Genomic DNA, 288358 nt, shown 5'->3' with positions numbered 1-288358 from the left:
CTCATCAAAGAAATTAAATTGAAAACCAAAAACAAACAAAATTTGAAATGGGCACTATAATTCAAAACAGGTGTTATAATCTTTTATAAATCTTTTATTAAAAATTTGAATGTAGAAATCTATAACATTTAGTGTAAAATTCAATTAAATAAAAAATTTGAGACAAAGGGTTAAATTTAAAAATCAAAATTAAAAACTTTAATTGATAATGAAAACATGAAAAATTAAATTATATGCCAATTGAGTCAAATCATACTCTCATTTTCAAACCACCAACCTAGGTATTTGTAATTCAAGCAATTAACCAATGAATTAAGAATAATATAGCTATTGATGTAATGCATTCTGCTAAATATCACCAAAGTTCAAAGGAGGAAAACTGATCCTACTTTATATATATTTTAAACCTGTTGGCCAAGTGCACACCTGTAATCCCAGCACTTCTGGAGACCAATGCTAGAGGATTGCTTGAGGGTAGGCGTTCAAGATCAGCCTGGGCAAAATAGTAAGACCCGCATTTCTACATAAAAGAAATTTCATTGGTCTAGTCTGGGGATACATGCCCGTGATCCCAGGTCCTCAGGAGACTGAGGCAAGAGTATTGCTTGGGACCAGGAGATCAAGGCTACAGTGAGCAATACTAGCATCACTGTATTCCTGCCTGGGCAACAGAGTAAGATTCCATCTCTAAATAAAAAATAAATAAATATAATAAACATGTTTATAAAAGTTAAAATTAATAAGGAATGAGGACACAAAATTCCAGTCAGATAGAAGGAATAAGTTGAAAAGTTCTACTATACAAAATGGTGACTACCGTTGATAATGTAGTGTATTCTTGAAAATTGCAAAGACAGCAAATTTTAAATCTCACCCAAAACAGTATGTGAGTCAATGCACATGGCAATTAGCTTGATAGCCAAAACATCATGTTGTACAGGGTAAATATATACATTTTTGTCAATCAAAATTAATTCAAAACTAAGAAAAAATATTCTTTATATTTAGTAACATATTCTTAATGTAGGTTCTTAATCTCCTTTTTGTGTATAAACCCCTTTAAAATTCTATTACAGCAAAGAATTTTCTTCCCAAATAAATGCATATATTATGTGAAATGTTGCAAATAATTTTATGCATTCAAAGAGTTTCTGAAAACCATTAATAAACTTTTGGTGGGGAAACTATCTTTAAGAATGACACACTAGAGAAAGTATTTTTAAAACTTGGATGAGAATTATGTCGCCTAACACTATGATTTCCTATTTATTTTAAAAGTTTCTAGCAGTAAGAAATTAAACAAATAGGAAAGTTAAAATGATTAGAGGGAGAAAAAGTTATCATTTTTCAGCCATCATGATTAGATACTCAGTCCTGAAAGAATCTTAGATTCTGAAAATAAGTTATTAAAAATAAGTCTAGTTAACACCTAGATGCAAGAAAAATATGCACAAATTAATGACTTTCTTACATCCTAGTAATAACCAGTAGAAGGTGGAATAGGAAGGAAGTAATATTCCATTCACAACATTAATGAAAAATGTGAAATATTCTTAAGTATCTTACAAGAAATGTGTAGGAACTAAATCAAGAAAACTAAAAGTTTACTGAGAGATATAAAAGTAGATTTTAATAACTAGAATACCACAGTATACTATGCTATGGTAAAGGAAGACAAAATAGTATAAACATAACAATTCTACAAAGTTTAATTAAAACTTAGTATAATTTCTATTAAAATTCTGATGACATTTCACTGGAATGCAAAAACTTGTTTCTTAAATTAATTTGGAATTTTCAATAAACCGGAAAAACTCTAAGCAAATTAAAAATGAAAGATCAATGATTTCAGACAAACTTCTTAAGATAATATTTTCTTTTTACAGCTATAGCAATTAAAACTGAGTGAGCAGGGTGGTACTGACAAAATAATTCACAGAGCAATCAGTGGAGATGCAGACTTAGCCCTAAAATGAAACCTAGTTCAACAGACTAAGTGTGTTCTTTGAGATTTCAGTAGAAAGGCTTTTATTATTCTTCAGAAGAGGGTTGGATTGTGATAAAAGCTCTAAATCCAAGTGATTCTGGAAAATTCTAGATAAACACAAGCATTTTACATTGTCAAATATAGAAATATATAATATAAACCTCTAAGAGAGGAATACTGCTAGCAATTTTTAGCAAGCAGAAACATTGTTCATAATAAATCTTCCAAGATTGGGAATATTTTGAATCCAATTGTTCATTTGTTCATTTGAAATTACATATTACTTCTGCAGTACCTGAGTGCAAATCCAAGTATCCTAGGTATATAAATACACTACTACTCAGTTTTTGCCAAAAACTGTCTGTATGCTAAATAAAGGATGATAGTTCAATCATTTTGGAGCCAGTCAGGATTTTGGAAATACTGGTAAATTATTTGGCTAGGAAAGGCTGGAAAATAGTTATTTCTCAGATTTCAAAGGAATCTGCTGACAAAGAAATTCCTAAGGATGATGAATGATGGAAAAAATGCCGGAAAAATTTTTCATTTTGAATTCATAAAATACGGAATTTCAGAGTATTTATACAAACCATAAATATTTTAAAAGAAACTAAACAATAAAATAATAATAAATATGAAAACAAAAGGTTAATATTCAGAATCAAAATATCTAACTTTAATAATAGTAAGAATAAATTCCATTCTTATTATGTTACTTAATATATAAAATCCCAATGGATAGCCATATTATAAACCAAATTAAAAAATAATTTAGGAGCAATTTAGAAACTGCACCAACTATAATCACTGTTGCTCTTGTTATTAAAACATTACCATTTTAGTCAACACAGGGTACAGAAACAGATAACTTCTGGGTTTTTCTTCTTAAGTTTCTACCTTTAACCAGGAATTTTTTGTCAACATCATTATCTTTATCATCATCAGCCTCAATATCATCATCATCATCAATCATCATTATTTCTACGTATTGACTTTCAAAACAAAACAGATAATTCCTTAGCAGTTTATATATTTGTCTTATACTTTTTTATTAATGTTGAGTAATATTTAGAGGTAATTTCCACAGCAGATGTATGGAAGGTATTTTTGTTTGGTTTGGTGTTGGTTTTGGTTTTAAAATAAAAGCATAGGTTTTGCATGTAAGATGCGAAATTTTCTTTATTTCAATATCGCCCGTGGGTATAATGCAGTTTAGTCTTCCTGTGCTGGTAATTTTACAGAGATCATCTGGTAGAAGAACAAAAATCTATAAAAGAGATGATGTGATGTATTCAGTGTTTACACCTTCAGCTTATTTGGGTTTACTCTTATGGTGTCTAGGAAAAGCTGATGAGCTTTCACTGTGGCAATAGGATTAGACAAAAATTGAATAGTAATGTTTTGATATACCTAGGATATTGAATTTGATCTCAGGTGCTGCAGAAGTAATATGTAATTTCAAATGAGCAAATGAACAATTGGATTCCAAATTAGGTGAATAGATATCAAAATATTTAGATCATTGATTTATTGGTAGACTCACTCAAAGGGAACAGAGATAATGACCTGGCTACCACTAAGTTACTGCAATGTTTTCAATAAACTAAACAGACTGCCCTCAGTGATTCACTTCTGATTTATATTGATCATCTAGTTTCTGTGATGTTATGGGATTTGATCTCATTGTTAGTTGATAAAAGCCTCATTCAATCCTTTACATTTTTGCAGACTTTTCCTCAGCTTGATTATACAAAGAGGTAAATCAGTACATTTGAAATGTTATTTCTCTAGTGGTAAAAGAACATTTGGTAGGATTAGTGTTGTCTAGGCAGATCTGTGCCTTGACAACATGGAAGAAGTATACTCCCTAATCATAATGAGTTTAGGTGGTTTTGGCATCTCCTATATCAGGAGTAAATGGTCAATCGTTTCAAAGACATATGTGTAGTTTTGTGTCATGGATAAATCTGCCTCCAAAGCCCATGATGCACAATACTCTGTGTTTTATGTATGATGCATTCTTAAGAAATATATGCTAAGTGAATGAAATTGCATTCTTTACCTTTTTAAGTTACATAGATTTCTGTTGCAATGTTTGTTTGTGTTATATTGTTTGTGTTTCTGTGGAAAACAATTTTATAATAAAATTTATTTCTATTAAAACTCTCACTGGTAGGTGAGAGAGTTTAGTGACTTTGCTTAATGTATCAGGCACAGAGAAGCCAGTCTTAAATCAAAACCCTCTTAATTTCCACCACTTTCATTTCTTATTTTCAGACTCTACTTGCAAAGTAAAGGACTCATACGTCATTTTTAAATACACATTTCTCTGTCTTCTTGTGTAACAGCTTACCTCTTGTGTTGTTAATTGCATAGATTGAATTTAATATGTGTAAGAGTTAAATCCAAATAAATAACTTTTTTCTTGAGCATCACTTGGTGCCAAGAACACTGATAAGCATTGGTAGTAGAAAAATGAATAAAACATTACTTCTTTTTTCAAACTATCTGTTTTCCCTGGAGAATAAAACCTTTCCACAATGTGATACAATTATAATGCTATTAACAGTAATGGTAAAAGTAAATATAACTCACATTCTTTAGCATTTCGGTAATATCATTTTTGTACATTATCTGCACGCATAACTCATTTTATCATCACGAGTTCTTATAAAGCAAGTATTCTTATTTCCCTCATGTCATTTGTAAGATACCTGAGTCACCAAGTGGTTAAATAAAATATTGGCGAAGTGTATCCAACCCCAGACTAGGCGACAGAGCAAGACCCTGTCTGGATAAGAAATAAAAACCAAACCAAACCAAAACAAAAAAACAATTACCCAGGTCTGGTTGTGTGTTCAAGTCTTGCAGTGAGCTATAATCACACCACTGGACCCCAGCCTGGGCGAGAGAGCAAGGTCCTCTCTTGAAAAAAAAAAAAAAAAGCAAAAACAAAAGAACATGCAACTAGTAAGTGGCAGAGATAGTAATCTAATTAGAGTACCATAGTTCCAGGACCCTCCCTTGAAATTACACTGTACTACATCTCAATTGAAATATATAATGCTGTATAAAATTTATTAAGGAAAGTTTAAGGTTAAGGAGAAATCATCTCAAGAATATTTTATAGAAAAAGTGAAATTTAAGATGGGTCTTAAAGCATGACATCAACCAATAAATATATAGCTTCACTGACATAAGCTCCATGAGGACAGGAACCTTGTCTGATTTGTGCATCCCTATATCTCCAGGGCCTAAAAGAGAAGCTGGCTCACTGCAGAATGGCACTGGGCACACAAGACATATAACACTAGATTTAGTATTATAATCCATGAACAAAATTGTTAGTTGTTATATGTGTAAAGGAAAATGGTCACTGCAAGGATACTATGCTAAATTATATTAACATTATATTGTCTTCACTGAGTATAATTTGAAAACAATAATTCTTTCAAACTTACACACTCACCCTAGTTTTTATTTCCTGAAAATTCATTTTGTAAAACAGATAAAATTATGGAGGTAGTATCTCAAACAAAGGAAAGTTTGAAATGTAATGTATATCATCAACATTTTAATAATAAGTATGGCAAGTTTATCCATTATTGAGAAAAGCACATCTGGGAGAGCAACGGAACTTTCATAAATACAGAAATCGGTCCTAGATAAATGATGCAGGACCATAATCAAGCTCAAGTGGCATAATGGCAATAAAATATGTATTTTTTATTAAACCATAGTCACCCTGACAAAAGAAAATAGACAGACCAGCGTAACCCAGGAAGTTGAGCAGGAGGCTTATTGTTGGGAATTGGTGATGTCATGTTTGTTAGCACCACAGTTATCATGGGCCAAATGGTACCATAACAAATGGCACACTGACAGCTAGCCTCCTTCTATACCCTTCTTCCCAATGAGGATTCATAGTGTTTTTGAGCTCTAAAGTTTCAGAGAACTAAGAATACCTAACAAGTAAATGACATTTGGAAGGTTTATCTTAAAGTTCTCCTTGACAAAGAGTGACCAGCCTGGGGAGCCGCCTTTTCTTTCCTCTCTGGGAAGGGCTCTTTCGCTTCACAGAAGTCATTCTTCATAAATGTGCTCAGTTGCTGATTTGTGTAAAAAAAAAATATAGTCAGTGCTTCAATGAGTCCATAATGATTAATGAAAATAAAACTAGGAATACATGAAACATGAGATGACTTTTATATTCAAAGTCATTAATAGCCATATAGGGAGTTCTGAAATGGCCCATTAAAATAGATTATTATAACAAGGCAAATTAATGATTTCTTCAGAGTTTAGAAAATAAACTTGATTAGTTATATGAGAAATTCATTACCAAAAATCATTTTTCATATCTGCATAATAAATTGCAGGCTATGTATAGCTAATTTAGATCCATTTTTGTGATGACATATTTGACCTGTCTTTGTTTATAGAATAAATGCAGCTGCCAAATGTGTTTATATAATAACTAATTAATGTTTGTTTGATGGTCCATCAACTTGATCTATGAACTCTGTTGTTTAGAAAGAAAAAAAAAAACCCATCAAATTTCATGTAATGCCCTGAAATAACCAACATTCTTCTGGGGAAATATTTTAAAATAATTTTTAGCAAGAGATATTTTACTATATTGCACAATAATATGCAAATTTAATGCATCACTTCAGAAGTGCTGTATTTTGCCAAGTAAATTGATTACCAACAGAATCCTTACTCATCTCTTCTAGTTGAAAAGTAGCCCACATTAAGTTTAAAACATCACATTAAAAATAATATATTTTGATGCAAATAATTTAGGGGGTGAGTGAAGTTAATGGGTAAAACTTTGCTTTTCATAATAACAAATGTAATGTATATATTGGATGTATGCATGTTGATATTATTCCTATTCAAAATAAGAATATAAAAGCTGAATGTAAAATTTCCTATTTAAATCATGGCTGGAGAGAGCAGGCATTTGTCTTCTTTCTCTTATAAAATTCCATTGTTATTTAGCAAAAAGCACAAAAAGGAATAAACTCATAAAACAAAACAGAAACTATGTGATGTGGTTATCAGCAGATGAGAACTCTCAATACATTTCTGGGAAGAAGAATATGTAAAGTAAGTTGATGGATAAAAATGAGAGGAATAAGCCACTGCCCAGGATAGATACAACTGAGAAAGACATTTTGTGCTCTGCCCCAATGCAGGAAATGGGCTAGGCAAGTGGGGCTGAAAGAAGGAAGACTGATTAGATGTTGAACTCTGGAAGAGCTACACAGTTCAATCATTTTATACTCCTTTCTGAACATGAGAGCAGAGCAGCCAGTTTTTAATATCCTACTGAAAAAAATAAAGGGGCTCTCTTTGAAGAAATGCAGTGAAATGTTTGGTTCCTAGTATGGGAGTTAACACCTTTGAGTTAAGTGCTCTTCACTCTGGCATTACTACATAAGGGGAGAGGAAAACCACAATAATGGGAAAAACATCAACTGCATCCTTTATTTTTGCCATGAACACTCAATCAAGTAACACCACGAGTGAGAAAATTAAAGGAAAACTAAGGGAAAATGTTGACTCCATAATAGAGGTAGAAACATAATTAAGAATATAGAACAAATAAATTCTTGAAAATAGAAGTTACAAAGAAAAAAAAAGCAACATCTAATTAGAATTAAAATGTAATAAGGAATTAAAAGACAATGTTTCTTAGTTATTTCTTCAGAGCAAGAAAGAAAAATCACAAAGGAAAATAACCCGGGATTCAGAAAAGAATGAATTAAGGACAGAAGTCTGGTGAAGGGAGATTTTAGAATGAAAGCTGTGCTGTGGCCTTAGAATGAAAACAGATCTCAGTAGAGCATATACCAGCTAGGAAAGTCTAGGAAGCATTTTCTCTGAGAAATCGACTGGAGGAACAAATGAGGTTTCAGATAGGGCAGATGTATTGTGATATGAGGAAAATTTTATTTTGCCATTTGAAAAGAAGGCAATTAAAAGTCCCAGGAAACAAAAGATGTACAAGAGCATCATCATCTATATGTAAAATACACATTCAATAGATTTCAATTTAAAGTAAACGGTGGAGAGTAAGCCAACATTTTATTTTGCTTTGACACTAGAAATATTTTCTTTAAGTGGCACAAGATTTGTGAAGTTGGGTCTAAAGAGAGAAAAAGTAATCCGAACATACTAATTAGCTAGAAGACTTACATCACAGAAGGGAATGTAAATAGCATCAAGTAAAGGCACAGGCAACAAATGTTGCAAAGACAAATGGTGGAAGGATAATTTGTAGGATAATGCAGGTGTTCTAAATTTTCATCTTAAATTGAGGAAACTTTAGAGAAAATGTCTAAAGTAAGGGAGGTGGAACAGAGGTTTAAGCTCACTATTTTATATTAGTGATATCTAAGAGGCACATACAAATAAATAATGTACTATGCAGTCATATCCGTTAGCACTGAATAAAATTCCATTGTCTGGATGTACCAGTTTATCCTTTTACCAACTGAAGGAAATCGTGGTTGCTTTCAAGTTTTCATAATTATGAAGCTTCTATAAATATCTGTGTGCAAGTTTTTGTGTAGACATAAGTTTTCAACTCATTTGGGTAAATACTTAGGAACAGAATTGCTGGATCCTATGATAAGCTGATGTTTAGTTTTGTAAGAAACGGCCCACTGTCTTCCAAAGTGGCCGAACCATGGTCCACTTCCACCAGCAATAGTGAGTCTTCCTGTTACTCCGTATCTTCACCAGAACTTGATGATGTCAGTGTTTTGAATTTCAGTCATTCTAATGAATGTGTAGTGATGTCTCATTGTTTTAATTTGAAACTTTCTAATGACATATGATGTTGAACATTTTTATTTGATTATCTATAGATCATCTGCCTGCTTTTTAATCAGGTTGTTTTAAGACTTTTTTTGCATGTTTGAAATAACAGTGCTTTTTCTGATGTGTGTTTTGCAAATATTGTAAACCGTTCCATGTCTGGGCTTTTCATTCCCTTGACGGTGTCCTTCACAGAGCAGGTGTTTTTAATTTTAATGAAGCGTAACTTATCAATTATTTCTTACATGGATCATACCTTCGGTATTATATCTAAAAAATCACCAACAAGCTGAAGTTTATATAGATTTTTCTATTGTTACCTTTTAGAAGTTTTTATAGTTTTGCCTTTTATATTTAGTTCTATAATACATTTTCCATTAATTTCCAAGAAAGGTGTAAGGTCTTGTCTAGATTCACATTTTTTTTACATGTAGATGTCCAGTTGTTCCAGGACTACTTGTTGGTAAACTTTCTTTGCTCCATTATATTGCCTTTGCTCCTAAGTCAAAGATCAGTTAGTTGTCTATATTTGTGTGGGTCTAATATGTGGCTTTTTATAAGCTGGTATAACATGCATAATGCAATAATTTACAGTATAGTGATATCCCTTTGGAGGTGTCTTCAACTTAGTAACTGGGACCGACTGAAAGGAGGAAAAAAACCACAAAGATAAATATAGAAAACAGAATTGTTAAAACTTTTAAATTATCATTTATTAAAAGAAAATTTACCTGTCAGAATTCCACCCATATTATATTACATTAAAAATTGAGATATATATCATTACACCATTTTCTGTTATAAATTATTCTCTGGATTAAATCGTAGTTAGAGCTCTGGTTTCAGATCATTTTCAATGTGTGAATTACGTGTTTTTAAAAGTATATAGAAAGCCCCTTTCTACTCCATGTTCTTCCAATTGACACTGATACAAAACGCTATTTCCTTCCACTAATTTTAATTTTTCATCTGTTTTAAAGTAAAAGCAGAGAGACATAGATGAGAAAGGTGGGACTGTTTATTCCTTATCCAATTTCTGGGATGTAAAAGGAGTGAAATTCAAGTTTCACACACAATTCTAAGGAAACTTTTCTAGTTACTTTGCTTTTTTTTTTTCCTTGAGTTTAGTTAGTGTGACATCCTGTCAGAACATACTTTACACTGCATTCAAGATAAAACACCTATGTCCACTTTGGGAGGCTGAGGTAGGCGGATCACGAGGTCAAGAGACTGAGACCATCCTGGCCAACATGGTAAAACCCCATCTCTACTAAAAATACAAAAATTAACTGGGCGTGGTGCCGCATGCCTGTAATCCCAGCTACTAGGGAGGCTGAGGTAGGAGAATCACTTGAATCCGGGAGACAGAGGTTGCAGTGAGCCGAGATTGTGCCATTGCACCCCCGCCTGGGCAACAAGAGCCAAACTCCGTCTCAAAAAAAAAAAAAAAAAAAAAAGAACAACAACAAGAACAAAAAACACCTGTGTCTACATATGACCAAGTGAATCAAGAGGTCAGAACCTCATGATGAACATGATTATGTTAGTTAATTCAGTCCCGTATAATGTAGAAAAAGTATTTTATATTTCCTGGTGGTCTAGTAAATATTCTATTATAGGAGCACAATTTATATTCTAGAAACTAAGTTGATATGCACAAATATGCATCATAAAAATTAAGTGATAAAGAATAAGAATAGATTATGACAGACACTTCTCTAATTTTAGAAAAACTGAATAAAATACCCAAAGGGATCAGTAGTTTCATTGTCAATGGCAGTCAAGATATATTGTACTTCATCCTGTGATGACTTCTTCCTCTCCGTTCAACTATCATTACTTAGTTGTTATGTATGCTTTACATGTCCTTTATCCTATTAACATTTTATTGCCCAGTTGAATGTTTTCTTAACAATAGATAGTCCTTTATTGTTCTTATACTAATGGTGAATAATACCAGCTCCTGAAGGATTGCTTCCAGTGTTACTTATAAGCCCGATTGCAGCATGAGAAACATGAGGCTTGATTGAGTGCTTTGTCTTTTCCATGTTTGGCAAAGTGAACACACTTTCTTTCTCTTTGTTAGGTGACATTATTTTTCTCAAGAGCTATGTCATTTACATATCCACAGAGCTCAGCACAATGCCCGCCCTAAGTGTACAGCAGGGGGATTGGAATGTACAAGCAGCTGATGTGTCTGTGCACCAACTTCACCTCCTAATATAACTTGAAAGCTTCACACAATTCTAGTAATTATGACAGATCGTAAAACATGACAGACATATGATAAGGTACAATAAATAAGAAATACAGTCATGCTGTTTTTTAAGTGCAAAAATTAGGTCAGGCACAGTGGTATGTGCCTGTAATCTCAGCACTTTAGGAGGCCAATGCGGGCGGTTCACTTGAGCTCAGGAGTTCAAGATCAGCCTGCAACATGACGAAACCCTGTCTCTACAAAAAATATAAAAACTAGCTGGGCATGATGGCGCACGCCCAGGCGTGCTCAGGAAGTTAGGGTGGGAGGACTGCTTGAGCCCAGCAAGTCAAGGCTGCAGCAAGCCAGGGTTGTGCCACTGCACTCCAGCCTGGGTGACAGAGCAAGGCCCTGTCTCAAAAAAAAAAAAAAAAAAAATTAAAAAATTAAAAAGCCTCATTAAATTAAAAAATGATAAATTATCCGTCTATCCATGGAAATATATATCAGTGCTATATCAGATTTTTTTATCCCCTGACTCCCTTGCTAAGAACAACTCTGGTCACACCCTACTTGTGTGTGACCAAAGCATCCTACCAGAGAGCCCCCAAATGGGGAAAATAAAAGATTGGCCCCAGTGACATGTAACCGTGATTCATTCTCCATGTGATAAAGTGAACAAGAGAGAACAGGGTTCACAAAGCACAGACTGTTGGATTTCTTAGTATCTCTAAGAACCCTAAGGATATTCTTCAAGGCATAATTTATTCATTGATGTTACTATTCTGTGCTTTCTTCTCCTCCACGTCCTGATATCTATATCTGCACGCCATCAGTTTCTCGGCACACATTTGTAAATCTCTTTGACTCATTTTCCCCTATATAAAGTAGATCTATTATCCATTCAATAAGTAGATATCAGATATCTACTACATATCAGGCACTGTGCTAATAGATACCAGAAATCTACTATGTATCAGGCACTGTGCTAAGATCATGCTGCTTTAATGATAGAAACTGCAAGAAACCAAATTAACCATGTGTTAGGTATCCTCTACATTCCAATGGGATCGAGGTACTGGATGTCATGAAATGGGATGTTTTTCTCAATTCGAATATTAGTCAATGTTTAATATTACTTACCTGTTAATTCTGATGTTCTACAATGTGAAACATATTCATGAAATTAAGAAAATTGTTACCTTCCCTATGGTTATAATGCAATATTTATACCCCACAATTCCTTCTCAGAATAAAAACTATTGAGAAAGTAAAGTTGTGTAAACAAAAAAATAAAATTCTAAGGCTCCCCTACCACCTGAATGGACTTCCTCCTCAGCCAGGACTCTTAAAATTTTACCTAAGAGACTGTTTCTGGCCATGATGGGAAGTCGGGGCCAGGCATGCCTCATTATACCTCTACTTCTCCGGCATTAACATCAGCACAGGCTTTAAGTCTAATAAGAAACATTTTATAACCTGTTCTCTCTGAAGCCTACTACCTGAAGTTTTCCTCTGCAAGTAAGAACTTGATCTCCACAATCCTTTATCTTAACCCAGACATTACCTCTTTATTAATCCCAGGTCTTTAGACAAACTCAACCAATTGTCAACCGGAAAATATTTAAATTTACCTATAGCCACTTCAAGTTGTCCTGCCTTTCTGGACCAAATCAATGTATTTCTTAAATGTATTTGATTGATGTCACCCTAAAATGTATAAAACCAAGCTGCATCCCAGTCACCTTGGGCACATGTTCTCATGTTCTCAGGACCTCCTGAGGGCTGTGTCATGGGCCATGGTCACTCATATTTGGCTCAGAATAAATCTTTTCAAATATTTCACTGAGTTTGACTGTTTTCATCAACAGTTCCTTAGTATGTTATATAGAAGCTATTTCAATTGTTTATGGGCAATAAACTCCAAAATGAGTATTATTTTATGACTTCTGGTTTCTGAATTTACCTGGTATTTTTATGAGAAGCAGAAACAAAGATATTTTTCCTGAGGGCTTCCTTAGTGTGTGTGTGTGTGTGTGTGTGTGTGTGTCTGTGTGTGTGTGTGTGTGCATGTGTGTGTAGAGAGAGAGAAGGGGAAAGAAAAGGAAGGATAGAGAGGAGAGGGGGTGCAGGGTAGAGTGAAGGCTTAGAAGCTGCAATTTTATTATCACTTATTTCCTTTATGGTTATTTATTTAAAGTGGGTTTTAACTATGGCTATTCTACTCAAAGTCTTGGAAAATTTCAGCAACATAACATCCTGAATCGTTTACTTTGGGAGAAAAATTAATTATTTGATGTGAATTGGACTTAGGGTTAGCTAGGATAGGACAGCTGCCAGAGCACTCAAATTGAAGTCATTCTTTATATTGGTCACATGGATATTTTAAGAAGTGAAGCTGGGGGTGGGAAAGAAAAGATTAGGGGGTACCTTTCTACGAGAGAGATGGCATAAAACTGCCATTTTGCTCTAGCACTGTGCAGTGGATACTTCTGCACAACTTTCATATTCTTTCAAGTTTCTTTTGTCAAAATGTCAACTAACAAATGTTTCCTCCGCTTATTTGTAGTGTGAGATTTTAGCTAAATTTTTATTTTATATGCTGCAAGACACCACAAGCAGAGCTCTTCAGTAAATGAAGCAGCACGATCCAAGTGTAACTTGATTTTATAATTCAGCCTCTGCCTGCTTGCAATTTGCCTGAGTATCCTGTAACAATGACTGAAAAAAAGTGTATCCCAATTTTTCAGCATTTGTGTGGGAAGCCTGACTTTAAATCCAGTCAAAATGATATATTTGAAATTCCTTTGGGGTTTCGGGTACACTTCAGGAGACAGGTTGTTATCTCCCAGGGCAACAGAAGCTGGGGTATGATGAGAAGCCCATGTAATACTGATGAGGAGAAATTCCCTGTGACTTCTGATACCATGAAGAATGGTTTCAAGCTGAACTCACATTGTAAGTCACAAAGGTAGACAGTGAACTGCAGGCATTACATGGCAAAGGGAAGCTTCTCTTTTGAGCAGCACCGTTTCACAGGAAGCAGGATTAGAGATTTATTTTTTATTGGAGGCTGATGATTCTCAGAGGACTTCCATGTAAGCCAGGATGTAGTTTGCATATATGGAAGCATGAGCTTTACCACATTGACAGTGTCTTGAAGAGTTCCATGCAGCATAAACTTCAAACTTCACAAAATTCTAGATTTCTATTCAAGCAATTGAAGTATCCAAAGGATATTAAAACCTGGACTTATTGATTTATAGGCAAATTGCTGTTCAATGGATTTCTAGTCAACCATTAAATACCAGCAATTACCCTAACCATCACACTTCCGAATTCAGAGTCCCCATTGGTTTGGTCAGTTAACAAACTGCATCCATGTTTACAATTATTATGAGATTTGTGTTCAGAAGTCTGGATCCTAAGATATTCTTGAGACTGCTTTAAAGAACTTTAACTATGGAGAGAAACACCTGTTCTTAATAATTGTCTATTTTCTCTTTGCAACTATATTCTTGACATGTTTCTTTTAATTCCATTTAACTTTTAATTTTCCCAGCTTTATTGATGTATACATGACAAATACAAGTTGTATATATTTTAATTGTTCACATGGTTTGAATATTTGTCCCCTGTTGAAATGTAATCTCCAGTGTTGGAGGTGGGACCTGGTGGGAGGTGTTTGAATCATGGTGGTGGATGTCTCATGAATGCCTTGGCACCATCCCCTTGGTGAAGAGTGAGTTCTTGCTCTGAGTTCATGCAAGATCTGGTTATTTAAAAGCATGTGGAACCTCTCCCATCTCTCTTGCCTCCACTCTCCATGTGACATGCTGCTCATACTTCACTTTCCGCTACCAATAAAAGCTCCCTGAGGCCTAACCAGAAGCACAGCAGATGCTGGCATGACGCTTCCTGTATGACCTGCAGGACCACAAACCAGTTAAACCTTTTTTCTTTATAAATTATCCAGCCCCAGGTTTTTATAGCAATACAAAAACTAACATAGATGTACAATGTGACGTTTTGATATACATAAACATTGTGTCTAACTAATTACCATACCCACCGCCTCACATAGTAACAATTTTTTTGGCAGGAAACTTATTTTTTGAGAACTTCTATTGAATTCCTTCTATAAAAAATTTTAAAACATTTTAGTGTTTCAGTCTGTAAATTCTAAGGCTTGTATTTCAAATAAATATTCTAAACTATTTCTAGAACGTTTGTTTTTTATTCCTACATGTATAAATGTTTACATAAAAATTATAGGGCTATCTATATAGTCTATTTGACACTTAAAACAATTATGGGAAACTGCAAGAAAGAGTATTTTCATGTCAGCATTTGGTAAATAAAAATATCTCTAGAAAAATATAGCTATATTTTATAAAAATTAGGTTTAGTTATGCTATTACAAATTTAAACCTGTGATACATTGTGGATAAATTTGAAAACAGCACATACACAATCCATGAATTTTAACAATGTCGATATCTGGGAAGATATATGTTGTTAAATATGTGTTTCTCAGTAATGGAGCACTTCCAACTTTTGTAATTGCCTAAGTAAAGAAAACGAAATATATTTAGTGTGATTTCACAATATAACCTTCCACTCAAATAATTAGTAAAATTATATACTAAAATTGTAATAGGATTTTGTGGTAATTATTATGAACCACAAAATTAAATGGATTATTTCCATGAAAACCTAGAAAATCATCTGTCTTGAATACAGATGTTTTCTACCTTTTCATGGAAATAATCCATCTAATTTTGCACATTCCTTTGTTAGGTGGAGATTAGCAATGTATAAATATTAAGGTTCTTTCTGAGGGCCAAGATCCTTTGTATTTCTACTTCACATTTACGCAAATATTCTGTGATTGCATAACAATTTTAACTCTGAGTTTGTGAAGAAAAGGGTTCCTTCGGGTTTCTGCTGTGAATTTTTCCTATGTACTAAGGACAATTATTATTATTATTATTATTATTACTATTATTATTTTGAGATGGCATCTCACTCTGTCACCCAGGCGGGAGTGCAGTGGCTCGATCTCGGCTTGCTGCAACCTCTGCCTCCTGGGCCCATGCCCTTCTCCTGCCTCAGCCTCCCAAGTAGCTGGGACCACAGGCGCCCGCCACCACACCTGGTTAATTTTTTGTGGTTTTAGTAGAGAGGGGTTTCATCGTGTTAGCCAGAATGGTCTCGATCTCCTGACCTCGTGATCTGCCCACCTCAGCCTCCCAAAGTGCTGGGATTACAAGTGTGAGCCACCGTGCCCAGCCAATAATTTTTTTTTTATATATTGAGTCACGATGTTTTTTATTTGTATAGTCTAACATAGCTCAGTTACGTGTCTTGTTGCTCTGCTTAAGATTTATTTGGTAAACTTGCTCAGGGTTTTTAGGATTCCATTCAAGTATGACCATCTCTCTGTAACCTTTCCTGACACCTTTCTATCCACTAAAGCATCATCAGTCATTTTTCTTTGCTTTGTGCATTCTCTGTATTTTTAGCAATTTTCTATTTTAGTCATAAATCACTATTGCCCATGATTCTTTACCAATCTCTCTTCCCCTTATAAACTATCACCTATTCAAAGATAATAACTGACCCTTTTTCGTGTGTGTCCAGTGACTAGCATACTGTCTGGACCTAATAGGTGTCTAATATTTTTTCAAAAGTGAATAAATTAACGTATAAAAAGGTACCCAGAGATGACCCCTGTAAGTGTTCTATTTTTTTAACCAGATCCTTTAAGTTCAATGAGATTAACATTTGAAAATATTTCTTTTATTAAACAATTAATAAAGTAATGTAATAGTATACTATTTGAATAATATAAAATGTATATTAAATTTCAACAAGAAAAGCCTGTCTGTAACTAATATGTTTAAATTAATTATTTGGTCTTTAAATATCAGTCATATTTACAAACTGATATCTAATCCATCTAAACAAAATCCACTTTAAATTCAAAATAACCTAGAAGAAAAGCAAGTGAAATAACCAACCTTAAGTTATATAGATGATAACTATTATCAGGGATATACCTGTGTCTGCTTCCATTTCCTATCACATTTTAGGTATTCTTTTCTACTTGACAGTTCACTTCTGAGTGACTAGGAATAAACCTTATTTTAGCCTACTTTTTTCCATTTGTTGTTGTAAAAGAAGAAACACAGATTACTCTTGAAAATCCAGTGTGAAACATTTTGATGTTTACCATCAGCAATATTATGAAATATGTCACATATCATTCTACAACTTTTTGGTAGTTATTTATGTACCGTTCATTTTGACACTTAAAAGCGGCCACCTTTTTTTCTGTGTATGAACCCCATCTATTACATCAGATTCTATTCTGTATCAAAACTATTCCAATCATATCACTCATTGGATAAACAGATTCTCAATATTTTAGGACTTTGAGTAATGGCACAGATAGTTCCTTAGTGCACTTTCAGAATCCCTTCAGTCAGTTTTCAGTCAACAAAGCGGGAATGTTTAGAAATTTCTTCCTCCTGATCAAGCCAGCTTTTTCATTTCCGGCTGGTCTCCTACCTGTCCCTCAACCCTGGATCCATCTTGCATGGCCCATTGTGCGTCAGCCAGCAAGATTCACGTCACGCTGTGGCCCCTGGTATGCACAAGTGCTGTTTTGCTTTGGATCCTCACAATGTTTCAGAGAGAAGCATTTACAGAGCAAATGCAGCACTTCTTTATGCCACACAAGTGAGGAGAAAGCAGAGAAAGTTTGGGACAAGAGACAAAGATGTCAGTCTTATAACTTACTTATTGCTATCTCCCCATCATAAAGACTTTTAGTGTTTGAATGGCAGGGAAGTCCTAGATTCAAATTGCCTTCACTTCAATATTGAGAACAGTATTGAGAACAATATGTAGTGAATAAATAGCTACATACACAGATATAGTATTAGGGCTTCTTTTATCATTTTGTACACAGCATAATTTAAGTAATCACAGAAAATATTTCCTCTCACAGTAGTAATTTCTAGCTTAGTAATCTTATGGGGAAAAATAAATAAATCTTATAATGAGAAAAACAATTACAAATATACAAACTAGATTTTCAAATGATTTACTATTGGTCTTAAAATTGCCCTTGTGAATTTGCTTTTTCCAAAGGCTGCATGCCACTTAACTGGACTATTAATAATCAAATATTAAAGATCGATGATTGCAAGAGAATTATCCTAACTATCTGATGAAATTAAAACCCCTTTTACAATGTGGTTCAAGCTTTTTGGTGAAAGCACATGAACATGTTGAGAGCGGGGGCAATGTTTTGTTTTTTTGTTTTTTTTGGGTTTTTTGACTTGTTTTTGAGACGGAGTCTTGTTCTGTCTCGCAGGCTGGAGTGCAGTGGCGCAATCTTGGTTCACTGCAAGCTCCGTCTCCCAGGTACACGCCATTCTCCTTCCTCAGCCTCCTGAGTAGCTGGGACTACAGGCCAGGCACCCACAACCATGCCTGGTTAATTTTGTGTGTGTGTGTTTTTAGTAGAGACAGGGTTTCACCATGTTAGCCAGGATGGTCTCGATCTCCTGACTTCGTGATCCCCCTGCCTCGGCTTCCCTTCATACTTTTTTATATCCTTTATGTCTTCTCATGGCAAGTGGTTATATCTGGTGATCAAACTATATTTGTTAAATAACATTTCATGCAGTAAATATAGAGCAAGTTGAAAATAATATATTAAAACAGCAGTTTCTACAAGGTACAACCTAGACACAATAAGGGATACAATATTTTGTAAGTAAATTTCGGGTCTTTTTGGAAACTTGTCCAGAAGGATTATTCAAAAATGTCTCCACTAACTTCCCACTTATTACTTCCTGGGAAAAAATTCACATTTTGAAAGAATCTTGCAAGTAAGAGGACATGAAATGTTCTTACACACTACCTATAAAGCATCAACATATAAAAGAAAAACTATAAATCCTCTATACTTTGGTAAAGGGGTATGTTATTTCACCTCTCACTTTAATTGGCTTTTTCTCATATCTTTACCCATTTCAGAGTAACTTCTTCAACTTTCTTGTCATTGTCCTTCCATTTGATAAGCAGAACATAACAGTAGATGACTTGTACAAATCTGTGTCCAATTCAAGGAACCTGTTAGAGCTGAGAAAGCAGCAAGTGACAGCAGGTCAGTGACTCATTTAAATGTGAACTGGAGTGCAAGGATGCAAATCACTTGAATTCTAATTACATTTATAGCTTTTTGTAATATTTCTAGAAGGAAAAAGTAGGATATCCAAACATTTAATTCCTTTAAGTCTTCGTCTTTTAGCACCACACTATGAAAATCCTTTAGCCAGAAAAAGAAAATGCATATACAATATTTTCAGTGGGCTGTTTAATATAAAAATTTAGTTTCCTGGATTTTAGAAAATTTTTCTAAAACTTAGTAAAAATACAGGTAAGTAAACAGCAGTTTTTTTCCCAAAAAAATGTAAAGTATAAGCTTTAAAACATAAAATGAAGGAAACAACACGGATGCTTCTAAAATCACTTCATATTTTTAAAGACATTCTGAGAAAATTAATAAGTATTGTGTGTGTCTTTATATAAAAATACCCTACATGCCATAATTTTGCAAAAAAAAAAAAAAAATACTGAGCTAAGTTACATAGAACAGGGGACACACCCCCATTGAAGAATATGCATGTGTAGAAGCTATGTGTATATCTCATTGAACACTGTTAAGTCTCAGCCTGGCATGGTGGCAGGGAGCTTATAGTGCCAGTGACTCTAGGGACTGAGGTGGGAGAATCACTTAAGCTCAGAATTTTAAGGTTGCAATGAGCTACTATTGTTCCACTGCTCTCCAGCCTAGGTGACAGAGATCCCATCTCTAGAATATTAAAAAATTAAAAATTAAATATTACATTTATTTTGTTTTGTTTTGTTTTGTTTTTCATGCTATCACTTTTTAAAGTCTGGGAGACCTTATTTTTAATTAAGGTATGATTGACACCAAAAACACATATTTAATATATATGTATGTTAAATATGTATTATATTGATGCATTTGAAGATAATTATGGAATCTCTTAAAAAAAACCTATTCCACATTTTGTTATGTTGCCCTTGATAATTAATTCGTTTTTCTCTCTTACTGTGATTTGAAAAAAACATTTTCCTTCTCTTTTTTGTTTTAAATATATACCTTAATTATGAATTATATACAGGCAAATAACTTATGACATATGTGTTATTATATAGAGATAAAACAACCCAAACTCCCATATGCTCAAATTCCAGTTTAAGAAATAGCCTGTTGCTGTTGAAACCATCCTTATACACTTTATATAATTAATAAAGGAAAAAGGGAGGAGGAGAAATGAAAACCAAGCTGGCATCACTGTCAGCATTAATGAGGTCAGCTCATTCTCTGACTGGCTTCCTCAGAGCTCTTTGGCACCGATTGTCTCAGAATCACATAGATGCCATAAGATTATAGTTCACATTAACTGTTCCATAGATAACAACCCGACATTATGAAACATTAAGTTTATCTTTTGAGATATTCTTTTTCATTTTTTAATTTTGTCATAGAGACAAGCTCTCATTATGTTGCCCAGGCTAATCTCGAACTCCTGGACTCAAGGAATCCTCCAGCCTTAGCCTCCCAAAGTGCTGGGATTATAGGCGTGAGCCACCATGTCCAGCACCTTTGAGATAGTCTTTCAAGTCCTCCACACCAGTGAAACTATCGAATCAGCTGGTCTGAGGAACCCCACTGATGCCAGCTGGTCTGAAGAATCTCATAAAATGGTGACTCACCAAATAATGCAGTTTCCAAAATCTGATAATTTTATCCCCATTACCCCAGCTAATCAACATCCTCAGGTTTCCAGCCCCTTACCCTTCATGATCCCCATACAAACTCTAGTCCAGAATTCCTCAGAAAGATGGATTTGAGAGTCTCTTCCCATTTTTTTTGCTTGGTGCACTGCAATCATGAAACCCTTTCTCTGCTGCACATCCTGCTGTCTCAGTATAATCCATCTGTTACTGAGCAGCAGGCATAGGAACCTGTTGGTCCCAGAACACCATGGGTTATTTCAAATTAAGCCATCCTATAGCACTTAAGAAAATGAATGTAGAATATCAGAGTTTACGTAAACTACCAATTTATAAAATAAATAGTATAGAACAAATCGAATAAATAGTATAGAACAAATATTAGATTACTGAGGAATACGAGAAGTATGAAGAAGATCATAGATCAACTAGAATGACTAAGAATAGTAAAAGAAATATCAGAAGAATTAGAGATTATGTTTAAAGGAAACCGAAGGTTATGAGAAGGGAAGTTCAAAGGTTCCATATGGCACAGAGAGGTAAGAGCAGTTAAAGACTGTGTGTGTGTGTGTGTGTGTGTGTGTGTGTGTGTGTGTGTGTGTAGAGAGAGAGAGAAACAGAGAGAGAAATGAAGATAGCCACACATTTCTTGTTATTCCTTCCATTAGAAAGGTAGGGTTTTGTTTTCCTGTTTTGTGAAATTCCACAAGCCTGTGATTTGTTTTGAGCAATATAACACAACATAATAAATGATCTTGTAGCTGCTGACCTTGGGCTTTAAACGACCTGAATCTTTTACTTTCCCCTCTGATACAAAGCTCCGTCTCAGAAGAAATAAACAATTTAAGATGCCTGACTACTCTTAGAAGAAAATGTTGTGAGGGAGACCAAGCTAGCCACATGAAGAGAAAGAGAAAGAGAAAGAAAATGTTAAAGAGGAGGTGTGTAAGAATATCGAAGTACTGGGCATGTGAACTAAGCCTTCTGGAATTTTCCACTCCAGTCTAGGGAACAGCTAAAAGTAGCCAGGGTGAAAGAGTGCATAATCCCAGCTGATAGCATGTGAAAGAGAAGAACCACCCAAAAGAGCCAGATCCACATTTCTAACCCAAAGAATCTGAGGTAAATTAAAAGATTATTTTCAAAGCCACTATGTGTTGTGCTAATTTGTTACACAGCAATAGATTATGAAATAAAATTGGCACTTAGAAGCGGGACATTGTTGTAAAAGAAGTCTTAAACCTGTAGCATTAGGTTTAGATCTGTGTGATGGTCAGAGGCTGAGGTTGATGAGAACATTTATGTTGGGGGATTGGGGGCTGGAAAGTCAGTAAGAAAATTACTACTAGAGACTGCATAAATAAGGTCTTAATTTAGTTGTGACAGAACACATAGCAGAACTACCACTCACAGCTACAGGAAAGATAGAAAATGCAATTTTTAAAAATGTGGAACAGGAAATAATATTTCCAGGCACAACGTGGAAAGTGTTCATGGATGACATTTAGCTAGATATGCAGTACAGCTTGTTGTTACCATCCAGTCAAGCCCAGCTAGAAGATGAATGAAATCCAGCAAAGGGCATCAGCCAGTGCAATGTGGGAAAGAACTGCCCAGCCATGCCTTGCCTATGATCCCGATTCTCAGTATTGAGAAGACATAAAACAGCTATTTTAAGCCACAAAATTACTTTGCTATGTTGTGATAGATATCTGTTGTGATAGATAACTGAAACAGGAGAACTTTTGCTAGAAAATAAGACTTTGACATTATTGGAGTGATGAGGATAAAAGCAAAATTATAACTACAGATTAATAAATGGGAGATTTAAAATTAGAAAAGCAATGATTGTTTCTTCTCCAAATTAGCTACCTTAATTTCCATTACTCAACTCACAATAACCTAATAGTAATTTTTTCTCACAATAGTATAGTTGTATAATATTTCTAATTAAATTTAATAATCCCTATTATTAAATTATAAAACATTGGATTAGAGAGGAGGTCAAAAGTTATAAATTAAATAATATTATTTTAAACACCATAGAATCGAAAAAATATTGGATTAGAGAGGAAATCAAAGGCTATAAATTAAATAATATTGTATTTTAAAGACCATAGAAACAATGATTTTTAACTTGTCTCCTCTAAAGTTTAAATAAAAATGAACTATTTACTAATATTTGCCTTCTGATTTTACCTATTTTAAGGAGTTTAGGGTTCACTAAAGGCAATAAATTAAGTATTGCCCGTTTACCAGTATTCTGAATTAACAACTATGAACATTTTAGTATTTGCTTACAAATTTTTTAATATATGTATTGTAACTACCACCCTCAATCCAATAAAATATATGTCAGTTTCCCACACCTATGCCACTTGTGACAAATTTTATAGTGATCAAGGTATAGATTTTGACATGGTACTATTTAAAAATCCTTAAATTAATAGATATAATATATATATATATATAAATAGATATAGAAGTAGATAATAGATATACAAAAGGTATATATATATATATATACACACACACACACACAAAGTTCACAATTTTTACATTACTTTTGTGTTTAATTTACATAAAATTATATTCTATGTACAATCATGTTACTTTTTGACACTGTAATATATGTGTGGAAATATATTGATTTACCACTTTGATAAATACAGATATGTCAGTACTCTAACTTTCATATTTTATTTCATAACATCTCTTTTTATTCATCACTTTGTCTACTTCAGGGTAATTCCATTATTTCCAGTTTTTCTCTGTTACAAACCATAGCACAGTACATATTTTAGTCAAGGTGTCTCTGTAAATCTATGAGAAAGTTTAATATGCAAACCTCTAAAGCATCACTAAGATTTGGAGAATGCGCCTTGTAAACTATACTACCCCAGCTGTACAAGTTCACTTCCAGGCAATAGTGTATCCGAGTAGCATCTCCCTCCACCATATACACACTGGCATTAACTTTGACTTTTTTAAAGTTTCCTGATTGAGTAGCTGACAAATAATATCTCACTTTGTAAAAATTTGTTTATTCCTGACTGTTAGTGAGTTTGAATATCTTTTACTAGTTGATATTTCAACTTGAAGGCTAATTGCTTTCCTTTGCCATTCTACTTATTCATAGTAGAAATATTATATTTATTCTTGTTACATTGTCTGCGTAATATATGAATTTCAAGTATGTTTCCATGATCTGTAACTATATTTTAACCTTGCTGTACTATAGATTGTCTTGCCAAATTTTAATTTTGATTTATGGTTAATGTTTTTACCATCTTGTGTAAGAAATTGTTCCTACCCAGAGGTCACAAGTACATTTTCCATATTTTCTTATAATAGCATTAAATTTTTATTAAAGTCTTTGTATTTAATTCTATAAACTATTAGAAATTTATTTTGTCTTTATTATCCCATATGCATAACAACTTGTCTCTAAACCATTTATATTTTAATAATCTCTCTATTAGTGTTGCCACTTCTGAAATACACCATGTTCCCATAAAATGCTATGATTTCTTCCTGAGTTCTATTCATATCCTTTGATATATTTGTCTATTAGTATCTAATAGCTTTTTAAATAATATTGGTGGATATTCAGCATGGCAGATTCCATCTACATTTCGTACTTTTAAAGATTTTTTAGTTATTACTGCAACGGTGGAGTTTCAAATACATTTTAGAATCAGTTTGTACTCAGTTGCTTTTAATTCATAGATTATTTGTTGAAGAGTTCTGTGATGATACTGTCCTTATCTTGGACCCAATAGTTGGTAAAGTGACTACGTTTGATCTCTATCTCTCTCTTTTATATTGTTTATGATTTTGCATTTAATTATTTTTTCATCCTGATTTAAGATAAGTCTTGTACATTAGTATGTTCAAAACCTTAATCTCTTACCAATCTTTTACTATTTAATATCATTTTATTATTTAATAACTCTCAAGCTCCACACTTTCTTCCATTTTTAACATTGTCTTAGTCCATTTTCTATTTCTTATAACAGAATATCCCAAACTGGGTAATTTATTAATAAAAAGAAAAGAAATTTATTGCTTACAATTAAAGAGGCTGAGAAGTCCAAGGTCAAGGGGCTTTATCTGGTGAGGGCCTTCTTGCTAGTGAGGACTCTATGCAGAGTCCTGAGGCAGTGCAGGGTGTGACATGAGAGGAGGCAGACCATGCTCACTCAGGTTTCTCTTCCTCCTCTTATAAAGCCAGCATTCCCACTCCCATGATACTCCCATGATAATACATTAATCCATTAATTTATTAATCCATGAATCACCTCTTACAGGCCCCACCTTTCAACACTACCACATTAGGGATTCATTTGAAACATGAGTTTTAGAGGGGACAAACATTCAAACTATAACAACCACCACCACACAATTCCTATAGTCACTCACCAATACCGCTAAAATAGTCTTGTAGTTAGTGTCTCCCTGACCTCATTTGGTCACCTCTGTTTTTTTCCCCAACATCAACTAGAGTGATCTTGTAAGGCCTGTTTAACTTTTACCTATTTAGATCTCTGTCAATATGTACTTCCTCAGGGAAGCTTTGCCTGTTATTCTTGAGTTGTTTAAACTTCCCTTATTCATACTTTCATAAAAGGATGCAATTATTCTTAATAGCACTTCTCTTTGCTATAGCCATAGATTATTATTAATTTTTATGTTAATCACTACTAATTACATTAATATTATTAGCATATATTGTTCTCAGCAAAACTTTAAAGCCCATGTGTGCAGGAGCCTTGTCTTTTATGCCAACTATATCATTTCTTGTTCCTAACTAATAACTATATATAAAATTGCTTAAAATTATTTATGAATGAATGTATACAATGGCTGCTTTGAATTAATTTGATTTTTGCCGTAACCAAGTGTATTGGGTTTCAAATTGCGAACCAGGGGCATGAATCTTCCACAGGAATTCCCATCTCTGTTATCATCATAATGGGCTCAGGTGCTGAGTACCCAATTTCTATTTCATCTGCAGGAAACATGCTCATACAAGCTTCAAAAAATGCTCCAGTATTAATATAAAATTTTGAAACCCCTGGAGAACAATGATTTAAAAATAAGTTTCCAGTAATTTAAAAGAATATGGGAACTAGTTTATAAGAACAAAGTGAAGTGTGCATTTTTTTGGTTTGTGTTTTGCTTTTATCTCAGCAAAAACTATTTACATACCAAGTCAGCAGAGCTTTGAGGAAATCTTGGTTTTGTTCTTTGTATTCCTGTTATTTTAATATTTTATATTCATCTTTAAATAAGGAAAGATCTACCTATATGTAATAGTTTACACATATAGAGTTAAAAGTTTAACATATTGTCCACCTACTCTCCTTTACTTTCACTCCCTCATGATAACTGGGTAGAAAACTCACAAAAAAATGAAGCTGAAACATGACCTTCCTTGCATTAGAATGTCTATTATCAAAAAAACAGAAGATAATAATTGATAGCTACTACGTGGAAAAACTAACTCTTGTTTACCATTGATGGAGATGTAAAATGGTGCAGGAGTTATGGAAAACAGCATGTTGGTTTCTCAAAAAAATTTTTTTTTTAAAAATTACTACATGATACAGCAATTCCACTTTTGTGTACACACCCAAAAAAGTTTAAAGCAGAATTTGAAGACATATTTGTAGATCCATTTTTTATGGTGGCATTATTTACAATTGCCAAGAGGTGTAAGGAACACAAGGATGAATGTATCAACAAAATGCGGTACATACATACAACAGAATATGATTCAGCCTTAAAAGGATGGAAATTCTGACACATGCCGTAACATGAATGACCCTTGAGGACATTGTAAGTAAAAAAGCCACAGTTACAAAAGGAAAAATATTATGAGCTTTCACTTGCATGGGGTAACTAAAGTCGTCCAATTCATAGAGACAGAAAGTTGAAGGGTGGTTGCCAGAGACTGGAGGGAGAGGGTAATGGGCAGTCATTGTTTAATGGGTACAGAGTTTCCATTTTACAAGATAAAAAGAGCTCTGGTGATGGTTGATACTTATAATCTGAATGTTTGTGTCTCCTTCAACTTCATATGTTGACATTCTAATGCCCGAGGTGATCATATTAGGAGGTGAAGGCTTTTGGGAAGTGATTAGTTCAGAAGCACAAGGCACTCATGTTTAGAATTAGTGCTTTATAAAAAAGACAGAGAGCTAGCTAGCTTCTTCCACTATTTCAGGACACAGCTAGAAGACACTGTCTATGAGGAACAGACCCTCACCAGAACTTAAAACTTCTGGAGACTTGGTCTTGAACTTCCCAGCCTCTAGATCTGTAAGAAATAAATGTCTGTTAATAAGCTACCCAGGTTATGGTATTTTTGTTATAGCAGCCTGAATTGATACAATCTGAATGTATTCAATACCCCAGAATTGTACACTTAAAAATGGTTACAATGGGTCAGGTGTGGTGGCTCATGCCTGTAATCCCAGCAGTTTGGGAGGCCAAGGCGGGTGAATCACTTGAGGCCAGGAGTTCGAGAGCAGCCTAGCCAACATGGTAAAACCCCATCTCTACTAAAAATTTGAAAAATTAGACAGGCATGGTGGCACGTGCCTGTAATCCCAGCTACCCGGGAGGCTGAGACAGGAGAATCACTTGAACCTGGGAGGTGGAGGTTGCAGTGAGCAGAGATCATGCCACTGCACTCCAGCCTGAGCAATAGAGCTAGACTCTGTCTCAAAAAAATAATAATAATAATAATAATAATAAATTTACAATGGTAAATTGTATGCCATGTATATCATGGCAAAATTAATTTTAAAAGATAAAAAGAAAAAAACATAAATCTGAATTATCCAGAAATTAGAAACAACTTATATGCCCATCAACTAGTGAATGAATACACAAAATACTGTATATCAAGACAAAGAAATACTATTCAGCAATAAAAAATAACTACTGAACCATGTTGTAATGAAGATTAACCTAAAAAACATGGCAAATGAAAGAAGTCAAAAGCAAGAGATCTCACCCATAATGTGTGATTTTATTAAGTGAAATGTCCAGAAAAGGCAAATCTATAGAGACAGAGAGACAACTAGTGTCTACCTGAGGCAGAGTGAGGGAGCAAAGATTGAAAGTTCATAGGCATGAGGGATCTTATCGGGGAAATATAAAACTAATTTATAGTGATAATTGCACAACTTGGTAAATTTACTCTTTTGTACTGATTGTACACTTGAAATAAGTGAATTATATGATACGTAAAATATGTCCCAATAAAGTTATATTGACCAGAGGTATGTACGACAGAAAGTCTACAGATCATTACTGATTAATTGTGAAAGCAAAGAGAAAAGTAAACTAATCACTACTTGTGAGGCTGAACGATAAATATACTTGATCTTGACCTACTTAAAGGAAGGAACATTCACATCTGAAGTCAGAACTGTTTCAGGAAATACTAGTAATAATGTAAAATATTATGTTTCATGGAAGGGGTTGGTCTAGTAATTAATCTATATATGCCGGTTTCTCCCATGGTTCTTATCTATGGCTTGGATCCAGGCACCTTCTTCTTCAGGAAGTTTTGCAGATCAGAGTAGGGTCCAAACATAATGAAACAAGTGATTGGAGAAAAATACTATCTCCATTCCAGGCATTGCGGGGAGTCTTTTTTTCAATTCACCTTGTCATTGTTTTCATTTGTCCTGGAAATAATAAGACTGAAAAAGATAAGATCAGATGGTGAATCTAAATGTCCTTGTTTATGGAGAACATATGGCTTTTCAGGCTCACATTGGATCTATCCAATTTTATTTGTTAAGACTACAGCATATTCTAGAGCAAAAGCTCTAACTAGGAAGGTAGACTTGAAGTGTCCTCACCCCATTATCCTAGTTATTCTGCTTGAGGCAACTTCAATGTACATATGTTGGGAGATGAGACTCAAGCATTCTAAGATCTTTACCTATTCTTTCCACTCTGTCACAAGCAATAAAAATTTCACAAGAAATGTGATTTTAACGTGGGAAAGAAAGGAAGACAATGAAATCTTCTATATGAATTGAAACATAGAAAAAAAAAGCTGTGTTTTAAGAAAGTATTACATTTAAAACTGTAAAAGTTTTCTATCTCAAATTACAGTGATTAAACATTTTATTCAGAACTTATAAGTTATTAAAGCATAGTGTCTCTTGTCTTTGACATGTAGGTGATTATCAAATTTGCTTTGTCTTGGTAGGACAAGTAAGAAAAAGGGTTTCTGTCATCTGACACAGGTATTTGGATTTGGCATAAAACGTATCCAATTACTTTTCAAAGAATCTAATATCTTGATGACAGATGCATATAGAAAATATGTAATTGGAATAATATATTAAATTGATATTATGAAATTATCTTAAACTCTGACTATATACACACAGGGCAGAGAATGATAGCAGATAGCAATTTTTTACATATCTGCATTTCAAACATTTAACAATAGAAGAAAGGCTCACTTGCAAATGGACTACAATAAGGCAAGAAGATATAAGGATATAGATATTAAAATAATATTTTCTGGAAATGAAGTCATGCCAGAAAAAAAATATACATGTAAAACTACAGTCCATAGTACCTGAATTCTTAAACTTTGAAGTGTGTGAAAGGAAGAGGATGAATATCAACAGACTTTTGTCCTCTTAAAAACTGCTCTGACATTTATATGTAAAACTTTAATGACTTTTATTATTGTGCATTATAGAGGTGGGAAATAAGTTTTCTCAGTGCACGATCATACTTCATTAGTTTTGATTCTTCCTCACACAACAGAAATCCTCAGTGCCTATTCAAAGCTTTGAAGCATACAGCTGATTACATGTTTAATATTAGAGGTTACTGAGTTGTAAAGATAAAACACAGTGAGTATAATGATCAAAAGAGTATTATTCAAGTAATCAGTATTTCTCTCACTAATGGGAGATAAATATATTCATTTACTAAATGTTTTTGAAGTTCTCCTATAAACTAGCTTCTATGTTAGGTGCTAAAGCTATTACCATAAACAAGACAGATGAAGGACTAAGAGAAAATGAGAAATCATAGATTACTCTTAGAATCTTGTCCTGAACAAGTCAATAGATGAGCAGTGATGACATTTACTATGGTATGTTCGAGAGAGAAACTAGATTCTTCCTTCTGAGTTTAGAAAGAAAAGAGCTTGGAATTAAACATCCTGCCTTTTTTTTTTTTTTTTTTTTTTTTTACATACTAAATTTAAAATCAGTATTAGATATGCAAGGAAAACAATAGCGTACAAATAGGATATACAAATCTAGGTCTTACAGGAGTTTTTAGGGTTCTAAAGTAAGCTTGGAAGTCTCCAAAGTAGTCATTTAAGCCATTAGGTTGAATAAGATCGCTTAATGAAAGTATGTAGCTAGATGCGAGCTCTGGAAAAGAAGAAAAAGAATTGTTAGTGGAGTCAGGAGGGGTTGCCAATGATGTAATAGAACAAATGAAAAACAGATAACGACAAATATAGAAGAATATGGTGTTTTGGAAAACTGAAGATAATATTTCTGGAAAGAGGAAGTGGCAAGATGGATCGAATGCTGTTGAGATGTTAAGTGAAGAGACTACTGATCATTGATTTTGGCAAATTAAAGCTATCCTGTGGTCTTGTCAAAGGCTATTTCATTAGAAAGGTAGAAACAAAGCAGAAACAGAATGGGGGAAATAAAGAATGGTTGAAACAGAGATAGAGAAATAGAGGGAGGGCATAAGAGGGTGTGAGTATAAACTACTCTTCTGAGAAGTGTTAATATGAAAAGGAGTAAAGAAATGGAGCAGTATCTGGTATTTTAAAAATATCATTTGCTAATAAATAATAATTAGTGACAGTTACCACTACTAAACACTTAATAAACATTAAGGTATTTAAAGAAGTTTTAATTTACCTCACTTGTAATTATTCTGTGATGTAGACAAACAGATGAGCAACAGAAATGTTAAGTCATATTTACAAGATCAATCACAGTTACAAGAGGCAGTAAGTAATAGGTGTTGGGATATGAATTAGGCACATGGGTTCAGAATAATTAAACCTCAATTCTGGTTATATTCACCATATGTGATTATTCATCCTATGCATTGTATTTAGTATCCTGTCATAATAAAAAAAAAAAAACTATTTAGTTTGATTCAATTCGTAAAATTTTACTGTCTTTATCATCTGGTGGCAAATAGATTTTGACCAACTATCAGGATAAAGATTTATTCGTGATTTTGCCATGTAGTGAACATAAAAATATATTGTGAACTTTTAGACAAACATTATTCCCTGTGGCAAGTTGAGTTTCTCCCTCCTTTCAAGTGGAAAAAGATCGCTTTATTGCAATGCTACTCAAATTGTAGCCCACAGACCAGGTCAGGCTGAGAAATTTTGTTTCAGGTAAATAGATGAAAACAGAACTTTAGAGTTAGTGTTTAGCAAACTGCTAATTGTGATGGAATCCAGAAGCATTAGTATTTTTCTCATAATTAATCTAATTGTATTTTCCAATATATGAATCTTCTGTAGACTAAAAATTCAAAGTGAAAAGCTTTAAAATATTCTTAGCATATTTAGTTTGAAAAACACCATTCATGGGTTTTTTTGGCAAAAAATAAAAGAAAAAATCATTATCGTTTATAAGGCTGACAGTCTTTATTTGTTATGTTTTAGTCCACTAAGTCGATAATTAATGCAAAAACCTAGGAGACATTTGTCCGTACTGTTTTCAATTCATTGAAATATTTTGAGTTGCCTCCGGTTCACGTTTATATGGCTATCCTTAACCGTGTGCCTGAATGCCCACATTCAAATGAAGAAACATAAGATCACCCCCACTCAGCTAAGCCCAACATACAGTTGAAAATTTGTAAAAAAAAATTCATACAAACGTTCCCTGTTAGTATTCAGAAAACAATGTATATATTAAACATTGAGTAGACCTCAGTAAAAGAAATTAAACCTGAAATAAAATATGTCCCTTCCTCAAATACACAGTTTTTGTGAAAAAAGCACATTTTTAGTAGTTTGGGATCAACAGGAAAAATATATTTAAGAGTGGAAATAGTGTTCTTGTAGTTGTTTTCCCACGGGGTTTGTTTAGAATTTGGTGACTTTCCTAGGATTATACAGTTATGGATACATTAATTTGGCTGAGTTCTATGGCTCTGTATTAAGTATAGATGTTTTAAGGTTTGCAAACTCATTTTGTAAGGTATATCAATATGATAATTTGTTTGTCTTGGGGGTTTTCATTTTCAATGAAATTAATTTGCTTTACTTGGCAATAATAATTTCATCTTCATGATCAACAGATCTGAGTTTATAGATCATTAAAATAAAGAGTCATGTATCAAGAAGCTTAATTATAAATAATTTTAAACTCTTGATAAATTTAAACACATCAGTTAGAATGCCCTATTTTCAAGTAACAAACATGCCAAATTCCAAACTGACTTAAACAATAGGATTAATATTGAATTATTATACTCTGTTATATTATTTCATTATGTCATATTAATTATTAGGATTATTACTGTATTGTATTATTTTCTCTAATAAGTGGTTCAGAATTAAGATGGTTCTAGACATAGAACTTCAGGGCTCAGATCTACTTTCTTAAAGTTCTTTGCACTCTATCTGCCTATTTGTGGGCTTCGTCTTCAGGTAGATACCAAGCAGGCTGCAGCAGTTCTATGTGTTGAATTCAGACAGGACAACCAAATAAAATGTGGATTGCTACTCTTGTGATAAAAGAAAAGAAAAAAAGCTTTCCAAGAATACATTTCCCATGCAGCTCCGTATCATGTGTGATTGGACATAATAGAGCCACATCATTCTTAAAGCAGTACAGCTAGGGGAAGAAATAATAACGGTTGGTTAAATGAAAGTCATAGCTATGTGGATAAGAATAATTACCAAAAAGAAAAAAATTAGGATACTGTTAGAAAAGAATAAAGATTGTTTCCAAGAGAATGCTAGGTATGTAACCAAGAGTAACTGCTACAAATTACTAAGCAATGCTTACTGATAACACTGTTATTTAATTTTTCAATTCATTGATAAACTGTCAATAGAGCTAATTTCTGCCAAGAAGGGAATTAGCATGGGTGGAAAACTCCCTTCCTTGTCATCAGATGTGAAGAAACTGCAGGAGTCATTAAGAGATCTGAGGAGAGAGGAAAGTAGAAACTGTGAACTAAAACACATCCAGAGAGACAGACAAATGAATGAGGGTCGTTATAGCAGGTGTCTGCTTATATGGAAGATAAATCAGAAAAAAGTAGTTTGAGTTCTGCTCATATCTCTTCCTCCATCATTGCTGTGAGAGAGGCCCCCTTAATTTAATAGCCCTACAAAGGCTCAGCCCAGTGATAACTTGTTCCTTAGAGTGAAATCAGGGAAATTGCAGAAGCTAGTGCAGAATCTAGGAATCTTGGAACCCAATCCCCTATTCAAACCATCACCCCCTTTCATCTTCATCTCCATATTCTCAAAACTAATCCATCTTAATTTAGGCTCCAGATTATAAAGAGTTTCACACTCAACCTGATGCCATGCTGCTTTATGGAGATAAGCAGAGGGTTAAAGTTAATCTCTAACCAGAAGCATTAGAGAGGTGATAAACAGTGGAAATAATTACAAATATGGGATACTCTAGGCCGCATCCCTTCTTGAATTGATTTCTTTTGCTGACATAACTAGGGAATGCCCTCCATAGAAATATGGTCACACTAGACTAAACAAACAAACAAACAAACAAAATCTGGTGAGTGAATTTATTTTAAAAGAAAAAGAATGAGAAGTACCATAAGAAGTAAAGTTATTTTGATGGAAGGCCATGGGTTCAAGATAAGGATTAGAAACATAATTAAGGAGATGCATGAGCACATGAGAAACAAAAACAGAGAAAAAACGATAGATATAACTAAGTAAAATATTAGGGATTAAAAAAATCTAATAGTGGCACAAAGGATGTAATAGAATGTATTACTAGTAGTGTGGATACTTATTAGATCAAGTTAGTGAGATGGACTTTCTCAAAGAAGGGAAGGACAAAGCAATATAAATATAAAAAGATTTGTACTTAACATACACTTATGGAATAGTAACTAGAGACCACTGTCAATAAACTTTTCGTGAAATAGCACTAAAATGACCAATACAACAGAAGTATAAAAGATGGTCTGGATTAATGGTCGATGCTGGATTTCTTTGCAGACAATAGTTGTTTTTGTCCACATACTCAAATAAGCAATAAATTGGGTTCAAAACTTCATATGAAAACAAGAAAACCAATCTCTTACTAGGCCACTATAATGAAGTTCTTCATCTCTTCTAAATATTATATATAACTCCCACAAGCTATAGGGTTTTAAGGCCATAATCTGTTGGAAGGAATCTTCAAACAATGTCTGCCAGGACACATTGATCTTTTCATGACTTGGTAGTGCATTAGACTGGCACAAATAATAGCAGTGAGCAAGTTTCCACCTAAAGCTGTAATAATAAGCAATTTATGGATTACCTTTAGTTGCAGATGACTTCCTATTGCAAGGATCTTCAAATGCTGTTGTTCTTGTGTATACCAAAATCCCAGGCTTCTGGCAGGGATTCTGCGTTCTGGAAGCCTTGAGCTCTCGGATTTTCCCACTGAGTTGTTTTTGTGTTATGTTTCACAGAGTAGACTCTGTCTGTTGAATCCACCTTTTTTTTCCCAGCCTGGAGGTAAAGGTTCACAAAGGTCATTTTCTGCAGCTAACACTGAAGCCAACTAGAGGTATCACTGGTTGTTAAAAAAAGAAAGAAAGAAAGAAAGAAAGAAAGAAAGAAAGAAAGAAAGAAAGAAAGAAAGAAAGAAAGAAAGAAAGAAAGAAAGCAAGCAAGCAAGCTGCTGGCTTTTCTGAAGACGGGTACTTGAACCTGTCAATTTATTTTAAATAAATACAATAGTTGAAAAATATGAATAAATAAATGTAAAAGGAAAGTTGGGAGATGTAGAGATAAAAGTAAAGGTGCCAACCTCCGGATAGCAAGTAGCACAGAAAATATTTAAAACTAAAAGTAGGAAAGTAGAAATATTTTGTAAATCATAGCAATAAATATCCCAAATGAAAGATAAATGGGCCCATAGCATGTAAAATAAGGGAGGTTAGGAAAAGCCAATATATATTGGTGAAATGTAAATATATCAAAGTCAGTGAGAATATCTTCTCAGTTTCCATAAAGAACTGATCACCTAGGAAGAAAGAGTAGTCAGACTGATATCAAAACTTTTAATAACAACTGTGAGTATAAGAAGAAATGAAGTAACATTCAAAAAACATGGACAAAAGAATCTTTCATTACAGTCTTATATCTTGTCAAATTCTTACTGAAATGGAAAGCCACAGTAAAAATATTCTTCGGCACATGAAGCTTCAAAAGGTTGGTAACTGGAAGACCTACCTTGAAAACAGTATAGGAGGTGGTACACAGGCAAAAGAAAAAACAAATCCAGGGTATTCTGCAGGAGACAGAGACGTTTATGAGAGACACAAGGTTAGCAGTATCTACACACATGCATATACACATTTATACATACATACATGTCAACAAATATATATATTTTAATATATATACAATTATATATACATGAAAAATGCATGTGCATCTTTGCACTGTAAGTTGTTTATAATTTTCTTCATGAACCTTTCTAAGATAATTATTCTTAAACTAAAATTTAAAACATAGCATGCTATGCTACAAATGTTAGTATGATCAGTATTTTTTAAGGCTAATGTATTACTACATTGTAAATCAGTAATAATTACTATGGAAAGGTGAATACCCCAAAGAGTGTAATCCAAATATAAATATTTTTATATAATTTCATTTCTTTTTAATTCCAAACAGTATTTAACTTTCTCTTCTGTGTATGTTTATATATATTTATTTTGCTCATTAAGTAAAACTTTATTGCATACCAACTGCTTGTTAAGTTCTGTGCTTTTATTTCCCAGCGTGGTAGCAAAAATGCTGTACTATAATTATGCTAATTAATCAATTAAGTGAAACTGTTTATGACTGAAGAGGAATCAAAATTTTTTAAGTAGAGAAAATTAAAACATTTGTATTTGATTTTTAGAAAGAATGGGATAGAAAAATTATTTCTGTGTAACTGTAGGGTTGATTTAGATGTGCTTAGTAATGACCACATTTTGTTTTTGTTTTGGCCTGCACATGTGTGTATTTATATGTGTTTGTATGTTTAAAGTGAGTTATAAAATTGATAAAAATATGCATACAATATTTTATGAAATTGTTCATCATTTTTCAGTTGTTTCACCTGCAGGGTAGGACTAAACCTCATAGCATTCTGTTTCTAGATTTCAGATATTTCTAATCAGTCAAGTTTTTATCTCTAGAAGTTTCTACTTCCAGCATTATGTTTTCACAAATCTGGATTCTTGATAGTGTTCAGACAAATATTTTTATAATGGAGAGAATGAGCTGCCTTTTAATCTTACCATTCATTCCAATATTTACCTTATTTATATATAATCATAGTACTAAAAATGAATAATAGGAAAAATGACATAATATTTTTACTTCCTTACACTTTCTCTTATTGCTTATTTTTATATTTTTATTCAGTGTTTTCTGTCAAAATCACTGACAATGCATGATACACTGTATTCTAAGATCTAGGTTTCTTTCATATTTGCACATATTAATTCCTCTTCTAACTGTCTATATAGTTGGTTTATTTATTATAATGGTAGTTTTATTTAGTTTTACTTTCCAATAATGCAACATTAAACAAATTTTTAAAAAAGCTTCTGCTCCACTTGTTTCCAGTGATCCTCTAGTTTGTGAGGTAATTTAAACATCTATTCCTATTTTTTAAATTGCTGTGTTCAACTTACTATTTCCTACTTTTCAAAATATCATTTGGCATTTGGAGATTTTATTAAACTCTACTGTTTTGTTCCAGCTTTGTAATTTTACTCTTTCTCCCTAGGCCTAGCTATCACTACAATGCTCTGATAATGAACTCATCCTGACTTCAAAATCATCTTGAATCTTGAATAAAACACCTTTCCCAAACAGTTATAGTTTGAATGTAAAGGTTTTTTTCACTGAATTCTTGTTAGTTTTAAATGTGTCAGGATTTTTTATTTTACTTCAGGTACTCCCTGAAAAGTACATCATCAATGAGGTTGATGTTTATAGAAAGTGTTCATACATAAAATCAGTAACCGCTCAAGAGATTTGATTTCTTTGAAGAATTGGTTAGTAACTTGTCTCTATTAAAGTTTGATAATGATTTTTATTATAATTTACCAAGAAATACAATGCATTTAAGTTCCCTTCTCTCCCTGATAGGACTTAAACATGATCTCCTGGCATGATGGAGACGAGTGTTTTACTTTCCTGGTTTGGGGACATGTATACAATCCAAGGAAGCCATTCTAATAAAGAGCATTCATCAGTGTAACCCTCTTTCTAAGGAAGTTTTTATAGCTTCGAATTTTAAAATTTATTCAGTGCTTATATTGCCAAAATATCCTCAAAAACTACTTTTCCTTAAAAGAATAGACACATATATCTGTTATTTTTTATATGCTAAGACTCTATTATGTCTATTTTTCACATGGTTTATAAATAGTTTTAAGAAGTTACACTTTGTTTGTATTCACAAGTTTTTACAATAAAATTATGAATGCCCAAAGTAAAATGAAGAAGTAGAGAAAAATTTATAGGGCAAATCTTAAAGTAAGCTGTATACTTACTTACACTTTAGGAAAGAAGTGTTTAATGTGTCAAGCAGTATATTTGAAGATAAAAAAAGTGAAGAAAGGAAGCAATTAGATATTTGTGCTAATCTCATTCAGTTAAATAATTTTTCCTTATTGAAAATTTCCACTGTCCACTATATCATTTATTTATTTTAGGAAATATCTATAGTGTCTATATAGGAAATTAAGACTTCACGTTCACTTAAATTTGGGTCTTTTGACATAATGTTGCTTAGAAGAAAAAACTATAAATATCAAATATAAAGCTAAATCAATAGCAATCTATTATACATTTACTGGATACAGGTCTATCTTCTTTAAAATGTTAGGACTGTACTGCAGATTACCATGTATATAATGGTTTCCAAGACTGTTTCATTTTTATTTCATTTTTTCTTTCAATTACTCATTCATTCAACAAAATTTTTAAGCCCCAAAATGTAAGAAACACCAATAATGTTTGATCTTTCTGAATATAAGGGAAAGCAGAACAATTGTGGTTCTCACATTCTTTGAAACATGAACAAATTATCTACCACACGACCATCCAGAAAGATGGGTAATGCCACAAATTCAAATACTATATAGATAATTGGGCCAAAATCTGTGACTTCTGGGTCAAGGGGAGGGAATATGTATAGATGCTGTGTCAGACTTCAAACAAGCTATGTCTTTCCCAACATGTGATGTTGTTGTTGAACGATAAACCCTATAATCATTGGAATATAATGATATCTAAAATCAGAGATTGGTACTTCAGAGGAAGGTGGTTAAGCGAGAATGTGGAGTAGACTACAGGGAATGCCTTATCAAAGTTTAGTTTGACAACAGGGACTTCTGAAGAGGAGATTTAACAGAAACCATGTAAATAAGCTATTTACATTATACACAAACTTGTCCCTAGTTTGGAAAATTGCCAAATGTGAAAGCAAAGAGGAGGTAAAGAACAATGAGCCAAAGATTCAAGCACAGAAAGGTTTGATCTGTATTAAAACAGCATGTTGTGCTCCTTAAATATATGCAATTTTTAAAAGGTTATGACTTAAAGGGTCTTGCTGCAATCTACATTCTCTTTTTCAATACCTCACACCTAGTAAAGACACAGCTCAAAACAAAGAAAAATCAGATTTAGTGAGAGGTTGTTTTCAAACAATAATACAAAGTGAAAGCTAATGTTTGCTCCAATTCACAACCCTTCTAACATTACCCTTGCCTCTCACACTACTTCTCTTCAGACACTACTGATCGTTACTCGAAGATAAAAATCAAGAAGAAATGTGGGGGGAAATGTTAAAGAAAGAAATGTAAACAAAGAGATAATAAGTACAATATATCATAGAAGACACTATTCAAAAAAACAAAATGAAATTGTGTAAAACATTTGCAATAGTTGCAATGAAATTACAGGCATGCTATTTTTTTTTAATATGATAGAGTTTCATTATGTAATGTTTTTGGTTTGTTTTTAATTTTTTTAAATTTTTTTATTTTTTATTATTATTATACTTTAAGTTCTAGGGTACATGCGCATAACGTGCAGATTTGTTACATATGTATACTTGTGCCATGTTGCTGTGCTGCACCCATCAACTCGTCAGCACCCATCAACTCGTCATTTACATCAGGTATAACTCCCAATGCAATCCCTCCCCCCTCCCCCCTCCCCATGATAGGCCCCAGTGTGTGATGTTCCCCTTCCCGAGTCCAGGTGATCTCATTGTTCAGTTCCCACCTATGAGTGAGAACATGTGGTGTTTGGTTTTCTGTTCTTGTGATAGTTTGCTAAGAATGATGGCTTCCAGCTGCATCCATGTCCCTACAAAGGACACAAACTCATCCTTTTTTATGGCTGCATAGTATTCCATGGTGTATATGTGCCACATTTTCTTAATCCAGTCTGTCACTGATGGACATTTGGGTTGATTCCAAGTCTTTGCTATTGTGAATAGTGCCGCAATAAACATACGTGTGCATGTGTCTTTATATGAGCATGATTTATAATCCTTTGGGTATATACCCAGTAATAGGATGGCTGGGTCATATGGTACATCTAGTTCTAGATCCTTGAGGAATCGCCATACTGTTTTCCATAATGGTTGAACTAGTTTACAATCCCACCAACACAGGCATGCTATTTTTTAGAAAAAGTTACAAGAGTTGTAAATATTCAAAAAAATATATACGGTAGATCAAAATGGAAGAAAACAAGGGTTTTATTTTTCAGGAAAAAAAGGCAAAAATATGAAGTAAAAAATGAAAGCTAAATGTAAAAATAAAAACAGAATAAGAATAAACTATATATAATGACCAAGCCTAAGTAAATCACTGTAAATTTTTAAAAACAACATAAAATTGAGAGAAGATGATAGTAATGGAATAGAGAAAAAAGAAATTATCTTTAAATATATGAAGTACTTGAGGGGTTTGTCCTGGGTCCTACACTTTCCCTGAGTCCTAAGCAGCCACAGCAAGGTACCATTTTGAAATCCCAACTTACAAAAGCCTGCACACTGACCGAGGGGCCCAGTCTCACTAGGATTGAGGTGCGAGTGAAGCAGCCATCACCTTGGCTGAAGCACAGAGTGGGTGTTCTCCACCTGCCAGCTTAGGCTGCCACCACTAAAGGCAGCCCTGCCCTCCCCAGTGGCTTGGATCCAGCACAGCTGCAGCCGCCCCCCACCTAAGCATTCTGTCAGGGGGCTGGGGAATGCAAATTCGAAGAGTTGAAAGAAGTGACTGTTCCACCGCATGCACAGATACCAATGTAAAGATACATGAAAACAGCAAAAACATGTGACGCCTCCAGAGGAGCACGATCATTCTTCAGCAAAAGATCCCCATTTGTAAAAAGTTACAAAAACCCAGAAGAGAACTCAAAATATTGATTTTAAAGAAGTTCGATAAGATATAAGGGAATACTGAAAAACAACACGAATCAACCAGAAAACGATTTAGGATATGAATGAGAAATTTGCCAGAGATATCATAAAAAACAACCCAACAGGCGAGAAGACGGCACCACGCAACTGCCTGCCTCTGCTGCTCTCCGCTAAACTCAACCTGCCTTTGAGACAGGTCTGCAGCGCAGCCACCCTGTGCCCACTTGAGCATGCTGACTGCAGCCAGGTGTTCTGAGGGCATGCCCAGCCTGAGGCTGGTAATCCGCCCTTTGGCCTCTGCAGCAGTCGCTGCCACCGAGCCATGTTGAAAGCAGGAAACATGGCCCAACAGTGAAATCCACCCCCCTTCTACAGGAGCAAAGTGCAAGCGAGCTATGTGCCCCACAGCTGCCAGCCTCCACTGCTCCAGCTGAAGGAGGCCTGCTTTCTCCAACAGCACGCCTGCCCTTGCTTGAGCATTCTGACAGCTAAACGGTGTTCTTCTGAGAGCACAGGCCCCAAAGGCTGGTGATATGCCCTTGGGCTGCCACTGCCACCACTGCTGCCCTCACCACTTCCAGGCCACGAAGAAAGTGGGAGGCCAGGCACGCACGCTTGCAGGTCCCAAGGCAGGATGCTGCCACTGCACCTGTGAGAGAGAGGCTCAAGTGGGCCATGTGCCACACAGCTCCCTCCCTTCACTGCTCCCACTCAGGAGGACCTGTCTTCCATGTGAAATACCTTCAGCACAGCTGTCCTGCTCCTGCCTTATCATTTTAGATGCACCCTGGAACCCTTCTGAGAGCCCAGCTCCCACAGGCCTGTGATCTGCCCCCTGTGATGGAGCTCCCACCATCCTAGCACTCTTCCACTGCCTGTGCATTCTGCCTGCCCCTGACTGAAATTTCTGCTGGTGACCCGGAAATCAGCAGCCTGCTTCTCCCTATCACAGAGGGCACCTGACTTCTAGGGACATAAGAACAAGTTTGCTGGCCCATCCCCGGCCCAGTCACTCCAGGCCTGTTATACACCATCTAGTTTCGGCCATTTAGGGTCCTGGGGACACAGAGATTTCCTAGCACAGTCCACCACTGCTGGCACCTGACCACACCCTCAGTCTGAGTCCTCAGACTCCCCTGGGTTCTGAGGTCGGGCCCACTTAACCAGCCACCACCACCACAGCTGACACACACCCACACATGCCAAAAGGTGAAGCCTCTGCCCCTCTCTATGTGAAGCAGCGGTGTCCTCACACTGGAGAACAGAAGAGCCACAAACCTGTCTGTACCGGGCTGAGTGAGCGGTTCTGCCCTGAGGCCATTGAGCATTTTCTGTGACTCTCAGTCACATGGTGTCCTGGAGATAGATGACAGTGTGTGGCTGCACTGAGAGTCACAGGGCCCAGGAGAGGGGTGGGATAGGGAAACAGATCATGTTCCTGCTTGTTTAAGCTGTGGAGCCAGTACAGCCCCTCTCCCCCTGTGGAGACCTCCGTGCATTTCACCAGGGGTTCCCCCAGACACCCCATCAGAGTTGGTGCCTGCACACATCACTGGAATATTTGTGGGCGAGCCAAGTGGTCCCACTCTGCCTTGTATCCCCACCCTGCTCACTGAACAGGAAAGTCAGGGCACACAACATTCCACTGATACCACAGAAATACAAAAGATCATCTGATACTGTTATGAGCAACTCCGTGCTGACAAACTTGAAAATCTAGAGGAAATTTCTGAAAACATACAACCTACCATGATTGAAACACAAAGAAATAGAAAACCTGAGCAGGCCAATAACAAATAATGAGATAGTAGTGGTAATAAAGTCTCGCCCCCAAAAAAGCCTGGGATCAGACGGCTTCACTGATTATACTAAATTATACCAAACTTTCAAAGAGGAATTAACACCAATTCTCCTTAAAGTATTCCAAATTTGAGGGAATTCTCTCTAATTTGTTCCATGAGGGTCACATTATCCTGCTACCACAACCAGAAAAGGATACAATAGAAAAAGAAAACTATAGACCCATAACCCTCATGAATACAGAAACAAAAATCTTCATCAAAATACTAGCAAACCAAATTCAACAGCACCTCACAAAAATGATACACCGTGATCAAGTGGGATTTATCTTAGGGATACAAGGATGGTTCAACATATGCAAATCAATAAACAGGATACGTCACATCAAGAGAATGAAGGACAAAATTCATGTGATCACCTCAATTGAAGCAGAAAAAGTTTTTGATAAAATTCAACATCCCTTCATGATAGAAAACTGTCAAGAAACTGGGCATGGAAGGAATATACCACAACATAATAAAGGTCGTATGGAAGAAACTCACAGCTAACATCATACTGAATGAGAAAAAGCTGAGAGCCTTTTACCTAAGAACTGGAACAAGACAAGGAGGGTGTCAAATTGTCCCTCTCTACTAATGATATGACCAAATATCTAGAAAAACATTAAAACTCTACCAAAAAAATTATTAGATCTGATCAATAAATTAAGTAAAGTTGCAGGATACAAAAACACACAAAAAAGTAACATTTCTATGCACAAATAACGAAATTGCTGAGGAGGAAATCAGAAGGTAATCCTACTTACAATAGCTAAAAAAAAAAATCTAGGAAAATATTTAACTAGGAAGGTGACACATCCCTACAAGAATGACTACCAAGAACTGATGAAAAAAATTGAAGGACACACAAACAAATGGAAACATATCTCGTGCTCATCAACAGGAAGAAATAATATCATTAAAATGACCATACTGCCCAGACCAATCTACAGTGTCAATACAATTCCTACTAAAATGTCAGTGTCATTTTTCAACAGAATTAGAAATAGCAATCTTAAAGTTCACATTAAACCCCCCAAAATACTATGGATACCCAAAGCAATGAGCAAAAAGAACAAAGCTGGAAGCATTATATCTGATTTCAAACTATATTACAAAGCTACAGTAGCCTTGTAATAGAGAAACCAGAAATAAATTCATGTATTTATAGCCAACTAATCTTTTACAAAGTTGCCAAGAACATACCTTGAAGAAAGGACAGTCTCTTCAATAAGTAGTGCTGTGAAAATTGGATATTCATATGCAGAAGAATGAAACTGGACCCCTTTTCCTCACCATCCACAAAAATCAACTCAAGATGGTTTAAAGATTTGAATGTAAGATCCAAAGCTATAAAACTCTTGGAAGAAAACATAGGGAAAAAACTTCAAGACACTGGTTGTGGCAAAGAGATGGCTAAGACTTCAAAAGCACAGAAAACCAAAACAAAAATAGATGATGAGACTGTATTAAACTAAAAATTTTCTATATCATAAAGAAAGTAGTCAATAGATTAAAGAGATAACCTGGGCTGGGCACAGTGGCTCACACCTGCAATCCTAACACTGGGAGGCTGAGATGAACAAACGGCCTAAGCCCAGTTCTAGACCAGCTTGGGCAACATGGCGAAACCCTGTCTCTATAGAAAATTTTAAAAAAATAGCTGGGCATGGTGGTGTGTGCCTGTAGTCCCAGCTACTTGGGAGGCTGAGATGGGTGGACGACTTGAACCCTGACGTCAAGGCTGCAGTGAGGTGTGATCAGACCACTGCACTCCAGCCTAGGAGACACAGCAAGAACCTGTATCAGAAAATAATAATAATAATAATAATAATAATAATAATAATAATAATAAGAGACAACCTAGTGAATGGAAAAAATAATTGCAAAATATTCATCCAACAAGGAAGTAATATTCAGAATATGCATAGGACTCAAACAACAATAAACAAACAAAAAATACCATTAAAAAGTAGGCAAATTACAGGATTAGATGTTTATAAAATACATACAAATGCCCAAGAGTTATATGTAAAACTGCTCAACATCACTAATCAAAGTCTCAATGAGATATTATCTTATCCCAGTTAGAATAACTATTATTAAAAAGACTAAAAGTAACAGGTGCTGGTGAAGATGTAGCATCAGAAGTCATTAGAGAATTGCAAATCAAAACAACCATGAAATACTGTTGTATACCTAACCTGACAACACCAAGTGTGCAGTGCTGAGTACCAGGACTGCTGTACATTGCTGGTGGGAAAAAAAATGGTAGAAACTCTTTGGAAACTGTTTTAGAATTTTCTTATAAAGTTAAATATGCATTTACTCTCTGACCCAACAATCTCATACTTACACTTTTTGAAAGAAAAGCAAAGATGTATGTTCACTCAAAATTTTGTGTAAACATTTATGGCAGCTTTACATGTAAGTGTCGAAAACCAGGAACAATCTGTATGTCCTTTAACTATAGAACAAATAAAATGTAGTAAATCCAGTAGTTTGGATATTACTGCATAATATTCCTTTATTAAATAAACTGTAGTAAGTCCATATAGAATATTATGCAATAATAAACTGTAATAAATTGTTAACTCATGTAACAATATGGAATGATCTTAACTATATTTTGCTAAGTGAAAGGAGCCAGACCTCAAAAGTTACACATTGTATGATGCCATGGGCCAGACTTTGAAAGTTACACATTATATGATGCCATTCATAGGCATGATGAAAAAGACGGAAAACTTACAGGGATAAAAAACAGACAGTATTTTCCATGATAGTGAGTAGAGGGCTGTGTCAACTAGAAAGGAAAATTTTTAGAGTGATTGAGCTATTTTTATCAACATTTTTGAAGCTGATGCAAGATTTTATATATTATCAAAACCCATAGTATTACATAGCACAATGTGAACTTTACAGTATGAAAACTGAAAAACATATTAACTAGAATTTAGAGGGAATCAAAATGGTGTTAATCTGTAAAACACTTTAATCAATTGCTACAAACTGTAACAAAAACTAACAAATAGGCACAAATCAATTACAAATGCCTTTTCTCTCTCTCTCTCTCTCTCTCTCTCTTTTTGAGAGGGAGTTTTGCTCTTGTTGCCCAGGCAGGAGTGCAATGGCACAATCTCGGTTCACCGCAACCTCTACCTCCCAGGTTCAAGCAATTCTCCTGCCTCAGCCTCCCAAGTAACTGGGATTACAGGCATGTGCCAACACACCCACCTAACACAAATGATTTTCTTTATTAAAAAATATTTTTCTTTATCAGATGCCCAGCCTTGGACCAAATATTTGTGTTTGTGTTTATAGTATCATATATTACAAATAATTTTACATGATGGCGGGAGACTGGGTAGATCTCAAAATACGGCTAAACAGCTGCCCTACATAGTCATACATTGCATAATAAAAAAAGTTTATAATGCTGAACATTGTAATACCTTGATATTTTTGTTTTATTTAGCCTTAGCAAAGAATATACAAATACATTAAATATTCTCAATAAATCTACTCATTTCATTTTCATTAATGAAATAAAATTATTTATATAGATTTTTTCAGAACTCTATTAATTCTTTGCAAATAGCCTTATTTCTTAATACTTACATTCTTTATTAAGATATTCTGAGGGTGTGAAAAACTAGAAATGAAGTCAATTCATTCACTTTTAGTGACAGAAAGAGCAAGATAATTTTTTCAACATAGAGTATGTTGGTTCTAACATAAATGTTTGGAAAATCAAGTGCCATTTTTGTGACTTTCTCCATCCATGATAACCATGTAGGAGGTCACTGGTTATAACAGCAAAGTCCTCACATTATGTCACTCATGTCAAAATCTTTCAGTGGCTTAGAATTGCTGTTTAGAATAAAGGCTAAATTCCTTTTATATAAGGACTCTCTCATGTAGCCAAGTTACTATACATATCACCATATCTATAAAAAGATGGATAGGATTTTTACTTCTTTCATTTTAATTCCTTCATTTTTTTCTACTGCCCTTATCAATATTTAATATAAAACTATTAGTGAAAGTGAAACTAATTAGTTCCCATCATAAAAATGTGGGTCTCCATATGAGGCATATTAGCTATTTAAATTCAAGGAGTATCAAAAGGATAGTTAAATATTCTACTTAAGTGTCCTAGTTAAAGTTGCTACTGCTGAACACTACAGAAATAGTGAGGGAGAAACAAACAGTGAGGGAGAAAATATCATTTAATTAGAGGAGCTAAGTTCACCAAAGTATGCCAACAGAGACAGAGACTTTTATTTGTAAAACTGAGCTATTTTTTGTGAAATCATCATCATATTCAAACATACTTTAAAGTTACAATTTAGTGAGATGAGCCTGGACAAAATGGTGAAACCCTGTCTCTACTGAAAATACAAAAACTAGCCAGGCATGGTGGAGCGAGACTGTAATCCCAGCTACTCGGGAGACTAAGGCAAGAGAATTACCTGAACCCAGGAGGTGAAGGTTGCAGTGAGCCAAGATCGCGCTGTTGCACTCCAACCTGGGTGACAGAGTAAGACTCGAAAATAGATAAATAAATAAAGTTCCAATTTAGTGTACATTTCATGCCATAGTGACATAAATGACAATAGACTGCCCAAAGTGAATACATGATCCAGCCCATCAAGAGCTATCCAGGGGTTTCACTTAAATAGAGATTTAATAAGAATGACGATTTTTAAAATATTCTGAATTGTTATATTTCCCCAATATTATAAGCCAAATTTAAATCTGTTTTCTCTTTGGACTTATGCAAAATATTATTAAATACTAAGACAAAGTTGTCATTTCTATTTAAAATAGTAACAGTAAATATTTATTGAGAGCCTGATACTTTCAACACATCTCACTTAAATCTCAAAGCAATTCTACAGGACAGTAACTTTCGTTTTACTATAATATTTAAAAGAGGTAGTTACTGAGACTTAGCAGTAAAAGGCAGAATAGGTATTCAGATTCAGAACCATTCAAATGTTCTTAATCAGCACCTGAGGCTGACCTTCTGAATGAGGACAGTGAAAAATCCAAGAACTAATGAGTAGCCAAACCTAGTGGAAAAAAAAAAAAATTGCAAACTGCTAATCAAACAAATGCTTACCCCTACTTCACAAACCATATTTTACTTGTTTTTATGTAATAAATTATCCAACTCTTGCATAGCCTGCTACCATCTGCCTGTTCATTTCAGAGGGCACATAATATATTTTTTCAGAAACAAATACCATGTTGCTGATTGCTACATGTAACATAAAGTTCTTATCATCTTCATCCAGTCATTAGTAACTGTAAAATAGTTCTATTGTGAAATATTAGTTCATCAAACAACTCTCAAGCAGGTCGCAATACCTGATAATCTCCAAGAAGTTCTCAATATTTTTACTCATCTTTTCACTTAACTATATCAGCAAACAAGAGAGCAAATATTTTCTATTTAACAAATTTGAATTTTTTTATTCACAGAAGAAAGACTTGGCTCTAAACTAGTTTTAAATATAATTGTTGACTCTATACCAGTAAAAGAAAGGAATATCAACAGCAGCTGTGAGTCTTACCTGTACAATGTCCACAGCAATCATGTGAAAAGGTTAAATCGTCTGGATCATATGCTAATTGCACTACCATCCTGCATGTCTTCCAGAAACGATCTAAATGTTAGAGTGTTTTGAATTTAAGATTTACAATTTTCATGTACATCAAATAACATAAGGTCCTACCTTCCTACTGTAATAAAGCAGTGAGATTCTAGTGCCATTTTCAATTTGTACTCAATTTTTTCTCATAGTATGCTTCAAGAATCCTTTTCAGTAGGTTAAGCACAAAGCGGAATCTAATTCTTTTTAAAAGTCAGGAAGATAAACATCAGCCTATTATCTTACAGACAGATAATGCATTCAGAATTAAGAAGCGTGACTTAATAATTTAATTGCATGAATTTTGGTGTGGTTTGTCATTCACTGAGTTGAGATATGTTTAAGGTGCACAATAGAGAAGTCAGTTGTTACAAAGCAGAGAACGTGGACTTTGGAGATGGTATTGTGTAGTCAAGAGAGCCAACAATGAGTGAGATGATTTTCTGTATTACCTTTCTATCCTTGTACAAGTTTTAATTTCTCTAAGCCTAGGCTTCTCATCTATAAATCTGGGATAGTATTTATTATGATTAAGTGAAACAATGCTGGTAAACTCTTATTGTAGAAGCTGACCATAGAAAGTACTTAAAACACGACCTGTTTTAATATTATTTCCAAATGCCAAATAGCCAAATAAATTCTCCCAGATATTGTGTGACCAAATGAAATATGTTAATTGATACATAGATCATTACTATAAAACTTTTGTCAGAATAAGATGAGCTCTTACCCAGGTTAGGTTTACAAGAGAAATTACAATATAAAAATATTGGGTAATATTGCAAATATACAGAAGAGTTAATACTATAATGACCATAAATAAATAATATAGTAAACATCAAAAAGCTTTAGTAAATTTTAAATTTGCCATATTTTCTTTAGCTACATTTTAAGTTAAAAGCTGGAAAAAAGTTGAAGTTCCTAGTGTACCCTTCTTCAGTCCCTCGAGTAAGATGACATTAATGCTACCCTCAGTGTGACTAAACTAAAGACAGGATTTTTCTGGACTCTGGGTGCCCGATCTTCCTTTTCTTCTAGCATTTACTTGAGAAAACATGTTATTGTAAATTTTTTTCTCTGCTCCTTTGAGATATACATAAAACATTAAAAAAAAAAAAAAAGCCTCTTGCCAGTTACATAACCTGAAATGTTCTCAAAGTGTTGGGTTCACAACTGTGCCAATTGTCACGTTTGGGGTCAGGTATTAGCCCATGCTGAGGTCCGAAGGGAGTGGGTAGATGAGCAGAAAGAACACTTGGGGGGCCGTAGGCAGGTGAAAGATGATTTTATTCAGCAGCAGCTCTCATCAACAGCGTTCTCACTCTGTCCGCCCTGTCTCGGCTGCTTATTCTGGCGGCTCCCACATACAGTTGCATGGCTGGCTCTTCTCTGCCTTCAGAGTCAGCAGTTTAACTCTTCCTGTCTCGGGACACGAGCAGGCTGAGCTGTGTCCTGGCTGCCCCCTGTCCGCCTGCAAAGATGGACAGCTCTGACTCTCTTTCTCTGGGCACCGGCATGCCTGCACAGTGACAACAGGGCAATTGTACCTTTTACAGACAATAGTGGCCTAGAGCCAAGTGATGGCCTTTCCATGTTATGGCCTCATGGCTATGATAACAAGTGGAGTTACATGCCTGTGCTCTAAACTCACTGAGTCAGGCAGGATGTAAACATCCTACCTTGGCTTATCCTTGACCAAAGCACAGCCATGTTCCTTACACAGGATCTCAGGGAAAGACGTAGCACCCCTATCTCCCAGTGTCAGTGATGGAAGTTATCCAAGTCACGCAGCACCAGTGTATGTTACCGGCGGCAAATAGCTATAGGTCTACAGCAACCTCAATTCTTGCCTTCTCAGAAGAAAGAATTTGACTGAGGGATATAAGGGTAGAAGGTGAGCCTAAGGCAAGTTTTAGAGCAGTAGTGAAAGTTTATTTAAAAGCTTTAAGACAGGAACAAACAACAAAAAAAGGGAAAATATACTTGAAAGAGGGCTAAGTAGGCAACTTGACAGACAAGTGTGTGGACTGACCTTTTGACTTGAGGTTTTATATGTTGGCATACTTCCGGGGTCTTGCCTTCCTTCTCCCCTGATTTCTCCCTTGGGGTGGGCTGTCCGCGTGTGCAGAGGCCTGTTAGCACTTGGGAGGTGAGCAAGTAGAGTATGTTTACCGGAGTTACATGCATGCTCACCTCAGGTATTCTTCACTAAACAGCAGCATATCCCTAGGAGGTCATATGCCAGTTAAACTCTGCCATTTCGCCTCTTAGTGTGCATATGTGAGCCCACTCACCCAACTCTTGACATATTATTGGGAAGCGGCCAGTGACCAGCTTCAGGTCTCCCTGTTTATTGGGAGACTGCCTTTCCCTGGTGCTGGTTATTTTAGAGAAACAGTTAACAACTGCCTGACCATTATCTAATGGTTGCCTCACATTCCTGGTGTATGGGGGTTGGTGGAAGGAGTCCTGTCCTGCTCTGCTTGTGTTTGACCACCTACCTACTGTAACACCAGATTTTATGAAAGGGTGGAAACCCAACTTTCATGGATATTTTGCTCCAAGTTGCAAAATTACCACCTGTCGTAAAGATCAATTAGCAAATGCAAGTGGCTTAATGTCCTCCAGTACATTTCTACTAACTCACCCCTGCCCTTAAATTCCTAATAATACCTGCTTCAGCGGAGTTCAGTTCAGACTTACATGCTTTATTGAAGTTAAGTGCAGACTTAATTTTAGCCTTTCTCTCCTATTTCAGTAGTCTTAAAGTTTTCCTTGCTTGTTTGTATTTTTCATGTGCCAATTTTGCTTTGACATGCATTATCTTCCATTGTTAATTCCATTGAGAAAATCTTATAGTATATGCAGAAAATTCTGAAGTAAAAGGCCATACCATAAATAGTTAGAAACAAACAGAACAAGCAAATATACAAAAATGCATTAAGGGAATTATTAGTTTCTCAAAACCATCTATCTTTTGAAGCAGATTTGCAAATGTTCAGTTATCATTTCTAACACATTTAGAATAAGACTTTTTTCAACATACACACAGTATTTTATATGCCTAGCATCTACTATAATTAAGAACATATTCAAAGGTTTACCACCATATATGTTTTAGTCACCAGGATTTTTTGATCTGTTCTTAAATGGTTTTAAGGTAGAACAAAGAAAGACCTAAACTCCAAATAATAGACCCTGACATTTGTCTTTGAAAATTTTGGAAGCAAACAAAACCAAACCATGTTTTGACAAGTTGTCCTGCTGAACCTTACTTACCACCCAGTGCACCTTCCCCTACAAATTAGCTTTTTCAAAAAGACTGCATGATGGATAATTCATTCATTCAAATTCTTCAAATGGCTCCCCAGGACCCCTTCATTTACAATGAGAACAGCTCAGGGAGCTAATTACCAAACTAAACGAGAAACAGCAGGAAACAGTAATCATTAATCACATCTTTACCACAGCTGATAAAGGAAGAATACATTCAGGAAAGACAGTTTTTGCTCTGGCTCATTTGATCTGAAGATAGGTAAAATTCTTGACACAAACGTGAGTGAAACTTTGTACAATCCCTTTCACGATGGAGTGGCAATTTCTATGGTGCAGAATGAAAACAGATAAAAACCTATCTTCTAAAATAAAAAATAATGCAGAAGTCCAATGTGAGGCTGAAGCAGAAAATATGCAACAGTTTAGGTTCCCTATTCCCATACTACCCCTAAATCCTTCTAGTTCTTAGTTCCAGTTCCTAATGTTTATCTGCAGTTGAGATAGGTACAACTTCTCTATGTTGTTTATAAAATCATCCTTGGAATATCTTAGACTGGATTCTTCTAAATATAGCATGACTATAAAAGCCTATTTGCAAGCAGTCCTGCCCCAATATCCTAGCAAGTTCAATATCTGTCCTATAGGATTTTATTCAGAAATAAATGTTATTATTAAAATAGTTTAAACAGATATTATTAACAGGTTTTAATTTTAATCATTATTAATAGTAGCATTATTTAAATAAGTCAATAGGTTTGGCTGATCTTCACTTTAAATTTCTAAGCTACATAAACACAGTTCCAAAGTGACAACACTTCTCTGTCAATACAGAGTTATCACTGAAGTATGCTCAAATACGAGTAACTAGTAATAATTGTTTGATACTGCTGTTCCTGCTAGCCATCTGCTGTACTAACCAATGGTACCATGGCCTTTGTTGGAAGCTGTAAGACACAGGAAGCTGTTAGGTTGCTAACTGTCAGGGTTAATGGGAAATGTTAAAATGTATTTTATGTTCATATACAATATGAAACTAAGCAAGTTCAGCTTCTACTTTATTTACCTTATTTGGGGACAGTGTTTTAAATATTTGTGATACATTATTTTTGCTGCAACTGGTTAAAAAAATAAAACCTCATGCTTAAAGCAAAGTAAATAATGAATTTCTCTTTTTCACTATTTAGAATTTTTCATTTAGAATCAATGCCTGTGGTTCCAAATTAGTTTCACTCATTTTCAATTTGAGGTTTTCTTATGCACTTATAAAAAATGAAGACATAGTTATTAAAGTTTTTACCACTGGTAGAAATTTTGCTGATAATTAAGTTATATGATTATCATTTTAGTGTTGTATTAGTCTGAGTAACCCAAGAAAGCTAATGGGATAGTTCCAGTCCAACTCTTGGCTTGAAGGCCAGAGAAGCCCCACATCCCAGCTTGAAGACAGTCAGGCAGAGAGAAAGAACTCTTTCTAGCTTAGCTTTTGATTCTACTCAGGCCTTCAAAAGATCATTCAAAAAATTGAATGGGGCTTATCCACATCGGAGAGGGCAGTCTGCTTTGCTCAGTTTACTGATTTAAATGTCGATCTTACCCAGAAACATATTCATAGGCACACACAAAAATAACGTTTAACCAAATACCTGGGCATCTCATGGCCCACTCAAGTTAATGCAAATATTAAGTATCACAAGTGTCCTTAGAAGCTTCAAATAGAAATTGTTAATTCCAATATGATTACATATGTTTAAGCAAATTCCTGAAAGTGAAAATAAAGCCTTTAAAAATGCATTCTGTCAAAGATTGAAACATCTGACATTTTTATAAATTAGCACATAAAATATAAAATTATTCGATTTGTGTTGATAACATAAACATATTTTTGATAAAGTATATTCTTGTGCCAAAAACAATGCTGTAACTGAATTTATGAACCTGTGCATAAGAAATTATGTGAAATAATTTGGACTTGGTCATGATTCATATATAATTTATAATTACATATGAAATGTGACATTCTATGAATTGAGATTGAAATCATATTTAATCAAATTTATAAAAAGTTGAATATATAAAGTTAGGATAAGTGAGCTACAAAAATTTTTGTGATGAAATTAATGGCAAATATAAAGAATTTATCAGAATCACAATGTAATCAGAGAGAACAAAACAGACACCCCTTTATCAGCTAAGATGAACTTAAGGACACAAAGTTACCTACAGGCCAAAGACTCAGGATCCAGCTGGCCTAGCGAATTTCTAGATTCGTATGGCTCTAAATTTCTAACAATAGAAGTTATCAAATGCCTCCTAACACTGATTTACAGTCCAGACCACAACTTTGATTAGACAGAGGACTAGCCTTACCATCTTTATTTTCTGATAAGCTATTGCAGACTTTAAGCCAGTATCAGCCAGCTGATAGAAGCTGTACACAAATTGTCTCATGAATTTGACATGAGTCAAATTCCATTTCATTTAATGCTAAGACCCACCCCAAAATGATCAAGGGTTGCATATTACATATGTTTACCCATTGCACATGTGCTTTGCTACCCTCATAAATATTTACAGCTTTTCTCCCTAACCTGCTGAATACATATGACTCTGCTGTGTAATAAGAACTCTGTGAGGCATAAAATCCAACCTGTCCTTCCCCTCTTAAAAAAGAGAGCATCTGGTCCATGCTAGAGACTTCCTCTTCCTGGCTTTCAAACCAATATATTATTAGATAGTATTTAACTTTTTTAACTAAATAAGTTCCCTAAAATTTGGTTGCATTTTGGTCAAAATTAAAACAAAAATTAAGAGAACTCATTAACAATCTAAGTTTAGTACAACTGTAGCATATTGCCTACAATAGAACTCTTGAAAGAAAGTACACATCAAATACGTTACTCAATTATTCAAAATTTCAGTGAATTGCAATTTTTGAAAAGTGCTTTTAAAGAGCACCACAAATGTGTATAAAAACAAATTAAAGTAAGAATTAAATGGTGCATAATACTATTTAATTGTAAAAGTCTGTATTTGCACTTTGTAATATTCTGCTTATGGGACGAATCTTTTAATAGAGCTTCTATTTTAATTAGATAAGTTTATAGTCAGTGCCAAGATTAAATAAAATTGAGAATCCTCAAGTCTTGCGACATCTAAATTTGGAGAATAACTAAAAATAACAAATTTAGATAACTTACTTGAGGTTTTGTCTTGAAACATGTTATAAACAAATATATTTTGTGTGAAATCTAAACTACTACAACTATGTAAATAGAAATTCAAAATAATTTCAATACAGTTTACTATTCATTTCTTGTGATTTACTCTGAACCTAGAAGATATGTAGCATTTTTGATTAGAAACATTAAATTATTATTGACTGAAAGACAATAATATGAGTCAATTAAAGCATTAATTATTTAAAGATTTTTAACCATAAAATACTATTTTATCAATGATATGATTTGGCTCTACATCTCCACCCAAATCTCATTTTGAATTGTAATCCCTAGTTGTTGAAGTGAAACCTGGTAGAAGATGATTGGATCATGGGGGGCATTTCCCCCATGCTGTTCTCATGATAGTGAGTGAGCTTCACAAGATCTGATGATTTAAAAGTGTGTGGCAGTTCCTCTTCACTCTCATTCTCTCCTGCTGCCCTGTAAAGAGGTGCCTTCCACCATGATTGTAAGTTTTCCGAGGCCTCCCCAGCCATGGAGAACTGTGAGTCTATTAAACCTCTTTTTTTAAAAAAATAAATTATCCAGTCTCAAGCAGTTCTTTACAGCAGTGTGAAAATGGACTGCTACAGAAAATTGGTACCAGGAGTGGAGCACTGCTATAAAGATACCTGCAAATATGGAGGCAACTTTGGAACTGGGTAACTGTCAGACGTTGGAACAGTTTGGAGGGCTCAGAAGAAGACAGGAAAATGTGGGAAAGTTTGAAACTTCCTAGAGACTAGTTGAATGAATTTGACCAAAATGCTAATAGTTATATGGACAGTGAAGTCCAGGCTGAAGTGGCCTCAGATGGAGATGAGAAACTTATAGGGAACTAGGGTAAAGGTCACACTCTTGCTATGCTTTAGCAGAGACTGGTGGCATTTTGTCCCTGCCCTAGAAATCTGTGAAACTTTGTACTTGAGAGAGATGACTTAGGGTATCTAGCAGAAAAAATTTCTAAGCAGCAAAGCATTCAAAATGTGACCTGGCTCTTTCTAAAAGTGTAGGCTCATATGCATGAGGAAAGAGATGGTCTGAAAGTGGAACTTATATTTAAAAGGGAAGCAGAGAATACAAGTTTGGAAAATTTGTAGCCTGACCGTGTGATAGAAAAGAAATAACTGTTTTCCGGGGAGAAATTCAAGCTGGCTGCAGAAATTTGCATAAGTGAAGAGGAGCTGAATGTTAATAGCCAAGAATTCCCCAGTGGAAAAGTGTCTCCAGGTCATTTCAGAGATCTTTGTGGAAGCCCCTCCCATCACAGGCCCAGAAAGCCCAGAAGAGAAAAATGGTTTTGTAGGCCAGGACCAAGGCCCCAAAGCTCTGTGCAGCCTCAGGACATAGCATGCTGTATCCCAGCTGCTCCACCTCCAGCTATGGCTAAAAGGGGCCAAGGTATAGCTTGGGCCATTGCTTCAGAGGGTGCAAGCCCCAAGTCTTGATGGTTTCCACATGGTTTTGGGCCTGCAGGTGCACAGAGGTCAAGAGTTGAGGCTTGGGAGTCTCCACCTTGATTTCAGAGGATATAAGGAAACACCTGGATATAGGCAGAAGTCTGCTGCAAGGGTGGAGCCCTGATGAAAAATCTCTACTGGGGCAATTCAGAGGATAAATGTGGCGGTCAGAGTCCCCACACAGAGTGTGACTGGGGCACTGCCTAGTGAAGCCGTGACGAGAGGGCCACCCTTCTCCAGGCTCCAGAACAGTAGATCCACCAGCAGCTTTCACTATGAGCCTGGAAAAGGCACAGGCACACAACACTGTCCTGTGAAAGCTTTGCAGGGGCTACACACAGCAGCCCATGGGGTGGAGCTGGCCAAGGCCATGGGAGCCCACTGCTTGCATCAGTGTGTCCTGGATGTGAGATATGGAATCAAAGGAGATTACGTTGGAGCTTTATGATTTAATGAATCCCCTACTGGGTTTCAGACTTGCATGGGGCCTGTGGCCCCTTAGTTTTAGCCAATCTCTCCCTTTTGGAAAAGGAGTATTTACCCATTGCCTATATCCCATATTTACCCAGTGCCTGTACCCGCATTGTATCTTGAAGGTAACTAACTTGATTTTTTATTTTACAGGCTCATAGGCAGAAGGGACCTGCCTTGTTTCAGATGGGACTTTGGACTTAGACTTTTGAGTTAATGCTAGAATGAGTTAAGACTTTAGGGGACTGTTGGGAAGGCATTATTGGATTTGAAATGTGAAAAGGACATGAGATTTGGGAAGGGCAGGGGCAGAATAATATGGTTTGGCTCCATGTCCCCACCCAAATCTCATCTCCCATTGTAATCCTCATGTATTGAGGAAGTGACCTGGTGAGAGGTGATTGGATCATTGGGGTGGTTTCACTCATGCTGTTCTCATGATAGTGAGTGGTTTTCATGAGATTTGATGGTTTAAAAGTGTGTGGCAGGTCCCCCTTCATGCTCACTTTCTCCTGACACCTCGTGAAGAAGATGCTTGCTTCTCCCTTGCCCTCCACCATGATTGTAATTTTCCTGAGGTTTCCCCAGCCATCCAGAACTGTGAGTCAATTAACCTATTTTCTCTATAAATTGTCCAGACTTAGGTAGTTCTTTATAGCAGTGTGAAAATGGACTAATACAGCTAAATATTATAGGCAAATGTTTTCCAAAAATTAGAAATAAGGCCATGTTAAAAAATAAAATTTTTCAGAAAAGTAGAGTAACCAAATATTAGGATATATACAACTAAGGTATTGATTTAAATATATGATTATGAGCCACAAATAATTGTTCTGTTATTTTTAATGTTGAGATAATAATATTCATAATTAAATTTTTTCATTACTAGATACAGATATTACAATTATAATTCTTAAAAGCAATTTTGACTAGAACTATTTTAAAGGTTTTCCAATCTAATAAAAACAAGTTTTCTCAATTATTATCTTAAAATTTTTAATTTTAACAATTATCTTATAGAACCAGTGGATTCCTACGCCCACTGTGCAGTAACATACCAATATACTAAGACAGCAGGGTTTGCAGCAGAGAAAGAATTACTGATCATAAGGCACTAATGAGGAGATGGGAGGAGGCCCTCAAATTCACCTCCCTGAGGAGTTCTTGATTAGAATTTCTAAGGGGATCATGGAGGGCAAGAGCCTGGAGAATTAGGGTGGTTGTTTGGTCAGAGTAAGGGTGATGAAATCATGGATATGGAAACTACATTCTCTGGTAAGTCAGTTCCTTGTGGGATCTTTATATTTTTAAAAATTAGTTTTTAAAAACGATTTTTACAAAGTTATTCAGCTAAAAGTGTCAGCATGTTTTCATGTTTAACCTAAATCAAAACAAAGTGAAATTCAGATAACCAGATTTTTATTAACCAGATTTTTGTTTTGTTTCATTTGTTGGTTGAGACAGGGTCTCACTGTGTCACCTAGGCTGGAGTACACTTACAGCTCACTGCATCCTGGACCTCCCTGGGCTCAGGCGATCCTCCCCCCTCAGCCTTCCAAGAAGCTGGGACCTCAGGAGTGTGCCACATCACTGGCTAATTTTTGTATTATTTGTGGAGACCTAGTTTTTGCCATGTTGCCCAGGCTGGTCTTGAACTCCTGGGCTCAAGCTATTCACCTGCCTCTGCCTCCTAAATTGCGGAAATTACAGGCATGAGCCACTGCACCTAGCCTACATTTAAATTAATGTAATGGAAACTGAGAGCAATTGTTGTGACCAAGCTGGTAAAATAATAAAATTAGCTGTTTACATTGGGACTAAGCATTTTTCAAATTTACATTTAGCTCAAAGATTCAAATAATTAAGAATAGCTTACTATGGAATGATTCTGGAAACTGTTGGAAGAAGCAAGCTAATAAGTCTCTTTTATTATTCTATATGTCCTTTTTTAACACAATATACACTGCTGACTTCTGTTAGAAATTTTGGAAGCAGTGATAAAGACAACACATAACCTCTATTCCCAGAGGATTTAAAGTGTAGTGAGAAAGGCAGACAAAGACAGATTTTGAATTTGTAAATTAAGTGTTAAATTAGATCTATTTACAGATGTTGTTCAGAAATATAAGTAGAACACAATCTAGATTGAAGGGTGAGAGACTAATGAGAAATCTTGAAGGATGGTATATCTGGGTTGAGTCCTGATGAGTGAGTAGGAATTCACATTGTCAAGACATTGTCGTGTGTGTGTGTGCACGCGCGTGTACATGTGCGCGTGTGTACACACGTGTGTGTGTTTGGATCTGGTGGCAGCTTAATAGCGTATTATTGGCTTAAAACAACACAAAATTATTATCTTAGAGTTTTGAAGGTCAGAAGTTCAGAAGAGGTCTCAGTGGGTTAAATGAAGGAGTCTTCAGGCTGTGTTCATTACTTGAAGCTCTGAGGAAAAATACATTTCTTACTTATCTGGATTGTTAGCAGAATTCAGTCCCTTGTATTTAGAGGACTGAAATATTCATTTTCCTACTGGCTGTCAGTGAGAGTTCTTCCCACCTTCTAGAGGCTTGTTACATTCCTTGTCTCACAGCCCGTTCTTCCATCTTCAAAGCCAGTGTAGTAATTTCTTATTGCTGCTGTAATAAATTTCTGTAAAAAAAAAAAAAACTGATGACTTAAAACCATGCAAATTTATTCTCTAAAATCAAGGTGCTGGCAGGACTGCATTTCATCTAGAAGCTAGAAGGGAGAATCTATTTCCTTGCTGTAGAGAGTGCTTATACTTTTATGTTGCCTGAGTATTCATTTTAAAATATAAATTTAACATTATCAAAGCGGAAGCAGGGCTTAGTCACCCTTGACACAGCGTCCAACACTATACTTCACCCAAATGGCTCTACTGATGGCCAGAGAGAAAAACTTAGATATATCTCTCAGACCTAGCAAGGTAGGCTCCCTGCTTTCCTCCAACTTCCTTTAAAGAGACCATTCAGATAATTGCCCCCTAGCTTAAAGTAACCACCTCTCAATCACAGAGTAACCTTCTGGAACTTGTGCAGGCTTTTTATCCTCACCAGTTAAAGCACCCCATAGGAAATCTGTTTGGATAATCTTCTGGACCCAATAAAGGCATTAGCCTATAAGGTCCCTTTTCTCTCTGCCTGGACTCATTGACCTCTGCATGTGTAGTGCATGCGTATGTGTCTTTCTGATATGCTATGTGTCCCCCAGGGTCAGTAAGTACTAAACACTCTTAAACCTTCATGTAGTCATTGTCATTAAAGCCTTGATCTGCAATCTGACTCCTGATAGTAAGGCCTGCCTGAAGAGACCCATGCAGGTGGATTTCCTCCTGGTATACTTATGTCTGTTCCTGTCAGCTGCTGGAGATAGTAGTTACCAGCTAAATTGAAAATTTTATTCAAAACACTTGCCTTTGACAATGTCTAAAGGCTGCCTGCAGTTCTTGGCTTATAGCACTTTCTGTCTTTTCTAAGTTCTTTAGTCCAACCTCTGGTGTCACTGTCATATCTTTTGTCACTTTGATTCTCCTGCCTCCCTCCATCTTATTAGAACCTTGGAATTACATTGGGCTTATCCAGATAATTCAGTATAATCTTCTCATCTCAAGATGCTTAGTTTAATCACACCTGCAAAATCCTTTTCACCATTTAAATAATATAATCACGGGTTCTAGGGATCAAGAGGACATGTTTCTGGGGCTATAATTCAACCCACCACTGCCAGGAATGGTGAGCCAAGGCCTTCCTTACACCTTTCTCTTTTACTCTCCAGTCCTCTAAGGATTTGGGACCTGGGCAATCTGAGATAATCTCCCTATCTTAATGTCCTTACCCTCAATCACATCTGTGACATCCCTTTTGCCTTTCCAGGGATTGAAGCATGAACATCTTTGGAGCCTATTATTCTGCCTACCACAAATGATGATAGGTCTTCTGTAGAAAAATAAAGCATGGGTGTAATATTGTGAAATATATATCTGGTCTATGACCATGTTTCCTGGCATTCAATTACTAAAACCTTTAGAATCATCAGAGAGCTCTATGTTGGCCCCTTTCAGCTATGGCTGGAGCAACTGGGACACAGGGTACCAAGTCCCTAGGCTGCACACAGCACGGAGACCCTAGGTCTGACCCACAAGACCACATTTTTCTCCTGAGACTCTGAGCTTGTGATGGGAGGGGCTGCCATGAAGATCTCTGACATGGCCTGGAGACATTTTCCCCTGGAAATAGATTTTTCTTTTCTACTGCATAGTCAGGCTGCAAATTTTCTAAACTTTTATGCTCTGTTATACTTTTAAAACTGAATGCTTTTAACAGTACCCTAGTCACCCCTTGAATGTTTTGCTGCTTAGAAATTTCTTCCCCCAGATACCCTAAATCATCTCTCTCAATTTCGAAGTTCCATAAATCTCTAGGACGGGGTAAAAGGCTACCAGTGTCTTTGCTAAAACATAACAAGAATCACCTCTTCTCCCATTCCTAACAAGTTCCTCATCTTCATCTGAGACCACCTCAGCCGAGATTTTATTGTTCATATCACTATCAACATTTTGGGCAAAGCCATTCAACAAGTCTCTAGGAGGTTCCAAACTTTTCCACATTTTCCTGTCTTCTCCGACTGTTACCCAATTCCAAAGTTGCCTCCACATTTTCAGGTATCTTCAGCAACGCCCCACTCTACTGGTACCAATTTACTGTACCAGTCCATTTTCATGCTGCTGATAAAGGCATACCTGAGACTGGGAAGAAAAAAAGCTTTAACTGGACTTACAGTTCCACATGGCTGGGGAGGCCTCAGAATCATGGAGGAAGCAAAAGGCACTTCTTACATGGCAGCAGCAAGAGATAAATGAGCAAGAAGCAAAAGCAAAAATCCCTGCTAAACCCATCAGATCTCATGTGACTTATTCACTGTCATGAGAATAGCATGGGAAAGACCAGGTCCTCATGATTCAATTACCTCCCTGTGGGTCCCTCCCAAAACATGTGGGAATTCTGGGAGATACAATTCAGGCTGATATGTGGTGGGGGCACAGCCAAACCGTATCAGGGTTGAAGTGTCCCATATAAGGCAAAAAAAAAAAAAAAAAAAAAAACATAAGAAATGTTATAAAGTTATAAAGGGTTTGCCACGTTAAAAGCTTTGCTTCATCATCATCTTTTCTTTTCTCCCTTAAGGAATGGGGAGCCGCTGCAAAATGCAATGAAGAGGAATGATTCTGTTAGGTCTACAATTAGATTACAGATTATATTATCCTGCTAGCACAATCATGGGACGACACACTCACAGTACATTTCCACCAGGAAGTAATTTCTATGATGGAAGGCAATTTTGTTCTTTTTTTTTTTTTTTTTTTTTTTTTTGCTGCTATATCCCAGCAGATAGAGTAATACTTGACACATAGTTGATTTTTAATAAATATTTATTGAATTTATATAGGCATGCATGCATGAATGGACGGATGACTTGGCAGTAAGAAACTAATATATTTGTTGCAGGATGTAGACATACAATGCTGAGGGCCATAATCAAATTTTAAAAGTGAAGTAAAATACAAAAACACCAAGAAATTGAATTAAGCAGACTGAGACATTGATTTTGAATGGAAAATAGTAGAGGGAAATAACTCAAAATGGCCACTTATTTTCTTATTTAGGCATATAGGAGCATTATAGTACATTCATAGAGATAAAGATTACAAGAAGAAATTCAGGTTTGTAGGAAAAGAGAATTCTAGTTTGGACATGAGCATATCCAAGAGGAGAAAGCAGACAAATGGATATTCAGGTGCAGAGTTCAATGATAATACAGGAACATTTATATTCATTAAAATGTATATTCTTACTGTATTTTATTGGAAAAAGCTTAATCTATACAAAAGATGATCTTAGACAGTAGTAATTTTCTAATTGGATATGAATTTTATATCTCATGGAGTGTACTGAATGTGTTATATTTAGTGATTTCCTTTGTTAAGATTTGAAGTATGGTATTGTTCTAATATTTGTGATATTAAGAAGAAAATTAAAGTACTAGACAATAAAACAAATATGAAATATAAATGTAAAAGTTTAAATAGTTCTATGGTTAATTTTTAGGGTCACAGATTTATATTTCCAGAAAGAATAAGCCAGAAAATGGCAACTATTTTACGGAAGATAAATAAACATTATAACCTTGTTTGATTTTGAAAGAATGCCTCTTTAATTTGCAAAAGCAATGGAAGATTTGTCTTTTATTGTTTGAATTTAAAAGAAGTTTTGCATACTACATTAGACAAGTTTTTACCTTTTTTTGGCATTAATAAAAGTCTAGGTTATGAACAAATTTCCTAGAATTATGGGTCAAATAACATTGTCCCTTGAGGTTTTTCAACTTTCATTATCTGTTATAAAGAGGGAAATTATTACTTTTATATCTATTCCTATGATTTCAATATTTTAGAGATTAAAACATTTTATCAGGAAATCAAATTAAGGTAATATTTTGTCCCAATTTCAATTTAAAATTGAATAAAAGAAACCTACTCGCCCTGGCGCGGTGGCTCATGCCTGTAATCCCAGCACTTTGGGAGGTCAAGGTGGGCGGATCACAAGGTCAAGAGATGGAGACCATCCTGGCCAACATGGTGAAACCCTGTCTCTACTAAAAATACAAAAATTAGCTGGGTGTGGTGGCACGTGCCTGTAGTCCCAGCTACTCTGGAAGCTGAGGCAGGAGAATTGCTTGAATCAGGGAGGCGGAGGTTGCAGTGAGCTGAGATCGTGCCACTGCCTGGTGACCCAGTGAGACTGTCTCCACAAAAGAAAAAGAAAAAGAAAAAGAAACCCACTCTACTATTTCTTATACTACTGTGACTTTAAAACACAGGTACTGAGCTAACAGGGCCGTGGCCGTTAAGAAAATTGTCTTAAAGGGTCCTCTTGCCTTGTTAAGATGAGAGTTAAATCTGAAAAAGAAAGAATTTCTTACAAAAATTATGGAAGATGAGGCATGAAAATCATTAGGCAAATAACCAGCCCTATTCTCTGTCTTGCTCCCTGCCAATTGACATTTCCTAGTAAATTCCATAGGTATTACTAAGGGTATTTGGTCTTTTCAATTGTCTACCTTGTAGGTATTTAATTTTTATTTACTTATTTTTAGTTTAAATTTTTATTACAAATTTTTTCTTACATAAACAAAGATAAAAAAATTACCTCCATGTAATTTTACCCAACTTCAACAAATACCAGTATCTTCCATTCTTGTATATCTCACCCATTATTTCTGCTAAATGTTTATGTTTTATTATTTAAAAAAATATTTCATTATGTCACTGTAATAAATTAAGACTTTAAAAAACATAACCATAGAACAAAATGAATAATAATTTCTTAATATCCAAGGCTCTGTGTGTTCAATTTTCACCAATTACCACAAAACCATTCTTTCCCTATTTGTTAGATCAAATCACTACCCAAAGTCTACTCGTTTGGCTGATAGTTCCATTAATAAATTTTACCTAACAGTTTTCTCCACTCCAGACATATTTCTTACAGTTTCCATTTAGATGAGCATATCATTTTGTAGACTTTTATCACATTGCTTTATTCCATACATTTCTATAAACTGGTATTTAAATGTAGAGGGTTTTTTAGATTTGCATTTCCTCCCCCTCCTGCTTCCTCCCTCCCTCCCTTCCTCCCTCCCTTCCTTCCTTCCTTCTTTCCTTTTTTTATAGCAAGCACACTTCATAGATTTTTCTGCATACACATTATTGCATCACATCATGAGGCACATAAACTCTGGTCATTTCAAATTAAATGATGTTAAGATTGAGTGAAATGTTGTTCATCTGATTCAATCCATTATAAAGCTATCAACACTTTACCTAGAGGTTTTAGCATCCTGAGGGGATTGTAAAGTGCTTGCTTTTCTAATTTTTGTATCTCTTTTACTTTTACTAGCTATGATTCTTCTAGGAAAAAAATAGTAAATTTTCTTCATTAAGGATATAATTTCTCTGAAATATAATCTGTGTAGGAAAGACATACCGATATTTACTTCCTTAACTTTATGTTTAAACTTTTGGAATGATGAGTTGGTGATCTAATTAATTTTAAAAATCATCAGTGATATTTTTAAATATATTTATGGAGCATTATCTTAAACCTACAAATTTTTGTTTCTTTGATGTTACATCCACTGTAGTTATCATTTTTGATATTTAGATTGTCTCATTTTTCCCCAGTGAGAGCCTTTTCAAATTGCTTTCCTATTCCTATAGATATGACATCATTATTTCTTGAAAGTCTTCTGGCCTTCAAGCCAAATAAAATATTCCAGGCTCATCTTGGAAATGTCTTGCTCAAAATAACAACAACAAAATCAGCTCATTCTCTAAGGAGTACTAGCATTTTTTAGTGGGAATTGATATTTGAAGACCAGGTATTTAAAGATGCTAGGGCTGCCAAATGTTACTAGGTTGTTACTGCCATCATATTCATCTAGAGAGACAGAAATTATGCACATTTTTTGGAAAAATTAATTATATTTTTATACTGATATTTTAAGTTCATGATTTAAGGTTGTCAAGTTTTTAATTGTTATTTTTGGTTCATTATCTATATACCTTTTTTTTTTTTTTTTTGAGTCAGAGTCTTTCTTTGTTATCTAGGCTGGAATGTAGTGGTACATTCATAGCTTATTGCAAGCTCAGACTCCTGGGCTCAAGCAATGCTCTCATCTCAGCTTCCCAACTAGCTAAAACTACAGGTGTGCACCAACATGCCTGACTAATTTATTGATGTATTTATTTCTCGAAATCGGGTCTTGTTGTGTTCTAGCTGGTCTCAAACTCCTGGCTTTAAGCAATCCTCCTATTTTTGCCTCCCAAAAGTTTGGGATTACAGGAATGAGTCACCGTGCTGGTCTCATTATTTACATATGCTTATCTTATGCTAAAATCTTTATATATGTGTACATACACACATATAAAAGTTACATAAATAGATATTGAACATCAATATTAAAAATAAGATTTATAAATGCAGTAATGTAGATTTAGATTTCAGTGTTATCATTATTTGCATAAAGATATATACTACTATATATGGACAAGCAAAAGGCTGTTTCACAGTTATTTTATAGTTATTCTCTGTATGACCATACCACCAAGTTGATAAAGAGTTATGCTTAAATTGTTAATTTATTTTTTTAATTTCAATAATTGCCTTTATAATGTTAAATTTAGACTTTAATTTTGTAAAATATTTGCATGGTTTAGTGTAATCTAGCCTTTAGCTCTATCTTATTGACACTATTCTTTCTTTTTGCTATAGGTAGCAATTACTATTAGATTTGTGTTATTAATATATTTTTAAAAATACAAATAGAAAAATACATTACTTCCTATATTCCTACATAAATACTAGCATTCGTATTTGCTTTTCTGTGTCTTTCTTTTCTTGAGAATATATACAAAATAATACCTAGATATTATTTCTTTTTATAGTTGCTCAGTGCTTCATTTGGATACAACCAATTGCAAACTGGTTTTCAACCAGTACTTATTGAAAGATATTTAAGAGGCCTTCTGTCTTTGCCTATTATTAGTATAATGTAGTGAATAGCTTTGTGCCAAATCAGTTTTTTTTTTTATTTTTGGCAATGTATTTTTGAGATAAATAGCAGTTTATTACTTTTATTTTGGTTTTGCTTATTTTTGTCATGTCAAACATTTTTTCATGTAGCCAAATTCATAAATCTTTTATCTTTTTTTGGTGGGGGAGAGTTAAGTCATAGTAAACAATTTTCCCCTTTCCCTGGTTGTAGGGGATCTACCCATGTTTTATTCTATGACTTGTGTAACTTTAATTTTTCCATTTAGAATTTTAACCTGTTTAAAACATATTCTGTTTTACATTGTAAAGAATGAATCCAATCTTATACCTTCCCGTATAGCTATCCAGTTGTTCCTATACCACTTATTATAACACATTTTCTTCGCTTATTTCAGATGCCACCTGAGCTGTCCCAGCAATAGCATGTGTTGTTTCTCCATTTATGAAGGTAGTTTGCCCATAGACATAACTTGGCTAATTTCTACTACTACAAATTGAGGAGACTCTCATGGCACTAACTGACCAAGGGAGATTGCTACTCTTGCGCTTTTGCCTCATTGGACGTGTGATCACTTTGGCTTTCTGTGATACTTCTCCCACGGCCAGAAGAGGTCAGATGATGCAACAGGGAAAGGCAGGGGAATTTTGCCAGTGGAAAATTGAAAATAAGAGGAACCATCCATAAATTATTTCCTTTATCTTCTCCCAGATAGGATATTCTCAAAAGAAGTGATTTTTTGTTTTGTTTTTTTTTGTTTTTTGTTTGTTTTTTTCCTGAAATGACAGGGTCTCACTCTGTCATATAGGCTGAAGTTCAGCAGCACAATCATGGCTTACTGTAGCCTCAAACTTCTGAACTCAAGCAATGCTCCCATCTCAGGCTCTCAGGTAGCTGGGACTACAGGCATGCCCCACCACATCTGGCTAATTATCTTATTTTAAAAATATTTTGTAGAGATAAGGATCTCTTTGTATTGCCCTCACTGGTCTCAAACTCCTGGCCTCAAACAATCCACCTGCTTAGGCCTTCCAAAATACTGGGACTACATGTATGACCCACCACACCCAGTCAAAAGCAGTATTTCATTTGGTTTCTCTAAAGTGTTAAAGCAAACTAAATATAGCATGAGATGGACTCCATATTTCTATATTTGACTCTTGTAGATGAACCATAACCTAGCTTAATAAGCAGACAAGATTGAAAACCTAACTTAAGAGTATGTGCCTGTAACAATAGCTGAATGTTCGTCAATCCCAGTGGCCATAGTTTAACCATTCATAGACTGCGGAGGGTTCAAACTGTGTTCAAATAAGGCAAACGCCAACCTGTAACCAATCCAGCTGTTTCTGTACCTCACTTTCGATGCTGTATGTCACTTTACTTTTTTTGTCTATGAATTTGTTCTGACCGTGAGGCACACCTGGAGTCTCTCTGAATCTGCTGTGATTCTAGAGACTGCCCAATTCATGAATTGTTTCTTTTGGCTCAATTAAACTGCATCAAATTTAATTTGTCTGAAGTTTTCTTTTAACAAAAGAAGTACCATGAGACTGAGCAATCAAGTCAAAGCTGTGGTATCTGCGTAACATACTCCCTCAAACCACCTTTCCTTTATTTCCTGCTTCACTTTCCCTTTCCTTCACTTCCCTCTTAAGTCTACATTCTTAACTATAAGCTAAGTGTATTTAGTTATAATCCTTGACATAAGCTAAGTATAGTTAGCTATAATCTTTCCACTAAAGAGTATAGCTAACTACACTTAGCTTATAGTTAAGCTATAATTATAAGTATAGCTTAACTATGCTTAACTATTATAAGTATAGTTAGAAAGAAATCCTTAACTATAAGCTTTTGCCTCAGATGGTTTACTTATGAATCTAGCCAGAGAAATATCTGTCTATTCATATAGAAATCACCAACTGTTTAAATGATAAATGTACTTAAAATAGAAGTAAAACAAACATATAAAATTATTCATTATAACAACGAATAATAATAATTATTATTTAATATTGACAAAGAAGGCCTTAATGCTGGGCTCAGCTTGGTTCAACTTTAGATAGTCTTTTCCACGACTCTAGACCCCTGACTTCAATTTTCTTACAGCATTTGCTTTAGAAAACTTATAATTAAAATTCTGTCTCTGGCCCTTTGAAATGGAAATCATTTTAGAAGATTCTTACCAGTCTGCAAGTCAGGAATGTCTTTCCCAAGTGTCTGGGAGTCACTCCTTTAAAATGTAATCATCAAGGAAGGCAGTGTTCATAACCCCCAGTCTCTCTGTGAGAGCAGAAGCCTAACTTCCACGGATGTCCTACACCGGGTTATAAAACCACCTCCTGTCATGAAGATAGGAGAAAGTCTAATCATCCTTTGGGTCAAGGCCAATTAGCAAACACAGTTGGCCTATATTCCCCTAACTCCAGTTCTTGGAAATTCTACAATCCTTTCTTTCATCAAAGTTGTGCTCCGACTGAGTTCTGCCCTCACTATCCTACTGCAGCCTCCTTAAGTAAATGCTTCCATGCTTGTTTAACTTTGGTAAAATTTTGCTTTGACAATAACCAAGAAGAATATCTCCAACCAATATCAGATATTCTGTGTGTATACTCTTCAAAATAATATATAATCAACATCTCACTCCAGTAGACAAAAAAATAGCTTATATTAAGATTACTCTAAATGTATAAGTCAATTTGGGTATAATTTGTTTTTTTTTTTTTTTTATTTGGAAGCTTTCGTTCCAAACATAGTCATTTTGTACATTTCTTATTAAATTTTTACGTGTTTTGCATAGGTATTGCTTTACATGTGAAAGCTATGAATTTCATGATGGCATATTTTTATTTTGCTACTTTACTAAAATGGCACTTTGCCAATGATTATTTTAGATTTTGCAGATATAGCTATATTATATATATATATATTTTTTAATTTTTTCAATCTCACCTTTCTCTGCATAGACACTGCTTTTTCTTTGTATCAGCCAGAGGATGATATGATTAGCTAAGGGACAAAACTAACTCCAAATATTAGAAAAAAAGGATCTAAATTTACCTAAAATATCTTAAGCACAGTACTACTGTTTAACAAACATGGTGCTATATAGTCAATAAAACAGCCTTATACTACTGATCCTCATTAAAATTTTATTTTATTTATTTTTAAAATTTAAAAATTTTATTTAAACTTTTTTTTTTTTTTTTTTTTTTTTTTTTTTTTTTTAGGGACAAGGTCCTGCTCTGTTGCCCAGGCTGGCGTGCAGTAATGCAATCATAGCTCATTGCAGCCTCAAACTCCTGGGCTCAAGCAATCCTTTCACCTCAGCCCTCTGAGTAGCTGGGACTACAGGTGTGCACCACTACACTTGGCTAATTTTTATATATTTAAATTATTTGCAGAGTTGCAGTTCTACCATATTGCCAGGGCTGGTCTCAAACTCAGGCCTCAAGTGATCCTCCCGCCTGGGCCTACCAAAGTTCTGGGATTACAGGCATGAACCACCATGCCCAGCTTTACCCTCATATGCACATGAGGAAACTAAACTTAAATAGATAACCTAAAACATTTGTGGTCATACATCCATCCATTGGTTGCAACTGAAATTTACATCTAAATCCATTTGATTTCAACTTTATTTTTGCTTCCATCATAGTGCACTATGTTGCTTTGATAGATGTCTGACTTAGATACTGAAATGTATATATTGTGAAGTTATTTGACTTTTTGGTCACAAGAAGGCCTTCAAATCCAGAGGACACTAGGATCTAGAAATAACTAATTACAGGCATATTGCCTAACAACCAGTTGTGACTACGGGTGGGAAAGAAGGAGGTATGCTCTGCATCATACACATGTAGGTCTGATCCCTTTAGTTTGACTCTATTGTGTTTACAATCATAAGCCTATTATAAGGAATCATGATCCCAAAACCTGGAGACTATTGCTTAAAGGTTACATTTAAACACATCATCGTATTATAATAGTAAGGACTAATTGATTGCAAGTGACTAGAAACCTAACCTGATGTGCCTTAAGAAAAATGGCTGTTTATTAACTATCATGTCTATTAGTTCAGCATAGTTTGTTAACCTTAAATAATGAAATTCAGAAAGTGTGGTTAACTATAGAACTTCTATAGAACTATAGAAATCATTTGAATACAAATCTTGAGGACGGCCACCCAGGTAAGACAGACTCCGAATGAATAGAGTCAGTGTTCCAAAGTGGTGAAGTTAAGGTTTCACTTATACAGGAAGAGATAGAAAAGTTTAACAGGGTTGTACCATTCTCCATATGAAGATGATACATATGTTACAGCAATTTGATTGGTTATAGTTTGCTACATTTTAAGAAAGATTGCTTCAACAGTCCATAAGGAGGGGTAATGGACTCGAGGGAAGTCTTATCTCTGGCACCTTTTCAGTCTTTCCTAATCATCTGCAGTACAAGAATAAGGAAGGGAATTCATCTATAATTAGAGAAGCAGAAGCCACAGCTGCATGCTACATTACTCAGGCCATACAGTCACATTTCTCTCAAGATTCAAGTAATTTAATGTCCTAACAGTTTTAAGTTTAAATTATTTAATTTTGCAAGTTCTAACTTTAGTCATTGCTTGATTCAAGGGCTTCAAAAATGTCAGTGGGGCAAATTATGTATTCTTCTATTTCCTCTCCATACTTTTTGTGTTCATGTTCCTTCAGTTGGTTTTAATCTCGAGCCATCTTTTCCCTGGAGGAAGGAAGATGTTCACAGCAAACTTAGACTTCACATTCTCTTAGATTCAACACCAGCTGGAAATGTCACTGACCCTGTCTTAACATTAAAAGAAAACACTGCATGACTTTTCATTTTGTCTGCTTAGGCCATTTGTCCATCCCAGAAGTATTCATGATAATCAGGGGAACATGATAATCTAGTTGAGTCTGGCCTAGGTGACACTCTCAACAACTGAGCTAAAACTGAACTTTTACTTAAAGGACATATATGTGTGGAGATGGAGTAAGAAAGTGAATATACACGAGTATGCTGGAGTTACTAGAAGACAGTGAACGGGTTTAAGAAAGAAAACAAAAACTACTCACAATACCCATTTTGCTGCCCCAAATCTCAAGAGTCTCCCACAGTGAAGTCACTCCTTCAATCATGTCAACTACAGAACAAGACACCTAAGTGCTGACAGACTAATACCCATTCAATCCTCTTTATGGCTAGTGGCATTTTCTGTTCAAGTACCTTCATAGAAGTGAAATGAATGGATGTAACAGTGTTTAAAATGAGATTATTTCTATAGCAAGCAAAGTCATTGGCATTTGTCTCACTAAGTCTCCAAACCAATGATGACACAAGGGCTATCATGACTAGTATACAAATACAATTTCACCCAGATTTCAGTATTTTGGACAACTTCCAGTTGTTTGCAGGGAAACCAAAGATGATTAATTCAGTCCCCACACACAGGAAATTAGAATCTCGTGGAAGAAAATAAATTTATGGAGAGCTGACTGTACTATAACATATAGTGCACAGAAAATAAAAACTGCCTCTGGAAAAGTTTTTAGAGAATCATCTTTATCCATTGCAGGTGAAAATTAAAGAGAGAAACCTATTTCTAAAAAGAGGAAAGGGTGAAAGACAGATGTTAATATGCTATACGATAATGTCAAACATCTGCTCTGCTATAGTAGTTTTTCCAGAAAAAGCGAGGTGTATATAGTTGGATATTTGTAGTGAAAAAAATCTCAACAACCACAGACAATCTAAAGGAAGTGTACTAATTAAAACACTTTGAGGACCCATGGTGTGATATAGCCATCTTTGAAACAGTGATAATTATACCCATGCATTGAAGTCAAGAAATATATTATAAAAGGACTGTGACAGTACCTGGCAAAATAGCATGAGGAACATAACCAAGGAAGGTTAAAGAGCTGTACCAGTGGCTCTCCCTAGAGTAAACCTAATGTGAAAACGGAGTCAAACTCACATTGTTTAATTTTTTCTTAAAGTTTTTCAATAAAGCTTTTTCAAAAGACTTGAGTTTGAACAGTCCTTTTCTTGTTTTTAGTGACATTATGGGTCTTAATGCTATCTCTTTGGTGGTAGCAGTGAGGAAAGGAGCAGGGGTCTCTGTTATAGTCATCATAATCAAATAATAGCTAATATGTACTGTATTGACTTATTTACTGAAACACAGACTATACCAAGCATTTGTAAATATTATCCCATTAAGTCTCAAAATATGCCTAGAAGTTAGATATTGTTGTCTTTCTCAAATCTCTGCTTAGCAAACTCAGAGCCAAAGTGACATGCTGAAGACTAAAGAGCTCGTACATTTCAAGATCAAGAATATAAACCTATATTAATCTGATTCCAGGTGATAACCAGGTTTCAGAAACAGACTTTGTATTTTAACTGTTAGATGAAACTAGGAGGAGAGAATTTAAAATACTCAGCATTTATTTTTTCATAAACTGTTTCATTGTACTTTCTGAAGTAGGATTTCAACCAGTCCTTTTGAAAGATTGGAATAGTAGCCAAGGTCGCTCACATGATCATTATTTGAAAGCTGTCTTTGAAGTTCCAAGTCTGAGGTAACGTTTAGCTTCTCAACCTCGGATATTTAAGTGCCAAAGCAATTAATTGCATTAACTCAATCCACTGTTTAATAATATAGGATAAATAGGGTACTTCCCTTTAACAAAGCAATGATCTGTTCCCCCAACTTCTACCACCAAGGCCACGTTGTGTTTTGTGTGGCATTCTTTCTCAAAGTTGACCAACATGAACAGAACTATTACTTTTCTAATGCTGATTTTAGTTTTAAAGTCTATCACTACTTAAATTAATGCAAATTAAATTTATTAGTGACATACTATAAATATATCATAAAACAATTTTGAAAAGTTCCAAAATCTTTTCACTTTTCCAAGGGAACAAATCCCTCAAATCACTTGTAAAAAGAAAGGGTATGTGAAGAATCTCACATTTTTAAACACAGTTGCTTTAATTTAGCTCCTCTGGGATATAATATTTATATCATGTACTAGCTTTATTACTTTTGAGATACAGGTATATTGACTTATGATTAGACATTTTCTGATGATTTACAAACATTTACCCACCAGCTGGCAAATTAAATGTATGTCTACCTGGCTTTCAAAATGAAAAGTAAAGTGACAGAGATGAATAGAAAGTAGTAGTGTGAAACTAGTGTTTTATGCTAAATTTGAATGAGAGTCATTACATGTGATTTCTACAATCACAAAAATGAGAATGTTAAGTTGCGGTGAATATGACTGCTTTGCTAACCATCAGTGGAATATTTTCTCTGAGTTAATGCCTATTCCTCTTTGAACTGACTTCAAATTAACTCTTTTGAAGCCTTGAATGGCAAGCAAGATGGTTTCCATTTTCTAAAATCTCCATGGGCTTTTTACATATTCCAGCTTCTCTTACAAAAACTTACAAGCTTATTTTCAGCACAGTATAGAATATTTATTCATTATCTCACAAAATACCCAATATTTATGGCAATAATGATCTGGTTCTTTAAAACATATTTTGCATTAGGCTATCTAATACTTCTAATCACATTTGATTAATCTTTTGTGAGGATGGTTGTAAACCTTTACTTTCAAAGTTGTGGTTGCAGGTTTTTAAGTAGAATGTAGGGTAGAAAGAAAATATTTAAATATAGTCAAGAAAATATTTTCTATAAAGATGTGCCTGAAAGAAACAGATGAATTGAAAGTGGAAGGAAAGCTGGCCACAGTGGTGCCTGCCATTACTCATAGCTACTAAGGAGGCTGAGACAGAAGGATCACTTGAGCCCAGGAGTTCAAATCCTGTCTGGGCAACATAGTGAGCCTCCATTAAAAAAAAAAAAAAAAGTGCAAGGAAACACTGAAATAAAAATTATTCTTTTAAAGTCAACCAATTCAGCAAGGTTCTGTCTTGAATCTAACAAATATCACTTCCTTCATCATCCCTCTGTGCAGCGTATCTAACAGGTAGAGAAGGAAATAAAATAAAAAATGATTTCAGCAGAATAAAGTCCAGTAAGGTTCAAGTGGTGGCAGTTCTTCCATGTGATATTGTGAAATGTATTTTTTTTATTTAACCTCATTTACTGGAACAAAATTCCTAAGATCCTTAGAATCTCCAATGTTATGTCTTTTTGTGTGCTACTGAGTTGACTGGTAGCTGGTGACTCCTAGGTAGCTTCAGGATGGGGGCTGGTCACTGAAAAGAACAAAGCAGGATTTTCAGCACCATATCCCAACCTTAGGGGAAGAGAGAGGGCCTGAAGGTTAAGATGATCATCAAGGTCAATGTGTTAGTCAATCATGCCTACATAAAAAAGTCTCCATGAAACCCCAAAGGACAGGATTCGGAGAACTTCTGAATAGTTGAACTGCTGGAGACTTACAGGAAAGTGAACAAAAAGCTCATCAAAGTGCCAGGAGAGTGGTGCATGCCAACTCTATGGAAAGGAAAACTCCTGCACTCAAGATCCTTCCAGACCTTGCTGCATGTATCTCTTTATCTGGCCTTTTATTTTTGTATTCTTTAAATATCCTTTATAATTAACCAGTAAATATATTTCCCTGAGTTTTGTGAGTCACTCTAGCAAATTAATTGAACATAGATATGAAGTCTGGGTTACCCCAATGTGAAGCCGTTGGTCAGAAGTTCCAGAGGCCCAGACATGCTACTGTGTCTGAAGAGGGGACAGTCTTGTGGGACTGAGCCCTCAACGTGTGGAATTTGATGCTATCTCCAGGTAGATAGTGTCAGAATTGAATTGGAGGACGCCCAGCTAATATGCGCTGCAGAGTTGATTTCTTGCTTGGTATGTGGGGGAAAAAAACCATCACACATTTGATCACAGAACCGTGCTGTGATTATTGTTGAGTGAGAGCTGAGGAAAAACACTTTGGATATGTTTTTCCTGAGATTCCATCTATTCAATCAATAAATATTTATTGAGCATCTACTGTATATAAAGTACCATTCCAGAAATTTAAATAAACAATTACTAGCACTCATGGAACTTACTTTATAGTGAGGAAAAAAGATCTAAACAGCAACAAAAATAACAAAAATAAATTATAGTGTGTTAGATGGTGATAGATGCTGTGGAAAACAGAAATAAAAATGTTGAGCAGGTTTAGAAAGAACAAGAGGAATGATGGTGGGCCTCATTAAAAAGGTGACATGCCAAATTTTCAGAGAGTAGGGGAAGTAGCTAGGAGGCAATATGAGGAAAAACATTCCAAATAGAAGTATTAACCTGTGGGTCACACTCAGTATGCTCAGTATGCTCAGAGAACAGCAAAGGTGCTAGGGTTGCTAGAGGTGTGAAATTGCAACATAAGATCATCTTCATATTTAAATGTTTATTTCTAGAGATATCTCTAGAAGATAAGATGTGTATCCCCTCCAAAATATAATGGAGAAATCCTTCTATAAATTATACATGTAATTAAAATTATTTATCAATCATTTAAAAATGACGGTTTGTATGCCAAAACATAGTAATCTAGCCAGGAAAAAGTTCAGTTTCTATCTTCAAAGGGGATGATTATTCAAGTAGATCATAGATTTGTAAAACATGCATAATCCTCTGTGAAAAACGCTCAGACATGCAGTGAGACAGAGCGAAACTCTGTCTCAAAAAAAAAAAAAATTGCTCAGTGTGAACAGTATTAGAAGCCTTCTTGGAAGAGGTGACTCTTGCCATGATACCTAACTTATATCCTCAGAAAAAAAAATTGGTAGATAGTCAGAAGATATGCATTCCAAGCAGTCGAAAGATCACAAGCAAACAGAAAGAGGAATGAGGGCAAGACTCCCGTGAGGAATTGTCAATATTTCATAATGACTCGATTGCAGAGAAAATATGCTGAGAAATGTGAAATCCAAGGTGAGGGGTCCATCAAAATGAGTGTTGTAAGTTGACTGAACATTATTCAACCTATATATGTGTATGTGTGTGTGTGTGTGTGTATGTGTGTGTCTATATATACATACATCTACATATGTACTTTGTATATATATACTTTGTATATACATACATATACATGTATACAAAATATATATACACATATACTTTGAATATACGTATACACACACACACACATATATATAGGTTGATCACAGAACCCTATATATGCATTGGGATTATGTAATTTGAGTGCAGAGTGACATGGTCAGTTATATACATATGTATATATTGAAAGTATATTGGGAGCATTGGGATTATGTAACTTGCAGCGTGACTTGGTCAGTTTTGTATTTTAGAGAGAACATTTTCGCAGCCATGTGGGAAGCAGATTAAAGTGAAGGTGAGAATGTTGATAACGGATTCATTAGGGAAGGTGTTAGAGCTGCTTAGGCAAAAAGTAGTGAACACATAATTTTAGTTAGTTACAATGACCGTAGACAATAGTGGGCAGATTTGAGACATAGTTAGAATATAAACTTTCCAGAACTTTTTGTTGATTGGTTGTGGAATTAATGGTGAAAAAGCATCTAATTTGATTCCAATGAATTTTATTTTGATTAACAGGGTGACCATCCACTGCCCACTATGATATGGAAAGAGGAAGAATTTTAAACAGAATTGGCAGTTTGAAAACATGTCTATCAGAAACCACATATATGAGTATAGCATTTTATAAATTACTGATGTCTTTTGAAAACCTATTTTTCTTGTCCATCATTGCAGATAGGATCACTATTCTCCCAGTTAACCAAATCTGCTTTTTTTATTTTCAGTGGTCCTACCACAGTTTGATTTCTTATATAAACTATAAATGCTGAAAATTTCCCTTGCTATTTCACTTTTTGTTTGTTTCAACCCATTGGGAATTCTAATGTCCGATTCATCTTTGTGGTACATAGCTCAGAGTGACATGTGGTTTTGTCTAAGACATGTATTATCTAATACTCAAACTATATTAAATTTTTAAAGATTTTATATTAGAAACATGTGACTGTAAACTACTTTCTAAGTTTCACTGCGTGTTTTGTAACCGAAATAATTTTCTGTTACTCAGAATGGCTTGCATATTTCTACCTCTGCGCTTAAGCTTTATTCCTGAAGTTTTTCATCTATAACCATGTATTAAATCTATTTAAATAGCAAATATTTGAACTATTATCATCATATATTTATATTTGTTATTGAATGTATATTAAGCTTCATAATAATTCCAATAATTGTCATCCCTCACTATTTAAAAATACACTATGGAAAATATTCCCTAAGGTCAGGCACAGTGGCTCATGCCTGTAATCAGCACTTTGGGAGGCAATGCAGGAGAATTGTTTGAGCCCGGGAGTTTGAGACCAGCCTAAGCAACATAGTGAGACCCCTGTCTCCACAAAAAAATAAAATAAAATAAAGGAAAACTAGCCAGGTGTGGTGGTGCATGCCTGTAGTTCTAGCTACTCAGGAGGCTTAGGCAGGAGGTTTGATTGAGCCTTGAGATGGAGGCTGCAGTGAGCCATGATTGTGCCAGTGCACTCCAGCCTGGGTGGCAAAGACAGACCCTTTTTTGAAAATTAAAATAAAATAAAAATAAAAAATGTTCGCTGGGCATTTTAGGCAATAACAGAAACATCCCAAGTAAATTATGTTGTAGATGATCACTTACAACTTACTTATTTCCTTACAAATAACCACTGTTAATAATTTAATGTATGCACGGGGATACCATTTCTTATGTATTTACATGTTTGTAAGTGTGTGTACACATACAGATTTTCACATTAAGAGAATTAGACTATATGTCATCCATCAATTGGATTATTTTTTACTTTTCCTATATCTTGAAAACTTTTCCATGTTAATACTTAAAACCTACTTTATCATTTAAAATTGGTACATATTTTCCATATCAGCAGATGTAACACTGTTTATCTACACATTGCCATATTAATGGACCATTAGAGTTTTCCAAATATTTACTATTAAAAAACATATATTTTGTTAAAATTAAAACTTACTATGTGATGGAAATGGGGAGATTTGGGTCCAAGGGCACAGACGTTCAGTTATAAGATAAGAAAGTCTGGAGATCTAATGTACAGCATGGTGACTACCATTAATAATACTGTATTGTGTGCTGAAAATTGTTAGGAGATTAGATGTGAAGTGTTCTCACTATAAACACAAAACATTATAACTATGTGAGGTGATAAATGTTAATTAGCTTGATCGTAGTAAACATTTCACAAAGTATAAATATATCAAAACATGGTTTGTACACCTAAAATACAGACAATTTTTATTTGTCTATAAAGCAAGGGAAAACAAAGACTTCTATGAAAATGAAAACAGCAACAAGCTGAGAAGTATTTACAATATGTATAGCAAAATGGATAAAGTGCATGTAAATTATTTCTATAAAACAATAAGAAACAATTCAACAAAAATGAGCCATAGTCTTAAGCAGAAACTTTATGAAACAAGATACATAAATGGCAAAACAGAACATGAAAAGATGTTCAAAACCACTAGTCAACAAGAAAATGCAAGTTAAAACAAAGATGACTTACTATGCATACCCACTACAATGATTGAAATTAAATATATTAATAATACTTCATGTTAAAGAGAATGCAAAGCAAGAGTACATCACTCTGGTAATGTAAAATAGTAAAACCACTATGTAAAAATCATTTAGCAGTTTCTTACACATTTAAAATATATCCCTATCTTTGATCCAGCAATGATACTTAATCATTACTCAGAAATGAACATTTATGTCTACAAAAAGATTAGTATAAGAATGTTTCATGGCCAGGAGTGGTGGCTCACGCCTGTAATCTCAGCACTTTGGGAAGCCGAGGCGGGCGGATCACGAGGTCAGGAGATCGAGACCATTCTGGCTAACAGTGAAACCCCATCTCCACTAAAAATACAAAAAAAAAAAAAAAAAAAAAAAACTAGCCGGGCGTGGTGGTGGGCGCCTGTAGTCCCAGCTACTCCGGAGGCTGAGGCAGGAGAATGGCGTGAACCCGGGAGGCGGAGCTTGCAGTGAGCTGAGATGCGCCACTGCACTCCAGCCTGGGCAACAGAGTGAGACTCCGTCTCAAAAAAAAAAAAAACCAAAAGAATGTTTCACAACTTTATATATAATAGCTAAAATGTAGACACAACCTAAATGTTAATGAAAAGAACAGATGTGCACTTTGTATTTCTTCTGTAAAAAAATTGTCTAGAAATAGAATCTCTAGGTACAAGGGCATACACACTTTAAATGTTGTTAGGCTTTCCAAATTGTCATCCAGAAATACTAAACAAATATGATTCATATCAGTAGTATATATAGTATTATTTTATTCATCTCTTAGGCAACTTGACAAATTATGGAATTAGGCAACTTTTAATATATTTATTTATATCTATTTATTCAGTAATTTATCATCATTGGTCATGCTTATTTATCTGTTGGGTAATTTGCAATTTTATATTTTTTGCAAATGTTTTTAAATTTTACATTTTAATATTTATTTATTTATTTATTGACACAGTCTTAGTCTGTTACACAGACTGGAGTACAGTGGTGTGATCAAGGCTCACTGAAGCCTTGACCTCCTGGACTCTATTGGTCCCCCAGCCCCAGCCTCCCAAGTTGCTGGAACTACAGGTGTGTGCTATCATACCTGGCTAATTTTTGCATTTTTAGTAGAGATGCGGTTTTGCTATGATACCCAGGCTGATCTCAAATTCCTGGGCTGAAGTAATTTGCCCACTTTGACCCCCTAAAGTGCTGGGATTACAGCCATGAGCCACCACATCCAGCCTTACATTTTTATTATCTGTGAAAATATTTTCTCCCAATGTTTTACTTACTTTAAATGTGTATTATGACTCTTTTATATAAATGTATTTATTATTATTATTATTACTATTATTGGAGACAGGGTATCACCATATTGCCCAGACTGGAGAGGAATGGCATTATCATAGCTCACTGCAGTCTTGAACTCCTGGGCTCAGGATGTCCTCCTGCCACAACCTCCCAAAGTGCTGGAATTACAGGCATGAGCCACCACACCAATCCTGTGTCAATTTTATATAGTTACATGAAAAATTTTATATTTTGGCTTCTGAGTTTTATCAATTATTTAAAAGTGCTTCACTACCCCATAATTACAAAAAAAATCTATATTTTTCTCTAATATTATTATACATTTTTTTGACTTCAATTTGCCCCAATTTTTTTTTCTAGAAACTTCTGTTTTGCTACCTGCACCAAGACTTTATTTTTGAAACAGTTATAACTTCATTGTACATGTTGATATATTGTAGAGAAAGTTCCCTTTTCTTCTTTTTCGAAATAAAATTAACTGTTATTTCACAACCTTTTCCCAGATAAACTTGAAACACTGAAGTCAAAATTCATAAAAATTGTAATTTGAGTTTATATTAAAATTCCACTGAAATTTAAGGTTATTCTGTTGAGACTCAACATCTTTAATATTGAAACTTTGGAATTTTCTCAATCAGAATTTGGTGTGGGTTTTTTTCTGTTTGTTTTTAGTTTGCTTATTTTGCTCATTAGAGCGCTTTTATCATTTTGAAATAAGTTGTATACATTTTTATTCCAAGATTATTTTTAGACATTTTATAATCTGTTTCTGTCATAAGGTGAGGACCTCATTTTATATGTCATTTAATAATTATTATAGGATATTCAGTGCGTGTGTATGTGTGCATGTGTGTGTAAGTTGAATATATTGCTACTCACATTAATGTCAATTCTTATTTCTAAATAGCTTGTGTTTTTTCTCAATTCGTTCTCTTAATTTTTCAGATAGATAACTACATCCTCTAAAATAAATCTTTATGTTTCTCTTTGATATTTCCATTGATTATTTCCTTGCTGCAATTTGTTACCTAAGCATTAGCTAAGCAATTTTGAACTGATAAAGTATATTTATTTGATCATTTAACATGACATTTGCTAGAATTTCTTAAAGATAAGAAACATTTCATCTAAAGATTCCAGGGACATTTTTCTCTGTTCTGAGATCACTAAGAGTTTCTTTAAAAAAAAAGAAAAGAAAAGACCTTCCAGTCCCAGCTACCATCTGACTATAGATACATGAATGACTCCAAACCAGACCAGCTACACGGTCCAACAGAGATTATCCAACACAAAAACTGTGATAAATAATAAATTGTTGTTTTAAGACCAAAAATGGGAATTAGTTTTGAAAATGTTTGAAATAGCATGTAAGTTGTGAAATTTCACAATGTGGAACTCTCTTTGCATTCCTACACTGACCTCTAAATGCATCAGGAACTAAATTTTGTTTAATACATGCAGGAATACAACTTGTGAATATTTTATCTAGGATTACTCCAACTTGGGACTTTAACTTTTATTTATGGACAGACTCTTTTAATTATCTATTTCCAGTTTAGCACTTGTATCAGTTATACAACCAATTTCACGGTTCCTGTGTATACCACATTGTTTCAATGAGTTGAGTTAAATTAGATTGTATAAGCATAAATTGTGCCAAATGTTAGGGAATTACAAATTAGTAAAACTGTGAAAATAACCCAGAAAGCATTACAAACTTGTTTTAAATTATGAGTTTTTCCCCTTAATTTCCCAAGAAATGCTTTTTAAAAATTATCTCTTGTGTACATTGATAAATCTCTTTAAAACCTCTATTAATATTTTTACTTCTCCATGTTAACGTATGGGGCAATTTTACTCTAAAGCATTTTTAGCACATTTTTAAAGGACACTGTGAAAATATGAACCACACTGCTGCTTTCTATAGTATATGAGAGTTCTGTTTTTCTTCCTCAGTGAAATCTTAGTATAAAACTAATAGTGGCAAAATGTTATAATCAGATGTTCTTCTACTCCTAAAACAGTTTATCATTCTATTTCATATTATATTATTAAGTCATAGGAAGCTTCAGAATTAATCTTAAGTGTTTCTGAAAATCATGTATAAATTTTACAGTGCAGATTTAGAATTAAATGATGCCTTCTAAAAAGTATCTAGCAAAGGGATAAGCATACACGTTTACATTTTTAAAGATAATATCATTAGACTTAATAAATCTAGACCTTGATTATTCTTTCTCCTGTGTATGGTGCAGGCTATGGTTTGGAAGGCTTCATGAAAACACCATCGCACATTAGAAAAATAATTACTGTTTCATGAAACTGCTGAAAATTGCATTAACCCTGGACACAGTTTATCAGGTGAAATTGGTGTTTGGTTCATTTAAAATAATTCCAGTTGCACGTAAAGATCTTGAACTTCAGCCTCTTATGACTATTTAGCTTAATTTTTAATATTATAATACTAAGTTTTATTGGAGAAAATCTCATTACTATGCCTATTGGTACCAGTACAGATTCATAGCCTCTTACCTCATCGGACCATTATTTCACTTGCTGCTTGTCTGATTCTTCTCTTGTGCCACATCTTTTCCACTGTTTTCAGTATGCACTGCTTTCTACTCATCTGACCCCTTTTTATTAGCTGATGACATTTTTTTCTGTGTAGTCAGAGAAGTACAAATCGTTATATATAACATCTCTTCGGTTTACATAATCTGGTACAATTTTACTCTTATACAATTCCATTTTTTTAACTCTTAAGAAATGAACTATTTTCAGTCTTCTCTAAAAAGCTACTCATCTATGCATTAAATTTTGTTTCAAACCCTATTATTCTGAAAAATTTTTCCCTTGATTATTCCTCTCTTTCCTTTAATTTCAACATGAACATTTCTGTTTGACACGTTAGTTTATGTGTCTGTGGTGTTTTTGTGTATAGATTATGTGGTGGTAATACAGTGTGTACAGATTACAACCCAGCACACCACTAAGAGCCACTTACCTCCAATAAAGTCTACTTCATCTGAAACTGATCAATACATTTTAATTTAATTTACATATATATAACAAATTGTATTGGTGGTACTAGCTAAGGCAAGTGTACACCTATCATATCCAGCACCAAAATATTAGGATTCATTAAGTATAAAATCCCTGAGTTTTTATGGCTCAATGACACAGCTGTCAATGTGGGTTGCCTGCTGTGCCTTCACTCTCTTAACACTGCAAGGTGAGCTCTCTATTCAGGAGGTCTACGTCTCACTTTATGAAAGGTTATGGCAGATCAAATGCATAGTGAGAGCCAGGTCAAGTGCAAAAGGGATCAATTTTTGATCACATTTGAGATGACCGATAGACCATCACTGATCTTCATCTACATATTTGGGTACTGTGGCCTTCTATCCCTACCCCAAAGAAGTGTGTGTGTGCATGTGTGTGTGTGTGTATGTATGTGTATAGAATGTACTGAAAGGAAAATTTATTTTAGATTATTTTGTTGTTTTATTTTGGATGATTTATTATGTTAAATAATTATCTAAAATATATAAGGAATTTAAAATGGCTACCAGTAGTTGGTTTTCACATTTTATGAAGTGAACCTGGTTAATTGTAGCTCTTAGACATTATAGCCCAAAGTTCTGCCTCCTTCCTTTTAGTCTGAAAGTAAATTTTACTTTACTTCTTAACATAGGTCCTCATTAACCCTTCTTTTTGCTTTACCATAATTTCTGGCATTACAGACTACCTCCATTTCCAAAACTTCCAATTAGGGAGGGTTGCTTTACCGCATTCTCAATAATATCTTGCAGTCTATAACCCCCTCACCATCATCTAATAAGGACATTAATGTTTTCTCCATCTTATGCAAAGTGCTGTATAAATACAATTCCAAGCCCTGGCAACTGCTCCACATGGCTTTGCAGCAATACAGCTTCTGATGTGTAGAAATTATGGAGATCCCAGTGCTTCAACTTATTTGAGTAAGTAAGCATCAACCCCACTTCAGAAAATGTTTCAGTTAATATCAACAATATCTCTTCACCTGTTGAATCAAATGGTTTTGTTAAATTCTCCTATTTAGCACTGATTATTTAAGTAATTCACCATAAAATTCTTCTACTCTGTGTTTTAGATTATAACTCTTTCCTAATTCCTCATTTTTGACAGTTTCTTTTTAGCTGATTAGTCTTTTTCAAGTTGTGTAAATAAGCATGCAATCACCAAGACTCCATCTTTAATATTTTCATTTCCCGCTCACATTCTATCCTAGAAATCTGATTCAGTCATAGAAATTTAACTTTTGCTTGTATGGTGAATATTCCCTGATAAACATTTGTATTGAGCTATAGTACCCATGTATATAAAGTTCCTGGAGGAATTTCAAACTCATAAAGTCCCAATCAAGCATTAATTTTCTCCTCTAAAATATCTCTTATTTCCAATCTTGTTATAAATTGGCAAACTATAAAAATAATAATAATATTTTAAACTGTTTTTCTTTAGTCTCAGATCCAAATTTTCATATTGTTCTCTTAGTATTACCTCTGCAATATCTCTAGAGTCTAAAAATCAATATTTATTTCACTACCATCATCTTAATGAGATTTTGCCTAGATAATTATTGTTGTGGCCTAACTTCTTACCTTTTATTTATTTCTTTTGCCCTAAGCCTTATCATTAAAAACATAATTATAATTATACTTTTTAAAGCTAAAAACGTCAAGCATGTATTAAATAACTGCTATTTGCATGTCACTTTTCCAGACAGTCCCATATGCATTAAAGATATCTCTGGGATGCCATTTGCATAATTCAAAGTCCTACTTTGTCATATACACAAACTATTATAGAATTATTAATTTTCTCTAGCCTCTCAAATTTGGCAAATCCCATTGTGCACATGTATTTATCACAGAATAAAACCCCACACATGCACATATACACATCTTTTTAATGGGGGCTTTGTGGCTGATATGGTTAGACTTTGTGTCCCCACCCAAATCCCATCTTGAATTGTAATCTCCAGCTGTTCAAGGAGAGACCTGGTGGGAGGTGACTGGATCATGGGGACAGTTTCCCCCATCCTTTTCTCATGATAGGGAGTGAGTTCTCATGAGATCTGATGGTTTTATAGGAGCTCTTCCCCCTTCACTTTCTATCACATGCTCTCTTGCCTGCTTCTATGTAAGACATGACTGTTTTCTTTACACCTTCCACCATGATTGTAAGTTTTTTGCAGTCTCCCCAGCCATGCAGAGCTGTGAGTCAATTAAACCTCTTTTGTTTATGAATTACTCAGTCTTAGGTAGTATGTTTATAGACGTGTGGAAATGGACCAATACAGTGTTTAATTTAAATATGCCACTGTTTGAATTATTTAAAGCCATGTTTATTTGGCATACTCTACAGTTGTATATTTTGCATTATTGATAATTTCTAAGCTGCTTTTAAAGAATACAGTTTATTATTATTATTATTCAAGTTTAGATCTACTGCATTGTTCCTGAACCCCAAGTCACAAAATTAGCATAATATTTCTATTTAGGCTAGGTTTCTGGATGAATCAAATACAAAATCATGCTAAAAAGATACCCATGCAACCCAAACACAAGGGATTTTCGTAGAGAGAAATAAAGGAAAATAACCCCAATCATACATGATCTTGTAATTAAACATTGTAAGACACAAAAGGAATCAATATTAATTTCTTAGAGTCTATTTATCAGACAAAATAAATAGTAGGGGTATTTAGATCTCAATAATGTACATGTGAGTAGAATATAAAATGATTATGTTTATAATAATTATATACATTATTTAAATAATTAAACCATTTATAAGAAAAGAAAAAAATCTTTAAAAGGGCAAGCAGATTGGGAAGTAACAATATACACATTCTAGAAATGTTTTTTAAAATATTAAAAAGAAAAACATAAAATGATATATTAGACCCAATGTTTTTTAAAATATTAAAAAGAAAAACATAAAATGATATATTAGACCCAGAGGAAGACTATATCCACTGAAAGACAGATGTTGAAAACCATTTTATAAGGCAGTCTAGAGAAATAAAGAGATGGAAAAGATGTGAATGTTAAGAAATAATGTCCTTGGATCCAGGAAGCATGACAAGTTCTGAGCAACAAAGTAAAAATAAATTCACACCTAGAAATGCCAGCAAATCTTTAGGATATTAAAAGCATGTCGTCACTTTTAAAAGTAAAAAGCTTGAACTCCAGTCTAAAAACTATCGTTTGAAAGGCAAAAGTCAGATACCAAGTAATATTAAAATATTTTTAAAATGTGAGTAAAAATAAATATCAATACAAGACAATATATTGTATTCAGTTATCAATAAGAGTAAGAAAGAAAAAATAAAAATGTTTTTGTTGAATAATAGATAAGTTTTAGAAATGTAGGACATATGGACCCATTTTTTCATGAATTTTCTATTACTATAAGTCATAGGGTATTAGATTATTATTAACACTTAACTAAAATTGTTAGAATAATAAAAGATTTCATTATTTTTATTCCAAATTCAATAGCACCAGAGTAACTATCTAGGATGTTGAAATTTCGCATTTTCCTGAAAATAATATAGTGATACAATTCTTTAAAACAGCAATAGAGATTCCTTAATAAATGTTGATAAGAGCTATGAGACAGGAAAGCAATCTATACACCTAACGTACATGTTTTATATATGCCTATTGTAGCATTTTTTCCACAATGTAGCATGATTATTTGTTCACAGGTCAGTCTGTTTTTTGAAGATGTCTTTATTTAAAATTAGTATTCGTATTTGTATGTTATATAGAGTAATAGATAAACTTTAATTTATGATGTTCTCTATACAGTATATGTTCTCTTTATAGTGTTTTTATGAAATCATTAATCAAGTTTGTAAGATATGAAATATTATTGAAATCACTTTTGCAAATTTATGACAGTAGGATAAATCTGACATAATTGTCTCCATCTTGCTTCTAACCTCCAACCAGTCCTTGGTCCTTGGTCATTCCTGGGTGTAGGCCAAGCTAACTTTGGTAGAAATTTAGTGTATAGTTTAACCTTAAAGCAAAGAGGATGGTAGCCTTTCCCCCAAAACTAAATGGCCTTTGTAAAACTAATGATAGGCCATAGGGATAGGAGTATGAGAGAGGCCTGAATTCTGCCAAATGTACGCATGGTTAAATGATAACCAGCCATTGTTCTAGAGGTCCCAAGTTTTGTAATTTTGCCAATTATTCCTGAGGATAACATCACTATTGTAGAAAGTAACACTGGTCTTTTTTTTTTTTTGAGATGGAGTCTCTCTCTGTCACCCAGGCTGGAGTGCAGTGGCACAATCTCTGCTCATTGCAACCCCTGCCTCCCAGGTTCAAGAAATTCTCCTGCCTCAGCCTCCTGAGAAGCTGAGATTACAGGTGTGTGCCACGATGCCTGGCTAATTTTTGTATTCTTAGTAGAGACAGGGTTTCATCATATTGGCCAGGCTGGTCTCGAACTCCTAACCTTGTGATCCACCCGCCTCAGCCTCCCAAAGTGCTAGGATTAGAGGTGTGAACCACCATGCCCAGCCAAATTTCCGCATTTCTAAACCCACAACTCAGAATTCAGTCAGTCCTGTGGCCCCGCCCAGAGGGGGATTCAGCATGCAAGGACCATTTCCCACACCCCTATGACTTCATCCCCAACCAATCAACAGTCTCCATTCCCTATCCCCCTGCCCACCATACGGTCCTTGAAAAACCATAACCTCTGAGCCTCTGGGGAGACTGATTTAAGTGATAAGTCCAGTTCTCCCAAGTGTGCTGGTCTTGCATCGATTAAACTCTTTCTTTACTTCAAGCCATGGTCTCAGTGAATTAACTTTTGTCTGTGTACCTGGCAGGAAGAACCCATTAGGTGATTACATTCTTTGCATTTAACATACAAAGAAACTAAAATTTATAAGTATAATTTATTGGACAAGTTGACATGGTAAGTTGTACAGGAGTGAGTCAGTGAGTCAACTCTTTTTTTTTTTTTTTTAGAGACAAAGTCTTGCCATGTTGCCCACACTGGGGTGCAGTGGCATGATCATAGCTCACTGAAGCCTGGAACTCCTGGACTCAAGCAATCCTCCCACCTCAGCCTTCTGAATAGCTGGGATTATAGGCATGTGCACCACGTCCAGCTAATTTTATTTTATTATACTTTATGTTCTAGGGTACATGTGCACAACGTGCAGGTTTGTTACATATGTATACATGTGCCATGTTGGTGGTCAGTGTTCTGTGTACTTTACCATAAATCTCCATGGACCTAATGATTTTGCTCTCATGTTATACTGTAAGACATATTTTATAAACAGGGTGTTCCTAATAGAGAATTTTAATGAATAATTATTTAAATGTAACACACATATATATAAATATGGCTGAAATATTTTTAGATCAGCTGTAATAAGCAATTTCTTTAACTTGGTTTTGTTGTCTTCCCATTACAAAATAATTTAAAATTTTGAATGGCTATACAACATTGTAAAATATTATACTCCTAGAATATCTCTTATACATTCAACAATTTTTAAATTGTCTTCTTATGGTACTCATTGCAGTGCCTATGGGACTTAGCTATGTCCCACCTGGCTTTTGTGGCCTAATACAATGCCTACATGATACAGCTGAATTCCTACTCAGCCTAAGTTCTACTTATTTTTAGGAAACCAATGTCTGTGGCTGGAAGTTCTTTCTTACGACTAAACCAGTCAATGCTGACAAAATTCAAAGTGGCAGCTTACTCAACCTCTGAAGAATATCTAGCTTCATTATAATCCAGTTTCCATACTAAATTCCATGTACCCTGGCACCATGATAGTTGACTATCACCATGACAATGACTGAGAGAGACCAAAAAAGGACAGAAAAGAGGTGACTCCTTGATTCCAGAAAAATCTCCATCTTTTCCCAAGAAAAGCATAAATATCCCTCCCTTGCTTTTAACACCCAACTCTTTTATTAAAGATACCCTGTATCTATAGCTTCTTGGTTCTTGGGAGCTGAGAAGTAGATGTGGGAGCTGTGCCCTGACTTAGCTCTGTTTCATGGCCATCAAATAAAGCCCACGCTGCTCAGTGCCCACTTAGTGTTTACCGTATTTGCTTTGTGACACCAAGCAGGAAAGAGCCCACCTATTCAGGTAACTGGGATCTTCAGGTAACTGGGATCTCCAGGTAACACTTACTGAATATTGAAGTTTACTAGTTAAAGACACAGGTCCTATCATCACTTGTTAATACACACTAGCAGAGCAGATAATGTCTATACAGACACCCATCATGACGAGCAAAATAGAAGAGATCTATCGTAACAGAGACCACCATAGATAGAATTCTTATGGAAATTCGAAGAACATTAACAGTCTTTCTGGCTAGGCTATCTGGGAACGCTACATGAATAAGTAGCATTTAGATGAGGGGAAAGAACAAAGGTACAGAGGTGACTACATAATTGCAGGAGTGTAAAGCTCAGAAGCATGCCAAGTCCAGTTTGAGGGGATGTGCAATGAGTAAGTAGAATTAAATATATCAGTGAAGATACATTGTGGAGACCAAGGGCCAGGTCATGGTGTGCAAATGCTTTCAGATTGTATTTGAAAGACAGTGGAATGTTACGACTTAGATGTATGCTACCAGTGTGGATATCATATAACACAGAGAATTATAGCAGGTTTATTTTCTAAAACAGACTTAAAGCTTTTATATTTTCTATGTTTCTTCCCCAAACTGGCTAAGAAACAACTTCCCTATATGGTATAATACCGAGAGTCATAATTCAGTGGAAAGAACTCTGACTTTGGAAGAAAACTTGATACTATTCCTCTTCTTCAATGTATTAGCCAAAAGTATGTTAATTTCTCACTGTCCCTGTTTCTTCATTTATAAAAGAAAAAAATGGGGAAAACATCTGCTGAAAAAGCTCCAGGATCTGAAGTCTAAGGAATCACTAAGAAATGTACTGATGAAAGAAAGGAAGTAAATTATGGTCACAACTGTTAGCATTCCAAATATATCAAATAATTTCTACCAATGATTCCAACTCGAAATTATTTCTAACCCAAGTTAATAAGAGATGTTTCTGGAAATATGAATAAATTAATTACTTATGCAAACAGGGTAAAGTGACAATTGTACTTAACCATTAGATCTCTAATTTTCTTCTTTCTCCCCCTTTTTTCTGCTGTATTTATATCCAGGTGACTTTCCACTTCATTTCTCAAGTGTTAAATATTGAACACTACTAAATTCTTCAACTACTTCCACTCCCAACTCATACAGTCTTTACTGAATACCTCTTGAGACTGCACACATTTATAACAGCCTATTCTTTTTTTAACCTCTTTTTGACCTTTATTAAGTTTCTTGCATTAGAACTAACCAGACTCACCTTTACTATTTATTTTGACTGACAGACTGAACATGTGAGAATAAAGTGGCAATGACTCTCCCAAAATTCTCTTAACATTGTCTATTTTACTTTAATTTATACAAAAAATTATTCTTGTCTGAGGTATTTTAATACCAATATCATGTTTCTTGTTTTGTTTTGTATGTTTATTTCATGTTTTTTCCAGATCCTTGCCTGTATAGAACTACCACAAAATGTGTAACATTGAATGACATTTGACATTAAGAAGGTGATAATAATATGTATCAACTACAAAGAAGAATGCAACAAAAACTCCCAGGGATCCTCAGCTCATTATATTTATAGTGCTGCAAGGAGGAACTTAAATGATCATTTTTGCACCTTATTATTATTTTTTAATTGGAGACAGACTCTTGCTTTGTGGCTCAGGCTGGAGCTCTGTGGCACAATCTTGGCTCACTGCTATCTTGACCTCCTGGGCTCCAGTAATCCTCTTTGCTTCTGTCTCCCAAGTAGCTAAGCCTGCAAGCGTGTGCCACCATGCCCAGCTAATTTTTGTATTTTTTGTAACACGGGGTTTCACCATGTTGCCCAGGCTGGTCTCAAACTTCTGAGCTCAAGTGATCTGCCTACTTTGGCCTCTCAAAGTGCTGGGATTACAGGCTCTTGCATTTATTCTCATGACTAGTTAAGGCCAGAGTGGTAAATTCCTGTGTGCAATTAGAAATTAACACTAGAATTTGTCAGGGTAAAGGAATGGGTACCACTGGGGTTCTTTTTTCAACTTCAGATTCTTATGCAAGGCAAGCAGTCAGAATTGAAGAAATGACTGAGATTAAAAATTGAAGGCATAAACCATTATTTGACAATTATTTTTACTTCCTGCTATTCTGAGAAACGGGTTTTATAGTCAGTGATTTTCTAAGGAAACGAGAGCCAAGCCAGCTCCAAAACCTCACAGCTCTGACAACTGTAGCTTATGAATATTCCATTTCTAAAATTTTATTAAAACACTGAATTTCACATATAACCCACAGACATTGATATGCAAAGGTTTTCAGACAAAAATTTGTTAATAATACCTACGAAGTGGATAATTTTTGGCAGAAAACCTCTGTGAGGACTCTGTTAGAGAGGAGGTGAGCTTCAGCACAATCTCCTGAGGCTTCCTTTAAGCTACTACAAAGGGTCATTTGGCCTCAACTACTTCAAAGGCTCAGTCATAAGGCATTCACCGTATTAACATTACATGATCTCTCCAGATGTTAACATAAATAAAATACAAAGTACTGAATCAAATATTTCTTACAAAAGAGAATTGTGATTCTGCATTGAATTTAGGTTGAAATGCTAAACATGAGTGAGTAACCAAAAAAGAGAGAAATTATTATTAGGGTTACAAAACAAATGCTTTGCCAGAGTCTTGATTTTCAAGTAATTTGAGGGACATTGTGGAATATAGAAGCTTCTCTTTCTTCTTCCATAAAGAAATGAATAAATAATACTATTATTGTTGCATACATAAGTCAAAATAGATTCATGAGGATCATTAATGAATGTTGAATATTCAAAAATGCAACACGAATACTCGCAATTTCAAAGCTGGTAAATAATATTCCAGATGCATGCATGCATTAGTTTTCTAATACTTTCTGCACAAAGAAAATGAGGAAGGGCCTTTTCTTTCTTAGGAAATTAACACCAGTACAAAAAGAGGCCATTTCTGGAAATGTACTCTGCAGATTTAAATGCAACTTCCACTAGCTAATTATTGTGGCTTTTTCAGGTCTGTGTTTCAGATATGTCCACTGTCTGTCTGGCATTTTCCGTTTGTTTTCATGTATTTAGATATAAAAAATGCCAAGAAGAAAGAAAAATCATTTACAATTTTACATCCAAAACATAACCCCTGCTAAACCTATTGATGTATTATTATTAAATCTACTTCAGGGAGATTTTTATTCCTATTGACAGTGAGGGTATATAATTCTAAATAATTCAAAATTTAAAATACTTACTTGTAGCTATTTTGTAAATATCATTATGAAAGGCTAAAACAATACTTAATGCTACGGATTTCATAGAAGTTGATTCAGTCATCATACATTTAAAATGTCTTCAGTTACCAGGCAGCTAATATAGAAAATAGAAAGCAAAGGAATTTTTATTAAAAATATTGTGCAAACATATTTAGGAGGAATTATGCTTACAGAGTACCAGTTTAAAATTCCGGAGCTTTTAGAGAAAATACATTTTTAATAATTTAGTTTCTCTCTCTCTCTTTTTTGATGAAATGATGGCGCAATTTATATCTTTATACAAAAATCTATTTTCCAAAATGTAGTTTTCTTAGAATTTATGCATCATAGTCTTACTACATCATCAGGTGTAAGAATATGTAAGATTTTTGAGTTATATGACCGAAGTGTTTTACACAAGAGTTGTATACATTTATATTATATCAGTAGCTCATAAATTCCTGTTTCAATATATCCTTGCCAGTATCATTATTTTTAAATAATCATTCTCAAGTAAATTATATCTTAAATTTAATTTCTTTCACTATTAATTATGACTTTTCAATATTTGCAAAATTTTGTTTTTTTCCATTTGTGGATTTTCTATTCAGAACTTTTTATCCATTTTCATGTAATTTTAAAACATGTAGATAGTTTAATGTTACTCCCTAGGAGATAAATTATCTCCATATTAAAGGATACACAATGGAAAAAAAAATCCTTCATAACCCAAAATGTACTCTAAAGAGTCCATGATTTTAAAAAAGGCAAGGGACTCTTTTATAAATGAAAACTTAAAATATTTATCACAGTATAGAATTATTTAACCCAAAGCAAATGACCGTATTTAAGGAGAGTAACCTGTGCTCTAAAAGGTCATGGTTTTTCTGTAATCTTCTGAATATAATAAATATTAATACATTGTTGTGAGGCTACTGTATGTATATAACACTATTTTGTAAACTAACAAATATTTGTTACAAATAAAATGACAAGTCCGAAATATATTGAAAAATGCGAAAGGGGAAGGTGGCCAGTAATATTAACTTATTAAAAATGTGTGATATTTGACAATTAAATCATTTGATTTAATAAAATTGTAAATCCATGACTGAGTCGGGCAGCTAAACACTTGCAAGTTATTTTTTCTTCTTTCAAGAAGCTCAAAGTAATTTCTGGGAAAAATAAAAAGAGAAAAACACTGTCGTAGACAAATTATTCTTTGCAGCTGTTAGTTTGCATAGAAGAATGATTGTATATGCATGGAGGAATATGTCATTTTAGAGGGGAAATCGTTAGTATAAACAAATAAAAAATAATTTAAAATGTCCTTTTCTAAATGAAATATTGAAAAGAAAATCACCATGATTGCTATTTGTTATTAAAAACACACATAATAATTTTTTAATTAATTCAAAATGAAATAAAGACGTAATTCTTGTCTCTTAGGGCTTCAAGCAAAATGGAAAGAAAATGAGATTTTCTTAGAAAAATATCTGGAGAAAATGACCTACCTCAGAACAAATGATGTGTAAAACTAAGTAACTAATTGACTAAATAAACACAGGAATCTACAAAACAGTTCTAGAAAAATCTACTAAACATATATCTCATAATACATGCTTAGTAGAACATTTAATAGAATATATAATAGTTTAGATTATTTAGTAAAATATTTAAAAATATATGTTTAGTAATGTTTTGCTAGAACTGTTTATATTTAATAATGTACGTTTAGTATAATTTTGCTTGTGATCACCCAGGTGTTTATTTGTATATTTGGGTAGTGATAAAGAGGACAAACATTATGACATGGAATGGGTCCTTTCAAAGGAATTAAAAAATGCCACTGAGATTGTGCTAAGATTGTACTAAAAGATCTATAAACAGCTCAAAGAAGCACTTTCTCCATAACTCTTTCTTTTGCCTACTGTTCAATATTGTGATTGCCTATGAATATGTCACTCTCCTCCTGTACTATGAATTCCTCAAAGGCAAAATCTAAGTCTTGACCTAATTCACCTGCACTTTATGTCAGTACACTCAAAGGGGATGTGTGGATGGCAGGAAGGCAGCTAGGCAGGCAACAATTACAGAGCATGAAGAGAACAGATCAAATGCAAAGCAGAATTCTGTGCAAAACAGAATTCTCTGTTTTCCTGCTTTATGTTATTTACTTTTGCAAGCCTCTCGTTGCCTGTGGCACTTCTTTTCTCTGTCATTCTTCTTCCATGATTTCATAGTATCAAAGGCATCTGCATTTTGGCTTATTAGTAACTTTCAGCAAAGTTTACTTGGATTACTACAAAGCTTTTCTAAATGCTTTCCCTTCCGCCTTTGATTCTCCACAGTTGTTTATCCACTTAAATCGGATTATGCCGTTACTCTTAGAAGACCCTAACAGCTTCCTATCTGATTGCAGGTAAAGGCCAAAAATGTGCCATGTCCTTCATATTCTCCTCTTCTATCTTTTCCTGCCTCTGCTGCCACTGTCTGTCTCCATTATGCACTGGCCCAGTCTTCTTGCTATTCCCACTATTCGCGGAACTTATCCCACAGTGGGCCCTCCACCTTTGCCGTTTTCTCTTCCTTAAATACTCTTCCCCAGATACCTATATGGCTTTTCCTCATGTGTATATAGGTCTCTGCTTTAAGATAACCTGAATTAAGTGTTGCCTGATACTCTGAAATAGCAGCCCACTCTATCACTAGCCCACCATGTCCACTCTAATATGCTTAACATTTTTTCATATCACTTAACATTTATCATCTGTGACACTCAGATCTGTCCAGTGGTGTATGTAATCTCCATGAGGGCAAATTTAATGTTTTGTTAACTGCTCTATCCACAATGTCTAGAATAATATCTGTCAGTCAGTGAGCACAGAAAATGTTTTGAATGCATATATAAATGAATAAGAAAGGAGGTCTTATCGCTTGTATTCAGAATCATTCATAAATTTCAACGAAGCTTTGCTCAGATGCCCTTTTCTTCTCCAGTGTACATGCTTTTCTAAAAACACTCTTTTCTCTATAGTCTCAAAGCCACTTTAAAATCTCCTTCTGTTGCAAAAGCTAAAAAAAATTGTGCTTCATCAACATTGATGTGAGTCAGAAGTATGTGCTTCCTGTGAAAAAATGTCATCAACAGCATCACAACAGACACTACCAATAACAACAGCTAACATTTGCATAGTGGGAGAACGGGCCCTGTTCTAGCTGCCTTACAGATATTGACTGACTTTATCTTTACAAACATTGGTTAATTACATACTATTATCAGCCTTATGTTACACATGAGGAAAGAAGGCACAATATGGGGGGCATTTCTTTCTTTTTTTTAACATTTAAAACTTGCTGTCTTTACAGCTTTATCGAAGTATAATTGACATATGATAAGTTGCACATACTTAAATTGTACAATATGATACATTCTGACATATGTATATACCTGTGAAAACATCACCGCAGCCAAGGTAAAAACAGATCCATCGCCCTTCAGTTTTCACATCCCTTTTTGAAATTCCTCCCCTTTACTCCTCCTACCAGATCCTTAGGCATCCACTGCCTTGATTTCTCTCACTGTAAGTTACCTTGCATTTTCTAGACATTTACATAAATGAGATAACTCAGCATGCACTCTTATCTGTCTGTCTTCTTTCACTCAGCATAATTATTCTGAAACTCATCCATATTGTATCAATGTGTCATTCTTTTTTATTGTTTAAAATATTCCTTTATTATCTTTTTTAATATCCGTAGATACTTAGTGGTGTCCACTGTCTCATTCTTGATATTAGTACATTGTGTCTTGTTTCTTTCTTTTTTTCCTCAGGGTGGCTGGGGATTTATCAGTGTTATTGATCTCAACAAACCAGCTGTTGGCATCATTGATTTTTCCCTATTGTTGTTCTGTGTTCTATTTCATTGTTTTATGTATTGATACATATTATTTCCTTACTACTGTTTTCTTTGTTTTTTCAGGTGGTAACCAAGGTTACTGAGTTATGACTTTTATTTTAAAAAAAAATTATTTTAGAAACAGGGGGAGTAAGTGCAGTTTTATAACATAGGTGAGCATAGTAACCAATAGTTTGTTTTCCATCTTTTCTCCCCTCCTTCTCCATTATTGTATTCCCCAGTGTCTATTGTTCTTATTTTTATGACCATGTGTATCCAATGCTTAGCTCCCACTTATAAGTTAGAACATGCAGTATTTAGTTCTCGGTTTCTGTGTTAGTTTGCTTAGGATAATGATTTTCAGCTGCATCCATGTTGCTCCAAAGGATATGATTTTGTTCTTTCCTATAGCTGGATAGTATCTCATGGTATGGGGCACGTTTCTTAAGGTAACACACTCTTAAGTAATGGAAAAGTGTAGGGGACATGGGTGTTACACAACCAAGAATTTGTGTACTTAGCAATATGTTACAACGCCTCCATGTAGAGTCCCCTTCAAATTTAGTCCATTAAGATTTTGAAATCTTTGTTCTTAGCTATGAGATAATCGTTCTACAGGAAAGCATGCACTTACAGTTGAGCCAACAAATTATAGGACATCTAGCTGGTAGCAAGAAAAATATATTTTACTAATATTTCATACCTATGTGTGACAGAGGAGAGTATTTAAAGTTGTTAAACAACTCATCTTAAATGGAGTCAAAGGCTTTGATTGAACACTGGCCTTTTTGGCACTTGGAGGCCCAAACTTAGCAATAAATAAAAATAAACTCTTGATGTACTAAAAATAATTACAGTGATTAAAATTATAATGAGTGAACTATTAATACACACAAAAAACCACTCGTACATGCAAAATAATTATGAGTAAAAGAAGTTAACATTTTGCTTTATTTAACTTATAAATTAAATTAATATAAAATTTAGAATAGGCAAATTAATGTATAGTGACAGAAAACACATCAGTAAATCAGTTGTTGCATGGTGACAGGGGGACCAAAGAATGGGAGGGAATGTAGGAAAAGGATTACAAAGGAAAGTAATGAAACTTTTTGCAGTTATGTTTATTTTCCTAATCTTAGATGAATGTATATGTCTAACTTAGAATACTGTACACTTTAAATATGTGCAATTTATTGTATATCACTTATACACATCAATAAATCTGTAAAAAATTCAAACTTATTTTCAGCGTCCTAATGATTTCTTCTCCCAAGTTTAAAAAATGATGGAGGCCAATGAACAGATAACTAGAAGAAGGTGATTCCAATCATTTGTTTCAATTCAAATTTAACAATGGTCTATAGTTTCTTTTAATATTGGATAATTAATTTAAGCACAGTAGGGTTTTTATGTTCTATTGAAAAAATTGTTGTATACTCCAAGAGCACTAAGATTACAAGAATAATTATATTTTCCTTTAAAAACTTTATATGAAATTCATTAAGAATTGATGTTTGAACAAAATGTAATGTGGAGGAGAGAGTCTAGATACATTTTTAAATGAATATTTAATTGATCCAGTGTGATTTATTATCACCTTTTCCCTAACTGCACCATAGTATCAGCCCTATCAAAAATTAAATGATTTTTGCAGACTTCAATTCTGTTACATTGATCCATTTGTTTCACTTTTCACTAATATCTCACTGGTTTATTTATTGTATGATATGGCTTGGCTATGTCCTCACTCAAATCTCATCTTGAAATGTAGCTCCTATAATTCCCCTGTGTTGTGGGAGGGACCTGGTGGGAGATAATTGAATCATGGGGGCAGTTTCTCCCATACTGTTCTTGTGGTAGTGAACAAATCTCATGAGATCTGATGAGTTTATAAAGGGTTTTCCCTTTTGCTTGGGTTTTCCCTTTGCTCTCATTTTCCCTTGTCTGCCGCCAGGTAAGATAAGCTTTTTGCCTTCTGCCATGATTGTGAGGCCTCCCTAAACATGTGGAACTGAGTCCATTAAACCTCTTTTTCTTTATAAATTACCAGTCCTGGGTATGTCTTTGTTAGCAGTGTGAAAAATGAATTAATACATTGTAATATTACAATACATTACTATCTGATAGTATAGATTTTTCAATGTTGCTCTTGGTTTTCATATATAATTTTAGAATCAGCTTATCATTTTTATTAAAAGCCTGATAGGTTCTTACTGGGGTTGTAGAGAATCTGTAGTTCAACTGGAAAGCAAGTGCTGTCTTTACAGTAATGAGTTTTCCAATACTGTATTTTAACCCATAAAGATTATACCTACCTCTTTCTTTAATTTATTTTCCTAATGCTGTGTAGATTTCTGTGTAGAGATCTTGCACATATTTAGTAAGGCTTATTCAAAGATGAAAATCAAAGATAAAAGTCACAGCATTTTATAAATTGCTAGTATTAAAATAAAATTACTATTGGCAGCATCAGGAGACAGACAAAGTCCTAATCAGACAGGAACAGGTCCCCAGTGAAAGTCAACCTTCAAGTCAAGGACGGTATAAAGTCTGAAAACTGCTATCAGTTCTGGATAGAATCCACGGATCACAGTGAGAAATTCCATCTCCATCTTACCCACGCTCTCCATTGGTTCTTTTTGAATTATGTCTTTTAACCAATCAAATGGTGCCTTTTCCAAGCCCACCCGTAAACCAATCAGCATACATTCCCCCATTCTAAGCCCATAAAAACCCTGGAGAAAGCGCCTCACAGAGGGCTACCCACTTTTAGTTCCCCTCTTGCTATGAAGAGCTTTTCTTTTGCTCAATAAATCCTACTCTGCCTTAATCCCTCTCCTGTGTCCGCATTCCTTATTCCTCTTGGTCATAAGACGAAAACCTGAAACTCGCCAGGTGAGAGAGAAAGAACTGGTAAGCTCCTCCTCACCGAGCTGCGGGCAGCAGAAGTAGAAGAGCTGAAACGTGCCTGCCTGCTGAACTATGGGAGTATAAAAGCCACAATAGTATTGTATTGAGCAATAATACAGTGATAGTATTGAGTAATAATCTAATTCTTATATTCCTCATGTACAAAATCATGATGCTTGCGAAAATAATGCCAGTTTTCTTCCATTGCAATACAGATACTAGGTTGGTGCAAGTGTAATTGTGGTTTTTGCCATTACTTTTATTGACAAAACTGCAATTACTTTTGCACCAGACTAATAACTTGTATTTCTTTTTCTCAACGTCTTCATAGGCTGTTTTCCAATGCAGTGATGAATTGGACCTGATAATGGTGGACATCTTTGTCTCCTGCCTGATCTCAAGGGAAGCACATCATTAAGAATGATGCTTTCTACACTATTTTAAGGTAATTTTTATGATTTAGGAAAAGCTTTACTTCAATAATAATTTGTTTATGATTGATATCAGTACTTTTTTTTGCATGGGTGTTAAATTTTGTTAATTTTTTTCTAAACCTTTTGAAATATTTTTATCCTGTAAATAAAGATAATTGCGTTGCTGAGTTTCAATTATTACAACAAACTTTCATTTCTGAAATCCACTGTGTTTGGAGCTTGACATATTAAGCATTTTATATAGTATAAAATTAGAATGTAGTTCTCTAATATTTTTCTTTCATATTTTTGATTAAGTTCATGAGAAGATTAGTATGCATTTTCCTTTCTTATAACACACTTGTTGATTTTTGCTATCAAAGTTATTCTGGTTTTATAATGTTAATCAATAAATTCTATTTTATTTTTTCCCCTGAAAGAAAAGATGCTATTTGTTCCTTAAATGTTTGAAATAATTCAAGAAAACTACGCAAGAGTTTTACTTAATAAGTTTTCTATAACTTCTGTAATTTTTACAATAAACATAAGATTATTTGAAATTTCACTCATGTCACTTTTGTTTGTATTTTTTATGAATTTTCAATGTTTAAAATTAAGGTCTTATCAACCTTACTGGTTACAAATATCATTTTTTTTTTGAGTCGTGTAAGTTGTCAGAATTGGATGGTTTATAAGTTGCAGGTAGTTCTTAAGCAGTGTTGGGGCTTAGCAACTGATACCCACACATAGGGCACTTTGAGCTGCTGAACTGAGGAAGCCTCAAGATCTTCCTAACTTTCCTCTACTCCTGTCTCTCCATCCTTTGTCTCTCCCAAGCACAGGATGAAGTTATTCTCCAAAGTTTCCTTATCTGCCAAAGGCTGGAAACACCAAGGAAGAAATCAATACCTCTAGTCCCTTCCCTTAGTTTTTAATAACTGGACTCATATTGTAGGAAAAAAGATTGAAGTTTGTTAGAACACCAGAACAGACTCTTGTCACAAACCATTGTCTGCTCTATGGGCCCAACAGACTTTGTCGCAGGCCATTGTAGGGTCTTCAAGCCCATTGAATTCCCCTAAAAATCATTTACTATTCCCCTAAAATTATCCATACTTTCCCGTCTCCACTTGCGCTAAGAAGGAGGGAACATAGTCACCTATACCTCATTCTGTGGTCCCATAATAATTCTGTGGTTCTCCCCCATGCACATTCATATATTGATATGACTTTTCTCTTATTAATCTGTCTTTCATCAGTTGATTTTCAGTGAACCTTCAGAAGGCTAAGAGGAAGTTTTCCACTGATCCCTACACTAGCTTCACTGAATTTCACCAGATATGTGGAAACCATTCAGTCAAAGAATCAATGGTAGCACTACATAGATTTCTGGAGCTCTTTCTCTGTATATTTCACTTTTCTCTGCCACTTTATCGGGTAAACTCTGGATACTTCAAGTTCTGTATTCTTAACTAAGGCCCACATTCTGTTTTGTTTCTTACCCTGAGCTGTAGTCCAGGAAGTGCCTCAGGCAGAAATCCATGACAATTGCAGTACTCACTTCAATTGTTTTACCTCTTTCAGAGATCACAATCCTATACTGGCTGTTAAATAATTTCTGCAAACAGATATTTCCATGTATTTTCTCCAGTTTTTCCAGTTGTTTTTAAAGAGAGGGCAAGCCTAATTTTAGCCACAAATTTATGGTTAGAAGCAAAAGTCCTTATTCTATATTTTGTCACTTACTGTCCTTACATGGTAAATTTCCAGGTGTATATATCACAGATATCTCTGTTCATAAAGGCAGGATTAGTTGCAGTGTTATGACTTTCTCTTTGCATTTTCCCCATAACTTCTACTTTTTAAATGCATTACATAGAGTTTTATCTTTTTTCTTTTTTTTAATTTTTTTTTTTTTGGTTATTGATGGGAAATTGTATTACCTTTTATTTTAAGGAACTGGAAGAGAAAGAGTAAAGATCTGTACATTCTGAATATTATTCATAGTTTCTAGTTGAATACATTCTTAATTTAATCTCTATTATTTAAAAAATGATTACATTTACATAATTTACATATAAAATAAGCTTACAAGGCTTTTAAAAAGTTCTCTCTCTACTCAACCAGTTTTCGCTCCTCTATCCATAATTTTTCCTGCGATGTGAGGACTAAGGTCTGATTTTTTATCTTGCCCAAATTCCTACCTAAGGGGTCTGAGGAGTAGTGCCCTACAAACCATAAATTCTCATCAGATGGGTTTTATTTGACCCTATATATTGTGACTTATTTTTCAATCTGATTCTGCCATAACATTATGAGACAAAGAAAAAATATTCAACCCCAAAATATGTTTCCTTGCCATACCTTGAAATTCCCCTGCAAAGTCTCTTGTGGGAGAAATCCACCTTCTATAGAGAATCCCCTTCCACCTCTGTTTTCCTTCCTTTCTTTCCAGATCCAGGGAATAATCAACTAAGAGCCAGATACCCTTTTAGGTCTGATAAAAAACATTTTACAACCTGCTCTCTCTCTCTCTGAGGTCTGCTGTCTGAGAGATTCCTCTGTACAATAAAACTTAAGTCTTCACAATCTTTTGTCTTAACCTGAATATTCCTTTCCCTTAATCCCAGGTCTTCAGATAAACTCAACCAATTGTCATCCGGAAAACATTTAAATTTACCTATAGCCTGGAAGCCCCCTGCTTTGAGTTGTCCCGCCTTTCTGAACCAAAGCAATGTATTTCTTAAATGTATTTGATTGATGCCTCATGCCTCCCTAACATATATAAAACTAAGCTGTACCCCGACCACCTGGTGCACATGTTCTCAGGACCTCCTGAGGGCTGTGTCACAGGCCATGGTCACTCATATTTGGCTCAGATTAAATTTCTTCAAATATTTTACAGTTTGACTCTTTTTGTTGACATAAGTAAGTTAGTATTTCCAGATGAGGATTAAACTTTCTTATCCCACTCTTTCTACTGCTCTCATCACCCTATTGCTTTCACTTTCCTGAATATAACCATTATATTTTTCACCATAATTATATTTAAATAAAATTCAGTTTGCTTGAATGACTACTTAAATATTGTTACATTTAAACCACAGTGTACATAATGATTACATGTTATTTTTAAAAACATTTTTAAGTGACTGATAAAATTGTATTTATCATGAACAATACGATGTTTTGAAATATATGTACATTGTAGAATTACTAAATCTATCTAATTAACATGTGATTGTATATTCTTTATCATGTAACATTTTGTTGTCTCTGAAGTTGAAACTTTGGCAGAGATAATTTATTGTCTACCCAAACATTGATCATTCTTTTTCTTTTTAGTAATAAAATCTGAATTTAGCCAGGCACAGCTAAATAAAAGAATTACATATTGCCAAATGCAAGTAGAAATATTTAAAACAGTAACTTATTTCAGAGTAACTGGCAACAAAGGGAGCTCCAACAACCCTTTCAAAAGCTACAGCTTGCATTTTAAGGGACTATTTAGCTATACTCCATACATTTCATGTTTTCAATATAATTAAGTTCAAGATATTCTACTTTTCTCTTGTAGTTTCTTGTATGATCCGTGTCTTATGTAGAAGTGTATTCTATAATTTTCAAACATTTGAAGTTTTCTGCATTTCTTAATGTTATCAATGTCATAATTGTGTATATTTCTGTTATCTGATCCTGATTTTCTTACAGAAAGTGAATTTCCCCCTTTTTAAGTGCATACCTCATCATCATGTATACATAAAATCATTTATATATAATCATATGTATGATTATATAAGAATTTAATACTTAGCTAACATTTTATTTAAAACGCAGACATTATTACAATGCCACAGCTGCCAATTGAAGAGTAGTAAATTGTAATTTTTTGAATTCCCTGCATTGTAAAAATGGTGAATAGATTAATAGCATACACATTCACTCTTTATTTCAATAAATTTTACTGAAAATTTTTTATGTGCCATACTCTCTTTAACACTCTCAAACTCTCATGATGAAAAGTCAATTTTTCCAACCAGGTAACCATAAAATAACATACTATGTGTTAGGAAGGAGATGATTGAATTTCCTGGTAGGCACATAGAACAAGTGATTAACGTTGCTAAGGGGATTTAAAAAAATCAAAGCTTTGTAGACTTTTATCAGGTTGTCCTTTGAAATCAGTAGGATTTCCTCAAATGAATAAGGGGGAGATAGGCTTTCCATGAAGTTAAATTCCATGTCCAAACCACTAAAAGTTTTATATAAGGGCTATCATATAAATTTTTTTAAAGCAATATACTGAGTCTATATTATGGTAAACATAAAACCTTGTTCTCCAACCTACATCCTTACCTCTAGCATAAGTGGTATAATTTAGTTAAATTTTATAGTTCAAAGGCCAAGAAGATGGTGTTTGGCTGTGTATTGCAAAACAAAGCTAAGTACACATGCTTCGTGGGGGAATGGTGATATGGAAATGGACAGGAATATATATAAAAATAAGCAAGTAACATCAGAAAAAAACATAGCTCAAAAAATCTTCCTACACAGTCTTCAAACTGATTATTTATTTAGGTTAGAAGATTTTCTTTGAGAATGTAATGCCTGGGGACATTTCTGCCATGCATTTGGAACCATGTGCTGGCAACTTCTGAATTCAGACATTAGAGTTTTTCATAACATTACAACTGTCAGTCTTATTCAATGCAGAACCATGCTGGATTAATGGAATCATATCTGATATGTACTTTTATTTTGCAGCATGATTTATCTTTATTAGTTTGTTATAGTGACTATTCTCATGCAGAAATTTGCATAAAAATATTTTTAACAAAACGAGAAAATGTACAATGACCTTGTTTGGAAAAAATATTGGAGATATTAATCAGGGCTTTCACAATATTTTTGTCAGTTTGTTAATATATCAAAAATGCTTCATTTTACTGAAACTTTCTGAGTGTTTAGTAAGATGCTTGTCATGGTTCTAAAAGCTCTAAGTATATTATATAACTCCATTCTTACAATATTTTATGTGTTTTTTGCATATTGTAAGAACATGTGCAAAATGTAAAAAATTACTTAAAATAGTGTAAGAATGGAATTATATATTTAAAGACAGGTTGAGAAATTTGTATAATGACACAATTAGTAATGGATAGAATCAGGATACAAATCTAGGAAATCTGATTTTGATGTTGAAAATCTTATTCCAAGATAGTCACAGCTACCTGGGTGGGTCAATGTGCTAAGCTATGAGTCCTGCATTAGAAAGAAGTATCTGAGTATGCTTTTAAGAACTGAAGAGTAAACATGAATTAACCAGAGTACGGGCAGAGCAATCCAAATATATTTTGAGGGTCTCCGGGAATTTAAATAAATGTAGCATAGCCGGAGAAGCCTGCATGATAGCAGAAGATGATGATGAAAATACAGACAAAGTTCAGACAATACCATAATTGACACTTTGAATTTTATATGAATGACAAATCACTGGAAATTTCTAAGCAGGAAAATGTTATAATCTGAGTACTCTGTATAAAATGAAGCAGATGGAGTGGCAGTGAAGGAGGGGTGATTGGTTAGTTTCCTAAAGAAATATAAGAAGACTACCTGGCAGTAATTAACACTGAAGTTGGTAATTATGAGCATATGCAGGTATCACTCTAATTAGTGCTGTTTTTGTCCAGCAGCATTCAGCTGGTTAGGAACAGGATGAGAGATGGCCAGAGTGGCAGAGTTGGGAGAGAGGTTTGTGAGGAGGAGATGGTCGAGAGTTAAAGGGTGTTTGTGGCTATGTTTCAAGATGGTTTTTACTGAACCAAGCTCATAGAAATTTAAAGAGTTGAGGATACTGGACTTTCTGGTTATTGTGAATGTGACAGAAATGACTTTTCCCCTCTCTGAAGATTCAGCTGATTGGTCCTGTTTTTAATTTGACAAAATATAAGGTGACTAAGAGATTCATGTACTAAGGGGTTACTATGCACTGGATGAATATTTATATTATTATAATATAATTTCTTTTTAGTTAGTAACACCAAAGTCACTGGTTCAATCAACAAGGTTTATTGTCTACTCCAAAAACAGGCTTTGTCTTTTCAAAATTGTTAAATTTTTAAAAGATGTTGTTTTAAATATATACTACAGAACAAAGAACCATATAATAAACTCTCTTGTACCTTTCATCTAACCTCAATAATTAGAAACTCTTGGCCAATCTTGTGTTTCTTATACCTCTATTCAACCTTCCAGATTATTTTGAAGCAGTTTAGATATAATTTTATAAGATAAGTTGCAATATTCTCTTACTTTCTCCCTATTTATCTCCTCCTAGTTTGGTCCTTTCTTTCTATTTAGTTCTACAGAGCTAATGGAACTATTATTCCACTTTTGGCAAAAGTTTAATAAGCTCTTTCTTCTAGTGCTGTTGTGATACCAGGCTTATTTTGATTTTCCTTCATAATTATGTTAATGTGGAAAAAGTTATATAACACTGTATTCCATAAAAAACTCAATTAAAAATTTAAATATGTGTGTATATGTATATATACATATATTTATATATGTACATACATTCTTGATATAATGTTTGTCCAACTTATAAATTAAAATTTGGAACAAATTTTAAATGTATGAATAAGTGAAATGTATTCATTTGGGGACAGTGTAGAAGCTTGGGTTTTATTTTGCACCTGCATACCAAGTTGCAGCTAAAATTGCACACCAAAATTTAAATAAAAACCAGAAACCAAAATTTAAAAGCTGTAGAAATTCATCTGAGCGGCAATATGTAATTAAATCCATTGATGAAATAGAAATAGATACTCTAGAGATGAAATGCACATCAGTGGGTACTTGAATGGTAACAAAAGACACCTGAATCTCCAACATAAATTCCAAAACTTTAAAGCATGTTTGTAGCTCCTTTTAGGGAGAGCTGATGGATTGTGAAGGATTCAACTAACAGACTAAAAAACACTAAATGTGTTTATTTCTATATATATATATTTTGATCCCAAGTCTAGCTTTGTCACCCAGGCTGGAATGCAGTGGCACGATCTCGGCTCACTGCAACCTCCGCCTCCTGGGTTCAAGCGATTCTCCTGCCTCTGCCTCCTGAGTAGTTGGTACTATAGACACACACCACTGCACTCAGCTAATTTTTGTATTTTTAGTAGAGACGGGGTCTCACCATGTTGGTCAGGCTGATCTCAATCTCCTGACCTCGTGATTCACCCCCTTCGACCTCCCAAAGTGCTGGGATTACAGTCATGAGCCACAGCACCCAGCCTTAAAAATTCTAAATTAAAAAAAAAAAAAAAAAAAAAAAGCAAAAAACAGAAAAAACTGACTGGATGTGGTGGCTCACACTTTTAATCCTAGCACTTTGGGAGGCCAAGGTGGGCAGATCACCTGAGGTCAGGAGTTTGAGACCAGCTAGGCCAACATGTGAAATCCGTCTCTACTAAAAATACAAAATTAGCCGGATGTGGTAATGCATGCCTGTAATCTCAGCCACTAGGGAGGCTGAGGCAGGAGAATCACTTCAACCTGGGAGGCAGTAGTTGTAGTGAGCTGAGATCACATCATTGCACTCCAGCCTGGGTGACAAGAGTGAAACTCCAGAGGCTGGGCACCGTGGCTCAAGCCTGTAATCCCAGCACTTTGGGAGGCCGAGACGGGCGGATCACGAGGTCAGGAGATCCAGACCATCCTGGCTAACACAGTGAAACCCCGTCTCTACTAAAAAATACAAAAAATTAGCCGGGCGCGGTGGCGGGCGCCTGTAGTCCCAGCTACTCAGGAGGCTGAGGCAGGAGAATGGCGTGAACCCGGGAGGCGGAGCTTGCAGTGAGCGCCACAGCACTCCAGCCTGGGCGACAGAGCGAGACTCCGTCCCAAAAAAAAAAAAAAAAGAGTGAAACTCCATCTCAAAACAATAATAACGACAACAATAATAATAATAACAATAATAATAACTTACTCTCTTCTGTTTTTTCTCTTAAAATGTTTGCTTCAGGACACTGACTTTCAGAACAACATAGTGTATTAACTAAATACAAGGAGGTAGGTCTATTGATAGCCTTCAAAACATTCAATCCAAAAATTCTCAAATATTTTGTTCATGGATAAGTAAAGGTATACTACTTAAAAGATGAGTTCCACTGTAACATTTCGAAGGCTTGGCGTTTCAATGATAAGTTTATTAACTGAACTTAATGATGTTATTACCATTATAATAGGAGCCTGAAGGAGCCGTTAGATCAGCTTTTGCTTTTCCTCTCTAGCAGATTGAAAGCCAGCTACTTGTGTTGACATCTTAGTCCATACATATCAACAACTGAGAATATGACACTGTAACTTATCAGTTTGTGCTCTGTGTGTGTTTGATAAGGGTAAACTAAAGGTGTTTGATTTAGGATGCTTTATGCACTCGCTTTTTCCTATACTCAGTATTAAATGCTAGACATGACTCTTCTTAACACTGCCTATCTCTGCCTATGTAAGGGGACATACTCTGTAAGTGAACATATGGATGTATCTATGTGTGTGTGTGTATTGCAAATCCATGGACACATAGGTAAAGACTTCTATACCTCACTCTATGCTATAAGGACCTCAAAAATGTACATGTATGTTTACATACACATGTGTACAACTATATGAATTTATGTAGGCATATTTATGTATATATATATGTACTTAAATTTATGTATATATACATAAACATATTTATTACATAAACAAGCATATATATACAATCAATGAATTTTTATGTATTCTATGATTTACAGTTGCTATTAATCTATTTTTAGAAAATTATTTGGCCACAAGTTCTACCAGGTTCTACTAGAAACAGTTTGAGAATGAAGCAATTGTTTCCAGTGCATCAACATTTCAGAATCATATATTATCTGTATCTAAAAGTTCTCATATGTTTACTCAAAGAGCATACTTGGTAGTGCTGGATTTTAGCTTGAGGGATAAAAGGGGATAAATGATATATCTTACTCCTAGTGAATACAGCCTCCTTAGCTTATTCTTTAGTGACAACTGTGGGAATATATTCTGGACAGGGTAGACACCCATCAATTTGGCTCTACTGTAGCTCCTGGCATTGCTGGTTTCAAGCTTCTTTGCATTCACTGTAGGCCTAGTGTACTTATTTAAAGAAAGAGAAGAGGAAATATTCAATGTTTGTAGGTGTTCTGTAGCATTCCGAGAATCTTTTTTTACCAGTATTAGTATCAGAAAAAGAGAACATTTCTCCTGAGAATCTAGCTTGTCATTAGCTTGTGAACAATGTGAAGCCACAAATACTAAAATTTTCACTTTATATTACTTGTGGGGATTCTCAAGAACTTATTTTATGAAACATACCTAACAATGTTATAAAACTTATGAATTCTAAGTTCTGATGCCATGTTTGGCTTTATATTATGTTTTATTTTTATCTTCATTCTACCCTAATTTATTACCTTTTTTTTTTTGAAAGCTGGCTTATTCTTCCTGCAAATTGATGTATAGATGAACCAAATAACTACACAAATCAATCCTAGGTAGAATATTATTAAGTCATCGTGGACAATGTTGACCAGTATTGTATCTTTTTTCCCCCTTCTTTTATGATTCATGCTAAAGACGGGTAACTTTTACATTCATATACCTACTCTTGTGTTATCCTGAATGCTGGTCATGTTCAATCACTTATTTCATATTTTAAGTGTGATCTATTGGTGAAAAATTATTTTCTAATTTGTTTTTATTATAAAATTTGAAGTAAACTATCAGGTATTATAACCAATGTTTACACTGCTGCCATTAGCTAAGTAGTAAAAAAAAAAGTTGTACTACGATACAATAACTACACACCATCATATACTCTCATCCTGAATAAGAAATTATTACTCTGCTGTGGAAGTCATATTCTTTGATCAAAAGCCCTACACATGGTTTGCTTATATTTCTCTTGAGGAAGAAATTTGCTCAGCATGCTTTCCAATAATTTAGCAGCTTCAACAAATAGTTAGAAATCAACTACTTAACTCCATAAAACCATAGCCATTTCAGAAAGGAAAATGAGGTCTCTCTCTGTCAATAATCCATGATTAAAATGATTATATATGCATGTTGCGAGTACAGTCTTGATTTACACCTGTTGTCCTGACATCCTGTCTGGTTAAACTTTGTCTTGGTTTTACTGCTTTAATAAGATATTTTTAATAATTGTTGCACTAAAATAAGCCAGGATGAATTTGACCTCCATTTTTCTACTATGTTCTTGCTTAATAGCCTTTGAAACGTACATGCAGTCAATAGATTTCTGATGTTAACATGTGGTTAAATCAGAAAGATGCCCAGCAATAACCTGGTGCTTTCCAGACGCAGCATAACTAACATTTTCTTTCAAGGACAGCAAGAAGGGCTTTGCTGATAAAATAAAATGTGCTTGGCCTCTGAGACAGAAATGGCTAGGGACGGCTAACTCCTGCTCTCAGTGATGAGGAAGTATATGATGATGCTGCCCCTGCCATGTACTCAGGCTACCCAGCCAGTGAGCTTGTGTAATTCAGGGTACAATCTGGAAAATATACTAAGCATCCAGGCTGCTAATCGGTGAATCAGTGGGAGAGTGGGAAATGTAGGCTAGGTTTAGAAATATAGTGATAGGAAACAGACTTGAGCTACAGAAAGCAGTATTTCGTGGAGTTTTCTTTGTTTTGTAACTCTTTTTTGTTTGCTTGTTTAACAGTAAACCTGTCTGAATGAATGAGCTAAAAAATTGAAAGTACATATCTAATGAAAAATTATAGAATGGGTTGTAGTTTCTCAAAAAGTTGATGATAAAAACTCAAACTGAACAAAATGCTTGGTGCTCACCACTCACCTTGGGGACAATATTGATTTTACCATTACATGAAAACCAGAAGACACAAATCTGCTACAGGCACCTCTGTGTCTACTTCTAAGGTAAGTAGGTTTATAAAGAAGATGGAACCTGAAGATTATACTTTCACACTTATAGCTACATAACGTGACTTTATGTCTCATTCTAAGAAGCATGATCTATTTAAAAAACAAAAAACACTTTTCTCTCATTTTAGATTATTAGGGGTTTTTTAATTTTTTTGTACATTTATTGAAATCAATGTGCCAGCTCTTAAGGTGTTGACTTCATCACCAGATATATATCTGTGACTGGAAACTTCAAAGTAAAATTATTTACTCCAATAAAAATTGACTTTTCAAATTCAATTTATAAAATATAAAAAATTGCAATCTTTCCATCAAACTTGAAGCATCTTATATCATTGTCAATACTACTGTCAGTTCAGATTAGTAGTCCAAATAAAATAAAATTACTTGACTCTATAGTTAGAATGCAAACATAAATTTTAATGAAGCATTGTGTTGGGTTAAGAATCATGGTCTCATAAAATTAAGAAAACTAGACTACAGAAATGTGCTTGAATTTGGTTCATATACACACGTAATTTAAAATTGATTGCAATCAAGCCTCAATATTCTATTAATCCAAGTTTAAATTACAGTTCTCAAAATGTAGAAATGTTTTTGTAAGTACACAGAGAAGCACTGAACTGTAAAATATTTTTAAGAAACCTGTTGTTGAATAGAGAAAATACTTCAACATGACAGCACTGAATTACTGCCTGTTATTAATTGTACTTAAAAAATGTTTGAGCCTTTAAAATAGTCTTTTGTAAATCAAACTGAATGATTTACAATTCCATTTAACTTTGTGTAGATGGGTTTTAAAATTTTTATTTGCATTTTTGTTATCACTCTGGAAATCTTTAACCAAATTTTTCAATGAATGACGAACCAAAAAACTTCAGCTTTGAAGCGTTTATTTAATTGTAATAACTTAAAAAGTGCTTGCAAACAAGATATTGACATTTATCTGTAAAAAAGCAGGACAAAAATGCAATAAAACAGTAGAGCTCAAGTGATGCATACATTATATTTTTGAAACGCTATACCTGTTCCTTAGGTAGTGCAACCTGTGAAAGAACTTTTTGGTGGGGCTCCAGTTTTTAATGGGGTAAATTTATATTCTATCCCAGAATGGAAATAAATTTCATAACTATAAAATTTTGTAACATTTAAATTCTGTTAAATATTCAAAAAGCATGACAACAGAAAACATATTTGAGATTTTTTTTCTGTGAAAATATGTGCCAAAGTAAGTGTTGAGTATTGAGGCATGAAAAAAGTACTTGTAACAGCATTTAGGCTTAAATATTTACAAATTTTAATATAAAGAAATAGAATTAAAAATATACTCCAGTTAGTAGAATTTTCTCTCAACTTACGAGATACCTCAGCACTCACAGAGTATTTTCTCAATTGAAAGTATTATGATTCAGAGAAAATCAATTCAGCATGTAAAAATTTTTAATATTACTAACCTTAAAATAAAATTTAAAGAAGGTTGCAGGTAATTAGAAAAAAGACTGAAAATAAATCCATATTTAAAAAAACATATATTCTTTAAAAATTAAAATAAAACCAGTGATTTTGAATTTTAGAGAGATATAGCTAGAAAACAAATTACTGTATATAAATGTTATTTTTCATATTCACATATTTAATAATCAATACAAAGATTTTTTGCTCTAATGTACAGAGATAAGTATTATTTTTAATCTTTAGAAAAAGTGATTTTGAAAATAATTTTTGAAACAAAATATTTCTAGATCTTCTAATATAATTAAATGAATTTGTCAGCTAAGTAATTATTTAAATATATACAATTTTAATTGTTTTTAACACTGCTTCTAACTCTCAAAAATTTCTCAGTTGATAATTACATGGTTATTCCATTTCTTACATATTATATTGGAAAGCAACTATACTGACATCCTAACACAAATTCTCTCTTTACAGATGAGAATCTACAGTGGAAAATGATTATATAATAAATTCAATGCTCTAAACCAGTTAAAAGAGCCAAGGCAAAATTGCACTCCCTTCATTTCAAATTCAGGATTCGTTTTTGTTTGTTTCCCCATTTCTGTTTCTGTTTTAGTAATACAGCTTAGGTTATAAGACAGTTTTTTTTCACCTTAGGTAAACCAATATGATTCTTCCTCCACAAAAAGGGCTATGAAGGAACAATCACTTATGAATTTTTTTTCAGACAAATGAAATAAATATTGAGTCCCTCTTCCATCGGACTGCCAGAAAAGTATGTATCTGTCATTATTGGTGTTCCCTCTCTATTCCTATTTTTGAGCTTTTCAAAGCAGGACCATTTGAGAAAGCATCCCATGGTTCCACGTTGTTTCACATAGGTTCCTCTTCAGATGCTCATGAACTAAATCTGTATAATTAAGGGTTTTGTGGCTCTCACGACACCTGAAGAATGAAAATAGTTCTATTTATTTTCATCTGCTTTAGCATTTTTGAAGGCGTAAATCTAGTTCCGTATCTTGGAAAATCTGTGTTTCTCAAATCTATCTTGACACTTGGGGAAAACACTCCTCCTTTCCCTATTCCTGTCTATATCCTTTAAAGGCCTTGACATTTCCCTCCTTCCTTTGTGGCACATCAAACATCATTTCTTCAGCTTGGATATTCACAATGACAGGAAAAGGAATTGTCTTTAGTTTCTTCTGGTAGTCTTACATTTGCCCAGAGGCTGAGGGACACATATGATCTGGAAATTGTAGTAACTTGATTAGTAGGAGTGGAGGAGAAACAGTGATACCAGTAAATTATCCTATCAAAACTTTCCATGGCTTCCTTTGCTGTTCTATTTAGGGCTGCCATGGTTCTCTTTATCTGTTGCTTACTGAGGAGAACATGCTATTTTCTGCCGATTAGGCTCACATAATAGAATGCATAATACAATTGTTTGGTATGTGGTAAGATATAGTGGAAAGAACACAAGGTATAAAATCATATGTGCTATGTTTGCATTCCAGTTTACGCATCTATTAGCTATGTGAGTTTAAAATAATACTTAAATGAGTTCTAATTCTTCATTTGTAGAATAGTGAAAACAATTCCAGAAATACGATGATTTTGTGGGAACTCTGTAGGCATCCAGTATTTCCTATCCTTTTTGTATTTCTTTCCATTTACTTCAAATTTGAGGTAGTTAATAGCATGGACTCAATGTAACTGATTAGAGCAAAACGTGTTTGTAGTTTGTTGTTGTTTTGTTATTATTATTATAATTCTGCTCCATATATCTTCTAGTGCTAAACTTCCCAATTAAAACCAAACAAAATATAGTAAAACCTGAGACCATGTTTAGTTAACAGAAAGTTAAAAACTAAAAGTCTTACTGTCCTATGTAATAATGCCTGAAGCATGGCTTAAGCCAAGTTTAAAAGATGTGAACCTTATCTCCTAAGATTCAATAATTGTATTTTGTTTTGTTAGTGAACAATTTCCTTCAGGCTTAGTTCAGAATTTCTCTAGAATAAAATAACAACATATCTATACTTTGTCACTATTCTCAGTAAACCATTAGAGCTGCGTTATGGCAATCTTGTAAAATCTATGCCCTTCTTACAATTCCTTTCACATTTATTCTAAGACTACAAGGTCAAGGATGTCTGCTCACACTGGGACTTCCCAGATCTATATTACTAACCAGAGGGATAGGAGAAACGCTACTGTTTTCTTAATTGGACTCCTTCCAGGTTTCCCACTCACTTATATTTCTTTGCCTCTGTTTCCAAAGTGAAAACAGTTCTACCTCATTCCATCTTCTCTGTTCTAGGTATAGGTTCACTCCTTCTAGGTTTAACAGTCTTATTCCAAGCACTGAAACCTTTTCATTCCTTCCTCTTGAAGTGTCAGCTTTCATTTAACCCATTGGTGATGCTTCAATAACAGCATTACTCAGAAGTGGCAAGGCAAAGATAAAAATAGAACAGATGCTGTGTGCATTATCACCAGAGAGCACAGAGGAGAACTGGCTATAGTTGATAATTCTTGATGGGGTAATTGAGCTATCTGTGGTGGATCCTCTGGAATTCATTATTTTCTTAACCACAGAAAAGTGGTATTTACTCTCAGCCTTGAGCATTTGAATGGTTGAATTGTTACCCTGAGATTATGTCCAGAGTTGCTAACAATTGGACCTCTGATTATAGACTTTCCTTTAAAACACATACTCAGGCCTGTGACGAAGATTTAATTTGAAATGACTCAGAGGGCGAACTTCCTTTCCTGAAAAAATATTTTAGTAGCAGCTGTGTTTTCTGGCATCAATCCTACCAAAATGTTGACCTAGCTTGACCCTGGAAGTCCCTTTTAGAAACATAGTTTTGGAGATAGCTTTCTTAATAGCAAATTTACTTTGTTAGGGTCCAGTAAGCTATCTCCATATACCAGTAAAGCCTCATTGTTTTCATTCATTCTACTTCCTAAATTTTAGTAATTTAATCACAAGGACAAAATTATCTAAAAGTTGTAATAGGTAAAAAATTTAAAAAGAGAAAGTGTAATTATGACCAAGATTGATGTTTAGTTTATATACACTAGGATGACTTTATTGATTGTGAAGATGCTAAAGTGATTTATATTTTTGGTCAAATTCTCAAACGTTCAGAATTTCTCTCACTCTATCCACTGCCCTGGCTATCCTGGAAATTAACTTGAATCCCTGAGCCTCCACACAGGGGTTTTACAGAATCCTGTTCCAGTTCCGTCTGCTGTTGGTTTTTATTGGTGGTTTTCCTGCTACGAAAAGTCCACCTTTCAGGTACCACAGTTAGCTCTTCCCCACCTTTGTCCCATGTGTGTGAGTCAGTCAGCTCACCATGGCTCTTTAACACCTGTTCTCATTAATCTCCATAGTCAGAGTAAGCCCAGATACAAGAAAAGGAAATGTCTTCCATGATGATAATGACAGCACATCAGAGAGAAAATTATCAGTTTCCTTTTGCGTGCCCACAGACAATGGCCATATGTTTTTAGACACATTCATTTGCAGTCACTGTCATTACCACTAATCAAACTGCAGCATACACAGAACTTGCCTTAAGGAACACTGAGAATGAAGTCATAGACAGTACAGTAATGAGGGACAAATTGAGCATTAATCAGGTGCAGTGGACTCTTGCAAAGAGGGCTTATAAGCAACATCAAAATGATGTGAGTAGTGGACAGGAATTTTGGGGTTATAGGGGGCAGGAAAATACCAATGGGTTGAGTATCTCTTTTTACTGTAAGAGCTGAATTTTATTGTTATTTAATGGGACAGTTTATTAAAACCAATGGAATTCCTGCACGTTGTGGGCATTGAAACAGCTTAATTATTAGGTGTGAAAGATAATGCTTATACGCTGTTCAATCTATATTGCACACAATTCTAATATATATTTAGCCCTATTAGTACTGTAATTTTCACTGTGATCCTCATTATACTGATGATAAACTTAGGCCCAAATATGACATTTAAAATCTAACTGACAGTATTGCTTTAATTGCTTCCTATTCATCCTCTTAGTGAGGAAGGGATCCCTACCTTAGGGTTGTGAGTATGGTCAAACAGTCCATTGAAAATAGATAGATGAGATTGACAGCAGCTTATTAGTCACATATATCCGTAGGGGTTTCAATCAGGAACACAGTTGTAAAACAGAGCTTTGGGAGGCAAATGTGTAGTATCAAGAGAGTAAAGTGCACCCTGGTTTATACAAAAGAATGTACTTGACTTGTATGAATGAATCTCTAGGTGGGCAAAAGATGAGAACTGCTGCTCAAGGATAAGTGGGAACTGTGGTGTTTTGCTAGAAAACCGGAGCATGAATATACAGTGGGGGGTTTATGGTTAAGCCATTCATGGCCCTGTGGATTTCATTAAATGTTGAGACAGCACATAATATTGGGCCTTAATTTTAAGCCTTACATCACAAGTCACATGGTGCATATTTCAGGCAGTCCTGTAAACATTTGTGATAGAATGTGATAATGTTGATGATACAGACGTGGAATTAACAAAATCACGGTCAATGTTTAAGGGCGACAAAAGTTTTAATACAATTGCTGTTAGTTCTGCTGAAGTTAAGAAAAGATAGATTATGATGAATAATATTGTTGATATTAATAAAATTCTACATTTTAAAAATTAAAGTCATACAATGAATATTAACTTAATGACAGTCTTTTAAAAAGCTTAATGTAGTTCCATATACCAAAGCATAGCTCAAACAGGTTATTATCAGGATAGTGATAGCCATGTCCAAACACATCACACAAATACTTGGTAAAAATTAACAATAATTGAGAAATTGTCATACTGATTTCATGGATGGTTTACATGAAAATACATCATTTATAAGGCATGTAGCCTATTTGAAGTTTTGAGGAGTTTACGCCAACGACCAAGTTCGCGGGCAGAATTCCAAAGATAACCCTAACTTATGATGCCAACTGCAAGTTTAGAAAGTTTCCAAAACTACTCTCACTTTTAAGAATTCACTAGAAAGACTCACCGCACACACTGAAAGCACTTATACTCACTCTATGGTTTATTACAAGAAAGGGTACAGATAACCTCCCCCAGGAATCAGAGAACATTACCCTCCTAGCATAATGTGTACCAATATGCACAAATTATTGCCAACCAGAGAAGCTCACCTAAAATATCAGAGTCCAGAGGTTTTTTTTTTGTTTTTTTTTTTTTTTACGGTTCCCTTATGTAGGCCTGATTCATTGATTGACTAATTGACTGTCCACATAGTTTATTTCAGTCTTCAGGTTGATCTATACTACATTACTCAAACCCGCCAACTGAAGTCACACTTTTAAGAATATCCAGTAGACCAGGCGCGGTGGCTCACGCCTGTAATCCCAGCACTTTGGGAGGCAAGTGGGGGCGGATCACGAGGTCAAGAGATCTAGACCATCCTGGCCAAAATAGTGAAACTCCGTCTCTACTAAAAAAGATACAAAAATTAGCTAGGCGTGCTGGCACATGCCTGTAGTCCCAACTACTCAGGAGGCTGAGGCAGGAGAATTTCTTGAACCTAGGAGGTGGAGCTTGCAGTAAGCCGAGATCGTGCCACTGCACTCCAGCCTGGCGATAGAGCAAGACTCCGTCTCAAAAAAAAAAAAAAAAAAAAAAAAACAAAATAAAACAAAGAATATCCAGTAAACCAAGACCATCCTAGTATGCAAAACATTGCTGGATCCAGATTTTACCTCCCAGGAGGCCAGACCTCTTTTTGGGCAATATGAAACTCTTGATCATACAAATAAGATATAATTTTCAATATTTCCATTATATTAACTATTAAAATCTTAAATATAACTTCTCATTATATTCATGTAAAAAATTTATTCTTTGCAGTATTTTTCTAAATTTCGATCATGTGACATATATTATTTATAATTAAAAATAAAATGTATATATATAACAATATTGTTAGAATTTTAATCTTTCCACTAGAACAAAAGAATAATCTAAACTCTCTATCAATTCACAAACACTATTCTTTTGATATTTATTTCGTCAGAGCAGGTATGATAGACATCGATAAAAGCGTAGCTGCATTTTGTTAAAAATTCTTTATTGCTAAGCCTATGGTGTTAGAAATTGAATCTTTTTTATTATAAAGTTTTATTATAATCTCAGTATTTGTTCTTGTTTTGCTTTCCTTGGTTATTGACTAAAAAATTTTTTCATGATGATGAAAACTCACTATCTGCCTGTTCACATGACATAGATATCTAGAATACTCCTTTTTAAACCTCTATATTATATTCTAAAGTATCCCTATACTTTTTATTTTGTATGAAATAAATTCTTCTTGAATTTACTGGTCTTTTGTGCGTGATGTAGCACCGTTGACATGACATGAATTTCAGAGGGGGAGGTTGAACTATTCAGCCATAAAATCTTGTTTTTCTCCTTTCCTGTTCTGAGAAAGAAAAAATGGTGCATGGCTTTCTGTGATATTTACCACCAATGAAAAGGGTTAAGTTTAAAAATTCACTGGTTGAGCATCTGTTCATTTTCTCCATGTTAGTTTTGCATAAAATCAGTTTTTGTTACCAGCTAAGTGATATTCCTTATCAAAAAAATTGTCATAACTCCAACAGCAAAATTGCTGCTCAGTTAGAGCTGAGAGATGATTAGGGTTTCAACCATTAAATTTTTAAATTTAATTAACATATGAACTACTTAAGCAAATCGGATGTAAGTACACATTCCTCTCTTTGAATCAGGAAATTTCTATAGCCCCATTATGTGGCATGATTCTTCTACAATCCTAAAATAGAAGCAGCATGATGAGAGTCTGGGAGCTGGGTTTTCTTCTCTTTGTGCTTCACATGGTAAAATTACGGCTATTACTGAAATATATTTGCATAGTTTCTCATTTCTTCAGGATTTAAGTGCTATTTTCTTCTATTTTTTTTTACAAATAGAGCCTTATTAAGCAATTCAGACTTGATAGATTCTAATGAGGGCAGGCATGTTATTACTGTCCTTATTAATGTTTTGAATCTGATTTGGACGGAACTGCAATGTATGCTTCCTAAATTAATGACTTCAATCTAGTAAGAATTGACCAAGTTCTGAGGTCAGTCAGTAAAGTAGTCAGCGATTCATTAAAATGATGCTTATTATTAGGACAGCCAAGCATGTAGAAGGCAAAAGAGACGAGAATGGGCGTCAGTGGCTTGCTGCCAAATGTCAGGCTCCAGTTCAATTGTTTATACTTTTTTAAAACTAAAAAACAATGCAGTGGTAACAAAATGTTAATGGATTTAACTTGAAACCCCTGACAAACCTTAAGAGTTAATCCATGCTGAGCTGACGTCTTTCTTTAAAAAAACAAACAAACAAAAGTAACATTTCATGTCAAGCTGATGATCATTTTGGTTTAGCTTGCAGTATCAAGTCCTTACTTTACTCCTCAGCAAAAAAAAAAAAAAAATGTTGCGTTTCATCAGCTAGATTGCAATTTTATCTTGCCTACACTGAACTACATTGACTTCAAGCAAAACCTGTTCAGTAATTGACTGTGTGTTTGCTAGAGCTTCTGACATGCACAAGTAACCACTAATTGTTTGGTCTCTGACCAGTTCCTTTTCAGGCACTGAGAATACAAGGTTACCCTGTAGTAGCCTCCTATGTAATCTGACAATTCAACCACTAGCAAACAGAAAGTGAGAAAATGTAAGCCTGTGTCTGCATTTTTTAAATATCGATAAAATTCCATTAAGTCCTCATGCAAGAGCACTGGGGTAGACAGCCACATCATGAAGAATAAATCAATTAAGAAAAATCAAGTGTTCTTCTCCTGCTTCTGTGTGACATCCACAATATCCAGAACAGATATCACAGCATCTGGCAACCAGTAGAACACAAAGATACCAGAACGAGTGCGAACTTGCCAACTCAAACCATTTTAATGACTATCTCAGGGTTCTTACTTCCTTTAAAGAGGTCTCCAAAGTGAAGATATCTCCTGCATTGACCTAAAACAATTAACTCACTTTAAAATTTTATGACCACTAAATGGAGAAGCAATGAGAACAATATTGAGACTATTTTGTTTTTATGTCAGTTCATATTAAATTATTTTGTTGTTCCAAACTGTATCTGAAAGCTTTTTCAAATAATTTACCTTTTGGTGGCAGTGGAAATAAATCTTTTCAAACATAGCAAAAAGAAGAAAAGAAGAAGGAAGAGGTGGAAGAAGAAGAAAGGAGCTGCTACTCTAATTGTAGTAAATGCACCCTGAAAGTTAAATATCTGATAAAATCAGCATCTATAATTCCCAAGCATCCATGGGAACAAAGAGACTAGGGTGTGAATAGATGCCAACAGCATGTAACTCTTATGTCTTTAGTGCATTACTTATCTATGAGGTGCCAGATTCCATAATATTTATGACAGTAGATTCACTTAACAGTTATTATTAGTTGATGTAAAATTTAAAATAAGTCCTTCAGACCAATCCCATAATCACAAACTATGGATGGATTGGTCCAAGCTCATACTGAAAAGCATATAGCACAATCAGCTGGAATTAAACAATGTTCTAGTAGTCATCAACAGAATGAATAATTTGCAAATAAATTATCTGGCATCATTGAATTATTTACATATCAATCAAATGTATAGCATTTCTTTAAATCATTTAAAAATCTTCCTTCACATATATTAAGATTTTAAAACAATAAAATTCAAAAATATGTGGAAGTTACTTTAAAATGTTTTAAAGTAAGATGTATTATACTTCAATTTCCTATTTTATACAGCACTGGTAAGAGAAAAGTTGGATGGCAATTTGACTGTAGAGATCAAAAGTCTTTAAAACATACATTAATTTCACCCCAAAATTCTACTTTAAGAAACAAATACTAAGGACCTAAATGGGAAAAGATGTGCATAATAACATGCCCATCAAGGGAATGTTTGTGATAGCAAAAAGCTGGGAACACTTCAGGTGCACATGATAGTAAATTGTTACATAAATTATAGTATCTTCCCATACAGATGATAATACTAATAATCACAATTGATATTATTGTTTACCATGTATGTACCACTGTTCTAAGCACTTTACATAAAAGAACTACCTTAATTCTTATAGCTTTATTATGTATTCACCCTTGGTCCTCATAGTTTTTATTATCATTATTTTACAGAGAAGGAAACTAAAATTCACACAGGTTTAATGACTTTCCGAATGTCATACCAAAAATAGGAGCTGAAGGTAGTTTATGACAGGCTGGTGCTATTAACCACTATTCCACATAGCCATTAAAAATATTGAGGTATTTCTATAACTATTGTCATGAAACAATAGTCATATTTTCCAGTCTGAGATAAAAGCTATTTTTGGAATAACTTTTGTAGGTAGTGAAACGGCTCTGTTATCTGGGGTATATACCCTGACTCTTAGTTGAAAAATAATTCAGGACACAGACACACATGAAGAGTGGGTTCGGGAGCAGAAAGTTTAATAGAAAAAGAAAAGAGAAAAAACTTCCTCTCGTTGAGAAAGCAGGTCCCCCAAAAGAGACCCTCTTGTTTGCAGGGATGGGGGGTAAGGCAATCAATTTTGTACAAGGGCTTGAGGAGGCGGTGATTGATTTACACAGGGCTCAGGGGATTGGTTTGACCAGGTGTGTTATTTACATAGTCTGTGAAAAACTGACCCTCCCACACTAGCCTTTTAATATGCAAATGCAGCTGCCTGGCTGGCCGCCATGTTGTCCTGCACACGTGACTTTATCTGGAGGCTGCCATGACACCTGGCACAGTGGTGACAAGGAAAAGAGGGTGGGAGACTACCTGGCTTCCAGGTACAGCTGCTTGCATTTACATATAAAAGCTTCTAGTTTGCATATTTATGCCTGACTTCTCAGGCTGCTTTCTGGCAGAGAAGAAATGGTTTGGGGGTTGCTTTTTATTAAAGGGAAATTCTACCAAGAACTGTCACCCTTTCCAGCTGCCTAAAAATAATTTCTTAATGACTCCTGTATTACTATTTTTATAACAATATACATAATGATATATTTAATTTTTGGAATTGTGTAAAATTTAATTTCAAATTAATGTGTTTTTTTTCCTGAAATTAAGAGTGGTTTACTATAGTATAATCAATTACATGCAATTTTGTATACATGCAATTTTGTGTACATACATACCACCACATACACACATGCATGGAAGAAAGTATGTGACATATGCTATAGGTATTTTGGATGATGGTATAAGTTAGGAAAAGTTCCATATTTGCAATATGGTCTGTAGTCTTGATTTACTAAAAGGCAAACCAATGCACATTGCCAAACTGAAAAGCACCTCTTTTCATTTTTTCTTCAATATTCTCTGTCACTATTTGGATAATATGCACCCATAGTAGAAAGCGGCACCCTGAGATACTGCAATATCACAGTAGGAATCCTAAGCTGAATACCTAGAACTGTTTTGATTTGAAAATTGTCTTATTTAATCCCTCATGATTTGGAGTATTTTATGACCAAACTCTTGATTTAGTAAGTTCACATATAATAAATCATTTCTCAAAGATAGACTAAATAACAAAGTGTACAATTTTTATTTAGAGGAATAAACCAGAATTTCACATTTAGAATAGGAAAGAAAAAAGTCCAAGGAGAAATCATATATGTGTGTATATGTGTATGTTAATATATATGAGTGTGTATATCAATATATTGGTATATATATGCATATATCTATATTACTTTCATATATATGTTTATATACATATATATCAACTCATACATGTATCTTCTTTTGCTATAAAGTGGCTATATGTAACATCAAGTTATAATTAGTTAGCTTATGGGTGAGTTTTAGAGAATGATGTTCGGTCTGTATGGCAAGGGGTTGCTGGGCTAGACTGTGAAGAAACTAGTTAGAGTGTACTTTTTAATACATGCTTTTAAAGATACTTATAAAATACATACTGATAAAATACAAAGACAAAGAGCATGTAGGGTTGCCAGGCGCAGTGGCTTATGCCTGTAAGCCCAGCACTTTGGGAAGGGGGCGGATCACCTGAGGTCAGGAGTTTGAGAGTAGCCTGGCCAACATAGCGAAACCCTATCTCTACTAAAAATACAAAAACTAACTGGGTGTGGTGGGCATCTGTAATCCCAGCTATTCAGGAGACTGAAGCAGGGAGAATCACTTGAACCCAGGAGGCAGAGGTTGCAGTGAGCCAAGATCATGCCGTTGCACTCCAGCCTGGGCAACAGAGTGAGACTCTGTCTCAAAAATAATAATAATAATAATAACAATAATAATAAATAAAAAATTAAAGGCAAGTAGGAACACATTTTATAGTTCTTTCTACAAATTTCATGGTAATTTTACAAACTATCTTCCACTAGTTCCCACTGGAAATAAACAAATGAATAAATAAAGCAAGAGCTTAATCAAGGGCAAAGATCAGTATCACCATGCCCAGAGGCCTTACTTGCTCTCTCTCTCTCCATAAGATAGCCATGTAAGTAGCTGTTTCAAAAAATAGCACAACAGAGGGCCCCATGGAGGTGTTTGGGACTCTGAATGAAGGAACCTCAAAGTTGTTTAGAACCATCTGTTTTTCAAATCCCATGACTTTGGCTTCTGTGGCATTCAAATAAAGTCTGCATTTCGTTTACCAAAGTTAGAGCATCCAGGATCTCATTTCATTGAATGCAAGCTGTGAGAGCTTCAGCTGGGCTGTGTCAGTCAGCTTTTGAATGTTGCCTGCAGCAGCAGTAAAGCTTGCAGCAGCAGTTGCCTCATAGACTACTGTTCTGGTTATCTATTGCTGCGTGACAAACTACCCCAGAACTCAGTGCTGTAAAACAACCACCATTTGATTATGCTCACAGATTCTGTGGGCCAGGAATTTGGACAGATCCCAGCAGGAATGCCTTGTGTCCCAGATTGTATTTTCCAAAAATAACTGCAAGGGTACCTTCCATCCTGCATGTTCTTCTGCAATATGACCTTGCTATGCCCCATCAAAAAGTGAGGCCTAATTCTCGTCAGTGGCATCGAGGTTGGCGTTAGGAACTCAAAGGTGGAATGGATGCTGCATATCTTTCAAAGCTTCATCAGTATAGTCCATACCATTTACATCCATTGGTTGAGGATCATTTGTTCTCTGAGTATTCCCTCTTGGGAGGCTCCATCTCAAAATCCTTTTGCTATTCCATGAGATGCCCAAGCCACTTGGAGAGGCCTCATGTCCCAGCTCTACTTGGCAGTCACAGTTCACCTCCTACCTTTTATTCTTCTGACTCACACTCTGATTAGAGAGATACTTAGTTATTAGAGAAAAGCTCTTTGGGCATAGTGCTGTTTCTTGTCATTGAGGAGGTTTTGCAATCCTCCTAAGGACTTTTAATCCTCCTAAGGAGGAGATTTTGTAAAGAAGAAATGCTCTTTTAATGAAATAAAACCAGGGTTACTTTTTTTTTTTTTTTTTTTTTTAGTCCAAGTCTCATTCTGTTGCCAGACTGGAGTGCAGTGGTGTGATCTTGGCTCACTGCAACCTCTGTCTCATGGGTTCAAGCAATTCTCCTGCCTCAGCCTCTTAAGTAGTTGTGACTACAGGTGCACGCCACCATGCCTAGCTAATTTTTGTATTTTTAGTAGAGACAGGGTTTTACCATGTTGGCCAAGCTGGTCTCAAACTCCTGACCTCCGGTGACCTGCATTCATCGGCCTCCTAAAGTGCTGGAATTACAGGTGTGAGCCACTGAGCCAGGCCTAAGGGTTTACTTGTTTGGCAGAAATAGGATCAACATTATGTTAGTGAGAGGGATTTCTCACCTAGATCAGTATGGAAGGTGAAAATATTGATTGGAAAATATTGGAAGAAAAAATTAATCCTCAGAAAATGAAGTATGTTTCAAAATTATGGTTACCATAATAGAAACTCAGTTACACCTCAAGGAAGAGACCCCAACCTTCCACCAAGCCTGACCTTGTCCCTTGCTCTCCCATTGGACAAAGCTCATCCTCTTACCTCCATGAGAGTCAATAGCACTAGATCAAGACACCAACCCTCACAGCATCAAAACACTGGATAAAAGCAGATACAAGAGGCCTAAGAAATAGGAAGTACCTGAAAGAAACTGTAAATCAAAAATAGAATTCTAAGGCCTCCAACCATCTGAATGGGCTTTTTTCTTAGCCAGGGCACTCTTAAAATTTAAACTGAGAGACTGGTTCAGGACATGATGGAAGGTGGAGTTGAACATGCTTCATTATACCTCTCCAGCAATAACATTCAGACAGACATTTAAGTCTGATAAGAAGCATTTATAATCTATTCCTTCTGAAGCCTGTTACCTGAAGGTTTCATCTGCATAATAAGAACTTGCGTCTTCACAATACCTTATCTTAACCCAGACATTCCTTTGTATGGATCCCAGGTCTTTAGATAAACTCAACCAACTGTCAACGAGAAAATTTTTAATTCTACCCGTAAACTGGAAGCCCCATCCCCACTTCGAGTTGCCCCGCCTCTGTGGACTGAGCCAGTGTAAACCTTGGTGCAAAAGTAATTGTAGTTACAGGCAGTGAATTTTAAATCATTACAACTAGGCTCAAACACATCTTTACTAATCAAAATAGGAACCATTACAATCAAAACATTTTTGCCAAAGAGAAATAAGTTTGTTTATTCCTTATCATTAAGGAAGTTTTGTAATCCTCCTAAGGATTACAAAAATCGGGGCTTCAGGATTGAGTGAAGTCTTGGAAAGCATTTTCTGCATTCTGCTGCTTGTGGAAGCATTCTCCCTGCCAAATGTTGTCAAGACACTTGAAGAAGTGGGGGTCAGTTGACAAGAAGTCAGGTGAATGTGGCAGATGAGCCAAAACTTTGTAGTCCAATTCGTTCAAATGTTGACGCATTGGTTGTGTGACATGCAGTCGGACATTGTGGTGGAGAAGAATTGAGCCTTTTCTGATGACTAATGCCGGCTGTAGGTGTTGGCAATTTTGAGTGCATCTCATTGATATGCCGATCAGACTTCTCAGATGTAATGGCTTCCCTGGGATTCAGAAAGCTGTAGTAGATCAGGTGGGCAAGAGGCCACCAATCAGTGACCAGGACCTTTTTATGGTGCAAGTTTGGCTTTGGGAATTGCTTTGGTGCTTCTTCTAAATCCAATTACTGTGCTCGTTATCACCAGTTGTCATATAAAATCCACTTTTTTCACACGTCACAATCTGGTCAAGAAAAGATTTATTGTTGTTGTGTAGAATAAGAGATGACACTTCAAAACAACGAGTTTTTAAAATTTATTTTCAGTCAGTTCATGAGGTACCCGTTTATCAAGTTTTTTCATGTTTCCAATTTGCTTCCAATGCTGAACAACCATAAAATGATTGACACTGAGTTATTTGACAACTTCTTGTGTAATCATAAGAGGATCAGCTTCAATGATTGTGCTCAATCGGTCATTGTCAACTTCCAATGGCTGGCCACTATGCTCCTCACTTTCAAGGTTCTCATCTCCTTTGCAAAACTTCTTGAACCACCATTGCACTGTGCATTTATTAGCACTTACTGGGCCAAATGCATTGTTGATGTTGAGAGTTGTCTCCACTGCTTTAAAACCCGTTTTGAACTCAAATAAGAAAATCGCTTGAATTTGCTTTGTCTAACAACATTTCCATAGTCTAAAATAAACATAAAATACAGGGCAAGTAATAAGTCATTAGCAAGAAAAAAAATCATAAAGTGAGAAATGCCCATTAAAATGATGTATAACATAACCACATTTATTTAAGAATGTATTCCAATATGAAATGGCAAATTCCAACAATGCGAAAACAGCAATTACTTTTGCAACAATCTAAATATTTCTGTGTTTTTTTTTGAAATGGAGTTTCATTCTTTTCGTCCAGGCTGGAGTGCAGTGGCACAATGCAACCTCCACCTCCCAGGTTCAAGCGATTCTCCTGCCTCCGCCTCCCAAGTAGCTGGGATTACAGGTGCCCACTACTATCCTAAATATTTCTTAAATGATTGAAGTCTCATATTTCCTTAAAATGTATAAAACCAAGCTGCACCCTGACCACCTTGGGCACGTGTTCTCAGCATCTCCTAAGGGCTGTGTCACAGGCCATGATCATTCATATTAGGCTTATAATAAATCTCTTCAAATATTTTACAGAATTTGGCTCTTTTCATCGACAAAACTGAGGTGAGATTATTTCAGCAAGAAAAGTTGGCAGAACCTAGGAAACAGGGGAGGAGGGGATGGAATAGAGAGGGAAAGTTTTTATAGGAAAGAGCAATAGGAAGTGAGGAGGGACTGAGTCAGGAAAAGGAGGCAATACACATGATCCATCACTTCTTAGACCCAGGCAGTGAGGTGTAGTTTTTAGCAAATACAATAAACCAGGGCACAGGACAATTCCTCAATCCCCAATATCTTCACCAATCCTCAACACCTACAGACTCTCTACGGCACTGGGAATATTCATTTTCCAAACAATGCATACAACTAATTTGCCTTCAAGTTTCTTTACAAGAGTAAGTTACGTGAAACACCCTCTGAAGCAGTATTCAAACAGACTTGGAGACTTGATCAACACCTCCTAATTGACTAGCATACAGCTACAAGGAATTCACCACCAGATGATGATCTCCTGTAGAAGCAGCTGGGGAAAGGAGGAATTGCACTGCCCTAGGCACTAGAGTAGAACTATAGCCAAATAAGTTACCTATGTTAGAAAATTTCAATGGCATCCTGGCAAAATTAAAGCTAAAAATGTCATTACAGCTACTTATTGGCTGTGTAAACAAAAAACATGTAGGCACTAAAAACTAGATAAAAGAGCACTGCTAAAATATTTCTAAGTTACACACACACACACACACCCACATACACACACACCCACACATAATTTACTAACCAAACCCATGAAGGTTATTCTGTGTTTCTTTAGTTTGACTCTATATCCTTGATTTCATCTACTATGCATCAATTTATAGGTTAATTCCAATATGCTTTTCATGCCCAAATTTCCATTTCCATATTGTTTTGTGGGAGTGGGAGTAGCATGATTTCAAAGTCACATTTCCAAATCAACTCTATGTATATACAAGGAGGGAAGCAGTTAATTCTCTAATTGTGTGGGCAGTAAGAATAAGCATAAGGAAAATGGATCGAGCCAATAATGGAGGCAAGTCAGATGATAGATTAGGAAAAGTGTTCAATCTGAAAACTTGTTAAAAAAAAAAAATAGCAAGGCAAGGAGCTGGGTTATAAGCCTGAGAGGAAGTCAAAAACAAAGAAAACTTGAAGACACGGAAATATGTATGGTACTGCATGAGATCTAAAGAAACAAGTGTAAAAGATAAAGCCATAACAAGCATCTAATGCTTTTTTTGTCCAAGGCAGCAGGCACAAAGAAACCAGCCTTGTTAATAGGCCTCCTGGGGGCCCGAGCTGCCTCACATGGATACCTAGAATACCCCCTGAAACAGCAAGTGGGTGCAGCTGCCAACTGTTAGAAGTGTCTGATTTTTAGCTCTTTCATTGATATTTCCATCCTCTCTGTAAAAAGAAAAGCCAAGGCTCATCATGGGTATTTAAAAATAAATTGAGATGAATAGGATTTGGTCTCTAATGCACACTCAAACCACAAAGAGATATAGCAACTAATCTATGTGACTTGGTGAATAGTAAATGGCTTCTTCATCTCAGCCCTAAATTTCTCCAAGGTCTAGGGCCAGTGGGACAGCATTAATTTACAAGTCTTCTGTAATGTATTAAAATATATACCATTATGTTTTAGGAAAAATATTTAAGGCTCTATTCAGCTATAAATACTAGTACGGGATTTCATTAAGAAACATCGAAAATGATTTTTTGATTTACTTTCTATGCCTTGATGGTTTCTAAAAGGTAATCTATCTTAACAATGCATTTTCATGTTTTTATTTTTTAAATAACATCTATGAGGGAAAGTTGAGCTGAACCTTAAAGTTACAAGAAATAATGTGTCTTTTATGCTCTCAATAACTTTTTTGACAGTGGTCATTATTGATTACACTAAGTCATTATGAATTATAGTAAGCATTGTTTTCTTTATAATACAGATTTTTTTAACGCAATCATATATTATAAATTCAATTCATTTTATACAACCCATGCTGAGTTGTATATTATTTTTTTTAAAGAGTTGGCATGTTTAATCTTTCTCATTTTGAGCTATTCTCTCATTTTATCTGAGTTTTTAATGACAATGTTAAAATTCTATTGTTTAATTATCAGCTGTGTATCTTAAAGTGATAGGTACATTTTATTTTCTGTAGAAAATAGAAACTAGAAAGTAGAAAATAGCAGAAAATAGAAATATTAGAAACAAGTAGAAAATAGAAAATAGAAATTGCATGTGTGCATAGGGATATAATCATAACAGGGTTAAATGAAGAAGCTCTTTAGAACTGGATTTTGTGAGATTGATAGCAATTTTACAGGTAGTGATTGGAGGAAGAGGAGCCTTTTAGCCAAACAGAGGGGCGGGGGCCAAGGACTGTGATAGCAGTATTTGACTGTGTTAGGTGGGGGACTTACAGGAGGATGTTATTATGGTTCTACATAATAATGATCAAATGCCCAAAAAAGGTAAGTGCAAGTAGAAAGAGATAGAAGGGTACAGATATTATAAAAGAAGAATATTTCTAACTTCAAGGAAAATATATAAGAGAAGAAATACATTTTGTTAGTGGAAGAGGTCTACAAATCACATTGCTTTCAATATCTACTTTATGACTTCCAAATCAGTAGCCTTAATCTAGACATTTTTCTTGGTCTTGGAAATGATTAGACATTTTCACCTAAATATTTCACAAATATTTCAGACTAAATGTTATCAAAATTTAACTCCATCATTCTTTTTTTCTTTGTACCTCAATCCTGCTTCTCTGTTTTGTGTGTGTGTGTGTGTGTGTGTGTGTGTGTGTATAACTAAAGCTCTACTACCCTTCCTGCTTTTGAACCCCAAATCCTGACCATAACCCTTCATTTCTCCAAATTTTGCTTAGAGCAGCCTGCTCAATATCTCCCAGCCCTGTACCGACTACTGTACTCCTCCTATTGGAGTGTCAAAGGGAGAGAATACATTCATGGGTTCTTAGTTTCTGTTTCTGGTTGGACCAGTAAAGCCCCTTCCTCATTCCTCTTTTCCGCTTACTACTAAATAAAGAAACTAAAACCCATGGTTCAGGTTGCTAAAAGCCTAAAACAAAAAAGAACAACAATAACAACAACAAAACAAGTGTGTATTATTGTCTTATTCCAGGTATCATCATTCCTCATCTGAACTTACTCTTTACCTCCAGGTTCACATTTCCATCTTCTGCTTCTGGAAGATTTGGAAATGCAAGTTGTATCAAGAATCTCGCTTATTAAAGATCCACTAATAGGTCCTCACTGCCTCTGATGTAAAGTCAAAACTTTACCCTACTCAAGAGTCTTCTTAATTTGATGTCTCTTTTATCACCACAATATACGCACTGTATGTTATCCATCCAAAAAATAAATGCCGGTCAGAAAATGCCAGACCTTTTGATAAGACTGAAGTAACAGACAAAAGATCAATGGTTGCCAGGGACCAAATGTTGGGGGATGAGGGAACTTTTGTTTGTTTGTTTTCTGAGATGGAGTCTCTCTCTGTGGCCCAGGCTGGAGTGCAGTGGCACAATCTCAGCTCACTGCTACCTTGGTCTCCTGGGTTCAAGTGATTCTCCTGCCTCAACCTCCCAAGTAGCTGGGATTACAAGCATGCACCACCACGCCCGGCTAATTTTTGTACTTTTTAGTAGAGATAGGGTTTCACCATTTGGCCAGGTTGGTCTCCAACTCCTGACCTCAAGTGATCCACCTTCCTCAGTCTCCCAAAGTGCTGGGATTACAGATGTGGGCCACAGTGCCAGGTCACCTTTTTTTTTTTTTTTTTTTTTTGAGACAGTCTCACTCCTCCTACCACAGCCTCCCCAACAGCTGAGAGCACAGGCATGCAACAACGTGCCTGGCTAATTATTTTCATTTTTTGCAAAGATGGAGGCTTGCTATGTTGCTAAGGCTGGTCTTGAATCCTGGACTCAAACAATCTTCCAGCCTTGGCCTCCCAAAGTGCTGGGATTACCAGCGTGAGTCACTGGGCCGAAGCCATGAGTGAACTGTGTGAGATGATGGCTATGTTCGTTCATGGTTTTTTTGGAAGTTTCATTACTGTATGTTTATAAAGCTTATCGAAGTGTATCCTTAATGTATTAAATTTTATTGCATGCATTATACTTTAAAAATGATAATGTCAATACAGTGTATAACTGAAACTCAAAGTAAGTTTGAGGAAAAGTATATTTTTAAAATATGCATTGCTATATGTAAATTCCTAAAAACATCTCTATGAAAAGACACAAATACCTCCAAAAATATTCAAAATTGTCTCTGAAGGGCAATGTAACACCTCTGAAATCTACTAGAATAAATCATTTAGTACTTTGCAGCATAGGTGAATTTGAGGAGAATATACCTAGGTTTTGAATGTAAATGGGGAGGTGGAAATGGGAATTGATAATAGTTTGAACTCCATGTGGAGGAAAATCAAGGCACCCCAGCAAACAGCAGACACCAAAGACAGACATGCCATAGAGCCCTTCTTGAATTTTCCAGCTCAGACAACCCTCCCACTGAATGCAGCTACATGAGGGAGTCCAAGAGAAGCCAGCAGGGGAGCCAGCAGACCATCCGCAGAATTGTGAAAAAAATAAATAGCTGTTCTCAGCAGTGAGAATCTTGGATGGTTTATTACATAGATATGGAAAACTGAAATACCCTAAATCAGGATTAGGGGCTGATTTAAAGACATGTAACATTTCATTTCAAAAATCTAAAACTTTTAACATTGAAGTTGGGACTGGTTAGGAACGGAGACAAGAGAATAGCAAGGAGATCATGAGTGGCGGCTGGAAAGGCAGAGAGAAAACTGCCGCTGTATGCGAAAGAAAGGGAGACGATGTCATATAGAAGGAAAAAAAAGTGGTAAAACATCATCAGTGGTAAATAAAAATAGAGAATGTATGTAAGGAACTTATGTATTTGGTTTAGGGGAATTTTAGGTAGACTGTTCATGGCATCAGCTATTTTTATTTTCTTTTAGACCTATACATTGTGAGGTATGGAAAAACAGTGATGAACAAATGAAGGAAGTGTTCATTTGTCAGGCAGAATTTGCAAATATGGAAGTTCTAAGTCCAAAGCAAAATTGTGAGAAATAATAAATTGTTGTCTTAAACCATGGTGTTCTGGGGTATTACAGGGAACAAAAGAATTGCCACAGTATTTATCATTAGCTACAACACCAGAAGCCAAAATGCACTTCTTCTTAAATAAAATAATAAAGTTGAAGATATTTTGAGCAAAGTTTTGTTGTGTTATTTACATTAGTTAGAGCTATATGAATTTGCATATTGTCAACCATTTTGTCTTACAAAAATAGTACTTTCATATGGTTCAACTTCATAGGTTTTCCTTACTTTCTCCAGTAAGCTACTTCATGTTAATATACTCCTCTCTTTCCTTCTTTTCTTCATTTAACAAATATTTATTCATTATTTATAATGGAAAGTACTGCGATAACATAAAAATTCATTAGCCTCAAAAACTTTCATAGGATATTTATAATACAGTAAAATGAAATAATTATAGTATATTTATAACATACTTTATAGTATACAAAGTATTTCTTAATATTTTTTCCATTGTTATCTATACATTGTCATTCCACAGTAGAGGGGCGTAACAATGCATAATACTTCACGGCACTTTTGACCTAAGTATATTGGAAAAGTTGTATAATTTGCTAAACTCAATTTTCTCATCTGAAATTTACACTTCCCCGGTATAAAAATAGAAATGAGAGTGACACTTCCTCTTCTAGCTGTTTTAAGGATTAATGAAAATAACGCATGTAAAGAATTTATAATGCTCAGTTCACTCACAGTAAGCTCCCAAAATGTTATATCAAAACTTCTGCCTATTAGTATTATTAAATTAGTGTTATTACCTCACTCTTCTAACCATTTCACTGACAAGGAAAACAAGATCTGGTGAGTGTAATTGAATTTTCATAGTAGTAGATCCAAGTTAAAAATCTATGCCTTTCTTTTGAATACCAGCCCAGTCTTTCCCTAGATCATGCGAACCACCCGGACCTTTTGACACCTTTAGTTAACTATTGTACTTAGATGTATTATATGTAGTAGAAATTCTTTAATTTGCCTGTATGTGTCTGAAACCTCCAATATTTGCCTGCCTCATCTTAAAATACATTGAGCTTGAGAAAACCTGACAAAGTTTGTCTTTGATGACCATTTAAACGAAATCTGTGTTTTATGATAGGAAAAATAATGGATTAATTCAAGTTTTATAGAGTTTTTTTTAACCACTATTTTAGCAGAAAACTTGAATAATGAATTTAGACAACATTTCTTTTCATAACCAATTTTATATGTGAATTCATTGTTATATAGTATCTGGCTTCTGGCATGTGCCATACATATTTGTAAAGAACTGTTTGATGTTATTAGATTAGATTGATATTATTGTGTGCCTGCACTTAAATAAGTTGAGACTAATTTAATCTCATCGCATGTCACTGATCAGATTTTACTAAGATTATTCCCAGAAAACATTTAAAAATAAAAGCTTAGTGTAGACTTCCAGAGATAAATCTGATATTTTAACATATCAAGACTGTGATGGTCAATTTTATGTTTCAACTTGGTGAGGTTAAGGGATGCCCAGATAAACATTCTTTCTAAGTGTGTCTCTGAGAGTGTTTCTAGAAGAGATAGGTGTTTGAATCAGTAGACTGACTAAAGAAGATTAATCCTCACCACTGTGGGGTTGGCATCATCCAATCTATTAAAAACCTGAATAAAACAAAAAGTGAGAGAAAAGTTGAATTTTCTCTCTCTGCTTGTGCTGGGACATCCATCTTCTTCTGGTTTGGGACATCTGATGCTCTTTCTTTTGGGACTTCAGAACTTATACCAGCTTGTCAGCCTTAGTCCTTGGGTGTTATATCATCAGCTTCCCTGGTTCTCAGGCATTCATCTTTCATCTAAATTATACTACCAGCTTTTCTGCCTCTCCATCTTGCAGATGGCATATCTATCTATTGTGAGGCTTCTTGGCCTCCATAATTGTATGAGCCAATTCTCATAATAAATCTCCTCATATATCTCTCTATATATATTCTATTGGTTCTATTTATTTGGAAAACTCTAATTCACATAAATTCCATGGTGCCTTTAGACTAATATAAAGTCGAAAGATTTTAAAGTCTATAGTGTAAAGACTAAAGTCTAAAGTCTGAAGACTTTATATTTGTCTAAAAGCACCATGGAATTTATGTGGATATTTAAAAATTTTTATTATAATGCCCTGAAAGCTCACTAGAAACATATGCTGATAATCCGTCACAAATAGAAATTTTGCATTGGTTTGGCATAGTTCCATTCCTAAAGCATAAAAACAGGGGAGAAGAGACCATTTTACTCTATGGTCCTCCTTGCTGTTTTCTCTCCTTGCGATTCTATCTGAATTCAATTTATCCTGAGCAATAGTTTAGTCTTCCTATAGGCTGGGGTTAATTAATTTTAAATATTCTTCTACCCTAGATCTTGGTAGATTATCTGACAATACTATTTTTACCACTTTCTTACTCCAAATTATTTTAATGGTTTCTTAATTTTCATTGCTTTAAACCTAATTTCTTCTCACTAACTTTCAAAGCCACCCATTGTGTATTCTATTCTTACCTAATCAGTCTTATTTTTCACTCTTCCAAATTGTATCGCATGTTTGGACATTGCCCGTGCACTACTGTTGTTAAATGTCTTACTATTTATGTCTTAGTCTTTGATGATGATGTCTTCACTCATGTTGTCTTCCCCTTAAATTCCTTCTACTAAGAGGCACACTCCAAATAGTGCTCTAAGTTCTTCATCCCCTTACTGACTATTGTCTCACTAATTATTATTTAATGCTTCCTAGGAATGCGACTTCATACTTACTCCACCCTGTACATTTTCTTCAGTAGGAGAAACGGTAATAAGGAATGCAACCTGTGCTCACGAACAAGGGTCATTGCAAATGCAGCCTTGGTTCATTATAACTGGGAATTCATCTATTTAATCCAAATGTAGTCTGTAAATTTTAGGGGTTTGTCCACTGGGGCTGATACTTCTCTTTCTTAAAAAAATTGTTTTCAGATCTCTGATTCTTACTTATGTATCTTGTTTTTTCTCATAAAACATTAAACCCATTTTAATATTTTTATCAACTATTACCTATTCCATAATTATCCAGTTAGTATCATAAATATTTTATTCCTGTCATTTGTCATTTGATAAGTATTGCCTTCTATTCCTAAAAATAATTTGAGGGTATTTATTTTTTCTTCTAAATCACAATATAAGGTACTTCAAGTCAAAGACTTTGACTCATACTTCAGAGCTTAATAAATGCATAAATATTCAGGCTTGATTTAACTGCTATCCCAATTTACAATTAGTTGTCCAATTATGAATTTTGACAACAATGTGCTATTTTATTTGCCACTTTTTATATTACATGCTGCTCTAGAGTCTAAGAATCTTGAAGATCAGGATAATTTATTAAAATTTTCCTGTATTGCCCTCCAGACTAGCTTTAGGCTCATATTTGATACTTAAAACAAAGTCTTAGTAGTTGATTCATTGACTGAATTAGAAATGAGTTATCTGACTGTAAATGAAATCCTAAGATAAATATTCAATGAAGCATGGTGTCAGTATATTTAAATTTAATTTTTGATTTGTTAACTTGACATAAACCTTTGCGGATGATTAATGCTTTCATTTCTAAAATAATATAACTTTGTATTAATTGGCTTGAGTCTAAGAACATTAATTTAAGCACAATATGTTATTTGAATACAGCTGTTCACCCACATGTGGGCACCCCCAGGATCAAAACCGGCTTGGGTGAAATCCGCATACAGAGTCTTACTTTTCTTTTGTTGTTTTTGTTTTGATTTGAAACAGAGAGTCTTGCTCTGTCACCCAAGCTGGAGTGCAGTGATGTTATCATAGCTCACTGCAGCCTCTACTTCCTGGGCTCAAGCGATCTTTCCACTTCAACCTCCTGAGTAGCTGTGACCACATGCATGCACCACCACGTCTGACTAATTTTGTTTTGTTTTGTTTTTTATAGAGATGAGATCTCACTTTATTTCCTAGGCTGGTCTTGAACTTCTGGGTTCAAGTGACCCTCCTGCCTCAGCCTCCCAAAATGCTGGGATTACAGGTGTGAGCCACTGTGCCTAGCCAGGGTCTTATTCTTCTTATCTGACTTCTGGGAAATGTATTCTTTACTATCTTTATTCTTCTCAAATATGCTATCTTGTCTTTATCTCTTTCATATGACTTTGCTTCAAATTTTACAAAGACAATAGAGCTTATCAGTTATCAATGCTCTAAGGTTAGACATGCTTACCTGTAATGTTATCTAATATCTATTCAAGTCAGAGATAGTGATATTCAGGCTTATATCAAAAACTTATTCTTTTATCTTTGATTTGGCTCTTCTCCTCTTTCCAAATACTCAGTGTCTTTATTTCATCAAATATTCTGTAATATCTTCCTCTACATTTGTTTCTTTCTCTCTACATAGAAATGTGTTGGAAATGCTTCCATCCACAAAATATGTTATTTTGGTGTTAAATCCCTTCTACATGCCCTATCATTTTTCTCCAAACATTTTGGAAATAGTAGCTTACACTATAAGTACTGAATTTAGTATATCCTGTTCGATCCATGATTTATTTATTTTAAGCTAAATTTTTACCTGATCAGGTCACTGAAAATATTTTAATTAATTTTTTAGTATGATAATCCAATGAGCATCTTTAGACTTCAATTTTCTTTATTTCATGGCTATATTTGTCACGACTGACCAGTGTTTCCTTCTTCAAACATATTTTTCTCCCATGGTTTCTGGGATAATTTTCGTTTTCCATTTACCTTATACACCTCTGGCCATTTCTCAATATGCTCTGTGAACTCCTCTTTGCTACGCATTGTCATATCAACATTCTTCAGGAGTCTACATTTTACATCCTTCTTATCACACTGTATTCTTCCTATGAATTGATCTACACCCAAGGAACAACTATGATCTATATTTATAATAGATAAACACATTTTATCTCACTTGAAAACATTAATTAATTGGTAGATTTTCTTTACTTCATTTACTTTAAAAATCAATCCATGGTTAAACTTGTTTATACAATCTTTAAATATTTGTTCTCTATATACATCCTCACTAGTGTCTATTGAAGCAGTTTGGAGTTCACCATACCTTGTTTGAAAAATTTTAATAGTCTTTTCATCGTCATCTGCACTTCTCTACTCTCACCTCCCTTAGTTGTGCCCTGCTCTACCCTAGTGTGATGCTTCTTCTTCTTCTTTTATTTTTTTTTTTTGAAATGGAGTCTTGCTCTGTCGCCCAGGCTGGAGTGCAGTGGCATGATCTCGGCTCTAAAAATGAATTCATATAGAATACTCAAAATGTTTAAAAAGCAACATATGAGAAGAAATAAGCCTTAGCTGAGAAACAGGGGCCCAGGACTACTTGTGTCTTGCCCTACTAATTTACTGTGTGACTTCTGGAAAATTATTTACTCTTTTTCAGCCTTAGTTCCCTCCTCTGAAAAATGGTAAGCATGTACTGAATGGCCAAGAACAATTATTTTTTTAAATAGCAGCAAATTTTCACATAACTAACATTTTAAAAATGGTCATTTTAAAGAAGCATAAAATATATTTTCAACAGTTGAACAGGTTCATATCTTCTAATTTTTTTTATTCAGGATTATGGATTTTTTAATGAAAGAAGAATAACCTCTTTTTGATTGTGCATCTTGGTCTATCTAGCCTGATTTATTTTTATAGAAATATAAAGACATGAGATAACAGACCCTTTGGATGACATATATTCCATTTTAGAAGAAAGAAAATGTTCAGGACTGCCTATATTTTTTTGGCTGTGCAAAGGTCAAAATATTAAGAATTATCTTTAATATTTTTCTAGCCTGATAATCATCTTTTTTCATATGTCATGCAATTGTCCACCCATGACGTTTTATAACCCAGCCAAGTTAGCCTGATAAAACCCCTTACATTCTATTACTCATCTAGATTCCATTGGATTGCCTCTTTGTATTTTGTGTGTTCCTCATATTTCAACAAATGTGAATCACTACTCTAATGATATAATAAAAAAGATGACAGAATGACAAAGGACTTACAGACTGAGTGCATTGGACTTAAGTTATAATTATTGTATCACTCATTTTTGTTAAAATATTTTTCTAATGGTCACTGGAATAAATCTTGTTATATACATATACTCAATCTAATATCAGATAAAAAAGCTTAGTATTTAAAAAGTGATAATAAATAATAAAATTATTTAGTACGTTTTGCCAGAAGTATATAAAACTCTCCATCAGATATGACACATCCTTCTACCTGTCTTTGCCCTCTCTCACCCATTTTGCCTATTTTGAGGAATAATTAAGGTAAATATTTATTTCAATTAAAATAGCAAATACTATAAAACAGTACTGATAGAAAAGAATAATTTACAAAAAGTAAATGGGACAGGGGGTTTATCTGGCTATGATCAGGTACCACCAAGAATTAATACATATTAAGGATCCTTATGTCTAGACCAGGTTCTGCATACGGATATGCCCATTTTCCTCTAAAAAGTTACAGTCCGAATGGCAGTCATGAGATAGACAAATAGAAAAAGAACAAAAATATATTAGGAAGGATTTAATGGACACATATTGTTGCTATTTATATTATAATTATGTAATATCTTTCAGGAGCAAGGAGAAATATGTCAATGAGGTGAGAATAGGGAAAATTACAATGATATTCTCGTATCCAAATGGGAGAATATATCAAATCTTCCCAGATAACTGTAGAAAGCATTAATGGAAGAAATAATATATAGGAAATTTTTAACTATAGAGAAGAAAATTATCTAGAACACACTTACAGCGTGCCCAATAGAGAACAGAAATTTGTAGAATTACTCACTGACTGAAGAGAGTGAAATAGAAAGATTTCATGATTATGATTTTTTTCATAAAGCATTTTGATATTTCTTCTTTTAAAAATCAAGTTCTTAAAGCATGAGTATAATTATTGAGGAGGTCGAACAGTCTTCTTAGGAAGACTCTAGAGTCACAACAGAGACATGGCAAGAGAAGGAATTGATGGGCGGTCCAGAGAAAATGAAGAGTGTGTTCTGTTCCAGGGTTAATATACAAGATTAGAGCATTTGCATGCCCAGTGCCTATCATAGTGCCTGCTCACTCCTGACTGTTAATTTAAAAATTGTTATAGAATACAATGAAGACTAAATAGCTGCAACATTATGTGGATTCTGAGTAATTATGTAGGGCTTTAGAAGACGGATTGTAAAAAAGTATAATTTACAAATCTTTTATTCTGCACTAAATCAGTATTGGTGTTAGTCAACTGAATGTATTTGGGTGAGAGTAGAAGGAAAATATGTAGATACTAATTATTACTGCTTTCCAGAAGCAATCACTTTGGAATCATAGATTTTTCTCTTACTTTTATGGTATTCACCATTATTTCTCAATAACTTGCTTTTCCTTAAATTGCTTTATTTCTTAGTGTTAATGATTAGATAATCACAAATTTCACTATGGACGGTCAGAATTTTGGTTTATAATTAATATATTGTACTATAAATTTCTTAGATGTATTTTCAATGATTACATTTCATTGACATATTACCGATGAGTTATATAGTGCTATATATATTTTATTTCTTGGGGTAAATACTCATTTTTTGTTTGATTTTTTTAATCTTCCAAAAATATAAATTTACATGCGATATTTTCAAATCGATGAGATAATCCATAAAGCTTTATTTCTCCTCTCTCTCTTTTTCTTTTTGGCAGTATCTCTCCTGGAGTATGTTTTGCTTTTGAATGAGTACTCTGTAGGCCTGCTGCTCAGTTGCTGTTCTGCAATCTGTCTTCACCATGATCCTGTAAAATCCTTTAAGCCATTTTTCTGTCCTGGATACCCTGTTTTCTGATTCCCACAACTCCTTCTTTCTTGACGTATTCTCTCATTTCGGTAGCACACATTTTTTCAATAGTTTTTGTGCATGAGTGAATGCTTGTGAAGTTTGTGAGTTTTTATGTCTGAGAATGTCTTGGCAGTTTTGATTATTTGTCTAGATATGGAGTTCTCCATAGATGGTCACTTCCATTAAATCATCAGGCATTACTTCATGGTCCTCAAGCTTTCATTGTGGCTGTTTAAAATAATCAATTATATTTTGATTTCTGATCTTCTCTTTATAATATTTTATTTTTAATCTCCCATCTCTGGTAGTGTTTATGATCTCCCCTTAGGCATAAATGTTCTGAAATTTTACATTAATGAGCTTTGGTACAGATCTTTTTCATCCGTTTTACTGGACAGTAGGTGGATAGTTTCAGTATGGAAACGCATGTACTTTACCTTTAATTTTGGAGAGCATAAGTGAATTTTTTTTTTAATTCTTTGGGTTCATGTCCTCTGTTCTTTATTCCTCATAGATTCATTATTTGGTTTTGGGTTTTCTAGATAGTCTTTTAATTTTCTTCTTTTGTCTCTCACTATATATTTGTATTTATATGTTGTCTTTCTGAAAGATTGTCTTCATTTTGTCCTCAACTGAAGTGTTCATTACTACAATTGAATTTTAAAGACATAAGTTTGTTCTCTGAATAAGACTTTTAAAGATTTATTTTTGTTTCATGGATCCCAAAGCTTTTTTTTTTCTGTTCCCAGCATTGCCTTTATTTTAAATCTTTTCTGTCATCTTTACTCTTTTTCTGTTTGTTTGTTCTGTCGTCATTCATATGAGGAGCCAATCCTTGACTCTCATTTTATTTATAAAAAATGAGACCTTAAGAATTGACTGGATATGCCTACCATCAGCATGTAGAGTGGATTCTTGTGCTTGAGTATAAGATGAAGTGGCTTGGCAATTGTTGGGGGATGGCACCACCTATCAGTTGCAGTGGGTTTTTTTCTTTGGCTGCTCAGTTGTCCCAGAAAAGGTACAGCAATTTCCTACCTGGTAGAGAGGGGAGTGAGAAAGTCTGGCTACTAACTTTCTTAACTCCAAATAGAGAGAGAAAGCTGAGGTTTTTGCCAGTTAGTACATATTTGTATATTCATCAATTAGCAAATACATCAAGTTAAAATAAATCTCATGTTATTTATGCAGGTTTTAATGATTTATTTCTTTACTTGATGTCTTGTGAAAATACCAACCAATTGATGGTATGAATCACAAGGATAAAAGTAATGCTAGAAAAAATATGAATATGTTTTTAACTGATTAGACCTATCTGTAGGTGACCTCAGTTACTCTTACAGAACAATTGCTTTGTTAGAAGAGCACAATTTTTAATACATTACTTGTCAACTTTGGATGATGTTAGCAGTGATCTCTAAATAAATTTACTATGCTCCCTACTATACCAGTGTGTGTGTGTTTGTATGGATGTTTATGTTATACGTGTGTGTGTGTGTGTGTATGGATAGGTTAATTATAGAACATCATAAAGTATACAAATAAATTAGAAAAGATGGATGCATTAGGTAGTGTCCTTGTAGGAAACTGATGATTTTGGAACTTTGAACACAATGAAGGGACTACGTACAGAGTTGCAGTTAGGGTTGAGGGAATCAGCAAAGATTGTTGATGGACTAGCAACATCAGAAAATGGTACCACCTGTAGCCCTGAAGGGGCTAGGGGATGAACTAGTAATACTAGAGCCAGGAGGAAGCACAAGTCTTGGAAGAGGAGCTGCCCAACACCAGGTGTAACTGTGGAGAAGAACAGCTATTTCCAGGATTCTGGTGCCCAAGCAAAGAGAAAATAGGAGTCAGAAAATAGTCACCTTAACTTCCTCTTTCATTGTCTAATCTCTACCTGGTTCTCTTTATTGGCGAAATCCAACCAAAATCAAAAGTGCGAGGAACCCAGGTCACTGTTCCTAGAGTACAGCCTGTCTATGGCACAGAGCAGGGAACGGGGTAAAGAATGGATCTTGAGGAACAGAGTATGACCAATGTAATACAATTTTGAAAATTATATACAAATATGTCATAGTATTTCTCCACAGATTAGGGAGGACTGATTGCCATGAGCATCCTACGTTGGTGAACCTGTTTTTAGACTCTAAGAAGTAGAGTTGGATATGGAAGTGAGCAGAGGTCCTAAAAGGAAATCTCATTCCAATCCAAATTTTTCTTAATAAATACTTGTAACATTTTAACCTGTTTATGGATCATCAAGAATTGGACTAAATTGCAGATTCTGATTCAATGAATCTGTAGTGGTGCTGGAGATTCTGCATCTCGAGCCATCTTCCAAATGATGCCACTATTTCTGGTCAGAGACCGACACTTGAATAGCAACTTTCTCTTTTTTTTTTTTTAGATCTGTAGCCCAGGCTGGAGTGCAGTGGCACAATCTTGACTCATTGAAACCTCTGCCTCCCAGGTTCAAGTGATTCTCTGGTCTCAGCCTCCCAATAAGCTGGGATTACAGGTGTGCGCCACCACTCCCGGCCCAATTTTGTAGTTTTAGTAGAAATAGGGTTTCACCATGTTGGCCAGACTGGTCTTGAACTCATGGCTTCAAGTGATCTGTCCACCTCAGCCTCCCAAAGTGCTGGGATTACATACATGAGCCACCATGCAGGACCACTTTTTTCAATAGGACTAAGCCTACAGGCAATTAATCACCTGCTTTTTCTATTGCTTTCAAGATTCTTTAACTTTACAGAGGGGTGGGGAAAAAAAAAGGCTTAAGCCTAGAAAGTCTGCAAGTTTCCCTGTGAAATGAAACGTTTAACCAGATAATCTCCAACAGTATCTAAAAATTAAAAATCGAATTCTGTGAAGCACACAGACTTTTTTTGTACTTCATGATTTAAAACACAAATTACTGACTTTCCCATATTGTGTATGTGTTTTTAAAATAACACAAGACACAAATGAATTATTTGGGACATAATATATGTAAAATAGAGATCAGTGAACAAGTTAAGTAGGAATAGAACAATTTAATTAAATACTTTGAAAGAAAGGCTTTATAGTTACAAATGAATACAATATGGTGGGTGGAAAAATGTGTTATTTTCTTGTCACATGTTTATCATATTAAGATTGTGTATAATTAATAATTTCATTGCCCTTTTGCAGGTTAATACACATTTTAGGAAAATGAAGTCATACATAAAGTATATAAATAGGAAAAACACTGGTTTTTCTAAAAAAATATTTACATAGAAACAGCAGCATGACCATAATAATGGTTATTTTTATTATTAAAGCACTAATGAGCTTTCATTTGTTCCCTAGATTCCAAATCTATTCCTAGATCGATTGACTTATCAAACTTGTCATTGAAAATAAAATTTTTTTTGTCACTGCTTTGGGAAGATTAAGAAATTGTTTATTTCATTAAATGCGAAGTTAAAGTATCTAACCCATTATAAAAATATTTACGATTTTAAAAATGTGTGTCATTCAATATAAATTGATGCTTAGGAAAATTTCCATAGTCACTCTTAGTGCTATTTTGGATTGTTGACCACAGTAGAAACAGACCAGTTAAAAAACAAAACAAAATAAAACAAAACAAACAAAAGGAAAAACGTGTTAAGTAAGCTACTTTAGGGTTGAGTAGCTTATCTATTGATTTTATTCACAAGATGAACCCAAGGAGATCTCATTACATTCGTGATTTATTCAATTTTTTCTTCCAGAATGTTATCTACGGTATCAATTTTGAAAAAAATTCAAAATGTGCATTTATTATATTATTCTATATAGATCTGTACTTGAGTAAATCGATAACTTTCTTGTTTACTGATACTTACCTTGTTCATCTAACACTGTAAGCCTTCAGAGTACTAGAATAGCACAAAGTATACACACATGTCTGTCTGCTGAGATATCTTTGGATATTTTACTGACATCCTGCATGATCTCATGAAGGATTTAGAAAACATAAAGACTTATGATTCAGAAGCTGTTCATCCATTTTACTTTTCATATGTTTGTTTTTTCCATTTTTTCTTTTGTTCCATAACCATAAGAATTCACATCTTATACCATATGACAAAAACTTTTTAAGCAAAAATGAAGAGTGCATCTGCCAATGTGATTTTTGTTCTCAGCTTTGTCTTAAAAACAAACATTATCTTTTGGGGCTTTTATGGGTTTTTTTTTTTTTTTGAGACGGAGTCTTGCTCTGTCACCAGGCTGGAGTGCAGTGGTATGATCTTCACTCACTGAAACCTACGCCTCCTGGGTTCAAGCAATTCCCCTGCCCTCCTGAGTATCTGTAATTACAGGCATGCACCCCCATGCCTGGCTAATTTTTTGTATTTTAGTAGAGATGGGGTTTCACCATGTTGGCCAAGATGGTCTCAACCTCCTGACCTCGTGATCCACCCACCTCGGCCTCCCAAGCTTTTATGAATTTTTAAAGGCTACAATATTTGCCTCTGACCATATGATGTTTACTGTTGAATTATGCCTTTTCTCTCCGTATTTCACCAAAGATTTCACCTGTGTCTTCCCCATGTACTTCACCAACAGAAAACCAAAATAATACATGTATATAGATTCTACTCATGAATTAGAGGAAATGTAAAACTTAATTAGGCCAAATGACAGTGCAGGGTATCCAAGGTGACCCTTTTATTGCAAAGTAAATTCAGGGTGATTAAAATAAAATCCTACCACATTTTCTGGACAAACAAATAATAGACATCTTTAATTTTAGCAGCGTCCAGAAGAGCACTTTTAATGTTCATCAAAGTCCCTACCCTTTTCTCCCCAACACTTTGCACGTTAGAATTCTCATTTATAAACTTTAGAGAATTAAAGGAGAAACTAAGATCCTTCCTTTACTTAAATGTATGTAACTATAAATTTTTATATATCTTTAAATTTGTGCTTGTCTTAGTTGTCAGTTAAAAATAAAACATTAGCATACTAAAAAAAGACATTTAAAAATAATTATACTTACATCTAACCTGCTGTTTTTAATCATCTCTTTCCTCACTCACATATCCCCTGATTTACAATTTTACTTAATTTCTTTTTTTTTCCAGCACCATTTCATTTATGTTTTGCAAGAATATGTATATATGAAGCGTTAAAATGCAGGTGTAAATTAATCTACTTAAGCATAATTTGGAATTTCTCATTATGGTATTTCAAATCACTGTTAATTTGCATGGAAAAGAGTTTGCATTTCAGAATATCATTTTGCTCTTAGCAATAAAGGAAAGGCACATACTATCCACTCTTAACTTGAATAAAATTTCCCTCAACCTAATTGAGTCTTAAAATTATGTGTTGTCTTTCTTATTTGCCTTTTACAGATAAAGAAAACGTGGCTAAGATAAGTGACTTGCCCAAAGTCACAGAGTTTTCTAATAGTAATTTCTAGATTAGGACTCAGGTACCTCGATTCACTATATGGTATGCTTATGATTATACAACACATCTATTTAATTTTAGAATGCCAGCTGTAGGCATACAGTACCAATACATATACAAGAAATTTATGACAAAAATATAACCAATGAATTTTCAACATCTATTCTCAATCTACTGTGTGAAAAAATTATTATTATTATTATTTATTTATTTTTTTTTTGAGACGGAGTCTTGCTCTGTCACCCAGGCTGGAGTGCAGTGGCCGGAGATCAGCTCACTGCAAGCTCCGCCTCCCGGGTTCACGCCATTCTCCTGGCTCAGCCTCCCGAGTAGCTGGGACTACAGGTGCCCTCCACCTCGCCCGGCTAGTTTTTTTGTATTTTTTAGTAGAGATGGGGTTTCACTGTGTTAGCCAGGATGATCTCGATCTCCTGACCTTGTGATCCGCCCGTCTCGGCCTCCCAAAGTGCTGGGATTACAGGCTTGAGCCACCGCACCCGGACAATAATCACTGTTTTAAACTCTGCTTCTAAGTATCTATATCTCAGATGGTAGCATATAACATCAATCCACAGCTAGAGAAACATAGGGTTCGACGCGTTAAAGGTGACCCTAGTAACAACAGAAACCAATTGACTAGATTGAATCCACTCACTAACCCACATTAAAGATCTGACAGATGTGTGTCCATTTTAGATGTAATCAAACCTTATCTGCCTGTTTTTCTATTCTTCTTCTCTACTGACACTCAAAAATTATGAGAAACACAAAAAGCAATAAATAAAAAACAAAAAACTTGTGAAGAGAAAAAGTTATCAACAGAATCAGACTCAGAGTTAACGCTGATATTGGAGCTATTATACAGGAACTATCATACTAATATGTTAAAAGATTAACTGAAAAAAATTGGACAATGTTTATGAACAGATGAGGAATTTGGGGAGAGAGATGGAAACTATTAAGGTAGGTCACATACAAATTCTAGAAATTAAAAAAAAAAAAAACCACTATCAGTGGTAAAAAATGATAAACTGCCAGCAACAGTGGAGGCCAATAGGAATTGTGTACAAAATTGTTTTGAAATTGAAATCTTTATGTTTTGAAATTGAAATCTTTATGTTTCAATAAAGAGAAAAGAAAATAAAACAGAGCATCCAATAGCCCTGGGACAATATCAAACGTTATCACATAAGGGTAACTGGAGTTCTAGAAAGACAAGTGAGAGAAAATGGAGCAAAAGAAGTATTTGAGGAGATAATCGTTGAGTTTTCAAGATTTAATAAAAGAGAAAGAAAAGGAAGAAAGGAGGGAAGAAAGGGTTAGAAGGAAGGGAGGAAGGGGAGGGGATGGAAAGAGAGGGGAGGGGAGGGAAGAGGAGGGGAGGAGAGGGGAGGGTATGGAAGGGAAGGGAAGGGAGAGAGGGAAACAAAAACTACACATTTCAGGTAATAGAACTCCAGGCAAAATTCAATTAAGAAAATAAGAGAAAGAAAAAAGGAAACTGCACTAAGTCTTGAGGTTGAGATGTTTTATTCTCAGCATTCTCGTCAATCATCCTCATGGAAACCGGGGTCTGCATTGTATCTGTGTCTTAGGTGTGATAAGGTGTCCTGCTCCTTAGCAAATGATAATAGACCTCCTGGGCCTAAGAGGTTTTCCTATGTCTTGCCTATAGGCAGATAGTTTCACTTCTACCTCTCTTTCAGAAGCAGTAGCTCTTTTCTTGAGCTCTAAGGACCCAGTGTTTCCTGATTTTCCTCCAACAGTTGAAGGCCTTCTTTCATTTGAAAGAAGAGTTTCTAGACGTGGGCAGTGTATTTTTCTGGTCCCTAGGAGCAATCAACAATCTCACAGATACCTGTGCCTGCAAGCAAAACTGTCTCTTGTCTCCCGTCTTTCCCCCAGTCTCTCTCATAAGCACCCAGTAGAGGCCCTTGGAAAAGACCTGTGAACTGTGAACTCCTTTTGTATCTGTGGATTACAACCTTTCTTCTAAAATGACATATTGGTCCAGTTTTAGCTTTTAATAATTTGTTGTCATTTTAGCTGATGTAATTTTTACCTGCCTATGTGGCAGCCACCTCTTCCACACTCTGCCAAATGTGGAACAGTTTGAAAGTCTCCACCTCTTCTTGGAGATACTTGTCACTCTTTAGAATTCTGTTCACTTGGTTAACATAAAACCTTGGCTTTATAATAGACCCAAGGAAATTTATGATTTTGTATATTTTCCAATTTTTACTTGTTTAGGGTAAAAGTAGTATTCACTTGCAGCTTTCTACATCCTAAATGGAAGCAGAATTCACCACTGGAACTTTAAAGAATAATATAGGCTTATTTCCTAGAATACTAGGATACTGCATACTCAGGTACTTAAACTCTTTTCATGTCCCTTTGAAAAGGGAGCTTCTTTTACACGTTCCTCCTCAGGTTCCTTCATCTATACGGAGAAGTGGTTGAGGGTGATATGCATTGGGCTTCTCCAGCACTTCTTGATAGTTACCTCCCACTGGAAAATAAGGCAGTGAAGTTGTAGCCATATGTGTACGTGTGTGTGTGTGTGAATTAGAACAGAAAAAATATAGTGGGGAAAAGATGAAGTGTACTTTTGGAATGGAGTAGAGTATGAGAAATTGAACAACTCTTATTTTAAATAGGAGAGTAACACTTAGCAGCAGTGTGTGAAGTAGAGGAAGAACTATAATGACATTCCGGATAATTCTGACCCTAAGACCTGGCAAACTCACTTAATTTCTATATTGCAGCATCTGTATCTACTTGTTTTTCAGGGTTTGTGTGATAATCATGTAGGCTAGTATTTTAGTCTTCGTTATGTCTTCTCTCTGTGGTAAGAACACTGTTAATGAAATAGTAAGTGCTCTAAAACTGTCAGTAAATTGGTTGAAAACCCCTGAGAAAGTTATTCTAAACAAGCAGTGAAAAATGTGTTTTTAAATTCAATTTTATGTTTAAGTGTGAATTATTTATAAATTAGTGAAGATGTTAAAGCTATTTATTGGAATAAAATTCATTTATATCTGTAGGAAAACTTATTGCTGATCCCATTTGCACTTAGGATCAAAGAAGAAATAAAATGTAAGATAAAAATAAAGTAGTTATTTATGCTATGCAATTGAAAGTTTGCAATCCTCAAAATAATTCCATTTTCTGCTCTGCTTGTTTTCCATTGTGTATAATACGATTTTAATTTATCCTTTCTACCAAGTGTCTAAATGGCAGGGAAAATAAAGATATCTGTTTATCTACCACTGAATCGTTACCAAAAACATCCAATAAAATGTGATATAAATAAGACACAGTTTAAACTGATGTACTAAAATTTTATTTAATCAGTTGATGACCTACTTAATTCTTCCATGGAAATTAAGACTTTTATTTAGTTGTGTGGTGGGGAGAGGATGAGACAGTCTCTTCTCTTAGAAATAAACCCAAACTTGAAGGATATGAGAAACCTGAGATGCTAGATTGCTACAGTGACTGTTGCTAAGTATTCCAGTAAGAATTTTGGTGAAACTTGCTTCAGGAGAGGGAGCAGGTTAAAGTCTATATGGCTCAGAAGAAGGCCAGAAATTGTCTCTGCTTTAAGCCCACAAGTTCTCCCACTCCTCACACTGCTACTTTGATGGCAAGATAGGTTAAAATCTTCTGTCCCTCAAAAAAGGGGGAAAAATCTCCTGGTTCCAGAATTTGTTCCAACACAAAATAGAGATCTGCTATGATTTTGCACGGTACAGGCAACCTTTTCCCACCCCAAACTCACTGTAGACATAAGGAATTGTTTTTTTGGTTTCCAAATAAGGAGAATGGCAGGAATTCAGAGAATTTCCAAAACCCAAGGCCTGGACCAGGAAAAGTGAGAACCTGTTTAATCTCATCATGATGAAGAAACAAAGAGTCTCCAGCTCAGGGAGAGGCAACAGTGTGGAGAGACCCTTCTGTGACTAGTTTAGGCTTCAGGGACTCCTGAAAGCTAAAAGTGGAGTAGAAAGGCAGACAAAATTTTTGATGTACCCAGCCACCATCTAAGTTCAAGGTAATACCAGAAGACACAGATCAATGGAAAGTCTAGCAAGTCAAGAAATAGATCCATACAAGTTTGGTATAATGTAGATGCATAGAAGATTTATTGGAGAAGAGATAGTCTTTTCAATAAGTGGTACAGAAAATATTGAAATGTCCCTGTGTAAAATAAGATCTTTGACACAGGATTCACATATATAAATCATATAAATGTTAACATAAAATGAATCATAGGCCTAAAGTATAAATGGTAAAACCGCAAAACTTCTTGGGGAATATATATAATGGAAAATCTGTGTGACGCTGGAAAAGGGAGCTTTGTATAAAACAAAATCATAATAAAATGAAAAAAATACATTGAACTTTATCAAAACTAATCACTTTTGCTCTGCAAAACACACTGTTAAATAAATGAAAAAAAATCTGAAAGAAAATATTTTCAATTAAAACTCAACTGTAAGAAAACCAAAAATCCAATACAAATAGGCAAAATATCTGTATAGACTCTATACCAGACAATATATATGGATGACATATAAGCACACAAAAAGAAGTTCAGCATTATCACTATATAACTACTGGAATCTCCAAAATTTTAAAAGATGGAAAATGCCAAATTCTAGCAAGGATAAGGAATAAATGAAACTCTCATTTATTGCTAGAGGGGATGGTAAATGGTATAATCACTTTGAAAAGCAGTGTGACTTACTCTTACTACACAACATAGCATCCCCACTCTGAAGTATTTACTGAAATAAATGGAAAACTTTAGTCTATATAAAAATCATTTTATAGATATTTATGACAACTCTATTCATAATCACACAAATCTGGGAACAACCAAAATATCCCTCAACAGATGATAGGATAAACTGTGGTTTATCAATACAGTGAATTGCTATTCAACAACTGAAAAAGCAAAAGCAAGCAAAAAACTTCAAACTGAAACAACAACAAAAACCTGAAGTACGGAAGCACTCAATTACATGGATTAATCTTGAATGCACCTTGCTTAGTGAAAGAAGTCAAACCCAAAAGACAACGTGCTGTATTATTCCATTAATTAGCCATTCTGAAAAAGGCTAATCTCTAAGAAAAACAAACAAACAAACAAACAGATCAGTGGTTTCCAGGAATTGGGATAAAGGGGAGGAATTGACTTTAAAGAAGCCAGAAAGCGTATTTTAATTTTTATTTTATGGAGACAGGGCTTCACTATGTTGGCTAGGTTGGCCTTGATCTCCTGGACTCTCAAGTGAACCTCCCACCTCAGCCTCCAGAGTAGCTGGGTAACGAAACTGTTCTCTACGGTATTGTGTTGGTGGATACCTTACTTTATGCATTTGTCAAAATCCATAAAATTGAACAAAACAAAGAGTTAACTTAGCTGTGTGCAAAACTTTAGAAAAGATCAACCAAGATGCCAAGTGATTACAGAATGAAATACAGACTAAAAGAAATGTGAATCTAACTGTATTGTAAATATGTGGCATAACCTTCCTGAAAAAAAGTCAAAGTTATTGACCTAAGTAATTTTAAAAGACAATGCTTTGACTTTATAGGATAAGGTTGAAGACCAACAAAAGCTACTGTTTTAACAGTGTATTAGTATTAAATTTATTTCTAACAATGATATGATTTCCAAATTCTGAAACTACTTTACATGAGTGCTAGGACTGAATGTATAAGTAAATAAATTATACTTTGTGAGAGTTAGGTGTCTCAATGTCCTAGACAGAAGTTATAGATATGCAAGTAGAGATGGGTGGTGGCTAGAATTAACCTTATGTGCTAGATTAGAATTGAAGACATCAATTCTAATGGACTCATAGGTATCTTGATGTATACATGGTTAGATGCGTAGATAAAGAGGTATATAAAGATATGCTTTGTATGCAAGTAACTTACATGCATGTATTTCCTATTATGTACACTACGAAGTACTAGAAGCAGTGACTCTGGTAGAAACAAGAAACTGATAGGAGAAATATTTAAAAAAAAATACAAATAAAAAGCCCTATTGAGAGGATAAACTTAAGCCTAACCATATGAATAAGTACATTAATTAAAAAGTAGAGATTGTCAGATTAAAGGCAAAACTCAACGATACAATGTTTTTAAGAAACTCATATACAATTATTAAAACGTATGTTACAAATGTTCAAAATGAGATTATATCTTTACTTGTTTATGTATATAATGGATTATAATGAAGCCAGGAAATATTGTTAAAATAATTTTAACAATAGTCGATAGGACTACTATATCCAGTGTATAGAATTGTGTGTATGCTTCGTACAGTAATATTTAGAGCAGCATAAGTTTTAATATCAAAAAAGTGTAGCCCAGGCGCAGTGACTCACGCCTGTAATCCAAGCACTTTGGGAGGCCAAAGCAGGTGGATCATGAGGTCATGAGTTCAAGACCAGCCTGACCAACATGGTGAAACCCAGTCTCTACTAAAAATACAAAAATCAGCCAGGTGTAGTGGTGCAGGCCTGTAATCCCAGCTACTCAGGAGGCCGAGGCAGGAGAACCACTTGAACCTGGGAGGCAGAGGTTGCAGTGAGCCAAGAAAGCGCCATTGCACTCTAGCTTGCGTGACAGAGCAAGACTCTCGCAAAACAAAACAAAACAAAAAGTGTAAACAACCTGAAAAATTGTCAGGTAAATACAATAAACTAATATACTGGAGTAACTTTATATAGTGGGATATTATGCAGCAGTCAAAATGGTCTGACTTTGTTTCTTCTCACAAAATGATACTTTTTTTAGGGATCTCACTACAAAATATCTGATTATACTATATTTTTGTCTAGACTGTTTTTAAACTGTTATTTAACAACTAGGTTATTTTAAAACCAATTTTAAATAGCTAATTGGTAACTTAGAAAGTTAGCAATACAGCAAAAAAGAAAGATGGAAAAATGTACTCATAATTTCCCTTCTTAACATCAACTGTTATGGCTATTTTCAGAATTTTAATTACAGTTTAATTTCTATGTATTTTGTTATTATATAGCTGACATTATTTATACATGTAATTATATCTTTTTTGCTTTTAAATTCTGTAGAAATAATTCCCCAGAGTATAATAAATCTGCAAACATATTTTTTGTGGTTGCAAAGTCGTTCACAGCATTGAAAATTCATGCTTTATTTATCAATCCTTTATAATCGGATATTTTGATTTTTTAAAATATCACAACGATATATAAATGTAAAAGGAACTTCTTTGAACATATACATTTATCTCCTTTACAGTTTATCACCTTAGCACATGTTCCTATAAGGTTATTTATATTCTTAAAGCAATTGAAAGATCTTGGTATTTTTCAAAGTCATTTTAGAGAATAGTTGCACCAATTTCTACCTTACCTACCACTTTATGACAAGATCACGTTGCTTTCTGAACCTTATTTATGTATGTTGGTGATTAAATTCTTCAAAAAAGAAAGCATTTTTTGGTAAAATTTATTCACAAAGTTTAAAGAACAAATGTTTTCTGTAAGTTGGAAATGGTTTTCCTTAATACCTAAAAGCAACTGTAAATCATCTGAATTGTACTAACAAAATTTATGGAAGAGACAAGCAGTGACTATACACCTCTTCATATTTTCAAATTGGCTGCACTAATCTAAAATTAGTATCTGGGTACAGAAATAAAACATTTATTTTGCTATGGGTTATAGATAATTTTAATGTTCATATTTGTATTATGTTCAACAAGAAGCATTTCTTAAAAACTAACCTGCCTAAGTATTAAATTAAAAATTTGAAAAAGTAGCAGAGAATTCATTTGCAAAGGAATACTGAGAAGACTTATTCTAAGAGTATTTTTAGCACAGTGCAAAATGTAACTGATTGTTATCTATGCCTATTAATTGTTAAACAACTGTTTTGAAATTATAATATCATATGATTTTTATTTTGAACAGATACTCAATTACGGGTTAAAAACAATCTAACATGCAAGATTATCATGATTTTACTCTTACGTAAGTTATCTGATATCTTACAAATTATTTATTAGAAGTACAATATTTCCTTCCTTATCCAGTTTCACTTTCCATGGTTTCAGTTACTTGCAGTCAACTATGGCCTGAAAATATTAATGAAAAATTCCACACAAAAAAACCATAAGTTTTAAATTGCACAGCATTCTAAGTAGCATGGTAAAAATCTTGCAGTATCCTGCTATGTCCGTCCCAAAATGTGAATCCTCCCCTTGTCTAGTGTGTCCCTGCCGTCTACACTATTGATCTGTTAGTCATGTAATTGCCCTCTCTGTTGTCACATTCACTGTCCAGCATTTGCAGGGCTTGTGTGCAAGTTATTTAACAACATTTTACTTACTTTACTTAATAATAAGCCGGAAGTGCAAGAGTAGTGATGCTGGCAACTTAGATATGCCAAAAAATGTCAGAAAGTGATTTCTTCAAGTGAAAAGGTGAATGTTCACAATAAGGAAAGACAAAAATTGTATGTTGAGGTTGTTAAGATCTATAGTGGGAAAGACTCTTCTATCCAAGAAATTTTGAAGAAGGACAAAAACCATATGCTAGTTTTGCTGTCCAACCTCAAACTGCAAAACTAATGACCACAAAGCTTGATAGTGCTTAGTTAAGACGGAAGAGGCATTAAATATGTCTGTGGAAGACATAAACAGAAACCGTGTTCTGATTGACAATGTGTTGCACTAAAAAGCATTGAGCCTACACAAACACTTCAGCAAAGGATCCCTTGAAACAAGTGACACCAAACCGTTTACTGAAAGTACAGGATAATTACCAGTTTATTTTGAAAATAAAGTAACTGAGATAAAACAAATTGCCCACTGCGCCTATCTCTTACTCCTTCGACAAATTTAGGAATGAATTTGGGCTGAAAAATGTGAAAATGACTGAAAAGTTTCTGTTGATGAAGAAGCTACTGTCAGATAAGTAAAATACAGGAAGATTTTAAGAAAGAGAGAATGACTACGTTCAAGTAACTTTTATTACAGTACAATAACGGTTCTATTTTGTCATTTGTTATGATTATTAACATCTAACTATGTCTATTTTATAAATTAAACTTTATCATACGTAGATATGTATAAGGGAAAACATAATATATATATAGGACTCAACACTATCTGCGGTTCTAGGCATCCACTAGGGGTGGATATCCACATATCCTCCGTGGATAAGGTGAATCTACTGTACTTCATGACAGTTTTAGCTGTTTTCCTATCCACATATCCTCTGTGGATACGGTGAATCTACGGTACTTCATGACAGTTTTAGCTGTTTTCCTAGTCAATTTTGGCTGCCACAACAAATTGCCATAGATTGGATGACTTAAACAACAAACATTTTTTTCTTACAGTTTGGGAGACTGAAAAGTCCCACATCACTGTACTTACCAACCCAATGTCTGGTGAAGGCGTTGATTTTGCTTTGCAAATAGCCACCTTCTGTAGTATCCTTACATGGCCAGAGCAGAGGGGGCAAGCCAGCTTTCATGTCTCTACTTATAATACAGCAATCCCATTCATGAAGCCTCTGCATTCATGACTAATTACCTCCCAAAGGCCTCACCTGCTAATACCATCACACTGGGATTGGGATTTCAATATATTCTGTCTGGGGGGACACAGATGTTCAATCCATAACGTGTATTTTAATAATAAAAATAGATTTAATTTTTATTTCTACAAAATCTAGAGAGAGTCAAAAGTTCTGGAAAAGATAGATTATCTTTTTAAAGACAGAAAGATTGTCTTGTTTCCTAAAAGTTTAAATGAGGGCTTATGTGTTTTTTTTTTAAAAAAAGCATTAGTATAAAAATAGATGAATTCATTATAAGGCTATTTGGTAATGAGCAATTTGAAAATGCTGTTTCTCATCGCCCAGCTCATAAAGCTCATTTTACCTGAATGAGAATTCAATCAACTAGGAATTCTCTTATTTCCATAGAAAATAAGTTGTGGTAACTGAGGAATAATTTAAAATATTTAATTAACCTGTAATTAAAAGAATGCAGAGAATATTTGCATCAAGCATTTATCATAATTTCTGCCCCATGCAAAATACGGTACACTAGTTTGAAATAGCATGTAATCATAAATTATAAAAATCGTAATACCATGTAAACTGAACTTGATGGGATATTTCACTCTGATAAAATTTACAGTTATAAAAATAGACAAAGAAAATATTTCACCACTTTCAGTGTGTGTGTGTGTGCTTGTATGTGTGTGTTTCATTGTGTGTGTGAGAGGAGTAAGATATAGGTACAGTGGACAATTTGTTTTATCTCAGTTACTTCATTTTCAAAATAAACTGGATGGACCTCATACTCTTTAGGCATTTTCAACTTATAAAATTGAGAGCTTCTGAGCTGTTCTTGTGATACCTCAGTAAATTTCACTAAGTGAACCTAGCTCTAATTAAAAGAGAGATAATTAAGATCAAATTAGGATCATTTTCCCTCTAAATTCCCCGAAGTCTTATTCCACATGACAGCAATAACACTGTTTTAAGGATATTGACTCCTTTGGCAACAAAATTATCCTAATAGGCAGCTTTTTATATGTAAAAACAGGTCATCTTCCCCTTAATTTCTTCTCTAAAATTTGCGTAGCTTTTAAGACGGTATTTTGGGACCAGAAAGAGCCACAGCCTTCTCTGTACACATATTTTGTCTAATTCAGAGGGAAAGGATAAGGGCAAAGGATGAACAATGATTTCTGCAAGTAGCTTTTATCATAGAAGAGTACAGCATGACTTCAGTTTCACGTTGGCTCTCATTTTGCTCAATATATTTTTTTGATGCCACACATTAATTCATCCCCAGGTCAACTCCTGAGAAAAATTTGGGAACATATAGGGGTTCCTCCTGGGGTAATTGACCAGAACAAGATGGCTGGCCTTAACTTTCCCCTCACTTTGACTAAACTTTAGACAGGTTTCTTCCTGATTATGGGCTGGCGATCTCTTTTTTCTTAGAACATTTACTTTAGAAAGCTTGCAATTATAAATTATTTCTCTGTCCCTTTGAGATATAAGTCTTCTCCTGCCTATAACCAGTTTTACAACTCAGGAATGCCTTTCTCAGTGACCTAGGAGCCATCCTTTGAAATGTCAAGAAAAATAGGGCTCCTATCTTCCAGTCTCTCTAGGAGGGAAGGAACTTAACTTATGTAAGCACCAACGCTAGAACATAAATGGCCTAATCACATTGACCAACATCATCCCTAATGTTCTTCAGTAATTTTTCACTAGATTATCCAAGCATTTAAAAACTTTTCTGACTTTTATATCAGTAGAATTGAGTTCAGTCTTTCTCAACTATTGAAATAGTCTTGATCCCTATTGCAATAGTCTTGAATAAAGTGTTACTTGCCATTTAACTTGTTTGATGCAATTTTTCTTGGACAATCACAAAGACAAAGTACCATGCATGTTAAATTTCAATAGCCAACTGAAAGATATAACCCAATTAATAAAAATTGATATGCGTTCCAGTTTTGTTGTAACTGATAATATATAGTGGTATATGATTCCAATTTTAAAATATTCTTAATTATATGTATTATAATTTCTCTAAGCACATATTATGATATATATGCATACATATGTGTGGTTGTTTTTATGTCAGAATATATATATTTTTGTTGCTATTTATATTGGGAACATATTATATGTTCTTTACCTTTGAAAACACATATAAGAGCACTTTTTAAAAATTCAAGTTCTCAGTTTTTTGCATCAAATGAAAATAGTATAATTTTACAAGCATTTTGACTATTTTGTAATAACATTAACATAGTAAGGAGGTATATATAATAAATATGTAACATATATATTACATGTAATTATGTATCAAGAATACATACTACAACAACAGAAGTTATGGACAAATTAATGTTATAACTTTGAATTTTCAGAGGAATCTTTGTAAACAGCAGAGAGAAGTTTTAGGAGAAAATTTTAAGGAAAAAGAGTGTAAGAAATTTGAAAAGATTTGGGAAGAAAACAAAGAAAACAAAAGGAGAGGACGATGGATAATAACATGTATTTTTGTAAAGACATATAAAAAGAGTAAAACCAAGTGGCTTTGCTGTTGCATATGGCTTTGGCTTTGACATTTAAGTAAAGAATTAATCTCAGCATCTTTGAGCTGGTACTTTAAGTAGTACTGTGTGTATGGGTGAGGTCAAGGCTATTTTGAATTATTTTTATTATTTATTTAATATCTTACTTATAGCACCTCTCATACCCTACCAGTCAGTGAAGATGGTGACAGCTAACATTATTTAGGAGCATGCATTTGAGACAGTTATCCATTGTTGCAGTAACTGTTTATAAGAAACACACCACTCATCAATTTTTTTCATCTAAATTGAATCTATAAATTTTGATCAAAATTAAATAACTGATTATTGGAGAAAGTAATAAATGTGGCTTAGGTTTTATAAACACAATGTTCTCCTCTCACTAAAAAAACTGTTTAAAGTTTTTTTGTTTCTTTGATTTTTGTTTTTACTGAGATTTACTAGAGAATTCAAATAACATGATGTCTTAGTCTGTTAGTGCTGCTGTAACAAAACACCTTAGACTGGGTAATTTATAAGGAATAGAAATTTATTTTTTCCAGTCTGGAGGCTGGAAAGTCCAAGATGAAGATGCCAGCATTGCTGTTGGGTGAGGGTTGCTCTCTGCTTCCAAAATGGCACCTTGCTTGATAAAAGGTAGAAGGGCATTCTTTCTTGATAAAAGGCAGAAGGGCAAGAGTGAGAACCTTTCAACCTCAAGACCTTTTATAAGGGCACAAATCCTATTCATGGGGGTGGAGCCTTAATGGCTTTACCACTTCCCAAAGGCTATGCCTCTTACACTGTTGCATTGAGGATTGAATTTCAACATGAATTTCAGAGGGAACAGCATTATTCAAATCATAACACATGGGTAAAATCATGTATTTCTCCCTTTCTTTAAAGAAACAAGTCTTTTAAAAAATGTCCCATAGCAGACACACAAAGCCTCCTTGAAGGGATGAGTCACATAGAACACACATTTTCTTCAACAAATGACATGTAGTTTAGTACCTATTGCATTGTTTTGGGGGAAAACAGACTAATTTTTAATCACAAGGAAGCTTGATACACTATATATTACTCACTGACAAATACATGATCTCCCTTTCCAGCTTTTATTTGAGCAATTGCACTTAGGAACTCCTAATTATACAGTATATCAGCTAAGAGATATGAGATGACAACTTAAAGGCTTTCTTTCAAATTATGCCTTCCATTTATTTTTAAGTAATATTATTTATTATAGAATAGCAGACATTCACAGCACTTTGTACTTCTTACAATGGAGGGAATGTCCCAAAGACCTTAACATCAGAAAACTTTAACTATTATGTGTCAGTCAAGCAAATGGAAGTTCTAGTAGGTAGAGAAGGAGAATAAGACATGGCAAAATTAGAGAATAGTGACTACACTGGAAAAAAATGGGCTATAAAGACAATTTGAAAGATGTGAAGGCCAATATTTCATGCATGCTAAGAAAAAAGGATGAAAATGTTTTCTCAGGAAAGAAAGTATGGTAGATGGAAAATGGAGCAGTCAGGAAATCGATTGCAGAGCATATGGTAATACACACAGAGAAATTGAAAGTTTAACCATTGGTTTCCAAGTACAGAGTTCACTATTTTGTTCTGATTATCTCATTTACCAACATGACACTTTATAGTGTCCTTTATTTGGAAATGATTAATAGTTTTGATTCAGTATTTCTAGACCTTTTTATGTTCTAAATGTTAGAAATATGTTAATTAACAAAAGCCTTATGTATTATTTATTATGAAGGTAATAAAATATTTTAAAGTACACTTTTTGGTGTCATCTGTCTTTCACTAAGAGTGAAAACACCATTTCCTTTAGAATCGGCTCTATCTGAGTTATCCAAGCTATATGGTTGGGCCGCTTAATCTCCTTGGATCTTATTTTTCCAATTTTAAATGTGAATACTAATACCAACATGTGAATATTATTTAAGATAATATATATTCCTAGAGAAGAGGAGAGGGCCAGGAAATTCGATCTTGCAGCTGCCCTTTTTCTGTCAGGTAACAGGGCTATTGATTGTGATACTTGCACTTAAGGCTGATAATACTCGCCAGAAAAATATTTATAGCTTTCTGTAAGTTAATCTCCAATAAAAAGTCTAGAAACTGCTTTATATCCAAGTACTGGGATTACCACACAAGGGGGTTACCTTGTTTTAATTCTGCTAAAAACTCTGCTTACTAAGTCATCTTATTTACCTAGAGAAAGAAATAATTTAAAGTATATTTTCACTGAACTTCCTAAAGAAAAGCCAGCATGTGAATTTTTCTTCTTTATCCCTCTGTTTTATCACAACCTTCTGATGTTGTTTACCTGTGTTAACTTTTCCAGCATTGACTTTTAGAGAAAAATATGAACCTAGAGGTGCTATCAGTTCTGTCATGATCATTGCATCATTGGACAGAAATAATTGAGCTCTGTTTTTCCTCCAGAAAAAAAAACAAACTAAACAAAAACAAAAACTCTATATGCTTGAGTTATGGCAGACTCTACGAGTTAGCTGCTATGATGCAAGTTTCCAAATCTGTTTCCTTTAGCTACATTTTGGCTACTTTTGGATGCTGTTAGCCAATGGATAAAAGGAGGATTTCTGCTTCAGTTTTTCTAGAAAATCCGCTCCCTTGACACAGACACTACTGCCCTTTCACATTCTTTCTTCCTGCTGTAGGTGTCTGTATTGACAGAAGCAATGAGGCATCAGCACTGACAACTCAGAACCCTTTAATTAGTTCCAACAACTACCTTGTTATATACTTGTTATGTGAGACAAAAAAAAAAAAAAAGCCTATTTATTTAAGTTTGTGTAAATGGTGTTCTGTTACCTGCAGCTAAAAGCATCCCTATCTTGTGCACTTTGTATGTTAGCCTGTTTGGTCTTCTATAACAAATTATTCTAAACTGGGTAATTTAAAAACAAAAATTTCCACATAGTTCTGGAGACAGGGAAGTTCAAGATCAGCGTGTCATCATGTTCAGGTTCTGGTGAGGGCCTCCTTCCTTCACAGATAAATGTGGTCTCTCTGCAACCTCACATGGCAGAGCGGTCGATCCAGCTCCCAGGATCTCTTTTATAAGGGTACTAATTCCATATAAAGGTAGTAATTACTTCCCAAAGCCCTTACCTCTTAATACCATCACGTTGAGCATTATATTTTAATATATGAATTTTGGGAAGACATAGAAATTTAGGCAATATCACTTGGTTAGGCCACTTTTTCTTTCTAGCCATGAGTCTCCTCACATAGAAAGGTACAGATCAGCTAGATCATGGGGTACATCTATCCCCAAGGATCTTGATATTCATTCCATCATGTTAGCCTTGATCAGGTTACGAGAACTAACGTGGAATTGAAAAGATGATGGTGATCCGAAAATGAATTTTAATTTCAATTTTGCTAATTGCATACTTCTCTGATCATAGTCAAGTTTAATAAATTGTTACTTTTAAATCAGATTTGCTGAGAATTAAATGAGAATAATTATTTTGACTTTCCTAACATGCTTCCCTCAGTACTACATTTCATGAATTTATCTTCATGTGTGAGGTAGTAGAAAGAAATGTCTTGAAAAAGAAGAAAATAAATCTGTGGATAAGTTTAAACAATATATATGTAAAATTAATAAAAATTGTGTATTATTTATTTATTCAATGCCTCCAGCTCTGAGTGACTTTATTTTTTTCTAGTTAATTACAGAAGTTAAAAAAAAAATGCAGGGGCTGCTAAAATAACCTTGCTTGCTTGATTATAGAAAATATGGCAGAGAACTTTCTATGTGATATCTTGGCTATAATAATTAGGTATCCGCAACTCTGCTGTGTTTATTACAAAGGGAATATGATTATGGATTTATGGAAATGAGAAATTAGACCCAAATGAAGAAAGAAGACATTGTATTGAATTTGTAGTGTTGACCTCGTTGAGGTAAAAAATATGAATTCTTAGTTGGGTTCTCTTGGCTAAACACCAGAAAAAGCTGTAATGTGAAAAAATATATAAGGGAAAGTGTAGAGGAGATACAAGGACTTATCTATGAAAGGCAAATATCTAAGGCAAAAGCAAAATACTGTGTCATGTTTCAAGTTGGAGATTAAATATGGACCCAAAAATGATTGATAAAGTTGATATGAAATATACAACATGTTAAAAAAATAAAGACCAAATCAATCAAGATGCTGAAACAACTCAGCAACTCATTAATTTAGATTCATTGTGTTTGGACTAAACTTGGCTGATGCTCAAATTTCAATCAAACTCCATCCTCTTATATCCAACATCATGTATGCCTGTCTCCTCATTGATGTCTGCATGTACCTGGGGGAAACACGCACCACAAATGCCCTCTTCTGAGGTAAGAGTCAGCTCCAAAGCATTTTTTGACAAACCATTTTTTTTTGGAATTATAGTTTTGAGGTTTTTCTGAGTATCATAGTTTGGGTTTCATCACTCTGCCTCTCTTGGCATATCGCTTGGTCTTAAGGTAGCCATCTCGGTTACTCTGTAGTTATGAGGTGGTAATTCTAAAACCTCTCTCATAATAGAATTCTTATAATAGGTGTATATGAGCCTTTTGGGGGAGAGGTATGAGGAGTTTGAGTGTGAGAAATATAGAGAAACTCAGAAGACAGTGATGTGATGTAGAATCATGACATAAAGAGAAACTGCATTAAGCAGAACCCATGATTAAATAGAAGTTGTGGTGTAGGAGAAAAGAACTATAAGGGTAGCAGAAAGTGTCTGAGTCACTATCATGGTGACTCATTAGATTTAGCTTTGATCTAGGATGGCATTTCCATTTCTATGTGGTATTACTGTACGATTGTTGACAGAGTTTCTTGTCTTCTTTACTTACCCATGCATTTTTTTATTCAGGGAAACAATGTTTGAGGTCAAACCCCAGGCAAAACAGCTTCACTAAGATATAAAGCCGAGCTACCTGTTTTTGATATTTGTTGCTTGTTTTATTTGGTTCATTGGTGGAAAGTCCTATTTGCTTGTCTATCTTTTAAATAATATTCTATGTGAAACTCTAAAAGGTCATGATGTTTTTACTGTATTTGAAACAAAATATAATCAAGACTTGATTTATAACATGGATTCCTCACTCTAGGTTGACAAAGCTAGTATTATAAAAGAATTCAAATGCAAAGTTTCACTATAGCAGGTAATATGATGTCCCTTAGGTCTGTCATTCTATATCATTCGCTAAATGCAAGTCCCTTCTGTTATCTGTTTCTACTATACTCTTACCCTAAGCTGCATCTTATCTCCTCCCTTTGGATTTAATTTTTCACTCTAGGCTTCTTTTGCCAACCCGTTCCACTGAGCCATCTGGAATCCCAGCACACCATTGCAAACGAAGCAAAACAACACAATATTACACGGCATCAGTATATTCACTGAATGTTCTCTACTCTTTGCCTTAAATAAAGTCTGTTTCTATTTCAAGGGTACGAGGATCCTTATAAACATATCAAGTGATTGGAGAAGGTTTACTCTTCCATTCTGTATATACAGAGAAATCAGGAATGATGAGGAAGGGAAGGGAGAATGGCAATTTCAACTTCTTCTGGTTCCTCTTACTTTTTCAAAATAACTCCCTTTCACACTCCCTCAAAGACCCTTCCTTTGTGGGGTGACCAACTATCACTGTTTCCCTGGAGCTGTCTCAATTTTAACCCTGAAAGTTTTGTGCCCTGGAGCACCTCTCAGTTACATACAAATCCGGAGAGAAGGTCACGCTAGACCTGAAGTAATATCACCTCACATCCGTCCTGTGTTCCTAATTCTTGCTCTCATGGAACCACTTGGTCAAACATGGCTTCTATTTCTACTGCTTGATGGAAACTACTAAAAGTTTGAGAGTCTCCCTATTTGATGAAGTGCTCTCTTTTCTTGTGCCTTGAGACAAAGTTCACTAACGATTTTTTTCCTGCCATTCCAGAAACCTCTCAAGTATTTCAGGAACTCTCATGCCATTGATATTTTAATGTTGGTGTTCCTCATGGGCCTTGCTCTTTATTCCTTATTCTACTCACTCTCTATGTTCTTCATGGATGGACTTATTTAATTCCATTGGCTTTAATTATCAATTATATCTAATGATCCTTAAATCGATCTCACATTTGAGCTCTCCCATTTATCTATTTCCTGTTGGAGATTTCCACTAGAAGTTCCACGTTCACCTCAATATGTCTCTAACTGAATCATAATCTTTCTCCTGTTCTTCTATTTCTTATTTTGGTAAAACTATGAGTATACATCCAGGGACTTAAACAAGAAAACTGTGACTCATTCCATTTATCTCCCATACAGCTCCCATATCCATCCTCTTACCCTAGACACAGTGTCCAGTTTTAAATATTCTACCTCATTAATACATTTAATATGAACTATTATTTACATAATTTATCAACCAATCTAAGATCCATTTGAAAGTGAAAGAGGAGGCTAATCAAACAGAATGCTGAGACAACAGGGATGACTGAGATCATTCTGATCTTTGCTTTGGGGTTTTCCAGAAGGATGTGTGTGGGAGCTGGGGGTTGGGGGGCGACAGAGAAGGAGATTTATTTTAAGGAATTGACTCACACAACTTGGGGAGGACTGGCAAATCAAAAATCTGCAGGGCAGACTGGCAGGCTGGTGATCTAGGACAAACTGATGTTGCATTCTCAAATCTTAAGGGCATCTGAAGGCAGAATTCTTTCCTCCTTGGAAAACTGCAGCTTTTTCTTAAGGCCTTCAGCTGATTGTATGAGGCCTATTCATATTATGAGGAACCATCTGCTTTACTCAAAATCTATTGATTTTGATGTTAATTTCATCTAAAAAATACCTTCACAGCAACATCTAGACTGACGTTTGACCAAATATCTGGGAACCATAGTCGAGCCAAGATGACACATAAAATTAACCATCATGGCCTCGCTTAAAACTCTTTCAGCTTCAGTATATGTTACATCTCTGCCTTGTAGACTAGCAGTTCCAGAATGAGTTATTCTATTTAATATGTTCTTCTTTTTACCATACACAACTGTCTCATGCTCTAGGATGTCCTGCCTATCATCTCTAAAGTTTATTGCACTATTTTCAGGTTCTTCTGGCCTGGTATACAAATCTCGGGCGTATTAGTATAATTCTGTTTGAAGCTATCTCAGTAGACTCTAGTCTATATTGCTTGAGGACAGGTACCAGATCTTGTTCAACTTTATATCCTTTAGCCTTAGGATAGTGCCTGTCAAATAGTCAATATTGATAAATAAAAATTTTTTGTGTGCTCCTACCATTGTGAGTCATTGTATTAGTTACTGGTGTAATGAAAATAAAAATATAGATATTACTCAAAAGAGCATACAGAATAATTGGGGAACTCTGCATATAAATGAAAGATTTTATGCATCACAAAACAGGAGCTTGCACTGCCCACAGTTATGTCATAGAGTAGCATGTGCATGAAAGAAGGTTAGACGTTGAATCATTATCCACCTAGAACGGAAAGGGTTTTTTTTGTTTGTTTTAGTTAATTTGTCTGTTTGTTAGCATATTTTGCTTCATTCCTCTGGTAACAAAATTTTGTTTTATTTTCACACTGATTTGTTGAGAAAAAAATACAAATTGTTCCACGATTCATTTTCTCTATCTGCTAATGGGATAGTAACTAAAGTGTGGTAAAACTACAGCACAACAAAAATGGAGAAAGAAAAATACTTTCAATTATGTAAACTTTGACTTAATAAATAGCAAACTTTCTTCTTGCGACACTTTCAGGCAGAATAAATGACATTCAGTGTCTGACAGCAGAGAAAGACATTTACAAGATTAGAAGCGATTTTCTGGATTAGTGGTGACTTTGGGGTCCTCTGAAGCCCATCTCTCTGTCTCCAGATGGAGTTATCCTTTAACCTTCCTGGACAGGTGGCTATCAGTACTCCATCTCCAGGGAGGGTTCTGCTAGTGTTATTAACAACTGTCATTCAACTTGACCTAAGCTCTCAAGTAGAACTATCACATGCTGACTTCAGCTTATTTATATAGTGTTTTTTCAATTGTCTTAATCAGAGAAATAAGAATTTTAGCTGTGAATTTCCAGTGAGAGTATTGAGCTTTGTAAGCCTATAAACAAATTCTATAGCTTCAATTTGATTTCAGTTTTCTTCCATCTAACAAAGAAAAACTATTAATCTCCTTTGTTGTATTAAGATATTCTCAAATTATATCGCAAAATTAAAATAACAGAATGTCTATTTTATAATATTATCTCAAGTTTAATTCAGATTTTACTTCTAAGTGTTGCCTTTTAGAAAACCACAGATTACTCTATGATGATAATCCATTAAATTGTTAGAAGTATTTTAAAAATAAATGTGTATTGAATATATACTATCACTCTTAGTACCCTATCATCCATTGAGAAAAGGGATTTAACTATTTTTTTCCTTGGTTCCAATGATTATTTACTTAAACGACAACACCAAAATTGTTATAGTTTATCCACTGGGGGAAAAAACAAATAATACACACATTATTGGTTATTTTTAGAAGAAAATTTAAGGAAGCTTTACAGATAGCAATCTGTGGGAGAAATGGAAGATGACATAGTTTGAAATAGAATAGACACATTTGAATTCCAAAGACAGCACGTTCTATTTCATTAAAAGCATTAAAATTGATGGTGCAAGTGCAGTAAAACTCAATTAACTGATACCTGACTTGTCTGGAATTTCAATTAGCCATATTTCCTCCATATCTGATTTTTAGAAAATAATGAAAAATGAGGGGGAAGAATCCCTCATTGATATAAACTTAAACACCTTTAGTCATGCCAGTTTTCCCATTCGAACCTCTTCATAAGTCTCCTTGACTTTTCAATTTCTTCTTCCCAATAACCCGCACCTTTCTAATTTCTACCTGCAACTAGAGTTATCTTGTGAAGTAGAAATCTCTATCTCCATTTCAGTTTAAACATTTGAAAATTGAACAAACTTCTTAGATACCTGACAGACTTTCTTGCCACGACCTATATAGCTCCTTCATGGCCAGCACCCCACTTTTCTCTCCATCATTATCTTAAACCATATTTCACCTTGACTTCCCCTCTAGCTGCTCCTTCCTCTGTCATCTTGGCATTATATTCATGCTCACTCCCACTGCAGAAGTATTTTTTCTTCTGGAAATCTCTTAGCCTAGTGAATATCTGTACATTATAGACTAAGAAGAATAAATCTGATACATGGGTAGATTCCAGCTTAATCCACATGTCCTTAAGGAAACCTTCACCAACATCCTCACACAATGAAACCCACATTGTCTGTTCTCCTAGCACATATTTCTCTTTCATAATTATTATAATGATAATTTAACAAATATTTTGTGATTATTTAATTAAATATGGATTTCTCATTCATTAACCCTTAAAGGGCATCTATATATATTTTTGTTTGTGATATTGTTTCCAGTCCTTAGCACAGTATTTGGTACATAGTGAGTTCCACAAAAGTTGGTTGAATGAATACAAGTACAGATTTCTTATAAAGATAAACTCTTCAAAAATCACTTAGTACTCTTGTTGTGAGGTGTTTTGAATTTCAGATACATTCATGCTATTCGAGAACACAGTGGACGCCCCTCACAATGCTCCCACTCAAACCTACTTGTGGGACTGACTTTCATGCACCGTCAGTAAAGTCGGACTATTTCTCCTGTCAAGGCAGATAGTATTTGCTAGAGAAGAAAAAATGAGTGACACTTAGGGAAGTCTATGATTTTATAACTCATGAGTGACAAAAAGAACCTAGAAATGGATTGCTTACACAGGGAAGTTTGGGAGACCCCAGGATAAAGAGTACAAGGAAATAGTGTGGTGGGTAAAGTTAAGGGAAACAGTGGTGAGAGCTAAATATGAAAGGAAAGAAGACGAAACAGAGTGTGACCCTGGAACCATGAATCAAACGCCACTGCCTGATGCCTCCTTCCCCCTTCCCCCACCACTCTGGACACACACATCTAGACTCTAAGACTTTGAAACAACTTCCTTAACACCTGCCTGTATTACCCTTGAAGACTTAATAAGGACCTTTGAGAACTGGCTTCGGTAAGGTAGGTGAAATCTTATCTACAGCAGGTAATGACCTTCATGGGCACTGATGGCCATCAGTGCTGACATTGAAGCTACAGGAATAACATGTGACATAACATGTTATGTAAATAACACAGGAAAATCTAGATATACAATTATAGAAAAAGGGTTAATTTAGCCACCTGATTTCCCCCATTCCCTTCTAGAAATAGCGTTATGAGCCTGCCCCAAAAGATAAATAGATTAGATGATAGAGAGAGAGAGAGACAGACAGACATAGACACACCTATACAAATATGCATACATACATATATATGTACATGTGTGTATGTATGCACACACATATAGACACAAATGCAGAAATCAGTGTAGATACATATGTATTGAAAAACAGAATGAAAAGCCCTGATCACGTTTAATTGATCTTAAGAAAATTTTGGAATATATGTCCTGCAGTGTGGCTTATGACAAGATCATTAAAATACATAGATTTATTTCCTGTTTTTTAGCATTTACTTTTGTTCAATAGAGGCATGGATTAAAGACAAAAAATAAACTCATTAACATTAATTTTTGTGACTTTTTTAAGCTTATTAGTTTCTAAAATATATACAGTCATCCTTTGGTATCTGCAAGGATTAATTCCCGGACTGCCTCAGACACCAAAATCTGTGCAAACTGCATTCTTGCAGTCCTCCCTGTAAAATCTGCACTATGATAAGTCAGTCTGTAGGGTTTCACGTTCTGAGAATACTTTTATTTTCCATCTGCTGTTGGTTGCAGATGTGTAATCACCCATTCAAAGGGCCTGACCGTATTTATTGAAAAAAATACAAGAATAAGTGGGTTCCTGAAGTCAAACCTGTGTTGTTCAAGGGTCAACCTGTATTTTAAATCTGAATGCTAAGAAATATGCAATTATGTATTTTTAAAAGCATGCATTTACTTGCAAGACTAATGTATTTTGCTCTGAGGAGAAATAGTTACTAGTGCGAAAATCAGATTAATATATATGAAGTTTCAGAGCTATGAGATACTTTCGTGACCATTTATTCATTCATTTGTACTACTCAAGTAGTATTTATGGCTGGTCAGCCTTATAGCTGATAGAAAATAGATAAAGATTCTGTCCTTAGGGAATGTCTGCATATGAATTGAAATGTTCTAAATTACTAGCTGGAACATAGTAAATACTTTGAGAGTTATGTCTCTGGTAGTTCAGAGCAAGGGTGTCTTCATCTAACAGGGAAGATCAGAAAAGTTTCACTGAGCTAATTAACTTGCCCTTCCCTTGAAGAGTGAGCGTGATCAACAAATGCAAAAATGAATTGTCAATGGATTTTTTTATGGTAGCAGAATTCTTTCTTTAAATGCAATAGTTTGTGGGACTTCAGGAAATAAAATGGACACGTGCATTTGGAACAGAGGTGGATGGTTGAATATCCCACTACAGGTTGTATTCTCCCCGACATTTCCATAAAATCTAGATTGACCTCATCTAAACACCACTTTTGCATGCAAAAGGAAGCTTGAGAATAAGTGTTTTACTGGTGATCATGTAGCCAACTAAGAGGTGACAGTTATTTAACAGCAAAATAAGTGGTAGAACTTAGGTCCCCTGACTTCTACTTAGGATGAAAGGTATTGAAAAACAAGTAGGGTTCACACATCAGGTATTTGGTGTAACTCTCAGCTCCGCCATTTGCTAGCTGTATGCTCTTGAGCACCACATGTAACATCTCAGAATTCAGTGTCCTCATCTGAAAAAATCAAGTATTATCCAGTACCACTTGAAAGCATCTGATGTATATCCTGGAATATAGTAGGAATCTAAAACTTGTTGTAAAAGACCCCTGGATTCGTCTAATTCTTCCACATATGAACACGAACACCAGTAAACTTTTCTTAAAATGACTGCAGGCACTGTATGTTAGCTAACTAACACGTTTCACCCTGTTATATCAATTCAGTTTGGCAAGGTCACCAGAGTTTGCACTATTACTGGTGTTGTGCTCTTATTTAAATATTGTGTTAAATCTTGTCTTTCTTTTTTTTTTTTGAAGGATGAAATTGGTTACAGATTGAGGAGAGTTGAAACTAATGCCAGTACAAGTGGAAGCTGGCTTGGAATCATTGGACATGCTAAAAGTAGTGATTTGCTGGCCTTAAGCCAACACTCACAAATACAAAACTGGTCATATGTTCAATTAAAAATAACTGTGAAATGTTAGAAAAATGATTTAAAAGAGAATACATCAAAGTAAGCTGAAAGAATGCAGAAATGGAGAAATCTTTAAAAATATGTGAAAATTATCAGAAAAAAAATCTAGTTATCCAAATGCAAAAGAAGATACCCGTATATACAGAATGGTTGTTCAGATAGCTTTACACAGATTTCTCTGCATAAGAAAAAAACCCTCATTTTCATATTTTCTTGGAAATGTTCCCAAAATACAAATACGATTCAATCAAATCTCTCCTCAAAATTCTTCTAAAAATATTTTTTTGAGTTCTTACATAAAACAATAAGAATATTTGTCTATAAAAATTAAAGTCCAGCGGGTGTGGTGACTCAAGCCTGTAATCCCAGCACTTTAGGAGGCCGAGGGGGGTGGATCATTTGAGGTCAGGAGTTCGAGGGCAGCCTGGCCAACATGGTGAAACCCTGTCTCTGCTAAAAATACAAAAATTAGCCAGGCATGGTGGTGTGTGCCTGCAGTCCCAGTTTACTCAGGGGGCTGAGGCAGGAGAATCACTGGAACCCAGGAAGCAGAGGTTGCAGTGAGCCAAGATCATGCCATTGCACTCCAGCCTGGGCAATAAAGCAAGATTCCATCTCGAATAGAAAATTAAAGTCCATTATTTTATTCTATGAAATATTAATTTAAGCAAACTGAAAGAACTAAAATTTGAGATGATAGATTAATTTATAAAACTAAATATGCATTTGAGCATTTCAACTAATGTGTTTGTTGCTGTCTTGTATTGAATCCACTTAAATAGCCACATACAGAGATACGCACACAAATTTAGACATACAGCCACACTTGTTACATAGGTATTTCTTGCTACGTTTGTATAATTTCAATATTTACACACATGTCCAGGAAATCTTTAGGTATGACAGTGGACAGACAACAGTCTCTTTTACATCTGAAATAACCGTGATTAGTATGAAATCATTTAGTTACCGTACAAAATGGCATCACAACCAGTGATCTAACAGAGCTTGGAAAGGAATGTACTTTGAACACTCTATTTACTGAATTGTGACTCACATAGAATAACCCCATGAAGACAAGTTGAATGATTTTCTATTCTGACAAAAAATTTATTTTGAACATGTGTTGATCCATGCTTTTAGTCAGATGCTTGGCCACCTAAGGAGATAGACAAGTAAAAGTTCTGGGATATTCATACCAGTAGCTTCACCTTCAGCAAGACTCAAAGAACCTTATAAAAAGTAATAACCTTAGCCAGTGTTTTACCTGTTACCTATATAAATGTAATCATTTCTTGGTGAGGGTTCAGCTGAGGAAGAATCTCTTCACTATTATTTCTTTACGCTTGATGGAACTGAGATAGAAACAAATCAGAACATCACAAAACAAAATACAATTCTAGCATAGGATGCAGAAATCTCTGACTACAGTCTGAAAGTGTTTCTTAACCCTTTTTGGTCTCAGTTTATTTATCTTTTATTATAAGGATATGAAGAACTGTCCAACCCTACTTTACAGAATTGACATTAGAAATATTTGAGTTAATATGATGAGATGTTTTGAAAAATATAAAGTCCCATACAAATTCACTAAAATCCCTAAGTAAAAGAGGATAGTCTTATTCTTCCCAGCACAAAATGGGCCACTCCTAAAGAAGTGCTTTCTGTTTTAAGAGGCCTGTGGACAACTACAGCATATTCTGAGGTTAAAAATCAGAAGAATTCGGAGGCTGAGGTGGGAGGATCACAAGGTCAGGAGATCGACCATTCTGGCTAAAACAATGAAACCCCGTCTCTACTAAAAATACAAAAAATTAGCCAGGCGTGGTGGTGGGCGCCTGTAGTCCCAGCTACTCGGGAAGCTGAGGCAGGAGAATAGTGTGAACCCGGGAGGCGGAGCTTGCAGTGAGCTGAGATGGCGCCACTGCACTCCAGCCTGGGTGACAGAGCAAGACTCCGTCTCAAAAAAAAAAAAAAAAAAAAAAGAAAAAATCAGAAAAGTAAAAGACCTCTAACTGAGCCACAAAAGAAGGAAATGTGTGACTGGGTGGAGTGGTTTATCATAGTTGACTATAGGGATAGATATAGAACTAAATGAGTAGTAATTATAGGAAAGAGATTTTCCAAATGAAAAAAGAAAAAAAAAAAGAAATATATTTGAATAGAGTTATCCAAAATTTGAGTCAACTGTTTTAACACGTGTTTAGTTTATTGGCATACCTGGCCATTAAGCAGAGGCTAAACTGCCACCCGAAAGAAAAGCAGAGAAGCATATGGAAACCTCTGATGGGTAATCAGATTGTGTGGCTGCTATGGTCCCTGCCATTCTGATTCTGAAAGGTTGCTCTGGACAACCATTACCATCACTGCATTGTTCACTGTTCTGGTTATTTATTACTGTATAACAGACTACCTCAAAATTTGATGGCTTAAAGCAATATTTTTTTACTCCCACAATTGTGTTGGTTGGCTGGGAGGATCTTCAGCTTAAAATGGTATTATTCAAGGCATTGGAAAGGCCAGGAGGCCCCAAACAGCTTCACTCAAATAGTTGGCCATTAGTCATGGCCAGCAGCTGTTAGATCTGCTGAGGTACCCTTTTCCTTTATGTGGGCCTCTCCACATGGCTGCTTCCTCACAGAACATTTCAAAAAGCTGCAGATCTCTTAAGCCTTAGTCACCAATGTTACTTTGACTCCTTGAATGTTCTTGAAGTATTGCTGTGTGAGTAACAGAGCTATTCCAGAGTCAGTGTGTCAGGAAAATGCACAAGGACTTAAATACTTGAAGCAAGAAATCACTGGGGGCCATCCTGGAGAGCGACTTTCATAGTTGCAGTATTAGTTGTTAAGAGAAAGAATGTGGTAATAGATATAATTTTAAACAGGTATTTTTCAAGGCAAGAGAGTAGTCCAGAATTTATTGAAATGAGTTACCTTTTGGAAAAGTAAGTTAAAACATGGATATCATAGCTTTACTCTGTTGACTTATTGATTTTGGTCAAATATAAGGTGTGAGTAAAAGCTGTTTAGTCCAGTGTTAACAAATAATGAGCACTTATTAGATGTCAAATACAGGACTAGTTATGGGAGTAACATGATGTGCCTAATATAAGCCTTGCCCATGAGAAACTTCCTGAGTAATTAGGAGACAGACTGGAAAATAGATAATAAAAAAATGGAAGCAGCAATATTAAAAGAGCATTGTATGAAGTACTATGGAGAATACAGTTGAAGTGGCCCCAGAGATAAGATGAAATATGATCTTTTCTCTGAAAGATGAGTATGCATTTTTCTAGCAGTGAAAAAGGGGGAAAGTAAAAAGAATTGACTTTTTATGTACCTATTTTGTGCCAGGTGCTGTGCTAGGTGGTATTTATCAATTATCTACTTTGGTTTTTAAAGCATTCCCATGAAACAGATATTATAATACCCCTTTTACAAAAAGAAGAAACAGATAAAATTACTTACCCAAGGTTAAATGTATCCAGGGACTGTGATTCCAAAATCCATAGTCATTTACTACCCCATATTGCCAGGCAGTAATAAAAGCCCATTGAATTTGAAATACTTTCAGAATGTTTACTACTCTTTCCACGAGATTGACTGGGCAGGGATCATATAAAAAGCCTCCCCTGCATCTGCACAGCATCTCTAGAATTCCTCAGTTCCTCATATCACTTCCCATGGACTTCTGTAAAAATTCCCTGTGGAGGGTTGAGCTAGGCTTGCCCTTGACTAAGATGTTATTTCGATATGAAAATGTTTAATATATAAAAAGTTGCAAATATTGGTCTATAGCTCAAGATTCATACATGTTCAGATGTGGATTAGAAATCAAACATTTACTTAGTAGTAGTAATAATAGAACTAGTAGAGGTAGAAGTAGCAGTAGTAGCAACATAATAATAATAATAATAATAATAAATAAGAAAATGTAATTGTAATAAGCCGCAATGCTGCAATGGTATTACACATGCTATTCTACTGCTGGGACATACTCATGTACTCCTTTAAACCTTTGTCTAAGTAAATTCTACACTACATTTATATCTTAGCTTATACAGAATATCTATTGAGTCTTCCTTAATTTCTTCAGCCTAACTATAAGTATTTTACATGTTTTATTTAAAAATTCTATTCCTTTACTTCATTGAAAGGAAATTTATTGGTATGATTTAAAAAAATTATACCGATATTCATTTTTAGTGCCTAAGCTCTATCAGGCAGAAAAATAATCTCTTTTTTATTGCACTGTATGTCCTACTCATACTCAGTAGCCAGCACATGGTAGATATTTAAACTTTTCCAAATACGTGAAAGGATAATTAAAGCCTGGGCATGTACAATCTGAGCAGAATGCCAAACAATATCAATTTTTAAGTAGTAAACTGAGAAAGTTGTGCCCTTGAAAGATGCAGAAGAAAATGCTGTTGAGCCTGACAGTTAGAACTAGTTAGAAGTAGAAGTAGAAGTAGCAGAGTAGCAGAAGCCTTTCTCCACAAACATGTCAGTATTAATGGATTCATATTCACATCTTGCTATAGTTTGGTTTGTTTGATTCTCCAAATTTCATGTTGAGATGAGGCTTAATGGGAGGTATTTGGGCTAGCGGGCAAATCCCTTGTAAATGGCTTGGTGCCATCCTCAAGGTAATTGAGTGAGTTCTCTCTCTGTTAGTTCTTGAGACAGCTGGTTGTTAGAGTGTAGCACCTCCCTCCCTTCTCTCTTGCTTTTTCTCTCACCATATGATCTGCACTTACAGGCTCCTCTTCCCTTTCCACCATGAGCAGAAGTAATCAGACACCCTCACCAGAAGATCCTGGTGCCATGCTTCGTGTATAGCCTGCAGAACCATGAGCTAAATATACCTCTTTTCTTTATAAATGATCTGGCCTCAGTTTTTCCTTTATAGCAACATGGAATGAACTAAGGTACATGTCCAGCAGTTCACTATATTGATCTTAAGTATACACACACAGAAATACACATGCACTTACAACTATTGCAAAATGGTGATGTCATGTGCATTTTGCTATTAAGTATGTTCCTAAAAATATTTTAAATTGAAAAGTATAAAAAGACAATTCTACCAGCCAGAAATATAATCTTTAGAAGAGGAAAGAACCAGATTTGATAATCCAATATAAATTAGCATACTCATCAGGTTATGAGATGCTTTCTATAACTTTCAGAACTTAAAAGTTGTGATGATTTTTTTTTTTTTTTTGAGACGGAGTCTCGCTCTGTTGCCCAGGCTGGAGTGCAGTGGCCTGAGCTCAGCTCACTGCAAACTCTGCCTCCCAGATTCACGCCATTCTCCTGCCTCAGCCTCCCAAGTAGCTGGTACTACAGGTGCCCGCCATCACACCCGGCTAATTTTTTGTATTTTTAGTAGAGAGGGGGTTTCACCGTGTTAGCCAGGATGGTCTCGATCTCTGACCTCGTGATCCGCCCGCCTCAGCCTCCCTAAGTGCTGGGATTGCAGGTATGAGCCACCGCACCCAGCCTGTGATGATTATTTTTAATATGTCAATGTACACAAAGTCTTTAGATGAGATTAACACTTGAATAAATAAACTTTCAGTAAAGCAGATTGCCTTCCAAAATGTGGATGGGCCTCATCTAATCGATTTAAGGCCTGAATAGAAGAAAAACCTACCTCCTCGAGTAAAAGGAAATTCTCCAACAGACTGCCTTTGGACTTTATCTACCACTGGCTTTTGTGGGGATTCTGTCTGCTGTCCCACACTGCAGATTTTGGACTTGTCAGCCTCCATAATCACATGAGCCAAATCCTTGTATCTCCATATATATATATATATATATATATATATATATATATATACACACACACACACACATATACACACACACACACACACGCACACATATATATACACACACACAGTCAACACACACACACACTATTGGTTTTGTTTCTCTGGAGAACCCTGACTAATAACAGATTTTGGTACTGAGAGTGATTCTAAAGGAACAAATTCTTAAGGGCAAATTTTCTGAATTGGTTTTGGGGTTTCCAGAATTGGATATTTAATCTGATTAGGTTTAAAGTCACTAACAACTATTTTCAGTGGTAAAAATAGTTCATGGTATGATCTGGCGATATAGATCCACAAAATATCAACAATGGATAATCGTAACCAAACACTTTTAAGAAGCAAGGATCTGAGTGGCCCTGGAGAGATCCTGGAATACTGAGGGCGTTAGGCTGAGATGGCCCAGAATTTTATATTCCTACATAAGCAAAACAAATATAAACAGTAAAACAAAACTTAAGTGTAACTAATGAGAAATCACCAACTGACCTCTGAGTACTTTCCACTTCGACCAATCAAATATATTTGTCTTGATTTTGCAAACATAAAAATTTCCTCTCTTATTCCTCTCATTGGAATGGTAAACAACTTTCAGTCTTGTTTTTCCCAATTCATAAATTGTTGAATGCTGAAATAAATTCTTTAAAATTGTAATGTGCCTAAGTTTTTGTTGTTGTTATACTTCTAATGTCACTGGATAAAGTGGGAGAAAAAAGGATGAGTGATGCAAAAAGTTGCTGATTTTGAATGAGACCCAGAATAAAAGAAAAGTCTGCAGTAGTTCCAGGCTGCCATTTAAGCTGCCATGTATGCAAGTGAGCCATGTGATTCAGCAGATGCAATGGTGTGTTAATTGTCGGTGGCAGTTAGGGATGCTGAAGTGACTGGTTGGGGTGCTCCTGTAGGTGACTATATACTGATTCGTAGGCTATGGCCAATGGTTTGGCTGGATGGTCAGGGACTTAGACAGTAACATGGTTGGAAAATTAATGACAAAACAGTCTAGAGTAGAGATAGGAGGTGGGTAGACCTCTCTGAATGGGCCAAAAACCATGAAGATATTTGTGACCCATGTGAATACTCACCAAAAGGCAACTTCAGTGGAGGGAGACTTTAATAATCAAGTGCGTACAATGACCTGTTCAGTGAATACCGGTCTGCTCCTTTCTCCAGTCACCTCTGTCATTGCCCAGTGGGATGAACAGATTGGCCAGGGTGACAGGGATGAAAGTTGTGCATAAGATTAGTAACACAAACTTCCACTCACCAAGGTGACCTGGCTACAATCACTGCTGAGTGCCCAATCTGCCAGCAGCAGAGACCAACACTGAGTCTACAAAATAACATCATTCCCCAGGGTGATTAACTAGCTATCTGGTGGCACACTTAACTACATTTGATTACTTCTGTTATGGAAGGGGCAGTGTTTGGTTCTTACTAGAATGGACATTTACTTTGGAAATGCATTTTCCATCCCTGCACACAATGCTTCTACCATCCATGGACATACATAATATCTATCCGCCATCATGTTATTTCACATAGGATTGTTTCTGATTAAGGAACTCATTTTACAGCAAATGAAGTGAGGCAATAGGGCCATGCTCCTGAAATTTGCTGGTGTTACCATATTCCCTGCTATGCTGAAACAGCTGGATTGATAGATCTATGGAATGGCCTTTTAAAGACTCAATTACATTGCCAATTAGGTGGCAATACATTTCAGACTTGTTGCAAAGTTATCCAGTAGGCTACATATGCTCTGAAAAAATGTCCAATATAGGATACTGTTTCTCCCATAGCCAGGACTCAGAAGTCTGGGAAATGAGGGGTGAAATGGGAGTGTCATGAATCTCTATTACTCCTAGTGACTCAGTAGCAAAATGTTTGCTTCTTGTCTTCATGGCCTTATATTCTGCTGGCCTAAAACTCTTAGTTCCAAAGGGAGGAATGCTTCCATCATAAAATCTAACAATTATCTTATTGAATTAAAGGTTAAGATTGCCACCAAGTCCATTTTGGACTATTTATGCCTCCGAATCAACAGGGAAAGCAGGAGTTACTGGGCTGGCTGGATTAACTGATCCTGACTAACAAAGAAAAATGAGACTTCCATTTCACAATGGAGATAAGAAAAAGTATGTGTGGAATACAAGAGATACCCTAGGGAGTCTCTTAGGATTACCATACCTTGTGAATAAAGTCAATGGAAAACTATGACAACCAATTAGACAGGAGTACTAATGCCCAGACCCTTCAGGATTGGTTTGAGTCACTTCACTTGATAAAGAACTATAATCAGCTCAAGTGCTTGCTGAAAGCAAAGAAAACATAGAATGAATAGTGATAGATGGTAGTTGTGAATTGTGAATACCAGCTATTACCCTGTGACCATTTACATAGATGAGGCCTGTGGTTGTCATAATTGTCAGGAATATTTTCTCTTTATTTTGTTATGAATATGGTTGTGTGTGTGTGTGTGTGTGTGTTTGTTTACATAGAGTTGACTCTTTATTTTTTATTTTACTTTATTTTATTTTTTGAGATGGTGTCTCACTCTGTCGCCCAGGCTGGAGTGCAGTGGTGCGATCTCTGCTCACTGCAAGCTCTGTCTCCTGGGTTCAGGTCATTCTCCTGCCTCAGCCTCCCGAGTAGCTGGGACTACAGGCGCCCACCACCACGCCTGGCTAACTTTTCTGTATTTTTAGTAAAGACGGGGTTTCACCATGTTAGCCAGGATGGTCTCAATCTCCTGACCTCATGATCTGCCCACCTCAGCCTCCCAAAGTGCTAGCATTACAGGTGTGTGCCACCACGCCTGGCCATACAGTTGCCTCTTGAACAGTATGGGGGTAGGCACCAACCCCCAAGCAGTAAAAAATTCATATATTACTTTTGATGCCCCAAAACTTAACCACTAGAAGTGACTGTTTGCCAGAAGCTTTATGGATAACATAAACAGAGGATTAACACAGATTTTGAATGTTACATGTATTACATATGGCATTCTTACAATAAATCAGCTAGAGAAAAGAAAATATCATTAGGAAAGTCATAAGGAAGAGAAAATATATTTACCATTCTTTAAGTGGAAGTGGATCACCATAAAAGTCTTTTTACTCATTAACTTCACATTGAATAGGCTGAGGAAGTAGAACAGGAGAGGCTGGTCTTGCTTTCTTGGATGGCAGGAGTGGGAAAAAAATCCAAATGTAAGTGGACCAGCGCAGTTCAAACTCATGTTGTTCAAGGGTCAACTGTATATACATACTTAGGTATATTGTGTATCTCTATTTTCTTCCCTCTCTCATGACTTTATCACATAACTTAAGATGGATTGACTTTATAGTATTTAAGTGTTGTTAACTTTGCACTGTAGTATTTAAGTTACATGATACCAAAGAGAAGAGTAGACATCAGCCAAAGATGTTGCATCTTGTTCTGGGGAAAGACTTAGTGAGTTTCCAGCTGTGCACAGCATAGTTATATCATGTCAGGTGGAAGTATAGCCTTGTTATTGTATTTGTTGGGAAAGGAAACATGGTTTAAAGAAATATATGAGTGCAAAGTTGACAAGGGCTGGGCTTGTGATGGTTAATTTTATGTGCCAATTTGAGGATATTTTTGGAAGAGATCAACACTTAAATCAGTGAAATATGGGTCAGTCAAATTGTCCTTCATAATGTGGATGGGTCTTATCCAATCAGTTGAAGCCTGGAACAGAATTAGAAGACTGACCTCCCCAAGACAGAGGGAATTCTCCAGCAGACTGCATTCGAACTTCACCTCCACCATCAGTTGTCTTTTGTCTCTGCCTGCCAGTCCATACTGCAGCAGATTTTGAACTTACTGGTTCTATTTCTCTGGAAGACTCTAACTAATTCAATAGGATAAGGTTTTATTTTTTGATTTATTCACCAAATAGGAAAGATGAAGAAGGGCTGCTGGAGAAAGTGCCAGACTAGAACCATAACCACCTATTGTGTTATAATCCTTGCCAACTCTATGATAAACCTATTTGTGATATTACTAGCTCATTCACCAAAGCCAAAGAATACATTTATCATTCTGAAATACAAGAAATCGGTTTCTTTTCTTTTGTTTTTTTTTTTTTTCAAATTCTCACAGTTATTTTTGCAAACTCTGGATAAAAATTGAAGCTTAAAAGATAATAAGCCTCACTGGAAGTTTATTCTGATGGATTGTTCCAGAAAGAGTATGGAGAGAGAATTTGATTGCCCATTTCTGGAGGAGAGGTTTTTATATATTGAGGTGTTTCTTGCCAAATGTTGGCCTAATTAAGCCTGAGAAAGCCTATTTCTCTGCAGGCCTGGAGCCACAGGATAAAGACAAGCAGTGCTGCAGCATCATGAGACTTTATTATTATGTTGGCAAGACTCCTTTATAAGGAGTAGTTGGGAAGACACCTGGCTAACTGAGGTTTACAGAATGTATGATTTCTGCAACATTGCAGCTGGAATGTTAAAGAGCACAATGCAATTTCTGGAGGAGGATGCTTTGCAGTTGCCAAGAGGCTGAGTATTTCCGAAGGATATTCAACCAATAACCCTCTTCTTCATGCTGATAGTGTTGTGCAAAGCAAATGAAGCATTTGAGGTGGTTCGGATGGACTGATTCCTCAAACCAGTAAAAGCAGTAAGTAGATGTCATGCCATTAAACAAATTGATCTCCATCATTTCCTAAAAACACACAACAACAACAACAACAACAACCAAACTCACTGGGTACATACAGCATGATCTCGGTTTATAAAAAACTCAGGCCAAGAAAAATCTTTTCTACCTATGCCTATTCTCAAATTAAATTTGGACTAGTTTTAGTTTGAGCCTTTCAACGAGCTTTGTCTTTCTTTTTAAAACACAATACGGTAATGCTTTTGTTTTAGCATTTTCTATGTCAGAGTATATCATCAGCCTGGTTCTTGGATTACTTACTTATTTACAAAGAATTTCATATGTACCATGTGAATTATCTGGGTCAGTTTCTTTTTTCATTTTTAAAAAAGGAAATTTAAACTTTGTTATAAATTAAAAGGAAACTGAAAATTTTAAAATCTTGAAATTTATTCTGTGATTGTTACTATTGTAGAACAAGTTTTACCCTTTTTATATTAAACCTTAGTAGTTTTATGTATATAACAAACATAAGCTTTCAAATTTCCTGGCAACAAACCAAGGAAGGGAGTTAAAATTTTAAAAATCCTATTTAGTTTTTCTCTATATAACTTTTAATATATTCCTTTAAAAGTCAAACCAAACGACTTTTTGAAATTATTACACTTTATGAGTTAGATTGTGTATTTGTCACTACACATAGCCCATCAAATTTATAAAACAATAGTACTTAATTTTTTCTGCAAAAATTTTTATCTACATTTATCTATTTCATTCCTTCTCTGTGTATTTCCTGTTCCATAGTACCCAGAGTCATTGAACTTTTTTCAAATATCTCAACTTAGTATGACTTTTTAAGATCAGAACATGCATATATTATTATTCAACCTATAACTTGAAATTATTTTTAGCTAGAGACCAGCTTCGTGAGAGTTAGCAAGATATTGTGTGCTTACAAAAATAGCATTTAGCTCATATACATATATATGTGTATATGTGTGTTTGTGTATAGTCATGCCTCTCAAAGAGGACATGTTCTAAGAAACGGATTATTAGGCAATCTTGTGAGAACATCAGAGAGTGTAATTACACATACCTATGTGGTATAGCTTACAACACACCCAGGCCATATGGTATAGCCGATTGCTCCTTGGCTACAAGCCTATACAGCATGTGGCTGTATGAATACTGTAGGCAATTGTACCACAATAGTAACTATTTGTGTACCTAAACATAGAAAAAGTACAATAAAAATGTGGTATAAAAGACTAAAAATGGTACACCTGTATAAGGCACTTATCATGAATAGAGATTGCAGGATTTGAAGTTGCTTTGGATGAGTTAGTGACTGGTGAGTGAATGTGAATTGTTAGGATGTTACTGTACACTGTTGTAGACTCTATAAACACTTTACACTTAGGCTACACTAAATTTATTTTAAAAATAAAGTAATTGTGCTATGCTATTCTGTCAGCTACAACCATGAAACCACTGTTATGTAGGCAGTCCATAACTAACTAAAATTTCATGTCATTATGTGATTATATATATGTATATACACACACACATACATATATACACTAAATTTTATTTAGTGTATTGCATATATCTTCAATTTTAAGAAAAATTCCACATAAAAAATCTAAACTCTTATTATGACAAAGATTTCTTATTTAAAACTCTTTGTCAGCTTTTCAGTTGCTTCTGAACTGACCTTACGACGTTTTATCTTGCTTCTTCAATATTCTTTCTTGCTCATCAATCACTGTTTTTTTCTTCTGTTCAATGTCAGTGATAAGACTAGTGATGCAGTCACAAATAATGGATCATGAGCAAGATTTTTCCATTTATATCATAAATATGACAGTGCATTGCCTGCAGACAGTGTTATTTCCGGTCTGCATTTCTGGACACTGAGGTCAATAAAATTGCTCCTAGCCATAAAGCACAGACATGAGACATGCTTGTGTGCAGTGGATCTTCTAACTGGAGAATGAATTACTGCTTTGGGATGACAAAATCAGGGCATCTAGGGGTTTTTGGTAGAAACTTGATTCTATTATATTTTGGAGTTTTTCCCTTGCATACCCTCCTATGATTTTCTATAAACCTCTATGATTTGGTCTATTTGCTTCTTTTACCACTCCTAAATAAAGCTTTTCCTAGATTTCTCTACTTTCCTCAATATGCATGCATAATAGTTCCTTGAGTCAATTTTACTCTTTTGAACATTCTCAAAAGCAAGCACAGCTCTTCCACATTATAATCCTGTTTTCAGTCTTGTACCACTATATAGTAAATGAAAAAACCACTGATTAAAACCAATATATATTGGAAAGAAATCCCCAAATATTTGAGCTTCAAATCTGGGCTTTCCCAAATTTTCACATAGCCCTTTCTCCCATAGCTTTTCTATACTCTTTTCAACGCCCATGTTGACTCTAGGAATACCTGGTGATTACTCTCTCTCTCTCTCTCTTTGAGTCATATGTTTCATATTTCTCCTTTTAAACTTCTTATTAGTACTCTTCACATCAAGAAAGAGTTGGCATTTAGCATGTTTTATGCATCCCCAAAATCAAAATCAAAATTTATTCTTTCATTCTTGGTCCTCTCTGCGTATACTGTTCTACTTGACTGATGTTCTGGTTATTCTTTCTTTGCCTTCACTCCTACTTACCAGCAAGAGATTGCAGAAATGCAAAGAGAGGCTTCACACCTTCTTCTCTAAGATGCCACAGTTTTGATGGACTGTTTTCCACTATAGCTTCCGTATGGTGGCACTTCCATGGCTTTAGTCACTGGTTTTGGGAGATATCATCACCTTGCCTCCTCTGGGCTGAAAATATTAATAAAATATAGTAGAATATGCTACCCCAAAATACTTTGGCATAAGGATTACTTTGAACTAAAGCTTCTTTAAAAAAAAAATAAAAAAAGGCAGATTCGGCCAGGCGCGGTGGCTTATGCCTATAATCCCAGCACTTCAGGAGGTTTAGGCAGGTGGATCACGAGGTCAGGGGATGGAGACCATCCTGGTTAACATGGTGAAACCCCTTCTCTACTAAAAATCCAAAAAAAAAAAAAAAAGAAAAGAAAAGAAAGGCAGATTCAAGAAGGGCAAATTGAACCTTTCCTCCTTCTTTTTGAAGGGAGGATATAAAAATCCATATGGATGATGTACTCCCATCCCAGAAGAAAAGTTACATTCTTACCATCAAGGACAGGAAGTTGAGACAGAGAATTCTGTACAGAAAGACCTGGCTAAAATAATTCTTATTTGCCTTCTGCCTCTCCAGACACTTTAGTAACTTTTCCACAATTTCCTCTTTTTATTCAATCAAATATAAACAGTTAGGTTTTGCCATTTCCCAGGTCCTCATTTCCTTATGAAGGTTCACATGTCCCAAAAAACTTATATTAAATAAATTTGTATGCTTTTCTATTAGTTTGTCTTACATGTTTGATATGGTTTGACTATGTCCCCACCCAAATCTCACCTTAAACTGTAGTTCCCGTTATCCCCATGTGTTGTGGGAGAGACCTGGTGGGAGGTAATTGAATCACGGGGCAGTTACCTCCACGCTTTTCTCCTGATAGTGAGTTCTCATGAGATCTGACGGTTTTATAAGGGGCTCCCCCAACCCCTTTGCTATGTCTGCTTTTTACTGCCACCATGTGAAGAAGGACATGTTTGCTTCCCCCTCAGCCAGACTGTAAGTTTCCTGAGGCCTCTCCAGCCCTGTTAAACTGTGAGCCAATTAAACCTCTTTCCTTTACAAATTACCCAGTTTACAGTATGTCCTTATAGCAGCATGAGAACAGACTAATACATATGCTTTTCTACTAGTTTGTCTTATGGCTATTTAATTTTTAAGCCTAGAATAAAAAACCCTAAGAGGGTCGAGGTAAAATTGTGACTTGGCTGCAATCTTAGGGGTGTCATACTGTTGCCTTCCTGTGTGCATCATTATTTACTTTTTTATTCCTTTAACCCTACCCACACTTCAGAAATAGTTCTTACCTTAAATTACTTTCCATTGAAATATTTTGAATGTGCCATCTGTTTCCTGATAGAATCCACACCAGTAAATCTGCAGTGATGTTTTCTTTGTCCATACTGGCCCTTTTCACATAATTAGGTCCTCCTTTTTGTTCAATCTTAACCCAATCATCACTTAGAAAAGTTTTGTCTCACCTCTCAGACTAAGTAGCTTCACTATCAACGCTCTCATAAAACATTATACTTTTTTCTTAGAAAGTTAAACTATTATATTTCTTTATATACTGGTATTGTTTGAATGTGTCCTCCAAAGGGCTCTGCACTCATGAATGGATTAATGTCATTATTGAAGAAGCGAATTACTTATCTCAAGGATGGGTTTGTTATAAACTCCGGTTTGGCCACCTTGCTAACTCCCTCATATGTAGGCTTTCTTGCCCTTCCGCCTTCCATCATGGGATGACAAAGAAAGATGTGACCCCTGAGTCTTGGACTTCTCAGCTTTAGAACTGGAAGAAATAAATCTCTGTTTCTTATAAATTACCTGGTCTCAGGTATTCTGTTATAGCAACAGAAAATGGACTAAGACATAATTATTTCCCCGTCTGCTTCATTTGACTGCATTCTTTATCAGGGCTGGGTCTAGGCCTTCCTTGCTCATCATTATTTTCCCAGTGCTTAGCCTCACTTCTGCATTTTGTGTGCACTCAATAAATAAGTTGGAGAAATTAAATAAGTAAATCAATTCCTATTCTGATTCAGGTTAATACATAGTTTTCTCTCATATCAGCAAATCCCTAGGCATTATTCATCTTTTCTAAATTAGTCAAGCTGGGTCATTTTCTGACTTTTCTGTGATTACATTTCAGTACAAAAAGATGTCTCTTAAAAAAGTCCTTTTGAGGAAAAATCTAGATTGTACAGAGTTGCAAATAAAACTTTGAAAAGATAACAATACTCATTTGAGTATAGTAGTTTTGCCAATCAAAATATTTCTTTGTCAATGTAGGGATTATTACTTAAAATGGCTAAAGGCAAGTCTAGGCAAGTCTCAAGAAGTTTCTGCCATGGGAGAATGATCTGGTTTCCAGATCACTTGACCTTTCCAGATCTTTGTAAAGGTCAGCATACAATTCCCCTGCAGCTGAAGCTCAACTCAGTTCTGCCTAAAGCCTTATCTCTAATTTTGAATTTAGCTAGAATACTTCCTTCCTTTTTGCTTTCATTATTCTTTTCCCTAGTTACAAGTTTTGTGAATCTATCAGATGCTGTCAGTGGTCTCGTTGTATTTTTAATTCAATTCTTAAGTAATGGTAATGTAATTCTACCTGCTTAATACAAAGACATTTATACTCATTTCCCACCTCCACATCCAGCTTCTTATTTACTCTGAGTGTAGCTGACTATAATAAAAATGTAATCCCACTTCAGAAATTTGCCTCATTATGTTTAACTAGTGACTCAGCTTCTAGTGACAGGAATCTTTTTTAGCTTGGTCACTCACTTTAATAAAACTTTAAAACTCAGTAGATTTCTGAGTAGGTATTATTACTCACAGCAAACATAGGAAATTCCTAATAAGAGAAGTAGTTATGAGGACTAAACTCTGATTTTCTCTTTATCTCGCACAAATTTATATCTAAGGGGTCTGGGGAGTGATGCCTGACAAACCATAAATTCTCATCAGATGAATTTTAGTTAACCCTGTATATCATGCTTTACATTCCAATCTGACTCTGGCATAATGAGGAAGACATTCAAAATCTTTTACTCCAAAATATGTTTCTCTTCCGTATCTTGAAATTGCCCTGCAAAGTCACTTGTGGGAAAAATCCACATTCTGTAGAGAATCCCCTTTCCCCTTTGTTTTCCTTCCTTCCTTTCCAGATCCAGGAGATAATTGACTAAGAGCCAGGCACTCTTTTAAGACCCATAGGAAACATTTTACAACCTGCTCTGCTATCTGAGTTTCCTCCACTCACTAAAACTTAGTCTCCACAATCCTTTATCTTAACCTAAACGTTTCTTTTCTTTGATCCCAGGTCTTCAGATAAACTCAACCAATGGTTATCGGGGGAACCAGTCCCCAATATTTTAACATAGGTTGTTTCTATTTTCCCTAAGTATGGGCCAGTCTGAGAAATAAAGAGAAAGAGTACAAAGAGAGGAATTTTACAGCTGGGACTCTAGGGTGACATCACATATTGGTAAGTCCGTGATGTCCCCTGAGTTGCAAAACCAGTTTTTATTAGGGATTTTAAAAGGGGAGCAGCCTTGCAATTCGATCTCAGACAGCTGTGTCAGCCTTGAGCAAGGCTCCCTGGGCGTGGGACCCTCCCAGCCAGGCGTGGGATACAATCTCCTGGCGCGCCATTTGCTAAATCCGTTGGAAAAGCGCAGTATTAGGGTGGCAGTATCCCAATTTTCCAGGTGCTGTCTGTCATGGCTTCCCTTTGCTAGGAAAGGGAATTCTCCAACCCTATGTGGTTCCCTGGTGAGGCAATGCCGCGCCCTGCTCTGTGGGCTGCAACCACTGTCTGACAAGCCCCAGTGAGATGAACCCGGTACCTCAGTTGGAAATGCAGAAATCACCCGTCTTCTGCTTCGCTCACACTGGGAGCTGCAGACTGGAGCTGTTCCTATTCGGCCAACTTGGAACCTCCTCCACACGTTTTACAATCAATTCATACAATAGTGGTCCTGAGGTGATGTAACGGGATTAAGAGATTAAAGATAGACATAAGAAATTATAAGGTATTATTAGGGAAGTGATAAATGTCCATGAAATCTTCACAATTTATGTTCAGAGATTGCAGTGAAGATAGGCATAAGAAATTATAAAAGTATTAATTTTGGGAACTGATAAATGTCCATGAAATCTTCACAATTTATGTTCTTTTGACAGGTCCCTCTGTTCGGGATCCCTGACTTCCTGCAACAAATGGTCAACTAGAAAATATGTAAATTTACCTATAGCCGGGAATCCCCCTGCCCCAGCTTTGAGTTGTCCCACCTTTCTGAACCAAACCAATGAATTTCTTAAATGTATTTGATTGATGTCTCATGCCTCCCTAAAAATATATAAAGCCAAGCTGTACCCTGACCACCTTGAGCACATGTTCTCGGGACCTTCTGAGGTCTGTGTCACAGGCCATGGTCACTCATATTTGGCTCAGAATAAGTCTCTCAAACTATTTCACAGAATTTGACTCTTTTCATCAATAGTTAGGAATATCAGTAAGTTGCAAATGGTTATATAATATTATGTTATTTATTAGTGTAGCCAAAATCACAGTTCTTATTTTTATTTTATTTCCTTTTCAGTTTCCAAACCACTATTTCTAAATCAACTTTGCACCAATATTAGTGCAGTGATGATACAACCTCTTCAATAGTTATATGTTAACATCAAAATTACATACCTCATTTAGGATCATAATTATAATTCAAAGGCATATTTTTGCCTCTTCTTAGACTAAATACTGACTATGCGAAAAATGTTTAAATTTAACTCAGATACCAGGCAGGTGCAGTGGCCCACGCCTGTAATCCCAGCACTTTGGGAGGCTGAGATGGGCAAATCACTAGATCAGGAGATCGAGATCATCCTGGCCAATATGATGAAACCCCATCTCCACTAAAGATACAAAAATTAGCTGGGCATGGTGGTGCATGCCTGTAGTCTCAGCTACTTGGGAGGCTGACGCAGGAGAATCACTTGAACCCGATAGGCAGAGGTTGCAGTGAGTCGAGATGTACCACTGCACTCCAGCCTGGGTGATAAAGTGAGATCCATCTTAAAAAAAAAAAAACAAATTAACTCAGATACCATCAGCAACAGTAGTTATATCTGAGCCATCTCTATGTACTAGAATTTATATTCACATTTCCTGAATAAAAATAACAATACGTAGAACTTATTACGTAAAGATTATTTTCCTTGAATTGAGACAGATGCTTTACATATATATTCTATTTCTCATAAAACCCCAATAAGGTTTCTCTCTACTTTATAGATAGATGCATAGAACTCAGAAAATGAACAATTTGTTCAATATATGCCAAAATTAAAATACAGGCTTCAATTTAAACCTATATTCAATCCACAGCTTCTTTCTTATGCTAACTTAGAATAGTTTGAGGGGTAGAAGAAGAAAGTGACTAGCCAGTGTGAAGGCTAAACAAGTTCTAAATGTGATAGGCCTGTATTTCAGTCACATCTCAATCTTTACCTACTAGTGTATACTTCAGTACATTAGTTCTCTCTAAGTCTCAGGCTTTTCTGTTGTGAATTAAAATAACAGTATAAATATTAGAAATAGATTATGATGAAAATAAAATGTACCTGGTACATAGTAAGTTCTCAGTATGCTAGTTATCATTATTATTGTTATTATTATTTCATACTCTTCTCTCCAAGCTGTGCTGTCGAATCATTAAAAACAGCTGCTCTGTAGATATAAGAAGTTTCCTCCATCTGATGTCTTGGTTTCAGACAAGATAGAATAAGCACATTTCAGCCCATCTTTCCTGATAATGATAATGGAAAGCTCTGGGAAAAAAAAAAAAAAAATATATATATATATATATATATATACACACACACACAAACAAACATCTGAGGACTCTAAAAAGTAAACAAAAACCGATGAATTTTGGAGAAGAGTGTGAAAATAAACAAAAGGAAAACTGATCAATTCAGGCCTATTCCAAATTTCTGTCCTGACCCAGGAATGTGTATACGTGCAAAGGCAGCTAGGTTCATTAGAGATAAGTGTTATAACCTCCCATAGATAGTTTGGACATCTGAATAATAAAACCAAGGCCTAGAAACTAAAGCTGACCCCTTACCTGTGTAATCAGAGTTAGTTAAATATTTCACCGCTAGGTACTGGTTGTACACTTATCAGATGTGGAATAAAGTAAAGATGAAATCAATTACTCTTCTACCAGATGCTAAGATACCTACACAATTATTAACCTTTTTCTTCTACCACTCAGTCACATATTTGCTCTTCCCTATGTATGGCATCACTAAACACCAATCAAAATGATAAGACTGTACCTGTTGCTTCACTGCTCACCCTCTGTACTAAACACATATCCCTGTTTTAAACAAAAGTGTAAATACTGTACTTCCCGTAATCAACTTTGGAACTCAGATAACAGGCTACTCTTATCCTGGCATCACATCCTCAACCTCTGGCATTATAAACTTCCCTTGATTAAAATTGTCTCAGTCACTCATTTGGGTTGGTAAGAGTCAAAATGTGAAGAAGCAACCTACATGGGAGTGAGTTTTCCATTTTTTCTCTTTTTTCTTACAACCATTTCCCCATGGGTGGGCCAAGTTATGGAGTGAGTGGTACTGTTGGTACTGAAGACTGAAAACTATGAGAAACCTTGTCTTTTTTGGCCAGAGAACAGGGAACAGGGCCTTTTCTTTGCAAAAAGTGTGTGTGTGTGTGAGTTTTGGGGAGAATCCCAGGGTTTTTTGTTTGTTTGTTTGTTTGTTTGTTTCACTCTTTTACTCTCGTGGTTTTACTCTAAGAGAAGGTACTAGTCACAGAGCTTGCAGGGGCAGCATCATAAACACTTGAAATTTTAAAAGAAATTTTATCTTTCAGGGCAGAGAAATTGAGAAAAATGACTGTTGAGAAATTGAGAATAAGGAGGAAGTTCTGGAGAGAAGACAGCTGTAAAAAGCTACCAATCATCTATCATGTGAACCTTCATAAGTCCTGGTCCAACCGTGATCTAAGCATGCATGGGAAAAACTGAAAGTATCAAAACAAAGGCTTTGAGAACTGAACTAAACTTATGCCACCACTGAAGTTTCAGACTAATCTCTGCATGTCACATGCATATGATGGATGCAAACAGCATTAAAAAGGCTCTGAAATAATATTAAATCACCATTACCAAGAAGATTGAGAGAAAACTTGTGGCCTGAAATTGTTTTGGCTGCCTCCTAAAACAAAACCAAACGAATAGAAACCAGAAAAGAAGCATTCTTCAAAGGATCCTAAACAACATAATATTCAAAACTTTCAGTACAAAATTCAGTTACTTATTGTATGAGAAAGCAAGAAGACATGAGAAATTCTCAAGAGGAAAGACAATTCACAGATCTCCATTCCAGAAGACAGAGAGATTGGAAATATCAAAGACTTTACAGCAGTGCTTACAACTATGCTTGATAAAGTAAAGTTCAAAATAAATTTAGAGAGAAAAGTTCCTAGCAGAAACATAAAACCTGCAGCAAATAATCACATGGAAATTTTAGAACTGAAAAATACAACATTCATAAAACAAAAAGCTAACTGCCTGGGCTCAAAAAGAGAATGGAGATGACAGAGAAATTCAGTGACCTTGAAGAAAAATTAATTTAGTTTATTTATTCTAAAACACACAGAGAAATGGGACAGTCACAAAAGATCTAATACTCATGTTACTTGAGTACTAAAAGAAGAGCAGAAATTTTTTCAGAATAAATACCAGGAAAAATGGCTGAAAATTTCTCAAATTTGGTGGGGGACATTTCCAGAATCAAGGAAGTCAGCAGACCTCAAACAGGATCAGAGCAAAGAAAACCTTGCCCAGACATGCATCATAATCAAACTGCTAAAAAGCAAAGATACACATACACACACACATATATGAAACCTGCTAGAGAACAATGCCACATCTATAAAGAGTCATGGTAATTTAAATGACTGAAGATTTCTCATCAAATGCCACGAGGACCAGAAGATAGTAGAATAACATTTTTAAATTCTGAGGAAAAAGAGAAGAAAAATAAATCTACCCTGAATTCTATGTCTAGTGAAAATATTATTTAAGAATGAAGGCTACTCCTATAACCTAGCACTTTGGGAGGCTGAAGGGGGTGGATCGCTTGAGTCTAGGAGTTTGAGACCAGCCTGGGAAACATGTCAAAAACCTGTCTCTACAAAACATACAAAAAAATTAGCTGAATGTGGTGGTGTATGCCTGTGGTCCCAGCTATTTGGGAGGCTGAGTTGGGAGGATCACCTGAGCCTGGGAGGTAGAGGTTGCAATGAGCCAAGATTGACCCACTGCACTTCAGCCTAGACAACAGAGTGAGACCCCCTGTCTCAAAAAAAAAAAACCAAAAAACAAAAAAACAAACAAAAAAAAAAACGCTAAATGAATACATTATCAGAAGACAGAAAAGTATGGAAGTTATTCACAAGTGTACTCTCTCTAAAAGATATGCTAGAATATCTTCAGGCTGAAGACAAATTATACCACAGGGAAACTTGAGAAACTTAGAATTCAGGAAGAAGAAACATTGACAGAAATTTTAAAACTCCAGATGTATATAAAAGATTGCATTTTTGCTTCTTAAGGTTTAAAAATAGGACTGACAATTATATCAATTATAAACATTAATTATTCATTGACTGTAAACCACAGGTTGGCAACCTTTTTTCTGGAAGCATTATGATAATAAATATTCTTGGCTTGTAGGCCATATTAGTCTCAGTTGCAACTACTCAATTCTGTCATTGTAGTGCATCAGCAGCCAAAAACAATATGTAAGAAGATGGATGTAACAAGGATTCCCCAGAGCAGGGTAAATTGTGCCACAGGTTGTAGTCTGACAGCCTTAGGTCTAAGCACACAACTAAAAGACAAATATTGTCATATTGTATAAAAACACAAGACACAATTATGCTTTTACAAGAAACTCACAATTGATGTAAAGAAGTAGATAGACTAAAGGATGAATAATTGCAAATAATAACCAGAAGTAGAAGATGGTCGAATAGGAACAGCTCCAGTCTACAGCTTCCAGCATGAGTGACACATAAGATGGGTGATTTGTGCATTTCCAACAGACGTACTGGATTCATCTCACTGGGGCTTGGTGGACGGTGAGGGCAGGACAGTGGATGCAGCCAACTGAGCATGAGCCGAAGCAAGGTGAGGCATCATCTCACCCAGGAAGTGCAAAGGGTCAAGAAATTCCCTTTCCTAGCCAAGAGAAGCTGTGACAAGTAGCAACTGTAAAATCGGGTAACTCCCACCCTAGCACTGTGCTTTTCCAATGGTCTTAGCAAACAGCGCACCAAGAGATTATATCCCGCGCCTGGCTCGGAGGGTCCCACGTGCACGGAGCCTCACTCATTGATAGCACAGCAGTCTGAAATTGAATTGCAAGATGGCAGCGAGGCTGGGGAAGGGGCATCTGCCATTGCTGAGACTTGAGTAGGTAAACAAAGCTGCTAGGGAGCTCGAACTGGGTGGAGTCCACCATAGTTCCAGGCCTCACTGCTTCTGTAGACTCCACCTATGGGGACAGGGCATAGCCAAACAAAAGGCAGTAGAAACCTCTGCAGACTTAAATGTCCCTGACTGACAGCTTTGAAGAGAGTAGTGGTTCTCCCAGCATGGAGTTTGAGATCTGAGAATGTACAGACTGCCTCCTCAAGTGGGTCCCTGATCCCCGAGTAGTGTAACTGGGAGGCACCCACCTGCAGAGGCAGACTGACTCCTCACATGGCCAGGTACCCCTCTGAGATGAAGCTTCCAGAGGAACAATCAGGCAACAGCATTTTCTGTTCAGCAGTATTCACTCTTCTGCAGCCTCTGCTGCTGACACCCAGGCAAACAGGATCTGGAGTGGACCTCCAGAAAACTCCAACAGACCTGCATCTGAGGGTCCTGACTGTTAGAAGGAAAACTAACAAACAGAAAGGATATCCACACCAAAACCCCACCTGTATGTCACCATCATCAAAGACCAAAGGTAGATAAAACCACAAAGATGGGGAAAAAACAGAGAAGAAAAGCTGGAAATTCTAAAAATCAGATCACCTGTTCCCCTGCAAAGGAATGCAGCTCCTCACCAGCAACAGAACAAAGCAGGATAGAGAATGACTTTGACGAGTTGAGAGAAGAAGTCTTCAGATGATTAAACTTCTCCAAGCTAAAGGAGGAAGTTTGAAGCCATTGCAAAGAAGCTAAAAACCTTGAAAAAAGATTAGATGAATGGCTACTAGAATAAGCAGCGTAGAGAAGTCCTTAAATGACCTGATGGAAATGAAAACCATGGAACGAGAACTACATGATGAATGCACAAGCTTCAGTAACCAATTCAAACAACCGGAAGAAAAGATATCAGTGATTGAAGATCCTATGAATGAAATGAAGTGAGAAGAGAAGTTTAGAGAAAAAAGAGTAAAAAGAAATGAACAATGAACAAAGCTTCCAAGAAATATGGGACTATGTGAAAAGACCAAATCTATGTCCAATTGGTGTACCTGAAGGTGACAGGGAGAATAGAACCAAGCTGGAAAACATTCTGCAGGATATTATCCAGGAGAACTTCCCCAACCAAGCAAGGCACGCCAACATTCAAATGCAGGAAATACAGAGAATGCCACAAAGATACTCCTTTAGAAGAGCAACTCCAAGACACATAATTGTCAGATTCACCAAAGTTGAAATGAAGGAAAAAATGTTAAGGGAGGCAGAGAGAAAGGTCAGGTTACCCACAAAGGGAAGCCAGTCAGACTAACAGTGGATCTCTCGGCAGAAACTCTAGAAGCCAGAAGAGAGTGGGGGCCAATACTCAACATTCTTAAAGAAAAGAATTTTAAACCCAGAAATTCATATCCAACCAATCTAAGCTTCATAAGTGAAGGAGAAATAAAATCCTTTACAGACAAGCAAATGTTGAGAGATTTTGTCACCACCAGGCCTGGCCTACAAGAGATCCTGAAGGAAGCACTAAACATGGAAAGGAACAACTGGTACAATCCACTGCAAAAACATCCCAAGTTGTAAAGACCATCGATGCTAGAAAGAAACTGCATCAACAAACGGGTAAAATAACCAGCTAACATCATAATGTCAGAATCAAATTCACACATAACAATATTAACCTTAAATATAAATGGGCTAAATGCTCCAATTAAAAGACACAGACTGGCAAATTGGATAAAGAGTCAAGACCCATAAGTGTGCTGTATTCAGGAGACCCATCTCATGAGCAGAGACACACATAGGCTCAAAATAAAGGGAAGGAGGAAGATCTACCAAGGAAATGGAAAAAAAAAAAAGGCAGGGGTTGCAATCCTAGTCTCTGATAAAACAGACTTTAAACCAACAAAGATGAAAAGAGACTAAGAAGGACATTATGTAATGGTAAAGGGATTAATTCAACAAGAACTATCCTAAATATATATGCAGCCAATATAGGAGTACCCAGATTCATAAAGCAAGTCCTTAGGGACCTACAAAGAGATGTAGACTCCCACACAATAATAATAGGATAATTTAACACTCCACTCTCAACATTAGAAAGATCAACAAAAAAGAAAGTTAACAAGGATATCCAAGAATTGAACTCAGCTCTGTACCAAGTGGACTTAATAGACATCTAGAGAATGCTCCACCCCAATTGAACAGAATATACATTTTTCTCAGCACCACATCACACTTATTCCAAAATTGACCACATAGTTGGAAGCAAAGCACTCCTCAGCAAATGTAAAAGAACAGAAATTATAACAAACTGTCTCTCAGACCACAGTGCAATCAAACTAGAACTCAGGATTAAGAAACTCACTCAAAACTGCTCAACTACATGGAAACGGAACAATCTGCTCCTGAATGACTACTGGGTAAATAAAGAAATGAAGGCAGAAATAAAGATGTTCTTTGAAACCAATGACAACAAAGACACAATGTACCAGAATCTCAGACACACTTAAAGCAGTGTGTAGAGGGAAATTTATAGCACAAAATGCCCACAAGAGAAAGCAGTAAAGATCTAAAATTGACACCTTTACATCACAATTAAAAGAACTAGAGAAGCAGAAGCAAACGCATTCAAAAACTAGCAGAAGGCAAGAAATAACTAAGATCAGAGCAGAATGGAAGGAGCTAGAGACACACAAAAAAAAACCCTTCAAAAAAATCAATGAACCCAGGAGCTGGTTTTTTGAAAAGATTAATAAAATGGATAGACCACTAGCAAGACTAATAAAGAAGAAAAGAGAGAAGAATCAAACAGACACAATAAAAAATGATAAAGGGGATATCACCACTGACCCCACAGAAATACAAAATACCATCAGAGAATACTATAAATACCTCTATGCAAATAAACTAGAAAATCTGGAAGGAAGGGATAAATTCCTGGACACATACACCCTCCCAAGACTAATCCAGGAAGAAGTTGAATCCCTGAATAGACCAATAACAGGCTCTGAAATTGAGGCAATAATTAATAGCTTGCCAACTAAAAGAATCCAGGACCAGACGGATTCACAGTCAAATTCTACCAGCGGTACAAGTAGGAGCTGGTACCATTCCTTCTGAAACTATTCCAATCAATAGAAAAAGAGGGAGTCCTCCCTAACTCATTTTATGAGGCCAGCATCATCCTGATACCAAAGCCTGGCAGAGACACAACAAAAAAAGAGAATTTTAGACCAATATCCCTGATGAACATGGATGCAAAAATCCTCATTAAAATACTGGCAAACCAAATCCAGCAGCACATCAAAAAGCTTATCCATCACGATCAAGTTGTCTTCATCACTGGGATGCAAGTCTGGTTCAACACACACAAATCAATAAAACTAATCCAGTATATAAACAGAACCAAAGACAAAAACCACATGATTATCTCAATAGATGCAGAAAAGGCCTTTGACAAAATTCAACAGCCCTTCATGCTAAAAACTCTCAATAAACTAGGTATTGATGGGATGTTTCTCAAAATAATAAGAGCTATTTATGCCAAACCCACAGCCAATATCATACTGAATGGAAAAAAAAAAAAAAAACTGGAAGCATTCCCTTTGAAAACTGGCACAAGACAAGGATGCCCTCTCTCACCGCTCCTATTAAACATAATGTTGGAAATTCTGGCCAGGGCAATCAGGCAGGAGAAAGAAATAAAGGGTATTCGATTAGGAAAAGAGAAAGCCAAATTAGCCCTGTTTTCAGATGACATGACTGTATATTTAGAAAACCCCATTGTCTCAGCCCAAAATCTCCTTAAGCTGATAAGCAACGTCAGCAAAGTCTCAGGATACAAAATCAATGTGCAAAAATCACAAGCATTCCTAAACACCAATAACAGACGAACAGAGAGCCAAATCATTAGTGAATTCCCATTTACAATTGCTTCAAAGATAATAAAATACCTAGGAATCCAACTTACAAGGGATGTGAAGGACCACTTCAAGGAGAACTACAAACCACTGCTTAACGAAATAAAAGATGATAAAAATAAATGGAAGAACATTCCATGCTCATGCATAGGAAGAATCAATATCGTGAAAATGGCCATACTTCCCTAGGAAATTTATAGATTCAATGCCATCCCCATCAAGCTACCAATAACTTTCCTCACAGAATCAGAAAAAAACTACTTTAAGGCTCATATGGAACCAAAAAAGAGCCTGCATTGCCAAGAAAATCCGAAGCCAAAAGGACAAAGCTGGAGGTATCATGCTACCTGATTTCAAACTGTACTACGAGGCTACAGTAACCAAAACAGCTTGGTACTGGTACCAAAACAGAGATATACACCAATGGAACAGAACAGAGCCCTCAGAAATAATACCACACATCTATAACCATCTGATCTTTGACAAAACTGACAAAAACATGAAATAGAGAAAGGATTCCCTATTTAATGAATGGTGCTGGGAAAACTGGCTAACCATATGTAGAAAGCTGAACCTGGATCCCTTCCTTATACCTTATACAAAAATCAATTCAACATGGATTAAAGACTTAAATTTTAGACCTAAAACCATAAAAACCCCAGAAGGAAACCTAGGCAATACCATTCAGGACATAGGCATGGGCAAGGACTTCATGTCTAAAACACCAAAAGCAATGGCAACAAAAGCCAGAATTGACAAAAGGAATCTAATTAAACTAAAGAGCTTCTGCACAACAAAATAAACTATCATCAGAGTTAACAGGCAACCTACAGAATGGGAGAAAATTTTTGCAATCTTCTCATCTGACAAAGGGCTAATATTCAGAGTCTACAAAGAACTCAGACAAACTTACAAGAAAAAAACAAACAACCCCATTGAAAAGTGGACGAAGGATATGAACAGACATTTCTCAAATGAAGACATTTATGCAGCCAACAGACACATGAAAAAAATGCTCATCACCACTGGCCATCAGATAAATGCAAATGAAAACCACAGTGAGATACCATCTCACACCAGTTAGAATGGCAATCATTAAAAAGTCAGGAAACAACAGGTGTTGGAGAGGATGTGGAGATATACGAACACTTTTACACTGTTAGTGGGACTGTAAACTAGTTCAACCATTGTGGAAGACAGTGTGGCAATTCCTCAAGGATCTAGAACTAGAAATGCCATTTGACCCAGCCATCCCATTACTGGGTGTATACCCAAAGGATTATAAATCATGCTGCTATAAAGACACATGCACATGTATGTTTATTGTGGCACTATTCACAATAGCAAAGACTGGAACCAACCCAAATGTCCATCAATGATAGACTGGATTAGGAAAATGTGGCACATATACACCATGGAATACTATGCAGCCATAAAAAGGATGAGTTCATGTCTTTTGCAGGGACATGGATGAAGCTGGAAACCATCATTCTCAGCAAAGTATAGCAAGGACAAAAAACCAAACACTGTATGTTCTCACTCATGGGTGGGAATTGAACATGAGAACCCCCGGACACAGGATGAGGAATATCACACACTGGGGCCTGTCATGGGGTCGGGGGAGTGGGGATCTATAGCATTAGGAGATATACCTAATGTAAATGATGAGTTAATGGGTGCAACACATGTATACATTTGTAACAAACCTGCACGTTGTGCACATGTACCCTAGAACTTAACATAAAATAATAAATAAATAAATAAATAAATAAACATACAAGAATTAAGTTTTTACAGGACAAAAAAAAAAGTAATCAGATGTAGGAATGGCCATACTAATATTAAACAATGTAGACTGTAAACAACGAATTTATTTTTGAAGATAAAGAGATCATAATAATTTAATGTCTATGTACCAAATAGGCATAACATACTAATTATGTATGCACCTAAGAACAGGTTTTCAAAATACATGAAGCAAAAGCTGATAGAACTAAAAAAGTAAATAGATGAATTTACAGTCATAATTGGAGACTTTAATAATTCTTTCTCAGCAATAAATAAAATAAGTAGACAGAAAATAAGTGTTGATAGAGAAGAATTGGACGACCCTCAGCAAAACTGACCAGATAGGTATTTATAAAATGTTCTACCCAACAACGTAGGAATACACATATGTATAAATTATATTAACTTTCTTTTGCCCTAAAATTCTGCATGAAAATGAACAAATTAAAACTAAAAACAGAAGGAAGGTATAATATCAATAATGGAATAACATTAGTAACATTGAGGATGAGAAAACAATATCAAATTAACCAAAAGCTCTTTCTTTAAAGAAACAAAAATATTGTACCAGGCACCGTGGCTCATGCCTGTAATCCCAGCACTTTGGGAGACCAAGGCAGGTAGATCACGAGTTCAGGAGACCAAGACCATTCTGGCTAACATGGTGAAACCCCGTCTCTACTAAAATACAAAAAAAAAAAAAAAAAAAAATTAGCTGGGCGTGGTGGTGGGCACTTGGGAGGTTGAAGCAGGAGAATGGTGTGAACCCAGGAATCAGAGTTTGCAGTGAGCTGAGATGGTGCCACTGCACTCCAGCCTGGGCAACACAGTGAGACTCCACCTCAAAAAAAAAAGAAAAAGAAATAAAATAATTGACAAACCTTTAGTAGACTGATCAATAAAAATAGGAAAGAAGATACAAAATAAAAATGCACGAATGAAAGAGGGAACATAACTACAGACCCAAACACAACAAGAAGAATAATAAGAAATATTGCAACTTTTGCTTATAAATTTGAAAATTTAGATGAAATGAATTAATTGCTTGAAAAACTCGAAAAGCTCATTGTAAATATTTTTGACTTTGTCTGCCATATTATTCTCAGCTGCAACTATTCAATTGCAAGGAAATTGAGGCAAACCTCGAAATTTCTGCATTATTTTAAAACGAATTTGTAATGAAAATCCTTCCAACAATAATTATCATAACAAAAGGAAACAGATTCCGGGTATAGCCATCTTACTGGTGTGTTCTTTCCAACACTTAAAGAAGAAATAGAAGTTATTCACAAACTTTTGCAGAAAATAGAAGAGTAGGAAACATTTTTCACCACATTTTTGAGGCCCTATTACTGAAATTCCAAAGTAGATCAAAATGTCACCAAAAATAAAACTATAAACCATTTCATCATAAATGTTTATTCAAAATGCTTTAAAATATTAGCAAATCAAATGCAATGACATATAAAAAATGAGGTAGCATGAAAACATTGAGTTGATACTAGAAATGAAAGGCTGCTTAAGTTCAACATTAGAAAGTCAATCAGTGCAATTATTATTATTTTTGAGATGGAGTTTCACTCTTGTCACCCAGGCTGGAGTACAATGGCGTGATCGCGATTCACAACAGCTTCCACCTCCCAGGTTCAAGCGATTCTCCTGCCTCAGCCTCCCAAGTAGCTGGGATTACAGGCACCTGCCACCATGTCTGGCTCGTTTTCTTTTTTTTGTATTTTTAGTAGAGACAGGGTTTTGCCATGTTGGCTAGGCTTGTCTCAAACTTCTGACCTCAGGTGATTTCCCCACCTCAGCCTCCCAAAGTGCTGGAATTACAGGTGTGAACCACCACGCTTGGCCTAATCAGTGTAATTTATGATGTCAAGAGACTAAGAAGAAAAACCATATGATCATCTCAGTATATACAGAAAAAGCTTTTGGCAAAATTGAGTATTCATTCATGATTCAAAACCCACAGAAAATTCTGAATAGAAAGGAATTTTTTAGCCTAACATGAGCATCTACAAAAAACCTATAAGTAGTATTGTATTCAATAAATAAAATTCTTCTTAATAGTATGCTTTCCTGTAAGATTAGACACAAGACAAGATTGTTTATTCAATGTTACACTGTGAATTTTAACCAATGCAATAAGGCAATAAAAATAAAAGTATACAGGTTGGAGAAAAACAAATAAAATATCTTTTTTTTCAGGAAAAATAATTTTCCAAGTAGAAAAATACCAAAGAATTTTACAACAATAACAAAAGAATAAGTGGCTAGAACTAGTAAGTGATAAAAACAATATTTCAGGTCAAAATCAATAAATTGAAAAATATTAAGACTGTCATTTATAATAGCTATAAAAACAAAACAAGCAATGATTTGTTATAAACCTAACTAGTATGTGAAGTATCTGGATGCTGAAAACCATGCAATGCAGGCAGTCCTTACTTAGCATGGCCCCGATATGCACAGATTTCAAGTACCATGACTTAGCTAAATGGTGCCAGTCCTCCAACAACACAGTTTAAATTTCAGTTACCAGTAGTTACCAACTATTATTAATTGAATAAAATATAATCTTTGCTGCCAGTTCTTCAACCCATACAAATAACTACATAAGTAACACATGTACAGCATAATCAGTGACCATTGATGTCACTTCTTTTAAAGTCTGTCAGCGATTGGTCATTGTGCCTGTTATTTGGTTCCCACACAGATGGCAAACTATATAGTGTTGTTGCCTTCTTGTCTCCAGTGATAAACTCACATAAACCGACATGACATTTCACAAAAATTGATAATCAAAACATGGATCTGGCCGACAAAGGTGAAAGTATACTGATAAATAAAGTAAAATTATAATTGCACAGGAATTGAGTTACAGTAGAAATACTTGATGGGGAAATGTTGACACTGCCACCATTTGAGAGACTCTAGGTATGCAGCCAGAAGAACTTACGAAGGGGAGCTTACTGAAGGAATAAAACAAGTACGGTGTCATTAAAAAGATGACAACATCCCAAATAAGATTATATTGTCAAAACCTACATTAAGGAAACTATCACGTACATTTTATGACATTGTAAACACATTCAAATTTCTTTACAATGTGGAAAGAAAATAAATCTATAAATGCAATAAAAAAAACCTCACCAAAAGTAATGCAGTTTGCTAAAATAGGATTAGTTACCTTTGCCATAGCATAGCTACTCACTTTTCCATGATGCTGCTGCCAACATTTTTTTGAGATATTTTAAGATATTATCAACTAAAATAATCTTAATTAATAGTTCTTGTTCCTTTTTGCTTTTTGAGCCAAACAACGTGGTCAATGAAGTGTGTTTAGTGTATCGTAATAACCTCCTGCAAAATAGTAGCTCTGAACAATAAAAAATTATTATATTTATCAAATTTGTGGATTATACATACTTTTAAATAAATTACTTCATGTTTTAACCATCAGGACCACTAAAAATTTGTAAACTAGAGCAAAGGGTTAAAGAAAGCTATATACCAAAGGCTATAAATTGAAAATGTCTATCAGGCAAAGCTTCAGTTTCACTATTATTACAATTGTTGCAATTTCATAATACTTTATCTTACTTTAAGTGAAATCAAATTCTGAAGAAAAGTGCAATTGTAGTTCTTTGCAAGTACTAATTTCTCAGTGGATATCTTTCTCTGGTATATATGGGTAGGACCTTTAATGGTTTCTATAAGTCTCAAAGACTGGTTTTAGTTTAAATGTTGAGATAGATACCATTAGAAATGTTCTGTTGATGGTTTTATAACTCATTTACTAAAAGATACTGTTTGAATTTCTTTATTAACTTTGGGATTCATCAAATTAGCACAGTTCATGACCATTTGTAGTTTCTCTTGATTAGTTTATTATGAGACATTCAACTACAGTGTTTTGGGGAATATTCAAATATTCAACTGTAAAAAATGACTTCATTGTTTCAAAGCCATCAAAAGAATCATCATCATCATCATCATCACATCATCAGATGCGGTTGTTTCCTATTAGTGTTATATGGCAAGCCTTGGTCTAAGCACTTCAGAAATTTTAACTCACTGTATCGATACAGAAAGGATGTTGGTACTGTTATTTTCTCCAGTTTACAGAAGCTAAAACAGCAGCACAGAGAAGCAAGTTTAATTGCTCAGAGAAGTTAGTTTAATTGCTCGTTTAATTTAATCTTTAATAATTTCAAAACCCAGAAGGTAGCCCAGCCGAGATTCAGACCTAAGCATTTGGAAGTTCATACTCTCATTCATTACACCAGATTGACACAGAACAGGCTCTCAGAGGAAATCCGGTGCAGTTAAAATTAATTTTCTCTGCCACAAATATCAGTGTGATTTCAAACAAGTTAAGTGACCAAACTCTCAGCCAAGTTTCATTTTCTGTAAAAAGTGAAGTTGAACAGTACTACAATTCATGACTTTTACAGGTTTTTTGTTTGTTTGTTTTTTACCCTTGTATGATTTTATTTACTTTGACTGGATTGAAAGCTTCTTACGAGGAAGTCATGCTATACAAGACTTTCCCACTTTATCTTGCAAGCAAGTTGTTAAGGGCTTAATAAGTACTTCTTTTCTCAAAATCAGGAGGATGACAATTATGGAAAGTACATTGGAATTTGGATAATCTTTACTTATACAGTGATGAAATTGTGTGGTTGATATGGTAGCATAAGAAAATTAACTAGACCTCACCTCAGTGCTATTCTCTTTACTATCCTATCAACCATTATTGGATAAATACATATTATACTTTATAATACATATGAATATATGCATACTGAAAATCCATATTCATACAAACAAAAACACAAAAATATATTAAAAACATGTAAAATTCAATCAGTTTATGGAAGATATCTGTAGTTAAAAGGACAATATCAATAGAAACATTTATTTTTCTGGTGATGCTGCCTTAGGATTCTTCTCAGTGTCAGAATCAACTTCCAAATGAGTAGCACAAATACGGCTTGAGTTAGAACGTATGACTCAAAAAATTCACTTAATGTAGAGAAAGTTTATTACTCACTGAAGTCATGTCAAATGTATAAGTATGAATAAGTGAAATCAACATATCTCTTGTACAATTAGAAATAAGTTGTCCCCTTTGCATAAGTAAGTTTTGACTATGGCATACGGATTGACAAGAAGAAGGTCGTTGGCATTTTTCTTCTTTAGTCCCCTTAGCCAAGAATTTTTGTGCAGAGCAAATAGTGTACAACCGTGTGTGACAGCCCTAATCAAGACTAAAGAGTAGGCTGTTACCTTGTTCCCAATATCAAGAGGTTTTTAAAATAATAATTTCAAAGGCGAATAGAGTAGGAACAAATAGGTATCCACCTGTGACTTCAATTGATAGTGACCAATTTCTATGACACATAGATGTCATGGAAAAGTTAATTTGGTCTTGTCAGTCAGTTTTCTAAAGGAAGTCAAAGTCAAGCAGGGCTAGGATATAAATCATTTGTTATCATTTGAAAGGAATTGTGGACAGTTAGAAAAGGTAATCCTGTTAGAGATGATCTTATGCATTTTTGTTATGTAAAAGATGGAGATTGAATCTAAATTTGTTTAAAAACTTTCCTCAGATCAGTGATGCCATAAAGATCTTACAAATGATTGACTCAAGTCTCAGTATATTATAGAGAATGGATGGAAGATATTAACTATAGACACATAAGTATGTTTATGTAGCATCTCAAATTATTCCATTTTGTGGCAGTACCAGTATTTTGTCTGTGTTTTGGTATTGTTTTTGCAAATATGAGATAATACAAATGTGGCTGATAGTTTATTGATTTATTCATTCAATTAACTTTTTGATAAGTCTTTTGCCAGTCAATTCACCTTGCTTTTAATTGTGTAGAAGACATCTTTTTAGAATACACGCAACACACCTATAAACTGGTCATGCTGATTATACAATATAAATCTTTTGCAAAACAATCAATTGTATCAATTGAGCACAGTGCCATGGGTTAGTATACAGCCTTACTCATCCTATGCTCACATCCTTATTTCTGTTTCCCCCAAGATGTAGTCACCTAGTACACCTTGTTTCTCATTTATCTCATATATCACACTCATTAATTTTCTTTCTCTCTCAGAATCACAGTTGACCACAGTTTTTGTCTGCCTAGACCCTGGGAAATCTATTACTCCTCCTTCAGCAATGTAATGCCATCTCTTAAGGGTAGGCTTAGTGCTGCTACAACAATTACATCTTTCTAATAGCCATGATCATCTAAAGCATACTTGGAGAAAGACTATAAATGGAAAAAGATACTCTATTCAAGAGGTTCCCTTTCATTCAGACTTGGTCAAGAGACCTCTTTTCTTGAGATATTTTTTAGTTTCCTTTCTTCTTTTCATTTCATAAAAATAAGATAATTATGTCTGAGCTATGGGTAGAAAAACTAATCTTCAACCTATGGTCTCATGACAGAATGTGATAGTGTTGTTTTCAGAGTGATTCAAGGTTTGTAATTATCCTTTCCATGAGTTTGATTATCTCTATGAAACCAGAATAACAAAAAATTGGGGATTTGGACTGGTAGTAAGCAAGGGTGCTAGAGTGGCCAGAAGCCTTAGCTTGCTCATACTCTAATTCTTAGTACAATGTTAATCTCCGACAGAGTTGCATGTTGTCCTTAACAGAGTGAGGAAGCTTTGCTGATTAAGTGCTAGACTAGCATGCTTACAAACAGAAAGTGTTCCTGGTCCTTTTCCTTCTAGCATCTTCAAATGCTTATCTGTACTGCCTAAGGATTTCTAGCCATCAATTGTCACAGAATTACTTACAAGTGCGTAGGATCCCACTTTTAGAGCACGTGACATTCCAAAATTTTTTATAAAACAAATCCATTGCTCAATCGTGCTATTAATGGAAATTATGAATTTATGGAAAAAGACTGAACGCATATTTTCTCGAGAAATTAATTTTTTTCTAAAACACATAGAAATAAGTCAATTAAGAAGATTCACAGCCAGAGGAATTAACAACATTGCTCAAGAAATTTAAATCATCCTGAGTCTTAACAGACACTACAGAAGTGGATAATAGAGTGAAGAACATATATAAACATATGCAATCATAAGACTTTCTGCCAAGTTTCAGACTTAAGTTATCCTAAAATAGCCAGAGGTTCCTTCATCTTGTCCTGATACAGCTTATCAGTCTTGGCGAAATTTACACACACACACACACACACACACATATACAAACATATATAATTATAATGTATATAATATAATGCACATTTATACATTTATTTATATTAATATATGTCTTTATATATTGTGTATATATAAAATTAGAATGTAATTATACCTTAAAATCCTACACCTACACAAATATTTTCTAATGCTATACTTACACAAATATAAAAAGATTCTCATTTATCAACGTCAGGATTTCGAGCTGATACAGTCTGAGGAATTCCTGAACATAATGCTGCAAATTATATTCAGATGAGTTTCCAGATGTAGCTCTTCCACCTGTCAAAAAATAATTCCTTCTGTATTTCCTAACATTTTGGTAGAAATTCCTGACTCTATTTTAGATACATAATGAGGTAAGGGTCATAAGATGACTCTGCTGTTGTTAGCAACAAAGTAAACATTAACTGACTTCTAGGGAATTGGTGGCTGTGCCCATTGTCTGACATTATATTTATCTTATGCTCCAACCAGATTTTTCACCCTTCACCCCTTGTGTTCATTTATTTTCTCATCCACACCCACACCTTACCTATTTTCTAGTTTTGTTGGGAAATATGTAAGGTGTGGCTGCAGATGTGCAAATCAGTCTTCATCTACATTAAAAGACATTGCTTGTCATCTCATAAATAAGCCCCACATTTATTTTCTTTGGATGTAGCCTTCTCCAATTCTCACCAAGTACCTATGATTTTTCTTGTCCTCTGAGATATTAGAGAACTTTCTGCATCTCATTTGGCCTCTGTTACTCTCTATCTTAGAGTATAATACGTGTTTATCTCCTTTATGACATTATGTCCATCATTGTATCCTACCACATTATGTCCACTGTGCTTAATATGTCCTAAATATATATGTGGAATATGACACATACATTTATATTTATTGTTTTGCTCATTCATGAATGAAAACAATATCTGTGTGTTTGAGTGTTTGACAAACCTGGAGTTGACTCTCACATAATTTTCTTATTTTTGTTAGAATGAGATTGAACTTTATAAACACAAAGAGCAGAAGCCAGAGGTTTTTCATGGTTATTTCTCATCAAATATAATGCCCAAGCAATGCACCTATCTTACTTTTACCATACTCATTCTTAAAATAATCAAGTTGATATTTTATTTCAGGTTGCTATATCAAATATACCATATATATGGTAGCTTAAAAAACAGACATTCATTTCTTAGAGTTCCGGAGGCTGGGAAGCTCAAGAACATGATATCTGTATATTTGGTATCTGGGGAAGTCATTCTTCCTGGTTTGGAGAGATGGCCTTCTCCTTGTAGCCTTACATGCAGACAAAGCAAGAGAGAGAGAGGAAGCCAGCTCTTGAGTCTTTTCTTGTAATGGCTCTGCCTTCATTACCTAAATGCCTAAATGCCCTATTTCCAAAAAGGCCCTATTATTATCACCATCACACTGAGTATAAGGGTTTCAAAATATGAATTTGGGGAGAAACAAACATTCAGTCCATAGCAGGTTATAATCATCAATAGTCTGATGAAGAGTCTTGGTCTACCAAACTGGCTTTGTTTCCTCAGGAAATGGGTGTAGATTATGGAAGAAAAGCTAACTGTGTTCTTTATCTTTCTGCAGTCTCTACCAGGAATCCCTTCCACCCATGAAAGATTATGGCACCCTTCCCTCCTTTTATTTTTCTTCTTGGAATTACAAAATGTGAATGTAGGCCGGGCGTGGTGGCTTATGCATATAATCCCAGCACTTTGGGAGGCTGAGGTGGGTGGATCACCTGAGGTCAGGAATTCAAGACCAGCCTGACCAATGTGGAGAAATTCCATCTCTACTAAAAATACAAAATTAGCCAGGCGTAGTGGCTCATGCTTGTAATCCCAGCTATTTGGGGGGCTGAGGCAGGAGAATTGCTTGAACCTGGGAGGAGGAGGTTGCAGTGAATTGAGATTGTGCCATTGCACTCCAACCTGGGCAACAAGAGTGAAACTCTGCTCAAAAAAAAAAAAAAAAAAAAAAAAAAAAAAAGTACAGAACAACTATTCTTCATTTTCATTTGTCTTTTATTTGTCTTTTTCAGAAAACAATGAAACAAATGATTTCTATGTGTGGAGATAGTCACATCAAAAAAGAAAACAAATAAAAAAGAAAAACTTTAATCAAAGGAATTAGTGGTGTAATTCACTTTCCTCATGAAAAAGAACAGAATGAACTTGGTTAAATTCAACAATCTTTTATTATTCATATCTCAGTTTATGATGAGCTGTAGTTAAATGGCATTGCTAGGACTTCTCAGAATCCTTTTGTGGATTTTTTGAGTGATCCCTACCAATCTCTTTTATTCTACACCTCTCTAATACTCACCTATTCTAATGAGATTTTAATGGTTCTAAATCAGTATGTCTAACAAATATGTGTTTCACAGAGCATTATAGGGTCTATTTAACCCATTACCACCTGTGAAACTTTCTAGACCCCATGGCAGGTATTGATGCAGCATACCTAGAGTCAAAGTCTATAATTCTATATTTTTAATAGACTATCATCAGATTATTTGAGCAGCTAAATTTGAGGACCATCACCCTGATAGGAATATAATTAAAACCTACATTTTAATGCTCAATTTAATGATCATTTTATCTGAAATTTAATCATTCTTTAGAATTATTTTCTACATTTGAATTATTAAATATAACTATTTTGGTATTTTAAGAATTTTATTTCTAAGTGCATTTCTTTAAAAAAGTAGTAATGCATCTTTCAAAGTATTTCTATCAAATGATGTGTTATAAGTAATAAAATTTAATCAAATTTTTAAAATTCCTTATAGATTTAACCAACTTCCTACTTCATCATTGTTACCTTTGTTCTTTGTAGTAAGAATCCCTTTATCTGGCCATTAATCAAATTAGTAGATGCCATAGCTTTTTTTCTCTTCAATGAAAGATTGATATTTTGACAGTCAAAATAAAAGTGGAATTAATAGATCAGAGTTTTACCTAAACCTACTGCATGTAGCTTCATAAACCCTGTACGGATGAGGCAATATTGGATTTGAAATTATAAGATGATTCAAATCACACCATTATCAGCTGTTATAGGGAGAATATATAAGCAACTGCAATCATTATCATTTAGGGTCCCACTTATAAATAATCTCCAGATTTTTCTCAGGATTTTGCTGTTTTTTTTCTGCAGCAGAGGATGCTAATGCCCTCTCTGCTCCAGTCACACCCTGTTTTGTGTTTTCTCTTGGTCACTGTGACTGTCACAGACTGCATCACAATTGTATGCAACTGACTGCGTCAGGCCAAAGGCCGGGGCAACAGCATGGCCTTCCTTATAAAACTGTCATTTCTATAATATGACAAGCTGGCTAAAAAGTTTGTGGGTGTTCAAAGCAGAATAAGAAAAGAAAAAGACAACCACAAAAATGCAAGACAATTTTGTGTATGTAGAAATAATTATTAAAATCATCATCATCATCATCATTATCATCATCATCATCATGATAAAAATAAGAGAAGGAGTAGGAAGCTTGGTTCCTCAACAAAATGGCTACAAAATGATAAAAAGAAGCAAAATCAATACAATAATGATTAAATTATAAGGGAATCAGTGAAGAGGTAAAATGATCCTCCAAAAAATTATGTAAGAGCCTAGATGGTACAGACAGAGAAAGCTGTTAAACCAGACAATAATATCAACTTTGAATTCTTAACCTTGTTCACAATTTTGTAATGATTAAATGTCTTTCATTCTTATAGTACATTATAGTTTTACACAGCATTTTAACTTTTTCTTTCATGTCACTTTCTCATTTACAAACTAAAAAAATATCTCTAGCGGTTATGTTTTTGGCCTAGGTTTGCACAGCTAGTGACAGGGCTGGGCCCAGATCTCAGGATTTCTCTTAGCCCAATATCTGCTATAGTACACCTCATAATCATATAGCTAATTCTTCACATTTGTCCCCACCCATGATGGGTAATCCCTCACTAGATTCATACTCTATAAAGGCAGCTGCTTGGAAAGAATCTGCATACTTGTAAAGCTATCTGGATGCACTCCCTCTCCCTTATCCAGACATATGGTCATCTGTCTAGGAATTCTGATATTGAGCCATCAATGCTTGCTGGTCAGAATTTTTATAGAGTTTTTTATTGAGTCGAAAAATCTATGCAAAATTAAGTATCTCAAATAATTTTTTGACTATTCATTTTTTTTTTGCATCCAGTAGCTATTTTTCTATTTCTAACAGATTTTAGGTAAATATAAATTTATATTGGAGTTCAGAAACAAATATATATTTATATATGTTAATTGTTTATCTATTATAAAGTGTGCAGATAAATTCAGCTAAACACAAAGCAAAATATTAAATCACTAGACTCTATAAAGAGCTCCTTATGTATTCCTCACACATCTCTCTTTAATGAGTTAATGAAACTGTAAATGTCATTATAGCAATTTCTTATTCATCAAGGACAAAAATGAGCGGAACAATTTGTATTTACCTGTCCCTGATTTTTATACTAAACTCACAAAACAATCTGGAAGTTAGCAAAACTCTTCCATTAATTATTTTTTATGGAATATTTTTATATTAAAATACTCATCTTTTTTCCTTAAAACATTTTAAACTAACTGTAGTTTTCAGTAAACCATATTTTTTTGCATGGAATTATGAACCTTATGCATCACTTAGGATCATCAAACTATAATTTGCTGACAGATGAATTCTGAAAGCAAAAAAAGAGATTCAAATTAAGCATAATATTGAGAGGGCTCTATAATTAAAGAAGGCAGAATACACTGATGGCAGACACCAAAGCTTTGTCCATAAGTATTGTAATGAAAGCAGAGATAAAGTATAGGGACAAAAAGCTTATTAGGGAAAAGATTATTGACACTTTATGAGTTTTAATAGATGTATGCATGTCTTATAAACAAAATCATTTTATGAAAGAAATACCTTTAAAATTGACATTTCATATGTGGTACTTTTCAACTATTTAATGTATATTGCATTAAGAGAATCAAGAAAGACACAGCTGTATGTAATTTATCATTATAGAAGAGATAAATCAAAGTGGTTTTGTCTGGTAGCTTTATTACCTTTACAATCTCGTATAAAGTGTTTACAAATGTCACAGGATTGGAGACTGCTGATATGGAAGATAAAATATCATTATTAAACTTTAGAAGGAGTAATCTAAGAGTGTATTAAAATGCTAATTTTTCAGAGTCTTAAAAAGATCTCTAAACTTTCAAAAGACATTAAAAAATCATACCATAACTCATCCTTTGTATTTAAAAGACTAACTTTAAATAATATCTGTTATGACAGTAACTCTGAGATTTAGGTATGTGAGATACAAGAAGACAAGCTCATCATGACATCTAAGATCTAATCCCATGAGATGTGTGTGAATTTTTTTTCAATGTCTTTATCAGCTGTCTATCTTGACTTCCAACTTTGAAAGATCTACTTCTCAGCAAAATACATCTCTAGTCATTCAATTGCTTATGGTTATATAAAAGTTTTTGCTTTAAGAAAGCTTTTTGATAGTAAATGAATATCTAGACATTTATGGATATGATCATTGTTTATGTATCCTGAATATCCAAGATAAATAACTAAAATTTTTAGATAAAAATAAAGTTTAGTAAAGGTAAGTGTGCAAAATAATTATGTGAAAAAAGAATAATCTTATATTGCAAGGTACCAAACAGATAGAAAATGTAATGAAAAATTACACCAACAATGACCTAAGAAACAGCATACCTAAAAACAAACATTTAAAAGTATGTAAAATTCTTCCACAAGAAATTACAAAATTTAACAAAAGACATATGAGAAAACTACATGAAATGTAAATATGTAGAAATATATTTCTGGATGAAAAAAAAACCCAACTGTTTAGATGTCAATTTGTAAGAATATAAAGAGCCTTTGAGGATGACAAGAAATTTCTTTCATTCAAACTAGTGTGTTTACGTTCCACTATGTATTTATTTACTTGCCAAGGTCACTGGGATGTATTTGTGAATATAGAATATCTTGCTTTGAAGGGTTTCAGAAAAGGGTTCTCCCCATTAGAGATTAATGTCTTTGGGGGCTCATTTAAGGGGAAAGAGAACAAATTCCCTGGCCCAAACACCAAGACTCACTGCTACATGATAGTCTAGCTATTGGTTAAATCACATCTGCTCAAAATGTTTTTGAGTACTCACAATTTCTTGTCATATAAATCTCCCCACTAGGAAGAAAATGGATAAATTTGCATATGATGACAATAAGCTCCAAAGGAGAAAATAGTTAAAGCCCTGGTACCTTCCCATTGGTGGTGCAATATAATTGAAACTCATCATGTTTACTAGGATAGTTCTAACTGAGGTCTATCTACAAAGAAAAGCCACCAAAGACCTCTTATTATGAGATGACAGACTCTGATCTAGTGATCTAGACACAAGAACAAGGTCTTGGGAATTTGTGGGAAGATGGGTTACCTCCAGTAATGTATCATATTGAAGGTGAAAGTTGCCATGGGCCAAGCCACCTGACATGGTGTTGTGCTCTTGGGAAAATGTATGGGTATTTATCTGTAAAGTAAAAAATCTAAAATGTTGGAAAGTTGCTCAGAAGTTTATTACATTTGAAAGTCAATTTGGCACCAAGCACTCTATCTTATTGGCATCCCCAGAACTACCTCTAATGAACTCTAGCACGCCACCAATTGTATATTGAAATTTCTTTCTATGAATTAAATCAGTTGATATATTTATTTTAAGAATTTTTTCAGGCTACTATTTATGTAACTCAGTAGCTTTTCATCATTTCCATGGTATCCCAGAATTGGTACCAATAATAGCTCTACTTTTCCTAGACAATTAGTTAACTTTATCTTGTGCTGCCTTGCAGATTTCTTGAACGACCTTTCTTCCACTTTGGCTCTTGGAAAACTTATTGCCAACTTTGTAGGCATCAAACCAAGTGTTTAGAATATTGTTATAGATATTCATACTTTTCATTTTTCCTTTTCTTATCTTTAACATATGCTATTTGATAAAGTTGGCATGCCTTTTAAATTTGCCTTAAATCCCTTCTGTATATCTGGTTAAATGTTAATCAGAGTCTGAGACCAGACACTGTCATTGATCTTCACTTCCTCCTAATATTCCATGAAAATGATGATAAAAGAAAATAAATGACAACCTCCCATCCTTGTAGAATTATTCTCTTCTACTGCCATCATTTTAATAAAATTTTAAAAGACAGAAAGATAAATGCATACACTCAGTTTGTCATGTTTATACAGAAATCAGCACAAACTTTTAAAATAATAAGCTATAATTTATTGATTGAGCCCTAATTATGATAAAGAAATTGTCAGGTAGAATTGGAACTAGCAACTAAGCATAGTAATTTTAATAACTGTTTGATTGTTTCCTAGGTGCCAAGTATTCTGCTATGTATTTTAACATATATTGCATCCAATCCCCATAGCAATGCTGTATAGTGATAGTAATATTGTTTTACTTATTCATGTTTACTTATTACTAGATAAGGCATTTATGAAAGCATTGTCGATATGAAAACTTACATTGACGTAAATATATAGGGCAATACTCAAAGGTCACCCTTCACCTTCTTCTATTCTGCTTTTCTCTCTGGAAATGCTGTCACAGTACAGAGTCATATTAAATAAATGACCTGATGTTAATTACAATGGTCTCTATATACATATGTACTAAGAGTTTAGCTTCATGCTGTCCTGATAATCTCTACTTAAGTGCCCCTCACTGCAAAGAGTGTTCTTTTAAATTCAGATTGGTTAGCTGAAACCAACATTCTCCCAGTACACAGGAAGAATCAATATAATTTAAATGACCATACTGCCCAAAGCAATTTATAGATTCAATGCTATTCCTATCAAACTACCAATGACATTCTTCAACAGAACTAGAAAAAAATTACTTTAGAATTCATATGGAAACGAAAAAGGACCCAAATAGCCAAGGAAATCCTAAGCAAAAATAGCAAAGCTGGAGGCATCATGCTACTTAATTTCAAACTATACTGTAGGGCTACGGTAACCAAAATAGCATGGCCTAGACACATAGACCAATGGAGCAGAATAGAGAGCCCAGAAATAAAGCCAAACACCTACAACCATCTGACCTTTTACAAAGCCAACAAAGACAAGCAATGGAGAAAGGACTCCCTATTCAATAACTGGTGCTAGGATAATTGGCTAGCCATACACAGAAGATTGAAACAGGAACCCTTCCTTACACCATATATAAAAATTAACTCAAGATAGATTAAAGACTTAAATGTAAAACTCAAAAATATGAAAGCCATGTAATACAATCTAGGCAATACCATTCTGGACATGGGAATGGGCAAAAATTTCATGATGAAGACAGCAAAAATTAACAAATAAAATGTAATTAAAGAGCTTCTGCAAAGCAAAACAAACTGTCAACTGAGTAAACAGACCACCCACAGAATGGCAGAAAATATTTGCAAAATTTCCATCTGATAAAGTTCTAATATCTAGCATCTTCAAGGAACTTAAACAACTTTACAAGAAAAAAAACCAAACAACTCTATTAAAAAGTGGGCAAAGGACATGAAGAGACACTTTTCAAAAGAAGACATACATGCAACCAACAAACATATAAAAGGAAGCTTAATATCACTGATAATTAGAGAAATGAAAATCAAAACCACAATGAGATACCATCTTAAACCAGTCAAGATGGTTATTACTAAAAGTCAAAAAATAACAGGTACTGATGAACAGGTGCAGAGGAAAGGGAACATTGTTGGTGAGAGTGTAAATTTGTTCAACTATCATGGAAAACAATATGGTGATGTCTCAAAGACCTAAAAACAGAACTACTGCTTGACCCAGCAATCACATTACTTGGTATATACTCAAAGGAACATAAAATGTTCTATTTTAAAAACATATATCTTTATTGCAGCACTGTTCACAATAGCAAAGACATGGAATCAACCTAAATGTTCATCAGTGATAGACTGGATAAGAAAATATGGTACATTTATACCATAGAATACTATGCAGTCATAACAAAGAATGAGATCATGTCCTTTGCAGTAACATGGATGGAGCTGAAAGCCATTATTCACAGCAAACAAACGCAGGAATAGAAAACCGAATACTGCATGTTCTCACTTGCAAGTTGGAGCTAAAACATGAGAACACACGAATACACAGAGGGGAACAACAGACACTGAGGCCTACTGCAGAGTGGAGGCTGGGAGGAGGGAGAGAATTGCAAAAATAACTAATGGTTACTAGGCTTAATACCTGGTGACAAAATAATCTGTACAAAAATTTCTGTGACATGACTTTACCTATATAACACACCTGCTCATGTACCCCAAACTTAAAATAAAAGTTAGGCCGGGCGCGGTGGCTCACGCCTGTAATCCCAGCACTTTGGGAGGCCAAGACGGGCGGATCACGAGGTCAGGAGATCGAGACCATCCTGGCTAACACGGTGAAACCCCGTCTCTACTAAAAAATACAAAAAACTAGCCGGGCGAGGTGGCGGGCGCCTATAGTCCCAGCTACTCGGGAGGCTGAGGCAGGAGAATGGCGTGAACCCGGGAGGCGGAGCTTGCAGTGAGCTGAGATCCGGCCACTGCACTCCAGCCTGGGCGACAGAGCGAGACTCCGTCTCAAAAAAAAACAAAAAAAAAAAAGTTAAAAATAAAATGGTCAAGTAGAATGCTTTAACAAAATCTTAGGTGAAATCTTTACTATTAAGTGCAGTTCCTTTGTTAGTTTTCAGCTTAAAATTTGTTGTTGCTATTTTCCTTTTTAATTGTACAAAAAAACCCAGAAAATGCACATCACATTTCCCATAAACTAGACAAAGGACCATATTGAGAGAGAGAGAGACATACAGAAATTACCCCTATCAAATACTTACACATGATTAAGTATTATATATTCAGATAGATGATTGCACACGAAAATTGGGGCTTGCCTGACCTGGAGGCTATTTTGGAGTGTAATTACCCATTTGGCACTCAGAATCTTGTTTTTCACAACTCAGACGGTAAATGCATATTTTCCATCTCACAAATTTACTTAAGGGTCATGTTTTAGCACTTGCATTTGAAATAATTTCTGCTGGTGTATGCTTTCATTGGGGATGACTTTTGTTTAATATTTAAAATTGTAAGGAATTATCTGAGTAATTTTCTTTTATAAATCTTTACTAAAAACGCTAAGAAACCTCATTATTTCTCCACAATTATTGTGCCTTAAAATTTATAACTTGCATATTGGTAAATAAGAATGCACCTGACTTGTCTACACTCACTAAAAGCAGTATTTCAAAGGGGATGAAGCAGATTGCCCCACCTCCCTAATTTCATTCAGAATCTTTGCAGAAATTATATCTGCTCTGTCAGTATGCTCAGGTGCTCAGGAAAGCTATATGGATAGCTTTGCTATGATCACTCCATTTGAAATTGCATAGAAAATGTTTCGCAGCAACAGTTAGAAAATAAAAAAATATGTCAAGGGTTATGGATCGAACTGTGTCCACCCCAGATTTCTATGTTGAGATCCTAACCCCTACTACCTCAAAGTGTGACATTTGGAGTCAGAGTCTTTAACAGATAATTAAGGGAAAATAAAGTCATATGGATGGGCCCTAATACGACGCGATCGGTGTCTTTATAAGAAGAAGAGATTAATAGAAACAGAGGAAAGCCACATGAAGACACAAGGTGAAGATGGCAATCTAAAATCCTAGGAGAGAAACCTGCAGAAGAAACCAACCCTGGTTACAGTGTGGTCTTGGACTCCTAGCCTTCAGAACTATAAGAAAATCAATGTCTGTTGTTTCACCCGCCCAGTCTTTAGCAACTTGCTGTGGCAACCGGAGCAAACTAAAACTCTTAAAGGCCTTTAAGGCCTTTAAGAAAGCATGAGTAATGAGTTTCCAGAGAGAAAGAAACTATACAAATAATGCAAAGGCCAATAACTAGGTTTCTATGAATTAATATATAGGAAATAAAAGGGTGACGAAGTTCAGATACAGACTATGAAATTGACGTGGATTTCTTCAATATATCTAAAATGTTAAACTGACAGAGATTTTGAGGTTACTAATTTATGAATGCACTTGTTTTGTTGAATTACTTGTAAGATGCACAACATAATCAGGGAGTTGTTGATAAGTAAACTCTTTTGTAAAATTATAGTGTTAGAGGAAACCTTGATTCAATTTGGAGCTTTTTCTTTTGATTGAAGCCAAGTGGAATATGCTTTCCCATCAATGCATAAGGAAGTGGCTATCTTTGTGACTAGTCTGAGTGTGTCCGGCTGCCTTCAATGGTAAGTTTCTCCAATTTTCCTTCATTCTGCGATATCGATTTCTGTCAAACCTTGTCAAATTGGCAACTATCATCCTCACACTGGCAACATCAATTAAGACTTACAGTTTCATTCTTTGTTAAACATTCTAGTTCTCTGAGCTTGAGACCTAAAGTGGTGATAAAAGAAAATGAAAGGCAGTTCTCTCTTAAAAATAGATTCCTTTAAGAGTCAATATGTAGATACCAGATTAATCTATGTGTTTGTACTATCTGATTCTAGTTAAGTTGTCATTGGGAAATATGTTTAATGCATAATCTGTAATAGATGATTTTCCAAAATGTAAAATATAGATGTTAATATTTATCTCATGAGTATTTTGGGGAAGATTTTATTAGATAATTCTTGCAACGTGCTTACTATAATATTATCATTAACAGTACTTCTTAGAAGTAATACCTTGTAAGTTTTATTTTGAGGATTCAATAATGTAATATGTGTCCCCTCAGTACATTGTAGGAACTCAATATATATGAGTTTACTCCCCTTTCTTAAAAAAAAAAAGAAAAGAAAAACCCTAGAAAATCTGGCTTTGTGATTTGAGAGAGAGACAGAGGTGTAGTGGGGAGAAGGAAGTATTTTTTAATCTTCACATAGATTCAAACCATTCTTCTTATACAAGAGTAGCTATTTCACCTTTCTGTGTCTGCATTTTTAATTGATTTTCCCTTCTGATTTTTGTGTATTTTTATGTCTTGCTTGTATGCAAAGTGGCTAAGCCATCTTTGCCTGATAATTTTTTTATTCCTATTCAAGAGAAGTTTGTTAAATTTATTAGACTCATTTGTTATCTCCATTCTAATTTAAATAAAATATCTGGAAATTCATGTGCACATACAAGCCACAAATACTAAACCATTTCCCTGTATAGTTGCATTTACCTGTATATTCTACATGTGCCCTTTCAAATCTTTTTGCCCTGGGGAATATTTTCTGTTATTTTCTGATCAAAGAGATTTTCTTCTTTGTTATCTCTTTGCAAAAAATCAGAAATTTCTTCTATCAAGACATGAAGATTTCTTTTATTATAAGACATAGCAAAGGTAGAACATATGTATTATTCCTGTGTTACAAGATATGACTTTGATTTACTAGATGAAAACACACAGCTCAGCTCAGCCAGGAGTCAGTCAAAGTTAGTTGCTCTGATTTTGGGCTACCCTTGTTACCAAAAGAGCTGAGGGTAACATTTTCTATGAATGCAGGATAGAGAGGGCCTGGGGAAAAAACAAACAAACAAAAAAAATTCCATGGTGGATCCAAAAATCCTGCTGGTAAAGGGCAGATTTCATTGATTTCAAAGGTTACAGTCCGTACCTATTGTCATCAACGAAGCAGCTTTTTCATTCTGAACTTTCAATCAACTGAGCAGCAAGCAGCAAGCAGCAAGCAGCAAACTAGAGCACATTTCCCATCTAGATACTGCTGCTTTATCTGCCTTATCATGCACTCTACTTAGGCAGGTTGCTAATCAGGTAGTTTTTGTGACTGTAAGTTCAAAATGATTTGAGAAAATGACAGCTATTCATCGAATCCAAAACAGGATGTAAAAATAGCTTCCCCGGTTTTTAAATTGCAAAATAAAATTTGCTACTAAGAAGAGTGGCAATTTCTGGCTTTAAGATGTAAAAATAATTGAGACTTCTCTGTTTCCTCAAGAGGCAGCCTGTAGTTTTGGAGTGCTGGTTGTGGTTGCAACTCTAATAGAAAGGAAAATAGTGTAAACATATAATATAATGCAAAAAATGCCTTGGGAAAGTGCTTACCTGCATGTAGTCTAATCATTGTTAGGTTATACAATACACTTAAATGTAGAGTACAATACAAGGATGTAACAAATATCCCATTGTGAGTCCTGAGAATTACTGGTAAGTTTACTTTAAAATATGTGTTTTTGTTTTGAAAGCAAAAAAGTTATTTGAGGAGCACTAAAATATTCTCTCTACAGCTTTTGTTATTCTGAAACATGAAATTGTTTGTTTTGCTTAAGTAAAGTTGAGTTCTGTTGATGATTTAAAAAACAAACAAGAATCATCACAAACCAGTCAAAACACTATTTCTGGAAAACCTTAGCTGAAATATCTATCCTATTAAATAATTTTTTGGATATGTTCTTTCATATGTGATCTCATCTATATAAGATTAGTCTATGGTTACCTTTGAAGACAGAAAACATGTTGCTTTTCTGAGCATTTATTTTGAGTAATGGATTCCCCCATGTACTGGAGTACTGTGTGCTGAATGAATTCTTGATGTTGTAGAAGTTGCAATAACTTCACCCTCTTCCAGTATCTGCAGTAGCTCCCTTGGTTTTACTAAAGTCTTGAATGCAAAACGGTCCTGTGGAAAACAATCTTCTGAGACCCAGATGAAGGGTAGCGTTTGTCCAAGAGTTTAAAGGTTTGAATTTTAGAAAAATAGGGAAAAAATAGATGAAAAAATAGATGATCTGCAGATCATGGACCAATGCCGTTATACTGAAATTACTTATTGTGACATCTACAAAATGAGTGACCAATTAATCTTATACTTAATCATTTTAATACTTGGATCCTTTGATAAGCTGACCCATTTTATAGCCTTGTTTAATATGATTTGAAATTTTAAAAAATCGAATAGAATAAGAATCAGAAAATGAAATAATAAACAGTAGGTACTTAAAATTAAAAATTCAATATTCAATATATGTATCTTACCCCAGGACATATATATACATTTTTTTTTTGAGATGGAGTCTTGCTCTGTTGCCCAGGCTGGAGTACAGTGGCATGATCTCAGCTCACTGCAACCTTTGCCTGCCAGGTTCAAGTTATTCTTGTGCTTCAGCCTCCCAAGTATCTGGGACCACAGGACATTCTGATGTATGCATCATACCATTACAGTTGAGTGTCACTGATTAAAAGTGAAGAGAAAATCAATATCTGACCTATAACTGTCTTGACCATTAAAAAAATATAATTCCATATAACAGATACATCTTGTTTTATGAAACATACTATTTAATTAATGCTTTGATTTGTATTGTGTATATAGTTATACAAAATTTCAGAACAGAACCAATGAAGACATAAAACTACCCAATTCCACCTTTGAAATAGGTAGAATTGGTTTTAATTAACAAAAAGTGAGATACAAGATTGTTAGAGTAAGAAATCTCTTTAAATATTAAGAGAAGTGAAAAGAAAAGAAATCCCATACTTGAAAGAGAGGGACTTAATAAAGTGCATTAAAAAATAAGATCAGTAAGACAGGGAATGATGAAACAGTTGAATATGGTAATGAGTAAAGCATAGTCTACTGACTGTGGCCTACATCAGACCAAAGGCCCATCTGGCCTCATTCATAGTAACTTCACATCTGAGAAAACCAACCATCTCTTCCCATTCATTCTTATATTAAGATTAAATGATGCATAAAAGATGACACACTGTAAAACCACATTCCTACAGAGTCACATACAGTTTTACTGGCTATACAATATTATCTGTCAGGTTTCAATTGTACAATAAAATACTCTGATAAATTTTGGATTATCAGGATACTTAGACCAAAATGAAGTAGGGCTTGAGAAACAGTTCCAAAGATAATTATTAATGTTCTTTCCCTAAAGCTGAAGATTTTTGAGTAAATTTTAGAACCTATAGAATTGGAAAGCACATTAAAGGCTCTATTACTTCGAAATATTCATGTCCTTCCTGATTGAGACCACTGTTTATCTCTACAAAATTTTATCAGCAATAAAGGGTGGGAGATTGAGAGATTTTGACCACTTATCTCTATTGACTGGAAATGCCAGTATCCCTCTAACATCACCCTCTGATGCTCCTTTGTATTCCCTCCCTGAACAGAGCTTGGAAGGCATCATCAGGTCTTCTTTCTTATCACTTAACCAGTCTCTAACACAAGATTGAGCAGTAAGGGTCCCCTCTTACACCATCCTCTCATTTTACAAATAAGTAGCTAAGAACCAAAGTTGTTACTTCACATTCATCTAGCTAGAGCTAAGGCCAGGATTAAAGCCCAGTTCAGTTAATTTCATTGCCATGTCAAGTTGCCTCAAGCAAGTAAGTAATCAGGCAATGCATTATGCACTGAACTCATTAATAGCCATTTTGAGTATTGTCTGAATACCATCAAACTATTATGAGGATTTCTTCCCAACAGCCATTCCGGATTTTATAACATTAAGAAATTTACTCTGTAATTAAAGCCATAAAAAGCATGCATTTATGACTTTAACAGGTCGTTAAAATATATATAAGTACCACTCTTAGAAAATGCTGAGTCTTAGAGAGGCTTTTCTGGGAGTCATGTATTTTTCTAAAGCATATTTAAAATTTTGCACTTTGCCAACTTTACTGCATACCTCACTGCACGGGTAGAAGGCAATCTTTACACTGTCAGGTTCCTAACACAAATAAAAGTTATTTGCTTTGTTCTTTTCATGGCATTTCCTTTTATTTGAAATTATCTTTTCTGTTTGTTCCACCTTGCAAGAATGGAAGCTTCATAAGGACAGAAATAGCGTTTGCTTTTTTCGAAGTGGTAACTTATAAATGAATGATCCAATAAATTAATGCATGACATACATGAGGAAAGGGGAACTTAGTTATACAATTTCCTATTATTATTATTTATTATTATTATTATTATTTGAGATGGGGTCTCGCTCTGTCACCCAGGCTGGAGTGCAGTGGCCCGATCTTGGTTCAGTGCAAGCTCCACCTCCTGGGTTCACGCCATTCTCCTGTCTCAGCTTCCCGAGTAGCTGGGACAACAGGTGCCTGCCACCATGCCTGGCCAATTTTTTTTGTATTTCTAGTACAGACGGGGTTTCACTGTGTTAGCCAGGATGGTCTCGATCTCCTGACCTCATGATCCACCCGCCTTGGCCTCCCAGAGTGCTGAGTGTTATTACAGGCGTGAGCCACCGCGCCAGGCCAATTTCCAATTAAAATTTTTAAAATTTTTGCAAGATTTTGGATTGTCTTCATAGGCAAAATAGAGGGGTAGGTAGTAACTAGTGTCTGCTTACCCTTCTCTGCAAGGGAAACCCTCAGAAAACTACTCAGAGCTTCTCCTTAGTATATGAATTTGAGAAATCCACATACCTTAACTCTCCCTGAGCTTCGGACCTAAAAAACTTGGCATATTTTCTGAATCCATAACAGGATTATTACGTAAATGTCTGTTTTCCTTGCATTCTATTCTATTATTTCCGCTTTCCTCCCCTTGAGGTCACCAACCATAGCCAGTTTTGGACTTAGCCACCATTTTGCATCTGGCCAGTGCTGGCTGCGCAGGAAACAAAAAATGATTTAAAAAATATCTGAATAAAAAATGTTCTGTAACCTTCCAGCTTTCTCTCCTTCCAAAGTATAAGGAATTATTCTAGGATTAGCCCGTTCTTATTTGGACAAAGCTAGAAATCTCTTAAAAATGTATGAATGTACAAATTAGAATCTGAGAAGATTGTGTTTACAATGATTTGAAAGTCACCAAACCAGACAGTCCTCCTAAAGAATTAAATGGAAATCTAGACATTTTGTGAAACTCCAGTGGTTTGTTTGTTTGCTTGTTTGTTTCCACTTCCGTCACCAAATCATCCTATATAACAAATGTGAGAGCTTTGAGATAGTTCATTCCCACGTTGTAGGTCAATTCAGGCACCAATCATTTCACAAGTCTCTTTATCACTGTTATTCTTGTTACCATATATTTTATTCTTCAGTGTTCATCATCCCACTGCACATCAGGCTTCAATTCTTTTTCATTCACTTACTCACTTAAAACATTAGTTTCTGTTATAATACGACTTATATACTTTGCTAAACCCTGGGGATTCTGTAATGAAGAAAATTTGTTTGGAGCAATGCTCAAGGAGTTCACAGTCCAGTAGAAAATAGATGTAAGGAAACATAATTGTAATATTTTGTGAGGTGGTACCATGATAGGTGAAACAAAGGGTGCATAGGAAGACATCTCCATCGCATATATCCCTTATGTGTTTAATTCCTTGACAGAATGTGTGTGCCAAACCTGACACTACTGACACTTGCCTCACATAGAGTTGTGGCTTCTCTTTCACTCCCACACTCATTACTGTCTCTCCTTTTCCACTTTTATCACCAACTAGGGTAGCCAGGCTAACGTTTAACATGTTTCTCATTCCTCTGACTTTCCAATCATTTCTACACATCCTTTTTGAGATTCAGATCATTTTCTGGTAACTAAGGGTGACCATTATGTCCTGGTTTTCCTGGGGCAGTCTCGGTTTACCTCTAATGTCCTGGACCCTATCAAATTTAACATTTATTCAGTGCACATATCTCTGTTTGGATGATAAAATATAAGCTCATTTATCTATATTTCTCTCTGTTCTATCACACTTAAGACAATTTTTCCCTTGTAGCTTTGGCACCTAGTTCTCAATATTCTGCTTCAGATCAATCTCAGCCTTGGACGACTTGAGTTCAGGATAGACATTTTTAAAACCACAACCTCAAAGCTGTTTGTCTTTTTTAACTTAAATACGTTTACTGACTCTCTAGATGCATGGCACAGACATATCCCTATGGTTAAATCCTGGAACTCCTCATCTCTTCAAAATCTGTTGCCCTTTTGACATCATAAATGCTAACCACCTACTCTCTAATCACAATTCCTTACTATTTCCATTATCTTATACTACTATGTCCTCATGCCTCTTTTCTCTACTAATTTACTATGAATTATCAACTTATTTTCGTCTTAATAGTTCCTACTTCTCAGAAAGCATCCTGATTTTTCAGGTTTAAGCAATCTGTAACTATATTCTTATTGTGCAAACTTGCAAATACTGATGCTGTCCCTGAGGCCTGCATCCAGTCCTTTCTTCATTCCTAGCTTATAGGTGTGGGTCTTTTTGGAAAAAATTGTGATAACTTATTACTTTTAACCCTTACTCATAAAATAATTGTCTTTCACAGTCATCTATATTCTCTAGAAAAAGATGCTGAGATACCATACCTGATGCCCCCAAAATTCTTCAAACTGTCATTTTGATGCCCAACTACCTATATCCCAAAAATTTACTCCATCATTCTGCTTTTCACGTAGAAAATCCCTCCTCTGCTGTAAATTTTTTCTCGGTTAAATAAAAAATACATGTCTCTCTGAACCATAAGGACAATAATAAACATATAATTTGTCCTTATCCATAGAATATATAATAATGTACATAATATATATAGTAATGATATAATAATGCATATATTATATATAATAATTATATATATGAAAGACTCTACCTAAACAGTCAGCTTTAACTTTCCATTTTCAATATATTCAAAGGCCACGTTATGGTCTGAATGTTTGTGTCCCCTAAAAATTTATGTATTGAAATCCTAATCCCCAATGTGGCTTATCTATCATATTAAGCAATGGGGTCTTTGGTGGAGGATTAGATCCTGAGGGCAGAGAATGGGATTAATGTCTTTATTAAAGAGGTCCTGTATATAACTACCTCAATTTTAGAACTTGTTATTGGTCTGTTCAGGGATTCAATTTCTTCATTGTTCAGTCTTGGAAGGGTGTATGCATTCAAGAATTTATCTGTCTTCTAGATTTTCTAGTTTATATGCACAGAAATGTTCATAATATACTCTGACAGTTGCCTGTATTTTTGTGGGGTCAGTGGTAATATCCGCATTGTTGTTTCTGATTGTGTTTATTTGAATCTCCTCTCTTTTCTTTGTCTATTTATTTTTTTCCAAAAAAATACCTCCTGGATTAGTTGATTTTTGATTTTGTGTGTGTGTCTCTGCCTCCTTCAGTTCAGTTTTAATTTTAGTTATTTCTTATCTTCTGATAGCTTTGGCATTTGCTTGCACTTGTTCCTCTGATTCTTTTAGTTGTGATGTTAGTTGTGAACTTGAGATCTAACTTTTTGATGTGGTTATTTAATGCTATAAATTTCCCTCTTAATACCACCTTAGCTGTGTCCCAGAGATTATGGTACATTGTATCTTTGTTTTCATTAGTTTCAAACAACACACACCCGGGCCTTTAGGAGGGTAGAGGTTGGGAGGAGGGACACGTTGAGGAAAAATAATTAATGGATACTACACTTAATACCTGCGTGATGAAATAATCTGTACAACAAATCCCCATAACACAAGTTTATCTATGTAACAAAACTGCACTTGTATCCATGAACTTAAAAGTTAAAAAAAGAGGGATTCTAGGAGGTTTGTTTGCTGATTCCATCATATTAAGGTACAGTAAGAAGGCATCTCTATAAAAGACGCAGGCTATCACTAGATGCTGAACCTGGTAGCACCTTGGACCTTGGACTTCCCAGCCTCCAGAACTATGAACAATGAATTTCTGTTGTTTAGAGATAAGCTACCTAGTTTATGATCTTTGTTATAACAGCCAAATAGAATAAGACAAAATACTTTTCCGTCTTCATCTTGCTTGAACTCTTTTCAGTCACAAAAATGTTTCCTCCCCTTTAAATCTCTCTTTATGATCTTGAATTTATATTACCAGTGCATAGTGATGGTTTATAGATCCAGTTCATACCTTCTTTGCTTTTCTTACTCAACCTTGAGAGGAAGAAGTATGTCCCCAATAGAGTTTGCATTCATTTTTATATTACATTGTTTTTATCTCCAGGCTAATTGCTATTAATTTTAATTAAAATCAATCTGTTGGCATGTGAAATACCTCAAGTTGCCTCTCATGTTTCCTTGGCATTTGAAGACTTTTCAATACACCTAAGAATTGGAGTATTCAATTAAGAAAGAGAAACAGAAAAAGTTTCTCCAAATGAACATAAGTTACATTTGACTGTCTCCAGAATTAAATGTGAATATATCTATGTCTCTGAATAGATTATAATCACTTTGAGGCCAGGGACTTTTTTTCTTTATATATTCCACATTTTAATGTTAATGCTATTCATAAAAAGAATAAAAAATTACATTTTTAGTTAATTATTGAGACATTGGTTATTAATTCCTTATGAGAGAATTCATAGACAATAAGACAATAAAATTCCCCTAACTGCAAAGTTTCTCACAATTATTTTCTGCTGTCAAGAAGAGAATATAAGAAAGCAGTACTTTTCAAAGGAAAAAATCTTATTTTGTTTAAACTTGAATTTCTAGCTTGGTCTGTTTCAGGTGCTCAGGAGATGAGTCCTGAATTTTTAAAAATCTTGAGTTTTTATATAAATCATAAGTCTTACTATATGTATTTTAGATTGGCATCCTTAGACCTTTTTAATACATGATCTTTTGAAAGAATTCCTGGAATATTTAAGATTATTTACAGTGTCACTCATCTCTAGTAACAGATCATTTTTTTAACCAAAAGTGAAATAAAAGGTATGAAGTATGAAGAACATTCATATGTGTGTGTGTATATATATTTATATGTAGATATTTATATATATATGTGTGAGTGAACATATATATGTTCACTTCTAAGTGGGTACTGTATACATTTATCTTTTTGTAAGTCAGAATGAGCACTGAAGTCAGAGGAAAAGAAAGCAAAAAATCCTTTGTCTTAAGAAACCTATTTTGAGAACATTTCTTTCTGTTTAAAAAAAATCAAGTTGATGAAATTCAGGGAGAAATTCAATTTTTAAATATTTTTAGATTTAAAACACCCACATAGAGCACCCTCAGACTCTTAAAATCAGAAGTAATGAAAGTGCCTTGTCATATCTGGAACTAAAATTAAAGCATTCTGTCACATCCATAGAAGCAGCAATAAAATGAATACTGTTAGTAATTTAGTTTAAATGGCTATTTTACTATTTTATCTTTACCTGGGATTATGATAAATCAATAATAATGTCATCATTAAAGTTTATTATATTATGTCTACAGCAACAGTAACCATTTCAGTGGAATATAACTTTTTAAATAGAGAGAGTTTGTACAAATAGCAATACTAATAAAGTTACATTTCTGTATGTATTCCTAATTAAACACTGAAATAGACTCTTTGTTTTTCCCTCTGCCAATAACAATTAGGAGTATTAGATTCATCTTGTAGCATAATGAGTTAATAAATTTTAAAATGAATACAGCTTTTCAAATGTCAGAGTAATAGGGAAAGAAAATAATGTGTTTTTATGATTCTTCTCAAACTAAATTTTTAACACTTCAAAAACATATGGCATTTTGCCTTCATTTTAGATTTTCCCTGTGTACACCTAAACATTTGCCTGATGTATTTTCTAGTCAGCATATTTAATAAATACATCTTAAAAATTACAAAATGTTTATTCTTTTGGTGGTTACATGCTGTTTTTGTATATTTGTTCTCAGTCTATGCATGAAGGAAAGGAAAAATAAATTCCATATTTTAAAAACTGTTATTGAAAATTTAAATTACCACTTTATTATTTTGCTTTACAAATTTTATACAGTTTAATTCCTATTTTTACAGATTATAAAACTGATGCTTAGTTGGGTAACCTCATAATCAAATAGATTAGCTAGTTTTAACACAGGTCATTCTGATCACACAACTAAGCGAGAAAACTGGAAGGTTTAAGTTCAAAAAATGATTCTCCAAAATTTGATTTGTGGACCACCTCTGATGTCAAAACCAGACTTTTAAAGAGTGGTTAAATGTAAAATCACGGGCATGAAAGAAGATGGATGCAAAATTCTCACTATTCCTTTAGTTGTTTCTTTGAAACTATTCTTGTGTGTCCTATTAGACATAACTAATAAGCATCATACATCTATTATGGACAAAAGTAGATATGCTGTATTATTGTCATTCTATTAATATATTATTGACATATTTAATACTTTAACTATAATTTAGTAAAACCTGCAATCTTTAAGCACAGTGCTAAATGCTTTACTTGGTATGTATATTCCTAGCAACAAAACTAAGAGGTTGACATTATTCATATCTCAATTGTCCCAAATGAGAAAATTAAGTTATTTCAAGCTAATTGTTCAAATTGCACAGCTAATGTACCTGTGCTGGAAGAATTCAGAGAAACACAAAAAGAAATTATGTTCCAGAGTTACAAGGCTTAAAAACAGTTAATGACTGACAGTTTAAAAATTTAATTGATACCTCTTATTAGCAACAGAGAAATAAAATTTTTGGTAAAGAAATAAATAGTTGTTAATTTATAAATAGAAAATAAAACATTGACTTTTCTTAAACTTTGACTTAAAAAAATCAAGTTCATTAAACTAAAAAGTTTTGCTCTCCCTTTTCACCACAAAAAAGTAAACATGTGAAATATAACATTTACATAACTAATAAAGTGTGTTAAAAGTGATTATTCTTGCTTATTGAATTGGCAACTTGATAAAACTATTTGTTGGGGAAAAAAATCACTACTTTTTGGTAGAGCTATTTGATAATATGCATCAAAAATTTTTTTCTAAAGAAGCAAGCATACCTTTTACCTTTTAATTTACTAGTACAAGGGGAGCCTCATACTAGTTAATTAATCCACAATGGATATAGAGATGAGTAGAAAAATACCTATCTGCAAAGATTGGCATTATGGTACCGATAATAACACAAAATAAAAAACAAGCCAAATACTTTTTTATTGAATAGTAGCTTGTTAAAATAAATAATGTTGCATCTATTTATATTTCAGCTTAGCCATTATATAGACATGTGCAATAATATATAAAATTTGTTTAATTAATTATGTTAAACTTAATTCACATGGTTAAATTAAATTAAACTAATAGACCTAAATAAATGTATTAACTTTCAATATCTTTAAATATTAAATGTACATATTTAAAACACATGGTAAAATTTTAAAATAAATATGCGTTATATATTTACATATGTATTACCAGGTGCATAAATACATGTAGAATGTTCTGAACAAAGTTGTTCAAAGAATGATGATTATGTCACATGATGGCATAATTAGAAAACTTTTGCATTCTTCTATTATATTTATATTTTATTAAATTTTCTTTAGCGAGTATGTAGCACCTTTGCAAACAGAAAGTACAAATAAATGAAAGACAAAAATAAATTTTAAACACATTTTAATAATTTTATGTTCATTTTTTTTCTAATTTTGACTTTGGTATTGTGAACCCACTAAAGCATGAACTAACAAATTAATCAGAAATTTCTGCAGAACCATGATAAAAATATGTCTTCATACATTTTCAATCCTAAAATGTATAATGAAACCTATTATTAGCAATAATAGTTTTTTAATTTATTGTAATTGAATTCATACCTGAAAGCCTGAAATGTCTTCAAATTTATAGATTGTTTTACCTAATTATGTCTATAAACACTCTGAATTTTTGGCCTTTTATTTAAACAAATTTTAATCCATTAATTTACTGTATCTGATCATATAAGATTGCTTTAAAGAGAACTTAAAAAATTATTCTTGTTCTTATGTGCTATATCGTCTTTTAGTAAATGAGATATGATTATTGTACCTTTATCTTGCACAAGGACATTATATTAGTCACAACATTTTCCAACCTCAGTAATTGTCTTACTGACTTCTTCCTGTTAAAAACTTTTTATTTTCACTATTTTTAAAAAATTATACTTTAAATTCCAGGGTACATGTGTACAACCTGCAGGTTTGTTACATATGTATACCTGTGCCATGTGGGTGTGCTGCACCCATTAACTCATCATTTATATTAGGTATTTTTCATAATGCTATCCCTCCCCCATCCCTCCACCCCACGACAGGCCCTGATGTGTGATGTTCTTTGCCCTGTGTCCAAGTGTTCTCATTGTTCAATTCCCACCTATGAGTGAGAACATGCAGTGTTTGTTTTCTGTCCTTGCAATAGTTTGCTCAGAATGACGGTTTACAGCTTCATCCATGTCCCTACAAAGGACATGAACTCATCCGTTTTATGGCTGCATACTATTCCATGGTGTATATGTGCCACATTTTCTTAATCCAGTATATCATTGTTGGACATTTGGGTTGGTTCCAAGTCTTTGCTATTGTGAATAGTGCCACAATAAACGTATATGTGCACGTGTCTTTATAGTAGCATGATTTATAATCCTTTGGGTATATAACCAGTAATGGGATGGATGAGTCAAATGCTATTTCTAGTTTTAGATCCTTGAGGAATCACCACACTATATTCCACAATGGTTGAACTAGTTTACAGTCCCATCAATAGTGTAAAAGTCCCATCAACAGCGTAAAAGTCCCATCAACAGTGTAAAAGTGTTCCTATTTCTCCACATCCTCTCCAGAACCTGTTGTTTCCTGATTTTTTAATGATCGCCATTCTAACTGATGTGAAATGGTATCTCATTGTGATTTTAATTTGCAGTTCTCTGATGACCAGTGATGATGAGCATTTTCTCATGTGCCTGTTGGCTACATAAATGTCTTCTTTTGAGAAATATCTGTTCATATCCTTTGCCCACTTGTTGATGGGGTTGTTTGTTTTTTTCTTGTAAGTTTGTTTGAGTTCTTTGTAGATTCCAGATATTAGCCCTTTGTCAGATGAGTAGATTGCAAAAATTTTCTCCCATTCTGTAGGTTGCCTGTTCACTCTGATGGTAGTTTGTTTTGCTGTGCAGAAGTTGTTTGGTTAAATTAGATCCGATTTGTCTATTTTGGCTTTTGTTGCCATTGCTTTTGGTGTTTTTAGACATGAAGTCCTTGCCCATGCCTATGTCCTGAATGGTATTGCCTGGTTTTCTTCTTCTACGGTTTTTTATGGTTTTAGGTCTAACATTTAAGTCTCTAATCCATGTTGAATTAATTTTTGTAAAAGGTGTAAGGAAGGCATCCAGTTTCACCTTTCTACATATGGCTAGCCAGTTTTCCCAGCACCATTTATTAAATAGGGAATCCTTTCCTCATCTCTTGTTTTTGTCAGGTTTCTCAAAGATCAGATGGTTGTAGATGTGTGGTATTATTTCTGAGGGCTCTATTCTGTACCATTGGTGTATATCTCTGCTTTGGTACCAGTACCATGCTGTTTTGGTTACTGTAGCCATGTAGTATAGTTTGAAGTTGGGTAGTGTGATGACTCCAGCTTTGTTCTTTTGGCTTAGGATTTTCTGGCAGTGCAGGCTCTTTTTTGGTTCCATATGAACTTTAAAGTAGTTTTTTTTTCCAATTTTGTGAAGAAAGTTATTGGTAGTTTGATGGGGATGGCATTGAATCTATAAATTACCTTGGGCAGTATGGCCATTTTCATGATATTGATTCTTCCTATCCATGAGCAAGGAATGTTCTTCCATTTGTTTGTGTCTTCTTTTATTTCATTGAGCAGTGGTTTGTAGTTCTCCTTGAAGAGGTCCTTCACATCCCTTGTAAGTTGGATTCCTAGGTATTTTATTATCTTTGAAGCTATTGTGAATGGGAGTTCACTCATGATTTGGCTCTCTATTGATCTGTTATTGGTGTATAAGAATGCTTGTGATTTTTGCACATTGATTTTGTATCCTGAGACTTTGCTGAAGTTGCTTATCAGCTTAAGGAGATTTTGGGCTGAGACAATGGGGTTTTCTAAATATACAATCATGTCATCTGCAAAGAGAAACAATTTGATTTTTCTTTTCCTAACTGAATACCCTTGATTTCTTTCTCTTGCCTGATTGCCCTAGCCAGAACTTCCAACACTTTGTTGAATAGGAGTGGTGAGAGAGGACATCCCTGTCTTGTGCCAGCTTTCAAAGGGAATGCTTCCAGTTTTTGCCCATTCAGTATGATATTGGCTGTGGGTTTGTCATAAATAGTTCTTACTATTTTGAGATGCATTCCATCAACACCTAGTTTAATGAGAGGTTTTAGCATGAAGAGCTGATGAATTTTGTCAAATGCCTTTTTTGCATCTATTGAGATAATCATGTGGTTTTTGTCTTTGGTTCTGTTTATGTGATGGATTATGTTTATTGCTTTGCATATGTTGAACCAGCCTTGCATCCGAGGGATGAATCCAAGTTAATCTTGGTGTATAAGCTTTTCGATGTGCTGTTAGATTTGCTTTGCCAGTATTTTATTGAGGATTTTTGCACTGATGTTCATCAGGAATATTGGTCTAAAATTCTCTTTTTTTGTTGTGTCTCTGCCAGGCTTTGGTATCAGGATGATGCTGCTCTCATAAAATGAATTAGGGGGGATTTCCTCTTTTTCTATTGATTGGAATAGTTTCAGAAGGAATGATACCAGCTCCTCTTTATACCTCTGGTAGAATTTGGCTGTAAATCCTTCTGGTCCTGGACTTTTCTTGGTTGGTAGGCTATTAATTATTGCCTCAATTTCAGAACCTGTTATTGGTCTATTCAGTGATTCAACTTCTTCCTGGTTTGGTCTTGGGAAGGTGTATGTGTCCAGGAATTTATCCATTTCTTCTAGATTTTCTAGTTTATTTGTGTAGAAGCATTTATAGTATTCTCTGACAGTAGTTTGTATTTCTGTGGGATTGGTGGTCATATCCCCTATATGATTTTTTATTGCATCCATTTGATTCTTCTCTCTTTTCTTCTTTATTAGTCTTGCTAGTGGTCTGTCAATTTTGTTGATCTTTTCAAAAAACCAACTCCTGGATTCATTAATTTTTTGAAGGGTTTTTTTGTGTCTCTATCTCCTTCAATTCTGTTCTGGTCTTAGTTATTTCTTGCCTTCTGCTAGCTTTGAATTGATTTGCTCTTTCTTCTCTAGTTCTTTTAATTGTGGTGTTATGGTGTCAATTTTAGATCTTTCCTGCTTTCTCTTGTGGGCATTTAATGCTTTAAAATTTCTGTCTACACACTGCTTTAAATGTGTCCCAGAGATTCTGGTACATTGTGTCTTTGTTCTCATTGGTTTCAAAGAACATCTTTATTTCTGCCTTCATTTCTTTATTTACCCAGTAGTCATTCAGGATCAGGTTGTTCAGTTTCCATGTAATTGTGCAGTTTTGAGTGAGTTTCTTAATCCCAAGTTCTAATTTAATTGCACTGTGGTCTGAGAGATTGTTTGTTGTGATTTCTGTTCTTTTACATTTGCTGAGGAGTGCTTTTCTTACAACGTTGTGGTCAATTTTGGACTAAGTGTGGTGGGGTGCTGAGGAGAATGTATATTCTGTTGGTCTGGGGTGGAGAGTTCTGTAGATGTCTATTAGGTCTGCTTGTTGCAGAGCTGAGTTCAAGTCCTGGATATCCTTGTTAATCTGCTGTCTTATTGATCTGTCTAATATTGACAGTGGGGTGTTAAAGTCTCCCATTATTATTGTGTGGGAGTCTAAGTCTCTTTGTAGGTCTCTAAGGACTTGCTTTATGAATCTGGGTGCTCCTGTATTGCATGCGTATGTATTTAGTATAGTTAGCTCTTCTTGTTGAATTGATCCCTTTACCATTATGTAATGGCCTTCTTTGTCTCTTTTGATCTTTGTTCATTTAAAGTTTGTTTTATCAGAGTCTAGGATTGCATTCCCTGCTTTTTGTTGCTTTCCATTTGCTTGGTAGATCTTCTTCCATCCCTTTAGTTTGAGCCTACATGTGTCTCTGCAGATGAGATGGGTCTCCTTAATACAGCACACTGACGGATCTTGACTCTTTATCCAATCTGGCAGTCTGTGTCTTTTAATTGGGTCATTTAATCCATTTACGTTTAAGGTTAATATTGTTATGTGTGAATTTGATCCTGTCATTATGATGTTAGTTGGTTATTTTGCCCGTTAATTGATGCAATTTCTTTCTAGCATCGATGGTCTTTACAATTTTGCATGTTTTTGCAGTGGTTGGTACTGTTTGTTCCTTTCCATGTTTAGTGCTTATTTCAGGAGCTCTTGTAAGGCAGGGCTGGTGGTGACAAATATCTCTCAGCGTTTACTTATCTGTAAATATTTTATTTCTCCTTCACTTATGAAGCTTAGTTTGGCTGCATGTGAAATTCTGGGTTGAAAATTCTTTTCTTTAAGAATGTTGAATATTGGCCCCCACTCTCTTCTGGCTTGGAGAGTTTCTGCTGAGAGACTCACTGTTAGTCTGATGGGCTTCCCTTTGTGGGTAACTCAACCTTTCTCTCTGGCTGCCCTTAACAGTTTTTCCTTCATTTCAACGTTGGTGAATCTGAAAATTATGTGCCTTGGGGTTGCTCTTCTTGAGGAGTATCTTTGTGGTGTTCTCTGTATTTCCTGAATTTGAATGTTGGCCTGCCTTGCTAGGTTGGGGAAGTTCTCCTGGATAATATCCTGAAGAGTGTTTTCCAGTTTGGTTCCATTCTCCCCATCACTTTCAGGTACACCAATCAAATGTAGATTTGGTCTTTTCACATAGTCCTATATTTCTTGGAAACTTTGTTCATTTATTTTTCTTCTTTTTCTCTAAACTTCTTTTCTCACTTCATTTAATTCATTTGATCTGATACCCTTTCTTCCAGTTGATCAAATTGGCTACTCAAGCTTGTGTCATGTAGTTCTCATGCCATGGTTTTCAGCTCCATCAGGTCATTTAAGGTCTTCTCTACACTGTTTATTCTAGTTAGCCATTCGTCTAATCTTTACTCAAGATTTTTAGTTTCCTTGTGATGGGTTCGAACATCGTCCTTTAGCTCAGAGAAGTTTGTTATTACTGACCTTCTGAAGCCTACTTCTGTCAGCTCATCAAAGTCATTCTCCGTCCAGCTTTGTTCCATTGCTAGTGAGGAGCTGCATTCCTTTGGAGGAGGAGAGGCACTCTGATTTTTTGAATTTTCAGTTTTTCTGCTGTTTTTTCCCCATCTTTGTGGTTTTATCCACCTTTGGTCTTTGATGATGGTGACATACAGATGGAGTTTTGGTGTATATGTCCTTTTTGTTGATGTTGATGTTATTCCTTTCTGTTTTTTCAGTTTTCCTTCTAACAGTCAGATCCTTCAGCTTCAAGTCTGTTGGAGTTTGATGGAGGTCCACTCCAGATCCTGTTTGCCTGGGTATCACCAGTGGCCACTGCAGAACAGCAAATATTGCACAGTAGCAAATATTGTTTCCTGACCCTTCCTCTGGAAGCTTCATCTCAGAGGGGCACCCAGCTGTATGAGGTGTCAGTCAGCCCCTACTGGGAGGCATCTCCCAGTTTGGCTACACAGGGATCAGGGACCCACTTGAGGAGGCAGTCTGTCTGTTCTCAGATCTCAAACACCATGCTGGGCAAACCACTGATCTCTTCAGAGCTGTCAGACAGGGATGTCAAAGTCTGCGGAAATTTCTGATGCCTTTTGTTCTGCTATGCCCTGTCCCCAGAGCTGAACTACAGATATATATGTATATATGTATATATATATGTGTATATATATGTATATATGTGTATACATATATGTATATATATACACACCCACCCCCCCACACACACACATATATGTTGAAATACTGCTTGTCCATAAAAAGGAATTAATTAATGGCATTCATAGATACCTGAATAAGATTGGAGACAATTATTCTAAGTGAAGCAACTCAGGAATGGAAAACCAAATATTGTATGTTCTCACTCGTAAGTGGGAGCTAAGCTATGAGGATGCAAAGGCATAAGAATGACACAATGGACTTTGGGGAGAAAGGACAAAGAGAAAGGATGGGAAGGGGGTGAGGCATAAAAGACTACCAATAGGGCACTGTGTATACTGTTAGGGTGATGGGTGCACCAAAATCTCACAAATCACCACTAAAAAACTTACTCATGTAATCAAACACCATCTGTTCCCCAATAACCTATAGAAATAAAAAAAATTAAGAAAATAATTAAGTAGGTCAGTATATTGCAAATTTACTGTAGAAGGAAAATGGTGTACTAAGTCCCCTTTTTTATGGCTTTTTATCCCCACATTCCATTGAAGGATAAATTATTTCTTTTTATTATCTCCATAATATCACCTTAAAATATTTGACTATTTTTTTTCTTTAAAACCAGAGCAACATAAAAGTCTGTCTTGCTTGTTCAAGATTTTGAAAAGGAGAAACTGTTCATTGTGGCTAGCCATCTTTCTATATGCATTCATTCCTCAGCATTTTTTTTCTCATGTAGATCAACTTCTCAAGAACAAAGTTTTGTCTTGGTTTCATCTATTTTAGTGATTCTATGCTTATGATACTAATTGAAATTGATATATAAGGACATTCTTTGCTTTCTTTATGTTTTAATTATAATGTCAAAGTAATCTGATATAATTTTAATAAATAATACTTATAAATCAGAGCCCTTATAAGGTCATAAACATTTGCTATTCCATTAAGAGAGGTTTTAGACACTAAGATACAAAGAGAGTTATACTGTGCCTCTCTCATTTATGTGATTGGTTAGAAAAAAAATTAATGAAGGTCAAGGGATGTGGTGCTATCAGCATAGATTCTCCTGGTGAAATGGTTTGTCTGTGTTCCCACTCAAATCTCACCTTGAATTGTAACTCCTACAATTCCCATGTGTCATGGGAGAAATCAGTGGAAGGTGATTGAATTATGGGGGCAGGTCTTTCCTGTGCTGTTCTCGTGATAGTGAATGAGCCTCACAAGATCTGATGGTTTTAGAAATGAGAGTGAACAAGCACTCTTTCTCTTTGCCCACCACCATCCATGTAAGACGTGACTTTCTCCTCTTTGCCTTCCAACATGATTGTGAGTCCTCCTCAGCTATTTGGAACTGCAAGTCCAATTAAACTTTTTTGTTTGTAAATCACCCAGTCTCAGGTATGTCTTTATCAGCAGTGTGAAAACAGACTAATATAGTACATTGGTACTAGTAGAGTGGGGAGTTGCTGAAGAGATACCCAAAAATGTGGAAGTGACTTTGGAGCTGGGTAACAGGCAGAGATTGGAACAGTTGGAGGGCTGAGAGGAAGACAGAAAAACGTGGGAAGTTTGGAACTCTCTAGAGACTTGTTGAATGGCTTTGTTCAAAATGCTGATAATGATATTGACAATGAAATCCATCCAGGCTATGGTGGTCCCAGATGGAGATGAGGGACCTCTTGGGAATTGGAGCAAAGGTGAATCTTGTTATCTTTCAGCAAAGAGACAGGCAGCATTTTGCCCCTGCCCTAGAGATCTGTGGTACTTTGAACTTGAGATGATTTAGGGTATCTGGCAGAAGAAATTTCTAAGCAGCAAAGCCTTCAAGAGGTGACTTGGGTGCTATTAAAGGCATTCAGTTTTATAAGGGAAGCAGAATGTAAAAGTTTGAAAATTTTGCAGCCTGACAATGTGATAGAAAAGGAAATCCCATTATCTGAGGAGAAATCCAAATCGGCTGCAGAAAATTGCATAAGCAACGAGGAGCCAAATGTTAAACCCCGATACAATCAGGGAAATTTCTCCAGGGCATATCAGAGACTTTTGTGGCAGTCCCTCCTATCACAGGCCTGGAAGTTTAGAAGGAAAAAGTGGTTTTGTGGGCTGGGTCCAGGGTCCCCATGCTGTATGCAGCCTAGGGACTCGATGCCCTGCTTCCCAACCACTCCAGCCATGACTGAAAGGGGCCAATGTAGAGCTTTGGCTGTGGCTTCAGAGGGTGCAAGCCTCAAACCTTGGCAACTTCCATGTTGTGCTGGGCCTGCCAGTGCATAGAAGTCAATAATTGGAGTTTGGGAACCTCTGCCTAGATTTCAGAGGATGTATAGAAATGCCTGGATGTCCAGGCATATATTTTCTTCAGAGGCAGAGCTCTCATGAAGAAACTCTGCTAGAGCAGTGCAGAAGGGAAATGTGGGGTTGGAGCCCCCACACAGAGTCCTTCTTGGGGCACTGCCTAGTGGAGCTGTGAGAAGAGGGCCACCATCCTCTAGACTCCAGAATGGTAGATCAACACAGCTTGGACTGTGTGCTTGGAAAAGCCACAGACACTCAGCAGCCTGTGAAAGTAGCCAGGAAGGAGGATGCACCCTGCAAAGCCACAGGGGAGGAGCTGCCCAAGACCATGGGACCCCACCTCTTGCATCAGTGTGACCCAGAGGCAAGAGATGGAGTCAAAGGAGATCATTTTGTAGGTTTAAGACTTGACTGCCTGCTGGATTTTGGACTTGCATGGGGCCTGTTACCCCTTTTGTTTTGGCCAATTTCATCCATTTGGAATGGCTGTATTTACCCAATTTCTGTACCCCCATTTTCTCTAAGAAGTACCAAGCTTGCTTTTGATTTTACAGGCTCATAGGAGGAAGGAACTTGCCTTGTCTCGGATAAGACTTTGAACTGTCTTTAGGTGTGGACTTTTGAGTTAATGCTGAAGTAAATTAAGACTTTGGGGAACTGTTGGGAAGGCATGATTGGTTTTGAAATGTGAGGACATGAGATTTGTGATGGGCCGGGGTGAAATGATATGGTTTGGCTGTGTCCCCACCCAAATGTCATCTTGAATTTTAACTCCTGCAATTTCCACATGTTGTGGAGAAACCTGGTGGGAGGTGATTGAATTATGAGGGTGGATCTTTCCTGTACTATTCTCATGATAGTGAGTGGGTCTTACTAGATATGATAGTTTTAAAAATGTGAGTTTTCATGCACTAGCTCTCTCTCTTTTTGCCCGCTGCCATCCATGTAAGACGTGACTTTCTCCTCTTTGCCTGGTGACATGATTGGTAATCCTCCCGAGCCATATAGAACTGTAAGTGCAATTAAACATCTTTCTTTTGTAAATTGCCCAGTCTCAGGTATCTGTTTATCAGCAGTATGACAATGGACTAATACACCTAGATAAACTATAGCATTACATCTGCACCTGTGATATCCTGAGGCCAGAGTGAGACGATAAAAGAAGCACTGGAGTCATACATGATGCTTACAGGTATGGTTTTCAGAGTTAAATAAATATTTGTATTCTTGCTCTGTACTTTTAGGAAGGTATTTAGCCCCTTATCTACAAATTGAAAACAGTAATAAATTTTCTTCTGTAATAAGGAGGCAATAAGATAGTGGTTCTTCAAAAGGTTTTGGTAAGGATAAAGTTAAACAAGGTAGTGTCTATACAGGGTAAGAACTGTCTAGCATCCAAATATCATTTAATAGATAGTACCTATATTCACGAGGTGTGGGAAGAAGGGTAGAAAAAGAAGTTAAAATAGGGATAAATACTAGCTTTGGAATGCAAATATTTGCAATGTCATCTTAGGCAAAGTGTTTGAATTCTCTAAATCTTAATTTTCACACCTGTAAAATAAAGATGATTATATCTAACTGTATTAATATTCCTTTAATGCATAACCAATTGCCACAAGTTTGCAGTTTTACCATTAAACCACTTAATAGAAATGGTTTAGTATCTTTCAGGTTTTTTTAGGTGAGAAGTCTAGACATAACTAAACAGCATCCTTTCCACAGTGTCTTACCAGGCTGCAGTTAAGGTGTCAAATGGGCTGCATTCTCTTCTGGAGGCTTCACTGGGGACGAATCTGCTGCCAGACTTATTCAGGTTGTTGGAAGAATTCATTTCCTTATGGCTACATAACAGAAGGGCTGGCTTCTTACTGGCTCTTGAATGGAGGCTACAGAAAGAGACTGCAGAACCCAACCACAATTTCTTGCTACCTGGCCCTCTCCAAACATTAGTTCAAGGAGATAAGGAGAAACACTCACCAGTCTGCTGAGTATTCTATAACATAATGTAATCATGGGACTGATAATCCATCATATTTGTATTTCAATAATAGTCAAACAAGAGAATGGCACCACATCACCTTTGCCATATTCTATTGGCTAGACATCATGGTTTCTCCTACACTGAACAGTAGGAGATTTCACAAGAATTTGACTCATCCATTGTCATCTTAAAGTGTGTCTGCCATATTATGTCAGGATTTTGGTGCATATACAATGATCAAAATATATTTATGTATGTAATTATGAGCAGTCTTTCTAAACTTCAAAGTGTTATGCAAATATAAGAAGGTATTAGCATTTAATAAACTTTTCTACACATGATTTAGGTTAGTAACACTGAACCAAAAATCTAAAAGAATCTTCAATCATCAAAGAACTCTTCTGATAAAATGGACAGATAGGTAAGTAGGAGTGGGGAGACAGAGAGAAAAAGAGATTCTATAACTAATGCAGAAAAACACAAGCATCTATTTTGGAAAAATTTACCAAATACTCTAGGTGATTAAGATGCTAAGTGGGTACAAAAACAGAGGATCCAAAATCCAGTCAAGTACCTTACACAACTTAGTTAACTGAATTATATGTTTTTCTAGTAAATTGTAATGGATTTAAAATATTGGAGCCGGGTGAGGTGGCTCACACACTTTGGGAGGTAGAGGCCGGTGGATCACCTGAAGTCAGGAGTTCAAGACCAGCCTGGTCAATACGGCAAAACCCTGTCTCTACTAAAAATAATAATAATGAAAAAAAACAATTAGCTGGGCATGGTGGTGGGTGCCTGTAATCCAAGCTACTTGAGAGGCTGAAGCAGAAGGATCCCTTGAACTGGGAGGCGGAGGTTGCAGTGAGCCAAGACGAGATTGTGCCACTGCACTCCAGCCTGGGTGATAGAGCAAGCAAGACTCCATCTCAATAAATAAATAAAATAGGAGGTTCCAAGATGGCTGAGTAGGAACAGCTACAGTCTACAGCTCCCAGCATGAGCGATGCAGAAGACAGGCGATTTCTGCATTTCCAGCTGAGGTACCAGGTTCATCTCACTGGGGCTTGTCACACAGTGGGTGCAGGACAGTGGGTGCAGCCAACCTAGCATGAGCTGAAGCAAGGTGAGGCATCGTCTCACCCAGTAAGTGCAAGGGGTCAGGGGATTCCCTTTCCTAGCCAAGCAAAGCAGCGACAGATGGCACCTGGATAATCGGGTCACTGCCACCCTAACACTGCACTTTTCCAATGGTATTAGCTAACAGCACACCAGGAGACTATATCCCACTCCGGACTCAGAGGGTTCCACAACCACGGAGCCTCATTCATTGCTAGCACAGCAGTCTGAGATTGAACTGCAAGGCAGCAGCAAGGCTGGGGGAGGGGTGCCTACCATTGCGGAGGCTTGAGTAGGTAAACAAAGCGGCCAGGAAGCTCAAACTGGGTGGAGCCCACCGCAGCTCAAGGAGGCCTGCCTGCCTCTGTAGACTCCACCTCTGGGTGCAGGGCATAGATGAACAAAAGGCAGCAGAAACTTCTGCAGACTTAAATGTCCCTGTCTGACAGCTTTGAAGAGAGTAGTGGTTCTCCCAGCACAGAGTTTGAGATGTGAGAATGGACAGACTGCCTCCTCAAGTGGGTTCCTAACCCCCAAGTAGCCTAACTCGGAGGCACCCCCTAGTAGGGACAGGCTAACACTTCACATGGCCTGGTACCCCTCTAAGATGAAACTTCCAGAGGAAGGATCAGGCAGCAACATTTTCTGTTCAGCAGTATTCGCTGTTCTGCAGTCTCTGCTGCTGATACCCAGGCAAACAAGATCTGGAGTGGACCTCCAGCAAACTCCAACAGACCTGCAGCTGAGAATCCTGACTGTTAGAAGGAAATCTAACAAACAGAAAGGACATCCACACCAAAACCCCATCTATGCATCACCATCATCAAAGACCAAAGGTAGATGAAACCACAAAGATAGGGAAAAAGCAGAGCAGAAAAACTGAAAATTCTAAAAATCAGAGTGCCTCTCCTCCTCCAAAGGAACGCAGCTCCTCACCAGCAATGGGACAAAGCTGGATGGAGAATGACTTTGACGAGTTGAAAGAAGAAGGCTTCAGACAATCAAACTACTCTGAGCTAAAGGAGGAAGTTTGAAGTCATCGCAAGGAAGCTAAAAACCTTGAAAAAGATTAGACGAATGGCTAACTAGAATAACCAATGCAGAGAAGTTCTTAAATGACCTGATGGAGCTGAAAAACATGGCACGAGAACTACATGACGAATGCACAAGCTTCAGTAGTTGATTCGATCAACTGGAAGAAAGAGTATCCGAGATGGAAGATCAAATGAATGAAATGAAGTGAGGAGAGAGATGTAGAGAAAATAAAGTAAAGAGAAATGAACAAAGCCTCCAAGAAATATGGGACTATGTGAAAAGACCAAATCTACGTCTGACTGGTGTATGTGAAAGTGAGGGGGAAAATGGAAACAAGCTGGAAAACACTCTTCAGGATATTATCCAGGAGAACTTCCCCAAACTAGCAAGGTAGGCCAACATTCAAATTCAGGAAATACAGAGAATGACACAAAGATACTCCTCGAGAAGAGCAACTCCAAGACATGTAATTTTCAGATTTGCCAAGGTTGAAATGAAGGAAAAAATGTTAAGGGCAGCCAGAGCGAAAGGTCAGGTTACCCACAAAGGGAAGCCCATCAGACTAACAGCTGATCTCTTGGCAGAAACTCTAGAAGCCAGAAGAGAGTAGGGGCCAATATTCAACATTCTTAAAGAAAAGAATTTTCAACTCAGAATTTCATATCCAGCCAAACTAAACTTCATAAGAGAAGGAGAAATAAAATCCTTTACAGACAAGCAAAAGCTGAGAGATTTTTGTCACCACCAGGTCTGCCCTACGAGAGCCCCTGAAGGAAGCACTAAACATGGAAAGGAACAACCAGTACCAGCCACTGCAAAAACATGCCAAATTTTAAAGACCATCAATGCTAGAAGAAACTGTATCAACAAACAAGCAAAATAACCAGCTAACATGAGAGTGTCAGGATCAAATACACACATAACAATATTAACCTTAAATGCAAATTGGCTAAATGCTCCAGTTAAAAGACACAGACTGGCAAATTGGATAAAGAGTCAAGACCCATCAGTGTGCTGTATTCAGGAAACCCATCTAACATGCAGAGACACAGATAGGCTCAAAATAAAGGGATGGAGGAAGATCTACCAAGAAAATGGAAACAAAAAAGGGCAGGGGTTGCAATTCTAGTCTCTGATAAAACAGAATTTAAACCAGCAAAGACCAAAAGAGACAAAGAAGGTCATTGCATAATGGTAAAGGGATCAATTCAACAAGAAGAGCTAACAACCCTAAACATATGTGCACCCAATACAGGAGGACACAGATTCATAAAGCAAGTCCTTAGAGACCTACAAAGAGACTTAGACTCCCACACAGTAATAATGGGAGACTTTAACACCCCACTGTCAACATTAGACAAATCAACGAGACAGAAAGTTAACAAGGATATCCAGGAATTGAACTCATCTCTGCACCAAGAGGACGTAATTGACATTTACTCAACTCTCCACCCCAAATCAACAGAATATACATTCTTCTCAGCACCACACCACACTTGTTCTAAAATTGACCACATAGTTAGAAGCAAAGCACTCCTCAGCAAATGTAAAAAAACAGATATTTTAATCAACTGTCTCTCAGACCACAGTACAATCAAACTCAAACTCAGGATTAGGAAACTCACTCAAAACCGCTCAACCACATGGAAACTGAACAACCTGCTCCTGAATGACTACTGGGTACATAACAAAATGAAGGCAGAAATAAAGATGTTCTTTGATATCAATGAGAACAAAGACACAACATACCAGAACCTCTGGGACACATTTAAAGCAGTGTGTAGAGGGAAATTTATAGCACTAAATGCCCACAAGAGAAAGCAGGAAAGATCTAAAATTGACACCTTAAAATCACAATTAAAAGAACTAGAGAAGCAAGAGCAAACACATTCAAAAGCTAGCAGAAAGCAAGAAATAACTAAAATCAGAGCAGAACTGAAGGAGATGGAGACACAAAAAACCCTTCAAAAATTAAATGAATCCAGGAGGTTGTTTTTTGAAAAGATTAACAAAATTGACAGACCGCTAGCAAGACTAATGAAGAAGAAAAGACAGAAGAATCAAATAGATGCAATAAAAAATGATAAAGGGAATATCACCACCGATCCCACAGAAATACAAACTACCATCAGAGAATACTATAAACACCTCTTTGCAAATAAACTAGGAAATCTAGAAGAAATGGATAAATTCCTGGACCCATACATCCTCCCAAGACTAATCCAGGAAGAAGCTGAATTTCTGAATAGACCAATAACAGGTTCTGAAATTGAGACAAACATTAATAACCTACCAAACAAAAAAATTCCAGGACCTGATGGATTCACAGTAAAATTCTACCTGAGGTACAAGGAGAACCTGGTATCATTTCTTCTGAAACTATTCCAATCAATAGAAAAAGAGGAAATCCTCCCTAACTCTTTTTATGAGGTGAACATCATCCTGATACCAAAGCCTAGCAGAGACACAACAAAAAAAGAGAATTTTAGACCAATATCCCTGATGAACATCACTGCAAAAATCCTCAATAAAATACTGGCAAACCAAATCCAGCAATACATCAAAAAGCTTATCCACCTTGATCAAGTGGGCTTCATCCCTGGAATGCAAGGCTGATTCAACATACACAAATCAATAAATATAATCCAGCATATAAACAGAACCAACGACCAAAACCCCATGATTATCTCAATAGATGCATAAAAGATTCAAATGCATAAAATAGATGCATTTGACAAAATTAAACAGCTCTTCATGCTATAAACTCTCAACAAATTGATGGGACATATCTCAAAATAATAAGAGCTATTTATGACAAATCCACAGCCAATACCATACTGTATGGGCAAAAACTGAAAGCATTCCCTTTGAAAACTGTCACAAGACAGGGATGCCCTCTCTCACCACTCCTATATAACATAGTGCTGGAAGTTCTGGCCAGGGCAATCGGGGAGGAGAAAGAAATAAAGAGTATTCAATTAGGAGAAGAGGAAGTCAAATTGTTGCTGTTTGCAGATGACGTGATTGTATATTTAGAAAACCCCATTGTCTCAGCCCAAAATCTCATTAAGCTGATAAGCAACTTCAACAAAGTCTCAGGATATAAAATCAATGTGCAAAAATCACGAGCATTCTTATACACCAATAATACAGACCAAAAGAGAGCCAAATTATGAGTGAACTACCATTCACAATAGCTTCAAAGATAATAATACCTAGGAATCCAACTTACAAGGAATGTGAAGGACCTCTTCAAGGAGAACTACAAAAACTGTTTAACGAAATAAAAGAGGATACAAACAATGGAAGAATATTCCATGCTTATGGATAGGAAAAATCAGTATCGTGAAAATGGCCATACTGACCACAGTAATTTACAGATTCAATGCCATTGCCATCAAGTTAGCAATGACTTTCTTCACAGAATTGGAAAAAACTACTTTAAAGTTCATATGGAACCAAAAAAGAGCCTGCATTGCCAAGACAATCCTAAGCCAAAAGAACAAAGCTGGAAGCATCATGCTACCTGTCTTCAAACTATACTGCAAGTCTACAGTAACCACAACAGCATGGTACTGGTACCAAAACAGAGATATACACCAATGGAACAGAATAGAGCCCTCAGAAATAATACCACACATCTACAACCATCTGATCTTTGACAAACCTGACAAACACAAGAGATGGGGAAAGGATTCCCTATTTAATAAATGGTGCTGGGAAAACTGGCTAGCCATATGTAGAAAGGTGAAACTGGATGCCTTCCTTACACCTTATGCAAAAATTAATTCAACATGGATTAAAGACTTAAATGTTAGACCTAAAACCATAAAAACCCTAGAAGAAAACCTAGGCAATACCATTCAGGACATAGGCATGGGCAAGGACTTCATGTCTAAAACACAAAAGCAAAGGCAACAAAAGCCAAGATAGACAAATGGGATCTAATTAAACTAAAGAGCTTCTGCACAGCAAAAGAAATTACCATCAGAGTGAACAGACAACCTACAGAATGGGAGAAAATTCTCGCAATCTTCTCATCTGATGAAGGGCTAATATCCAGAATCTATAATGAACTCAAACAAATTTACAAGAAAAAAACAACCCCATCAACAAGTGGGCAAAGGATATGAACAGACACTTCTCAAAAGAAGACATTTATGCAGCCAACAGACACATGAAAAAATGATCATCTGGTCTTCAGAGAAATGCAAATATAAATCACAATGAAATAGCATTTCACACCAGTTAGAATAGCAATCATTAAAAAGTCAGGAAACAACAGGTGCTGGAGAGGATGTGGAGAAATAGGAATACTTTTACACTGTTGGTGGGACTGTAAACTAGTTCAACCATTGTCAAATACAGTGTGGTGATTCCTCAAGGATCTAGAACTAGAAATACCATTTGACCCATCCATCCCATTACTGGTTATATACCCAAAAGAGTATAAATCATGCTGCTGTAAAGACACATGCACACGTATGTTATTTGTGGCACTATTCACAATAGCAAAGAGTTGGAACCAACCCAAATGTCCAACAATGATATACTGGATTAAGAAAATGTGGCACATATACACCATAGAATACTATGCAGCCATAAAAAATGATAAGTTCATAATTTGTAGGGACATGGATGAACCTGGAAACCATCATTCTGAGCAAACTATCACAAGGACAGAAAATCTAACACCGCATGTTCTCACTCATAGGTGGGAATTGAACAATAAGAACACTTGGACACAAGATGGGGGAACATCACACACTGGGGCCTGTTGTGGGGTGGGGGGAGGGGGGAGGGATAGCATTAGGAGATATACCTAATGTAAATGACTAGTTAATTGGTTTAGCACACCCACATGGCACATATATACATATGTAACAGACCTGCACATTGTGCACACGTACCCTAGAACTTAAAGTATAATAAAAAAATTATATTACCCTGAAAATATGTACCTCTATTATGTATCAATAAAAAATTTAAAAAGTAAAAAAAAAGATTTATTTTCTAATTATCAATAGATTGAATTCTTGTTTTAGCAATTTGTAAAATAGAGAAAACACAAAGAAGGAAATAAAAATCATCTTTATTTATTTGTCTTTTAACTTTTTAGTTCAGGGGTACATGTGCAGGATATGCAGTTTTGTTACGTAGGTAGATGTGTGTCATAGAGGTTTGCTGTACAGATTATTTCACCTCCCAGATACCAAGTCTAGTATCCATTGGTTATTTTTCCTGATCCTCTCCCTCCTCCAAACCTCTGTCCTAAGGTAGGCCCCAGTGTGCGTTGTTCCCCTCTATGTGTCCATCTGTTCTCATCATAAAAATCATCTTTAAACCCTAAATTTAGAGATAATAGCCATTAAAATTTTAGTCCATTTACTTCCAAGTTTTTGAACATATATACACAAATATATGTACTTTGCACAGTTAAGATTATACTGTTTATGTATTTCTACATTGTGAAATGTTTTTATCTGCTTATATTATTGATGTTTTTTACATCTTTACTTACTTTCTATGAACACCATTTATAAAGGCTGAATAAATATTTCATCGTAAGTGTTAAAAATAAATAAATAAATAAATAAATAAATAAATAAATAAATAAATAAAATGTTGGAATGCTTAATGTTGAAGGCTTTGAACTTAGTTTTATTAATCTAGAGGGAATAACATTAAAATATAGAAATGAAACATTAACTGATGCTTGCTTTACATTAACATTTTGGAAAAATTACGTTTCATGTTAGTTACCACATATATTACATGATCGTGATGATATAATGAAAACAATTCTGCATTTGACGTTGATTTGATTCTCATTCCTTCAATAAAAGTACATAAAAATCTCATTAAAAGACTGACTAAAACTTGGCTTTTCTTTCCTATCATTGATAAAGTTTATGAAAGAATGTCGAGAAGCTTTTTAAATATTATTTAGTTTTACAATAAATATTAATCCTAGTTTGTACAGACTTTTTCGTGTAAATACTAAAGATCTCCCATTAGGCTATTAGGATTGAAATACTAGTTAGAAACTAACACAAAAATATTTTGCAATCCTGAATTCCTGAGAGCAACCACTATGAGCCTTCATTGTCAAAGGAGAGTGTAAATAGAGACTAAATCTCTAGAGACAATTGTGGACATGGTCTCTTCTTCACAAAGAGTCATTCATGATGTTTTTCACCCACGAAAACCCTATTCAAGGTGATTGAGAGTAATGATGACACATATGAGTCTTTTAAATTATTTTGTATGATGTAAATGTTTATTTTATTCCTAATATGATTCAACTGAAATTGTATTGTTTTGGGTTTTATTCCATATCGTGGGAACAGAAGCAGAAAAACTTAAGTTTCTCAAGGAAATAAATCATTTTATGATCTTTAATAAAGTGCATCATATTTAACAAAATTAAAATTTATTAAGTTATTGATAAAATTATTGCTTTTTCCATAGATTAACTCACTTTCTTCCTTCCAACAATTATCAGATACATATACAGATAAGGAAGCTAAGATGTAGGAATTTGAATAATTTATCCAAATCACACAGCTTTTTAATGGCAAAGTCAGTATTTAAACCCAAGCTGTCTGACTAAAGGGCATTTGTGCTTCTCAAACCTTCTTAACTGCCTTTACAACTCATGTTTTTACTTCTGCTATGAATTCATAATCTGCTTACCATATTTAATGTTAACGGGATAATAATTACATTGGCAGAATCTCAGAGAAATTGAATTATTCAGACAAATTGGATTATTCCTATTTTGTTGGGTGGCAGCAATTTTGAAGAAGAAGAAAAAGGATATATTACAAGGCTTTGAGAACTGCTAAAATGGCTAATGAGCTTAATATTTTGTTAAAATCACAAATGCATAGAGAACATATTTTTGTGCTAAGCTGGAATTAAGGTAATATTCAGAAAACGGGGATAAATTAGAAAATGTATTCCAATTTTTTCTTTAGTCTTCAAAAATATATGTGTTGTTTTTAACAAAGAGATCTAGGAATTCTACTTTCTCTCTTTCTGTGTGTGTGTGTGTGTGTGTGTTGTGTGTGTGTGTTTGTGTGTGTATCTGGGTACATGCTTGCATTGGTCAGTGTGTTTTCACGTGCAGTTTAATAATATCAGTGGAGAGTCAGGAGCTAGGAGACTGGGATTCCTTTCATTGATTCCGCAAGCCACTTATGGATGATGCTACATTAAATAAGCTGGTCTGAAAAAAGCCAGCAAACAAACAAAAACTTACTTGATATAATATCTTAATGTGGGACAATTTGTTATATATTAGAGCCAGTTTCTATACCAGTGTAGTTGACTAATTATCAGATCCTCACATATTTTGGTGCTAAAGCAAAGAGGAAGAAATTTTGGAAATTGTGGAGGGATATCTTGCTGTGAGAATAAGAAAAGCCTATTATTGATTATCATCCTATCTCCCCTAAGCCTTATATAAGATCACTGTTTTGTTTTTTAAATTATATTTTTGTAAACTTATGCTATTCTAAATTATGTTTTTCAAAGTGGAATGTGTAAAATAGTCCAGTGTGGTGCAAGAAGAAAATATCAAAACATCTATTTTTCTTATTATTTTAACTAAATACATACAATGAAATCAACTGAATACATACAATACATACATACAACTAATACATACAATGAAATCAACTGAATTCATGCATCAGATGATCACAAGTCACAGCACATAAAGCTCAAAGGGATAAAAGAGAGTTTCCAATGGATGGGCAATAGTGCCTTTATTCTCTTTTATTCCTTCAATAAAAATATATCAAAATCTCATTAAAAGACTGACAAAAACTTGGCTTTTCCTCTATACCCTTGATAGAGTTTATCAAAGGATATCCTGAAGTTTTTTAAACTTTGATGTAGTTTAGTAATAATATTAATCCTAGTTACTACAGACTTTTTCATATAAATATTAAAAATCTCCCACTAAGCTATTGAGCAATATATGTTTAAAAATATTCTCTACAAGGAGACAGTAAATCTAAAATAGTATTAATAAAGCAAGCTCAAGAATGAAACAAGAAGGTGGTAAAATGATAACTTTGATTCCCACTCTTCTATGAGCACTTTGTCAACACATTACATTACATACAATAACAAAACATAAGAAATCACATGTCTTGACATATGAATTTACATTCTCATTATGTTTTTCAGAGGGTATAATGCATTAGTGGAATAGTACACATTTAATTTATAAAAGTACTATTTAAATAAATAAATAAATACATTTTTGTTTGCTAATTTGTCTTTGAGGTCCTTCCTTCCCCCTCGTCCAGAGAGTATTTGTATAATCTTAATATTTGAAGACCTTTCTTCTGAATAACCTGTATTTCTCTTATTTCTATGTATGACATATTTTCAAATAGCTCAATTATATACAACCATAAAATATAAAATATACATTATTTATTAAGCCCATAAATTCTTTTAAGAACTGTTTTAATTTTTGAACATATTTTGAAGATTTTGTTTTGTAATTATATATTTTTTGTTCCCTTTTTCTGCACATTCACGTTATATTTAGTTTTTGTGTCATAAAGGGTGATTACCATTCCTCCCCCTAGAGGCTCTCAGGGCCAAGCCATTGGCCAATGCCCTCACTAAATTCAACATGCATTTTTTCTCCCTTCTTCCTCCAAATATTCCAGTACTATTGAACACTTTTCATGCCTCCTTCTTTCTTTACTTACATTATTTTTTCTTAATCATCAGGTGTAATGCTCTCTGGTTTTCTGGTACAAGGTTCTGCAGTTTTATTTCTGCTTCCCTGACTTCTCATTGCCATCTTTCTAAGATCATCCTTTTCTACCTTGACATTAAATTTTGAAATTTGTTTAAGTTTGGCACTGTATTTTCTGTGGTTCTCATACTATCTGCTCTACACCTTCTCAGATAATCTAACTCAGATTTTAGAGTTCATTTGCTATCAAGAAAAATAAGAAATTTTATCTCCAGCATTGACCACTTCTCTGAACTCACAATCTATACATCATATTGCCTTTCTGTCATATCCTGTTTAATGTCTCAAAGGCTCTTGAAATTTCATTTTTAAATGCAAACCCATGACCTACATTGAGGTCGACCCTGAAAAACTCTCCAGCAAACCCTTTCCACAGCTATGAACTTGGGAATCAACCTGAACATATCCTACTTCCTCATTCCCAGGTGATTTCTTTCTACTTTATATATCTTGATAACTATCCAATGGCGTCTCTCTCTATCTCTATTTGAATTCAAGCCACCATCCATCCCTTACCTCGTCAACTGCAGTTTCTGATAGGATCTGTATTGATGCAATATGGACTTGTCCATTCTAAATTCATCACCATAGCCAGAGGCATATTCTCACATTACAAATCTAATATTTCAATGCCTAGTAATGGCTTCCCACTGTTCAAAGCTAAATTCTGTGAGGTTCTATATCAGCTTCCTCCGCACCTATATCTCAAGACACCTCCTTTTGTGTTTTGTGTCATCGCATTTACTCTGCCTTCACTGAATTTCTGTCAGTTGCTTGTACTTTTCACATTCCCTTCCTCAGAATCTATTATACCTCTGTTTACCTTTGTTTCACATATTCCTTGCTTTTTAACTTGTTTTCTTGCTTCTGATATCAAACTGGGATTAATCTACAGGGGAATTCTTCTTAGACTTCTGCAACTAGGTCACTTTTACCATTGCAAGCACACATGACTCTTCTTCATGGGACTTAGCAGAATTGCAATTTTACATTGGTTTGATTATTGTTAAACTCTTGGTTTTTTTAACTATATATTTATAGCAACCCTCTGTGACTATTGCTGTTTATATTTTTAAGAAAAATGTTCAGAAATGGAGTTGCTGAGGCAAGAGAACTTACACTGTATTAAAGTTCTATATAGATGTGTTCCAATCACTCTTCAGAAAGAAATATCAAATTGGATTCCAGCAGTGGCATATGAATTGTATTCTTCAGTGCAATAAGAATTTTAAATTCTTTCTTCTCATTACTACAATGATGATGATTGTAAATGTCAATGAAATAGTAGTTTGGAATAAATTATATACCAGCCACCATTGATGTCAAAATGTCACGTTGGTGGGAAGGAGAGCTTTTACAATATTGATTAATAATGATTTTACTAATATCCCTTCCTCAGAAAAAAAAGTTTTTGTTTTTGGGGTATACATGGATGAGTAACTGGTGTGACTTGAGATGGCAGTAGTTGAGAAGTACCAGATTGAATAATAGTTTGGTTTAAAATGAATAATATAATCTAAATAAATTTTTTAAAAAAGAAACACTGCAGTTGAACTGATTTTATAAACATATTTAAATTATAAAGTATCTCATATACCAGTTACTTTCTGTAAATACAAATGTATAATTCTGAATCCACAATCCAAACTCCTTTATGCACAATAATTTTAATAAAGCCACCATATCATTTTATTATTTTTGCCACCTAGTATATGCCTAAATTAATGGGAAGATAAAGGGCCAGTAACTTCCATCACTGCTAAAGAAAAAAAGTGGGATAAATTATCTATACTTATTAGCTCCAAGGGGAATGCCTTAAAAAGATTTCCATGAGTCTTTTTACCCTGAAAGATAGGAAAGTTAGAAAGATATTGATTTATGAAATTACGTGTGTCAATTCAAGTAAGATTGGTTATTGAGTACAATGGAAACATTTGAATCACTATCCCAGACTGTTTTTATTCTATGATTTATATTTGTATTTCAATAATATTTATATTCAAGAGGAAGAAGCTTATAAACTGTCACTCTTATTTCTAAATAGGCTGATGATTTCAGTTAAATTAATTCCTAGCTAACTCACTCTAAAAGCATTGAGCATGCCTTTTTGCTGCTATTTGGCAAAATCAAATTTTGTTTTCCTTATGCTGATTTTAATAAAACCTAAATGTTAAGGACACAAGGCACTCACATGATGTTTGGCATAATGGAATGTGTCAAACTGTCCCCAGTGATGATGAAACATTTTGTACAATTTGAACCATAATGGGATGACAAGATATATATGTTTACTTGGATATGAAAAGCCAGAGAAAAAAGTGCACCAAATGTGAAAAGCAATAAAAGAAGTCACTTTTTTATGAAACAGTATATAAATTTTGTTACCAATGATAGATTTATAGTGAACGAATTCGTGGAGTAAATGAAGTGTTGAGATTGAAATGTGTTTGAAGTATTAAAACCTACCTTGCATTACCCCTTGTGATTACTGATAATTCTAGGTGCTTACAGAGGATTAAAAATCCCTTTGATATGAAAGTACTATTGTTTTGAGGTTTCACTGCGTTCTGGAATCTTGATCCATGCATTTGACATTTTCATTTGGTATGCAGTAATAATTTTCATAACGAAGAGGCTGCTTCCCCGAAACATACATTTTTCTCAGAACAAATTTCTTCTTAAAGGAAGTAAAATACTAAACTTGCAGAGGTATATTCTAGAGTTTTATAAAGTGAGGGCTAACGTTTTTTTAAAAAGACACCAAGGAAGAGTCAATATGTTAGAATTAATGAAATATGTCTCTGGGTTTTTTTTACTAAGCTATAGAGAAAATCATATCTTCAGGTCATTTTAAAGATATTTAGGGAATATTAGAAATTAGGCTCTGCTAAGAAGAAAGTTCTGATGAAGAAACCTGGCAGTGGAACTGCAAACCAGTGACGTGGATCCCAGATCCCGTGATGAGAGACCTGGTGAGGAAGTAACACAGACTCCTGCAAGCTCAAAAATCTTCTGAGACTTTTTTTTATATTTTTATTTTTTATTTTTGAGATGGAGTCTCACTCTGTAGCCCAGGCTGGAGTACAGTGGTGCGATCTCAGCTCACTGCAACCTCCATCTCCTGGGCTCAAGCAATTCTCTTGCCTCAGCCTTCAAAGTAACTGGGACTAGAGGTATATACCACTATGTATGCCTAATTTTTTTATATTTAGTAGAAATGGGGTTTCACCATGTTGGTTGGCCAGAATGGTCTCGAACCCTTGACCTCATGATCCTCCCACCTCGGCCTCCCAAAGTGTTGGGATTACAGGCATGCGCCACCATGCCAGGCAGAGACTTTATTTTATGTAGTTTCTCCCACATTGTGATTGTTTCCCCCACTTCTAGAGATCTGGGATTGTTTTCGTGGGGAACAGATTTTAGACTTTCTGACCTGTTCCACCTTTCCTTGAATTACCCTCTAGCCTGCACTTCCAATAGGGTAACTACTAGCCAATATGGTAGCCCACATAGCCACCGAGCACTTAACATGTGGCTAGTCAGGTTTAGATGTGTCATGGTGTGAAATATACACAGGATTATACAGGCTCAGTGCAACACAAGAATGCACAATATCTCACAAATAATTTTTACATGTATTACAAATTGAATGTTTTGAGGACATTTAGTTAAATAAGATATTATTGAAATTAATTTTAGTTGCTTTTTTAAAAATGTAGCCCCTAGAATATTTAAAATTACCTGTAAGACTCACTTTCTGTTTCTATGGACAAATTCTGTGGTTAATAGTGAGTATGGCAGGGTTCTCCTCTTCTGCCAACAAAAATCTCCCCAGCTGACAGTTGAAATCCCACTGGGTTTGGAATAGTAGGAGGGAAAGAAAAACACAGTTTTAATATAGAAGGCTTGAAGTCCTAATGTCTAATTAAAGAAAATGCGGTAATGTGAATAATCATTTCAGAAGGAATATTAAGTCAATCACCCATTTAAAAGGATAATTAATGAGATTTTTTTGGTGCTTTCGCTCAAAGAGGGCCAGCTGAAGTGAAAAAATAAGTAGGTTATGATGTTTGGGGTGGATTTTGAAAAATGAATTGCATTGCAGTGTGGGTTGGCAGAGGAAGACTGTAGGCCAAGAAGATTGCGGAGGCAGAAGACAATTTGTATTACTTTATAAACGTGGACATGGCATACCTTCAATTAGCCACAGCAAGCAGTAGTTAATGCAGGTAGGTATTCTTCCTATGGAGCTGCAGATGCAGCCATATCTTCCGTGACACTTTTTATTCTTCTGATTTAAAACCCTAGTTCAAAAGTTTATGGAACCTGTTCACAAGTGTCATAATGTTTATTAATGAAAATGTTTAGCTACCCAACTATGTAAGCTTGATTATTTGACCTGGTAACATATTTATCTGATAGTGACATAGTTATCTTTCTAGTAACTTAACCAAATCCAGGCATGTCTTTCTATTTTTGCAAAGACAAGTTTGGTGGGGTGTAATACAGGATGGTAGCAATAATTCATATTTCCTGATTGTATCTCTAATGGTATTGGTTAATACATCAATCAATAAATGAACTGTTCTGAAAATTTAATACATGCAAAGAACTGGACACTAGGAACCCATTATTCATGTGGAGGAGGTAAATATACATGTAAAAAGTTTAATGGACACATCAACTCACCTAGAAGATACAAAAGTTGTAACCACTGGCAAGCAAAGAGGAGGTTTAGGCAATTTAAAGCTGTTTTCTGGAGAAACAGACAAGAAATGGATGTTTTGGCATGAAGTATTTCACAGATAGTTGTGGTTAAATGGGGGCTCTAAACTGGGACTTGAGAAAGGATAAAGTTTAAATTTATAGAAGATGTTTGCAGAATTGGGATGAAAATAATTAACACTGTGAACACAAGGCATTAAAATGTATTTATATCAGTGGGAGCCCAGTTAAACTAGATTGGAAATTGTGTGCAAGTGAGGAGAGGAAATTAAGATTGAAATGGTACATAGGTGCCTGACTGTGGAGATTTTTTAATCCAAGTATATACTCAGTTATTAATGGGCTCTTTAAGATTTTTTTCTATTAAGCTGGACAAAAGTATTATTTTGCAAAAAAAAAAATATTTCAGAAGCATTGTGAGAGTAAAATGGATAGACATTAAACTTGAGGTGTGAGGATCAGTATTATTCATTCAAACTACAGTTGACAAGAGAGTGAATTAGAGTGTTGGAAGTGGGAACTGAAAAGAGCAGATGTGACTTTAGTATTTTTACTAGAAATGTTTCTCTTTATCATTTACCCCGACCTGTGAAAAGTTCATACAGGTATTAGGAATTATGACACCAACCACAGCTGAGATTTTCTAGAGTTATCATATCCAGACATCACAATTTGCTCCAGCCCAGGTCTCTGGACCCTGAGATTTCCATTGTATGTGCATCCATGTCCAATTAGTGCTCCTTCCTTTGTTAGAAAACAAGAAAATCACTTTTTAATGGGAATTTAGTCTACTCTTGAGTAATGGTTTTTGCATGAATGCTAACAATATGATATACTTTCTTTATCGATGAGGGAAAGATAAAAGTTATTGGGCCACTGATTTCTACCAATGGTAAGCTCAGAATTTATTTATTTATTCCTTGAATCCACCAGTGCAACCTCTAAGCTCAGTTTCAGGGTAACTTTGTATTAGCCTTTGTTCTTTCATGCTGCCGGTTTCTCCACATCTCAATCTTTTCAGTTCAAGAGCTGTGACACCCACGAGTCAGACTGGAAACTGGGGAATTAGGTTGGGTCCTGTTACTCATCAAAATATTATTAAAATTTTGCTGCACAGAAAAAGGATAGGAAAGAAGGGAAGGAAAGGAAAGAATTGGCTGGGTGTGGTGGCTCACACCTGTAATCCCAGCACTTTGGGAGGCTGAGGCGGGGTGGATGACCTGAGGTCAGGAGTTTGAGATCAACCTGAGCAACATGGCAAAACCCCATCTCTACTAAAAATACAAAAATCAGCCGGGTGTGGTGGCACACGCCTGTATTCACAGCTTCTAGGGATGCTGAGGCAAGAGAATTGCAACACGTCCAAAACTTAAATGAGAAAAAAATCTAAAATTGTCAAGGGCAGCAGAGGTCCTCAGCTATTATTCTCTTTCCAAAGAATATTCAACATTTAAAATTGCACTAAATTATTAAAATAGGGATAATCTTATTTCAGAGAAAGTGGAATGAGTATGTTTGTAATTATTATTGGAGAAATATATTAATAGAGAGATAAATTGAATGGTTTTATATGTTTTCTAATCCAAGATAATACATGCTGATTCTTTTAACAAAAAAAATGTATTAAACATAAAATGATAACAGACAACAATAAATAGATATTGTGGTTTGGGGAAGGAAAGGCTTATAATAACCAAAAATACATGAGAATCTAGACTGGAATGGACCCATTGGCTTCCTTCTTAGGTACTCACAGGCAGGCATCATCTTGCTACATTTACCAGATGTGCCAGAAGTCAGGGGTCTCTGCATTCCTTAAAGGTGGGTTCCTAGTAACTGAGCTTCTGAAGCTGATGAAAAACATCAGAATGACAATTTGTTAATTTATAACTTAGAGTCTCTCTGCAATAGGGATCGTGTATTGTCTCCCTGTAGACACATTAGCACAGAACATCAAATTTTATTCAGAATGTTATTTGATGGGTATGAGATTGAAATAGAATTTTATTATTTGATTCAAACATTTAATGCTATTAGATATGTATTTCAAAATAAAGCCACCTGTCAAATGTCCTAAATTATTAATTGCTTGGCAAGAACTTGCTTTCATATGTAGAATATTCAGATTTTCTATGCAAATTATCATTTTCGTGATTGTCTTTTTACCTGTTTTGTTGGATGAAATAAAGACTTTCTGAATGACACTTTTTTTGAAAGGAATTCAATACTTTCACATTATAGTCTATTGTGTGTTAAGTGTATCTGTGTTTGAATATCTAGGGGATAATTTATTTCCAATTTGCAAGAAAAAAATGTCAATGTGGTACCCATATTTTAACGATAATATAACAGGCAAGAAATTCATGTGGACAGTAGACAGGAGAATGAGAAAACAAATATAAAGCAAACACATTTTGATTCAATAATTCCATAATACTTGTGAATATATATTTGTTAAATTTACAAAGAACTATATTTTCAGCATGAATTATAATTTTTAAATATTAATTAGAAAATATGAGAAATAATCACAAAATAGGAAACATCTTAAATTTAAATATCAGCATCACTGCTCCTATTATTCTTAACCTTCCCTAGCTTTCCTCTTTACCTATCTTTCTTCTAAATCCATGCCTCCAAACTGTATGTTGGGTCAATTTCCCTCTCTATCTCTCTTTAGAATTTTTGTCTATATTCTTTTCTTTCAAAACCACAAGGCCCATCTCTCCCATCACTTCATCATCCCATCACTCATTTCTAAAAATAAGTCTGTATGTTCAAATATATTAATGGCTAGTTTACTATTTGTAATAGCACTCCCTCCCTTTTTATAACTTTATTAAAAGTATATAAATTTATAAATTTATAAAAAGTAACTTTTTCTCCCCTTGAATGAATAGAATAGATCAAAAAACATTATGTCTTAAATTAACAAATTTAGTGAAAAATGGAAATGAAGCAGCTTCCAGACTAAACTCAAGCAAATGTTTCTACATGGACTTTTTTTCTAACAGGAACAGCTATTTTGTTAGGCTGTAACTCAGGAGTCTCACTCCCTCCTTCCCTCCTTGCTTCCTTCTTTCCTTTCTTCCTTCCCCTCCCTCTTTTTTTTTCTTTTCACTTTTCTTTCTCTTTCTCTTTTCTTTCTTTTCTTTCTTTCTTTCTTTCTTTCTTTCTTTCTTTCTTTCTTTCTTTCTTTCTTTCTTTCTTTCTTTCTTTCTTTCTTTCTCTTTCTTTCTTTCTTTCTTTCTTCTCTTCTCTTCTCTTCTTTTCTTTCTCCCTCCCTCCCTCCTTTCCTCCCTGTCTTCCTTCCTTTCTTCCTCCTTTCCTTTCTTCTTTTCTTTCTTTATTCTTTCCTATCTTCCTTCACTTCTTTCTACAATGGACCACCAAAAATCACTGAATATTTTCCCATAGAAGTTTGTGGCTGTGTTAATATTATTCATAGTGTAATTTTTCTTTCTTTCAAATTATGTAATTTTGAATAAATAATTGGCTTATTTCTAAGTTTATTGAATCTTTTCACCCTATTTACATGCAATGTTAAGCGAAATTTGTGTGTGTGTGTGTGTGTTTGTTTATTCTGTTTTATTTTTAATCTCAGGAGACTTGTTATCATCAAAAATATTGCATTTTAGTTAGGTCTAGCTATTATAGTTTCTTCTTTTTTATTTCTCTGGTTAGGTTTCTTACCTGTTCATTAGTTATAACATATTTTAAGTTCTTAAACATATTTAGAATAGCTGCTTTAAAGTCTTTGCCTGTTCATTTTAATATATGAGTCAACCCTTTGTTGGTTTATTTTGACCACATTTTCTCCTAATTACTAGTACAATTTTCCTACTTCTTTACATGCCCTGCTTTATTTGATTATACATTAGACATTTTAATACTGTGTACTTGAATTTCTAGATTTTTTTTTATACTGTGTTAACTTTTTTGTTCTGACAGGTGTTTAATTCACTAGATTCATTTGAGATTTGTTTTTATATTTTATTAGGGCGTATTTATATAACCTCTTATTTTAGTGGTATAATTCTTCTATTTCTTTTTCTTTTCTTTCTTTCTTTATTTTCTTGAGACAGAGTCTCACTCTGTCACCCAGGCTGGAGTACAGTGACATCATCTCAGCCCACTGCAACTTCTGTCTCCTGGGTTCAAGTGATTCTCTTGTCTCACTCAGCCTTCCAAGTAGCTGAGATTACAGGCACCCGCCACCACGCCTGGCTAATTTTTGTATTTTTTGTAGAGGCAGGGTTTCACCATGTTGACTAGGCTGGTCTCAAACTCCTGACCTCAAGTAATCTGCCCACCTCAGCCTCCCAAACTGCTGGGATTACAGGCATGAGCCACAGTGTCCATTCTTCTATTTGTAAGACCTTATCTGCACAGGACATTAACTGAGTATCTGGGATATTCTCTTCCTTTTACATATTTAGATGTCGTATGTCTCTCATCACTGTCAGACCTCTAGAATTTTCATTTATCTCATGACTTCTAGAAGCTGTTGCCTGCTAAGCCCTCCTGCATCTTGTTCTGCATAAGTACAATTTAGTAACTGGCCAAAGACTAAAACAATCTCATGCAATTTCTGAAACTTCTTATCCATATATCTCTCTTCTCTCTGGCAGTCTGTTCCACAAACTCCACTGACTTCAACAGCCCTGATGCTGATCTCTGTCAACTCCACTTTCTTGTTATTACTACACACTACTTGTGCTGTGCTTTACTTTCTCCATTGAGATCTTGACAGTGTCTCTAGGCAAAAATCCAGGAAAAATGCAGAGTCCATTTCATTGTTTTCCCATATATCTATTCTTACAATCCTCAACTATCTGTTGAACATTTGTATTGGTTTTCTGTTGCTAACAACTGCTCATAATCTTAACTGCTGACACCAATGCTCATTTATTATCTCATTGTCCTAGAAGTCAGAACTCTATTGGGTTTGTCTGGGTTCTATGCTTAGCAGCTCATGAGGCTAAAACAAAGGTGTCAGCTGGCTTAGGCTCTTTATTGGGAGCCTCTGGGTTAGAATCTCCTTCCGGACTCATTCACCTTATTGGCAGAATTCAGTTCCATGTACTTTTGGAGCTGAGATCTCCATTTCATTGATGTCTCTTAGTCAGGGGTCATTCTCAGTTCTAGATATTGTCATAATCTTTAGCTTGCAACCCTCTTTCACCACATCCAAAGTCATCAAGGCAAGTTGAGTTCTTCTCATGATTCAATCTCTTTGACTTCCCGCTCTCCCTTGTCTATCCTGTTGTGCATCTTTGACAACAAATAAATATAATATTTTTTCTTTTCAGTTTTCCTGTGGTTAAATTCAGACCACTCAAACAATACAGAATATTCTCCTTCTCATAACATCTATAATTATAATTATATCTGCAAATTTCCCATTGACATATAAGGAAACATTCACAGGTTCCAGGTATTATGGTGTGGATATCTTTGGGAATCATTCTGCCTACCACGTTTTTATTATGTTTTCATGGTGAAGCAACTACTCTGGTACCATCATCATTTAAAGCAAAACATTCTACTTTATTTTATAAAACAAGTTCATCTAGATGGTTTCTAAAAATTTTTTTCTGACGTTTGCATGTGTATATATAAATATTTTCAAATATATATATAAACATGTCTAAATTGTTATATGTATCATAATACTTTTATCATTAAATAAATATAATACTTTAAAGAAAGTATAGTATTCCTGGAGAAATTTTGCTTCCTCCATATTACAAGAACATATATACATACACTGAACAGTAAATATCAAGGCACGATTCACAGCAAACAAATTACTTTATTTCTGGTTTGTCTACCATAAACAAGTAATGTGGTAGTACAAGAACATACATGGAAAATATTTCTGCTCCAGAAATATATATATAAACACACACACACACACACAAACACAATTAAGAGGCTAGAAAAATACATAAAACAATGTAACCCATTATACTCTGCTAGCAAAATTTTGATGCTACAACAATTACATAAAAGAAAACTACAACTACAACTACATAAAAGAAAACTTATTTACTTACAAATTAAGAAGCAAAAGTTGTTTTTAAATATTGATGCACTAAAAGATTAATACATTCTGAACAAGTAATGCTTACCTCAAGGTTATAATTTGTCTACATTAAGAAATTGATTGTTATAAACTACTAAATTAAAATAATAATAGAAGAAAAAAAAATTACAATACCTGTAAAAAATTACTCACTAAGGTTTAACAGCCATTAATTGTATCTTTCCAAAGTAAAAATATATGTAGTTTTATTTAATTTGATATATAACCTGTCAGAAAACTCCAAAAGGCATTGAACATAAGATAAAAGCTAAAGAGGCATTTTTGCTAAAATAAGGAACAAGACAAGAATTTTCAACATCACTACTATTTCTTGACATTATACAAAATAGCTAAAATTTATGAACAAAATTATGTGTCACTTTTTTGTCACAAATTTACTTACACGGAGGTTCCAAAAATTTAAAACATAAATTATTATAGTCATTCTTCGGTATCCATGGCAAATTGGCTCCAAGACCTCTCAGTGATACCAAAGTCTTTGGATTCCCAAGTCCCTTTCATAAAATTCCATAGAATTTGCATATGACCTATGCACCTCCTTCGTCACATTTTAAATCAACTTCAAATTACTTATAACAGCTAATACAATGTAAGTGCTAGGTAAATAGTTGTTATATTGTTCAGGGAATAATGACAAGGGAAAAAAGTTTGTACATTTTCAGTAGAGACAAACTTTTATTTTCTGAATGTTTTTGATCTGTGGTTGGTTGAAACCATTGGTGCAGAACCTATGGAAATGGAGGGTCAACTGTATATCTAATAATGCACTCCGGGAAAATGGCAAATAAAAGAACAAACTACAAAAGCAATAGCTTACTTATATTGCAGAAATAAAATTTAAAAACTTAAGAATATAAAGTATTCAATCACAATTAATTAACAAGAAATAAAGTATATTATTTGAAAAAATACTAATAAAATGTTCAAGAGATTTATGGTTTTACTTTTGTAATGCTTATTTTTATAAGGCTACAGAAAGTGTATTGGACCAGTTCTGCTTCTGATCAGTACATAAAAAATGAGATTAGATTGTTGCGGCCACCCTAACAATGACAAAAAAGGTGAATAGCCCACAAAATTAAAACTTTTCATAAAGCCCATAAAAGAAATGAAGTATCATGGTCACTAGGTGGAAACACCATAGAGCAGATGAAAGAAAATGAATTTTGAAAGATTAAGTGTTCACTACTATGAGGGTTTATAATACCTGAAAGCTCCAGATGCAAGATTTCTTGGCTTGACATTGATTGACCAACTCTTTTCACAGACCCCCTCCTTGTGTTCACAAGAAAGATTTGAGTTGGATCCAAAGACCTAAAAAAATTCCACTCTATGATGCGCAGCAACATGACTATATACTCCCTCAGACTATACTCTTCTATAAAATATGTGAGCCATAAAATAACTCCCTGCAATTTCAATAAGATTGAAATCACAAAATGAATTTTCTCTGACTGCAATGTGATTAAGCTAGAATTCAATAACAGAAAGATATGTGGGACAACACAAATTATTTGGAAATTTTAAAAAGCATATCAAAATAATTCATACCTCAAAAACAAAAAAAGTCTTTTGAAAAAATATTCTATGCAAATGAAAACCAATAGTGAGCAGGAGTAGGTATTCTTATATTAGATAAGACTTTAAAGGAACCAAAGTATTAAAAATAAGACAAAGAAAGTAATTATGTTATAATAAAAGGGTTAATTCAACAAGAAGCCATAACAATCCTAAATATATATGCACCTAACTCTAGAGCACCCAGATTCATAAAACAAGTACTACTAGACCTAAGAAAAGAGATAAACAGTAACACAATAATAGTGGGGGATTTCAAAACTCCACTAATAGCACTAGACAGGTCATCAAGGTAGAAAGTCAATAAGCACTGTACTTAAACTGCACTCTAGAACAAATGGGCCTAACAGATATCACAAAACATTCTACCCAAGAATTGCAGAATACACATTCTTCTCACTGGCACATTTTCCAAGATAGATCATATGATAGACTACTAAACAAGCCTCAATAAATTTTGACAAATAGAAACATAGCAAGTATTTTCTCAGACCACCGCAAAATGAAACTAGAAATCAATTCCAAAAGAAGCCCTGAAAACTATACATATTAAACAATCTGTCAGAATGATTTTGGGATTAACAATGAAAGATGGAAATCTAAAATTTTTCAAATGAATGATAACAGTAACACAAATTATCACAACTGCTGGGATACAGCAAAAGCAGTGCTAAGAGGAAAATTCATAGTGTTAAACAACTACATCGAAAAGTCAGAAAGATGACAAATTGACAACCTATTGTCACACCTCGGGGAACTAAAATAATAACAATAATAAAATAAAAACAAAATAAACTCAATCCCAGTCAAAAATAAAAAATTAACAAAGGTCAGAGCAGAACTAAACTTAATTAAAACAAAAAAAAATACAAAAGACCAGTGAAACAAAATTTGGTTCATTTCAAAAAATGAAATTGATAGACCACTAGTTAGATTAACCAAAAGAGAAGACAGAAGATTCAAATAAGTTCAATTAGAAATGAAAATGGAGACATTACAACTGATACCACAGAAATATAAAAAATCATTTGAGACTACTTTGAATATCTCTATGTATACAAACTAGAAAATTTACAGTAAATGAATATACTTCTGGAAACATACAACCACCCTACCTTGAATCAGGAAGAACAAAAGTGCTGAACAGGCCAATAACAAGCAGTAGTTAAAAAGCTGCCAAGAAACAAAAGCCCAAGACTGGATGGATGCACAGCTGAATTCTACCAGATATTCAAAGAAGAATTGGTACTAATCATACTGAAAGTATTCCAAAAGGTTGAGAAGGAGGGAATCTTCCTAACTCATTCTATAAAGCGATTATTACCTTGATACCAAGCCAGAAGGGACATAACGGAAAAATAAAACTACAGATCAATATCCCTGATGAACATAGGTGCAAACATTTCTTAACAAAACAATCCCATGAAATTGTGGACAAGTGACATGAACAGACTTTTCGTAAAAGAAGATATACAAATGGCCAATAAACATTTGAAAAATGATCAACATCACTAATCATCAGGGAAATGCAAATTAAAACCACAACCAGAATGGCCGTTATTTAAAAGTAAAATAATAATAATAATAATAATAATAGCTCAGATACTGCTCAAGATAAAAAAATAATAAATAAATAAATAAATAAATGTTGGCACAAATGCGGTGAAAAGGGAACACTTATACAATTCTGATGGAGATGTAAATCAATACAACCTCTGTGAAAAACAATATGGAGATTTCTCAAAGAAAGAAAAGCAGGTTTATCTTTCGATTCAAGAATCTGACTGGTGGGTATCTATCCAAAAGAAAATGAGTCGTTATATCAAAAACACACCTGCACACACATGTTTATCACAGAAGAATTCACAGTTGCAAAGGTATGGAATCAACCTACGTGCCCACTCATGGATGACTGGATAAAGAAAATGGACTACTATTGGACTACTTATTCAGCCATCAAAAAGAATGAAGTAATGTCTTTTGCAAGAACTTGGATGTAATTGGAGGCGATTATCTTAAGTGAAGTAACTCAGAAATGGAAAACCAAATGTTACATATTCTCATTTATAAGTGGGAGTTAAGATATAAATGAGATAACATATAAATGTGGGTAGGTACACAAAGGCATACAGAGTGGTATAATGGACATTGGAGACTCAGAAGTAGGGGAGGTGGGAGGAGGATAGGGATAAAAAAGCTACTGTTGTGTACAGTGTACGGAATTCAGGGATGAGTACACTAAAATCCTGGATTTCACCACTATACAATTTATCCTTATGAGCAAAAAACCACTTGCACCTCAAAGCTATTTAAATATAAAAATTTAGAAAAGAAAATATTTAGAATTGAAAAAAAATAAAAACACAAGTTATAAAAAATTGCAAGATGCAGCCAAAGCAACGTTTAGAGAGAAAGTTTTAGCAAAAAATGCTTATGGTAGAAGAGATGAAAAGTCTAAAACGATCACCTTAAGAGGCTGGGGAAAGAGCAAATTAAGAAAGAGATGAATAAATTTTAAAAAGAGCTTTAATCAGTCAATAGAAAACAGGAAATCAGTAGAAAACAATGAGAAGAATTAAAATAGAGAAGATTCAAATAATTAAAATCAGAAGTAGAAAAGGAACTTTGCTATAGATACTAAAGATATGGAAGTAATAAGGTAATATTATGAACAAGTGTATGCCATCAAATTTGATAATTTAGAAAAAAAAGGAAAAATACTTAGAAGACATTTACTGAAGAAGAATTAGATAGCTTGTAAAGCCCTATATCTATTTTAATTTTTTTGTATTTGTAAGGGATCTGCCCCCATGACCCAAGCACCTCTCATTAGGTCTGAACTTCAACATGAAGGATCAAATTTCAACATGAAGTTTGGGGGGACAAACATCTAAGCTACAGCAATTCAAATACTAATAAGTGAGTTTATCAAGGTTATGGGATACAAGGTGAAAATATGCACATTATTGTATTTCTATATATAATCTGCCCCCCAAATTCCTACAAAAGTAACTCTAACTGGGTATGATCTTTTGGATTCTGATTCATACTACACTGTTTGATATTTCAGGCTTTTAAAAATATGTAAACATGAAAATAATGAATATAATAAATTAATAAATTCAATTAGCATTAATTTACTATAGATAAAAACTATATATAAAAATCATTTTGGTATTTTAGTTGTCTTCATTGGGAGGGTTGGCTCAAATTGTCTTGTTCACCATTCCTGGAAGCAGAAGTCCAGAGACCCAAATGTTTCATCCATTAGATTGGCAAAGATTGTGATGTTGTGAAATTTAGAACTAATCTAAACGTCCCTTAATAGAAGAATGGCTAAATAGGTAAAATATGTTTTTAGGTATTAAGTTAGAAATAACTTTAAAAGCAGTTAATTTTTAAGTCAAGTTTTACAATACTTATAGTATAATACAGTATATTAAAAATATGTATTTTCTTTGAGTATACATTTTTTTCTTCTGGCATCTCAGCATTTTTTCCAATCATATGCTTTTTCACTTTATTTTTGAATAAAGTCAAATACTATTTATTTTAACCTATTTAGCATAACTTTGTATTAAAATGTGTTCTTAACATTCTGTATAGTTTTAACATTATAATTATTAATCAAAATCAAATTTACTTAAAACTCAGGGTAGTTTATTTATTTGAAATTAGGCACTCGTTTTAGTGGCTGTTATTATTATTCATAAGATGTGAGAAAGAGTGATATTCTATTAATGTATGATTACAACATGGATATACGTTTTTTAAAAAGATTTGTAAAGGAAGACTTTTATAAGTAAATAAAATGAGTCCCCCTGATTATAAGTCACTATTCAATAAAAGCTGAAGAAATTGATGTTTGGTTCATATCAAACAATGAAAAAAGTAGAATCTCTATAAATGTCTCATTGTTATATTGATACATTAAAAACATTAGAGCAACTATTTGAGTAAATGGTGTTATAATATCATAGTTTTGGAGTTCCTCCAGTAAATTAAATGTTTACTCAAAACAAAGTTAAGGTAAGTCATGCCTCAAATGGGTGACCAAAATACATTGAAAGTGTAAATATTTTGGTTTCTTAAGAAATGAAGTTGAACTAGCTTCATTACTTGCATTGTACATAAAATATGGATACTCTTTTTTTTTTATGTGTGATTACTACTGTGTGAGATTTAAGCTAAAACACAAATTCAATAAAGGGATTATTCGATGTAGCTCTACACTGGGATATGCATTTGTTCCAATTCTGCTGCTAAATCATTCATGCTTGCTACTAATAAAGAATAGCTCAAGAGTAATCCCTAGAGGAAAATAGCATGAGGAAGACAAGTCCAATTAGTTTTAATGCTATACTAGGTATATATCTTATTTTTCTCCAACATAAATGAAGTTTAAAATATTGGTGCAAAAGTAAATTTACTGAGCTTCCTATTATTTAGTATTATATATAAAAAATGTATAGTGCTGAAAAACTATTCTCAGTAAATATTCAGGAATAAATGATGCAATACTAGAGCACTGCCTTTGGAATCAAACAGATGTTATATAGCTAAACAAAACCAACTGCCATAAATGGGTCTTAGGAATGACTGAAATTTAAACTATCGGTGTCAAATTCTAACCAAAGCCAATACATACATTATATAGGTTGTTGTAAGCTGCATGCTACATGATTATAGAGATTTTAAAGGCAGTCCCAGAGACTCAGGGTTGCAGCAAAGTGATCTCTACTTAATCTTAATTTCCCTGAGCAACCAGCGTAAGTCTTCAATGCAGAAAATGCTCTTAATGAAAGGGCAGCAGGTACTAGTGGGGATATCACCAGAATGATAATTGGAAGTCTGTAAGTTTTTGTCTCTGTAACCATGTTTCCTTGTCTGTGAAGGCAGTCCAGTTTCAGTGCTGGGGGTTCTGGGAATTATATGTAATTCCCCAAAAGCACTGACTTTTCCATCAACTGAGCACTTTCAAATGGAGTAATGTCTTAAAGACCCAAAGTACCACAGAGTTTCTGCAGTAATAATGACAGGATTTAGGTGGCACCTAAATGTTAAACATTTCCAGCTGCAGGCAGATTCTTCCTGTGAATTCAAGTAGCTTTTGGGTTTGGTTTAATTATTTCTTATACAACTTCAAAATCTAGTGTGCTTTAGAGTAACTACGTACATGTCATTTCTTGACAAATGTATTACTTTTTTAATCTCAACTCAAATAGTGCCTTGCTTAAAGCTGGTATTCAACAGAAGTTTGCTGAATGAGTGAATGAAAAACTAAGTGAATGAAAAGCAGACCTTAAAGTCCGGCAAGAAAGCAGACCTTTTGAAATAGAAAGACGATTTAAAGAGTTAAATCATCTTTTGATGAGAATGAGGCAACCCTAGATTATAATCGCTCATTCTAATATTAAGAGAGCACATTTCATTATAGAGAAAACAGTCTTTTTTTTAATTGAGTAAGCAAGAGAGTGAGTGAATGAGTGAATAAAATTAATTATTATGATTTATAGAAAGCTTAGACTTTGATATTTTTTACAGTGTGAGCTGCAGTAATTAACTGCTGCTATCCCACAATCAGTTCATAAATATTACTTTAATGGCTGCATAACATTTGGCTCAGATGTTTGCCTTAATTAAAATTTAAATCCCATATTATTTCCCTAATTTAACAATGCAATATTGTACACACGTTATTCAAGAAACACATTTGGTTAGGATCAAATTCAGAGGATAGAAAAAGGAAGTTGAAAACATGTAATTTGGTCAAGGAAGGTGGGAAGTACACTTTTCACAGAATTATATAGACAAAAAATTATAGTAGAAATATGAACACAAATGTCATACCCATTATTCAGTATCCGGAAGTGTAAATATTTACATGATGGAAACTGCAGGTTGCTAGCAAATCTTTAGGTTCCTAATATCCCACTAAGTCTGCATTTAGTCAAATACTGAAATGGGAAATATAAATATTTTTAAAATATTTAATCATAAGTAATTAAAGCTATTTTACCTAAAACCTTAATATTTATATATCTGTATTAACTATGTTTTGGCCAGAACAATTGCCATGGCCATTTGAAATAAAGCACAGGCTATGAAGCACAAAAATATGTTTAAATTAGATTCATTGAGTAACTACTAAAGTAGTGCATTATATGGAATTGCTTTGAAAATGAATGATATTCAAATTATGTATATATAATAAATCCTAGAAAACATAGGAAACTCGATTGCCCAAGTATGTAATTTACCAAATCTGTTTGAACATTAAGTTGTCTTTTACCCAAGTAATCCTTTCATAGACCTACTATTCCCAATAGAAACTATTGAAAGAAGTGAGATTGAAAATAATATAAATATTCTAAAATCACTAAATTATAGGAAGTAAATTTTCAAAATAGAACAGTGCCAGGTTGTGCTTTTATAGTTTTTAAACTAATGATAAAATCAACTACTTAGTTTTGTCTTTGCAAATATTATAAATAAAACTAATTTCTTATCTTTACACCAGAGAAAGTAACTTTCTAGTATGGAATACACTGAATTTCTCAGGAGAAAGATGCTGTTTAATGCAGGCACTTTTGATTTTCAAGTTTAAATAACTACTCTAACCATGCTAGCAACATTCAAATTAATAGCTGTAAAATTTGCTATGGAGTGTAAACATTAATAAGCACTTGATATTTCCAAATGCTGATTAAAACTGGAACTCACTAAAAACCATAACCATAGTTTAATGTAAGTGATTTAGCTATTTCTTAATTTGAGGGAAAAAAAAGTCTATTTTTCTGACAGGAATATTCTACTGGGGTTTTTGAGAAAAACACACAGACCAATGGTTTTATTTTTTGTTTCTTTGTTTTTTCTTCAGACGGAATCTCCCTCTGTCCCCCAGGCTGGAGTGTAATGGTATGATCTCGCCTCACTGCAACCTCTGCCTCCCAGGTTCAAGCAATTCGACTCCTCAGTCTCCTGAGTAGCTGGGATTACAGGCGCCCGCCACCACGCCTGGCTAATTTTTGTATTTTTAGTAGAGATGGGGTTCACCATCTTGGTCAGACTGCTTGAACTCCTGACCTCAGGTGATCCACTCACCTTGGCCTCCCAAAGTGCTGGGATTACAGGCGTGAGCCACCGAGCCCGGCCCAGACCAATGAATTTTCAAATGTCTTCCGCAGAGCAGCTGTATCAGCATTCTCTGTAAACTTAGAAATGCAAATTGTTGAGCCCTACCCTAGATATACCAAATCTTCCGGAAATAGAATCCAGAAATATATTTTATCAAGTTCTCTAACTGATTCTGATGTAGGCTAAAATCAGAAAGCCATTGGTATAATCAGATCCATGAAGCTGTTATTTTCTAGCTTCCTCCAACAGAAAGAATTGATGGCTGTTTGGAAAGCAGGCTGTATCGTTGGGTCTCACAGAGCTCAGGGTTGTCCTGGCAGTGGAGGGGCAGTTACCAATACAGGCAAGGTCATCATAGGTAGAGCCCATGGATGAAAATGGAAGCCATATTGTTGAAGGGGTTTGAGGTCAGAGCTGGAAAACGAAGTTTAAACAAAATGATCAATCAAGGTGTCAGAGGTGTTTGAAACAGAGCAACTCCATCTTGTATAGGGGCTGGGTAAAATAAGGCTGAGGCCTACTGGCCTGCATTCCCAGGAGGTTAAGCATTCTCGCCATAGGATGAGATAGGAGGTCAGCACAAGATACAGGTTACAAAGACCTTGCTGATAAAACAGGTTGCAGTAAAGATGTGGGCGAAAAGCTGCCAAAACCCACCAAAACCAAGATGGTGGTGAAAGTGACATCTGGTCATCCTCATGGCTCATTATACATTAATTATAATGCATTAACATGTTAAAAGACACTCCCACCAGCACCATGACTGCTTGCAGATGCCATGGCAACATCAGGAAATTACCCTATATGGGCTAAAAGAGGGAGGAAATCTCAGTTCTAGGGATTGCCCACCCCTATCCTGGAAAACTCAAGAATAATTCGCCCATTATTTAGCATATAATCAAGAAATAAGTAAATGCAGTCAGCAGACCATGCTGCTGCTCTGCTTGTGGAGTAGTCATTCTTTTACTCTTTTGCTTTCTTAACAAACTTACTTTCACTTTGTGGATTCACCTTGAATTATTTCTTGCCTGAGCTCCAAGGACCCTTTCTTGGCATCTGGATCAGGATCCCTTTCCAGTAACAAAGATAATCACAATAAGGGTAAAGAAACTGAAGCCTAGATTTAGGTGCAAGCAAATGAGATCAAGGAGCTATGGATTATTTAAGCTTTTTAAAATTCTTCATCTTTGAAATGACAAATACAATACTACTTGTAGAATTATCATGAAACTTAACAGCAATAGTTAACATAAGTAGAATTATCATGAAACTTAACAGCAATAGTTAACATAAAATTAACACCTAATATGTGCCAGGAATTTGTCAAGAGCATTATCTATTTTCCTCACAGATCTTATGAGATAATAATAAATATCATTCCCAGTTTATAAAGCAGGAAACTGCAGCATAGAGAGATTGAGTAACTTACTTAATTTCAAATGGCTGGTGAGTTATGGAGGTGAGATATAAACAGAGGGGGAAAAACTGGGATCTATGCTCGCAGATAAAGTACTTAGTACATTTCCTAACACAGAGTAAATCCTCTAAAAAACAGGAAAGGAAAATTAGAAAGCTTATGCAATGGAATTGGAAGGAATACTGATCACTGAGTAAGACCAGAAATACCTTCGTACCCATCACAGTGGTTTCTATTTCAATATTCACGTCTACAATGAAAGGCAAGGATGAAGTGAGGCATGAGTTATCTGGATACACTTTGATTTACTACTTTTAATATCATTATGATTTTGAAATTTCTTTCACTGTGTTTGGAATGTTTATCCTCATTTTAATTGAGAATCTGTTAAGACTCTGTGCCTTCCTATGTCATATCACTTTTTCCTGATAAGCAGAACATGATGCTAGCTAGCATGTCCAATTAATAATGTTTATGATAAACTCCCATGGATTCGACTATTGTTAAAGTAAAATATGCCAAAAATATTTGAGATTTATTTACTGGATGAAAAAATAATTTTCAACAATCTTTGAGCTCCAAAATGAAAAGCAGTGTGGTGATGTATCTCATAGAGCCTGACACCAGCCAGAATACTGTTTTTATTTTTTAAGTGCTATTTGCAGGAGAACTTGCAGTATTCTTCACAGAGGGGATCTGTTCTTGGGAATTCTGTACAGGAGAGGGCACTGGAGCTCTGTGACACAGCAGAAATGGCCTTGGGGCTTTTCAAAAGGTGCCAATAGAAATTGAACCAAAGGATAAAGTTATAATTCTGTGGTATATTTGGCAGACACTTTTTACCATATATATTGCTATTGTATTCAAGGAGCAAAATCAGAATTTTGATGACAAGCTGAAAATGATTTGCAGAAAAAAGCTCTGTATTTGCAATTTGCCCCCAACGCCCTAGCCCCTACCTCTTGCTTTTACTGAGGGAAAGTGCTACTACAGGGAAACTTGCTCAAATTCACAAATTCTAATCTGGACCTCATGCTTTGGCAAGTTACTTAATCTCTTTCTGTCTTGCTTTACTCACTTGAAAAATGAGAATAATAACACTTTCTTCTTTCTTGGAGTATTGGTGAAAATTAATGCATTAATGCTTTTAAAGAACTTTGAATGGAAAAAAAATGTGCTATGTACAGAACAATATTGCTTTCCTTCTCTTTCAAAGTTAAACAAATACTTCCTGACCAGCAACGCTACGGAAAAAAGTTGATCTAGACTCAGCTCTTCGAAGGTATAAATATGCTCAAATATTTGGCTTTGTGCCCCACAGTCAACACTAAACAAGATTAGTGGAGATTTGCTGTTTTGGGCTACCAAGCAACAATTTTCTTAACTTCAGTGAAATTTGTTTTGGGAAACTAACTCTTTCTCATTCTTTTACTCATGGTGGTACTATAATTCAGTGCTCCCTGGGTTCCTTATCTTGAAAGGGTGAAGTAAGCTAATCCACTCTTTTTCCCAGGTATTTTGAATTCTATTCAAAGTTAATGCAAAGATAGCTAAAAACCCCCAAATGGTAGAGCATACCTTCCGGTTACTTTCTAAATTTATTTTTCTAGTTTCCAGCTGATTCTATCACTGTAATCAAAGAGAGACTCTATCACTCAAGTCAAATATCACTCTACTCAGAGTCATTGAGTCAACTTGTTTTACTTAAAAACTAAATATCCATAAAAATAAGAAAATTCTAGCTATGATGACTAGTCAGGAGATTCCTGGGAACAAAAAGTATCTTATAGAATTCGAATTAAAAACTTGTAATGCAAATAAATAAATAAATAAAAGAGGAATCAACTGAGTTGCCACAGTAGTATAAAATTATATAGACTTATGTATCATTTCATCTTTGTATTTTTATCTTTATGTCTTTAAATTTAAACCATTCTCACTCTTGAGTCTGTCTGCAACTCAGGCATAGCTAGAGAGGAGATTTTGAGTACTCCTAAGGAGGAGTACTTCTGTAACAACACAAGTGTGTATTATCAGTACTCTAATCTTAGATACACGTGACTGTTCTTGTATGAGTGTCTGTCCCATGAAACGAGAAAACCAAGTCTTTTAAGAAATGGTGTATTTGGATCTAGACCAACATAAATTCCAGGTTAGGTAGAGTGCCAGTGAGGTGTCCCTACCAATGTGGGAACTTACAAGGTCAACCAAATGATCAGTGAAATTTTAACCGTCATTCATATCTTGGAAAATCCTACAGGACTTGAAACCCTTCCTCGATTATTTTCTCAGTTACTGATTGTAGAGTCGAAATAGATAACTTCAGAAACTGAGAGGATTTCCCCAGTGAATTCCTGATTTGTGAAGTTGCCATTAAGGATATTTACTGAGCACCAGCCATTGCTATGACATAAGTTTTTAAACTTCTGAAAGCATCAGAATCACATGGAGAACTTCTTAAAGCAGAGACTGCTAGGCCACTCCCAGAGTTTGTAACCTAGTAGGTGTGGGTTGGAACCCCAAAATGTACATTTTTAATAAGTTTCCACTTGATGCTGATGCTGCCAATCTAAGGAACACATTTTGTAAACCACTGTGCCCTATCAAATAGGAAGCATAATATATGAAAGAACGAAGATTATAAAATAAGGCAATAATATTCTATTCAGTGACTTGAATGATGCAAAAAAAACAAAAAGAAAGAAAAAAACAAGAAGTGCAGTTATTGCTGCATTCTCATTTCAATCACCATTTAACTGGGTGCATAACACAACAGGATCTGAGAATGATATGGGATTATTATAGATGTATTAAAGTGGCAACTCTAAGAAAGCTTCTATACATTACAGAAAATCCAATCATCATATAATAACAGGCATTCAGCAAATGACACATAAATTATTCTTCATTTTGATCTGAATTTGTAAATAAACGCTGAATAAGAGGTTTGGCCAAGGGCAAAACTATAATGCAATAGATGATGAAGAAAGAAAATTATTAAAAAAACAGCTACAATATATTAACATGTGACAAATTTAGGACTACAGAGGACCTCTATTTCCTTTCTTGTTCTTTTGCTTACATTTATATATATTTTAATCTTATTTCTCGCCTTCTTTTCTTACACTATGGCATATAAGATGTGTTGATGGATTCAGGTATTTATTAGCCAATTACTCTGTAGAATGAAAGAAAGTATTTATCACTTAATCCACAGAAGAAAAACAATGAATGAATTGGGTCCAAAGCAAATGAGAAACAGACAGCTTTTAACATAGAGTTTGTTTATAGCAGCAATAAGACTTTGGCTTGTCTCACTTTGAAAAGGGCAAAGTATTCTTAGGGTTGAGAAAGAGCTTTAGTATTGTAGATAGAGCATTTTGGAAGCCATAAGTGTAGGCAAAAAGGAAAGGCACCATAAATATTGACTACTTTTGACACTTGCCATCCACAGCATATTTTTTAAAGATCTTAATTTTCTTTTGGGTTATTATCTTTCTTCTATTTCATACTTAGGAACCAGGTCACCCTGCTCTTCCACAAGAGAAACCAATGTTCCTAGAGAATCTACTTCTAAATATATATGCTCTCTGTTTTGTAGTCCAGAGGCTATTTCATGATCCTATTTTCTAAGATTGAACACTTTCAAGTGTATTGGCAAGAAAATGAAAGAAATTCATGGATAATATTTTTTAGTGATATATTCAAGGTGAGTTTTAAAAAGATCTTCATAATATAAATACTCTAAAAATTCCTTATTCTTTGCTGCTCCAAAATTGATCATTCAAAGCTGTCATAAAACCCTGTAAACATCCCTTCATCTCATATCTCCTCAAGAATTTTCTTCAAGTTTGTGTGTGATCTTTATTATAAAATAACTGATTTGGATTTGAACATAATTTCAAACATTTAACAGGAATTTATATTTATTTCCTTCATCATAACTTTTACCTGTTTCCTAACATTCTATTTTAACTGATTCAGTCTAGCTCTTTACAAATACTTGGCACTAAAATTTATCTCTTTAATATATAACAAAAAACTTTTATGGTATTGTTTTCCTTTAGAAATTTTAAGTTTATATTACCAGGGAAATATAGACATATATAATTTTATTCCTTTTACCCCTCTGGCAAGAAGCCAAAATAACATTTTTAAAAATATTTCTTCTAAAGATTTTCTTTTTTTTCTAATTTTCTAATTTAGCACTTCACACAGAATTTGTGCATAATGTGAGGCAGATGTTAAACTTTTGTTTAAATTGTTGATGAATTTTCTCAGCACCATTTTTTGAATAGGTCATAATTTCTTAATTGACATGTGGTTCCACAGTTATGTCACATTTGCCTCTTTATTTCCACAATAGCACACTGTCATAATCTTACTTGTTAACTTGTATACAAGTTGTCTTTTTAACTCACTGAATTCAAGCTTCATAAGAGCGGTAACTCATGCGTCCTCTTCAATACTTCATTTTTAGAGCCTAGAATCACTTGCACATATTCGATTCCTCAAAACATTAATAGAATAAAGGCATAAATTTAAAAAAATAAATGAGTGATTAAGTTTTTCAAAGCATAAATATATGTGTGTATATATATGTATTTGTGTATATACCTACATATATGTACACACATACACAAGTATTTGTGCTTATAGTGTTAATAAATCCACTGAAAAGATTTTTTTTTAAAAGAAAGATACCATTCCAGTGAGCAGTTTGCAAAAAGAGATGCAGCCTTCAGTACAAAATAAAGGTGCACTGACATTAAGATTGATCACAGGTCGCAGTCTATTGGTTAGGTCCAGTTGGTGAAATGGGACTTTCCAGCAGCCTTTGATCCAGACTATGTAAACAAGAGCAGACAGCTATGAAAGTTCCTATGCTACTTAAGCATGGTTTTTTTTTCCTAGGAACGCAGAGTACATAGGTGACGTCTAGTCAGCAAATGGCCAATTAGCCCCATTTTGAATATAGGCCCATTGAGCCACTCAAGATCCATCTGGAAGGATCGGCTCTTTGAAGGTTACAGGAGATATGTGTGTTATTTAGGAACTTGGTAAATTTGGGTCTACTTGATCTATTGAGAAAAGTAAATTAAAATCTTGTAACCCTACCTGGGTTTTCTCAGTTTCCTAGTTAATATGTTATATTTTAAAGAATATCATGTTGTTAGTTGCTTAATAAATAATGACAATTATTTATCTTAAATAGTAACTATATAATTAAAATGCCTGCAGTTGTTATACATTTTTGCCTTAAATTTATTATTTTGTTATTTACTTGTATTTTTGTGTTTATTAGAGATGGTATCCTTGAATAGTACTGAAGCTAATGCCTGGTGTAGACCTGGTGTAGGCAGCATTGAATGAAAGAGTTACTATGCACAATTTATTCCAACCTGTGGATTTAATTTATTTAAAGTTAATTATGCTTCAGTTTGTTTGTTATGACAGCCCTCTATAATGTTATCAATAAAAAACAACTTAAATAGGAAGAGCTATGTAACTTTTGTCAACACCACCCTTGATACTAACCTGGGTAAAAGGTAGAAAGGTAGTCACCCTTTAGTGTGCCACATTGCTGTTAATAGAGCCACCTACACTTGTTTCTCAGCCTGATACTCAACTACAAGAATTTTTACCTTCTCATCAGTAGAGGACAAACCTGACATGAATATTTGAGAGAACATGGGACAGAATAAAGGGCTGATATGTCAGAAGACGAAAAGTAATTCCATCCTAAAAGAGTATCATTTGTCAACTTAAAGAAAATCTGATACTTTGATCATGTTTGGTATTCTGTATGATATTTTCAGTCACATTTTTGAAAGGGCAGCTTAACCCAGTGAATTGTGCTTTGCCTGGGCATTGAGATCTCAATTCCAAATCACTTTTTCAGTGACCTTTCTTTGAATTATTAAATTTTCCTTGTTATTCAAATGGAAAGCACAAATAATGTGAAACTTCAAATTATGTGATGATATAAAACTTGAAACTAGAAATAAGGTTTTAGGTGACAGAAAACTTTAGTTTATAATATTTCTGAAGAAAATATTCTTCTTTTTATCCTTACTTTTACAGCAGAATTTTTTTTTTCTGGAAGCATTCTCTTTATTATTATTTTTATGAGAAAAAAGGGTCAAAAACATATTTGTTGGAGGTGATTTCCGTTAAAAACAAGCTAGATTCATTGTCTTGGGGAATGAACAGTCTCATATGATATGGTGGGGGTTATTGTTCGCTTTTAGCAATTTAATTAAAAGTTCAAACAAGTAAAGCCCACAGGTGATTTCTACCAGAGAGTAATTTATTGCTAAATACTATTCTGCTATTCTGAGTAGTACAGCACAGAAAGTAGAATGTCTGCTATAAGCAGTCTAATTTATGAAGGGAATACATTTAGCAATTATTAAATAGTATACCTTTCTTATAGGTAGAAGGAGAAAACACTTTCGGCATTTAGCCTATCTATCAGTTTGTTTGGGACTGTTTTATTATTTGTATATATTGGTACCATATCCAAAAAATATGTTTCATTGATTTCCCCTGATTTCAGTATGCATATATATTCAGTAAATCTATATATGTAAATATATGTACATATATACAGTATATTACTATATATACATATATGTATGTGTGTGTGTATATATATATAGGTGTAGGTGTGTGCACTTTTATGTATACTTACACACCCAAGAATGTATATATATTTCTTTGGTTTAGGTCATTATCTTATTTTTACAGGTTTATTTGTGAGAAAATGATTCTTCTGTCCTTCACCAGGAGTAGGAAACATCATGAGGAATCCCTTGGACTTATGTTAAATAGTAGAGTTATTAGAATGTCTAAGAACTTTGTTGTAACTAATATAGCTACAAAGTATATGCAAAAAAAACTTACTTATAGCTGTTTCACCACCACTATGCTTGCCTAAGATGCCTTATCTTCTGTCATATTTTTGGGTAGAGAAGGATATTGCTTTTATGACTCATAATAGGGTACTTGATCAGGGTACTGCAATATGAGACAAAAAAGGAATAATGGGCCTAATCTATGAATTTATACTGCAGGTCCTCATGCCAACTGTATTAGTCAGAGTTCTCTAGAAGGACATACTAATAGGATAGATAGATATATATATATAAAGGGGAAATTATTAAGGAGTATTAACTCACACTATCACGAAGTTCCACAATAGGACGTCTGCAAGCTGAGTAACGAGGAAGCTAGTCCAAGCGTCAAAGCTGAAGAATTTGGAGTCTATGTTCAAGGGCAGGAAGCATCCAGCCTAGGAGAAAGGTATAGGCTGGGAGGCTAAGCCAATCTGAGCTCTTCACATTCTTCTGCCTGCTTTTATCCCAGTCACAGTGGTGACTGATTAGATTGTGCCCATCCAAATTAACAGTGGGTCTGCCTTTCCCATCCCGTTGACTCAAATGTTAATCTCCTTTGCAACACTCTCACAGACACACCCAGGATCAATACTCTGCATCCTTCAATCCAATCAAGTTGACACTCAGTATTAACCATCAAAAGTCCACCCCTTGTCAACTTGAACACATACACACCTCCTGAGATCATTCATAATCTTCAAATAAGACAATTATAAGGTCATAATTATGCATAACATAATACAACTATCCTTCATACAGCTGGAAAGGCACCAATCCCCAATCCAAATGTTATTACATAAAGTTAAAAACACTTAAATGCTAACATGAAGTCAATAAATCTTATATCACATGATAAAGGAAAAAGGAAATAAAATGAAGATATTTTCTTAGTACAAGTGTATGCATGAACAAATATTTTTTTGTTTGTTTGTTTGTTTTGTTTTTGTTTTTGAGACAGAGTCTTGCTCTGTCGCCCAGGCTAGAGTACAGTGGCCGGATCTCAGCTCACTGCAAGCTCCGCCTCCCAGGTTGACGCCATTCTCCTGCCTCAGCCTCCCGAGTAGCTGGGACTACAGGCACCCGCCACCTCGCCCGGCTAGTTTTTTGTATTTTTTTAGTAGAGACGGGGTTTCACCGTGTTAGCCAGGATGGTCTTGATCTCCTGACATCGTGATCCGCCCGTCTCGGCCTCCCAAAGTGCTGGGATTACAGGCTTAAGCCACCGCGTCCGGCCAACAAATATGTTTTTAACAAAAGAAGGAGGAAATACTCATGACAATTACAGTCCTCCTTTCTCAACTAGTCACTTGGTTGTGGCTGGCATTGATGACTACCTTCTTCTACGACCCATTCTGTATTCCCTTTGCCTTCAGCAAGCACCTCAGCAGTTTGTGGATTATTTTTCCTGGTGGAGTGACCCAAACCTTCATTCCTGAAGGATCTGTCTGGGCCATTTGTAGTCCTGCCTGGATTGGGATGTTGTAGTTTCCTATTGACCTTAATCACAGGGCATGGTGATACTAAGACACACCAAAAGGGATCTCCTGTATTCCACACGTACTCTTTCTTACTTCCATTATGGAGTAGTAGACAGATTTCATCTTGATAGTCCGGGTCAGTCACCCCAGCCAGTAATGTAACTCCCTTCTTAGCCTGTTGACTTAAAGGTAGGAAGAGCCCAAAGTGTCCAGGTGGCAATCTCAACTTCCAATTTAATGGAATCGTTGTGTCTCCTGGTAGGAATGTTCCTCCTTCTGGAACTAAGACCTCTAGGCCAGCAGAACGTAATGTCGTGGGAACAGGAAGCAAAAATTTTGTTAGTGAATCACTAGGGGTGATGGTGAGGGGTGTCACTTCCACTTCCACCCCTTGATTCCTGGACCCATGAATCCTGGTTATGGGAGAAACAGTATCATACATTGGATGCTAATTCAGAGCATACGTGGCCTTCCAGAGAACTTTGCCCTAGCCCTGCAAAGTATTGTCACCTAGTTGGCATTGTAATTGTGACTTCAAAAGGCCATACCACCATTCTATCAATCCAGCTGCTTCAAGATAATGTGGAACATGGTAAGACCAGTGAATTCCATGAGCATGAGCCTACTACTACATTTCTTTAGCTATAAAGTAAGTGCCTTGGTCAGAAGCAATGCTGTGTGGAATACCATGATGGTAGAAAAGGCATTCTGTGAGTCCACGGATAGTAGTCTTGGCAGAAGCATTGTGTGTAGGATAGGCAAACTCATATCCAGAGTAAGTGTCTACTCCAGTGAGGACAAATCTCTGCACTTTCCATGATGGAAGAGGTCCAATATAATCAGCCTGCCAATGAGTAGCTGGCTGGTTACCCCTAGGAATGGTGCCATATTGAAGGTTCAGTGTTGGTCTCTGCTGTTGGCAAATTGGGCGCTCAGTAGTGGCTGTAGCCAGGTCAGCTTTGGTGAGTGGAAGTCCACGTTTCTGAGCCCATGCATAACCTCTATCCCTGCCACCATGGCCACTTTGTTCATGGGCCCATTGGGCGATGACAGAGGTGGCTGGGGAAAGAGGCTGAGTGGTGTCCACAAAACAAGTCATCATATTCACTTAATTATTAAAATCCTTATCTGCTGAGTTCCCCCTTTGGTGAGCACTCACATGGGATACAAATATCTTCACAGTTTTTGACCATTCAGCGAGGTCCATCCACATACCTCTTCTCCAGATTTCTTTGTTACCAATTTTCCAATCACACTTCTTCCAAGTCCCCAACCATCCAGCCAAATCTTTGGCTGCAACCCATGAATCAGCATAAAATCTCACATCTGGTCATTTCTTCCTCCATGCAAAGTGCAAAACCATGTGCAATGCTCAAAGTTCTGCCCACGGGGAAGATTTCCCTTCACTGCTGTCCTTCAGGGAAGTCCTAGAAAGGGGCTGTAGTGCTGCAGCTGTCCACTTTTGGGTGGTGCCTGCATATTGTGGAGAATCAACTGTGAACCAGGCCCTAGTCTTCTCATCCTCTGTCAACCGATCATACGGAACTACCCATTAGGCCATTGGTGCAGGCTGGGGAGAGAAGGAAGAGTGGCAGGAGTGGAGACCATGGGCATTTGAGCCACTTCTCATGAAACTTAGTTGTGCCTTCAGGATGTGCTCAAGCTCAATCACATATATACCACTTCCATTTGATGATGGAATGCTGCAGTGCATGACCCACTTTATGACTAGATGGGTCATAAAGCATCCAGTTTATGAAAAGCAGTTTAGGTCACATGTTGACTTGATGACCCATAGTCAAACATTCAGTTTCCACCAAAGCCCAGTAACAGATCAAGATCTGTCTCTCAAAAGGAGAGTAGTTATCTGAAGAAGATGGCAGAGCTTTACTCCGAAATCCTAGAGGCCCCTTCTGTGATTCACTTTGGGGGCCTCCCAAAGGCTCCAAACAGCATCCCTCTCTGCCATTGACACCTCAAGCATCATTAGATCTGCTGGGTCATTTGGCCCAAGTGGCAGAGCAGCTTGCACAGCAGCCTGAACCCATTGCAGAGCCTTCTCCTGTTCTGGACACCACCCAAAACTAGCAGCCTTTCAGGTCAATCAATAAATGGGCCTGAGTAACCACCCACATCAGGAATGTATTGCATCCAAAATCCAAGTAGGCCCACTAGGAGTTGTGCCTCTTTCTTGGTTGTAGGAGGGGCCAAATGCAGCAACTTATCCTTCACCTTAGAAGGAACCACATCAACAGGACCCACAACATTGGACCCCTAGAAATTTTACTGAGGTAAAGGGTCCCTGAATTTTAGTCAGATTTATTTCCCATCCTCTTGCACACAAATGTCTCAGCAATAAGTCCAGTGTGTCTGCCACTTCTTGTTCACTGGTTCCAATCAGCATAATATCATCAATGTAATAGACCAGTGTGATATCTTGTGGAAGCAAAAAAGCAATCAAGGTCTCTTCAAGGAAGATTATGACACAAAGCAGGAGAGTTAATATACCCCTGAGGTAGGAGAGTAAAGGTATATTTCTGGCCTTGCCAGTTGAAGGCAAATTGCTTCTGGTGGGCCTTATGGACAGGAATGGAGAAAAGGGCATTTGCCAAATCAATGGCTGCGCACCAGATACCAGGAGATATGTTCATTCGCTTAAGCAATGAAACCACATCTGGTACAGCAACTGCAATTGAAGTCACCACTTGGTTAAGCTTATAATTAACCAAGATCCATCTGTCTTCTGCACAGGCCAAATCCGAGGGTTGAACGGAGATGTGATGTGAATCACCACCCTTGCGTCTTTCAAGTCCTTGATGGTGGCACTAATCTCCACAATCTTTCCAGGGATGTGATATTGTTTTTGATTTACTATTGTTCTGGGTAGACTAGCTGTAATGATTTGCATTTGATCTTTCCACCATAATGGCCCTCACCCTACTAGTCAGGGAGCCAATGTGGGGGTTGTGCTTGATGCTAAGTACATCTATGCCAATTATACATTCTGGCACTGGGGAAATGACCACAGGAAGAGTCCAGGGACCCAGTGGACCCACCATAAGTTGGACCTGAGCTAAAAATCCAGTAATTACCCGACCTCCATAAGCCTCTACTTTAACTGGAGGACAACAGTGATGTTTGGGGTTCCCTGGAATCAATGTCAGCTTAGAGTCAGTGTCTAGTAGTTCCTGAAATGTCTGATAATTTCCCTTTACCCAATGCACAGTTACCCTGGTAAAAGGCTGAGGTCTCCTTGGGGAAGGATGGGAGAAAGATTAACAGCACAAATTGTCAGTAGTGTATTGGGGTCCTTCCTCAAGGGGACCTAACCTCCCCTTCATTCAAGGGGTTGTGGGTCTGTAAACTGGCTCAAGTCTGGAAACTGATTGAGGGAATGTGGTTCTCTGTTTTTATGATTCAAATTAGTCTTTTGTCCACTCGACCTGGAAGTTTTCTGCTTATATAAATTAAGTAGGAGTGCAGTAGGTTTCCTATCAATTTCACTTCTAGGCACACTATGATTAATTAGCCAATGCCAGAGCTCTATAGGAGTAAAACTGTTCCAATTGCTGCTTTGCTTCTGCTGTCCATTACAGTAGCTATGCTCACCTTGCCTTTGATGATTGAGTGCTGCCATTTGGCCCCTGCCACCTTGGGATCGAATTATTCCCATTGTATTTAAATTTTGTAGTTGAGTGACTGCTGTTCCCACAGTTAGATCTGACATACAGAGAAGAACAATTACAGGGCTTTTTCAAAGATGCAGGTGCTGTGCTCACAAATCTCTTTCACAAAGCATTGGTCAAGGGTGTATCTTCTGGACCCTCCCAGCTGGGATGAGGAGGTCTAAAGTGACTAATCCACTCCACCATCCCAATCTCCCTAAGCCTTTGACTCCCATCCTCTACATTAAACCAAGGGAGATCAGGCATTTCCATCTCGCTCACAGTGGGCCATCTTTTAATTCATCTTTCAGCTAACAAGCAAATAAATTATTAGAACCACTTTTAACTCCCCAAGCTGCAACATTAAATGCAGAATCCCTACATAGTGGGCCCAAATCAATAAATTCAGCCTGATCCATCTCTGTTCCTTCCAACATTATCCTGTACCCTTAATAGCCATTCCTATGTCTGTTCTCCAGATTTCTGCTTATATAAATTAGAAAACTGATGCACATCTTTTCAAGTGTGGCTCACACTCTGAACCTCACCTCTAGGGACCTGCCAGGACTTTAGTCTAGCTATAAGTCTAGAAGCAAATAGGAATGTTGGAGGTGGCTCCTGAAGAAAATCAACATTGTCCTGCCTGGCAGCTGCCTCACGGGAGGATATCATTGTTGCCTTAGGAAGCACAGAGCTTATCTCCTCGGAAAAATGTAGAAAGGCTGATGGCAGCATGGGTCAGGGAGGGGATGTTGCCACTACTGGGGGTGGGAAAGCTGCTTCTTTTGGCAAAAAAACGTTCATCAGAGTTCACAACTCAATATCCCCAGCTTCATCAAGGTCCTCCCACACATCCCCATTCCAAGTTGCAAGGTCCCATTTTTTTCCAATCAATGCCCTCACTTTAACAGTAGATACCTGGTGAGGCTGTACATGCACCTTTCATTGAAGGTCAGCTGCTCACATGATAAGAGCTTGTCTCTGATTTTCCACAATTTTACCTTATTCTCTACAGGAGATAAGACTCTCACTCAGCAACCTTAGCAGATTTGAAGCTCAGTGTCTGCTTCTGAAGCTGGGAATTAGAATCCCTGAGTTCATTATTTTCTTTCATCCCTTTTCCAGTTAACTTAGAAGCAACCAACCAACTTCATTATATTCCTTGGTTCTCCACATACAGTCAAAGTTATTATGTATAGAGTCACTAAACTCCTTGCCTCTCACAAGCAGTGAATCAGGAGTGTCAAATGCATTTATTTTGCATAACTCTCTAAACAGTTCATGCCAAGGATTATCAGTATTGTCCGTGCTATTAGAAATAGAGTCCTTAGCATTTTTTAGTTTAATCATATTAAGCAGCCAACTCCAGAAACCCTAAAAGCACAAAAAGAACTCCATCCTTAATACTCTGCTCCTCTAGAACCACTCCTGTATCAAAATTGGCTTTAGTCAGGGTTCTCTATTGCATCCCTCAATCCAATCAAGTTGACATTTAACCATCACACCAACCATGACCAGATAAGGGCAACTTAATATTGAAACTTTCTCAATGTGAATACTGCACTGGTTTGCCAATGGTTAGATTGGCCACTATGATGAATCTTTCTGAAATGAGATTGCCAGTCTTTCTGAAACTAAATTAAATGGTTTTGATAACACAGTCATGTACCTTGTATCAATGTTTTAGTCAAGGACAGACTGCATATATGAGGTTGTTCCATAAGATGATAATGGAGCTGAAAGTTTCTTATTGCCTAGTGACACTATAGCTGTTGTAATGTCATAGCATCTTACATTATCTTTTCTATGTTTATATGTGTTTGGATAAACAAGTATTTACCATTGTGTTATGATTGCCAACAGTGCTCAATACAGTACCATGCTGTACAGGCTTGTAGCCTGGAGGCTATAATGTATAGCATAGCTGTGTAGTAAGCTATACCATCTAGGTAAGAACACTCTATGATGTTCACACAATAATGAAATTGCCTAAGGATGCGTTTCTCAGAAATGCATATATCCCCATTGTTAAGTGATGCGTGATTGTACTTACTTAATAGTATCATTTAGAGACGTAAGTTGGTCAACACGTGCAATGTTCTCAAAGTTACATATATTGTGGTGTTCAGTAATGACTGGAATATGGATAAGTGAAATTTTATATGAATGTAGAAGCTATATTTTTATACTCTCTCACCATGTATTCCAGATAACTTTTCTGTCTCGTTGAAATGCTTTGTAAAAATAAATCTAATGTTTGATCAATATTTCATAACATGGATTGAGCATAATTGTTTAACCATTCCTCTGTTGAAGATTTCATTTGGGTTCCAAATGTTTTACTACGCAAATACAGTACTAGCATAAATATTGTGATTGGGTTTTGGATTTTTTTTCCCTAGAAGTGAGTTATTCAACTGTAAGTATCGGTTCAAAAATGAACAATTTAGAGGCCCTTGGCACATATTTCCAAATTGCTTCATGAAAAAATTGAATAAACTTCCATTAACAAATAGTAGATAATAGCCTCATTCATACTTGCCATCATCAAATATTATCATATTTTGTTTTACTCATTTCATAGTAAAGATTTTGTTTATTGCCAGTGATATTGAACATATTTGTATGATTAGATTTTGTATTTTCTCTTTTTTGTCCTTTTTCAGATTTTTTTATTGGTATTTGCATGTGTGATGGTTGTAAATTAGGAGTTTCCTGTCCTTGGTTCACAGAGATGAATTATGAGAAAACTATCATGACTTACTTTATTAGCAATAAATTCATAGATACAGAAACCAATGGAGAGATATGGAAGAAAATGGTAAGATCTAAATGTAAATATTCTCTTTAGCTTCTAGGAATGTGGAAGCTCCTACTCCCCAGACCCTTCCCTGTCTTGGAATTACCATAGACTTTTCAGAGGGAAGTTTGATCAACAGTGTCCCAACAAAGTAGAGAGGAGACAAATTTTAATCTAATACTGGAAAGTAAAATTGAATTATTGGGTATGAACACAGAGGATACAGTCTTGACAGAAATTTCTCATAAAAATATTTATGATTTTGTGACACAATAGATTTCAAGCACTTTCATATTCATGGTATCATTCAATATTTATAAAAATCTTAGAGTACAGAAAAAGAAGTGGACAGGGAATATACACAACAGTGTGAATCCATGTAGCTTATGGAATTATGGAATATTTCATTTTTCATGTTGTGAGATGTGATGTTTTCAGAAAGATAGTGGCACACTATGGAGAGAAAAAGGAAAGACTGTATAGGTAAACATGAAAATGTTTACCTTTCACTGAACCCACTGCTGTACCCTTCTTCAAGGAGAAAAAGAAGATGTGGAGGGAAAATTCTTTTTTGCATTTCATAAGAATATTAGTATCCAGGATGAATAAGCAGAGATCTGGGCCTTGGAGATCTGTACCAGTGGAAACACCTCGGTCTGATTCAGTGAATTACCTTGTAATGGCACTAGGACCAAAGGCTGCCATATCACTGCTTGGCTGATGCTAATATCAATGATGATGGGATAACTTCAACTTAATCAGGATTAAAGTGTGTCTGTGACGGAGGATTAACAGCAGAGAGTCGCTGAAGCAATAGCCCTTTGTTGCAGTTGGCACCTCTATGGAGCTATGGTAGTCAGTGGCCACATAGTTCTAGTTTGGCTAACTCCAAAAGAGCAGGGGAACCATAACATTTTTCATGGACAGGGCTAAGACACTCCTGGAGGACTTCCTAAATTATCTTGGAAAGAGGAACTTTGTAAGGGCCAACGTTCCATCCAGCCAGAGGCATCAAGAGCCGTTATAATTTCAGCATTGTAGTAATCATTTCACAGAGTATATGCACAGCTAAAAATAATGCCCTTAATTTCTTCTCTCACACACAATGGTTTATTTCAATTATCTACATTTGTGCTAAGTAGCCCCTCCTCTTGGACATGGTTGATTGGAACAGAGAGGATGTCTGACACAAACTGCGCAGGTCAATGGTAATGTAAGCCAGGAAACTGTGTGCTTTCCACCTTTCATTCCCTGTGTAAACTAAATAGCAGAGAAGGCAGCTTTTCAGAGAATGAAGAATGAAACATCCTTTTGGTTCACTGGGATCCCAGGCTCCTGACAACTATTTAGGCTCTGCTTCTGGCCTTTCATAGTTCAGCAGCACCCTGCTTTTGAAATCTAAAATCTTTAGTTTTCTTAAAAATCTAGGATTACAATAGCTCTAGCTGGCTAATTTTGGGGAAAACAATGTGGTTCCAACTAATTATATATTAATGTTAATGACATCTATTATATTTTCGTTATATCCCCATGCACTTAGGAGGCACAAATACACATTGTGTTCATTGAATTCTTCTCTCATAAAATAGGAACCTCACTTCTTAGAATTCTTAGAATTAAGCACGTGTTTTGAACATGGAAACAGTTCTCATTTAAAACTGTTTTTAATTTTTAACTTGTATGGATACATAGTAGTTATATTGATGGAGTACATGAGTGTTTTCATACAGGCATGCAATGCATAATAATCACATAAGAGTAAATGGGGTATCCATCATCTC

The sequence above is a fragment of the Macaca fascicularis genome, chromosome 9 (genome assembly GCF_037993035.2).
Source record: "Macaca fascicularis isolate 582-1 chromosome 9, T2T-MFA8v1.1".
In the NCBI taxonomy this organism is placed as follows: Eukaryota; Metazoa; Chordata; class Mammalia; order Primates; family Cercopithecidae; genus Macaca; species Macaca fascicularis.
This window is presented reverse-complemented; position numbering follows the sequence as displayed.